The sequence below is a fragment of the Muntiacus reevesi genome, chromosome 17 (genome assembly GCF_963930625.1).
Source record: "Muntiacus reevesi chromosome 17, mMunRee1.1, whole genome shotgun sequence".
In the NCBI taxonomy this organism is placed as follows: domain Eukaryota; kingdom Metazoa; phylum Chordata; class Mammalia; order Artiodactyla; family Cervidae; genus Muntiacus; species Muntiacus reevesi.
Genome location: NC_089265.1, coordinates 1,336,300 through 1,624,657, shown reverse-complemented (window position 1 = coordinate 1,624,657; position 288,358 = coordinate 1,336,300). Strand labels below are relative to the sequence as shown.

Below are 288,358 nucleotides of genomic sequence, written 5' to 3'. Positions count from 1 at the left end.
AGGAGGGAAGAGGGAGGGGGGTTCAAGATGGGGAACACATGTACACCCATTGCTGATTCATGTCAATGTATGGCAAAAGCACTACAATATTGTCAAGTAGCCTCCAATTAAGGTAAACAAATTAATTAGTCAACAACCTCAGATATGCAGATGACACCACCTTTATGGCAGAAAGTGAAGAGGAACTAAAGAGCCTCTTGAAGGTGAAAGAGGAGAGTGAAAAAGCTGGCTTAAAACTCAACATTAAAAAAAACTAAAATCATGGTATCCGGTCACATCACTTCATGGCAAGTAGATGGGGAAACAATGGAAACAAGACTTTATTTTTAGGGCTCCAAAAGCACTGCAGATGATGACTGCAGCCACGAAAGTCAAAGATGCTTGCTCCTTGGAAGAAAAGCTATGACAAACTTAGACTGCATGTTAGAAAACAGAGACATCACTTTGCTGACAAAGATCCGTCTAGTCAAGGCTATGGTTTTTCCAGTGATCATGTATGGATGTGAGAGTTGAACTATAAAGAAAACTGAGGGCTGAAGAATCGATGCTTTTGAACTGTAGTGTTGGAGAAGACTCTTGAGAGTCTCTCGAACTGCAAGGGGATCCAACCAGTCCATCCTAAAGGAGATCAGTCCTGAATATTCATTGGAAGGACTGATGCTGAAGCTCAAACTCCAGTACTCTGGTCACCTGATGCGAAGAGCTGACTCATTTGAAAAGACCCTGATGCTGGGAAAGATTGAAGGCAGGAGGAGAAGGGGACAACAGAGGATGAGATGGTTGGATGGCATCTTTGACTCGATAGACATGAGTTTGAGTAAGCTCTGGGAGATGGTGAAGGACAGGAAAGCCTAACGTGCTGCAGTCCATGGGGTTGCAAAGAGTCAGACACGACTGAACAATAAGAAGACAGGAACCACACTTTCAGATAACACCCTGTTAAGGGGTAAATATGTTCCCAGAAGATCCATATGTTGATATTGTAACCGCTGAACCTCAGAATGTGACTATAATCAGAGGCGGTGCCTTTAAAGAGGTGATGAAGTTAGAGTGAAGCCATATGGGTGGGCCCTAATTCACTGCAGCTAGTGTCCCTCTGAAAAGATTGTTGTTTTTCAGTTGCTCGATGGTTTCTGACTCTGCGACCCCATGGACTGTAACCCACCAGGTTCCTCTGTCCATGGGATTTTCCAGGCAAGAATCCTGGAGTGGGTTGCCATTTCCTCCTCCAGGGGATCATCTGGACCCAAGGATAGACCCCACATCTCCTGCATTGGCAGGCAGATTATTTACCACTGAGCCATCAGGGAATCCCTTATTGTGTTCTGGACTTGACTATGTACTGCTGAAATACCAAAGATGCGTGAAAGGACTCTTGTCCCCGAGAAATGATCATCTGAAAAGACAGCACGAGCGCAGGAAGCCGTCATCTAGAGGTCCGTTAGGTGATGACGCTGAGCCATGCCTGCCCTGCCTGGGGCCCCCGAGGTCAGTCCTCAGGCCCAAGGCAGCTCCTTCCTTCAGCGAGAACACGGGACAGAAGAACACCCATGTCCATCTGTCTGTGCTCACTCAGAGTTAGGATGACCCCCGCCAGGGCGAGTTACGTCATCAGCCAGAAGAGAGCATCACTGCTGCTCCGGTGTCATCTCGGCTTTGTTAACGGTGTGTATGTGTCCACGTGTTTTATTACCTGTCTCTTATTTGTGAGTGAAATTGCATGTGGGGGACAAGGTGGTAGATCATGGGGGAGACCCACAAGCCCTGAGTAGACATACTAGGTAAACATCTTCCCAGCCTGACTTCCAGTTCTCTTGAACATGACCAAGACTATATTTAAAACACATATGTTTAGGAGGAAACTGCATGGTTTAGGAAGGAGGGAAATGAGAAAAGCCTCCAAGAGTTAATCGAATTTCATGAGATCTCTTTTTCTGGGGTGATTGGAGTCCCCCAGCAGTGCCAGCCTTTCACTGGGTGGGCCGTACACGCTACAGCTCGGGGTAACTGATGCCTAGCCTGCTCTCATCACCCACCCCTGTCCCTGGAAGGCCACTCGGACCCCTGTGAGGGTGCTGGGCAGCCCCATGTGCACAGACAGTCCCCCGCCCTGCAGCTTTGGGGCTGGGCCCTGGTGGGAGCCTTCCCGGCGTCTCCAGGGAGGGACCGCAGTGGGCACAGCAGCCCAGGGTCTTTGCTGCACCGCTGTCAGCCGTGTGTCTCGGGGTCACAGGCCGGCAGAGCTCTCTCCCTCTCTGGGTCGCTTTTCGGTGGAGAATAGACTCCACGGTGCCTTGTCCCACAGCCACGCAGTCCTCCGTCCCCCACCAGCTCACGTGGGTGTCCAGCGGGCAGGGCTGGACAGACTCGCCACATAGCAGCTGGCACTTACAGAACGTGTGACCCATGCCACGTGCTGCTTGACGTCACCTGCAGGGATCAGCCTAAGAAACCCGAGAAGCCCGAGGCTGTTCGCATCCACACCCGTAAGAGGAGACTGAGCGGCTGGTGCAGGACTGTCACCAGCCACAAGGCTGTGAAGCTGGGCGCCTGACCCCAGGCCCTCTGGCTGCAGAATCTGCACTCTGATCCATCAGGCTGCCCTCACACCCTCCCATCCTGTGCTCAGGCTCCGAGGACACCACTCCCTTCCAGCCAGATCCCTGATGAGAATGCATTGCTTGGGGAGTTGGCTCACACTGGGGCCCCGGCTACACTAGCACCTTATGACTTTATTTTTCTCACTGCAATTTGAAAATAGGTGTCTCAGGCCCCAGTACTGTATACTTGGCCTTTAGCTCCCACTAATAGCTTAAGCTTGGTTCATATGGCGTATTTCCAGCTGTTGTCTGAATGGTGATAAATTACCACTGAAGCACAGAAAAGTCTGGAACGTGGGACATGGCCCAGAAGTTACAAAGGCTGTCAGGGCTCTCAGGAGGGAGGTAGTGGGCGGCTGCGGGGCCTGCAGAGGCAGTGACCAGCACAGATGGGGAGGGGGCCAGGGGAGTAACAACTGCAGGAGAGGGTGTGGAGGGAGGGAACCCCCATGCACGGCTTCGGGGACTGGAAATCTGTGCAGCCAGTCTGGAGAACAGTAGACAGGCTCCTCAGAAGGTGAGAAGGGACCTCAGGGTTGGACGGGCAGTGGACGCCGTCATTCCCACTCATGGAGAGCAGCCTTTGAGAACTCTGTTTTAATGGAGGAGCATTCTGGAAGATCCGTGTCTGGGGTACCAGCTCCCAGCCCCCCTCGTGCTGCCACATGATGAGCTTCCCCAAGCACCGGGCTGGGTTTACACTCATTTCCTAACGCAGCAGGAGTCGACCTGACAGCCATGCAGGAGGGTCTCCGTCCACACCTGGGACTGTGCGCAGGCACCCGGCAGCTCATCCCGGCTTGGCTCCTCTTCCTCAGCCCGGTAAATCCAAGTGCCAGTCAGGGGTGTTGCGGAGGGCACGCTGCTTGTCTCAATCTGCTGGTGTGTTCAGAGGGCGGCAGGTGGGGGACACATAGTCAATACAGGAAAGAAAGGTCAGTAGACTCAGAGAGGCGCTGGTGGTAAAGAGCCCACCTGCCAATGCAGTAGACATTAGAGACGCAGGTTCAGTCCCTGGGTTGGGAAGATTCCCTGGAGGAGGGCATGGCAACCCACTCCAGTATTCTTGCCTGGAGAATCCCATGCACAGCGGAGCTTGGCGGGCTAGAGTCCAGGAAGTTGCAAAGAGTCAGACACGACTGAAGTGACTGAGCACACACACAGGGAGCTAAATAGCAGCATGACCCAGAGGATGGATCCATCAAAACTAAAATAATTCATCTGTCCAAAGACAATGCGATTTTCAGAGAGTTCTTTGAAAATGTTATGTAAAGTACCATCTAGCCACAAAAATGCCTTTTTAATAAAAAGTATATGTCATCTATTGTTTTGTTGGTGATTTAGAGTTATTTCCTCATGAAATGAGGAGACAAGTGATTTTTCTTCTAAAATTGGCAGTTGAAATAAGGCTTCTCCATCTCTTTTGTGCAGAGCCCAGATCCAAGCGCAGGTACTGTAATCCCCAAATACAGTCACGTTCGTCACCTGAGTTTGCATGTGCCAGACTCCCCAGTTACTTCTCTCTTCCCCAAATTGAAAAAGAAGCAAACTGGTGACTGCAGCCCTAAGCAGCTGCAGGAGAATGAGCTAAAACTTCAAAACTGGGATGTCCTGGTGGCCACCGGGTCTGCCCTGTGGTGCAGGTCCTGTAAGGATTTCTGTCTGTGAGTTCCAGGAGGAAATCCCAGAAACATCAGGCAATACAGTAACTCACAGTAACTCACACTCTCCATGTGGTTTCCCCCAGTTCTCGGAGTAGGTGTGATCTCAGCTTTTGAATTCCCTTTTCAGGCTTTGGGGTTTTTTGGACACAGTAATGTGTGAAACCTGGCTCTTAGCCTCTGAGAAGAGCTTGTGCATGCTCCTGAGGAGCCTGCCCAGGAGATGCAGAGTGCTGTGCTGACGAGCTCTGCGGTAAGGGACTGCCCTCAGTCTTGTTCCTTCTGGATGTACCAAGAATCTTCTTGTACTTTTCATCCTGTAGGACAAGCTGGAAAATGCTGTCACATGTGACAACAGAGGACTGTGGCAACTGCCTGTCAGATGGATTATAAAGAAAGGAAGAAAAATACTGGATAATGCACAAAAATAGGTGTATTTTTCATGCATTAGACACGTGAATTAACTATGTGTCCTAAGTATAAACTGTTGCTATGAATTTTAAGATGCCCAAGATAAAAAATAAAACTCATCAGAGCTTATCCATTGAAGCCTCATTTTCGTGTGTCTTTCCCCAGAAACACTCTAGGCTTCCAGAAGTTTCTCTGGACTTTTAAAATGAGCATTCTGAATGTAACTGAGCTCCCTGCCCTAGCTTCTTATCTCACCTGTATAAATAGATATGACCCACTGAAAACTGCAGAGATGCAGTTATGTGCCAGGAGAGTATAACTGCAGACCCCCCTAACCCCCCCTGGAAACTGCGATGGAGCTCTCCTGTGGCTAATTTAATGCCACAGTGATTCCCTGATCTAAGCTGAAAAGTGTGTGAGGATGCAGGCTCCATGAATCTGTAACCGTGACAAGGTACTTTGAAAGGCCCGGGAATAAACGGCCCCATGACAGATACAGATTTCCACAGAAAGAGGAGGTAAAGCCTGAAGACAGAACGAGCAAAGGTCACCTGCCTACTTGGTGGGCCCTCTCTGAAGTCACTGTCATCAATTTCATGGTGAAACAGGAAGGCTCTGGAATTAGGAACTGCATCAACAGTAAATATTTGTGCCTGAAAGAAGGAAGACCACCCATGTCCATGACTCAAATGTCCCAAATATTAAAAAAGAATTTTGTGATGTGTATGTATATATATATATATATATATATATATATATATATATATATATATATGATGTGTGTGTGTATGTGTGTGTGTATGGTTTTTACCTTTAAAAAGAATTTTGTGACACATACGTATATATATATAAATAATGGCATGTGAAAGTCACTGAGTCATGTCCAACTCTTTGCAACCCCATGGACCATACAATCCATGGAATTCTCCAGGCCAGAATACTCAAGAGGGTAGATGTTCCCTTCAGGGGATATTTCCAACCCAGGGTTCAAACCCAGGTCTCCTGCATTGCAGGTGGATTCTTTAGCAACTGAACTACCATATATATGCCATTATACAGGAGACAGTGAAGGATAAGGAAGGCTGGCAGGCTTTAGTCCTTGGGGTTGCAAAGAGTCAGACATGATTTAGCGACTGAAAAATGAACAACAAATTATGGCCTTTTCTGTTACATAAAGATAAAGGAACACTTGGTGTCTTTTCTGTGTGGTCGTCTTTCATGTGGATACCTACGATGGGGTGGATAGTCAGCTACTGTCACAAGTGGCTGCCAGCATTTCCATGGGATTATTAATAAACATTTATCTCTTTCTCGTGAAGCAGTGTCCTTAGCTGTCCGTGGCTCTCCTCCCTGGTGGGTTGATGCATACGGGTTCCTTTGCCTTGTGGCTCTGCCATCCCTCGGGGCCGCAGTGCCCTCTTCATCCAGACTGCAAAGGAAGAGCAAGTGGAGAAGGCATGTGGGCTTCTCCAGAAAATTGTCCTGGTTGTGACACGAGCTCTCCTGCCCAGCGCCCCTCAGCAGGACTGCCTCACTAGACACGCAGACTGCAGACAGGCTGTACTGGGAACTGAAGCCCTGCCTAGACCACGCCTCCTTCCTAGCACACCCTCATGCAAAGGAAAGGTGAGCACAGACTTTTTGTCACTAGCTACCATCTCTGTTGTTTCACTTCAAAAGAAATACAAAACAATTGGAGAACATTATTTTTTAAATTATTTTATTATTCTTATTTATTTGTTTTTTGTGTTGCATGACATGTGGGACCTTAGTTCCCTGACCAGGGACCGAACTCACACCCCTTGCTCTGGAGGGGTGGAGTCTCAACTGCTGGACCTCCAGGAAAGTCCAAGCAAAGATTATTTTTAACGAGAATAATCTGTTTTCAGATTATTCAGAATATTTCAGAATAACGATGCTGTTTCAAAAAGAGCACTTTCACAGACTCCTTCTAAGTGGTAAAACACTTTTTGTCGCAACTTCAAACTGCTCTATTTAGAAAGAAATCTGTTAATACCTGTTATGACACTAAGGTCTTCATGTCTTAGGGAGGTTCATCCCTAAGTTCTTCATGTCAAGGGATACAGCAATCCTTCTGAGAACCCTCACTAAGATAATACTCCAAAATGTTCTGTGTTGAACATAGAGTTAGGTACGTGTGTGCATGCATGGTAAATCATTTCACTTGTGTCTGACTCTTTGCAGCACTATGGACTATAGCCCGCCAGGCTCCTATGTCCATGGGATTCTCCAGGGCAGAATACTGGAGTGGGTTGCCATGACCTCTTTCAGAGATCTTCCTGACGCAGGGATTATACTCATATCTCTTATGTCTTCTGCATTGGCAAGTGGGTTCTTTACCACCAGCACCACCTGGGAAGCCCAGAGTTATTTACAGCTACAAAAATTTAACAAAAATAGTGAAAACATATTAATGAGAGAATACTTCATTATATTACTAAACATTTGTCCAATGACATATTTATGTAGCCATTGAAATATTTATGAAGTATTAAATAATGTTTTTTTAAAAGATTTTTTTTGATGAGGGCCATTTTTTAAAAATCTTTATTGAGTTTGTTTCAGTATTGTTTCTTTTTTATGTTTTATGTTTTGGAATTTTGTTGTGAGTCATGTGGGAGCTTAGCTCCCTGACCAGGAATCAGACCCACACACCTTATAGTGAAAGGTGAAGTCTTAACCACTGCACCACTCAGCAAAGTCTGAATGTTTTTAGAAAGCTTTATATTTTAGAGCAAGTTATAAAATTTTAAGATCAGGATTATCTCAGTTAAAAAAATTTTTTTAATTAGAAAGAAGCAAGTAGAAAACTACTGACTGTATTAAACATTAACTTATGCTTCTTCTAGATGGTGGTTGTGTCCAGTTGCTCAGCTTGTCCAACTCTGTGTGACCCCATGGACTGCAGCACGTCAGGCTTCCAGTCCTTGACCATCTCCCAGAGCTTGCTCAAACTTATGTCTATTGAGTCGGTGATGCCATCCACCCATCTCATCCTCTGTTGTCCCCTTCTCCTCCTGCCTTCAATCTTTCTAATCATCAGGGTCTTTTCTAATGAGTCAGATGCTTGAATCAGGTGGCCAAAGTCTTGGAACTTCAGCTTCAGCTTCAGCCTCAGTCCTTCCAAAAAATATTCAGGACTGATTTCCTTTACAATTGACTTGTTTGATCTCCTTGCAGGCCAAGGGACTCTCAAGAGTCATCTCCAACACCACAGTTCAAAAGCATCAGTTCTTTGCCGCTCAGCTTGCTTTGTGGTCCAACTCTCACATCCATACATGACTACTGGGAAAACCATACCTTTGACTAGATGAACCTTTGTTGGCAAAGTAACATCTCTGCTTCTTAATATGCTATCCAGGTTGGTCATAGCTTTTCTTCCAAGGATCAAGAAATTTCATGGCTGCAGTCACCATCCACAGTGATTTTGGAGCCCAAGAAAATAAAGTCTGTCACTGTTTCCATTGTTTCCCCATCTACTTGCCATGACGGAATGGAACCAGATGCCATGATCTTCATTTTTTGTATGTTGAGTTTCAAGCCAGCTTTTTCACTCTCCTCTTTCACCTTCATCAAGAGGCTCTTTAGTTCCTCTTCACTTTCTGCCATTACAGTGGTGTTGTCTGCATATAGGAGGTTATTGATGTTTCTCCCGGCAATCTTGTGCTTCATCCAGACCAGCATTTCACATGAGGCAGATCAGGTGGTCTGGTATTCCCATCTCTTTCAGGATTTTCCACAGTTTCTTGTGATCCACACAGTCAAAGGCTTTGGCATAGTCAATAAAGCAGAAATAGATGTTTTTCTAGAACTCTCTTGCTTTTTTGATGATCCAGTGGATGTTGGCAATTTGATCTCTGGCTCCTTTACCTTTTCTAAAACCAGAAATGCAAAAAAGCAAAATGGCTGTCTGAGGAGGCCTTACAAATACCTGTGAAAAGAAGAGAAGCAAAAAGCAAAGGAGAAAGGGAAAGATATACCCACTTGAATGCAGAGTTCCAAAGATAGCAAGGAGTGATAAGAAAGCCTTCCTCAGTGATCAATGCAAAGAAATAGAGGAAAACAATAGAATGGGAAAGACTAGCGATCTCTTCAAGAAAATCAGAGATACTAAGGGAACATTTCATGCAAAGATGGGAACAATAAAGGACAGAAATGGTATGGACCTAACAGACGCAGAAGATATTAAGCAGAGGTGGCAAGAATACACAGAAGAACTGTACAAAAAAGATCTTCACGACCCAGATAATCACAATGGTGTGATCACTCACCCAGAGCCAGACAACCTGGAATGTGAAGTCAAGTGGGCCTTAGGAAGCATCACTATGAACAAGGCTAATAGAGGTGATGGAATTCCAGTTGAACTCTTTCAAATCCTAAAACATCATGCTGTGAAAGTGCTATGCCAGCAAATTTGAAAAACTCAGAAGTGGCCACAGGACTGGAAAAGATCAGTTTTCATTCCAATCCCAAAGAAAGGCAATGCCGAAGAATGCTCAAACTACTGCACAATTGCACTCATCTCACACGTTAGTAAAATAATGCTCAAAATTCTCCAAGCCAGGCTTCAACAGATGAATCATGAACTTCCAGATGTAGAAGCTGGATTTAAAAAAGGCAGAGGAACCAGAGATCAAATTGCCAACAGCCACTGGATCATAGGAAAAGCAAGAGAGTTCCAGAAAAACATCTATTTCTGCTTTATTGACTATGCAAAAACCTTTGACTGTGTGGATCACAATAAACTGTGGAAGACTCTGAAAGACTGGTTCCAAATAGAAAAAGGAGTATGTCAAGGTTGTATATTGTCACCCTGCTCATTTAACTTATATGCAGAGTACATCATGAGAAACACTGGGCTGGAAGAAGCACAAGCTGGAATCAAGATTGCCGGGAGAAATATCAATAACCTCAGATATGCAGATGACACCACCCTTATGGCAGAAAGCGAAGAAGAACTAAAGAGCCTCTTGATGAAAGTGAAAGAGGACAGTGAAAAAGATGGCTTAAAGCTCAACATTCAGAAAACTAAGGTCATGGCATCTGGTCCCTTCACTGCATGGCAAATAGATGGGGAAGCAGTGGAAACAGTGGCTGACTTTATTTTTCTGGGCTCCAATATCACTGCAGATGGTGACTGCAGCCATGAAATTAAAAGACGCTTACTCCCTGGAAGGAAAGTTATGACCTACATAGACAGCATATTAAAAAGCAGAGACATTACTTTGTCAACAAAGGTCTGTCTAGTCAAGGCTATGGTTTTCCCAGTAGTCATGTATGGATGTGAGAGGTGGGCTACAAGGAAAGCTGAATGTCAAAGAATTGATGCTTTTGAATTGTGGTGTTGGAGAAGATTCTTGAGAGTCCCTAGGACTGCAAGGATATTGAACCTGTCCATCCTAAAGGAGATCAGACCTAGGTGTTCATTGGAAGGACTGATGTTGAAGTTGAAACTCCAATACTTTGGCCACCTGATGCAAAGAGCTGACTCATTGGAAAAGACCCTGATGCTGGGAAAGATTGAGGGCAGAAGGGAATGACAGAAGATGAGATGGTTGGATGGCATCACCAATTCAATGGACATGGGTTTGGGCGAACTCCAGGAGTTGGTGATGGACAGGGAGGCCTGGCATGCTGCGGTTCATGGGTTCACAAGGAGTCAGACATGACTGAGTGACTAAACTGAACTGAACTAATACCTGAACTGAACTGGCCTAGTGGTTTTCCCTACCTTCTTCAATTTAAGTCTGAATTTTGCATCAAGGAGCTCATGATCTAAGTCAGGGTCAGCTCCCGGTCTTGTCTTTGCTGACTGTATAGAGCTTCTACATCTTCAACTACATATAATATATAATCAATATGATTTTGCTATTGACCATCTGGTGATGTCCAGGTGTAGAGTTGTATCTGTGTTGTTGACAGAGGGTGTTTGCTATGACCAGCAGGTTTTCTTGGCAAAACTCAGTTAGCCTTTGTCCTGCTTCATTTTGTACTCCAAGGCCAAACTTGCCTGTTACTCCAGGTATCTCTTGATTTCCTACTTTTGCATTCCAGTCCCCTATGATGAAAAGGACATCTCTTTGGGGTGTTAATTCTAGAAGGTCTTTTAGGTCTTCAAAGAACTATTCAACTTCAGCTTCTTCAGTATTACTGGTTAGGGCATAGGCTTGGATTACTGTGATATTGAATGGTTTGCTTTGAAAACCGATTGAAATCATTCTTTCATTTTTGGATTGCATCCAAGTATTTCATTTTGGACTGTTGTTGACTATGAGGGCTACTCCATTTCTTCTAAGGAATTCTTGCCCACAGTAGTAGATATAATGGTCCTCTGAATAAAATTTGCCCATTCCAGTCCATTTTAGTTCACTGAGTCCTAAAATGTGGATGTTCACTCTTGCTGTCTCCTCTTTGATCACTTCCAATTTACCTTGATTCCAGGTTCCTCTGCAATATTGTTCTTACAGCATTGGACTTTACTTTCACCGTCAGACACATCCACAAATAGGCATTGTTTCCACTTTGGCTCACCCTCTCTGTTCCTTCTGGAGTTTTTCCCTTCACTCTTCTCCAGTAGCATGTTGGACATCCAGTGACCTGTGGGGTTCATGTCTCAGTGTCATATCTTTTTGCCTTTTCATACTATTCATAGAGTTCTCAAGGCAAGAATACTGATGTGGTTTTCCATTCCCTTCTCCAGCTCAAAAAGCCAATAAAGAAGGCAGGGTTGGTGGAAAGGAAAGTTTGCTTTGTTTTGGATGTTGGCAAGTGGTGGGGGAGCACAGGAGGGCAGACTCCTGTCCAAAGGCTGACCCCCCTCCACTGACAACCAGGGCACGGGAGCTTTTATAGACAGACGGAGGGAGCTCCAATGCAGAAACAGCACAGTGAGCTCCAACAGTCACCTTGAAATTGGTCATCAGTGGTCTGACTAGCGTCACCTTCATTGTTTCAAGTACAGTTAGTCTTCAGTTCCAGGGTTGGTTTGATCCCATTTCTTTGAGGACATTTCTCGGAATTGTGGCAGCTGATGTCATAGCTACAGTCTGGTCATGTAGTTAAGTTCTCCTCCTGGTGGGAGTTTCAGTATCTCTAAGACTGCTCGCAAGATAGGCTCAGAATATTGTCTATAGCCCTTGAGGAAGAACGAAAGGTCCTTCACTATGTTTACTGACTATTACCACTTCGTCCTGTTTTCCTTTGTTTCTTCATTTTCTCACTCCCTGATTAAACGTACTCTTTGGCTAAGGTTTTTCCACAGTCTGACAGAGGACATGGGGGACAAGGACCATGAGGTCCTGCTTCATATCAGTGGGCTATGATCATTTCTTTATTCATCCATACTACTCAGACTTTCTAAAATTAAACATATTAATACCATATTTTCAGAAATTTAAACATAAAATTGATGGATAAGGAGAATGATCTCATACAGGACAGTATTTGTCAGCAGAATCTGGGAGCATCCTTGCAGGGACTCTCCCCGCGCTCCCGTATCCTGTTTCTGCAGCTGTTTTCCCCATTATTGATCTCATGACTGCTTTTGACGTCCCCATAAGATCCCCTGGTAAACTCCTTCCATCAGCTGAGCTCAGTGCCCGGAACAGTACTGCCCTTTGCTGCTATGCCATCTGTCATTTCCTGGTAATAACACACCACTTGCTCAGATTTCAGGTCTGATCACCTCTGTGTTAAGAATGAAATGATGGAACAGCTCACTGAAGGAGGCTGACCTGGAGCAGTGCATCTGGAAGGCTGGAGAGTGATGAAGACAGTGTGATGCTTCTGCATCTTCATATTGGTGCAGGGGCACCGAGCCTCCACGTCCACAAGACTTGTCAGTTGCCTGAGAAAGAGAGTTCCTGGAGCTCAGCACCCATCGTCTGGCTTTTCCAGTGCCTAGCATGTTCTGATACACGCTTGGCACTTCAAAACGTTTCACATGAGGAGGAGTGAGTAACTGTTTAGTGGTGGTGATCGATTTTTGCTAATGGAGATCAGCCAGTCAATTAATATTTTATTGAGCACCCGTGATGTGGCATTTTGTGCTTGGAGTTAGATTCCACGGAACTGTAGCAGAAGAAACAGTGGATTTGTGCATCATGCAGTGTCAATGTGAAGACTCAGGAATCTGTGGAGCCTTTCTAAGAGGGGTTTGGATCCTCCCACTAGTGATGACTGAAGGTTAGCGGTCCCAGGGCTCCTGATCCGGATTAAGCACAGTTGGGCAGACCAGGCAGTTTGGTCACTGTTACGGCAGGCAGTTTGCCAGGGCGCAGGGGTCACAGATGGGGGCAGGCAGCATGCAGTGTCAAAGGATCATGCGACAGCGCATCTGCCGCCGTTAGTGTGGCTCCCGGGGCTGGCTCTGTCTGAAGCCGCCTCTCAGTCCGTGAACTTAGGTGACAGTGGTCCCTTCCCACCTCTCCCTGTGCTCTGCTGTAACGGAGTCACCTGACTTTCCCTAATTAGGTCCCTTACAATCAACAGATTCTACAAGAAGGCCTTTTTGCCAGGACACACCAGGAATCTGAGTGCCCTAAGGGCAGTGGGCCTTCTCAGCACTGGTGCTACCATCCAGGGATGGGCCATGCCTTGTCAGGGACTCATTCATGATTGCTGGAGTCAATGGTTCCCACTTCCAGGGCCTCATTCTGCTTCAGTAGGAGTGTGGCTGCACCCCAGGACCTGGAATTCCAAGTGCATCCTGTCTTTTCTTTTCTTTAGTATTAATTTATCTATTTATTTTGGCTGCCCCAGGTCTTAGTTGCAGCACATGGGTTCTTTGAACTTCTTTAAGGCATGATGGAACCTGGACCCCCTGCATTGGACCACCAGGGAAGCGCCCCCACTTTGTCTTTTGTTTGCAGCAGCTCACATAACCAAGTGTTTATTTCAGAGGCCAGACGTGGTTATCTGTTGTCTTGAAAGCATGAAAAAGATTGGAAATAAATATCCCTTATAAAATTGTATCTTGGATCAGGTGCTTAAAGTTAGGTGAATCCTAGAATCAATCACTCTCTTAAAGAGTACATGGAATTCTTGATCCCATTTCCATTGTCTTTTATTAATCTATGTTTCATTAACAACCTATCCCTTAAATAGTAAACCCAGTGACTTTTAGCTCTAAGAGATTCATTTCATAACTACTTTTGTTGCAGTTATGCGTTTTCTCGACCTGTACTATGACCAGCTGTACTTTTCTATTGTACTTTGGTTTCTATTGTACCGGTTTTCTTGACTTGTACTTTTCTATTGTAGCATTTTATTGGGTCTGAGAACCTTCAAAGTATGCAACCCTAACTGCTACAACTGATTTTATGTGTCGCCATGTGGTTCTGGTAGTTAATGTGTGAATTCTCATTCTTTAGAATACTACAGAATGAGCCCTGTATATTTTGTTTTACATATAATTTTATAGGAATGTTTTAAACTGTAGTAATTCTTTAAGGGAAAACCAGATGCTCAGGTGGGTCAGCTGGCCGGCCCGCGCACACGCAGACGGAGGGCGCCCCTGCCCGGCAGGCGGAGTAGGCGGGGCCTCGGCCACGCGCGGGCTTGGAGGCGGGCTAGGGGCGGTGCCTTTTCTGGTTTGCGCGCGCGGCGGCGGCGGCGGCGGCGGCGGCGTGGGGAGACGATTGGCGGCCCTTGAACCGGAAGTGGTTGGCGGCGCGCGGGCTCTCGGCAAGACCTGCTGGCGCCGCGGCAGCTGCAGGATGGTGGGCGGCGGCGCGAAGCGTAGACTCCGCGGAGAGGGGCCGCAGGTACCGCGCGGGCGTCCGAGGGCGGCGTGGGCCCGAGGATCGTGCGGCCCGTTTGCCCCGGCTGGAGGTCAGGCCGCGCGCCGGGGCCGGAGCGAAGAGCGGCGCCGCGCTTCGCCTCTCCGCGTCCCACGGGGGCGGGCTGACAGCTCAAGGCCAGGTTACAGTCTCTGGGCCCAGCCCGGGGGCGACCACAGCCCGGGGTCCTCGGGGTCAGGTTGGCGCGGTCTGGGGGACCTCCCACGGGTGGCGGGTTGACTTGGCCCACTCCCCCTACACTACCCTCCCTGTCCCACTGGCCAGGTCGAGGGTAGGAAGCGCGCCTGCACCCGCAGGATGGCGTGTGGGGCCCTCCCGTGGAGCCGTACCCGAAGCGGGTGACTCGGGGGAGCGGTGTCGGGGCGCAGCGCCGAGCTCGGTCCGGGGCGCTCGGGGTAGGGAAGAGGGGCGCTCACTCGGAGGGGGTGTCTGCCCAGGCTTTCATGCTGTCTCACGTGCGTTAGCACTGCAAGAACGGGAAAGAGTAAAAGAGGGTTTCCAAAACTTCCTTCAGCCGCACTCTCAGTTGGGATGCAGGTGATGGCGGCGCGGGCGCGGGGAAGAGTTGGTTGGGGTGGTGAGCCAGTGCCTGAGGGCCAAGTTCTGGGCGACCCTTGCCCCGTCCCGCTTTCTAGGGATACAAGGGTAAATAAAGGATAAGGGCAGCCCTGAGGGGGACAGGTACTACGTAGTCCTGAACTCTAGTTACTGAGAATTTGGGGATCCTGAACTAGCATGTGAGCTCAGGCAGCACTGAAACGCTCTTTCCTCCCTTTAAAGGGGTGGTGAACTGCTCTGAGTGTTAGTGTCAGGAAAAAGCGTCAGAAATGAAAAGGAGGCCACAGAGGCTACGGTTAACCTAATATAGGTAGCAGTTAGGTATTCTGTGTTAGCACTGTTCTGTGTGTGTTTACAAATAATTTATTCCTTGTCACAGCCTATATAGATACTGCATAGGCCTTTTTTGTACCTGAGAAAATAGGGCACAGAGGTTAGATAACTCGCCCAAGGTGACAGAGCTGGAAAGGGCAAGAGTCAAGAATCTCCCTGGGCAGCCTAACCAGTATGCAAAATTGCCTTTCATCAAGGTACATTTAAAGCCTCTTCTTTCTAACATTTTAGATTTGCGCCTGTCTTTGAAAGTCTAGAGGGAGGGTGGGTTAGGGCTTGATGAGTTCCTGCTGTTGCCTGTTTGCAGTTGGAGAGGCAGCATACAGTGGTTGAGCACACCCCAACCCCCAACCCTGGAGCTGGCCCACCTGGGGTTCCATTGGGAGACCCAGGGCAAGTCACTTAACCTCAGTTTCCTCCTCTGTAGAGTGTGGCTAATAGGTACTTCTAAGGATTGGATGAATTACATCTCTAGGCGTTTAGAACAGTGGCAGGCACTGTAGTAACTGCATAACAAGTACTTATCACTAACAGTTCCTAATATCATCTTTATTGCTGTTAGTAGCACCATTGGGGCTTCCCAGGTGGCGCTAGTGATAAAGAGCAGCCTGCCAATGCAGGAGACTTAAGAGATGCTCCTGCGTCAGGAAGATTCCCTGGAGGAGGAAATGGCAACCCTCTCCAGTGTTCTTGTCTGGAGAATCCCAAGGACAGAGGAGCCTGGCAGGCTACAGTCCATGGGGACACAACCGAAGTGACTTAGCATGCACAATAACACCATCAATTTTTCGATCCCATTTGATCAGCCAACCTGTGACACATTGTAATCTTTGGTGTAATCCAAAGGCCCACTTTGACCTCATCTGTTCAGTTATAGAACAGACACCTGGGAAGCCATTGCCCAGCCCAGGCCCTGAAAGGAGGACCATGACTCTTCATCTTCACAGTCCTCACCTGTCCTTTCTGCCCAGCTCCTTCCTGTCGCCCCCATTCAGTGCAGCTACAATCCTCAACTGTCTGTTTTTCCCTTGTCTTCTTATTTTGGCTTTATCACCCATGAGTTTATTATGCCTATCTGAACAGTATGTTTTGAACTTCATAAAATGGCTGTCATGCTGTATATAATCTTTGGGGATTTTTTTCTTCATTTAATGTTAATATTGATTCATATTGTGTGCGGCTGTTTCCTTTTCACTAAGTGTAATACTGCTTTTTGAGCCCTCTGAACCCACAGTCACAGAAAGCTAACCAATCTGATCACATGGATCACAGCCTTCTCTAACTCAATGAAACTAGGCCATGCTGTGTAGGGCCACCCAAGATGAAAGGGTCATGGTGCAGAGTTCTGACAAAATGTGGTCCACTGGAGAAGGGAATGGCAGACTACTTTAGTATTCTTGCCTTGAGAACCCCATGAACTGTATGAAAAGGCAAAAAGATAGGACACTAAAAGATGAACTCCCCAGATTGGTAGGTGCCCAGTAAACTACTGGACATCAGCGGAGAAATAACTCCAGAATGAATGAAGAGAGAGTCAAAGCAAAAACAACACCCAGTAGTGGATGTGACTGGTGATGGAAGCAAGGTCCAATGCTGTAAAGAGCAATATTGCATAGGAACCTGGAATGTTAGGTCCCTGAAGCAAGGCAAACAGGTGATACCAAGAGTGAACATCAACATTTTAGGAATCAGTGAACTGAAATGGACTGGAATAGGTGAATTTAACTCAGATGACCATTATATCTACTACTGTGGGCAAGAATCCCTTAGAAGAAATGGAGTGGCCATCATAGTCAACAAGAGTCCAAAATGCAGTACTTGGATGCAATCTCAAAAACGACAGAATGTTCTCTGTTCATTTACAAGGCAAACCATTCAATATCACAGTAATCCAAATCTATGCCCCAACCAGTAATGCTGAAGAAGCTGAAGTTGAATGGTTCTATGAAGACCTACAAGACCTTCTAGAACTAACACCCAAAAGAGATGCCCTTTTCATCACAGGGGACTGGAATGCAAAAGTAGGAAGTCAAGAAACACCTGGAGTAACAGCAAATTTGGCCTTGGAGTACAGAGTGAAGCAGGGCAAAGGCTAATAGAGTTTTGCCAAGAGAACGCACTGGTCATAGTAAACACCCTCTTTCAAAAACACAAGAGAAGACTCTACACATGGACATCACCAGATGGTCAACACTGAAATCAGATGATTATATTCTTTGCAGCCAAAGGTGGAGAAGCTCTATACAGTCAGCAAAAACAAGACCGGGAGCTGACTGTGGCTCAGATCATGAACTCCTTATTGCCAAATTCAGACTTAAATAGAAGAAAGTAGGGAAAACCACTAGACCATTCAGGTATGACCTAAATCAAACCCCTTATGATTATACAGTGGAAGTGAGAAATAGATTCAAGGGTTTAAATCTGATAGACAGTGTGCCTGAAGAACTATGGATGGAGGTTCATGACATTATACAAGAGGCAGAGATCAAGACCATCCCCAAGAAAAATAAATGCAAAAAGGCAAAATGGTTGTCTGAGGAGGCCTTATAAATAGCTGTGAAAAGAAGAGAAGCGAAAGGCAAAGAACAAAAGGAAAGTTATATCCATTTGAATGCAGAGTTCCAAAGAGTAGCAAGGAGAGCTAAGAAAGCCTTCCTCAGTGATCAATGCAAAGAAATAGAGGAAAACAATAGAATGGGAAAGACTAGAGATCTCTTCAAGAAAATCAGAGATACCAAGGGAACATTTCGTGCAAAGATGGGCACAATAAAGGACAGAAATGGTATGGACCTAACAGACGCAGAAGATATTAAGCAGAGGTGGCAAGAATACACAGAAAAAATGTACAATAAAGATCTTCACAACCCAGATAAATCAGGATGGTGTGATCACTCACCTAGAGCCAGACATCCTAGAATGCGAAGTCAGGTGGGCCTTAGGCAGCATCACTATGAACAAAGCTAGTAGAGGTGATGGAATTCCAGTTGAACTCTTTCAAATCTTAAAAGATGATGCTGTGAAAGTACTGCACTTGATATGCCAGCGAATTTGGAAAACTCAGCAATGGCTACAGTACTGGAAAAGGTCTTCATTCAAGTCTCAAAGAAAGGCAGTGCCAAAGAATGCTCAAACTACCACACAATTGCACTCATTTCACATGCTAGTAAAGTATGCTCAAAATTCTCCAAGCCAGGCTTCAACAGTACTTGAACCGTGAACTTCCAGATGTGGAAGCTGGATTTAGAAAAGGCAGAGGAGCCAGAGATCTAATTGCCAACATCGAAAAAGCAAGAGAATTCCAGAAAAACATCTACTTCTGTTTTATTGACTATGCCAAAGCCTTTGACTGTGTGAATCACAGTAAACTGTGGAAAATTCTGAAAGAGATGGGAATACCAGACCACCAGACCTGCCTCTTGAGAAACCTGTATGCAGGTCAGGAAGCAACACTTAGAACTGGACATGGAACAACAGACTGGTTCCAAATAGGAAAATGAGTATGATAAGACTATATATTGTCACCCTGCTTATTTAACTTACATGCAGAGTACATCACGAGAAACGCTGGGCTGGAAGAAGCACAAGCTGGAATCAAGATGGCCGGGAGAAATATCAATAACCTCAGATATGCAGATGACACCACCTTTATGGCAGAAAGCGAAGAAGAACTAAAGAGCCTCTTGATGAAAGTGAAAGAGGAGAGTGAAAAAGTTGGCTTAGAGCTCAACATTCAGAAAACTAAGATCATGGCATCCGGTCCCTTCACTGCATGGCAAATAGATGGGGAAACAGTGAGAGACTTTATTTGGCGGGGGGCTCCAAAATCACTGCAAATGGTGACTGCAGCCATGAAATTGAAAGACTCTTGCTCTTTAGAAGAAAAATTATGACCAACCTAGACAGCATATCAAAAAGCAGAGACATTACTTTGCCAACAAAGTTCTGTCTAGTGAAAGCTATGGTTTTTCCAGTAGTCATGTATGAATGTGAGAGCTGGACTATAAAGAAAGCTGAGTGCCAAAGAATTGATGCTTTTGAACTGTGGTGTTGGAGAAGACTCTTGAGAGTCCCTTGGACTGCAAGGAGACCCAGCCAGTCCATCCTAAAGGAAATCAGTCCTGAGTATTCACTGGAAGGACTGATACTGAAGCTGAAACTCCAGTACTTTAGCCCTGATGAGAACTGACTCATTTGAAAAGACCCTGATGCTGGGAAAGATTGAAGGCAGGAGAAGAAGGGATGACAGAGGATGAGATGGTTGGATGGCATCACCGACTCAACGGACATGAGTTTGAGTAAACTCCAGGAGTTGGTGATGGACAGGGAGGCCTGGCGTGCCGCAGTCCATGGGGTCACAAAGAGTTGGAGTCGACCGAGCGACTGAACTGAAAACTCCATTGTTTGAAAATCCTATAACCATTCTCCTGTCAATAGGCATTTTCAATTGTCCTGTTTTCCCCTTATAAAACAGTACCATCAGATACCTTTCTATGTGTATCATCTGGTTCAGAAATGCACTTTGCAGACTTTAAATGATACCTAAAGTTAGAAGGTCAACTTGAGCCTGAAGGAAGAATGTAAATGTGAGAAACACCAGATTAGGATTTCTCAGTCTTGGTTCTGTGGACATTTGGGCCAGTTAAGCGTCTCTTATTGGGCCTCTCCTGTGTTGTAGGATGCTTAGCAGCGTCCTGGCCTCCACCCACTAGAGTAGCAGTAGCACACGCTCCCTCCCAAATTTGTACAACGAACAAGGTCTCCAGACACTGCTGAGCGTGTCCCCGTGGAGGCAGGATGGCTCAGGTGGAACAACCCTGATGTAGATGGAAAGGAAGGACAGGAAGGAAAGTTACTAGGAGGAACAGTACCTACCACTCCTCAGAGACTGAAGATGGGTAACTTTCCACCAGGAATTTTATCTCTGCAGAAGTGGGTCAGGTTTCTAATAGGCATTGGAAAGCCAGCCTACTTACAGAATGCACCTGTATTGCAGAGATGCCGGAGGGAATTTTATGACCAATCTGGCATTAAAGGACCTTTTCTGAAATAATTGTTTTAACTGTTTTAACCTCTCATATCCAGTTATATCTGACAATTTCCTTCTGGTATGATTACTTAGTCTGTTTAAACAAGAGGCATGATGGCATCCTGTTTACCCAAACAAGGCGAAACCTGCTCTTTTTTTTTCTTTTTTTATTTCATTTTTTGTTTTGTATTGGGGTATAGCTGATTAACAGTGTCGTGATAGATTCAGGTGTTCAATGATGGGACTCAGCCTCACATACACATGTATCTGTTCTCCCTGCAAACTCCCCTCCCATCCAGGCTCTCATGTAAGTTTCAGCAGAGTTCCATGTGCTCTATAGGAGGTGCTTGTTGGTTATCCGTTTTAAATATAGTAGTGTGTTCATGTCCATCCCAAACTCTTACTGTCCCTTTCCCCGCATCCTACCCCACCCCCAACCATAACTTCATTCTCTCAAGTCTGTAAGTCTGTTTCTGTTTTGTAAATAAGTTCATTTGTATCATTTCTTTTTAGATTCCACATATAAGGGATGTCAAAGGATATTTCTCCTCTGTCTGAGTTCAGTCAGTGTGACAATCTCTGTATCTATTTATGTTGCCACAAATGACAGTATTTTATTCTTTTTAATGGTTGAGTAATACTCCATTATATATACACACCACATCTTTATCCCTTCCTCTGTTGATGGACTTTCAGGTTGCCTCCATGTCTTGGCTGTTGTAAACAGTGCCTCAGTGAACATTGAGGTACATGGATCCTCTCAGATCTTGTTTTACTCTGCATATATGCCCAAGAGCGGGATTGCTGCATCATACGGTAGCTCTATTTTAGTTTTTTCAAGGAATCTTCATACCGTCCTCCATGGTGGCTGTACCAGTTTATATTCCCACCAACAGTGTAGGAGGGTTCCCTTCTCTCCACACTCTCCAGCATTTATTGTTCGTGGATTTTTTGAAGATAGCCATTTTGACTGGTGTGAGATGATACCTCATTGTCGTCTTGATTTGCATTTCTCTATTTAGCAAAGTTGAATATGTTTTCATGTGCCTCTTGCCCATCTGTATGTCTTCTTTGGAGGAGTGTCCATTTTTTGACTGGGTTGTTTGTTTTGATGTTGTTAAACCTCATGAAGTGTTTGTAAATTTTGAAGACTAATCCCTTATAGGTTATATTACATGCAAGTATTTTCTCCCAGTCAGTGGGTTGTCTTTTCATTTTTTTTAATTGTGTTCTTTGCCGTGTAAAAGCTTTTGAGTTTAAGTAGGTCCCATTTGTTTATTTTTGTTTTTGTTTCCATTATTCTGGGACATAAATCAAAAAAGATATGCCGCATATATGTTAATAGTGCCTGGTCTCACATTTAGGTCTTTAATCTATGTGGGTTTATTTTTGTGTGTGGTGTTAAAAAATGACCTAATTTCATTTTCTTATAAGTAGCTGTCCAGTTTTACCAGCAGCATTTACTGAAGAGGCTGTCTTTCCAACATTGTGTAGCATTGTCCCCTTTGTTGTAGGTTAATTGGCCATAGTTGCATGGGTTTATTTCTGGGTTTTCTATCCTGTCCCATTGATCTATATTTCTGTTTTTGTGACAGAGCCATACTGTTTTGATGACTTTAGCTTTGTAGTATAGTCCAAAGTCAGGGAGTCTGATTCCTCCAACTTTGTTTCTCTTTTTCAAGACTGCTTTAGCTATTTGGGGTCATTTGTGTCTCCATGGAAATTTTAAGATTGTTTGTTCTAGTTCTGTGAGAAATTGGTAATTTGATAGGGATTGCACTGAATCTGTATATTGCTTTGAGTAATACAGTCATTTCAACAGTATTGACTCTTCTAATCCACAATCATGGTATATCTTTCCATCTGTTTGTATCTTCTTCAATTTATTTTGTTAGTGTCTTAACAGTTTCCACAGTATGGGTCTTTTGCCTCCTTGGGTAGGTTTGTTACTTGGTATTTTATTCTTTTTGATACAATGGTAAGTGGAATTGTGTTTTTAATTTCTCTTTCTGATCTTCTGTTGCTAGTGTATAGAAGTGCAACAGACTCCTGTGTGTTAATTTGCATCCTGCGACGTCAGCGGGCATGTTGATGAGCGCTGGTAGTCTTCTGGCAGCAGCTTTAGGGTCTTCTGTGTGTACAGTCATGTTGGCTGCAGACAGTGACTTCTTTTCCAATGTGGATTCCTGTTCTTTCTTTCTCTTGTCTGATTGCCGTAGCTAGTACTTCCAAAACTGTATTGAATAAAACTGGCAAGAGTGGACATCCTTGTAGGCATTCTTGTCTTGTTCCTAATCTTAAATGAATGCTTTCAGCTGTTCATCACTGAGTATGATGTTGGCTGTAGGTTTGTCATATATGTGGTCTTTATTATGTTGAGGTGTGTTCCCTCTGTGCTCACTTTCTATAGAGTCTTTATTGTAAACAGCTGAATTTTGTCAGTTTTTTTATGCATCTGTTGAAATGATCATGTTTTATTCTTCAGTTATAGTATGGTGCATAACACTGATTTGCAAATACTGAAAAATCCTTGCTACCCTGGGATTAATCTCACTTGCTCATGGTGTATCATCCTTTTCATGTATTGTTGGGTTTGGTTTGCTAGTATTTTGTTGAAGCTTTTTTGCGTCTGTATTCATCAGTGATACTCGCCTGTAACTGTCTTTTTTTGTGTGTTGTGTCTGGTTTTGGTCCAGGGTGATGGTGGCTTCATCGAGAGTGTTTGGAAGTGTTCCTTTCTCTATAGTATATGGCGACATAAACTTGGTGAACCTGATCTTGGAACTTCAGAAGTGCAGGGGAACGTCTCTCGAAGGGGCTGCAGTCTCTCACAGTGACAGTTGAATGGACTGTTAGTAAATGATGAATTGTGTCTCTTTAAAACTCACACTGGGATTTCCCAAGTGGCACAGCAGTAAAGAATCCATCTGCAATGCAGAAGATGCAGGTCTGATCCCTGGATTGGGAAGATCATTTTGAGTAGGAAATGGCAACCCACTCCAGTATTCTTGCCTGGAAAATATTGTGGACAGAGGAGCCTGGTGGGCTATAGGCTATGGGGTCCCAAAGAGTCGGACATGACTTAGCACAGCATACACACCTGTGAAGGCATCTGGTCCTGGACTTTGGTTTGTTGGGAGTTTCTTAATAAACATAGTTTGCAGAGTTGGTGATTGACCTGTTCATATTTTCTGTTTTTCTTCCTGGCGCAGTTTTGCAAGGCTGCATCTTCCTAAGACTTTGTCCATTTCTTCTAGGTCGTCCGTTTTATTGGTGTATCGTTGCTCCTAGTAGTCTCTCATGATCTTGGTGTTTCTGTGGTGTCCATTGTAACTTCTTTTTCATTTCTCATTGTATTGGTTTGAGTCCTCTCCCTTTTTTCCGTGATGAGTCTGGCTAAAGGTTTATCAGTTTTGTTTATCTTTTCAAAGAATCAGCTTTTAGTTTTGTTGATCTTTGGTGGTGTTTCCTTTTGTCTCTGTTTCCTTTATTTCTGCTCTGATCTTTATGATTTCTTCCCTTATACTAATTTTAGGTTTTGTTCTTCTTTCTCTAGTTGCTTTAGGTGTAAGATTATTTGAGATTTTTCTTGTTTCTTGAGGTAAGATTCTATTGCCATAAACTTCCCTCTTAAAACTGCTTTTGCTGCATCCCATAAAACCCTGCCCTTTTCTTATTCCTCATTTCTTGCTCTTTACCTTTTCTTTTATACATTTTGGTTTTTTGCTTTCTATGTTTCTATTATCTTAGAGAGATGTGTTTAGATATTTGTTGTGTGTGCCCCTCCTAACACCAATATATTATAAACTGTTCTTTTATCCCTTGCCCGAAAGAATCCCCAGATTTTACTCAAACACCATATATAGAGTTTTAAAGAAAATGCATGTATCTCATAGAGTTGGGTGAATAAGATGAGCGATTTTGTTAAATAGTCCACATTGCTGAAATTACTTTTAGAGAAACTGAGTTTTGTGTGCTGATTTTCAGTGTGAAAAACCGGCCGATGTGAAGAAGAGTAAGTCCTGTGAAGCTGATGTGCCCAGTGACCTTCGAAAAGAGGTGGAAAGCCATTACAGGCTTCCCCTGCCTGAAGATTTCTACCACTTCTGGAGGTTCTGTGAAGGACTTGACCCTGAACAGCCAGCTGGTGAGTGCTCCAGCACCTTTCTCCTGCTGCTGCCAGTGGAAAAGGCAGTAGGAAGCTGGACTCAGGGTGTAAACAGTTCATAGAAAAGGGGCTTCCCCAAAGAGGTGTGAAGTCAGAGAAGCAGAAGGTAATGGTGCCACTGTGACCCGTTAGCCTAGCAGAGGTGCATCACCCCGGTGTGCTCTGGTGAGCGGCTGGGGGAGACGGGCGCACACTCTGACCCTGAGCGCGACCTGGCAGCTGCTTCTAGGAGCCTGTGTACGGACGCAGTGACCCCAAGCCTGTGTTAACAAGAGGTAGAAAGCGGTATGTGTGCTCATAGTCACATCTGTTCAGTGGACTGTATGTATAGTTTCAGAAGAATCCGGCAGATTTGTAGGCTGTAATAAAGCATCGTGCCTGGAATATTTTAAGTGAATAAAGAGGCCGCGTATAGCTTTTGCTGCGTTAGTATTGCGTCAGGAACATACGCAGCCACGCACACAGATGTACACCACACACAGACATACAGACACAACGCGCACACACAGGCACAAGCACGCATCCCTGTGTCCTTTCTCTGTGGGCATACTGTCCCGAGAAGCTACACCAAAAACGGGTAATGTTGCAGCAGTTACTTTTCCCTGTTACCCGTTTGTACTGGTGGAGTGTCTTCGTGCGGTGCAGGGAAGCACTCCCTAGACTATAGACAGGAATGTATACTGGGAGAGAGCTGGGCTTGGGCTGTGTTATCCACACACTGTGACCGTGCCGCAGCAACCTGTCTACAGATATTCACAGATGTGAACACGCGTGTTAGCAGAGATGGTCGCTGAAGCAGTGTTTAGAATGAAAAGGTAACAAACAGTAAATGCCTATCAGTAGAGTGGACATTTTCTTTAAAGAAACATTTAACATTTAACAGCCTGAGAAACTACTCAGGATTTAAGTGAGAACAGGATGAAGAACAAAAAGCAGAGTACGAACAGCAGGGTCTCCCTTTATAGCTCTATCTCATATCTGTTCATGGAGGGGATATTATTTTTCCCCCTCCAAGTCGACTGTCTCCGTGCCCTTCTTCTCACTGTTGGCCCTTCCAGTTCTCCCTCCGAGGCATCCTGGGCTCCGGTCTTGCCTGCACGCCTCCCTGCCCCTGCGGGAAGCAGAGGGGCCTGTCATAAGCGTGCACACCTGGCAACTCTGATCAGTGACTGGAGAAGGACGTGGATTCAGCCTGGGTTAGGGTGAGCCAGGCGGAGCGCCCAGGAGGCCAGGAATCGAGACTGATCAGCATTTGAGGTGGGGGAGGCAGGAAGTACTTTAATTAAACACTTTTGTAGTTAAATTACTTGTCCTCACGGGCTAGCCCTCTTGCCTCTCCCTTGGTCTGGGTGCACTTAGATTTTTGAGGCAACAGCTACATTCCATAGTAATGAGACAAGCTAAACGTCTGCAGCTCTAATAGGCCCCCAGGAACACAGAACTGTCCTGGTTGGGCCAAAGTCAGAAACAGCAGGAGTATTTGAAATGTCCTCAGTGGTAAAGCTACAAGGAAATCATAAATGTAAGGGCCACGTCTTCACTGCTCTGATTTCTTTTCCATAGTGTTTACAGCAGACATCTTCACATGACTGAAGACTTCTTTCTTTTACTTTAGAAGCTCTTTTTAAAGACAGTTGCTTAGAACTATTGTTCTGAATGAAAAGCACTATTTTCTGCTTCCTTTAAGTAAACTTGCTTAATTTATAGATTCACTATCTGCAAGCCTTGGACTTCGATTAGTGGGTCCTTATGATATCCTTGCCGGAAAACATAAAATAAAGAAAAAATCAGCAGGTTTGAATTTTAACCTTCACTGGAGATTTTACTATGATCCTCCTGAGTTCCAGACCATTATTATTGGAGACAGTAAAACTCAGTTCCACATGGGGTATTTCAGGTAAGGCTCATTTCTTCTAAAATATAGCTTTGTCACTGTTCAGTCACTAAGTCGTATTTGAGTCTTTGTGACCTCATGGACTGTATTCCGCCAGGCTCTTCTGTGCATGGGGTTCTCCAGGCAAGAACACTGGAGTGGGTTGCCATGCCCTCCCCCAGGGGATCTTCCCGGCCCAGGGGTTGAATTTGAGTCACCTGCACTGGCAGGCAGATTCTTTAGCGCTGAGCCGCAAGGGGAGCCCTTACTTCTCCTAGAATACAGCGACTGTCCCTTTTATGAGTGCAAGCATTCACTGGCCTCCCCAAGGTGAAGGGCATGTACCTTCTGTTGGTAGGCCGTCTGCTGTTCTAACCTGCTGACCTACCGTGGAGTGGATGAACTTGTTAAGGCCCAACCTCATCAGTTTTTCTGCTGTGCTTATAAACTTCCTTTTGGGCTCAGAAGAGCTCTTTTTGCCCAGGAAAGGTAATTCAGAGCAGCTGCTGTGACTTAAGTTAGCTATGTGCTTCCGGGGGCCATGGAACTAAGAATGCACTTTGGAGCAGACTGGTCCTCTTGTTTATCATTTGAGTGGCCCTGTACCAGTCCCCAGTGCCTGTGACTTTCTGTGACTCGGTTTTATTCCACACGCCTAACAAGAATATCTGGGGGGTAAATGGATACATGCAAGATGCTCAGAAGTAGAGCTGGTGGGGGCGGGGATCCCTTGTCCACTTGAGAGGTGCTGTTGTTGACGGCGGGGTGAGGGGGACAGAACGTGGAGGGAATGTAGGGGTAACATGGGCACACGGGGCTGGGCCGGGCCCTGGTCCGCTGGCCTCCCACTGCCTAAGGTCCAGGACCTTAGCTGAGTCACCTGGTCTCCCTGGGTCATTTCCTCAGTCACACAGTAAAGGGATTTGGTTGTCTGTATGCTTCCAGCCCTTTCACCACAAATATTCTGTGACCCCCCCTGTCTCGTTTCTTTTTTGCTTCTCCACCTTCTTTCTTTTTCATAGACTGTAAAACTGGGGCGGGATGATTGTATGTAATTTCACCTCCTTTTGACAAGCTATATTCCACCTTTCTTTGTGTTTAGCTGTAAAAGTAACTAGGTCTTAAGAATCTTAATTTTAGGTTCTGTTATATAAATGAGATTTGTCATGGATATTCCTAAGAAGCCTAGAACTTAAACCTAGCAAATTCATTAGCAATTTTAAAAGACATGCAGATATAAATTCTTATTTTCAGACCTAAAATCCTCCCTTCTGATAAGTTATGGGCAGCTAAATTTTTACTTCATTTCATTTAAACAGGGATTCTCCTGATGAACTTCCTGTATTTGTCGGTACAAATGAAGCAAAGAAAAATTGTGTGATTGTTCAAAGTGGAGATAATGTGTTTGCTGCAGTCAAGTAAGAAAATATTTCACTACCTCTCCTATTGATAATATTTGTTTACAATTTTTATACCTTATCAGTCTGTCTCTGATGGGAATTGAGATTTAAAAAAATTTTTAGAGCATTTCCATGAATTTTGCAGACTTTCCTTGCATACACACTTCATCTTTTCACCAAACAATAGACTGTTTTCTGACTCCTTATTTAATGAAAATGTTACTTAAAACTTGACCTTATTTGTCCCATGGCAAAGTCACAGGATTTTCAGGCATCTGACTTTAAACACAGTCATGGCAAGCTCCTTCTGAGACGCTGTATTATGTGGAGTGTGACTCGCACAGGAGGCTGAGCGTCGTGAGGCAGGCAGCCGCACATCCTGGGGGCAGGGTGGGAGTGAGGGGCCGTGGGGGGGTGTTGCTGACCCAGCCCGCTGGTGGGTGGGGTCTGCCCCCCAGGGAAGAGCTGGGGAGTGGGGCTCTGGGACCACATTGTCTGGCAGGATCTGGGCCAGTGAGAGGGAGCCCCTTGCCTGCCGTCCCTTGACACTGGGGACAGGGGACGGGACAATTATGTGCCTCTGCAGCCAGTGGTGCTGGATCTGGTCTCCACGCTCTGATATCAGGGCCTGTCTTCACTGGGGCCGGGCGGCATGAGCTGAGGCACAGGGTGGGCGTGGCAGGGGCACCTTGCTCTGTCCTGGGCAGCGGCAGGCCCCGTCCGCAGCAGCTGTGCAGTGGACAGTGTGATAGAGTGAAGAAGGCATCTGACTCGCCTTAAATACGAGTAGATCATGTTTGTGTGACGTCTCTTAATCACCTGCTTTTAAACAGACTGACTCCCTGTGCTGCTGTGGCCCAGGTTTGCAGGAGATAGAACTCAGCCTTAGTCTGTCAGCGCATCTGCAGGACCTCTGTGTGTGCAGGCCGCTGCATCTGAAGGGCGGAGTGCCCGAAAGGCTCCTCTCTCTCCTGGCAGCTCTGACGTTTATGGGAGATGTGGCTTGCTCTTTATATTTTATATGGTTCTTCACACCCTTCAGATGTATTGTTGTGTTTAAACTGTGCCATCTTTGTTGCAAACTGCAGTTGTTTATTTCCTTGTCCGTCTCCTGCACGGACGTGTGAGTTCTTAAGAGAGAGGCTCTTTGCTGTGCATGACGCCTGCTCTGAGTCAGATATTCATTCCACAGACTCTGACAGCAAAACCACCAAGTTTCCTTTCGTCTTACTCGTCTTACTAAAAAGAAAGTTCAGTTATTATCTAAAATAATACAAGGTTGTTCTGGCATTTTAGAACACAGAAGAAAGAAAACAAAAATCCATAAGGTGATAAATTTATAATTTAGGTGAAGACCAGCAAGGATTTGAATAGCTAATGTTATTCAAAAAATGTTTTGTACTTCAGTAATTTTTATCAAACATAAATATGTTTGATGAAGTATTATAATACTTTTATAGATTATAATACTTTTCATGTATTATAGATTATAATACTTTGTGTATATTTAGTATAATTTTTTGAGACTTTATTGAAATCCATTAATGAAAATAATTTCTATATGAGCCTGGGTAAGGTGTTTTCAGGCAGACCATTTGTTTAAAACAGATTATTTATGCCCAGTGAAACTAGCTTTCTTTGTGTAAGATTTAATAGTAGCCCAAGAAAATGCAAGTTTGGCTAACAAAGGGGAGTAAAAGTTAAAGGATGGTGTTTATGGTGTGAGAAATCTTTCTGCTGTGTTAATTGGCAAAACGTTTATGGAGAGCAGTTGGAATACGGTGGTTTATATATTTTTTTCAAAGATTTCTTCACATATAATGAAGGTTGCCAGGTACTGTGCTGCACCTTAAATTAGTAAGTCCATTCCTAGCTCCTTATCTGAAGAAGTTTTGGGTTCGTACACAGATATCTGTGTATATTTCAGGTTATTTATTAAAAAGAAGAGTTGAGGGAAAATGCACATTTCCCTCAGTAGAGAAAATTAGATAAGTAGAGACTATCCATGCAGTGTAGCACCAGGATATTGATCCGTCAGTTTTGGGAGGTGTTGATACACCATGTGAGGAGGTCCGGTAACGGAATGGTTTGGAAAGGTTCCCGTTTCACGTCTGGAACGCACACAGGAGTCTGGATAGACTGGAGGTTTTAAAATACGTATCTATACAACAAAATTAGAAGTTATTTTCTTTATTCTCTTCTTTCTTTTCCCTAAAATAATTGTAGCAGTAGTCTGGACCTCACATACCTCCTGAGAGGTCTCCGAGACCGTGGGGTACACAGGCCACTCTGGGCACTGCTGTTTAGTTAATGGTTTGAGGCCCGCACATGGGAGCTTCCCCTCAGCTGCTGCTCCTCAGCTCCTCCAGAGCAGGACTCGGCAACCTTTTTTAAAACTTCCTGTTACAGATAAATCTGAGTGTAGCCCAGAGGTGCACTTCTGTAACTCTAATTAAATGAACATTCATCTCAGTGGATGTTTAATGGGCGCTCACTTTGATTGGGGCCCAAAGACCATTGAAAACGTTCCCTACTTTAATGTGAGTATGGCCAGAGTGTCCAGTCTCGGGCCGAGTTACCCTGTTAAACGTGCTCTTCTCTCCCCTGCGCCCCAATGCCCTCTGCTGCCCTGCCCCACCGTCACAGGCCACAGCTCGCACGCAGTGGCTCTGAGTAGAGTCCTTGACATAGGAACCCAGGAGGTGCGGACGCGTGCTCAGGTCCGGAACCATGACTGCGCGGCGGCTCTCAGGCAGTGGGGTGTGGGGCCTGCCCGCCGGCTCAGGGGCCGTGAGGGGCGCTCTGGGTGGTCGGGGGGGTGTTCTCCCCCCCGACGGGCCGGCGGCAGCGGGTGAGCAGTGGACAGTGCGTGGTCACAGCAGTGCCACGACGCACATCAGGCCCTGGGCTGGGCACCGTCTGCTCGATGCCCTGTGTGGCCGGGTGGGAAGCGCGGAGAAGGCACGTCTGCACGCCTGGGCGTTAGCGTCTGTCTCAGCGAGAACGGCCCTGTGGGACCAAGTGCTGAGCTCCGCTGTTTTCCACTTCCACTGGAGAGAGTGGCCGGCAGACAACCGGGTATTTTGACCTGAGTGTTCGGGAGCCGTTTTCTCAAGTGAACTGTAGAAAACAATTGACTGTTTGCTGTCAGTTCTAAAAATTCAAGATTTCAAAAGCAAACATTAGAACTGGGGGAAGTTCTGACCCGCCTTGTGAGCGTGGCGGCTGTTCGCTCCCTGAAGACTTGGCTAATGTGATGGGTGCTGGTGTGCTGTGGTCTCCCACACTGACGGGATGGGGAAAGTCTGCTGGGATGGAGAACTTCACTCTGGGGAAGCGCTCCATAGCCTAGTGAACTGATGTCTTCCCCATGAGCACCGCCGGAGTCTCTTGAGGTCCAGGTTCCATGGAACAGCACAGGACGTTCTGGCCCTTTCTGCGGGCACATCTCAGCTCCGAACACCACAGAGCAGTGTCGGAGCGCAGGTTTGAAGCTGAGACAGAAGCTGAACAGGAGCAGAAACGGTCCCGTTGGGCAGCAGGGATGGGGGCCAGAGCCAAGGGCCGCCAGTAGGGGTGGGCCTGAGGGGGCAGGGGGAGTGAGGGTCGGGGCCCCAGGCCCGCCGCCGTGTGCCCAGCTCTGTGCAGCCGTGCTGACAGACAGACCCCCTGACTCACGGCTGCCGCGGCCAGACACAGTTTGCTGGGGCTTTGCTGTAGTTGGGAGACGCTGATCCTGGCGGTCCTGGCTCCTGTGGCGCTCTAACCCGTGCACACTCCTGTCAGCTTGGGTGCGGTGTGGTCCTCTGCCTCAGCCTCCTGATCTGCAATGTGGGGGTGAGAACAGTGCCCCAGCGGGCACCGCCCCGCGCCACTGCTGGGCAGGAGCGGCTTCCTCCCGCAAGCCTGGCAGTGGCTGCAGGAAGGGGCCAGCGTGTGTCCGGCGGGGCCGATCCCAGCTCTCGCCTGCGCCCTTAACTTCCTGCTCTCGTGGCAGAAGTCTTCTTCTTTAAGAAGTACTGAAGTACGGCTGGCTTGCGATGCCGTGTGAGTTTCTGCTGAGCAGCACGTGAATCAGTCAGACACACGTCCCGTTCTTCACATTTTCCTCCCGTGTCGGCCGTCACAGGCTGTCGTGTGGAGTCCCGCGTGCTGTATACAGTAGGTCCTTATTAGTTGTCTGTTTTATATAGTGTCTGTTTGTCACTCCCAACATTCCAGTTTATCCCCTACCTGCGGTGACCATGAGTTTGTTTTCTACATCTGTCACTCTATCTTTGTTTTGTAGGTAAGTTCATTTGTGTCCTATTTTTAGATTCCACATATAAATGGTATCACACTTCTTTTCCTCACTCCGCTCACTGTGATAGTCTCTGGCCGTCCATGCCGCACAGATGCCGTTGTTCCGTTCCTTTACTGCTGAGTAGTAATGGGCCCCACGTCGTCTTTATCCACTCCTCTGCTGACGGACGTTTAGGTTGCTTCCGTGTCCTGGCTGTTGTGAACTTGTGCAGGGAACATGGGGTTGCATGCACATCTTTTCAGATTATAGTTTTCTCTAGTGTATGCTCAGGAGTGCGATTGCTGCATCATACAGTAGCTCTGTTTTTAGTTTTTTGAAGACCCTCCACACTGTTCCCCGTAGTGGCTGCAACCAATTTACATTCCCACCAACAGTGTAGGAGGGTTCCCTTATCTCCACACCCTCTCCTGCATTCTTAACATACAATTATTTCCATAACTGGCAATAATATACTATTTCACATACCTTTAAAATTTATGTTGTGTACTTCGCTGATGGTCTGGTAATTAAGACTCTGTGCTTCCATTGTTGGGGGGCATGAGTCCAGTCCTCTGTGGGGGAACTAAGATCCCACATGCCTTATGTGCAACCAAAAAAATAAATAAAAAGTAAAAATAGTTACTCAAAAAATAAGTTACTTTGAATTGTGCTTTTGTATTAGCTTATAAAATAGTTTGCTTTCCTTTACATTTTTAAAATTTCTTAACACAGATTCGAAGGTAACATTTAAAAGAATTTGCTGATGTTTAAGTATGATAAAGGTCCTCTGGTTCTGCACAAGTGGAAAATCCTTCTTTGGAGTCTCCACATTCTTCTGTTACATCAGCCTTCTGCAAGGTTGTATGTCAGGTCCTAGCATCAAGTGATGTGACATAAACTTGGCTTAACCCCACTTTTTAAATACCTTATGTCTTGGTTGCAGACATCACGGGGATAAACAGATCTTGTTTGCTGTTTCTGACTGGCAGGTATTTATTAATACTGCTTTTCTCTTGTCTGAAGAATCTGTTAGGGACTTTGAGAGAATGCTGGTGATTATTCCACCGTCTGTTTCTCGGGGTTTGATGTCTGTAACTTGGCTCCCCTCAACTTCCCAGGGTCTGTGTGCTTAGTACAGTAGCGTACATACAAACAACGACTACATACTAATGAGGGCTTTTACTTCTTTTTCAGATTATTTTTGATGAAAAAACTTAAAGAAGTAACAGATAAAAAGAAAACTAGTCTCTTGAAAACCATAGATGAGAAACTTACAGAAGCAGCCAGAGAACTGGGGCTCTCCCTGGAACAGAGAACTGTGAGGATGAAGCAGAGAGACAAGAAAGTGAGTCTCATCTGTCGGTCTCTGCTGTTTCGGGGTGGGGGGCGGCGTTCCTCTCTCCTTTCCCGCTGGCCTGCACCTTCTCTCCTCCCTTCCTGAGGAGAGCTGCCCCTTCCTTCCGAGGGGCTGGGCTGGAGGAGTCCTGCGGGTGTGGCGGGCACGGGACGGAGCCCCCTCGCGGTGGTCGCAGAGCTCAGGCCAGGCCTGCCCAGTCTTTCTCTCATCTTGCTTTACCAGTCGCTCATTTCATATTAGAAGAAGAGCGGCTTTGTACCTCACGTTTGCTTACATTTCTTTATATAATAAAGAATATATATATTTTATAGAATATATATATTCTATATAATAGCTAAGGTTGGTTGATTTCATGCCAGGTGATTTTGGGTAGATTTGCAAAGATCTGCCTTACGGCTTTATAGTCAGCCCTGAGGGTAGCTGGCGTGTGGGCGACCTTGGTCCTGAGCTGTGTACTGGGGCATGTGAATTCCTCCAGGAAATGGTGTGAGAAGTCTTTTCTCCTTGCTTTATTGAGCCCACCAGCCTTCCTTTTGTGCCTGCTATGTGAGTGGGGTTTCATAAACAGCAAATACCTCTGGGATTGGGATCTGTTGGGTTTTTCACTTGTACCTGCCTGGGTAACTTAACAGAGAAGCTGAAAGAATTCTGCTTTGGGGCAAATGAGAATTCTCGGAGTCCGTCCTGATAACCTCTGGGGAGGAGGGACATTTGTTACTGGAGTCTGGACACCCAGTCTTCTCCAGCCTCTGAGCAGTGTCTCCTTCATCTGCATTCTCAGCCAAATGAAGTACTAGTCAACCCCGAATAAGCTAGTACTGGTAACTAAGTACTTTAGCTTAGTTATTAAAAATCCTACTCCAGTTCCTTTTCTGATCCTGACCGAACTGCTGGGGTGGGTGACTTTCAGGTAAGTTGTAGCCACTGAATTCCTGTCTTATCAGCTCTTTTAGTCCTTGAGGTCAGGAAATAGTTTCTAAAAATGTGCATGGGAATGAAACTCCCTGCATAGGGCATTTCCAGCTGCTCTAAGATTTCAGGTTGCTGTTTTACCACCAGGGGCCTTTTCCCACCTTAGAGTGAGGGGAGGGGAGCCTGTCTCACCCCATTGTGATGTAGCCTGGTGAACACATAAATAAAAAGGAAAAAAACTTAGAACCATGATTTCAACCATGGTGGTGATGGTTATGTCGTTTGCCTCCGTAAGTATGTAAAGTCGCCCAGTCGTGTCTGACTCTCTGCGACCCCATGGACTGTAGCCTCACAGGATCCTCCGTCCATGGGATTTTCCAGGCAAGAATACTGGAGTGGGTTGCCATTTCCTTCAGGGGATCTTCCCGACCCAGGGATCCAACCCCAGTCTCCCGCATTATAGGCAGCCGCTTTACCGTCTGAGCCACCAGGCAAGTCGGAAGTTGCCTCCATAAAGGCGCCCCAAAACTAGAAGCTGCCTGACTTAAGGGAAGTTTGCTGACAAGTCTGAATGCTTCTGGTGAAACGGGGACCTGCATTTCACAGACAGGCAGGAGTTCTGGCCATATCCCCTCCTGCCGGGCGGGCCCTCTGGCTCTCTGCCCAGCAGCTGTGGACTGAACTGACACCGCCCCCTGCCTCTGGCGGGGCACAGAAAGATGACTTCCATATGCTGACAGTTAATAAAAGCCAGTTATTTCACTGCTTTGTAATTACTTCAAGTGCTTGACTCCTACCTGATTTTAAAGGAAAGAAATAATAGTAAACTTCTGCCCTGGGGTCCAAATTTACTGAAATAAAAGGCACAGATTATATTTTGCAGAAGTCTTAAGGGTTGTATATGAGCTTTACTTGCCCCTTCTGTTGTTTTTGTCTATCTCCCCTGTTATTTTTGTGTTTTATTTAAGGTGGTGACAAAGACCTTTCATGGGGCAGGCTTGGTTGTCCCAGTGGATAAAAACGATGTTGGATACAGAGAGCTCCCTGAAACGGACGGTAGGGTATTATGTGGCCATGAGCATGTGTTAGTGTGTGGGGCGAGTTTCCTTGTGTTTAGTAGGTGGATACAGTTCCCCACCCCACCTGTAGTGATGAAGGACTCAGGCTCTGGGGTCAGGGAGGCTTGAACTGAACCAGTTGTATAACTTTATTAAACCATGTCTTCCATCCATCACATGGTGAGTGGCGGTGACTACCGTCTGTAGGGGTGTCTGGGAGTAACCCAGTATGTAATGTGCTTATTGTTAACACACTGCTTGCCTAACAGCGCTCGGAACAGTGTTTTTACAAGTTGAAACAATACAAGCCTATGGTCTAGGTGACTTTTCCTACTATTTCACAACCTTTGACGTTACGGTCAACTTACAGTATAGTAGTTACTGAAACAGCATGTGTTTGTGGACAGTTTTCCATCTGAATGTAGACTTTTTTAGCTTCTAGAAGCCCATCCTGAGTTCTTAAGTATAAGCACTCTTTGCGAATGGACTTTTCATACAGAAAACCTAATTGTTGCTTTGTTGAGAAGGAGGATAAAATCTCTCCTGAGCTCTCTGCCTGTCCCCTGCCCTTCGCCTTTCCTTTTGTCCTGGGAACACCCCTTCATCTGGCTCCCTTGGGAGGAGTGGGGTGGGGGGTGCAAACAAGAGGGCATCAAGATCAGAAATGGTAAAGCACTGTTTTTTTTAATTTGGATAAATGTTAAGCAGTTTTCTCTATTTTCCTCAAATTACATTTGTGCTGTGGCTCCCCACCCCCCACGCTGGTAAAGGTTTAATTCCACAGTGATTTGTCTCTTGTATGTCTTTTCCTGTACTGCTTTTTAAAAGCAAGTTAAACGAAGGCAAAAAGAGCAAACTTTACTGTCTATTAGGATTTTTTTTTTAATCCAACTTCTGGTGTGGATGAGCCCAGAGGTAGGCTCTGTGTATGCTCGGTCTCCATACTGTTTTTTATTTTTTCAACCCTTTAAAAATGAAAACACATTCTTATCTTGAGGACAGTTAAAAACAGGTGGGCCAGGCTTGGCCATGGTCTGTGCACCCTGGACTAGCCCAGGGAAAATCTCTGGAAGCTGGTGTGACTCCTGGTTGTAGTTAGACTCATGGAGAAACCATCACACTTTGCTGGAACAAGAAATGGTTTTAGTTAAGATTCGCACATAAAAACGCTTAAGTAAAACAGCTGATGTGAGTTATATCACCAAGGCAGGAGGCCCCCAGGGACAGTGTCACGGGCAGGCGTGGGTGCTCACAGGTAACACCGCATCCCTGCTCTCTCAGCCAGCCTCAGGAGAATCTGCAGGACAATTGTGGAGGCCCCAAGCGACACTGACAGACTCCAGGCCTTCGCCCCTGTCCAGGAGATGGTGACCTACGTGCAGTTCGCTAATGATGAGTGTGACTATGGGATGGGGCTGGAGCTGGGGCTGGACCTCTTCTGCCACGGTTCCCACGTGAGTGAGCACCCTGCCCTCCCCCCACACCCCCCTGCTCGTCTGTATCCCCGAGTCCAGCATGGGGAGTGGGGGGTCGGGGAGACTCAGCTGGAATTTTAAAATGAACTTTTTGAAATGATTTTAAGCAAAGTCTTAAAAGAGTCTTGAGTTCTAAGAACATCTCTTATTTGAGGTTCATCTTATGTTCTGGCCAAGGTGAATAACCAGGACTTTTTTGACCTCAGATATATATTAACATGGGGCTTCCCAGGTGGCTCAGTGGTAAAGAAACCCGCCTGCCAGTGCAGGAGATGCAGGTTCGATCCCTGGGTGGGGAAGATCCCCTGGAGGAAATGGCAACCCACTCTAGTCTTCTTGCCTGGAGAATCCCATGAACAGAGGAGCCTGGTGGGCTACAGTCCTCAAAAAGAGTTGAACATGACTTAGCAACTCAACAAATGTTACAGTGACCTATTAGCTATGTACACAGCGTCAGTGTGACACATGCACCTAATTGGGCTCCCTCTCACTTGCCATAGCGGATCTGTTCTGTGCTAGATGAAGAGTAAATGCTGTTTGGGAATATGCTTTAAAATCTTTAAAATTTAGTGGCAATGTTTTATTGTTAACACCTCATTAAATAGGAGAAACCACCTACAGTTGCAGCAGGAGTTGCCTCAGATGTTTCAGGGTCAGGGAGGCAGGTGATACGGTGACCTCTGGACTGTCACCTGCCTCAACCCGGTCTGCCCAGCAGTGGCCGTGAGAGCGTGGGCAGCTCTCCTCGAACCTGTCCTGCTTGTGATCGCAGCCTGTCGGCCACTGTAGAGGCCCCTACCTCCTCCCCTCAGCGGCCAAGGGCTCTGTTAAGTGCCTGCTGCACTCTCTGGCTAATGTTACCTTCTTTGGTTTTTCAGTATTTTCATAAAGTTGCTGGCCAGCTTTTACCTCTGGCATATAATCTGCTGAAGAGGAATCTCTTTGCGGAAATTATTGAAGCTCATCTGGCGAACAGGAGCCAAGAGGATGTGGACCAGCTTGCAGCATGAGTGGGACTGCCTCTCTGGTGTGCAGGATTGCAGACCTTTAGTGTGAAGCACGTTTTTCTGTTTTTAAGGACTACAGGAAATAAATGGATGGCAACTTTACTTTTCTAAAGTAAAGTTTTCTGGTTTTCTTTCTGGTTTTCTTTCACAGGCAGTCGGGTCACCTGCGGAAGAGGGGGTTCAGCCGCACTGTCCCCTCCAGCAGCAGGCCATGCCCAGTGCCTGCAGATGAGCATGGAGGAGCTGGGTCCTGAGACTAGGGCTTAACACGAGCTGCAGCCACAAGGGTGGTGCCTTGGGGCCACCCCAGACCCTCCCCAGCTTCAGGTGGGCAGCATTCCTTCCAGCACAGCTCCCAGGGCTCGGCCTGGATGTGGGCAGTGTGTGCTCAGCACATCAGAAGGGTTTCCCACGACAAAGTATGCAGCGGGTCTCCAGTGCAGGCCGGGGGAGCCGTGTTTCACCAGATACAGATCCTTTTTAAAACCTGACAAGACAGCCCTCACCTTACGGATTCAGAGCTCACAGTCAGATGCAAAGCAGCAAGCTGTGGATGGGCCACAGGCTCGGAAGCAGAGCTTCCCCGCTGAGGTCACCTGGCTCACTCCCATCTTGTAGGACCACCTGGGCCTGCCCACAGAACTCTCCAAAGTCACTGTGTCGCTGCCTCCTGAGTCCCAAGACCCAGTGTCTTCAGGACAGCAGGTGCAGGACACACTCCTGGGGTGGCCCTGCAGTCAGACGAGCCTCTGAATGAACGTGCGCCTAGTGAACACGGGACCCCTCGGGTGCCAGGGGGAGTCTCTGCAGGACCGCCGGGGGAACGCTCTGGTGACATGCCCACAACTCCCCTGAGATGCAGCCCATGTCCAGCGGCCCCCCCCCCACCCCCACCCCCACGGCCGCACTGTTCTCGCGGGCAGCTGAGATGCAGCAGACAGGGCCTCAGTCCCATCCAGGACGGGCCTGTTGTGACAGAGGGCCCAGGCTCGGAGGACAGATGCAGTCCCTACCCTGAGCATGACCTGCAGGTCCCGGGTGCATCTGAACGCCAAGCGCCTTGTGTTAAACATTACACGTTACAGAGTGTGTTAAAACAATCTAACCTTTGAAGCAGCACTTGAGCTCTTTCCACAGATTTGTTTACCTTCAAAGGTCCTTGTTAATCTCGCAGAAGTATTTAGACATAGTTAACACGTTTACCTTAATGTCATGTGTACCTTCCGTTAAGACAGTGGACGCTAGCTAGAAATTCCAGATTCCTTTAACCATGCTATTTGTTGATCCAACCACCTCAAATATAAGTTTTTTTAATTTGCCTTGTGATCAGTAATACAGATTTCAACAGGATTGCTTATCAAAGAATAAATGAAAGGGTACAAAAAAAATTCAGCTTATCATCCATCCCTCACACACACTTGCATGCACATCATCATCAGGCTTGTTATATCGGAGCCAAAACAGGGTGTGGGCACCAGTGCCAAGAAAATGGCAGTTACAATGTGAAGACTACAGCTATGAGCAGGGCTTCCTGAGAACAGGCTTGTAAAGACACTTCCAGGCTCCATGCACAGCAGCTGTGTCCAAGGGCTGGCCTTCTAAGGACTGAGACTTGGTCTTCCAAAAGCGAGCTCCTGCCAGCCCGACACCAAACCTCCCCTTCTTACCTTCTTCCTGCACTGGAGGCCTGGTCCTTCAAAATCGCACTCACCAGACATTATCAGGTCCGTTCCAGCGGCTGCTGTGGCTCCCGGATGCCACCTGCCTTCCTGTTCATTTTCACCCAGTACCTGGGTTCTTTGATGAGTAAAAGCAGCTTCACCTTCACCCAATTTAACAAAACCATCACCCAACTCAGACTTAGCTAAGCTCACACCTGGAGCTTACAAACTGTCCTCCATACAACTTCTCAAGCACATGTAGAATGATCCAGCCAAGAAAAAATGGGAAGCGGTGAAACCTCACCCCAGACAGTGCTCTCATCTGTATCCCCACGGATTCGCCCCGTGACACCAGCACAGAGCTTTCTGCTCCCTGGCACCAGCAAGTCCTGTGTGTGCAGACAAGCCAACTGACATCCCAACCCGGCCAAGCCCTTGCCCTCGTCCCTCCAGCGCCGAGACCTACCTGGCGTCCTCACCCCCCCACGGGAAGCCTTGGCCTGCTGTGCGTGCACGCGCACACCTCACCCCGCCTCGCCACGCACGCCCAGCGTCCCCACCCCCGAGGCCGTGTCGTGCCCCTCCCCCCGGCTGGGGGAGCTCCACCGGCCACTGGCCACAACAGCAGGAGGCTTCCCGGGGTCGACGGCCGCAGCAGCAGCTCACGGCAGGTACCAGCATCCTAGGGGCACAGCTGCTGCTCAGTCCCGCGCGAGCAGCACGAGGGCAGCAAAACGAGGTGTCCTGGGCGCGTCAGGACCAGGCTCGCGGCCCTGGACGCATGGACACCGCTCCAGAGTGTCTGTCTCCCCTCCCACAGGCAGCTCTGTGTGCGAACCACCGCACTCTCAGAAACAGTCTGCAGGTTACTTACCTGTCTCCTTTGAGGAGTGTGGTCCCTGCACCCACACGCGTGCTGGTACGCACACCCTGCAGTCACCCTGGGGTCTGCCGGGTCCCCGTGACTCCTGCTTGCCAAGGACAGCACTGCCTCGCAGCCCGAGAGACACAGGACACCCCGGGGGCGTGCACGCTGGGTGCCCCAGCCACACGACACACACAGCGGCAGTGACCCCGGAGCACGGTGACCGAGGGAATCAAAGGCCAAACCACACATTGTCGTATAGATTTTAATAGGTTTTCTGATTGACTCATCACAGTCACCATTTGTACTGTAATGATATGCAGCTCTACTACACTAGTATAAATAAAAACAGATAAATACAGCTCTAGGCAACATCGCAGATGAACAAACTAGGCATTCATGAGTCAGAACTGAACACAATTAAGGAGAAGAGATGCTGACACCCTGCCCATTCTCATCATACCTTCTCAGAAAGGGTACTCCAATGAGGCTCTGCCTGCACTCCGCTGGGCCGGGCACTTCCACCGCATGGCCTCCAACTCCCCTTGCTGGGCGGACACGCAGACACACCCAACATACCAGAAGGAAAGCGGGATGGAGTGACACAGCCAGGAGCGCCCCCGCGTCTCAGCAGGACGGACACACAGGAGAGAATCTGCATCCACCCGAGACATCAGGGTGACGCAGGACCCGAAATCGGAAAGGAAAGGAGGGAGATAAAGCAGACACCACGTGTGAGGCCATGTGTGACGCGGTGCAGCCACGGAGCCCCCACGCTCGCTGGGCCTCGGGCAAACACGGAAGAGAGGCTGAGAGGAGACCAGCTGACCGTGGCTCAGGCAGGGCTGTCTCCACACGCGGGGAAGCAAGTGTGCAGGAGGCCAGAAGGGGGAAGCAGGACAAAGCACTAACTGCAGGCAGAGCAAAACTCAGGTGTCATGGAATTCCTAATGTCTGCTCAACTCTCAGTGGTCATTCTAATATGGCTTCGAGATCTTATAAGTCCTCAGCATCACAAAGATCTGTGATCTCCCAAACCTGACAGGTTTATTAAGAATCAAGAACTGAACAATCACTTCCAAAATGTAAAAACAGCTCATTGCAAGATGTGTTTCAGAAAAATGTCTGTCTCTAAAAATTCATTTTGCCTCCCAAGACGCATAATCCAGAATTTTTAGGCCAGTGCTTCAAGTGAACTGCCTTTGCTGATGTGAATTGAGACCATGATTAAGACAGGTATTTTCCAAAACCCCATATTCCAAACACATCCAGTACATTTTCAGCCCACTGTGCAAAAAAGTGCAGCGTGGATTCAAAATGTCACTGAACACCTGGACATGACCTCCACAAAGATTCACAAGTTCTGTTCAGATCAACATTTTAAGTGCTACCTCTGCCATTCTACTGTTTTCTTTTTTTTTTTTAAGGTTAACACTATTTAACTTTTAATCTGCGAAACAATACATAGTTTTTCAGCTTCCAGTTAATGAGTCAAAATGGACAAGCCGGAAACAACCCAGAGGATGGCAGTGAGAGATGAGAAAAGGTTTCCGTACATGTGTGATCACAAAGAAACAACCACACCACATCTTAGACCCTCGTTCCCACTGTAAACTTTGTTCATATCTCCATATTTCTAAGTCTGAATTAGTCTATAAAAATCACATTAAAAAGGTAAAAGTATTTAAGTGTGATATTAACTGATCTGTATTTTATAAATTTTAATCCATAAAAATATAAATAAGAATGGTAAATTTTTAAGAAAGAAATATACATTTAGTGCAAGTTATGAATTACATTTCTTCTTCAGTGTCAGCAGTAAAATACCTTAAGGAAAGGGGAAAAAAAAACCAGACTGATCTAATTTCAAGAAAAAGAAAATTCCAGTGTTTAAACATGCAACTCATAGCAGGTGCAGCTCGACACAACACTTCCTTCTTGTCACTATCAAAGCAGCATCATTTCCTTACGTTCAACAGTACTTGTGTTACAGGAGATTTAGAAACAGAAAAATCTGCGTAAGACCAGTTCACATTACCCATCAAGTCAGAGAGGGTGAGAAAAGCAAGAAGAAAACTGTCCATCCTTCCCAGTCAAGTCCCCTGTGGTTGATGCTGAACCCCTGCACCCCGCGAGCACGCCCTCCCCCCGGCAGAGCTTCCGCGGCGCCTCGCCCGGTTGTGGTGCGCGGGCTTGCCCCAAGCCCCTCGTGTGGGGACACAGCACCCACTCCCTCCCTGTGACAAGACCCCGGTAAGACCACGCACATCTCAATATGAGAAAGGACTGCTCCCACGTGCACACCACTCAGAGGCTTGGTGACGGCTCGCGGGGGAGGGGAGAGGAAGAAGCTCGTCCGGAATGTAGACAGGTGATGCTTTACCTGCACGGTTCAGGAGTTAAACACACAGTTTTGATTTAAAGAAAAAAAAAGGGCAAGACTTTGCAGTCTTAGAGATGGCTCAATTCAGAGGGGTCCCTTCTGACACGGGCCTGCTGGCCTCTCTGCAGAGCCAGAGCGCGGGGTCGGGTCGGGGCCGCCTCCGCGGCGGAGCGCACTGGCTGGGACGGGAGGCGCGCGCTGCTCGCCTCTGCCTCCCCTCCCCGCACCACAGCAGCGTCTGCAAACCCCGCCACAGGAGCCCGCGCCGCCAGTCCTGCTTCCGGTCAGAGTGAGCTGCTGCTGAGCAGGCAGGCCTCCTCCCCGGCGTCCTCCCCCTCCTCCGCCGCGGGGCTCAGTTGAACATGATGGAGGCGGGGTCTTGGTTTGCCGTCTGGGCCATATGACGGAGGATGTCTTTTTTTGTGATGATACCAAGGAGGCGTCTGAAAAGGACAAGTGGAAGGTTGCCGTTAAAAGAAGGGGAAAGGAGAAGCTAAACCCACAGCTAAATCCTTTCTGCTGACAGAAGGAGAGCAAAGCAATCAGCCCGAGTCTGTATTTTCAAAAAGCATCTTGGTCAAGTAACTCAACACCCAGCACCCATGCTCGGAGGTATCGAGCATGACGCCCCTAACCACTCAGTGTCCCTGCCCTGAGACTGAAGGCCAGACCGCGGAGGCAGAGCCTCTGAGTCACGTGAGCCAGCGAGAGAGAGCAGAATGCAGAACAAGAAGGGGTGCTGAGCCCAGCTGAGGAGGACAGCTCCTTCCACCAGGCCAAGACAGAAGAGAACATGATGGCCAAGTCCCCTTTAGAGTGCAGTTTTCTTTAAAGCCAAAATTAACTGTCTTTAAAAAACTGATTTAAAGAGTGCCCTGCTGTATGTCGAATCTTCATGAAAGCACATACAATTCAGGTAGAATGCACTTAAAACGGTCAGCACAGAATTTCAGTCACAAACTTCAGAACCCAAGAATAAACCTCTAGGATGACCCAAGTTTCCACTACAGTCATCAATGTCTTCCTTTTCTGATTTTAGTCAAAAAAGGGACAGCGCTTTTATGAAAGTCTGAGTTGTTAACGCTTACATTAAAAGGTAGGTGAAAAAAAAATCAGGAAGCAGTCCTAGAAGATTATTACAGATGAAGCAGAAAGCAGAAGGGATGAGTAACTACTTATTTTTCTGGCCAGTGGTTTCTTCAAAAAGGATGCATGGAGGTCAGTGCTGGACTGAAGTCTATGGGGACAGACCTCACGGAGGGGTGACAACCACAGGCAAAAGGGCCCAGCGTGAGACTGCCAGCGCCAGACAACTTATCCGAGCACTTGAGATCCTCTTTAGTCACGACTCCACTGGGACCACGGCCAGGTGCAGTCACCACACGTGACCCTCAGCCGCTGCCCACGCTCTAGAAACAGCCTCCAGAGGGTGCTGGCGCCCAGGCCCCGGGACTGAGGGTGTGTGGGGCGGGCGGGCCGCTGAGCTGGCTAACTCCCCACAACACAGCCAAGAGCAGGGAAGAAAGACAGGGACAGGGCTGGGGGGCTCACTGGAAGCGGAGCAGGCGTCCGGGCTGGAGTGGGGATATCTGCTGTAGGATTGTGCACACCGCACTGCCTACAGTCCTAAAGCCAAGGAGAGGCTGTGGTGGCCAGGAGGCGGGCCTGCTGCTTCCCAGGGCAGGGTGTGCACACCCCGCCGTGTGGGGAGGAGGAGGGTCTAACAAGCCCGGTGGGGGAGGCGAGGGCACGGAGCCGCCCCCCGCCCAGTCTGGGGAGCAGCCGCGTGATCACCAGGGGCTCGGCGCGCCGCGTCAGCTCCTCCAGGTGTGCTACCATGTTCTTCTTGGTGATGATCCCCAAGAGGCTCCTGCAACAGACCACGTGATGCTAATGACTGCGGGGGACTCGGGGAGGGGTCCTACCATCCTGATACAGAGGGCGAGAAAGAGCTAAAACATGATGGGCTTCAGAAAAATTCACACACAAGTGCTCTGAAACCCCAGGTACCACTGCATTAATTCTACTGGCTTTTGCAAGTTACATCATCCTACTTTAAATACTGGTAGGTGTCCTTCTTAAATTAAAAATCAAGATTATAAAAGCTCAAAATGAAGATGACTCAAAAAAAAAAAAAGTACAAAGAAACACCATCAGTACACAGCTGCTCAACTCTGAACTGAAGCTTCATGTTCTTTCCACAGAGGCAAGTGCTTCTCATTCCTGAAGGGCCAGCCCCCAGCCCTCCTCACTGCATCCACCTTTATAATGGAAGTGAATGAAGTCAACTCCAGTCTACGAAAGTATACACAATGGACGCTGAGAACCTTAAAAGCTTTCCTCTTTCAGTTCTGGAATCCTCTCCAGCACACCCTGCAGGGTGACTGCACACCCTGCGGTCTGGCTAGGCCAGTTCTCTGTCGCACTGCCTCGGACCACCCCGGCTTCCTGAAGAACGAACGTCAGCAGGGGACCTGCTCAGTCAAGGGCTCTGGGCCCACGGGATGCTGCTTTTTCAGCGGTCAGTCACGGGGCAGGGAAGGCGCCTGGGGATGGATGGGCAGGAAGCAGGCAGGGAAGGGACTGGGAGAGGCAAAAACCGCTTCTTTGCTAATGTCTTCTCATCTTTTACAACGACGCACTTATCCTTAAGAACAAAGACAAGCTGAACAGTTCTCAGAACGTGGGAGCACGTCTCCCTCCAATAGCTCAGAACATGCCCCACATAAAATAAGCACCCACTCAGCAGGTGTTCGAAGAGACACAATCACCAATTCACCTGCATATATAGTTGGAATCAAGAAAAGTGAGCATCTTGACATTAAGTAAAAGAACCCCAGTTTAATTCTTACTCTTCTCTACCTGATTACATACAATGATTAATTTCAGTTACTAAGTTAGTAAGCTCTGCCAGACCTTGAGGTACGCAATGAGGTCAGTCATGAATTTATTAAGGACAAAATAGCAAACTTATACATTATAAAGTAATCTTTGTATTTACAAAGTAACAGCCATAAAGGGAGGAAATACATATGTTTTCTCTCTTTAGTTACTAGAGAGTAAATAAGGACAAACTCAGGTTTTATTAATTTCAGAAGTATGGGGAAAATCAATGCAAAATCTGACTCCTGTAAAAGATGACTGTTTCCTTGGGGGTGCACAATGCTGAAAGAGCAATAAGGCTCAACCCAGCACACTGCCCCAGAGTATCTGTGTCCAGAAACACCAGGCCCAGGAGCCCCTCTGCCCACCGGCTTCCTCGCCCTTTGGTGCACGTTTGGAAAACCATGTTTACTGTCCATCCCGTGTGCAAAGCTCCACAGTAAAGAAACTTCTACAGCATTTGATCCAACCCTTTCCTGACCCACACGGCCACAGAACTCATTCTGAGCAATTCCTGTAAACGTCCTGCTGGTTCCACCAAAGCTGAAGGATTCTGAGAGGTTCTGCTTATCAGAACACAAAACATGGGCAAGACCCTCCCCGCAAACTCGTTTTCTCCTTTCATCTGCAGATCTGGATTCCTCAAGTTTTCTTCCCCCGAACACACAGGTGTTTTCCACCTCTAAGGACTCAGTATGAAACCCTAACATGCTGACCATTAGACTCTCCACTAAAATGCAGAAGACATGCGCTCTCTTCTTATAGCAACCTATTTTCCTTGAAGGACAAAAATAAGGAAAATGTAACCACGGCACCTCCCACCCCAAGCTCTCTTATGAACAGGCAGGCTCAAGAGAGAACCTGAGCTGTCCGCCCTTACCAGCGCCCGCTCCGTTCACTCCTCTCGAGCGCCTGTGTTGGCACTGTCAGTCGAGTGCGCAGTGGCAGCAATCACCACGGCCCGGGACGTGCCTCACAGGACTGCGCAAGGACATGCCCACGGGTGACGACTGAGGCGGCCCAGCCACGTGAGGCATGCAGAGCAACACCGCGCGGGTCAGCGTTGAGGACGACCCGGCCTGGCTTCCGACTGAGCCATTTATTGCCTAAGGGACCCCCACCCGGAAAGCTTTACGAAAAGGTGCTCCCTTTAGCGTGTACCTAGTAAGCTTTTAAACAATGAAGTCTGGTACCATTATTCTTTAAACAACCCTAAACAAAGGAAAACAGCTATTTTGCTGACACACATCTCTTCTCCCATCAGTATCTGTGACACCTGATCATCCAACACTCTGCCCACCGCTGAAGATCCGCCTGAGCGTAAAACCGCCTTGCACACCAGTTACAAACCTGGAGGTGGCACACCACATAGACTTGTTTGGTCGATGGCCACTCATCTTTCATTAGTTATAAAATAACGTAACATAAAATCCAGATTTCTGACGACACATCAGAAACTACAAGGCACATCCTACACAAACAGGCCCAGGCTTACACTGTCGTACGACAGCTGACGTGCAGTTCACCCCGGTCCCCAACCTTCCTGTCCCAGTCTTTCTGGAACCACTGCCGCGCTCAACCCCAGTCCAGCTGATGCCTGTTAACTGGAGGAAACCACCAAGTGGGAGGATTTCCCCTACTTTCTCATTTCCCTATGGTTACACTAAAATAAATGGAACAAAAATAATCCTTAGAAAACCTCAAAAAGTCTTATTTTAGGGAAGGGATGTAAGACAAAAGCTGTGAGAATCTGCTTTTCTCCCCCACGGTGAGTTGGAGAGGAGAAAAACCTTAATTTGAAGCAACTAATCATTAACATGAAAAATACACAAATCAACTAATACTTGCAGAAAACCAACCATGTGCAAAATTTAGTGCCAAATACCCTAGAAGGCCAAACCACATGCCTGTAACTACATAAGCTCATGGTCTGGTGCCATGACTCCCCAAGTATGAAGCACATAAACCAAACTTAGCAGTCCACTCAGTCATATTTGACAACTAGTTACTAAGTCAAAATGAGCCAACTAAGTCATCTTATATATACATGCACAAACATGGGTTTTCAAATATAGGATGCTGTTTTAAAAACTAAAATTCAAACATTTCAAATGCAGTGATATCACCATGCGATAAGCAACAAAACCTGTAACTATAATCATGTCACATATGGGACCATGGAATTCTTTATACTAAAAAGAGATACTTCAAAACATGAGCTAACATTGAGTGTAAATTATTTTATATGATAATGTGAAAATATCCATTAAATTTTCAATGCATTAACTTTCAAATTTTTCACTTTTAGACTTTATTCTTCAGATCAATTTTGTTCAGTCACTCAGTCGTGTTGACTCATGGACTTTAGCATGCCAGGCTTCCCTGTCCATCACCAACTCCCGGAGCTTGCTCATGCCCATCAAGTCGGTGATGCCATCCAACCATCTCATCCTTTGTCATCCCCTTCTCCTCCTTTCCTCAATCTTTCCCAGCATCAGGGTCTTTTCCAATGAGTCAGTTCTTCATATCAAGTGGCCAAAGTATTTGAGCTTCAGCTTCAGCATCAGTCCTTCCAATGAATATTCAGAACTGATTTCCTTTAGGATGGACTGGTTGGATCTCCTTGCAGTCCAAGGGATTCTCAAGAGTCTTCTCCAACACCACAGTTCAAAAGCATCAATTCTTCGGTGCTCAGCTTTCTTTATAGTCCAACTCTCACATCCATACATGATCACTGGAAAAACCATAGCTTTGACTAGACGGACCTTTGTCGGCAAAGTAATGTCTCTGCTTTTTAATATGCTGTCTAGGTTGGTCATAGCTTTTCTTCCAAGGAGCAAGCGTCTTTTAATTTCATGGCTGCAGTCACCATCTGCAGTGATTTTGGAGTCCAAGAAAATAAAGTATGTCACGGTTTCCATTGTTTCCCCATCTATTTGCCATGAAGTGATGGGACCAGATGCCATGATCTTAGTTTTCTTAATGCTCAGTTTTAGGCCAGCTTTTTCACTCTCCTCTTTCACTTTCATTAAGAGGCTCTTTAATTTTTCGCCATAATGGTGGTGTCATCTGCATATCTGAGGTTATTGATATGTCTCTCAGCTATTTCTCCCTGCATATTCTTCAGATATGCATATGTAAATTAGTGCATACGAATGTTCACTGAATATTCTTTGTAACACTATAATTCAAGAAAATGGTTACAATCAATAGGAGGCAGGATAAGGAATGACTGTAACCCCTGGCAAGCCTGTAAGGTCTTGGTATCCTGCCCACCATCACTTGCTCACTGTTACCAGCACTGACTGTTCTCCCCTGTGAGCAGTATTATTGTGGTTGTTTTGTTATTTCTCATCAATGCAGTCTGAGGGCATTTGAACCAGACAACTTGCCCTCTGGTTTCCAGAACGGTGTACATTCCTTCAAGGCTAAAGACACTTTGGACTGTGAACATCCAGCCAGGTGCACTGGCTGAGGAAGACCATGGAGCTGTCTTTCATAAGAAGGATAAGGGTTACAGTGTGCCAGGAAGAGTGTGCAGAGACGAGTATCTAAGTCACCCAAGGAATCCTGATGTCAATTCTCAACCTTTCCATTATTAGCACACTTCGAGTTTTAAATGTTAAATTATGCAACAACACAAGCATCCAGAGACCACGCGGCAGCATTCTGGGGGACAACAGGTGAGCGGAAGTTGCAGGGTACGTCTCTGTGGGGAATACTCAGAGGAAGAGCCGAGAGGGACAGTGCTGGTGAGCCTGCAACGCCCTGAGCCGACCAGACATCCTGCAGTCTCAGAGCAGCCACAGAGAGGCAAGGAAGCCCCAGGGACTGTATTCTGGACACCCTGAACCCACCACCACTCCCAACAACTACCTGTACCTGGACTCTGTCATAGAATAAAAAGAAAACCCTTATCTTGAGAAAAAAACAAAAATAGAACTCCCTGCCCTTAATCAAGATCTCATCCCTCCATTGATTCCTCCCTGCTTCCTGGAGTTACCTTCAGTGGTTAGCACAGTGCAAACACTAGCCATGAGGCATGCTCTCTAGCTTCTATTTGTATTCCAGACCCTTACGGCTAATACAGTGTCCAAGAAATCACGGCACTTTCCTGTGGTCCAGTGCTGAAGACGCTGTACTGCCAATGCAGAGGACATGGGTCCCATCCCTGGTTGGGGAACTGAGATCTCACATACCGCATGGTATGGTCAAAAAAAAGAAAAAGAAAAAGAAATCACAAAGAAAGAGATGGATTCTACTGGTCAACAATCACATCCAACAGCAAGAGGCAGGACTTCTGAGCTGGGAGGCTACTGCTCCTTGGACTACCCGTGCTGACCATGGGCCTGGGCACAGCTTTCCACATGGATGACCATCTCCATGCAGAGGGACCGCAGAGGGGCTGCAGCTGGAGGCACCCACTTCCTGCCGTCCCCAGGAGAGGGCGTGTTCTGTCTGCACAGGATGGCTGTGGGACCCCTGGGCCCTCCCGCAGTCTCACATGGTGCGGGGCACCCGCCCCGCCTACTCCACCAGCGTCGCTGTCCTCAGCCTTCAGGCGCAGCACAGTCCTGAGGGCTCCGAGCAGGAAGGGCAGCGTGGTGGGAACCAGGGGCCCAGAGAGAAGGGCGGCAGGGAGGCACACCCCAGGCCCGGGATCGGGGAGCAGCGCCAGGCAGCAGGCGGGCGCCAGGGGCAGAGGCACAGGGTCTCCCCGCTCCCCAACTCCCACCAGACCATACTTCCCCAAACTCCCACGTGGAGAAACACGGCCAGGTTATGTGCGAAGGGCAGAAAAACCAATGTGTGCATTTTAAATACATAAGTGTTTATCTGCCAGCACTGTATTCACAGGATTTGCAGATGGAGACTGTAGAAAAGCGGAAACAGAGTATTTACAAAAGGTTTTCAGCTAATCCATCAACTTTGACTAATTATACACAATTTCCCTCACCACACAATAAATCAAATAGTAAACAGCCAGAAAGTTATTACTGTCCTAGAGACGAAGACTCTGACCATGAAATATCTACAAGAACAGGCCACTGCAGAGCTCCATGCAGTGGGGTCCACTGCTGTCCGAAAAGGGACCCTCAGCTTGGAGGACCCCAGCCCCTCCCCGACCCCCTAGGACATTGCCTCCCTGCAGCCCTGAAGTGCTCCTGGTTCAGCAGAGACCTGGCAGTCAACACTTCGCCCACCCTTGGTAAGTGGGACTCTGAGGGGCTAATCCTGAATGGCAGACCTCCCCCAGGGGCCTGACGGGGCTCCCGCTACCCCGACCCCGAGGGCCCTGCACGCGAGGGGGACACACCCACCCGTTGTGCGTGACGAGGCACTGCCGCAGGCCCAGCTTCCGGAAGATGTCCACCACGATCTCCATGGGCGTGTGGTCCGTCACGGTGAACGGGCTCATGTCCAGGATGCTGCGGAGCTTCAGCGGCCGGGGGCTCTCGGCCGGCAGGGACGGGGTGTGCTGCGCGAAACAGACGCGTGAGCTGCCCACGATCCCCTCCTGCTTCTTCCGGGCGCTTTCTGCAGAGACAGAGAAGACCGCCCGTGACACTCTGACAGGGCTCCTTCTGCTTTCACGGTGACCTGCTCATCACAGGTTTAAAACGGCGAACAAACATATCCTTCTGACCTCTTCATTTTTTCCTCTCTTCCTAACCAAGAAAAAAACCCACTGAAAAGCTATTTCGCAATCTCCTGTACTCGACAGAATCAGAATCCACTAATAACAAATCATCTTTGTGCAAGTAAAATATTTTTGGTGTAATCATTAGCACGGCATGATTTTCATTGCTGCTGTCTAACTCTGACGTGGACCAGGAAACGTGCTGGGACCACAGGACTTTACACCTGCACAAGCAATGAGACAGCCCTCACGAAGGGAGCCTCCCCTCTGGGGCCCACCGCACCAGGCGCCCTTCCTCCTGCCTCGCAGCCGGATCCACAGAGAACTCCATGCCCCTGCCAGAACCGACCGTCTGTCCCCTGCCGTGAACCGGCTAGTTCGCGCTCTTTTCTGGCATTCAAGCTTAATTTTGCAGGTGAGCCGTGAGGCGGGGTGGATGGACACTGGCCAACCTTCAGGGTTTATCTGTGAAGGTCGTGAGTTCCTGCTCTTGGGGCCCTGCCGGTGCTCTTGCCTTGTGTCTGCGTCCGCTGCCTCCTCTCAACGTGGAGACAGGATGTGGCCAAGAGGTACAACACTGCAGAGGAAGAGTGCAGTCTGTGGGGAAGGGAGGAGGAGACCCACAAACGGGAGAGCACGCCCGAGGAAAATGAAAACGCTCACGTTCCTACTGCCGAGTCAGTGTGAATTCAAAACTGTGTACACATATGGTATTTGTCACACTGAACATTATTTTGAACAGAAATTCAGCTACAAAAACATTTAAACAAACATACTAAGCCTCAGTCCTGCGTGGAACAGTGAGCACAGCTCGCAGACACAAGCTGCAACCCTTTCCACTCCTTCCGATCACTAAGGCCCGGCTTCACCGTGCGTAACGCCCAGCGGGGTTCTAACACTAGGACTCCCTAACTCCCTAACTCCCTAACCTTGAAAGCACGAGGAAGACACTGGGGAGAAGAAAGCCCCTCAGCAACTGACTTCTGAAAATTGCTTGTTGAGCTTTTGTCAGCGCAAAGAAGAATCAGGTTACTGGCCTATCATGAATGACAGTCATTCCGAGTGCTTTATAAAAAAGCTAAGCCCAGTGTTCAACCTGAAACCTTAACTGACCACATATTATACCATGAGTCCAAACAAACAAAAAAACTGCTTAAATATACATTTAATGATAAAACAATTCCAGAAGAGTTTAGAAAAACGCCATTGATTACTGTGATTCATTTACTTATTTCTTGGAACTAAGGGCCTTTACACCTGCACAAGCAATGAGACAGCCCTCACTACGGGATACAGAGGCCCGCGTCTAGGGAGTCCATCTGGGACTCCAATATGATGTCTGAAGAACACCACTTTTATATGAAGGCCGGCATTACTGACACAAGCACACTTACTGAACACGTACCAGGTGCCAGGACATCTCCTACATTTGGTTTTTGAATGTCATTCAAGGGCCTTTGAAGCAGAAATCACCATCCGAATTTTGACACGATTCACTTTTTTTTTAAGGAGTGCAGGCAGATGTAGAGTTCACTTCCAGAAGAAGGGCTTACTTGTGTTAATTTAGAAAGCAAACAGGTCACTATATTCATAGCATGGTGTTTCAACTACCTGAGCAGGTACAAGGCTCATTTTAACTCTGACAAAGAGATGCACAGAGACTGGTCCAGGGACTGGCGTTCGGACTCCTGAGTAAGTACCATTCCCAGTCTGGGGTTGGTAACCCTGCTGTGGGGAGAGCCTGAGCGGGGTCTCCCCCAGGTGTGCTAAAGCTCTGCTCCGCACAGAAGCTCCCGAGGGGGCAGCCTGTCCCCATGCACGCACCTTTCTAACCCTGGTCACCGTGTCCATGGGTTCCAAGTTCTCACACATGAACAATCTCCCTGTAAAACCCACAGTTCCTAGTACACACATGGAAAGGAGCAGGTACACTTTTACACCCTAAGGTAGGAAATAGAAAAGACTATTCCATTCACACTGTAAGCACTGTTAAATATATGCTTCATTTTGCTTTTTATTTACTTCTTTATTAATCTTTTGGTCACGCCACAGGGTATGTGGGATCTAGTTCCCTGACCAGGGATTGAACCTGAGCCCCCTGAATGGGCAGCGTGGAGTCTTAACCGCTGGGCCACCAGGGAAATCCTGTGCTTCATTTTAAAGAAGCCCACACAACATTCAGCCTCAGTAATACATCTGGACACAAAAAGGCAGGAGGCATGTCTCTCCATTTGGGCTAAACCTGAACACAGTAAACTGCTATTCACGCCTGGTGAGGGCACGTGGCAGAACCACGACTTAACACCGTCTGAAAATATCTCACAAATTCACACATGTGTTGCTCTCTGACTCAACAACTCCATTTCCAGGATTTGCCTACTTCTGTGCCTGGAGAAAACATCAACCGCGTGAGGTCATCAGCTGTGTGAGGAAGCAGTGTTCATCAGAGCAGAATGGAAGCCTCTCTCACGTCCCTCAGCGGGAAGCTGACTTATAATCACAAGGAGTTCCACAGCACCTCCACTCTGGCGCTGAAGCTGCTAAAGACAACATGATCTGGAAAGAGGCCCAAGAACACACCGTGCAGTGGAGAAGATGAGACACAGGACCACACACGATACAATCTGCTGCTGAAGAAGAAAAAGGGAAAAACACACACTCTGATGTACGGAGGCACTGAATACCATCCACAGAAACGGCGGAAGCCGCGGAGTGCCTGCCTGCAGAGCTAACCGGCCACTACAACGTCATGGGCGAGAGGTTTTCACTCTGTATGTTTAACCTTCTTGAGTTTCAACTATGTGTATGTACTGTCTACACATAAAGTAAAAAAAAAAACATTTTAATGAAAATAACATAAAAATGGAGAATTTATAAATAAATCTGGGGAAAAGTGGTCTTTTAAATCTTGAGTTTTCCTATCCCCAGACACAAGACAGCTCATGACTTACTCCAGCGTTCTTTCTTGCTAAAGTATTTTTATAAGTATCTTATAAAAATATATATAAACAATATATCTTATATAAATATATTAAACTACATACTATATCTTACATAAATAAACTACATACTATAGTTTATATAAATATACATAAACTACATATTATATCATATATAATATGTTGTTTATAACATAAAAAACCTGGCATACAGGTCTATTTTTCCCATTGAAAAATTAAAACTTTAGCAAAATATATGTGTGTGCACATTTAAGGTATGGTACAACAGACCACAATGTAACCAAGCTTTCTGACAACAGGGTTTGAGAACTCACATACCTAAGGCACCCCAAGTCCCTGAAACCTCTCATGCCAATATTCTATTTCCCAAGACAGTAATAAAAAATATGTAAAAATATATCCACAGAATCAATGGGAGTACAAATAATTCCTAACTTTACCATCGTCTTATCTTTTAAAAACCTGGGCTTTTTCCTTTAAATTTCTATATAAACGCCAAAATTCCCACCCTTTTCTTCTTCGTTTACTCTTACACCTTACAGTATAAATAGTAAACAAGGAAATGCTCCTCTGAAGTTGCCATGGTGACGGCTTGAAGGTGGACACGCCTAGACGCAGTCCTATCTGCCATACACGCTGGAACCCTTACTCCGTGACCTCCAGCAGGATCCCAGTGCCAGGATCACTGGGCTACAGAAGGCCTCCAAGCCATATCTCCTCGGCTGAACTGGCCGTTCTGCAGACTTTCTCTCTTGTCTGTGCGTGAATGGCTTTTGCAGCTGACAGCTTCCAGTCTGATGTGAGAAATACTGCTCATCACACCATCCAGCCTTCCCTCTTAAACGGTGCAAGAACTCAAACACTCTACAACCCCCTTCTGCAGCAGCCAGAGAGGTCAGCTGGAGGGAGGCGCCAGGTTCACAGGAGTGACCCTCGGGGATGGGCTGAGTGCTCTGCGTGTTCAGCTCCAAGCCCTCTACTCAACACTGGGAGTGAGTACCAAGGCAACGGCTGGACGAAAATACCCTCTGTCACCTCTGGGGGTTTGGGAAGAGCAGTCAGACCAGAAAAGGAGTCAGATTATGCAGAAGTCTCACCGGCCTCATCAATACTGCAGGACTACAAGGAAAGGGGATAAATACATTTTGGAGGAACAAAATTGGCTTCCTCCTCAGAAATGGTTTATCTCAAAAAAAATAACACAGATGGCTAATGCCTTTAAACTATCAATACATTTTCAGGAATGTCAGCACAGAATATAGGAGGTCTTCCTTTTTCATCCTGGCACTTAACGAAAAATAAAATCTCAATTATCTTTTTCACTTGAAACTATATATTACAAATTAATAGTATAAACCTAAATTCCAAAATTTAAAAAGCAATACCCTGTGGATTGGATATGAAACAGATCCAAGATGATGGAATTTTCAATAACTTGCATTCAAATAATGAGAATGTATTTAGCTGAATACCTCAACAGTTACTAAGGCCTCATAGTACTAGTTCATGTTATTATGAAGGCTGTCAACAAAACTTCTCTGGGCAAGAGGAGTCCGACTCCAAGCTTTCGTAATAATGCCAAATCAAAACTTCAAACAATATTTAGGTGGAAAACAACCCATGGAAGCATAAATTCCTTTCCTAAAAAAATCCTAAGAGATGAAGAGATACACAATATACCACTTGCCCCCACAAACTCAACAGATTATATTTTACAGTTTTCCTTTCTTTCAAACATCTATTATATATCTGTATCTGGCCACCCAGGTGCCCAGACACCGGCAGCCGGTCAGAGACGGGCGTGTGTCTGCGCGTGTGGGTTTCTTTAAGAGGGTACCTATGGCAATGGTCAGGTCTCTTCTGAGGGCAAAGCCCACGAGTCTCTGCGACTCCCTGGACATGATGACGGGAAAACCATTGTAGCTGGTCTCGTTGATCATGTTCTCTATGTCGTCCACCGTCATGTTGTCCTGGGTCAGCACGGCCAGCGGGGGGTCACTCCTCCGAGGCCTCATGACATCGGCAGCCAGGGTGGTGTGGGTGAACTCTTCTTTGGCATCCAGGAAGGGGTACCCATTCAGCCGGATGTGGGCTTCATAGATGCCTTCCCTCCCGAAGGCATCGCCCACCCATTTGCTGGTCATCACAGCAGCCATGAGGGGCACGATGTACTCCAGGCCTCCCGTGAGCTCAAAGACGATAACCACCAAGGACACGGTCATCCTCGTCACACCACCTGAAAAAGAGCAAGGGCCACGGTCGGGAAGCACAGGGTCCCCACCAACCCACAGTGGCTCCACGAGGCAGGTGAACCCAAACTATAAACAAACTTAGTGAAAAGGATCATGACTATTGTGATAAGATCCCGAGAAACACCCATCTTCTTTATAACATTTCAAACCTGCTATACTTCAGATAAAAAAACAAAAAACACAGCTGACCAGCTAAAATGATCTGCTGTTTTGGTTTAACACTATAACAGCATAACACTATAACAACATAATCTCACCCCTATGAAAGCTGATGATTAATTCTTAAAACAGTTTAGTGAAGCATGTTAGAGCTAACTTATTTACCACCCATTTACAAATTAAACTCCTGTGGGTAGAATATTAGATTAATACATCTGTCCTCTAATAAATCTCTGCAAAGTGAGTAAAAACATTTGGACGCCTTGTGATTTCTGTTAATACTGTAACACCCCCTTAGAAAGTCCACCTGAACACTCACAGTGTCCACAAGACCACCACAGGGACCCACCCTTTCCCTGGCCCGGGCCTCTCCACCCACTGTAGTGTCTGCCCCCCATCTCCAGCTACTCATACCTTATCTTATTACAGTCGTGCCTGCCTCACTTCCAACTGTGAAGACTCTGGGTGACCCCCTAGTGCAGAAACCACCACACACTCAAAACCAAAGTCCTCCTCTTCTCCAAAGAGCTCCCCGTGCAACCTCCCTGATGCCGACGCCGGGCACCACTTCCCTCCCAACAACCGAGTGGCCACTCCTGATTCATTCCGAGGCTCTCATCTCGTCCTCTCAGGTTTGCGCTGCAACGTCTATGCAGGTTCCTTTTAGAGCATCTTCACTCCGATCAGCCCAGTCGGCCCTCAGCACTCTGTTCCTCAGCCTGAGTTGTTTCATCTTCCCTCCCTGACCGCAACCCCATTACCTTCCTTCCACCTGACCAGCCGCGTTCCAGGTTAACCTCTCCTCAATGCTACTTCTACCACGCTGCTTCTCTGCTCAACATCCTACCAGGGGACTGCAGGTTATGCAGTATCAAGCTTCACCTCACTCTTTTTGTTATTGGCCTAAGAGCAGAAGGCAGAAAGAGCCCACTATACATGACATATTTGCATTATGCTATGGATGCCCCAAGCAGTTTACAAAGGCTTCTATTATTTTTAACTACATGCACATTTTATCAGGTATTTTTATGCTAACAGTTTTAAATGCATATCATTGTATATAACCCTCAACAGCAAGAGACAAGTAGTTATTACTTCCATTTTGAAGAAAATAAAAAATCAAGAAGTAAAGGAACTTTCCCAGAGTCCTCATGTTGAAAATGGCAAAGCCACAACCCTGCTACAGACCTGACCGATTCAAACACAAACTCGTCCTGATGAGAATCACGCTTCTCCTCACCAACCCAACTCCACTTCCGGAGGTGACCACAATGCTCTCTCTGCAACACTGCCAGTCTCGTCCAACCCCACGAACACCAGGTTCATCATCCCAGCTCTGCTGTCTGCACACTCCTGGCCTCGTGAATGAAGTCGCCCCCTGCCAAGCCCGCTCCTCAGAACAAAGTGCACGTCCGCCCCAGCCGGGCCCCTGCCGCCCGCTCACCTTGAGGCTCTCCAATGCCCAGCTGGCGGGAGGGCCTGTGTTTACATTTCTTTCTGTGTCATTCCCCACTTCCCCATGGCACAGATGAGAACCTGCCTCTCTGGAGAGAACCACTCTCTCTGTCACTTTCATCTATGACACACCTGAAGGTCAATAACTACACAATTTTAACTCACTGAGCAGAACTAAGTCAAGGTACCAAGTATAACTAAAGATTATAGCCAAAATTACGCTGACATTTTAAATGTAAAAAAGTAATTTTTCATGTTCAAGAGGATAAGAAATAGATTCTTAGGAATTTAATGCCAGTATTTTGCTTTTCTTTTCATTAAAACAGAAGCTACCTTTTTCCCTTCGGCTATCGATGCACCTTAAACAGAGGCAGACTGATAAAGAAATCTTTTACTATGGTTCCCAGTCATCACCGCAGAGCTGGGATGAAGATGCTCGGAGCTCTGCTGGAGTGTGGACCCAGGAACCACGCCAGAGGTCACAGGTAAAGCCAAGGAAAGCGTAAGCAACTCCTCAGACAGGACTAAACAAGCCTATGTTGTCGGAGATGTCTGCTGTCATTAAGCGTCACGCGTACTGAAATGATGCTCATTTAACCACACCTACAGTTCTGCACTGACGCGTGTTCAGGGACAGGTAAGATGAAAGCTGGTTCTAAACAGGCCGATGCCCCCCTGGGCCCTGCTCCCTGACCCCATCCCTCTCTCACCCAGCCCACCAGCCAGACAGACACACACCCAGTCTCCTTACCTAGGCAGGCGGCCGCGCCGACCATGGCGTACAGGCCAGGGGTGATGCAGTCAGCGCCGACCTCACACCACTCCTTAAAGATGAACCAGTCATGGTGATAGTAGGCCAGCTGCTCCACCGCGATGCCCACGATGCGGCCGGCAATGGCGCCAATGGCCATGCTGGGGATGAACAGGCCGGACGGGACCTGCAACAGGGCAGACGCTCAGTGAGGCAGGTTCCCTGCTCACCTGTCCCGCACGGGTGGTGGGACCCTCCTCTCACAGGGCAAAAACAAAGCTGCAGCACACCCTCGCTCTAACAGTCTCCCTAACAACCCAATAACTGAGTTACAGAGTAACAAACCACCTTCTCCAGCCCAAAGAGATGGTAACCCAAAACATCTCCTTAGAAGAGACCAAACAGGCATCTCATTCTCCTGCATGTTAGAGCTTCAGCCAGGGCAGAGGAGGGCAGGGGCCTCAGCGGCCTGCTCCGCAGGAACACAGGAGGCTGAGCGGGGGCTCCCCACTCTGGACAGCCACACCCTGTTTCCTGGGAATCTGGTCTGCAGTACACAAGGAGGGATTCAGGGTGTTCATCAGCTGACCTTGAAACAGGTTATTGGGGATGACAGGGATGGGCCTGAAGCATCACAAAGGCTTCTTAAAGGTAACAGAAAAATTTATAAGTGTTGTGTCAGAATGCTGAGATAAAACGAGATGTGACCAGACACACTGGCTCTGAGAGAAGGAAGGGGGCCATGAGCCGAGGCTCCTGGAGGCTGGAAAAGGCATGAAAACAGATTCTCCCCCAGAACCTCCGTCACTCCTGCGTACATGGTAACTTCAGCCCAGCAAGATCCAATTTGGAGTTCTGATCTCTGTGATTGTATTAAATGTGTGTGATTTTGTGGTGATTTGTCACAGCAGCAATAGGAAGCTAATATAGTGGCTTTAAAACATGATCACAACTCTGACACCACCCCCGAAGTACAGAGTATGTCCTCCCAGGAACCCAGGACCTTGCTGACCATATGCAGAGAAGCAGGACACAACAGGCAGCGTGTGCAGGGGACATCTCGGGCTGGGCCAGAAACGGGCCTCTCAGGACCCTCACTGCGGGGACCCTGAGCCGCCACGAGAGGCACCTACCACCCTCACCCCGCACCCCACCCAGACCACCATGCAGGAGAAGCCAGAGACAGGGAGAGAGACAGACAGATGGACAGACGGGGCAGGAGCCCTGGCGGGCCACCCCAGCTGTCGGAACCTGCTCAGCCCTGCTGCCTGGCACACAGACGGCTCTGAGCCTGGCCCGAGCCGTGTCAGCAGACAGCCGCGGAGCTGACCACAAACACAGCCTGGCAGCCGAACACCCCACCAGCTGACCCCACAGCGACAGCACAGTGAGCAGCTCTCGGAAGCTGCGGGGCTTGGGGTGAGCTGATACACAGCACAGACACCAGGCTCAAGAAGACAGGCAAAACTTTTCCCCACAACTAAAAGTTAAACCCCAAAGACAGCTTTCTCAGCCTGTATTTGTGAATCTTCAGATAAAACCTTTGTTTCTCTTTCCACATGCAAGTCTTGGACCCGCCAGTTACCTCAGGACCCCCTCACATGGACACTTACCTTGATACCAAAAGTGAACACAGTCATTATGATCTTAAATATGAGAGCCAGGCACAGTTGCCATATGGCGGAATACACCCCCAGGCCCGCAGGGCGGTCAGGGATGTCGTCAACGATCTTGCTGGCATTCATGTCGTTCCTGTAGTCACACAGGGAGGACGACTCCAGCGGCCCGCAGTCCGTGAACAGCTCTTTGATCAGCTCGCTGGTGTTGAGCCGTGTGTACGGGTTGGGGAAGGCGACCACCGCGGTGATGGCTGCCACCACGATGACCTCGAGGACCGGGTACTTCCCGAACTTGGTGGACTTGCGGCGGCGACACCAGGCAATGTTTGCCCTGATAAAGAAGGCTCCCCAGAGCCCGCCGAACACCCCCAGGAGGATAAAGGGAAACAGTTCAAACAGGTACCATGGAGTGTGATACTCCACGTAGAAGAGGACCAGGCGGCTGTTACCAAATGGATTGATGGATCTCAGAACAAAGGCAGCCACCAAAGCAGCAAAGAACGACCTCCACAGAGTCTTCAGAGGAAAGTAATAGCTGACCTAGAAAAACAAGGGAGAAATTAATGCAGTGATTTTAGAAAACCACTCTGATATGTTATAGCTTGAGCAGTAAATATCAACACTCTAAATTTTGCTGCAGCTAGAATTTATACATGATGAATCTTAATGCAGTAAGAAAATCACCACTATCTTAGTAACCTTGGCTATCACACCATTACAAATTCACAATATCGACTGATTATAAATGTCTAATAACTATTTAAAATACCTAGCATTGTGTTATTTTCAAAATGAGCTTCACCCCAGTTCAGTCGTGTTAGTTAAGAATAAATGTACCATCTCTGCGCCTGTTAGTTCATAAAAAAAGGATTAAATTTCCCTCTTCTTTATTGAAGCAAAAAGAATGTAAATAACTGGGGGAGAAAAGTAAATTTTAAACCATTTATAAGTCACATTTTTGTGTAAAAAATCTTAAGCACCAATGAGAGAACAAAAACAAAATATTCCACTTAAGTGACTAGAATTATTTCCTTAAACATCAATAAGTGCCACAGAAGTAATCACATGAAAAAGTTAAAAAGATGATTTAGAAAATGATTAAAAATCTTAAATAAAAACAAAGCTATAATTTAGCAAATAAGAACTGTTTCAAATATTTTGTATTAAGTCTAATTCATTCGTGCTTACTTTTAATTCATGTCAAAAAGGTTAAATTTTAAATAATCATATTTATACATATAAAGTCTCAATAAACATACATATTACTTTTTATGACTTTTTAATGTATGAAGGAGTGAAAAGTAACTATGAAAACAAATTTGAAAACTTAAAAACAAAGTATATCACACCGGCTGACAAGACTGAGAAGTGCGGCATAACACACGTAACGGTGCTTGTGCATCATTTTGTTCCTGGTGGCGGCTGTCGTCTTAACCTACCTCTTCCAGACTGAACAGCACTCCTCCGATCGGCGCACCAAAAGCCACAGAGACACCTGCAGCGGAGGCAGCCGACAGCACCTGCGAAGAAGATGCGGCCATGTCACGCTCTCACAGACTCAGCAAGCCAGACAGTGTCTGTGTGGTCCTCAGAGCGTCTAATCCCTTCCGAACCTAACTCCCATGTCACCTTCCTCTCCAAGCAAACACAAATATTTCTTCTAAAAAGACTTTTTTCTCTTCTGCTTTAATTGAAAAGTCATTCAAATATTCAATACTCGGTCAAAAAACATTTGCGTGAGATACACCAACGTAAACAGGATGTAGAGGAGAAAAGGCAATGAACTCAACGGCCAAGATGCATGTGTGAGAAGACCAGCAGACAGAGCCAGGACTGGGGCTCAGGCGGAGCCGTTTGTTTTTAAACAGGATGCCATTTCTTCAGACTTCAGGGCTCACTGCTTCATCACTATCATTACTTCAGTCCACATCCTAGTAAAATGTCCAGGGAACTGCAAACCCATCACGTTTCTCTACATTTTCAGTCAACTGAGTCCTCTGAAGAGATGGCTGCTGCCACCACAGGAGCCTCACGTGAAGGTGCAAACCTCAGCTGCCCCTGAGGGTCCAGGCTGACCATCCAGAGCCCCAACACACAGGTCACGGGAAGGAAGGAACGGAACTCAGGGTCCCCCTCCAACTCCCACCAGCATGAAACCAAACATACATAAAGTCACTGGGCATCTACTCATAATTAACCACTTTTCTGAAGAGTCTTTATTCCTTCTACTACTTTACTCCAGCAAATATCTGAGGCTACCAATGCATTTCCTCAAATGCTGAGTTTGTACATCTTTGAAAGAGAAATCTTAAATAATAAAAAATTAAATTATAAGAGTTATAAGCATGAACTCCATAGTCAGGTTGCTAGTTGGTAAATTAAAAATGAACCAATACTTGATTTAATTAAACTGTACCTGGCCTGAGAATGAAGACTCTGGCAGGGAGGAGCAAGTCTAACTCACTATTTCAGTGTTTCTTCCTCATCAACACGACTGCAGACAACACACCGTACAGAGTTTTCCGATTCCACCTTTAACAGAATTTACAATCAAGCCAGCACCTACACAGCTACAACTCACAGGTGCTTTCACTTGTTTCATATAAGTATCCAAGAATCACTTAAACACACCAAAAGAAGTGGGCAAAGGAGAAAATAAAAAGTATGAGGCCTAAATGCTTCCAATTAACGTGAAAGCCAGTCATGTATACCACAAGGTGTCAGAATCAAGTTAAGTCATAAACATCACGATGTGCATACACCAAAATCCAGGTAAAGTTAATTTCTATACTAATACCTAATAACATAATTTTTGCACTTATAATGAACAAATAACAAATCTTCCCCCACAATGTCAAGGTCCAACAGCAAGCAATGGAAACGAACTGACAAATGCAGACTAGACAGGGAAACAGAGTCGGGGCTCCCACAGTCTGGAGCCAATAAGCAGGTGCTAGGAGCCCACTTTTCTTCTAGAAAATACCCACTGCAGCCTGGAAACATCAGGTCTCAACGTCTCCACGACCTCAGGATGACCTAAACAAAGGGCAGAGGAAGCTGCCCTAAAGAGCCGAGTAAGAGCTGGTGCTCATGCCCTTCACTGTGAACCAGTATCAACCTGAGGCGGCTGTGATGCCCTCTGGGCTCCCTAAGGAGCAGCAAGCTCCCTGAGGTGGCACCCCTCCTCCAGAGGAAAACAGCTGGTGAGATGCCTCACCCCAGGAGAAAGAGTGACGGGGAGAACCAGGAGAGAAAGCAACGCAACATCTGGGGGACACGTCAGAGGAGGAAAGGTGTAAAGTAAAGCAAAAGCAAAGGAAAATATTTCTGAAATCTTACTGAAACCAACAGACCCCAGGCCAACTCTAGAGAGCATTCAGAAAGGGGGAAGGAGCACAAGGAAGCCTCACGTTACAATTGAAATCTGAGTACAGAATTTACCCAAAAAGTAGAGAGTAAAATATGTGAAACTGTTTACAGACTAAGTGTATGTAATGGATAGTCACCTGTTAAATAAAGGACAGAATACACTTACCTCTCTTTTTTTCGCTTCATTTGTGCTGTACTTCGGAAAGAGGTAGGAAAAGATGTTTCCACAGCAACAGGCAACGTGGACCAAGGGCCCTTCTTTTCCTAAACTCAAGCCTGATGCCACAGCCAGTACCAATGTGATGGTTTTAATCATTAAAGTCCATTTTCCCAAGTAGCCTCGGATGATGAATCCACTCAAAATAGTTTTAATCTACAAAGGAAAGATTAAAGCAGCTTAATTTCCTTTAAGAAACTGCAAATTTCAGTGGGCAATGGGAAGATTCACAATTCATTTTCTGATAGTCTGAACTATTATGCTTTATATAATAAATTCTCTCTCTCTTCCCCTGCAAGGGCAGAAGACAGCCCTAACTCATGGACAAAACTGCAATACCAGGCCATGTTAAGGGGCTAGAGACTTTAGTACACCCCTGTACAATTACATAACCAGCTAATGGCAAATCGCAGTATTTCTACTATAGAAATATAATACAGTTAGATACATTTCAGACGCTCTGTGTCAGAAATAAAGGTATTTTGCCTTTAGAGATATGTCTTCTCATAGTAGAATGTATAATTATATGTAATATTTTCTTATATATTAAGAAGGATGTGTGACAACTGGTGAGTACTATATGGCATTGTTCCATATTAAAGATGTTCTTACACAGCTTTACAGTCACTAACATTGCGTTCAAAACCTGTGCACTAGGAGGAGATAAGATGGCGGAGGAACAGGACGGGGAGGCCACTTTCTCCCCTACATATTCATTCAAAGAACATTCGAACACTGAGCAAGCTTCACAAAACAACTTCTGATCACTAGCAGAGGACATCAGGCGCCCAGAAAAGCAGCTCATCATCTTCGAAAGGAGGTAGGACAAAATATAAAAGATAAAAAGAGAGACAAAAGAGCTAGGGACGGAGACCCGTCCTGGGAAGGGAGTCATAATAGAGAAAGTTTCCAAACACCAGGAAACCCTCTCACTGGCGGGTGTGGGGGAAGTTTTTGAATCTCAGAGGGCAACCTAACTGAGAGGAAAAATAAATAAAACCCACAGATTACATGCCTAAAAGCAACTCCCAACAGAAAAGTACCCCAGACGCCCGCATCTGCCACCAGCAAGTGGGGGCTGAACGGAGAGGAGCGGGGCAATGCTTAGACTGGGCCTGAATGCCCTAAGGGCAATCGGAGTGCCCTAACGTGAGAAGCAACTTAAACTGTGGGATAGCAAGAGAGAGAGAGAGAAAATTAACTGGCCCGAACACACCACAGTCCCGTTCGCAGAACAAAGGAAGAACTGAGCAATCCTAGAGAAGAACTAGCTGGCAGCGGACTGGCCCATCCCTCGCGGAGGCAGTGGGGAGGGGAAAGGGGCAAACTCGTCCCCAGAGACGGCACCCCCTACCAAACTGCAAACAGGCTCCCAGTTTCTAACCAAAGACTTCCTAAGAGTCTGGATGGTTGACATCCGCCGGGAGGGTCGCGACTAGAGACCAGCTCCCCAAAACAGACACAAGGCGCACCTAACCGGTGCGCGCGGAAACTGAGGCTGGGACCGCGGAGGGGATAAGGCTCACTGCACCCAGGGAGAGTGCGCTAGTCAAGCTCCTGGCTGCCTGAGCTGCTTGGGCGGGGAAGGCACAAAACGCAGGCCCAACCGAGTCTGCGCTTTTGTGGAGTACCCGAAAACGGGAACCGCACGCCACACAGGGCCCGCTCCCTGGAGAGCAGCCTGGAGCCTGAGCAGTGTAGCACACTCGCTGTGAGCGGGGCAAACCCAGTGTGGCCGGAACACTGTGAGTGCTCCCCACACACAGCGATATCTGCCTGCAGCGCCCCTCCCTCCCTGCAGCAGGACTGAACCAGCGAACCTAAACAAGAGACCACCTCCGCCCGCCTGTGTCAGGGCGGAAATTAGACACTGAAGAGACTGGTAAACAGAAACCAAAGAAACAAAGGGAACTGCTTCAGAAGTGACGGGCCAACAGATTAAAATCCCTGTAGTTAACACTGACTACACCAGAAGGGGCCTATAGATATCGAGAAGTGTAAGCTGGAACGAGGAGCTATCTGAAACTGAACCAAACCCACACTGCCCGCAATAGCTCCAGAGAAATTCCTAGATATATTTTTACTTTTTTTTTTTTAACTAAAAAAAATTTTTTTTTCTTTTTTCTCTTTTATTTTCTTTTAAAATTCCCTATTACTCCTCTATTACTCCTTAACTTTCATTTTCATTTTCATATTTTTATTATTTTTTTAATTAAAAAATGTTTTTTCTTTTTTTATGTTTTTCTCTTATTTTCTTTTAAAGTCCTCTATTACTCCTCTATTGCTCCTTAATTTTCATTTCACTATAACCTTGCCAAAAAAAAGAGGCCCTATTTTTAAACTGGACTTCATATATATTTCTTAAATTTTTTTTGTTTTTTTTTGTTTTTAATATTGTATTTTTAAGAGTCTAATCTCTACTCTAGATTTTTAATCTTTGTTTTTCAGTATTTGATATCAATTTTGGACATTTAAGAATCCAATATTAAGTACCCATTTTTACTCAGGAGTGTGTTGAATACTCTCTCCCACTTTTGACTCTCCGTTTTCTCCCTCAGATCACCTCTATTTCCTCCCTCTCCCTTCTCTTTCCAATTCAATTCTGTGAATCACTGTGGGTATCTGGTCTACTGAGAACACTTAGGGAACAGAGAACTGTGTAGATCTGTCTCTCTCCTCTTGAGTCCCCCTTTTTCTCCTCCTGCTCATCTCTATCTCCCTCCTCCCTCTCCTCTTCTTCAAGTAACTCTGTGAACCTCTCTGGGTGTCCCTCACGGTGGAGAATCATTTCACCATTAACCTAGAAGTTTTATTATCAGTGCTGTATGGAGGGAGAAGTCTTGAGGCTACTGGAAGAATAAGACTGAAATCCAGAGGCAGGAGACTTAAGCCCAAAACCTGAGAACACCAGAGAACTCTTGACTACACGGAACATTAAGTAATAAGAGGTCATCCAAAAGCCTCCATACCTACACTGAAACCAACCACCACCCAAGAGCCAGTAAGTTCCAGAGCAAGACATACCACACAAATTCTCCAGCAACGCAGGAACATAGCCTTGAGCGTCAACATACAGGCTACCCAAAGTCACACCTAACACACAGAGCCATCTCAAAACTCACTACTGGACACTCCATTGCACTCCGGAGAGAAGAAATCCAGTTCCATGCACCAGAACACCAACCCAAGCTTCCCTAACCAGGAAACCTTGACAAGCCAATTGTCCAACCCCACCCACTGGGAGAAACCTCCACAATAAAAAGGAACCACAGACCACCAGAATACAGAAAGGCCACTCCAGACACAGCAATCTAAACAAGATGAAAAGGCAGAGAAATACCCAACAGGCAAAGGAACATGAAAAATGCCCACCAAGTCAAACAAAAGAGGAGGAGACAGGGAATCTACCTGAAAAAGAATTTAGAATAATGAAAATAAAAATGATCCAAAATCTTGAAAACAAAATGGAGTTACAGATAAATAGCCTGGAGACAAAGATTGAGAAAATGCAAGAAATGTTTAATAAGGACCTAGAAGAAAAAAAAAGAGTCAATTAAAAATGAATAATGCAATAAATGAGATAAAAAACACTCTGGAGGGAACCAACAGTAGAATAACAGAGACAGAAGACAGGATAAGTGAGGTAGAAGATAAAATGGTGGAAATAAATGAAGCAGAGAGGAAAAAAGAAAAAAGAATCAAAAGAAATGAGGACAACCTCAGGGACCTCTGGGACAATGTGAAACGCCCCAACATTCAAATCATTCGAGTCCCAGAAGAAGACAGAAAGGCCATGAGAAAATACTCGAGGAGATAATAGCTGAAAACGTCCCTAAAATGGGGAAGGAAATAGCCACCCAAGTCCAAGCAACCCAGAGAGTGCCAAACAGGATAAACCCAAGGCGAAACACTCCAAGACACATATTAATCAAATTAACAAAGATCAAACACAAAGAACAAATATTAAAAGCAGCAAGGGAGAAACAACAAATAACACACAAAGAGATTCCCATAAGAATAACAGCTGATCTATCAATAGAAACCCTTCAGGCCAGAAGGGAATGGCAGGACATACTTAAAGTAATGAAAGAGAATAACTTACAGCCAAGATTACTGTACCCAGCAAGGATCTCATTCAGATATGAAGGAGAATTCAAAAGTTTTACAGAAAAGCAAAAGCTGAGAAAATTCAGCACCACCAAATCAGCTCTTCAACAAATGTTAAAGGATCTTCTCTAGACGGGAAACACAGAAAGGTTGTATAAACATGAACCCAAAACAACAAAGTAAATGGCAACGGGACCATACCTATCAATAATTACCTTAAATGTAAATGGGTTGAATGCCCCAACCAAAAGACAAAGACTGGCTGAATGGATACAAAAACAAGACCCCTATATATGCTGCCTACAAGAGACCCACCTCAAAACAAGGGACACATACAGACTGAAAGTGAAGGGCTGGAAAAAAATATTTCAGGCAAACGGAGACCAAAAGAAAGCAGGAGTCGCAATACTCATATCAGATAAAATTGACTTTCAAATAAAGGCTGTGAAAAGAGGCAAAGAAGGACACTACATAATGATCAAAGGATCAATCCAAGAAGAAGATATAACAATTATAAATATATATGCACCCAACAAAGGAGCACCGCCATATGTAAGGCAAATGCTAATGAGTATGAAAGGGGAAATTAACAGTAACACAATAATAGTGGGAGACTTTAATAGCCCATTCACACCTATGGAGAGATCAACTAAACAGAAAATTAACAAGGAAACACAAACTTTAAATGCCACAATGGACCAGCTAGACCTAATTGATATCTATAGGACATTTCACCCCAAAACAATCAACTTCACCTTTTTCTCAAGTGCACAGGGAACCTTCTCCAGAATAGATCACATCCTGGGCCATAAATCTAGCCTTGGTAAATTCAAAAAAATTGAAATCATTCCAGTTATCTTTTCTGACCACAATGCAGTAAGATTAGATCTCAATTACAGGAAAAAAATTAAATATTCAAATATATGGAGGCTAAATAACACGCTTCTGAATAACCAACAAATCATAGAATAAATCAAAAAAGAAATCAAAATATGCATAGAAACGAATGAAAATGAAAACACAACAACCCAAAACCTATGGGACACTATAAAAGCAGTGCTAAGAGGAAAGTTCATAGCATTACAGGCTTACCTCAAGAAACAAGAAAAAAGTCAAATAAATAACCTAACTCGACACCTAAAGCAACTAGAGAAGGAAGAAATGAAGAAGCCCAGGGTTAGTAGAAGGAAAGAAATCTTAAAAATTAGGGCAGAAATAAATGCAAAAGAAACTAAAGAGACCATAGCAAAAATCAACAAAGCTAAAAGCTGGTTTTTTGAAAAAATAAACAAAATTGACAAACTGTTAGCAAAACTCATTAAGAAACAAAGGGAGAAGAACCAAATTAACAAAATTAGAAATGAAAATGGAGAGATCACGACAGACAACACTGAAATACAAAGGATCATAAGAGACTACTACCAGCAGCTCTATGCTAATAAAATGGACAATTTGGAAGAAAAGGACAAATTCTCAGAAAAGTATAACTTTCCAAAACTGAGCCAGAAAGAAATAGAAGATCTTAACAGATCCATCACAAGCAAGGAAATTGAAACTGTAATCAGAAATTTTCCAGGAAACAAAAGCCCAGGACCAGATGGCTTCACAGCTGAATTCTACCAAAAATTTAGAGAAGAGCTAACACCTATCTTACTCAAACTCTTCCAGAAAATTGCAGATGAAGGTAAACTTCCAAACTCATTCTATGAGGCCACCATCACCCTAATTCCAAAACCAGACAAAGATGCCACAAAAAAAAGAAAACTACAGGCTAATATCACTGATGAACATAGATGCAAAAATCCTTAACAAAATTCTAGCAAACGGAATCCAACAACATGTTAAAAAAATCATACATCATGACCAAGTGGGCTTTATCCCAGGAATGCAAGGATTCTTTAATATCCGCAAATCAATCAATGTAATACACCACATTAACAAATTGAAAGATTAAAAAACATATGATTATCTCAATAGATGCAGAGAAAGCCTTTGACAAAATTCAACATCCATTTATGATAAAAACTCTCCAGAAAGCAGGAATAGAAGGAACATACCTCAACAAAATAAAAGCTATATATGACAAACCCACAGCATTACCCTCAATGGTGAAAATTGAAAGCATTTCCCCTGAAATCAGGAACAAGACAAGGGTGCCCACTCTCACCACTACTATTCAACATAGTTTTGGAAGTTTTGGCCACAGCAATCAGAGCAGAAAAGAAATAAAAGGAATCCAGATAGGAAAAGAAGGAGTGAAACTCTCACTGTTTGCAGATGACATGATCCTCTACATAGAAAACCCTACAGACTCTACCAGAAAATTACTAGAGCTAATCAATGAATATAATAAAGTTTCAGGATATAAAATTAACACACAGAAATCCCTTGCATTCCTATACACTAATAGTGAGAAAACAGAAAGAGAAATTAAGGAAACAATACCATTCGCCATTGCAACAAAAAGAATAAAATACTTAGGAGTATATCTACCTAAAGAAACAAAAGACCTATACATAGAAAACTATAAAACACTGATGAAAGAAATCAAAGAGGACACAAACAGATGGCGAAACATACCATGTTCATGGATTGGAAGAATCAATATGGTCAAAATGACTATACTACCCAAAGCAATCTATGGATTCAATGCAATCCCTATCAAGCTACGAACGGTATTCTTCACAGAACTAACAAATAATTTCACAATTTGTATGGAAATACAAAAAACCTCGAATAGCCAAAGCAATTTTGAGAAAGAAGACTGGAACTGGAAGAATCAACCTGACTGACTTCAGGCTCTAGTACAAAGCCACAGTCATCAAGACAGTATGGTACTGGCACAAAGACAGAAATAGAGATCAATGGAACAAAATAGAAAACCCAGAGATAAATCCATGTACCTATGGACACCTTATCTTCGACAAAGGAGGCAAGGATATACAATGGAAAAAAGACAACCGCTTTAACAAGTGGTGCTGGGAAAACGGGTCAACCACTTGTAAAAGGATGAAACTAGAACGCTTTCTAACACCATACACAAAAACAAACTCAAAATGGATTAAAGATCTAAATGTAAGACCAGAGACTATAAAACTCCTAGAGGAGAACATAGGCAAAACACTCTCCGATATAAATCACAGCAAGATCTTCTATGACCCACCTCCCAGAATATTGGAAATAAAAGCAAAAATAAACAAATGGGACCTAATGACAATTAAAAGCTTTTGCACAACAAAAGAAACTATAACCAAGGTGAAAAGACAGCCCTCAGATTGGGAGAAAATAATAGCAAATGAAGCAACAGAGGATTAATCTCAAAAATATACAAGCAACTCCTGAAGCTCAATTCCAGAAAAATACAATGACCCAATCAAAAAATGGGCCAAAGAACTGAACAGACATTTCTCCAAAGAAGACATACCGATGGCTAACACATGAAAAGATGCTCAACATCACTCATTATCAGAGAAATGCAAATCAAAACCACAATGAGATACCATTACACGCCAGTCAGTATGGCTGCTATCCAAAAGTCTACAAGCAATAAATGCTGGAGAGGGAGTGGAGAAAAGGGAACCCTCTGACACTGTTGGTGGGAATGCAAACTAGTACAGTTGCTGTGGACAACAGTGTGGAGATTTCTTAAAAAAACTGGAAATAGAACTGCCATATGACCCAGCAATACCACTTCTGGGCATACACACTGAGGAAACCAGATCTGAGACACGTGCACCCCAATGTTCATCACAGCACTGTTTCTTATAGCCAGGACATGGAAGCAACCTAGATGCCCAATCAGCAGACGAATGGATAAGGAAGCTGTGGTACATATACACCATGGAATACTACTCAGCCATTAAAAAGAATTCATTTGAACCAGTTCTAATGAGATGGATGAAACTGGAGCCCATTATACAGAGTGAAGTAAGACAGAGAGATAAAGAACATTACAGTATACTAACGCATATATATGGAATTTAGAAAGATGGTAACAATAACCCTATATGCAAAACAGAAAAAGAGACACAGATGTACGGAACAGACTTTTGGACTCTGTGGGAGAAGGCAAGGGTGGGATGTTTTGAGAAAACAGCATCGAAACATGTATATTATCAAGGATGAAACAGATCGCCCGTCCAGGTTGGATGCATGAGACGAGTGCTTGGGGCTGGTGCACTGGGAAGACCCAGAGGGATGGGGTGGGGAAGGAGGCGGGAGGGGGGATCGGGATGGGGAACACATGTAAATCCATGGCTGATTCATGTCAATGTATAGCAAAAACCACTACAATATTGTAAAGTAATTAGCCTCCAACTAATAAAAATAAATGGAAAATAAATAAATAAATAAAAGCTATGCACTAGAAAAAGCCAGTAACTTATTTAAGATAGAAAAATTAAAAGGAGGGAAAAAAAGAAGTAAGTTCATGTTCAATCCTAAATGTATTCTTCACGTTATTACTGATAAAAAATAAAACCTCAAACTTTATACTATGATCAAATATTTAAAGTATAAAATCATTATAAATATTATTTGCCAAGTACACGGATTATCTTATCTAATCAAAAAAGTTATAAAAAGAGAATAAATATGTTCAAAGCCAACTCATAAGAGAAAAACATCAACTAATTCACCAAAGAATTTTAGGCTGACATTTCCAAGTTCTTGGTGTTTAACTGACTGCTGATATTTGTTCAGTTATGTACTACATTATCAGCGAGGAGAAAAAAGAAAACAATCAACCTCTCCAGAAAACAGTGAAATGACTATGGGGAAGGATTTCTTTCAAGTTTACTAATACCACAGTCTACTATCAGTGGACATTTTAAAAATTTTCTTTCTAGTGTGACAGAAAAACTGTTTCCCCAGCAAAACCATCACTCTGCCTCCCTCGGGCAATAAGCATCAGGATCACAGAATGTTGGGGCACTGAGCACCGCAGGGCTTACCTCTGGGATCCCAGAGCCACAGGCGTATGGTGCAAACACCTTCACCAGGGAGACAGCCAGGAAGGCGAAACTCAAGGCCCAGAAGATGTACATCATGTAGTTCATGATGTACGAGCCAGGACCCTGAAACCAAAGGGTTCAACAGAATGAACTTACTGATGGCTGGCGGGCACTGCTAATCCCAGGGCTTGCCACCTAGGCAACTGGCAGCAAACTCTGCAAAGGCTCGTGGTTTACTGCCACCACTGTAACAGCTTTACGGAGCAAACTATTTAAGTAGAACCTAAAACATATTTGTATACACAGAAGGAGACAATCTATTTAATATTTTCCCTAGCTGCTTCCTGATCCCCAAAGTCTTGTTGCCAAGAATCTCAGCTGCACTTCAATCTCTGCCAACCCACAAACCAGTTTTTGAAAACAGTTGGTGAAGACAAAACTGCCTTCACACTCAGCTTTCATTCTGCAGCAATTCTGGAGATAAAGTGGGAGACAGTACACTGCCCATCTCACCAGCAGATACATTCTTTCCAGCTCTAAGATTCAACTACAAGAAAATTTTAAAAACATCCACAGCTCCTCAAGAACATATATATACATGAAATATATGTATACACTATTCTAACTTCTAAAATGTTCTTCATACATATATATGATATTCTAACTTTTAAATGTTCCTTATAAAATATCATCAACAGTAAAATAATCATGTAAATACTGTAATGCCACAAGGAAAAATCTAGGGAATTTTATAAAATTATCTCCAGTTAAAAGACTTACTTTACAATTTTTGATAACCTATACTTCCCAAACAATTGTGATATAATAATGTTAATGAGCAGTTTTGATAACTTGGCTTCATATTAACCTTCTGTCGTTATACAGCTCCTACTGCACTTCTTTTCCACAACAAAAACATAGTTTACATCATAACGCAGTAGACTTCTTTGTGATTAAGCAGTTTACTAATACCACAGCTTTTGAAACAATACTTAAATTTTACTCACAGCAATGCAGTCTGATATTTTCCATTCCACCCTGTCACACTTCTCTATTTCCCTTTAGGACAGGTGCAGTCCTCTAGCTTGTTAAATGAACTGGAGACTGGCTTCACTGTACTGACTGTTAATCCACTCGGACACAGGGCAGGACTCACCTCGGCCTGGCCTATGATCAACTCTGCCCACGTTTTCCACTGCGGACACTTGTCCCTCTCTTCGAACGTGGTTTCGTTGGACCCCCAGCAGCACTGCTCGTGGTTGTACCAGAGCGCGCTCAGGCAGATACCCTCCTTCAGGTCCGTCATCCAGTCGGCCGCAATGTCTATTAACCCAGCCAGTGCCCCTGCAAAAGATGTTGGAGGCGCTGAAGATGGTCTACTTCTGGGGTGTCCGAAACTGTCAACTTACAGGGTCAAGGAGAGCTGGGGATGCCCTACAATAAATGGTCATACGGGAAATACTACACAAAACTAAGGTTTTCAAATCTTACTATATGTATACTTATACTACTTAACAACTGTAAATAGCTATTCTTGAAAATAGAATTGTTCTTCTTTGAAATTACAACAAGTTATGTCATTCAAATTGACTGTAACTTTTTAAATGTGCCTGACTCTTTCAAAGGCTGTCCCTTGGCAGAAGGGCCTCATCTCTGGCTGTGACATCAGAGTTTTTACTGGTGTTTTTTAACTGGAAACCCAATTCATAGATTTACAAAAGATCTCGAGCTCACTATAACGGAATAACCATTAGATTTCGTGAAACTCATGGCATGAATGAATTACTGTGACAAATAATCAGGCTTTTCTTTTAACAGAAAAATCAAACATATCAAGATCATCTTACAGATAGAATACAAAGAATATACAAACTGATGGTCAAAATCTAAGTCCTTCTCATATAAGAAGGTGAACGGGTCAAATAAACACCTCAGAATCTCAGGACTTCCCTCTTTTCTCTCCACAATTGTATATTTTTCTGTCATATTCTTCAGGACATAATCTTCCATGGTGGGAGCTCAAAGTCAGTAAAACAGTCCTTCCTACTGGTTTTCACATCTTCCCCTGCTATTCCAGCCTCGCCCACGGCCGCTGGGCGCTCTGCAGCCCACGTGGAGCTTAAAGTTCGGCCCTGATGGTGGCTTGACCACTCTCGAGCTGTGACACCTCGGTCACGTCACTTAATCTCTCTGAACTTAGTCCCCTCATCTGTACGACTCAGACCATGGGACTGCCGTGAGGTGTTCACACACGCAAAGCTTTTGGAACAGGGCAGGACCCATAGGAAGCACTCAATAAATACTACCTATTTATTATGATGTTAACACTAAAATGCACTTTACTGACCATCTGGTACAGACTAGGTATTTTACAGATAAAGACAGTGAGTGAGAAAGATCAAATTGGGCACTTAAGGTGATCGAGCCAAGCCCAGAGCTATGAGCTTCCCGCCTCCCACTCTTACATTTAAGGATATTTTTTTGAAGGAAAGAAACAAAACAAATGTTTCTAAAAATCCAAAACTTTCTGGAAAAAAAAAAATTGCAGGAAGGAGGGGAGAACTATTTATTGTCCTGTTAACCAGAGCAGCATTGCATTAAAAGTTCTCTTTACCTGATGCCAATCCTGTCAGTGTCACCACGAGCCACCCTGACCACGCATCATACAAGCTTTTCGTCATTTCCCATGCTGATTCTTTCTTTTTGCTGTTGATCTGAAATTAGAAATGGTCATACTTCATTTTTCAAACTATGGGTAGCAGCCACAATTCTAGAATCCAACAATTTCCTCAGTTACTATACATGGAACAGTCCTTTCTCAACTAATTTAATGGAGTGAGTCTGGGGCAGAAACAGCAGGTGACACAGCTGCCGCACCTGTAAACCAGATGACAAGCATTGACCCAGAACCTCAGAATGAGAGTAAGGGCCCCACAGTCCACACAGACGCTGACCCAGACTGCTTCAGGCTGCACCAAAGTTAGCTGGCATACACCTTTTATAGTGACAGAAATAAGACATCACAGCTCGAAGTGGCTGTCACTCCCTGCTCCGTCTCTAGTTCTAGCAGTTAAGCGGAATGTAGTGGTCCTAAAAGGCATGGGCAGTACTGTGCCCGTGAACGCAGACCACCACAATCCTGTGAACAAAGGGGATGCCGAAGTATTCAGGCCTGCAGCGTGCCAGTGCGCTGATGCCACAGGCAGGGTGTCATCGCTGCGTGAGGCAGAGGAGTCAGAGCGGCGGGCGCTGACAGACCTGCCGCCAGTTCTCACCCTCAGACGCCCAGGGCCCGTCTGCTCTCTCTGAGTGTGGGCTTCACGAGAAGCCCCCCGAGCCCGCCCACCCCTCCCTGTCCTGCTGCCCGGCTGCTCCACACACCACACTCTCAGGCCAGGCAAGCCCTGCTCCGGCGTCCCACAGGAGGGCTGCAGCCGGAATTCAATGCTCTGATCTCTTTCAAACATCTGGTCTATTTCAAGCCACAAGGCCACATTCAAAAGGCTGAATGAGGCAATTTTACTCCTATGTTATAAGCAACCAATCAGCTATTCACCTTTCTTTAGGGTTGAAGATAGGTCATTCCTTTCAAAAACAATAAACCTTACATTGCTTTTTCTTAAAACTGCAGTGTTTAATAAAATACAATATTAAGCAAAAATTTGAAAGCCATCTAAACATTCATCAATACAGTATTGGTTAAATAAACTGCAGTTACATCTATGTTATGAGAAACTCTGTAGTCATTAACAAAGAATGAAATAAATGCAGTATCATGTGGAGGAGAAAAGCAAGGCATTCATGTATATAGGATGCTACCATTTATCTAAGAAAAAAAAGTATATAAATATATATTTATAAAAAATTATAAAGAAAATGAAGGGACAAACCATAACACTCGAGGTGCAACTCCTGAACACCACGTGTAAGGACTGCACACACAGCACTTATCACACATCGTGAAGGAGGGGATGCCTGAGGAAAAGCCTCTGTGTGGTCTATTTGAGCTGCAGCATAAACCACTTTCACAGAGCGCCATTCTTACTTGAAAGAAAAATACCGGAACTATGGTTTTTCAGACTTGGAAATTTGACAGGCATTTTTCTCAAAAAACGAACCAAGTAAGCCTGTCATTTCAAGTAAAATGTGTATTTGGTTCCAATGACAGATTTTGAGCTTGAAAGTAAAAATGAGAATTTTAGAGAACTTATATCCATTACTGTAAGAATGACAGATCCCAATAGTTAAAGAGACTTTTCTGAGGAGATTAGTGTTGCCATTAACGAATGTGGCTTTTTTGATACTGTATACTGATACGATACAATGAACATGTCAACTATTCAAAGAACTGCATGAATCAGTGAATCAGTATTTGCCAAAGGATCATGGCATAATGTTACAAAATCGTTCACTCAAAGCTCAAGGGGAACCAGAGGACTTTAATGCAACGGAAGACAAGCAGCTCACTGATGCAGTTTCAGGTCACATGCTGCAACTAACCTTCAAGAACCAACCACACACGTCACTGTCACTGTCTTGCAGTATCAAAGAAGAAAATCCACAATGACCTGAAAAGGCTATTAAAATACTCCTGACTTTTCCAACTACATGGCTGTGAGGTTTGATTTTCTTCATGTACTTCAATCAAAACATACAGCAGTCTGCAGCAGCAGGTAAGAGAATCCAGTAGTTTTCAGGAAACCAGACAATACTGAATGAGATTCATGAAAATACAGTCCAGGGTCGCTCTCTCAGTAAATATTTGTTATGTTGGAAAATAGCTATTTTTGATAAAAATATTTTTTGTGTTAACATGTAATGAGCTTGCTATTGTTACTTTTGAATGAATGTTTTTGAAATTTCCCAGTTTTATCATCTAATATGGTATAACGTCTTATTTTCAGTTATACCCTATTTATAATATTTCCAGCAAGGGTGAATATTGACTAATGAATCTCAGAAGCAGTACTTTTCATAAACAATATAATCTAAGTCCAATTTCAGGTTTAACAGATATATAAACATTATTATGAAAGGTAGTAACTCATTTGTACAAGCAATTATTACACCTATGAGCTAACTTCAGAACTCAAATTTGCAAATGGACTTTTAGAATTTGGAATTATATTTTCAAGAGATTTTCTCTCAAAATTTTTGAATGACACTATCAATAAACCACAAACAACAACAAAAAAGATAACATACGTTGTAGTTTTTAGCAAAAACCATTCCTTTATTGATTAGTACTTTACAACAACATTCCATATGTCCACACAGGACTCAATTTGAGAAACAGCTCAGGATTTAAAACCAAGAAAGGAGATAAAACAGCAAAGCCCCAGGAAACTATCTCCCCAGTTAGCCGCTTCTTCCAACAACTGCAATTATGTAACACATTTCCTCTTTGGCCTGCTGCTCAAAGTCAAGTGTCATGCAGACTGCTACCTCCATAACTTGGCTTGATCTTCCTCAACTCATAGGCCTTTGCCTTTCCCTCCTATTCTGCCTTCCTCTACTTCTTTGATTGTAAGCTGCTTCAAATCCCTTCCAGAAAGATAAAGGATATAAAGAAACTTTTAAAAATTACAGAGTAAAAACCGTATTACTTATATATGTGGAACCTTAAGTGCACTTTTAACGTATAGCATGCTTTGGCAGCCTGAGATCGCTGGCAGAAAGACATTATTCCAGGATCTCTCGTGCGCTGCCATTGCAAAGATTACTGAGCAAACGTACCCGTCGGTGCCTTTCTCTGTCTTTACACTTCTCTCGCACCCAGTCGATGGTGTGGAAGTCATCATAGGTGCCAACCCCGGGGATGGGCTCGTCCAGAAGGTCCAGCAAGTGCGTGGAGCTGCTGATGCTGCCCCCGTTGGTCATTGTGTAGTGAGTCCCTGCAGAGCCAACGAGGAACAATGAGTGTGTTCTGTGAGGACAATGGAGAGCTATGCGGCTCATCAGTAATTCCTAAAGAAAGAGCATCACTTGAAATAGTTACAATCAACAGAGGAAGGAAAGCGTTAAGAAAATGCATCTCAAACCTGGAAGTAAGGAAAAGGACTAGGGCACACCCTGCCCCACTCACAGGAGAGCTGAGAAGCCACCTTTCTAGTCACCTGAGGGACGCCTGGGAAGGGAGCTCTGCAGCACTTCCCGGTTACCACCCAGCAGGGCAGACTCCACAAAGTGAGAGCACGGCGCAGAGGGCGGGCATACTGACATGGACACACTGAAGGCAGACACAGGAAGATGAAGACGGACACACTGAAGAAAACTATGACCTCCCTCTTGCAGAGAGGCAACTGCACTCTGCCCAGGAGAAGAGACAATGCTCAGCGGAAGTGTGGGTTCTGCCATCAGATTCTGTCCCAGGAGGAAGTTCTTCCCCTCCCTGACAATGTCTCTCTGGCTCCTGAAAAACCTACAGCAGCTGTGCCAGGAAGCAGGCTCCCTCGCTAGAGCTCAGTACATAGCATTTGACCAGCGTCCACTATGCAACAGACTTGAGGGTACAGGAAGGGGGCTGAAAGACAATTCACAAAACACAACTGGCTCTTAATTTTGAAAAGAAATTCAATCTAACACACAAAAAAGAAACTCAGAGCAAACCTACAGTATCATTCTCCTCTATCAGACTAGTAAAGATTTAAAAAGTTGGCCAATGCACTGAGTTGGCAAAGACATGGGGAAAACAGGTCCTGGAACAAAATCATTAGGTTCAGTATCAACTGGTGCAACCTCGTTGAGAAGGGAAAGCTGCATACATACTGTCCAACCCAGCAAGCACAAGTCTGGGAACTCTTCCTGCACTTACACTCGTGTAAGTCCATAAACTGCACTGTATGGGCACAGAACCGCACTCGAACTCTAGGACGAGAGCGAAACAATGTCAGAGTGCTCACAATCTGAAACCAGGGTCAGCATAAGAGCCAAAAAGTCTATCTGCTAGGTTTTGGAGGCCGAACAGTCACAACTACTCAACTCTGCCATGTTGCGTCTAAGTCTGCCATGTCAGCACAAAAGAAGTCCTAACAACATGCAGATGAGTGACTATGGCTGTGTTTCAGTAACAGTTTATTTACAGAAAAACAAGATTTCACCTAATGCCTGACCCTGTTTTCAAAGGCAGAGTAGCAACTTTAACTGGAAAATTATTTGGTTAAATTTATTTTGGTTAAAAGTTATGCTTATATTTAAATGAAGTACATTTGTTAGAAAAAGCAGAGAAGGAACTTTAATTTTCTGCATAACCGTCGTAGATATATCTATACACACATATACATATGTGCATGCACTCAGTTGTGTCTGACTCTTTACGGCCCCAAGGACTATAGCCTGCCAGGATCCTCAGCCCACAGAATTTTCCAGGCAAGAATACTGGAGTGGGTTGCCATGCTCCCCTCCACGGAATCTTCCCAACCCTGGGATCAAACCCAGGTCTCCTGCACTGCAGGTGGATTCTTTTACATCTGAGCCCCTATAATTTCAAACAGGTGATCTTAACACAATTGATTACAGATTACACCTTCAAATTATGTAGCAGTAATAGATTTTATGCTAAAAACTAAACATCTAAAACTATGTCATTTTAACAGAAATGTACGAATTGATACAGAATATGAGTGGCACTATACTAATGTTTAAACAAACACCATAAAGAGAGACTCAAGAAACCCATTTAGTTTATTCTGTGGTTTTATGGAAAACTAAAATTCCAAACAGCAAAATCCCCAGACTACTCTTGCAGTCTGATGGTTTAAATGGACTTGTCCTCTTTTGTTTACAAAGGAACTACCGTATTTGTTCAGTCATTCACAAAAACCGACTCCGGCAAAGCCAGAACCTGCACTTTGCCCAGCACTGAGAACAGTGCCAGGTTAGAGCAGGAGAGGCTCCTCAATCAGCCAGGAGTGGGAGGGAGAGGCGCTCGGAGCCCCCACGTCAGCACAAGGACTCGTTTTATCACTGTCCAGATAGAAGCAAATCAACTACACTGGCCTGCAAGCTCTGTTCTGTGACCATTCAAAGAGGCAGCTGAAACAAGCGTTATCACAGAATGGGTTATTAGTATTTCAAACGATATAATACTGAATATTGGGCTTCCCTGGTGGCTTAGCAGTAAAGAATCTGTTTAGAGATGTGGATTTGATCTGTAGGTTGGGAAGATCCCTGAAAGAGGAAATGGTAACCCACTTCAGTAATCTTGCCTGGAGAATTTCATAGACAGAGGTGCCTGGCAGGGCTCCAAATGGGGTCGCGAAAGAGTCAGACACAACTGAGCAACTAAACAACAACAAATACTAAATATTCTACAATGAACTTAATGTTTCTTTACTTCTGCCAGATAGAACAGAGTTCCCTCTTTCCTCTCCACTTACAACATTTGAATCCTTGGCCTGTAAAGGTGTAAAATTCTAACAGGAGAGTAGTGTACTGACTTCAGTGTTTTGGCAGAAGCACTCCAGGATAAATAATTTATCATTCTGGTGAAGGGTTTAAAGGCCCAATCCCTCAATGGCCCATGCCTGCTCACGTAAAAGACAAGCCCTAAACCCTCCACCGTGACCTTTACATGCTCCAGGTCTTTCTTCCCCCATCCTGATTTTATTCAGTAATTTCCACTTTGTCAAAACTAACTGAAAGGTTCATAAATTTTCTTAAGAAAGAGCGACTGGAAAGTAAAAACAATGACAGCATTTGTAATACCTTGACAAATCTCAGCATCTCTGGCTCCACCTTCTATACGATAATATTAAAAATGGTCATTTTGACGATGTTTTTGGAGGGAAGCATCAAAGCCTCTGTGATACCACTCAGGAAGACAACTGGGGCAGTCTGCCCCAAAAGCCTAAACAAAACAAACTGAAACTGAGGGAAATTCTACCATAAGTGTCTTGCGATCTTCAAGTATGTCAGCCACAAAAGAGTAGCTGCACTTGATAAAAGGAGACAAAGACATGCGCAGCGGAACTCCCTGCCTGGGATGGGCAGACACAGAGCGGCGACCGGCAACCTGGAGAACCGTCTGAATAGTGACTGAATAATAGTATCGATGCCAATCTTCTGATTTTGAAAACTGCACTGAAGCTATGTACGAGCTATATATCCTTTCATAAGGAAACACACACTGAAGTATTTAGGGCTTACAGTGCATCACATCTGCATGTGCGCATGCTTGGTCGTGTCTGACATTCTGTGACCCCACTGATAGGCCGCCAGGCTCCTCAGTCCATGAGATCCTCCAGGCAAGAGTACTGGAGTGGGTTGCCCTCCACCAGGGGATCTTCCCCACCCAGGCATCAAACCCGCATCTCCTAAACTACCACGGAGCCCCCTGGGAAGCCCCATCACATCTGCATCTTACCCTTACAGGACTCAGGGAAGAAGAACATGGCGTATCACCTATGTACAAATAACAGTGAATGCAATGTGTGACAGGAAAAGCACACATGACAGAGAAAGAAAAAGGCAGGATGAAAACATGAGGTAAAATGTTAACACTCAGGAATCTAGGGGAAGGGCTTATGAGGTTCTTTGCACTATTTTTCAACATCTCTAAGTCTGAAATTAAAAGATTTATTTTGTGATTTATTTTGCAAACTTCAAACTTTGCCCCTATTTGCTCTTATCTGGGTAGAGATGGAGACATGCATTACTGATCTTAATTATTACTATTCTACACAAAAAATCAAAAGCAAAATTTCTGTACCACCTAACATGTATCCACACAGTAAGTCACCAGTGCAGGTTAAGAATTCCCAGCCGCCTGCAGCATGAAGATACTAAGCAAACGAAGCGTGTATCCCCAACAGGCCTCTGAACTAGCGAGGAGACAGGCAGAGACTAGCGTTTTTATTTTCGGGGGCAGCACAGGCCTAGTCCCCCACACATTCACAGAAGATGTGTGTCCTGCCTCACTGACTTTCCAGTCACTAGTCTGTAGAAACTAGTCTGTAGAAACTACCCCGACATCGAACCAACAGAGCTGCATAGTAATTACAAAATTCCTGAAAATCAGAAATAAAGCGTTCAAGTTTTTCACACCAGGGAAACCCATGCACCAACATTTCACGCTCGGGGCATCCCGTGACATTTCTGGGGCTGCCATGCACGTCTCACGTAGGAATTCGCCTGTCAGTCTGTGTGCCTGGCAGACTACTGGGAGGTCAGCCTGCCCCTCAGGCCTATCTCCTTCCACTGGACACAGTCTAAAATTTAAACTCTGCTTTAGGATTGCTAGATAAAATTCAAGAATTACCTGGCTATTAAAAAAAAGGAGGGGGTTTCAAACCTTTACTTCAGTATGTCTGTGACATCATTTCACGTATTTTATTTTATAGTTTGTTCTATCAAACATGGAAATCTGAGTAGCTCAAAGAAGAAAAGGAAAGACTGGGTCCTACTTCGTTTCTCACAAGATCACAGAAATGCCTATGCTTTGCTGCATATTAGCAGTAATTTCAAAGACGTTATATTTCCCAACAGTAACAATGGTTTTTAAATATTCCTAATTATTATTCCTTTGTGTACAGTTCACTGCAATCTAAATTTCACTTAAAGTTTACCTTGCAAATGATAAAATGAGACAAACACAAATCACATCTCTGTGTTAATAAAATTCTTGTAAGCAGGAGTGTAAGTTACCCAGCGTCATCGCCCCACTCCGTTTCCTGCATGATACAGCACACACCTCAGAGGCGATGCCACAAGCACAAGTGAAAGCTCTCTCACAGGCAAAGTCATCTCCTTTTCTTTCCTAAAATAGTATTTCTAGGACTGGAAATTAGGAAATCATAACAGGGCTTTCCAAGCCAAGGGGTGAGGCCACACTCCCTCATAAGACCCCCCCTTGCCCTCCTTGACGACTCCTCTCGGAGCTGGGGGAGCACAGAGCGGCACCGTTCACTCGGACGTCTCTCCAAGCACGTGCAGCGCTCACTGCTGCAGACAGCAGCACAGACTCACCAGAACACCTTTCGGAAATAATCAACGTTCTCTGTCCAACAGTACCTCCTCATCCTCTGTGCGCGTGCTCCCCACCAACTCAGGAAACACCCTCCGCCACAGGGAGAATCCGAGAACAAGATTCAGCACTACAGCTTCTGAGTTTCAAACTCAGGCTTTTGAAACCGAAAAGAACAGGCAAAATCTTAAAAGGCAATACATCTGAGTTGCAAGCAATGGGATTCTGGGTTTCAAAATGCTTTAAGTAAAAAGGAGTTTCTGCAACAAGCCTTGGGGTGAAAAAAGAACAGATGAAGAAGCAAGTCTATACAGTTACGTAAGGTTTGCGGGGGAAGCGAGGAGAGGGAATTGAGTAAACAAGAGAGTTAAAACAGTTAAACTGGCAACTGGCTTCAGCTTTTCACATTTTCTACAAGAAAAAAAAAAGTAAAATCAAACTAGCCATATGTATTTATAAGCTTTTCATTACTGAGCATATTTTCACTACTCGACACACTTTGTAAAAACCATTTCAGGTCATTAAATGCATCAGTTCAGTTCAGTTCAGTTCAGTCGCTCAGTCATGTCCGACTCTTTGTGACCACATGAACCACAGCACGCCAGGCCTCCCTATCCATTACATACTCCCGGAGTCCACCCAAACCCATGTCCATCAAGTCAGCGATGCCATCCAACTATCTCATCCTCTGTCATCCCTTTCTCCTCCTGCCCTCAATCTTTCCTAGCATCAGGGTCTTTTCCAATGAGTCAGCTCTTCACATCAGGTAGCCAAAGTACTGGAGTTTCAGCTTCAACATCACCATCTAGTCAAGGCTATGGTTTTTTCAGTAGTCATGTGGGGATGTGAGAGTTGGACTATAGAGGAAGCTGAGTGCCGAAGAATGGATGCTTTTTAACTGTGGTGTTGGAGAAGACTCTTGAGAGTTCCTTAGACTGCAGGGAGATCCAACCAGGAGATCAGGATCTCAGGAAACTGAGATCCTAAAGGAAATCAGTCCTGGGTGTTCATTGGAAGGACTGATGCCGAAGCTGAAACCCCAATACTTTGGCTACCTGATGTGAACAACTGACTCACTGGAAAAGACCCTGATGCTGGGAAAGACTGAAGGCAGGAGAAGGGGATGACAGAGGATGAGATGGTTGGATGGTATCACTGACTCCATGGACATGGGTTTGGGTGGACTCCGGGAGTTGGTGATGGACAGGGAGGCCGAGCGTGCTGTGGTCCATGGGGTCGCGAAGAGTCAGACAGGGCTGAGCGGCTGGACTGACTGACTGACTGAGAGTGATATACAGACAGCAGGAGTCTGCTCATTTTGACAGCTGAACTTCAAAAGGATAACAGGACACAGGACAGTCCCAGATCTTAAGAGTGCATAAGAAAACACGATCTGAACGCAGTAGCTCCCAGATTTAACACAGAAACTTTCCTGGAGGTCTGATGCCAGATGCCGTGACCAATACAGCCCATGCCTGAAAAACAATCAAAGTAGAGAAAATATCCCTTTCTCTGCAGCATGGCCTAGTAGAGAAACCCCATGACCTAATGCACTCTGAGGTTAGAAAGACCTAGATTCAAATCCCACGGCTGCCACATAAGCCAGCAGGAACTACCTACTAATCTCTCAGGTACCTAGGTGACTTCACCCACCCATAGACTGTGGTATGTGGATATGTGGTATGTGGAAAAACCGTGTAAAATACCTACTATTATATACTATATCTGACAAACAGTAGGGAATCAATAAACACAAGTTACTGTTTCTGCTCAAATATTTTGGAACTTAAAATGGGCTTATTATATTACTCACATGGTATTAATAGTAACCAAAAGATTAACTATATGACAAAGGGAAGAAAAAAATTGTATTATAAATAAGGACAATGATTTCTTCTTAGAACTGTATACTGAGCAAAAATCCGGTAGATTTTTAACATAACTTAATTCATTATGCCTGGTATGGCCACAAAAACAAACTTCTAAAACGCACCGTAAATGACCAACCTTTCCATGAATCGGACATCTTATAACTTAAATATCACCAGCAACATTTCACAGTTCAAGTGTCAGCAAGTACAATGTGCTTCAGTGTTAGTGATTCTAGTTGGTTACCGCCCAATGAGTGAGCTTTCTTGCAAAAATAACTTTATTTATAAGAGGACTTTTGTCTTCTTTCTTCCCCAAACACAACACTCTATAAAATGCAAGCATTCCACTGTAAACACATTTATTAATAAACGCAATCTAAGCAAAGAGGCTTTAAAGTATCTGTGGAAACTCACTTGTAAGTTTGTGCTGCGTTGCTCTGTTCTGCGCTGAGACACAGCTGACGCACAGCGCTGCTCAGTGTCAGGCGCACAACAAAGCGACACCGCTACACGTGTGTCTGCTCTTCCTCAAACTCTTCTCCTTCACAAGCTATTGCCGAATACTGAGTATAGTTCCCCGAGCTATGCAGTAGGTCCTTGTTGGGTGTCTATTTTATGTATATATAGTAGTGTGTATATAGTAATCCCCAATTCCTAATTTATTGTTCTCCACCCTTTTCCCCTTTGGTAATCATAATGTTTTTTTTCTACCTCTGTGGGTCTATTTCTGCTTAGTATATAAGTTCATTTGTATGATTTTATTTGTGTGTGTGTGTGTGCGCTCAGTTGCTCAGTCGTGACTGACCCTTTGTGATCCCAGGGTCTACAGCCCACCAAACTGCTCTGTCTATGGGATTCTTCAGGCAACAATACTGGAGTGGGTTGCTATTTCTTCCTCCAGGGGATCTTCATGACGCAGGGACTGAACCCATGTCTCCTGCTTTGGCAGGTGCATTCTTTACCAGAGTCACCTAGGAAGCCCCATTTTATTGTTTATATTCTACATATAAGTGATACCATATATTTGTCTTTCTCTGTTCAGCATGCTTCACTATGATGATCTCTGTGTCCATCCATGTTGCTGAAAATGATACTATTTCATTTTTATGGCTAAGTAATATTCCATTGTATGTATGTACATCGTCTTTCTCCATTCATCTGTTTATGGACACTGAGGTTACTTTCATATCTTGTCTATTGTAAACACTGTTGTTATGAACCTTGAAGTGCATGGATCTTTTCGAATAATGGTTTTTTCCAGAAATATGCCGAAGAATGGGACTGTAAGATCATATGGTAGCTCTATCTTCAATTTTCTAAGGAATTTCCATACTAGTCTCCAGAGTGGCTGTGCCAATTTACATTCCCATCAACAGTGTAGGAGGGTTCCCTTTTCTCTACATCCTCTCTAGCATTTACTATTTGTACATTTTTTGATGATTACCATTCTGACTGATCTGATAGCTCACTGTAGTTCTGATTTGCATTTCTCTACTAATTAGTGATATTGAGCATATTTTCATGTGCTTTTTGGCTATCTGTATGTCTTCTTTGGAGAAATGTCAAATTTTTTATTAGGTTGTTTGGGTGTTTTTTTGGATATTGAGCTGTATGAGCTGTGTATTTGAGATTAATCCTTTTGTCAGTCATGTCATTTGCAAATGTCTTCTCCCATTCCATAAGCTGTCTTTATGTTTTGTTTACAGTTTCCTTTACTGTGCAAAAGTTTTTAAGTTTAATTAGCCTCCATTTGTTTATTTTCATTTCCATCACTCTAGAAGGTGGATTCAAAAAGACAGTGCTGTGACTGGTCAGTGTCTGTCTACATTTTCCTCTAGAAGTTTATAGGTCTTTAATCCACTGTGAGTTTACTTTTGTGTTTGGTGTTAGAGAATGTTCTAATATCATTATTTTACATGTGGCTGTCCAGTTTACCCAGCACCATTTATTGAAGAGACTGTCTTTTCTCTGTTGTATATTCTTGCCTCCTCTGTCAAAGATAAACGCCCACATGTGAGTGGGTTTATCTCTGAGCTTTCTTTCCTGTTTCACTTCTGGTCTATATTTCTGTTCTTCTGTCATGATTACTGTAGCTTTGTAAATATGCTCTGAAGTCAGGGAGCCTGATTCTGCCAGTTTCATTTTTCATTTTTCTTTCTCAAGATTGCTTCAGCTATTGGAGGTGGGGTGGGGTCTTTCCATACAAATTATAAAATGTTTTGTTCTAGGTCTGAGAAAAATGCCACTGGTAATTTGATAGGAATTGCACTGAATCTGTACATTGCCTTGGGTAATATGCACATGAAAAGCAAATGAAAAGATGCTCACAAATTGGAAAAGACCAAAAGCACAAGGAGAAGGGGGTGGCAGAGGACAAGATGGTTTGGTGGACCATCACCAACTCAGTGGACATGAATCTGAGCGAACTCTGGGAGAAAGTGGAGGACAGAGAAGCGTGGTGTGCTGCAGGCCAAGGGGTTGCCAAGAGTAGGACATGATTTAGCCAATGAACAACAACAAAAATCACTAATTATTAGAGGAATGTAAATTTAAACTTCAGTGAGGGTCACTTTACACCAGTTAGGATGGCCATCATCAAAATCTATGTCATTCTGACAGTACTGATTCTTCCAATCCAAGAACACAGTATACCTTTCCATTTCTTTGTGTCATCTTGAATTTCCTTCATCAGTCTTACAGTTTTTGGAATACAGGTTTTTTGTGTCCTCATGTAGGTTTATTACTTTTAATGTAATAGTAAACGGGACTGTTTTCTTAATTTCTCTTTCGGACCTTTCATTTTTAGTGTAGAGAAATGCAACAGATTTCTGCATGTTAATTTCCAATCCTGCAACTTTACCAAGTTCATTAATGAGCTCTAGTAGTTTTCTGGTTATATTATTATTTAAAAAAATATTTTCACCAATGGGAAAAGAACAGTCTTGAACAAATGATGCTGCGACAACAGGCTAGCCACATGTAAAAAATGAAGTTGGACCCTACCTACCTCACACCATACATGAAACTTAACTCAAAAAGGATCACAGGCCCAAATGTAAGAGCTACAATTATTAAACTCTTAAAAAAAGAGAGAGAGAAGAGTAAGTCCTTGTGACCTTGGATGTGGTAATAGTTTTGCAGATAAAATTCCAACGCACAGGTGGAAAAGGAAAAATGTAAATGAGACTACAACAGAAATAAGATAGATTTTCCCACCTAGAGACCATTAAGACTGTTGATGGTGCCTTCTCTCAAAACACTTATGCGCGTGCACTGAGCTCAGACAATGAACAGGGCCGACCCTTCCCGTGGTCACCAGCCCTCTCTGCCTTCGGCTCCAGACCGCAAGGGGGCTGCAACGGCTGTCACGGGCCAAGATCTGGTCCTGCCGCTCAAAGCCCTGCGCTTCAGCAGAGTCGGCGACAACACGACATCCCGCTCTCATCCTCAGGGCGCTCCAGAGGCAGCTGAGGCACAGGAGGCCGCCCACTGACCCTCCACAGGGACCTACTCATAACCCGGCTATCACACTGTTTTCCTTGCTCACAGCTAGAAACATTTCTGACATAGTGTACCGATATGTAGCCTAAGTAAAAACAAAGTTTAGCATATTTACTAGTTGGCATATCCTCTGATACTTTAACTATTTCCTTCCTTCTTTTTTTTTTTTTCTTTTTTTTAAATACTGGTCACAACCCAACATGGTGAAACTTGTAATTTGACAAAAAATGAACAATAGAAATACAGATATTATTATCTGGTTTCCCACCAATAGAAACCTTTATATTCCCATCCACTAGTCCTCAATAAGTATTTGCTGAACTGGGCTAAAAATGGTATGTAGTTGTTACATCTTAAACTGAATTTATTAACTAGTAAATTTCACCATCATACACCTTCAGCAGTCTAAAAGGAATATCCAAATAAAATGCATTATCGCTCAGTAGTGTCTGACTCTTTAGCGACCCCATGGACTGTAGCCGCCAGGCTCCTCTGTCCCTTGGGGATTCTCCAGGCAAGAATACTGGAGTGGGTTGCCATTCACTTCTCCAGGGGATCTTCCTGACCCAGAGATCAAACCTGGCTCTCCCGCATTGCAGGCAGATTCTTTACTGTCTGAGCCACCAAGGAAGTCTATCCAAATAATAGTCCTGCATGCTAAAGCAGGTTTATGCTTGTTTACTAAGACTAGTACTTATTATCTCTGGAGTCAATCTCAAAGACGGGAGAGCACTGACCCTTGCCATTTAACCTCATAGGCAGATTACTATCCATCACACACACACATAAAACATACGCACTTTTACTGTAAATTACGAAAGAAGGCAGAGAGAAATCTAAAATTCCGCATACTTCCTACAACCCAGTATCATGTGTCCATTAAAAAAGAGCAGGAAGTCTGGTCCCCAATATATTTTTTTTCCTTCCTTCTGTGACATTACTGATAAGAAACGGTCACTCCGGCGAGGGAGGGGAAAGTGAATGCTCTAAGTTGACAGTGAAAGTTCTGGAATGTTAACAGACTTCCAAATGAAAGATTAAAGATGTAATGGCAAGCACCTACTTAATAGGTGGTCAATTAAACATCTGCTGGATAAATATGATAAATACAGTATTTATTTGCTCTTTACATTTGCTCTGCCATCCAGTTATATTTAGCTGCAATCTATTTGAACTGCAAAAATCTGGAAATTAAAACTAAATGCCAAAGAAGCTGACAGAAGATACACAACCAGTCAGTAGCAATGCTAAATTACTCAATTCACTGTTTCCTTATCAGTTCTATTGATACCTCAAAATAAAAAGCCACGTTCTTGAAGGTACAGATGATGAAGTGAGGATTAAGACATCTGTATGACTGGAAACGAGTTCCATGTTCATTTATTCTCTCTGCATGTAAGATATCCCCATATCATGTGAATAATAAAATCCAAGAAAGTTGCTCTTTCCAGTGGCAAAGAATAAACTGACAAACTAAAGTGAATCTCCGTTCTTGATCTGATTAAGGTTTCAAAGGACTACCAAAAAGCTATACATTAAACATGTTTATTAAAAAACAGATACAAAACTTTAAAATACAACTTAAGCCACCAGTCTCCTGTGGCCCCATGTCAGCACAAAACAGTAACCTCAATGCTGGTAAAATAGCCAAAACCATAAACCTAACGTGTGGGGCCAGAGACTTGCTCACGTTTTGATATCTGGAAATACAAAGCATTTTTAACTTACAACAAGTCATGAGATGGAATAAAATTAATCGTACCAAGTGTCAGTCAGTTTTAGAAAACAGAGCCAGACAGAGTAACATGGAATACATTTACTGACAATTTTAAATTCATATACTGTGGGCAAAATAAACTTAAAGGCAGGCTTTGTTTCATACTATTATTTTATAACAGAAACACTCTTTGACATCAGGAAAAGAATCTCTGGACTTTCCCAGGTGGCACAGTGGGAAAGACTATGCCCTTCAATGCAGGGGACACAAAAGATGCAGGGCGAATCCCTGGGTCACCAAGATTCCCGAAGTAGGAAATGGCAGTAGGAATCAGTAGGAAATGGAGGAGGAAATGGCAACCCACTCCAGTATTCTTGCCTAGAGAATCCCATGGACAGAGGAGCCTGGTGGGCTACAGTTCATGGGGTCACAAAAAGTCAGCAATTGAGTGACGGCACACACACACACATAATCCCTATTTGTTCCTGTAATTTACACTCCAATGAACCAATCGGTAAGAAGAGATTTAATTTTCTAGTTGGCTAGAAGATTAAAGGCAATAGACATACAATAAGGATTTGAATTCTAAAATCATATTTACAAAGGAACCTACAGAACACCCCTATGGCAATAAGAATATCATCAAGAACATGAAATATTCAAATAATGACCAAAGAAGGCTAGCTACTGACACTTTCAGGAGGGAATAAAAATGGATAAATCCATCTGTTACAAAAGGAAGAAAAAAAAGCTTTACTTGAATTTGTCTCTGAGCTAATAGATGTCAAGAAACAACTTCAGTTAGAAACTAACCAAGCAACCAACTTGGGAATCCCCCTGGTACAGCGGTTAGGACTCAGCACTTTGACTACTGGGGGCCGGGTCTTCCATCCTCAGTCAGAAAACTAAGATCCCACATGCCACTAGATGCACCGCCCCCCCCCTCAAAAACACCATCAAACTTATAAAGGAAAGGCATACCTCTTACAGTTTAAGACTGGTTCTTCTGGCATTCAAGGTCCTCTGGGGCCCGGCATTCCGCCACCTCCTATAGGACCCTTTTGCTGACCCCATGACAGGACAACACTAACCAGCACCCAGTCCCACTGGGTCACTTACTAGCCTATCCTCCCCACCAGGAACACACATCAAATCCCCTGTGGACGTGCCAACTTTGACAACACTTGTCAAAGGAGACTCCTCTCCCTAACCACCACGCGTGAACAGATTCACAGAACATGCAGTCTGTATTATTCATGACAAATGTTTTTTTTAATTATTATTTTTTTTTATTTATTTATTTTTTCAGTGGGTTTTGTCATATATTGATATGAATCAGCCATAGAGTTACACGTATTCCCCATCCCGATCCCCCCTCCCACCTCCCTCTCCACCCGATTCCTCTGGGTCATGAGAAATGTTTTAACTCCCTTGGGGTTCTGTGTTTTTTAAACCCGGGAAGTCTTCCTACATCCCTACCAAGCTGCACATGCCAAGTCACTGCAAGGACGTACACAATGCAAAGCAGTGTTTCTATGACCTCAGTGTTTCATGAGTCTCATCATCTGCTTCGAACCCTGACTCTTCCTGCACATTTCTGTACCTCAGTTTCGTCAACAGGAAAATGAGGATTATAACAGTACCTACTCCACAGTCTGTGGTGAAGATTAAAATGGTTTGTTACACATCAAGGAACTGGTAAAGGTAAAGCACTTAAGTCACTTCAGTCGTGTCCAACTCTGCAACCCCATGGACTATAGCCCAGCAGGCTCCTCTGTCCATGGGACTCTCCAGGTGAGAATCCTGGACTGGAGCAGGTTGCCATGTCCTCGCCCAGGGCATCTTTCTGACGCGGGGATTGAACCTGCATCTCTTGTGTCTCCCGCATTGCAGGCGGGTTCTTCACCACCAGCGCCACAGCAGCGCGCACCCCTCAGTCACTGTGTGCGTCACTGATACCACCACCACCGGTTCTCCAGCACCGGAGCACGCCTCACACACAGGAGCTCAACAAAAACTCTGAATGAAACAGTATTCAAACAATGCTAAAAACCCCAAAGATCAAACCCACTATAAGGGCCTGTTAGAATGAAAAAGAGTTCTACCTCCAAACTACCTAAACTTCAGGAGGGAAGTCAAAGTATAAAACTAGCAATCCAAATCCAAAAATCCAAAAAAACTAAAGGTTCTTTTTTTCCCCTAATAAAGATGGAAAAGACATTATATGAAAGAACTTAATAGTGTCTGTATAGGAAGGAAATATACCCCAAAAGATAACTATTTCCAAAATGTCATCTTAATTTCTTTTTCTTTTTTTTATCTTAATTTCTAATCCATCAAAAATATATTAATTCTATTTTTATATCTACATACATTTCTAGTCTCTATATTATTCACTTAAGTTGGAACCTTCATCATTTACCATCTCGCCTTGACAAGGAACGTTAAATTTAATTTACTCCACACAGGTAATTCCTAATTCCAGCACTCAGTAATTCCATAAACAGTCACATTTGCTTTCTTGACATCCTTCACAATTTTATACTTTGGTTGCTGCCTCTTCACTCTTCCGCAGCCCCAGGAGCTTTTTCCTCATTGCCATTTTGTCCTCCTGGGGTAGGTGACTCTTTTCTTGGTTTATGTTTCTCCACTTCCAGCTCCTTTGTTTGACCCATGGTCAGAAAAGGTCATAAATTACGGAAAACCTCTTATCCATAGATACTAGGATACTACAGAACAGTCAAGTAAGCCTAATAACCAACTGATTTGTACTACAATGACACAATGTTACTTCAAAAACACTGGCTTAGGTTAGCTGGGTAAGGTCTCCTCAACGTATGAGGAACCCATCTATGATACCAAGAGTGGAAGAGACTTAGACTTTAGGCAAGATTTCTAAAGAACCATTTGTGAAAACATAATAGAAACAAAAAGCTTCTATTTTAATAATAACCATATCAGGAACCACGCCTACTTGCACATAAGCTTTGGCTGATCTCTTTTTATTTGCATACCTTATACAGAGGTGAGGTCCATACCTAAGCTGTGGTAAAGACTGTCAAGTCTATCACGGGGAATTTAAATTTCCCAACCGCATGTCTCCTGGTTTATTAGAAATTACAAATCAACAGATGGATGTTGAAACAGCTCAAAGAAAACACAGTTTAATTGCTGATTAGCAAATACTGTGACAGCTGAGCAGTCACACTCATTCACATCCCGTTTGAAGAAATTCACACCAGAGAAGGGGTGATGAGAGCACAGGAAAAAGGAGAGCAGGAGGAACATGCTGGAACTGGAAAAACAGACAATCCCAACAATTCTGGGTGCAAAGACTATGAGAAAATTTAATTTTCTTCTTTATGCTTTTAGGTATTTCCCCAAATGTTCTAAAATAATTTATATATATAAATATGTATATACACATATACCTATGCATACTTTACTAAAAAGGACAATATACGTAACATGATCTTCATTTTCTCAAGCACGCTTTTATAAACAACAGGCTACCACATGATGTTACAACTGTTCAGAGCCAAAAATATCGTCTAGAAGACACAATTCAATAAATATTTGTTAAATATATTACCTTTTTTTAATCCTAATGGAACATAACACCAAAAGAAGGTGTTATCAGAATAAAAACCATATTTTAAATAAAAGAGGCTAAATACGCTCAGGAAAATCATGACTTCCTTACTTTAAAAAAATGAGTTTATAATATGAAGTTTATAAATTCAAACTAATAACGGCTCAGGAAGGCATCTAGCTCAGAGCTTGTTTTTTGTTTTTTTTTTTTTGCTCAGAGATTTTTTGAGATTCAATTTTTTTTTTCTAAAACTGCCTATTTTTAGAACGATCAGTTTAAGAAAAATGAAAAAAGGGCAGTTTAATTAACATGTAATCAGTTCTGGCAGTGCCTGCCGAAAGATTTACTATGAATGCTGGGCTCTTTTCTGGTTTTTACAAACTACTATTATTCTTTCTGATCTGTGAAAATGATTCCGTATGTTGGTATCAGTCCATGAATTTTTACCAGATACCTATGGAAGACAATGTAGTCACTCAGCTGAAAGCACACTAAATAAAAAATATTGACATGAAAATGTGTTCCTCTTTAAGCAGGTAGAGCTTCTCCTAGGAACTGACTCCGGGGTGCAAAGCTCCACGGTAGGCGACAGCAGCTGAAACCCAGTGGCACCTTAATTAAGGAGGAGAAGCACCGCCGCCCGCGCCCCGCGACAGGACCTGTGCGCGCAGTGACGGCGGCCGCGCTGCGCACGGAGGGAACCGCCGACCAGGACCTCCATCGGCCTCACCGCGGCCGGGACCAGCCCAACAACCCGCGTTACCTCGCTTGTGCAGCTCCCGCAGGGGGATGCAGTCTCCGCCCCCGTCGTAGGGCAGGTAGGGGTCGGAGGCGGCGTCCATGGCCGAGGTCCGCAGGAAGAAGCCGAGGGAAAGCTCGCGAGCTCACCGCCCGCGCGCGCCCCGGAACCCCGCCGCAGCAGGTTGGGTAGTCGCCATGCCCGACCTGTCGGCGCGCGCAGCCTCGCGGGCTGACGTCACCCAGGCGCCACGGTTGCCAGGGCGACGGGCTCGCCTCCCCATCAATCAGGCCCCGCAACGTGTGACGGTGACTAAGCCCAGGGGTGACAGACCAAACAGCCTCCACAGCAAGGGGGCAACTACAGCAAGGCGACAGAAACCTACTTCTCGATTTCTGAATACAGAGCTGTGCAAAGAAATTACGCGTGTACAGAAGGAATGAACCATTTCATTCCCACCTTAGGTAAGTGGGGATGACGCGCTAAAAAGGCCACGTGATTTTCCCGTATAAATACACAAATTTATATGTAGCCACGTCACGTGAATCATAAACATAAAGCAACAGAAGATACCAAAGTCTTCAAGACACTTGGTTTTTAAGTCTGTTCTTAAGTATCTAAGATGTACTAATGCAGACTTCTACTGTGGCTCCAAAAATTCAGTAACTGGACCATTACTAATCCCCTTCAGCAACCTCCTTCCTTCAGGAACCAGCTAGTTAAGAAAGACGTCGAGGCTTAAGAAAGAAACTTAACATCCTAGGTAGCTTTGCTAGTTGTCAAATTATGCAAAAAGAGACTTACTTACTAGCTGGGAGATTTTCCTCTCTCCTGACTTCTACTTTTCCTACCTCACAAAGATTTTCGTTGTGCTGTAAAAAGGTGGGGGGAAGGGGCTTCAGTGAAATATGTCTCAACGTGTACTCTAATGGTCTCTTTGCTAGACATTTTATGAAATTTAGAAATAAGGGAACTCAGGCTACAGAACGTTTCAAAATGGATCATTTTTATTTTCAAAAACTATTATTTTTATTTTTCGCTGTATGATCAAGTTGTAAATCAGGACAAAACAGGTTAAGAGAGTGCCCCCAAATACCAGGAAAACTTGCAGAGAGCTTTTCATCTTATAAAAAGGCAGGGAAGAATGTAAGTAGTATAAAACTAAATTATGTATTAATGCCATATAGAATGCATCTTTTTAAAAAGTCTTGTAAGAGTAGAACTTAACATACCAAAGTATGTTTCATTTCAAACTGTCATTCCAAAAAAAAAAAAGAAAAAGCTAATGCTCATTTAAGCTGAGTTCAAATTTTTACAGCTGCCTCTCAGGTGAATCCTCCCCAGACTATGAGATTCTTTTTCTGAAATAGCTATGGTGGGCAATGCCACTAAACAAAAATTCATTAGAAGCTGTTCCACAGGACTACGGGGTTTTGTAAAATGTGTTTTCGTAAGCACTGAATGTGCCAACTCTAAGGTCTACTCCAATTCAATGATTTTATATGAGAATTGCGGGCAAGAGAAGGAAAGAAAGGACTCAGCAGTAAAGAGAAGAGAGATATTCAACTTGTCTAGTTGTTGCTTATTCGCTCAGTCATATCTGACTCTTTGCAACCCGGTGGACTGCAGCATGCCAGGCTTCCCTGTCCTTCACTATCTCCCGGAGCTTGTTCAAACTCATGTCCATCGAATCGGTGATTCCATCCAACCATCTCATCTTCTGTCATCCCCTTCTCCTCCTGCCTTCAGTCTTTCCCAGCATCAGGGTCTCTTCCAATGAGTTGGCTCTTCGCATTAGGTGGCCAAAGTATTGGAGCTTCAGCTTCAGCATCAGTCCTTCCAATGACTATTCAGGGTTGATTTCCTTTAGGATTGACTGGTTTGATCTCCTTGCTGTCCAGAGGACTATCAAGAGTCTTCTCCAGGACCAGAGTTCGAAAGCATCAATTCTTTGGTGCTCAGCCTTTTTTATTGTCCAGCTCTCACATTCGTACATGACTACTGGAAAAACCATTTGTCTAGTACATCTTAGTTATTATTAGTTATTTGGGAACTTTTTAAAAGTTAGATTAAATCAAATTTTTTTATTTCAAAAAGTTTGAACCTCAGAAAGACATACCTTCTTATAAAACCCCACCTGGGATTTAGGAGTAAAAGGGTTCTGGGAAAGGAATATAGACAAGTTACTGCCACAGGAATGTTCTATCTAATTCTCTCTGGTTCTGGTATTAGCATTTATGATATGACCGTGGGTGGCTCTTTCTTTCTGTTTTCTTCACATTTTCTTGGAAATGATTTTTTTTTCTTTTTTCCGCATGGAGAAAGGCGTCAGAGCCTAGCCCACCCACCGTCCCACTCCCCCTCCACGATCCTGTCTTGTCCCAGCCCCCAACCTCTGAAATGATTTTTTAAAACAAGGAAATCTAACTTTCAAACAAAGAGCCAACTTTGCTAAATTAACCAAGAGTAAATTTGGTCCTTTTTGGTACTTTGGTATGTCAAGGTCTACTATTACAAGACTTTTAAAAATGCATTCTATATGGCATTTAGAAATAATCTCATTTTATACTACTTATATTCTTTCCTGCCTTTTTATAAGATGAAAAGCTCTCTACAAGTTTTCCTGGTACTTGGAGGCACTCTCTTAACCTGTTTGTCCTGATTTACAACTTGGTCACACAGGAAAACTAAAAATGACAGCTAGCCAGCACTAACTAAAGGGGGAAGAATACTTTCCCTATAAAATACACTGACGGCATTGCACAGGTAAACGTTTTTGTAGCCTGAGTAAAATGAATACTTTAAAGAACACTGTATTTCTGTATGTAGGCATGTATATATTATATACAGTGTATCTGTATACAGTTAGAATGAGATGCACTAGACTTAATTGTTATCACTCAGGATAGAATGAGATGGAAGTGGGGAGGCTGATGGTACATTCAGTTTTTACTGTATATATAGCTCTACATTTTGAAAATTTGAAAAACAAATACATCGCTCATTAATTTTGAAATAAATCTTTTTAAGTAATCTGAAAATTTAAAGAATTTCAGAAGTAAACAAATTTCTTATGCTTATGGGGTCCATGGCTGCCACATTCTCTTCCAGGGAAAGCATTATTTAGGCTCAGGTGCTTTCTCATTATACTTTAGAAAAAAGGACAAGGTAACCTGGAAGGTGTGGCCAAAGAGAACTTTGACACAGATTAGGTATTACCAGACTAAGAACCTGAATTACAGTTAAAGAGAGGAGACAAATTCAAGAATTCCAAGGCACTGGGGTGGGGTGGGGGATGCCCAGGGCACCTACAGATTGGCACTTGCCATCTGCCTCTAGGAGGTCAAATTCTGAGCCACTGCAGCTGCTGATGTTCAGCATCCCATGAAAGGCGTTCAGGGTGGGAGCAGGAACGAAGGACTCTGTGCTCTGGGAAAACTGGCAGGACAGGTCTTCAGACAGTTAGGTGTTTTCAGAAGCCGATTTCATGAGCCCATTTCCTGCATCTCTTCTTATCTAGAAAAGCACTGCAGTCCTCCACAGTGACCTCCGCTCCTCATGACTAGCCAGGAGCCGGCTGATGGGCCTCACCCAGCCCCCCACCCTTCCCACCACAGTCACATACTGACCTCCCCACCTCCCACCGCTTTGGAGCAGCTTCTCAGAGCTATCTGAGGTGCTGTCTCCCTGACTACAGTCATCATTTTGCCCCAAATAAAGTTTAACCCACAATTCTCACATTGTGCATTTTAAGTCGACGCTCAGGACGAAAACTCTGAAGAACCAAAACCAAGAATTGGCAGCACATGAAAGGACTTAAAACTTCAAAGGGGGAAGGTGTCTCTACTCCCCAGATGCTCCCTGGTTCTACCCTCAAACTGATGTGGTAGTCTGGGGGTGTGTGAATCAGGGAGGCAGGTATACTCAGGATAGTGTATAACCATACACTGTAATACACATACATGGGTATATATAATCTTTCAACCCCTCCTAATCCACAGGTCCCAAAAAATCTACATTAGAAGTACTTTAAAAATAAAAGTATTTTTTGCCTTTAGATCTAACTACCAATTTACTGGAAACAAAAAAACAGAGACACATGTTAAGTGAGAGCTCAGGAACACAATTCAGAAAACCCAAAATGGGAAACAAATGACCAAATTTCTTCATCAACAAACGAATTTAAAAAAAAACAAAAAAAAAACAGGGGCGGGGCTTGGAGGAACCTGTAGAAATTTTTTTTTTAAAGATTTAAAGGATTTATCAACCAGTTTCAATGTAACAATTGGGAAACAATTGGGAAAATGTGAAATAGAGAAGATCACTGATTATAAGGAATTATTTATTTTTTAGATGTAGTAGTCTTTAAAAGAATCATCTTTTAGACATACATAATGCAATAGAGCAGCAGCAGCAGCAATGCAATAGATACAGAAAAACAACCACCACTACCTAGAGCTGAACAGTAGTTAAAACAGACCTCAGTGCCCAAGTTGGCTCAATTTTCCACTACTAACCAATGATATGACTATATCGTCAAGACATCACAAATAAGTCATTAGAATTAGTAAGAGCTAAAGTGGATAAATTTTTAAAAATCAATATTTAACAAACAACTGAATTTCAAAATATACCAGCAGTTAGCATGTTAAATTTTAAAATAAAAATTGCACTAAATAGCAATAGCATTTAAAAATTACCTATAAACAAGTGTAATAAAGAATGAAGACAAAAGTCAGTAGGAAGACTAAAGGCATTTAAAAAGACAAATATATGGAGAAGTACATCTTGTTCATGAACCTTTCAGTTCAAACTGATCTACAGACTTAATAAGATGACAGTCAATATCCCAACAAGAACTAACAACACTGTGTATCAACTATACTTTATTAAAAAAAAAAAAAAAGACATTTTTGTGGCAAACTGCTAAAACTTACATGGAAATAAAAAGGCCCAGGAATAAATAAGGCACTCTTAGAGAACAGGGGAGAGTTGCTTTATTTACTAGGCACTGAGACTGTTTATAGACTTACAGTGATTTAAACAGAGTGCTTTTGACATAAAGCTATGAAAATAACCAAAAGTACATAATAGGGAGTCTAGAAATAGACCCTCCTTTATATATTGACCCTTGATATATAGCAGAGGTGGCTCTATAAAAGAGTAGGTAAAAAATGGTTTTCTTAAATAAGTGGTATTTGGACCACTGGCTATTTCCATGAAAAAAAAAATTGTATACACCCTAACCCACACACATTTACAAAAATTGCTCAGATGATTATAGACCTGAATGTGGAAGGCTAACGAAACTCTCACAAAATAGTAGGGAGAAATATCTTCATGAACTGAGGGCAGGGAAATTTTTCATCAAGACACAAAAACCATCAGTCATAACACAAAACATTATTATCCAGGACCATATTACAATTAAGAACATCTGATGAACAGAGTCTGTCCATTAGAAGAATGTTACAACTGAATGTGTGTATCCCACCAAAATGTATACAGAGAGAAATAATTACCAGTGTGGTGGCATCTGGAGGTGGGGCCTCTGGGAGGTGATTAGGTCACGAGGGTGGAGCCCTCATGAAGGGGGTTAGTGCCCTTATAACAGCTCCCTGAAGCACACAGAAAAAATGGCAGACCAGGAACCAGAAGCAGCCCCTCTGCACCAGACATGGAGTGTGCTGGCCTCTAGAACTGTGGGAAATTAATGCACATGGTTAGAGCCACCCAGTCTGTGCTATTTCTGTTATAGCAGGCCAAACAGACTAAGACAGAGAATGAAACACCACCCATAGAATAAAAGATATTTATGATCATGTAATGGAAAGCTTGTATATAGAAAATGACTAACGTTTACATATCTCTAAGACACACAGGTCAATAGAAGAATCAGCAAATGACTTGAATAGGTACTTCAAAAAATTTTTTCAAATAGTCCCTCAGCATGAAAAGATGCCAAGGAAATGCAAATTAAAGCCACAATCAGAATCCATGACACACTCAGCAGATGGACAACATCAAAAGTCAGGCAACACCAAGCAGCTGGTGAAGGTGGAGCTGTCATACATAGTCACCTGAGTGTAAACTGAGTCACTATAAAAAACAAAGCCTACAACCTGACAAGTTCACACCCAGGCCAATGAAACTTGTGCACATACCCACCAGGATACACGGACCATAGTTAACACAGCAGTGTCTGTACCCACCAGAAATGGTTAAGAACTAGTAGATCCATCAGTAGCAGAATGAATATCTATACTGTGGCATCTTGACAAAAAAGAGTGACACAGTCTAGAGCAACGTCACAACAGCTACTCCCTGCAACAAAGAAGATTCTTGAAAATCATGCAAGAAACAAAGGAATATGTATTGTATGATTCAATTTATTTAATCTTCAAAAGCAGGGCATGCTACATGATAGTCCCAATGATGCATACCTAGATGATCAAACCATAAACGAAAGCAACAAAGTGGCCGGACAAAGAGGTAACAGTATTTCTCTCCAGAGAAAGGGAGAGGGGTGTGGGCAGGAAGCTGCTGGAGTGCAGTCGTGCTTGTTTTCTTAGTCTGAGCAGGTTGCAAAAGTGCTTGCGTGCAGTAGCTCACTCTGTACAGGTATGCTTTACGCATCTCTATGATGTGTGTCATACGTCACAATTCAAAAGTCTTTGAGTTAGAAATTTATCCTGCCATCTCTGATTCTATTAGCATTTAGTGTGGATTTATTATTACTTTTTCTTCCCTATCCTAACACCCTCTAGTCGAATCTTATTTACAGTCTCAAACAAGTTACAAGTAACATGTTCACAATAATCTACACTGACAGGTTCATAATAAGCTACTCTGACTTTCATTTGTTCTAAGCATAGATTCTTCTAAGGAATTTCCTCTAAATGCTAGTGTTTTAGAACTGTTTAAACCAGTCCACTGACTCCCTATGATTTTAGGTAGTAATATTTACCTCAACTGATGATTTTATAGGTTTACTTCATAACTTCTGAAGCCTTTTTCAATTCTTAACTGGAACCACTGCACAAAACAGGATTTAACTGTTTTCTCAATTCTCCCAAGAAGAGTTCATAAGTAATGGTCTCCATGCACAGAGCAATAATTCATTACATCATGACATTAGGGTAAGGAGGTAGAGTATAATACTAAACAATTATTTACTGACCTAGTAATTTCAATAACTTTCTATGGACTTCTTTCTGTAGAGCAATTAACAGTAATTACAGGTGACATCTGAGGTAAATATCATCAGAATCTATAGATGATAATCAAAACTAAGCTCACATCTTCCCAATGATCTTTCTGAGAATATCCAACCATCATTTGATTGCCATTGGTATAATAGACTAATTTCATTAAGGCACCCCTTTACCAGACCAACTTTTTCCTAGTTTGTTAGTAACATCTTGAATCACAGCACTTCATAAACTTAGTATGAGTTAGCTCTCCCTAAACACATGACCTTACCCATATGTATGCACATAAATTCAGGAAGTCCCCTACTCTGCGTATATTAGGTAGGAGATACAGGTGCAGAGAAAATTTACAAGTTAGTTGGCAACAGAATCTGAAAGGTGTCAAATGTATTAAGAACATGACAGTGCTTAGAATAAGTATCAGATCAACTCTAGAATTATTTGCTCATTTTTAAAAATAATTCTGAGCAGAGTGTTTGAAAGAGTTTTGACCTTCTCCTGACAGATAGCCATTAAATGATAGTGGCCTTGTTTTATTAACTTTAAGTATTTCTAAAAAACCTTTTACTGAGGATTCATGATATAGCCACTTCATGTTGTTTTAAAGGGTTGAGTTTATGTTGCCAAATTCAACTTTAAAGCAAATGCCTCACTCATTAGAGCAGTGCCACCAACGTTATCGGGAGATGCCGGATGAAACTAAAACCAACTTGTCACCTGCTGAAGACCTCATGCGCATACATAACCTCTGAAAAGCTGGAGCACAGTCAAGTTATTCTAATTCAGAATACATTTCTTGCGTTTCTGAGCTGTGCCATAATCTTACACTGTCAGTAATTTGTTTCTGCTTACAAAGTGCCAGGCGAGGACACTGAGTTTACTGAAAAATTACTGTTGGATTATGTTATTAACATGTTCTACCTGCAGCTGATACCAAACAAACTTCATTATTCTTATTCACAGAAACTGACGAACTCCAACCATCTTAGCGACTTTTTAGCAACAATTCTACCATCCATTTTCAAAATGTATTCACTACACATTAACAAATGTTAATAAATGCCTTTCTCCCAATAATTTTTTTCCAGGAATTCAGAACACATTCATGTATTCAAACATCATGCAACCATTAAAGTTAAGGTATGCTTTTGTAACATACGGCACTGTTTTTAATATTAACTGAAAAAGGTCCCCGGTTCCACCGTGTACATGGCACTACCAGCTTCACATGCTAATAACACAGAACTCTCCCTTTCACCCCCAGCCCCCATCCAGTCCGTACATCTGGCTTGATTCACCTGGGAGTCCCTGCTGACTCCATCTGCTCTGCAGGTCACTCTGCCCACCTGAGAAGCCGTCATCTCCCTTCTGACCTACGACGCTCACCCCCCTGCTCTCACTACCTTCTAATCCATCTGCACACGCGGCAGCTGAGCAGTCTTCTAAAGTCACTCTCATCACACTACTCCCCCGTCACTCTTCAGGGGAAAGAGCCAAACCTTAAAATGCAGAGTTTCAACCTTGCTTAACGACCCCTCCAGCCACAGTCCCTTCCCTCTCTAGCCCCTAACTCCTTCCTCCCCAAGGATCTCTGACTGTACCTGCACTTGTACCTCAGCTCCCAGCACCCCACTCCTTGCCCCCGTCACCTCAACTCCTCGTTTTTCAGTTGTCACCTCCAGTGATGCATCTGAGATCGCCTCTCTTACATGTCCTCACGCCCACACTGCTGCCTTACAGCATTCCCCAGGACACCACTGTCACTGTTTCCTGCGGGGTTATCACTGATCTCAGTGGGGCTTTCCCTCTCAGCAGAGCCCAGACTCCGTGAGAGGGACGCACACCATTCTTGTTCACTGCTCCATCTCCAGCACCTGGCATGGCGCCTGGCCCACAAAGGAGCCTAACAATTACTTGGTGGATGGAAAATACATAGAAGTCACTCTAGAAAAAAATACGCCGAAACAGTCAGTTACCTATGAGTAGCAGGATTATGAGGGATCTTAATTTAGCATGTTTAATTTCTATCAATCACATTTTCTACAATAAGCACATTTTGCTTTTATTATTTGTAAGTTAATGCTTTTGGACTCTTTTTTTTAAATAAACGTTACTCTGGACTAATTCTAGCTGTGTAAGACAGTGGCAAAAACTGTACAAAGGGGTCCTGAGTATCTCTCACTCAGCCTCCTAGACTACCATCCCAATTATTAATTCCCAGTTAATATCCTGTGTGGGCTTCCCTCATAGCTCAGTTGGTAAAGAGTCTTCCTGCAATGCAGGAGACCCTGGTTTGATTCCTAAGTAGGGAAGATCTGCTGGAGAAGGGATAGGCTACCCTCTGCAGTATTCTTGGGCTTCGCTTGTGGCTCAGCTGGTAAAGAACCCACCTGGAATGCAGGAGACCTGAACTCAATCCCTGGGTTGGGAAGATCCCCTGGAGAAGGGAAAGGCTACCCACTCTAGGACTCTGGCCTGGAGAATTCCATGGACTGTATAGGCCATGGGGTCGCAGAGTCGGACACGACTGAGTGACTTTCTTTCACTTCACTTTCACAATGTCCTGTGTGTCCAGGGCATGTTTTTCTCAGCTGAGAAACTGACTGAGAAACCGTTTCACTCAGGAAAGGCCAGACATTCTCTGGCTTCAGCAGCCTCTGCCACTGTCCTCTCTGTACCCCAGGGTCCCATCCAGGACACCACACTGCATTTAGGCAGCGCATCTCTCAACTCATCTGGTCCTGACAGTTTCTCAGTCTCTCCTTCTTTGTCATGACCTTGTCCCCATCAGTCTGGCTTTGTCTACAGTTCCTCCTGTGCTTAGACTGGGGTTATGAGTCTTTGGAAAGAGAATCACCAAGGCAAGTGGCCTTCTCGTCACATGCTGGGGGTATGCGATGCCCACACGGCCTCACTGGAGGTGGCACCTCCAGTGTCTGGTGTGACGGGCTTGGCCAGCTCTCTCCACTGCAGAGCTCCTAGCGTCCCAGGCTCTAGTCTGGGGAGGACAGTCACCACATCCAGCTCATCATCAAGGGAGATGGAGGGAGGAAGGCAGCTCCTCCTCCTCAAGGGTGGGACAGCTACAGAAATTATCCGGGAGACTTGTCTTTTCTCCCCCACTTATAAAATGTTCGGTCATTTATTTCGGCTCTTGTCATTTACATCGCATAAATGAACTCGTGTACACTGATCCTACGCGTTGGTTCTAATGCAGTCCTACCTTATTTTTGTGCTCCGTGGCTCAGGTTTGGCCACAAGGTGCTCTCTCGGGTTCCTTCCAGTGTTCCTTTGACCCGTCTTGGTCTTTCTGTTTCTGAGCATTTCCTTCCTTCTGGTGCTACATCCCTTGTATCTTCCCTGCCCCAGGTCTAGAATCAGCACCTCTCCAACACAACCCGCGTCATCACTAAACCCTGCCGTTAACTGTATGAGATTATTATGAATCCAGGATAACCTATGTGAATGTCATGATGTAATCTGTTTGACTAAGTACAAATAACCTTTGAGAACCCAAGCCAAAACTGCCACAAAGGACTCACACATGTAGCGGTAATATTTGTACGATTTCTTCTACTATTATTGTTCTATCTTGTTTCCAGGATTAATCTGAGTTGGGTGAGTAGAGTAGATATTTCACATTCATTTTTTAGATAAGAAAGATGAGAAGCAGAAGTGCTGACACGACTACCTCCAGGGCACTGGACGTAGCCTACCTCTTCTATCTTGCGGCTTTTCCCTCCTGAGGACTCTTCATTTGGGGCCCCCGTGTGATACGCTGTGACAATACGTGTGATCATACGTGTGATACGTATGACAGTTCCTGCCCCTCCACTGGCGCCATGTGTGTCCAGTTAAACCAAAACTTCCTCAACACACCTATATTAGTTAAATAAGTAAAAAAGGAAAAAAAAAGCCTCCTAAACATTATAAAGCAAACCTAGCTAATATGTTAAACAGGATGAATATTTTATAAAGCAGTAAACTTTCAACAAGCTTCTACTGGATGTACGCCAATATATTAGATATTTTAAGAAGGGAGAATGAAATAAACCACCTCCATGGCTGACCATGGTTGACTAACATCCCAATGCCACAAAGTTTAGAAATAAAGAAAATAAGATTGCTCATCAAGAGTTAAGAAATGCCACTAGTACATAATGGATCAGCCCTAAACGGAACAAAGCAGACAGAAAAACAAATGACTTTCCGGCCAACATGAATTAGTAGGATAAATATACTGAAAGATGGCAAGCTTAGTCCAGGAAGAAGGCAAGCTACAACCAAAATAAATAAGAAAAGCTAAGAAAGCAAACACACAACAGAAGCAACGTAGCTCACGACACAGGAGGGTCTTAACCCACGCCTGAGAAGTCAGGGAAGGCTTTCCAGGGGCATGAGGTAAAACCTGAGCAGCAAGGCACAGGTAATGACAGGTGTTACAGGCAGAGGAAAGGTGTGCAAAGACCTGGAGCTAAGCCAGCCAGGCACAAGCTCTACCCTAACATTCACAAGGCCCAGCGAGAGAGCAACACAGAATGTTTGCCGTATAAACATTTCAGTTATAAAGCAAGTTAAACAGTTCAGAAAACACTTTTGATCTTTCTATACGGACAAATGCACCTTACAGTCAGTTGGAAGTTTTGGCTCAGTTTTATAAATCTGCAGACAAATTGGTGACAATTTGCAAAACACCAGAAAGCATTAACAAGGGGCTTCCCTGGTGGTTCAGTGGTAAAGAGTCTGCCTGTTAATGCAGAAGACACGGGTTTGATCCCTGATCCGGAAAGATCCCACATGCCACGATGAAACTCAGCCAGTGCTGCAACTACTGCAGCTACATGCCTAGGGAGAGCGTGTGCCCCACAGTGAGGGAAGTCACCGAAGGAAGAGACCTGCACCATCACAACTAGAGCCCCCGCAGCAGGAAAGACTCAGCACAGCCAAAACAAACAAACAAAAATAATTTAAGAAGCATTAAAAAGACTCCACCATCCAGAGAAAATTCACTATTTTGGTGTGTCTCCCACCAAATGTGTGCAGGGTGTGTGTATGTGTGTATTCCGTATTTGGAGAACTGGGATCAGATTATACACGCAGATTTTGCCCTTTTTATATAAGCCCTTCCATTCATATTGCTTATAAAACACCAGACAACAAGGCACCGCACTCAGTTCCCCGTGTGCATCTTGCAGCTGGCTTATCTCGTCAGAATTCCCACAGTGTGGTCACGTGTGCCCACAGAGCCCTGGAGACACCAAGGTGGTCCACAGCATTTTTCCTGAGATGAGATTTCTGCGCAGGCCACCTACCACGACAGTGGCAGATGAGCACAGGTTCAATGATCTGAAATGACATGATGTGTTCTCAGCCACTTATGGAAGTCAGAAGTGCACAGTTCAGGTGTCTGTGGGGGCGCCCCTTCTGGAGGAAGGGAGAATCACCTCCACGCTCATCTCAGCTTCTTTCCCTGGCCCATGGCCCCTTCCTCTTGTCACTGAGTCCAAGCTCACTCTGCTCGCCACATGACAGGCCAATGAATCTGAGACCAGGTGCTGAGGCAAGAAAGAAACTTTCATCGGGGAGCCGGCAGACCAAGAAGATGGCAGGCTAGTGCCTCAAAATAACCATCTCATTGGGGTATGCAAGCCAGGTTCTTTTATAGATTAGAGAGAAAGAAGCAATGAGGAACTAAAGTCAAAAGGCAGGAGAGGGAGATGCAGTGGGGAAGTAAAGTGAAAGGGTCTTCAGTCTAGCAAAATATCTTCAAGGGAGCTGCCAGCCTTTGGTCAGGGTGTGTGTCTATTCACAGGTGGGCAGGGACAAACTCACTCTCCAAGAGCTGAACAAAGGCACTTTAGTTTACAGCCAAGCAGAGGGGCAGGGTTCTCCAGGCAAGCTATTGAGTATGATTATAATAATGAAAGCAAGTCAAAGAAACAGATTCCAACATGGAGTCAGAATAGGCTTTCTCCCTGCAACTCTCTCAGCTGGCCAACCCTGGTTTCAGACTCATCCTCCCGCCTCTTCCATTTAAGGATGCTTGGGACTTCAGTGGAGCTACCCAGATGATCCAGGATAATGGCTCCATTTCAAGATTCTTTACTTATTCAAATTGCAGAGTCCCTTCTATCATGTAAAGTAACATATTAACAGGCTCCAGGCACCAATCACAGGGGCGGGGGAGGGAGATTATTCAGCCTCCACAAGACTCTCTTTCACTATATTCATAGTGCAGGAGCAACACGTAGTAGGTAGTGGCTGCCTTTTAGTACAAATCCAGTAGCAGCGGAACTTCCCTGGTGGCTCCTACACTGCAGGAGACCTGGGTTCGATCCCTGGGTTGGGAAGATCTCCTGGAGAGGGAAAAGGCTACCCACTCCAGTATTCTGGCCTGCATTCCATGGACTGTATAGCCGATAGGGTCTCAAAGAGTCAGACACGACTGAGTGACTTTCACCTTCACAAGTGCCACCAACACAGACTGGCGGGCACTGAATTCTCTACCACCACATTATCATTAGACAATAAAAGCCTGATTCCCTTACAAATGCCTCTCGTGAAACAGCAGAAGTTACTCAGTTTATGAAACTGCAACTCTTGACTGTACATCGTTTTAATGGAAAGAACACACAAAACCCTTTTGCATAGACTGTTCAGCAATGGTGTCATCTTGAGGAAAAGCAAATATTACATTTTGGGAAAGGTGTAGTCACCAGTGGGGGCCTGACACCTTCCCAACAGGTGAAGACTTCTGATGGGATCGTGGGATTTTTGGTGTCCACACTGAAAAACATGACTCACAGGTTTTGTGTAATAAAATAATGAGAACATTAGCAAGATCTGAAGAAATCTGTTATGGGCTGAACTGTGCCCCACCAAATGAGTACAAGAACACCCTGCCCCCTGCCCCAGCACCTCAGAATGTGACCTTTATAAGAGTAATTCACATTAAGTAAGGTCACTGGGGCGGGGCCTAATCCAGGAGGATTAGTAAACTCAAGTCATTAGGCCTCAGACATACAGACCCTGTGAGGACACCGCGAGAAGACAGACACTTACAAGCCAAGGACAGAGGCCTCAGAAGAAACCAACAGCCCTGCCAACACCTCCGTCTCGGGCCTTCAGCCTTGAGAACTGTGAGGAAGTTTCCAGAACTGTGAGGAAGTTAATTTCTGTTGTTGAAGGCACCCAGTCTGTGTTAAGGCAGCCCTAGCAAACTAATAAACTAGCGACAACTTCCAAACAACTAATGCATATTATAGGGGTTTCCCAGGTGGCTCAGTGGTAAAGACTCCGCCTGCCAATGCAGGAGATGCAGGAGACTCGGGTTTGATCCCTGGGTCAGGGAGATTCCCTGGAGAAGGAAGAGACAACCCACTCCAGCATTTTTTTTTTTTAATTTTATGTATTTGGCTTCACCGGATCTTAGTTGCAGCACAGGGGATCTAGTTCCCTGACCAGGCACTGAACTCAGGATCCTGCACTGGGAGCTCAGAGTCTTAGCCACTGGACCACCAGGGAAGTTCCACCACTCCAGTATTCTTGGCTGGAGAATCCCACGGACAGAGGAGCCTGGCAGGCTACAGTCCACGGGGTCACAAAGAATCAGACACGACTGAGCACTATGCGTATTATAAATGTAGGCATGAGCGATAGAGCCATTCAAAGCACAAGATGGGCTCACGGATTTTAACTAACCAAAAAACTTTCATCACTGTGGGTTCAGTTGCCATACTGCAGTTAACCTCTGGACATTACCATTTGTTGAGTTTGTCTGTAGTATCAAAGAAGAATATCCACAATGATCTGAAAAGGCTATTAAATTAGTATTATTATTTGTTTAATCTAACTATATATTGGGTTGGCAAAAAAAAAATTGTTTGAGTTTTTCCATAAGATGTAATGGAAAAATCTAAAAAAAAAAAAAAAAAAAAGATGTAGTGGAAAAATCTGCATGAATTTTTCGGCCAACTCAATATTTGTATAAGGCCAAATTTTCTTAACTATTTCTCAAATGTTTCAACCAAACAACATATCACACAAGGCTGAGTGGAAAAACAGATCTAAGAATCTAGATGTTTTGTTTCCTATGAAACCAGACATTAGACATAGTTATAAAAACATGAAACAATATCACGCTTCTCAGTTTATTTTTACTTTTGAACATACAGTTAATTTTAATTTTTAGCTTAAAAAACTTATTAATGTTACAGTATAGGAGTTTTGCTATTTTTTAATAAATTTAAGAGGATGATATTTTGGTTTTAATTCTTAATATGGTAAATGTTGATATTGTAACCATCCAGTCCTATCACTTCATGGTAAATAGATGGGGAAACAGTGGAAACAATGACTGACTTTATTTTTGGGGGCTCCAAAATGACTGCAGATGGTGACTGCAGCCATGAAATTAAAAGACGCTTACTCCTTGGAAGGAAAGTTATGACCAACCTAGATAGCACATTAAAAAGCAGAGACATTACTTTGCCAACAAAGGTCCATCTAGTCAAGGCTATGGTTTTTCCAGTAGTCATGTATGGATGTGAGAGTTGGACTATAAAGAAAGCTGAGCCCTGAAGAATTGATGCTTTTGAACTGTAGTGTTGGAGAAGACTCTTGAGAGTCCCTTGGATTGCAAGGAGATCCAACCAGTCCATCCTAAAGGAGATCAGTCCTGTGTGTTCACTGGAAGGACTGATGTAGAAGCTGAAGCTCTGGTCACCTGATGCGAAGAACTGACTCATTTGAAAAGACCCTGATGCTGGGAAAGATTGAGGGCAGGCGGAGAAGGGGACGACAGAGGATGAGATGGTTAGATGGCATCACCAACTCAATGGACATGGGTTTGGGTGGACTCCAGGAATTGGTGATGGAGGAAGTGGGAGTTGGAGAATGTTTTGTTTTACCTTTTTTCTTTTTAAAATGTCTATGGGAAAAAAATAAATAAATAAAATAAAATGTCTATGGGTAGCTACTCCCTTTCAAATTTATCATAGCTGCAATTATTGTGACCATATCACATGGAATATAAGTTCTGGACCTTCTGTTAATCATTTAGTTGTATCTTCCAGTAGATACAAAATGATTTTCAAGAAAGGCCCCTGACTCTGCCCATGAGTACAGCCTCCACTTCTCATTAAGGGGACTTCTAGTGCCTTCTATTCAGTCTTAGGTTGTGTTAGGCTCTTCAAATGCTTAAGGAAGATGAGCTGAATATAAGTATGTAGCTGCTATAATTCCAAGATATAATTCTAAAATCACTACTATCTAATGTTATCTAAAACCTTCCAGCAAAAAAAATAAAATAAAATGACAATAGCAATAGACCTTGATGACTTCTGAAACTCTACGCTGTCCGCCTGTTCCAAAACAGTTTGAAACATATCTATGGATCCTGCCAGGACACCATAAATGATCAATGCCTGTACCATATAATAACAGTGCCCGCGTGGAATTAGGTCTTGTGATTCAAGCTGGTGATGCTAACAGATGTTATTACAAAAGGAAGCCCTGTGAAAGTCACTGCTGTTCACTGCAACCACAGTCCTGAAAATCAGCCTAGTGCGTAGAAAGAAATCATTCCATCATGTCACTCAAAAACGAATTATCTTAAAGTCAGTAACAGGGAATCCACTGAGAAACTCGAGTTTTTCTCTCATAAACACCGAGAATCGCTTAACTGAACAGGTTTCCCAGTTTCACTCACCAGTACAAAGCTTAGAGCCAAATTCCCAGTCTCCCCTCAGAAAGTACATAGCTGTTAAGTTTTCACTGGCCTCATTCATCTCTAGATTTCTTGCATTTCAACCTGTTTTCCTTTTGCTCCATCCTTTTCATGTTAAGTACTGAATTCTGTGTGTCCTTATATGGTGATTTACGTCTTTTCTCTCAAAAGAAGTAACACATCAGTATATTTCTCATTGTAAATACATTAGCAGTTTTCATCTAACAAGATCTAATATCCTGGTTAATATGAATCCACTTCTAAGCAACAGCTCAGTTGGCGGGGCTAATGCCCTGCTTCCAGGTCTGCAGGACTAAGGCCTGGCCCCTGGACTGTGAGGTCTGCCAAACCCTGAGAGGGATCCAAGGAGATGGCCAGCCAGCTCCTGGCCTGGCCCCTCAGCCTCCACTTCCCAGGCCTTCTCCTCTGAAATCACTCGTGTAGACAGTACTGGTGAACGTGCCGCCCAGGGGTACATGCGACCCAAACACAAACATTCTGAATAAAGCTACATCTGTTCAAATGAAAATGCTGGACTCTCCGTAAGAGCTCAGAAGGGGAGGGAAGTTCCAGCAGAGGTGGACAGGTCGCGAGGCCAAAACAGACAGTCCACCTTGCAGTCCTGTGTGCTACGCTGCTTGCGTGCTCTCCGAGTTCTGAGGCTCAGCTTGTGGTATACATGTGAAAGAGAACACGACAGTCTATCACTATGTGGTGTCTCTGCATTCCAGACCCAGGGGTTATGTGCCCCACGGTCTTGGGGAGAAAACAAACACCTTACGTGTGAATCTAGTATTTCCACGTGTTTAAGGTTCTTCATATCCACGGGGTGGCAAAGCGCCGGACATGACTTAGCGACTGCACAACAGCAACACACACAGAGGGGTCCACAGTGAGCCCTCTGGATGCTTCCGCTCCTCACACACGTTCCCTTGCATTGTGACACTACCATTCACAGACAATCTGGAAACGGGGCAGGGCCTCTTGATATAGCAAGTAAGCGACACTACTCACATTTCACACGTGATAAAAAGGTACGTGAGAAGCTAAACTTTAAACTCAAACTCACTACTGTCATCAGCACAAACTAATCATTGAGAGTTACTTCGCTGAACAGTGGCCGACTCTAGTTTTAAGTCAGTTTTCTTACTCCCAGTGAGGCCAGTACATTTAAGAATAATGCTGCGGTTGTACAGAGGAACGCGTATGTGTTTCATTTTCAACGAATAAAGAACCATATGGCTTTCTTTAATGAATTCAACTCTAACAACAAAATCTTGGCCCTTTCTTCCTGCTACTTGTAATGAAAAATTTTGCATTTTCCACAAAATTTGATTTACAGGCTAAAGTGACTCACTCAATAACTTAAACACATATCAAGTCTAATTTTTCAGCTTTTCACTAGTTTAGACTTTTGATACTACCAATTAGTCATCATTATCATTATGGATAAGCTCTATTTTTTAATCACAGCATATTCTGTATCATTTAGGATTCACTCTGAGAAGATAAGGCTGATCTCATTTTTTTTTTTTCTGATCTCATTTTTGAGATCCACAGGTCCATCTCTTTAAGCTATTTTCAAAACAAGAGCTATGCAACATGTAAGTAACTCGATTATTCACTGGAGTCAGGAGACTCCACAGTGGTTTATCTCTGCAATCTAAGATCTAGTCCAGAGTTGTATTCCAGTTTTAGACAGGGCTATATTCCTTTTTGATACTACCAGGAATGTTCCCAACATCTCACCTGAATGCTAAATTAAAAGGAAACTGGTCAAGTTGGGGGACAGAGCATAAAGCACCCAAAGGGGCAGGAACACAGAAGACAGGAGAACCACTACGAGTTACAGAGGAAAGCTCTAAGGCAAAGCGGCTGGCAGGGGTTACACAGCTAATAACTGGCAGAGCCATGATGTAAGCACAGGTCTACAACTACAGCCAATGAACATGAGGTTTCTAGTCAACACAGAAGCCAAACACCAACAGTTCTCTCTGGTGATTGATGACTTTTTGTTCTAAAGACAAATTAAGTCAAAGAATATTTAACACTCAACCGCTTGTCCCACTGTCCACTTCCATGCTCCAGACGAGAGATGACCTCTGCCCTCAGACACCTGTCCCGGTCCAGATGGGGAGGTCTCCCTGGTGCCGCATTTCCTCCAGGACAGCCCGCCCCAGCTACTGTGAACAGAACCACATCCATTCTGCAGAGAGAAAAGCTAGCACCAATCTTATCAGGGACATGCGCTGTCTCACAACATAATCCCTTTTCTCCCAACTGGGCCTTCATGCATTATCTCCCGTTCTAGAACGCTCTCCACAATTCTAAGCAAAAGCAAAGTTGCTCAGTCGTGTCCGACTCTTTGCGACCCCATGGACTGTGGCCTACCACGCTCCTCCATCCATGGGATTTTCCAGGCAAGAGTACTGGAGTGGGTTGCCATTTCAAAATAATATCCTTTGGGGGACTTCCCAGCAGTTCAGTGGGTAGGACTTCACCTTCCAATGCAGGACATGCGGGTTCGATCCTTGGATGGGAAGCTATGATCCCACATGACTCACAGCCGAGAAAACATAAAACAGAAGCAATGTTGTAAAAAAATTCAATAAAGACTTGAAAAATAGTCCACGTCAAAAAACTTTTAAAAATTAATAGTAATATTCTTTCTTCAAGACGTAACACTTAGAACCTGTAACCACCCAAGTTTACACTTACATAGTTGTTGTCAACTGCTATTCCACAACCTGCACCTTCAACCAGGCAAATTCTGGGGACAAACTCTGCATGGAAAACATTAACAGCTGCTTACCCCTGGTCCTTCCAACTTCTCCCTTGCTGACAGAACCTTCATTTTGTGTGGCTGGTGATGTGCCTAACTGCAGGGAACAAATGAGGATTGTTCTAACCAGTCAGTAATCCTCCTAGACAGTGATCAGTCTAGGTGCGGGCATGTAACTCAGTTCTGGCCAGCGACAGAAGAGGAAGTCTACTGACGGGGTTTTTGAAAATTATGCTTCCAGATTAAAAAAAATAATAATAACAAAAGAAAATTCTTCTTTGTCCCCTTGCTCCTTCCTTCTGACTTGATACACTCCTATGGAAAACTATAAATGAAGACATCACCAATCCTGGAAAGATGCAAAGAGCTGGTCCTCCTATGTCTTTCCACTACCCTGCGTTTCTAAAGTGCTTCATATAAAGGACCAGGGAGCTACTTAAACAGAGAAAAACGGGTATGGTGTTAAACTTCACCTGATTTTTCAAATTATGAATACATGTGTTTATCTGGTTTATAACTTTGTAATTAAAATTAGGGGGAAAAATCCACCAACAAGGAAGAGAGCAAATGACCAATAACAGCAAAACACTGTTGTTGCTTTTCTAAATCAAACATTCAAGATACAAGGCAGTGAGAACCTGAACTGCCAACACTCTGAAAAGAAGGGAAACAGGTGCCAGCCTCGGCCTCTGTGCCCCGAGTCGCTTCGGGTTCACAGCAGCACTGAGACCGTGCCCTCCAGCTGAGCGCGCACCCGTCTCCCGGGCCAGAGACAGAACCACTATGAGTGGGCGTGAAGGGGCCAGCGTCCTGCAGAAAAGAGACACAGCACTTCAGACCATGATACCTTCCTCTTAAAAGAGCTCCAGTTCCTGAACTTCAGGAGCGAGAGGCTGAGAAACCAAGCGCAGAGCAGCGGTTAAGAGACTGAAGCGGCAAGCAGAGCTGTCATCAGTCTCAGCCAGGCACACAGAACCTGAGAGTCTCCGTGAACACACCAGGCTCTCTACTACACCCGCACGGGCTATGCCCTAAAAATAGAGTGAGCCGAAAATAGACCAAACCTCAGAGAGCCTGAAACCAGGCTGCAATTCTCTCCATCTTTGACGGGGTCATTGCAATTGGCTCCTGGACTACCCGTCTGCCAAAAACTCTAAATACACTCTGGTGAAGGTACCACCGTCACCAGAGCACCTGGAAGTATTTGCATACAACATTCAGCATTCAATAAGGAATTACAGAGCCCATCTGCAGTCAAGGTCAAAGGACGGAAAACCAAGAGGAAAAGAGCAAGAGACACAGACTCACAGGTGACCTCGACATGAGAAGACTCAGACATGAACGTTTAAACGCGCGATTAGTGCAGAGGTGAAAAAAGCACACATACACACAAAAGCCACAGAGAATCTCTCCCAGAGTACAGAAGTCTATTTAAAGACAACCAAGTGGGACTTCTATGGCTGGCAAACAACTGCAATGCAAAACCTGACAAAAGATAATGAGACAGTGCTACACACCTGTGACAACAGCCAAACTCCAGAACACGAATACATCAAAAACTCAGCAGCAGGAGCTCTCAGTCACTGATGGTGGGAGAGCCAACGGGTGCGGCCACTTCTGGCTGTTTCTTATAAAACCACACATAATACTTGATCCAGTTAACTATCAGGTTCCTTGTTATTTACCACAATGAGGTGAAATGTCCAAATTAATAAAAGAAAACATAGAAGAAAGCATGAGAGACACAAGTGAAAAGATGTAGCAAATGTGACTGGCATCTTAAGAGGAAAGCGGGGGGCATACTGGAAATAATATTTGAGGACACCAGGTCAGAATTATCCAAAAATGAAAAAAAAGGAAAGGTCACAAGTCAGGAAGTGCTAATAACCCCAGCCAGGATAAACACAAAGAAAACTACACTTAGGCACACTATGATCAAGCTTAAGTTTCAGAAAAACCAAAGACAAAGTAAAAAGCCTAAAAGAAGCCAGAGTGGGGGAAAAATACAACTGACAACTGACTTTTCAACAGAAGGCAAGGACATGAGAATTACATCTTCGAAGTGTTCAGAAAAGATCAATGCAAATCTGGAATACGGCTGCAAAAATATCCTTCAGAAATAAAGATGAAACAAAGGCTTGTACAAAAACTGAGTGAACTTACTGCTAGCAGATTGCAATTAAAAGAAATACTAATGAGAGTTCTTCAGGAAGAAAGATAAGTATCCCAGATAGAAACACGAAAATGCCGGACAGAATAAAGAGCACAGGAAAAAGTAAAGTTCCGAAACCTAAACAGGCATCAACATAAGATAACAACGTCTTGTGCAGTTTAAAATATATAAAGAATTAAAATAGCAGACAACAATAGCACAAAAAGCAGGAGGAGAGAAAAGGGGCTAAAATATCCTAAGGCCCTTACATTTCCCATAAACTGGTAAAAGCACTCATTTATACCACCCCAAGCATGAAAACTGGAAGGAATCCACTAACCTTAAGTTTCATCCTAATTCTTCCACTATTTTAGCTCTGTCAAATGACTTATATATCCTTCAGCTGTCATAAATGAAATGAAGGCATATAACCAAGCTTGATGACTCATTTTATTTGTAATTAATTCACTCATTCAATAAATAAGTACCAACTATATGTCCAAAGGGCTTCCCTGGTGGCTCAGTGGCAAAGAATCTGCCTTAACCAATGCAGATGTGGGTTCGATCCCTGGGTCAGGAAGATCCCCTGGAGAAGGGAATGGCAATCCACTCCAGTATTCTTGCCTGGGAAATCCCACGGACAGAGGAGCCTGGAAGGTTATAGGCCATGGGGTCACAAACAGTCAGACACGACTTTGCAACTGAATAACAACAACAAATATGTCAAGAAAGAAAAGTACTAATTTATAGTAGAACTAATAAGAATACATGTTATAATCTCTAGAGTAAACCATCAAATAAAATATAAGAGAATGCATAACTAACAGTATTGGAGGGAAGAGAAAGGAAGCAAGATGGGGAAAAAAAAAAACCAACTGTGATAAATAGAACAGAAATAGAAAGACAGTAGACTTGAACCTAAATATATCAGTGGTTACATTAAATGTAAACAGACTACATTTACATAAAACCAATGTGAAAAACGAAGCTCATATATATGCTGGGTTTCGGTACATCCATGCGTGCTCTGTCCCTTCAGTCGTGTCTGACTCTTTGAGACCCCATGGAGGTAGGCTGCCAGGCTCCTCTGTCCATGGGGATTCTCCAGGCAAGAACACTGAAGTGGGTACCCATGCCCTCCTCCAGGGAATCTTCCCAACCCAGGGATCAAACTCATGTCTCTTTATGTCTCCTGCATTGGCCGTTCTTTACCACTAGCGCCACCTGGGTTTTGGTACAAAGATAGCCAAGTATTTCAATGTATGTAACAGGAAAAAGTCCAGAAACAGACCTATAGAAATACATCCACTTGATAGATGAGAAAGATGTCACTTCGATACACTGGATAATGGAAGATTTTTCAATATATGGGCCGAATGGTTGTGCATATAGGAAAAAATGAATCTGAACACTTATATCACATATAAAAATTAACTGCAGTTAGATTATAAAATTACATGTAAAAGACACACAAAAAATAAAACTTCTAGGAGATAAGGAGAGAATACCTTCTTGACCTTGAGGTAAGGGAAGCTATCTTAACACAGAACAGGAAAAATATAAAGAATAAAGGAAAACATTAACTGGGCTTCATTAAAATTGACAACATCTTCATCAAAAGATTCTATTAAGAGCAAGAGAAAACATTTGCAATACATAAATCTAACAAAGGACTCAGTCAGAATGCATAAAGAACTCTTAGGCAAAAGGACTGAACAGGCACATCAAAAGACGCTATCTAAAAAGTCAAACAACACACAAAAGTCATTTAAACTCATAAGCCATTAGGCAAATGTAAATCAAATCCCAAATTTGAGATTCCTGCACCCACATCAGAAGAGCCAAAATTTCTAAACCAATAACATCAGGTATCGGTGAAGATGTGAAGCAAGCAGAACTCTAACACACTGCTGACACAGTGTACAGACTGTAACCACCCGTGACAGGATCTGACACCCACACACCCGTCATCTAAGGGGCCATCTCGAGGGGTGAATCCTGCAGAACTGTGTACATGATATGCACTATGAAAATTCTCAGCACTGTTATTGTTAATAGCCAAAACCTAAGAAAAATTAATTTAAAAAATCTAAATATACTGAAGTGTATTTACAAATGGCATACTACATGGCAATGAAAATCAATTAACTACTGCTATATTCAACAACATAGATGAATCAAAAAACAAGTAAATGATACCAGACTCAAAAGAGTATATATAGTATAAATCCTTTTACATAAAGTTTAAATATCTGCAGATGTAATCTATGGTGACAGAAATCAAAATAATAGTTACCTCTGAAACTGGGAGGGGAAACATGGGCAGATTACTGGGAAACTGGTCATGTTTTATTTCTTAATTAAGGTATATGAGTGTAACTACTTTGTAGAAATTCATTCATTTCCATGCTTGTGACATGGTGATTATTGTGCTAGTTAATTTTATGTATCCACGAGGCTGGGCAAAGAGATGCCCAGATAGTATCCCGTCTGTGCGTCTGCGAGGGCCTTTCCTGAAGAAATGAGCATTTGAACTGGCAGACTGAAAACTCTGCTCTTGCTGGAGCCGCCCTCAGACATCAGCACCACGGGGCCTGGGCCCGCAGGCGCGGACTGGGCCTCAAGTCACTGGCTCCCCGAGTTCCCAGGCCTTTGGATTTGGACTGGAACCACACCACCAACTCTCTTGAGCTCCCACTGTGCAGCTGGCAGACGGTGGGACTTCTCAGCCTCCACCATCACATAAGCCAATCTTTCATAATAAATCTCTTTCTGTATGTCTCTGTCTCTCTCTATATATAATATATACCATGTAAGTTTTGCTTTTCTGCTTCAACTACAGTTGTTTGTCTACCTCTCTGCAGTATATTATACTGAAATTTTTAAGTTTATCCATATACGAGGGTTTCTTTTGTGCTTCCCTGGTGGCTCAATGGTAAAGAATCTACCTGTAATGCACGCAACTCAGGTTTGATCCCCGGGTTGGGGAAGACCCCTTAGAGAAGAATACAGCAATCCACTTCAGTATTCTTGCCTGGGAAATTCCATGGACAGAGGAGCCTGGTGGGCTACAGTCCATGGAGTTGCAATAGAGTTGGACAGAACTGAGTGACTAAACAACAACTGAAAAGTAGACACCAGTGTAGCTGCACAACACTGTGAATGGACTAAATTCCACTGAATTGTACACTTTAGAATGGTTACATGAATCACTGCAATTAAAATAAAAATAGGGACTTCCCTGGTGGTCCAATGGCTAAGACTCCACGCTCCCAATGCAGGGGGCTCAAGGTTCAACCCCTGGTCGGGGAACTGAATTCCATAGGCCACAACTAAGAGTTCACATGCCACAACTAAAGATTCCGTATGCCGCAACTAAGACCCAGCACAGCCAAATAAATTAGTAAAAAATAAAACAACAAAACAGTCATCCCAAAACTTAACCTCAATAAAACAATGTCTATCAGTAGACATTCATGACGACAAATATTAAGAGCTGTAATGTCAAACTTACCCACTACTGTGTCACCATCTAACAAATTGTCATCTTCAGAAGTCTGGAAGTCCATAATAACACCTGCCCCGTCTAAAAGTTCCTCATCACTACTCACACTGGTTATACTGTTGTAGCTGTTTCTGCAGTAGCCTCTATGAAACAGCTGCTCAGACTCCATTTAGCTGTCTGGTTATCTGAAAAAAAAAAGGGGGGGCGGGGGAGAAATGGCTTTAACATTTTCCCAACATATAATAAAAACCATGTACTTTAACAATTTAAAGAAAACTTCTGATCTCTGTATTAAAAAAAAAAATACCAACTTCATTCACTGTAACAATAGCTAACTCTACTGGGTTAAGTCTTTGGGAATCACTTAATAATTCTATTTTCACCAAGCAGTTGTAAAAAGGAATGAAGAACTTCTTCAGGTAATGGTATAAAGTAATCTCTCAGACCCATTGTTTCAAAATACAAAGTACAGAAAAGTGTTTACAATATACTATAGTATATGCAAGGGCTTCCCTGGTGGCTCAGATGGTACAGAATCCACCTGCAATGTAGGAGACCAGAGTTCAATACCTGGGTCAGGAAGATCCCCTAAAGAAGGAAATGGCAACCCACTCCAGTATTTTTGCCTGGGAAATCCCATGGACAGAGAAGCCTGGCAGGTTACAGTCCATGGGGTCAAAAGAGTTGGACATGACTTAGCAACTGAATGACAGCCACGGTGGGGCTTCCCCTCAAAGAAAGGCAGCTGTGGGAGGGGCTGACCTGCAGCACTCAACTGGCTGTGTGTGTACAGACTGCCTCTGGAGAGAGTTCTGAGAAAGTTGCCCACAGGAGAAAGGAACAGTGGCTGAGGCATCAGGTATGAAAGAGAGACATTATGTCCCTTCTGGATATCTCACCAGGTGCAAATACTAATGTGAAAGTAATGTCATTTAAACATCTGTAAAATTCCATTCTCCTCTCATCACTTAAAAATTTAAAGCTTCAAAGCCCATAGTCAAATATCAGCCATGAAAATATGGTGATAGGTCACTATTTGCATTTCTTCCCAGAAAAGAATTAACAAGCAAGAACGCGTTTTCACTGCTTACTCCGTACCTTAAGAACAATGTACCTCCCGAATAGCCTGGTGTTTTAAATGCATCTACCTACTGGCTCAACATCAAAACGAGTGAGCGAGACATCAGCAAAAGGTTTGCATGTGGGACTTGAAGGCTAGAATCACAGGAGCAGTTCATCCAGTAAACCTGGTAAAACAAGATTTCTCAGCTCTATCACGATGAGCACACACATGAGTAAAGGTGAGTGGAAGTACGCATGGTCCACTTTCAGTGCTGAAATCTAGCACACAAGACTTGAAGGTCAAGGCACTCTCTACTTCTCGGGATATTTTCCTCTGGCCGGGTGGGGCTGGGGTGGGGGAGAAGTAACCTCTAAGAACTATAACAATTAAAAATTACGGGGTCGCAAAGAGTCGGACATGACTGGGCAACTGAACAACAACTTTTAAAAGATGTAAAAATTACCTAACTTAAAGAGAAGTTAAGAGAAGGTGGAGCTTGAGAGCTCTGGTCTGAACATCTTATGCAGTAAGTAGAACATAATACACAGATAACAGTGGTCAAATATATCAGACTGTTGACCTAATCAAGCAGGTAAAAAGAGAGATGTATTCAGTGTTCAATAAACAAGGCCTTTCGACAACAATGCTAATCTGGTCGTGGTAGAATAACCAAAAACTAGCACCTAAGTTACAAAGAAAATCTTAAATATTTACTGCTTTGCAACTTTACTGATGTTTCATGATTACCTCTACCAAAAATGGCCTATTATATATAGAGATCTGTTAGAATATATTAATTAAAACAAGAGTTTTATTTCAAGGTACACGTTAGAATAGTATGAAAATAACTGTTTATGCTAAGAACTGTGCAGTGTCCTCAAAGGTGATCAAATTCAACATTGTGGCTCTTGAGTAAAAGCACGAACACTTCAAAAGTCATTTTGATTTTGATGTAGCAAAGCACATACACTAAGATTTTGCAAAGAACACAGACACTATTCTTCACTTCTTTACGTGACGGTCACACTGGAAGCACTTAATGCTTGTGATGACATACGTCAATGGACATTAATTTGCTAGAGGCTGTATAACACTGAGAAATCGCTCTAAAGTAAAACTATGTCCTGGGCCCTCCATCAGCAAGTTCCAACACAACTCCTCCATTTTGTCCTTGGAAGTCCCTCAAAAACTGTTAGTGATAACTTGTAACTTAACCCCTTCACAGTGTTTAAAAAACTTCATTTCACAAACACTTCTGACACATCTAAACTTCACAGCTTTCTCTGTAACAAAAGCAACCAACTCTGTTTCAAAGTTTATTAAGATCAGGTCTGTGTGGGTTCCTATTTCTATAAATTCAATAACTTTAAAAAACTATTCTTATTAACCCAGAAACCTGTAGAGCTGAACTGTCTGACCAGCAGCCACTAGCCCTGAAACATGGCTCTAAGGAGAAGTATCTACTGGATTCCTGTGATTTCATGACAAAAGGAATGCCAAATATTTCATTAATAATTTTATATTGATTCCATGATGAAACAAATGGGCTTTCCCCAGTGGCTCAGCAGTAAAGAATCTGCCTGCAATGCAGGAGACACAGGTTCCATCCCTAGGTCAGGGAGATCCCCTGGAGGAGGAAATGGCAACCCACTCCAATATTCTTGCCTGAGCAATCCCATGGACAGAGGAGCCTGGCAGGCTACAGTCCATGGGGTCACAAAGAGTCAAATAAGAATAAGCACGCACATGTGCACTGAAATAATACTTTAGATATAATAGGTTAAATAAAATATATCATTAAAACTAATCTCACCACTTTCTTTTTAATTTGGCTACTAAGAAATTAAAAGTTATACCTGTGGCTTGTATTTGCAGCACAGGTATTTTTATTGCGTGACACTGCTATAGTCAAGAATCTATGAAAGCATAGAGTAAGTACACAGAAGGAATCTGGACACCAGTGTTAAACTGCTTTAGGTTCTAAACTCCATCCCCAGGCTTGATCACAAAAGGCTATTTAACCATAATACAGCAACTGAAATTCTGCATATAAAAAAAATGAACACTACAGTCTTATTTTTCCTTTTAAACAGTCAAAAACATATTTAAAACCATTTCAAATCACTTTAACAGACACAGTGACTTGCGAATATACTCCTATAGAGCTATGAGGAGTAGAGCTAATTCGAGAAAAATGCCCAGGGAGAAAACTGGTGCGCTGCAGTGACTTCCTCAACAATCCATGCACCATCACCCTGGCCCTTCGCATCTCTTCTCCACCCTGCAGCCAGCATGATCTTTTCCCAGGGCAGGCCTGATGCTTACCTCTCCCCATGCCATGGATTAAGGCCTTCTCATCATGTTTAGCCAGCAAACTCTTCAACACAGCAGACAAGCCTCTCCCACCCCTCCCAGACACACACCCTCCTCTGGGCCCTAGGAGGCTGCCCTGGCTCCTGCCCAGACTCAGCTGCTCTCTGGGCATGGAACAGGCCCTCCCCTCTTCATGGAGGTGACAGTCCTATGTATCCTTCTGCTCTCACCTCAAGCACCCTCTAGCCAGTGAACAAACTCTCCAGCAGAGTTTATATGTCAGGCATCACCCTAAGCACATTGCAAACTAACTCATTTAGTATCTGTACTAACCGCAGCTCCAAAGCTCAGGCTCTACTGTTATCCCCATTTCAAGGGGACGACACTGATGCAGGAAGAGTTGCAGTAACTGTTGCAAAGTCATGTGCTGTAATGAAAGCTGCCTCAGCACCCGTCCACCTGGGCCGGCCGCCCTGACCAGGTCCAGCTCACACGGTGAGTTCCCCCGCCTCCTCTGACGGCACACACCGCAGCTGCAGGGTCACCCTGCTTCACGGGATAACTGATGGCTGTCTGTCGCCTGGAAGGCGGCACAAGGCCTGGCTGAGCCCATTTCTGCATAGCACCATGCATCTATTAACAGGGGTTCACTTTTTAAAATTTTTACTTGGAGACAATGGAGATGAGATGGCTGGGCGGCATCACCAATGCAGTGAACATGAACTTGGGCAAACTCCGGCCTGCTGCTGCCCATGGGTCGCAAGGAGTCGGACACGACTGGGTGACAGAGCAGCAATGGTGATTTTGCATGCAGCTGCAGTAAGGAATCCAAAGAGCGCCTGCGTCGCCTCCCCTGAGCATCCCCCAAGGTCACGCGGTGACACCAACACAGAGCCTCCCCTCACAAGGACCCCTCCTGCTGCCTTTACAGCCACACCCACTCTCCTCCAGCCCCCTAGCACCGCCTCCTAAGCCCTGGCGACCTACAACCTGCTCTCTATTTCTGTAACTCTGCTGCGTCAACAGCACTGTACCAATGGAGTCATGTCGTCCATGCCTTTGGGGATGAGCTGTCCGCTTGGCACCCGGCAAGGCTCTCTAGAGAGCCGTCCAGGGCTGGGGTCTATCAACAGTCCTTCCCTCTTTACGGCGGCACCGTGCTCCATGACACCGACAGCACGTATGTTTCTTTAGCCATTCACCTGTGGAAGAGCATCTGGCTCTTCTCTAGCTTTAGGCTATCACAAACAAAGCCACAATAAATACCCATGTACAGATTTCTTTGTGAACTTAGTCTTCATTTCTACGGGATAAAAGCCAAGGACTGCTATTACTGTGCCACATGGTAACTGCATGTCTGGCTTCTAAAGAAACCGCCAATTTAACATCCCTACCCACGATGTCTGGGTGAGCCTGGTTTTCCACATCCAAACCGGCCCTCGGTGGTGTGTTTGTTGTCACCATTCTGACAGGTGTGTTTTGGTATCGCATGGTTCTTTTAACGTGGTTTCCCTAACGGCTAATGTTGAACATATTTTAAGCGCTTACTTGCTACCTGCATATCCTCCTCAGCGATATGACTGTTCTTATCTTTTGCCAATTTTCTAATTGAATTGTTGTCCGAATTTCATATTTTAAAATAGGTATCTTAGATACTAGGCCTTTGTCAGATGTGTTGTTTGCAAGCATTTTCTCCCACTCTGTAGCTTGGTCTTCTTTCTAACAGGGTCTTGCTTGTTGTTTTGTTGCTAAGATGTATCTGACTGTTTTGTTACCCATGGACTGTAGCCCGCCAGGCTCCTCTGTCCATGGGATTTCCCAGGCAAGAATACTGCAGTGGGTTGCCATTTCCTCCTCCAGGGTATCTTCCTGACCCAGGAATCGAACCTGTATCTCCTACACTGGCTGGTCTATTCTTTACCATTGAGCCATCAGGGAAGCCCTTTAACAGGGTCTATCATGAAGCAAAAGTATTTAATTTTGATGAAGTTCAATTTATCAATATTTCCCTGAAGGATTATACTTTTGGCATCAACTCTAGGATATCTACTACCAAAAATTTCTCCCAAATTTTTTCCTAAAAATTTTATAATTTTACATTTTATATTTAACTCTAGTCCAGAGGACGAGATGGTTGGATGGCACCACTGACTCAATGGACGTGAGTTTGAGCAAGCACCACGAGATGGTGAAGGATAGGGAAGCCTGGCGTGCTGCAGTCTGTGGGGCTGCAAAGAGTCAACCACGACTGAGTGACTGCAGTCCAACTGTAGTCCCCGTTGAGTGGACGTCTGTGTAAGTGGCAAGACACAGGCTGAAGCTGGTTTCTGGATGTGTGATGTCCAGCTGCTCCAGGGTCACTTGCCAAAATGGTTATCTTCCCCCTGCTGACTTGTTCTGCGGCCTCTGCTAAAAATTAGTTGGGCTTATTATGTGAATCTGTTTCAAAGCCCTCTGTTCTGTTTCACAGTTCTCTGTTATGTTTTGTTGATCTGTGTTTCTACACCTACAGCAATAACACACAGTACCGACTACTGGAGCTCCTGACGTTGGAGAGGTTGATTTCTCACACCTGATTCTTATTTCCCGAAATTGTTTTTGTTATTCTAATTCCTTTGCTTTCCCATACTTTAGAATAGTCTGTCTGTATCTACAGAATTTTCCTGGGTCAGTTAACTGTCTATGGTGTGGATAACAAACTGATATATCTGTACCTGGATGATGTATGAGAACTCAGATTCAACGAGACCTATGCTGAACACAAACCTGCTTGTCCTCCTGCCTCACTATCTCAGTTTACAGCATCACCATTTACCTAGTAGGCAAAGTCAGTTTTCCGAGTTACTGATTAATGTATTTGACAGACTTTTTGCTGAGCACTCAGCATGTGCTGGGGTCCTGAGTAAGAAGAAGTCCCTATTCCCAAGGTGGTGAAGGTGAAAGGCACACATGCAATTACACACGGCATGAGAAGCGCACAGGAGAGGCACGCGGCGAGTACAGGCGGCGGCAGGAAGTGAGAAGCGCACAGGAGAGGTACGCAGCAAATACACTCGGCGGCGACAAGAAGTGAGAAGCGCACAGGACAGGTACACAGCAAGGACAGGTACACAGCAAGGACAGGTACACAGCAAGTACAGGCGGCGGCACGAAGTGAGAAGCGCACAGGAGAGGCAGCAGCGAGTACAGGCGGCGGCAGGAAGTGAGAAGCGCAAAGGAGAGGTACGCAGCAAATACACTCGGAGGCGACAAGAAGTGAGAAGCGCACAGGACAGGTACGCAGCAAATACAGGCGGCGGCAGGAAGTGAGAAGCGCACAGGAGAGGCACGCGGCGAGTACACTCGGCGGCGGCAGGAAGTGAGAAGCGCACAGGACAGGTACACAGCAAGTACAGGCGGCGGCAGGAAGTGAGAAGCGCACAGGAGAGGCACGCGGCGAGTACACTCGGCGGCGGCAGGAAGTGAGAAGCGCACAGGACAGGTACACAGCAAGTACAGGCGGCGGCAGGAAGTGAGAAGCGCACAGGAGAGGTACACAGTAAGTACAGGCGGCGGCAAGAACACACAGGAACACGCTGCTGCCCGGGAACGTCTGCAAACACTGAAGAGGACACGAGCACTGCAGGATCAGGATGCGTTAACTAGACCAACCGTGAGGCGACAAGGCAATGAGGGGAGAAAGCAGCGTCATGCGACCTGCTCAGTCAGCTCGTGTAAGAGGTGGGGACTACAGGCCAGCTGGGGAGGCGCCCAGAAACAGGGAGGGGCTCTTGGGTTCTGCTGAGGAGCCAATTCACACACTCATGTCAACACATGGTAAACCACAAAGCCTTTTAAGAGAAGTCACCTGATCGGAAGTGAACTTTAACAAGCCAACCGCGGCGACTGTGTGGAGGACTGAAGAGAAGGGCAGGAGACTGAAGACCAGCTCAGGGGAGGAGTCCGGGGGCCCTTACTCCAGGGCCTTCAGCAAGCCTGAGTATAACACAGTGAGGGCATCACCGCACCGAGTCACAGTGACGTGACAGCAGAAAGGGCTGTCAGGACCACGGAGGAGGCCATGGTAACTAACAGAATGCGAGCAGGCAGCAGGCTAGGGCTAGATACCCGCTTGGTCTCTGGCTTGATTAACTGATTCAAGAGTTGGAAGAAACAAAGTGCCGTCTCCCGAAGCTTGCAGGCCTGAGCACCAGAGCGTGCTTTCCACACGCAGAGCCAAGGCCAGACTAGAGAAGGGGATGGTGACTGAGCACCGATGTGCTCCCCAAACTGCACACTGAGCATTCTGCCCCGAACTGGGGGCTGGGGAGCAGAACGCGGGAGACGGGACATGCGGCTCAGGGGCCCAGAGCTGAGGGAGGTACGCTGACTCTCCAGAACTCCCAAAAAGGTTCTGGCTTCTCATCAGGGGAACTGGGGTGGGGGCTGAGGACCACCGCTAAGCTTCCAAGGCGGGTCTGTCAGCTATCTGACAGAACAGCAGGCACAACTAGAGAGAAAAGAAAAGCCCAGGTGTCAGCAACCAGAGAGATGAACGCAAGTCTCAGGATCGATGACAGCAGTGAGGGAAAACCCTGAGTGATCTACCACTTGGCCCCAAGGAGCTTTCTGGTAGAAACATCTCAGGAGCTAAATGAGCAAGATACTTGTCCAAGATTAAAATGTGACCATGAATTTCAACAGAATCACTTACTCCTTTACTGAAGCTTATAAAACAGCAACTCATGTACCAGAAACTGTAAAAAAATAAAATAAAATATAAATAAAATTTTTATTGATTGATGGCATAAATTACACTTCTTACTGTCCTCAGGGATATGATAACTTTTTCCTACAAATTTGTAAGTATCCATATAATAAAAGGGGACACACATCACAAAAGACACCAGAACTGTTTGAAGAGTTCAGAGAGAAGACCACATCCGACGGTTGCTGATGATGACAAGCATTCTTTGGAAGAGATACCCGACCTGGATCTTAAAAATGGGGGAGGGGGGTATTCACTGGTGGTCAAGGGGTTAGGACTCAGAGCTTCCAGTGCTGTTGGGGACCTGAGTTCAAACCCTGGGCAGTGAACTAATCTCTCATAAGCCACCATGACACAGCTGGGGGAAAAAAAAAAAAAAAAGGTGGGACCTCACTGGGGCAGAGATGAGAGAAGAGGTTAGTTAGCTGAAGCAAAAGCACTGGCATGAATCAAGCTATGGAGTCAAGAGGGTAACAAAGACATCTACGGATGAGAGAGTTTATGCACAGAACACAAGTCCAACACAAGGTTCACGGTCAAATAAGTTTGGGTAATAAAACACACACCCCCAGAAACGTCAAGGCTAAGAGCATGAGAAAGCTTCTTGAGAAAACAAAACTTATTAACAGTTTCTCAAATCTATTTTACAAAGGAACGGTTCCTCTATCCTTTACAACATCATGAAACGTCAATCACGACATCAGAACATCACCAGATTAAAGAATGTATCCTGATACAAATAGTCAGTACTTATAAGAAACAACGATAATTAAACTGATTTCTTCCCAATGTAACATTTGTTGACATTTTATTCTACTGTCTATTAAGATAGCTGCATGTCTAAATTGCTGCACCTTTTATATTTTTCTTCGAAAAAGTACTAAATGCATAACCTGCTAAAGGAGGCGGCTATCTATTCTGAAGAAAATTTCCTTAGATCCAGTAAAAAAAGTAAATGTCAGATGATTTTAAAAGGAAAAACACACACACAAGTACAAAGCTCAGACTATCACAAGCGAAAAGGTAAACAACCCAACAATAAGATGCTGTAGAAGACGTACACTTTGAAAACTAATTTTCATGACTTTATAAGACAAAAACTGTTTAACTACTTCCCATGAGGGCAAGAAATATGTCTACCTGACTTGGTTACAATCAAAGTTGCAGATCAAATCTCTCTATATTTCAGCAATGCAAATGGGCAGTTTCCTCATGTAGGTTCATCTTTCATTTTATTCTTAACTGAAGAACACTGAACTTTAAGAATCAAAATGTATAATAGCTACTATGTTTAAATACACATGTGAAAGTATAATTAAAAAAAAAACACAACAGTTTATCAGAGTTGTGGAAGAATTTTAAAAAAGGATACTCCAGAGCTTTTATGATTTTATATTACTTTTATATTGAAGAATGAATAGACCTATGATACCACCTCTCTCACCCTACCTTTTCTTTTAGTATTTTGTTGAGTCTTACTTGCCTTGAAGTGCAGCCACTGACAGCAAGAGGTCTGAAATCACAGTGTCAGGCTTCAGTCTCCATTCTGACACTGACTGAGACCTTGGGCAAGGTAGTCAGATCCTCTATGCATGTTTCCACGTCTCTATGATGGGAAAAATCAAAGTACCTACTCCAAGGAGCTGACAAGAGAACTCAGATAATACACAAAACCACTTCAGAAAGATCCTGAACCACAGAATTTGCTCAGTAAATGCTAACCCTTATCATATTTTAGGTCCCTGCTGAAAAGTTTTGACTAGAAACTAAGCTGAAAGTTCCACAAAGCAGTGACAGTGGCCCAGCTTCCCAGGATGCTGCTCTGGCCTCTGACCCACCACAGAGATCAAATCTGGCTTCCTGAGCAGTCTGAAAATCATTACCAACAGGTCACAACAGGAAATGGAAAGCCTATCACCATCATGAGCTGGAAAACAGCCAACTCACTAGCACAAAACCATAACCTGAGCAAACCTTTCCCCTAAACTGGATCTATCCAAAGCTAGATTAAGTCATTTGCATTCCTAATGAGCTTTGTATGATTGAAAATACATGATAAAACACAAGTTCCAACTAAAGATGTACGTACTATACATTCATATTGACCTCTTAAAATAATTTCAGGTGTGTTTCAAACAAAGAATCAGTCTTTGAAGAGTGTGTGGGGTAAGGTGTGGGAGGAGATGCAATCTGGCCTGGGTTCTGTCAATAATAGGCTGTTCCTATCAACCACAGGTCATAAACTGCAGGCTTAATCTGAGTAAATACCTGTACAGCACACACCTGACTTAAGCCCTATTGTGTAACAAAAAAACAATCAGGAGTGGCACCTTTTAAGGTGAAAATCAACCATCTATACAGGTGCATTTAACTCCTGTATATCCTCTCCTGCTACACAGTATTTTCTAGTGACTCACAAAGCAAGTAAAATGGACTGACATCAAATTATTTATGTAAAGACTCAACAATCCTTTGATTGTTGAATAAACCACATAAACCACAATGATGCTGCAGGAAGTGAAATGCATGGCTCACAAAGTTTATAGTTTGCAGAACTGAACTTCTGAATTATCAAAAAAAATAATAAAGTGCACTCATAAAAAAGTTACCTCATAAAAAAGAATTTTCTTCCAAAGGAAACACAAATTTCAGCCTCTAATATGCATAAGGTGTACATAATTGTCTTCTATGCGCTCCAGTTTTAAAATGCTGTGCAAATAGAGCACATAATATACAAAATCAATTTCTGTGTCTACGGTGGCCTCCAGTCCAAGTTTAAGATCAAAACACAAATGCTATGTATACACACAAACTATGGCTTGATATACACATAAATCTTTTAAGAAGTGACACTGAACAGTAAGTGTATATTTGGGCAAATTTTGCGAAAGTGAAACCCACAATCTCTTCCTGGCACCTACGTCTACTCTGTTCAAAGGTCTTTTGGCAGTTTCTGAAGAAAGCAGGTGCAAGCTTAAAGAACGGTCTCGGGCCACACCTGCCGCTGGCTGGGTCAGCGTCCCGCAGGCCAGCCCGTCCCAGGATCATGGCTAGGCAAGCGACGCCGGCCCCGCCGGCTCCCGATCCCCGCCCGCCGCCGCCACTCACCTCGCCGCTCAGAGGCAGAGCATCCCCGGGGCCGCGTCCTGCGCCGCCGGCGGGCTCCGCATTTGAGGGCGGCGGGCGCGCCCAGCCCCACCGCGACCGCGACCCCACAGGGCTCAGCCAGGCGTGAGCCGCATCAAGTTGGAGCCGCCGGCTCTGAGGCCCTGGACTCGACCCGCTGCTGCCCAGAATCAAACACGACCGCCTTAAAGCTCACCTCCCTCTGGAGGGACCACAGCTGCAGCCATGCTCCAACTCGGGGAGAAACTGGAGCGGCCGGCCGCCAGCACCCCTCCTCGGCACTCGGCCCAACTCCAGCCACAGGCGGACGGTACCGCAGGAAGAGCTGCGGTTCCGAATCGTCCGGTCCGACCCACCGACCCGGGGAAGCGGACAGGAGCGGCTCGAGCAGGGCCGACAGGTGCGTCGGCGCCTGACGTCACCGCGTAGCCGTGAACGGCCGTTCAGCGTCCGGCCCGGTTGGAACCGCGTCGGTGCCCATTGGGCCGTAAGGGAGCAGGGGGCGGGACCTGTGGGAACAGTGGGCGGGGCTTATGGAGGCAGGGGGCGGGCCTTGTGGGAACAGTGGGCGGGTCGTGAGGAAGGAGTGGGAGAACCAGGTGGGAACAAGGGCGGACCTGTTGGGAAAAGGGGCTTGGCCGTGTAGCTGCAGGGGAGGACCTTAGGGGTGGTGGGCGGGCCTTATGGGTGGTGGGCGGGGCGTGTGGAGGCAGGAGGCGGGGCTCGGGCTCCTTGGGGCGGGGCCGGTAGGGGTGTGACCTTTCCCAGGTGGTTGGTCACGTCCAGCAGGCAGCGGGGTCCTCCGGGTGGTGACATCGCGAGAGGACAGAGGCGGCACCTGACTAGGCGCCGAAGGGCGCTGCGCGAGCTCGAGTTAGACCCCAGGCGGGGAGCACTACGGCCCCCGCAGGCGAGTCTGCAGTGGCGAGAGCGCTGATTCTGGGGACAGCCAGCCTGCCAGTCCATACAGGTGGCCCCGACACCGCGCCGGCACCCTGTTAGCCGTTACGAATTCTCAAAAATGCTTGGAAATTTGACTATTTTGGAGAAAACACGCAACCTGAGGAGGATTTGAATGGCAGAGCTGGATGAACTTCCTCTCGGCAAACACTTGTGGAACTCCTAAGGTGTGCCAGTGCGGATTCCAAGAGCAGGGAGGACCGCTCAAGGACAGGCCGGTGAGGGGCTCTGCGGAGTGGGGACGGCCTGAAACGCAAAGTGTGACCTCTGACCTGGAGCTGGGGAGGGGGGATGGTCAACAGCACCCGGTGACAAAGAAAGGAGGAAGGATAAAGGCGAATGGTACCTTGGTGTTACCGCATTGTAGGTGGGAGGGGGATACGAGGGAGGATGCAGGAGTCAGCCATTGTGCCCACGACTGTTGTGTTTTATCCACATAACTGGCAGTTGTTGGAAAGCTTTGTTGTTGTTATTGAGTAGTTTTTCTTCCCAAAATTTTACTATGAAAATTTTCAAACCCCGAAAACCTGAAAGATGAAATGAGTTCATTGAAAACTCATAAATGGTTTTTCACTTCTTTAAGGTATATTATAAATGCTCTAAAATTTTATGTTTTAGAAGTCTAAAGTCAAGTTACGGTAACTGCATATAATGTGGAAATGTTTTAATCATGGGCATGACAGGATCAGTCATCTAGATTCAAAATTTCTGCTCTGTTAGCTTCTTTTGTATTGAGGTCTATTTTTTCCCCCTGAAGTTTGTGTCAGTAGGATGCAGACATTATAAAACTCTACCCAGAGTTTCATCTCCTGAGAATAACAACCTGTGGGCTTCTGTGGTGGTCCAGTGGTTAAGAATCCACCTTGCAATGCAGGGGACACCCATTCCATCCCTGGTCCAGGAAGATCCCACATGGGTCTCGGCAACTAAGCCCTTCAGTTCAGTTCAGTCACTCAGTTGTGTCCAACTCTTGGCAACCCCATGAACTGCAGCACGCCAGGCCTCCCTGTCCATCACCAACTCCTGGAGTTTATTCAAACTCATGTCCTTTGAGTCAGTGATGCCATCCAACCATCTGATCCTCTGTCATCCCCTTTTCCTCCCGCCTTCAATCTTCCCCAGCATCAGGGTCTTTTCAAATGAGTCAGTTCTTTTTTTTTTTTTGAGTCAGTTCTTCGAATCAGATGGCCAACGTATTGGAGTTCCAGCTTTAACATCAGTCCTTCCAATGAATATTCAGGACTGATTTCCTTTAGGGTGGACGGGGTGGATCTCTTTGCAGTGCAAGGGACTCTCAAAAGTCTTCTCCAACACCACAGTTCAAAGGCATCAGTTCTTTGGCACTCAGCTTTCTTTATAGTCCAGCTCTCACATTCATACATGACTACTGGAAAAATCATAGCCTTGACTAGATGGACCTTTGTTGGCAAAGTAATGTCTCTGCTTTTTAATATACTGTCTAGGTTGATCATAACTTTTCTTCCAAGGAGCAAGCGTCTTTTAATTTCATGGCTGCAATCACCATCTGCAGTGATTTTGGAGCCCAAAAAAATAAAGTCTGACACCGTTTCCCTATCTATTCATCACGACGTGATGGGACCAGATGCTATAATCTTAGTTTTCTGCAAGTTGAGCTTTAAGCCAACTTCTTCACTCTCCTCTTTCACTTTCATCAAGAGGCTCTTTAGTTCTTCGCATAATGGTGGTGTCATCTGCATATCTGAGGTTATTGATATTTCCCCCGGCAATCTTGTTCTAGCTAGTGCTTCATGCAGCCCAACATTTCTCATGATGTACTCTGCATATAAGTTAAATAAGCAGGGTGACAATATACAGCCTTGACATACTCCTTTCCCAACTTGGAACCAGCCTGTTGTTCCATGTCCAGTTCTAACTGTTGCTTCCTGACCTGCACACAGATTTCTCAAGAGGCAGGTGAGGTGGTCTGGTATTCCCACCTCTTGAAGAAATTTCCACAGTCTACTGTGATCCACACAGTCAAAGGCTTTGGCATAGTCAGTAAAGCAGAAATAGATGTTTTTCTAGAACTCTGTTGCTTTTTTGAAAATTCAACGGGTGTTGGCAATTAGATCTCTGGTTCCTCTGCCTTTTCTAAAACCAGCTTGAACATCTGGAAGTTCACGGTTCACATCTTGTTGAAGGCTGGCTTGGAGAATTTTGAGCATTACTTTGCTAGTGTGTGAGATAAGTGCAATTGTGCAGTAGCTGGAACGTTCTTTGGCATTGCCTTTCTCTGAGATTGGAATGAAAACTGACCTTTTCTAGTCCTGTGGCCACTGCTGAGTTTTCCAAATTTGCTGACATATTGAGTGCAACACTTTCACAGCACAATGTTTTAGGTTTTGAAATAGCTCAACTGGAATTCCATCACCTCCACTAGCTTTATTTGTAGTGATGCTTCCTAAGGCCCACTTGACTTCACATTCCAGGATGTCTGGCTCTAGGTAAGTAATCATGATTATCTGGGTCATGAAGGTCTTTTCTGTATAGTTCTTCTGTGTATTCTTGCCACCTCTTCTTAATATTTTCTGCTTCTGTTAGGTCCATACCATTTCTGTCCTTTATTGAGCCCATCTTTGCATGAAATGTTCCCTTAGTATCTCTAATTTTCCTGAAGAGATCTCTAGTCTTTCCCATTCTATTGTTTTCCTCTATTTCTTTGCACTGATCACTGAGGAAGGCTTTTTTTATTTCTTCTTGCTGTTCTTTGGAACTCTGTGTTCAAATGGGTATATCTTTCCTTTTCTCCTTTGCTTTTCACTTCTCTTCTTTTCACAGCTATTTGTAAGACCTTCTCAGCCATTTTCCTTTTTTGCACTTCGTTTTCTTGGGGATGATATTGATCACAGCCTCCTGTACAATGTCATGAACCTCTGTCCATAGTTCATCAGGCACTCTATCAGATCTAATCCTTTGAATCTATTTGTCACTTCCACTGTATAATCATAAGGGATTTGATTTAGGTCATACCTGAATGGTCTAGTGGTTTTCCCTACTTTCTTCAATTTAAGTCTGAATTTAGCAATAAAGAGTTCATGATCTGAGCCACAGTCAGCTCCCTGTCTTGTTTTTACTGACTGTATAGAGCGTCTCCATCTTTGGCTGCAAAGTATGTAATCAATCTGATTTTGGTATTGACCATCTGGTGATGTCCATGTGTAGAGTCTTCTCTTGTGTTGTTGGAAGTTAAGCCCATACTCCATGACTATTGGGTCTGTGTTCAAGAGCCAGGGAGCCGCAGCTACTAAGTCCATGTGCCACTACTGCTGAAGCTGGTGTGCCCCAGAGCCCATGCTCTTCAACAAGAAAAACCAGAACATCAAGAAGCCCGTGCATCAAAACTGGAGAGTAGCCCCCATTCACATCAACTAGAGAAAGTCCACAAGCAACAAGGAAGACTGAGTGCAGTGAAAAATTAATGAATTAATTAATTTAGAAAAGAGTAACAACCTGTCCAACACCATCACAGTATCACAGCTAGGAAATTAACAGTAAATCCCTAATATTATCTGATAGCTAGGCTATATTTAAATTTCACCAGTTGTCAACATAAAAAGAGTCTTTTGCAGATTTTTTTCAAACCAGGATCCAGTCAAGTTTCGAACATTCCATTTTCGTTCTGTTTCTTAAATCTCGTTTATTCTTAAACAGTCACCTGCAATTTTTCATAACACTGATGTTTTAAAGAGACCAGACAAGTTGCCTGAAGAATGTGGCAAAGTGAACAGTTTGGTTTTTTAATAATAATAGTAATTATGGCTTGTGTAGATTGACCATGTCCCCAAAGAAGATCCTCCCACATCCCACCTCACGCTTTATTTGGAAATAGGGTCTTTACAGGTGTATTCAAGGTAGGATCATTAGGATGGGCCCTAATTCAACATGAGCGACATAATCAGAAGAGAAGAGACAGAGAAGATGGTCGAGTGAAGATGAGGCCGAGACTGGAGTATGCGGTCCAAACAAAGACGTTCCTGGGGCACCAGAAGCTGGAAGAAGAAGGCGGGACTCTTCTCCAGAGCCTGATTTCAAACTTCTGGGCTCCAGAAAGATGCAAGAATAAATTTCTATTGTTATAAGACCCCTAGTTTGTGGTAATTTGTTACAGCAGTCTTAGAAAACTAATATTGGGTTAACCAAAAAGTTCATTCAGATTTTTCATACATGTCATGAAAAAACCCAACTGAACTTTTTGGCCAGCTTAATACAATGGCTTGAAACATTTGGAAATAATACAGAAAGTCTAAAATGCAAGCTAAGGTAGTCCTTGTACAACGGGATCAACCTCAGTGCTCAAAAAGATACTATAAAGTGTATCTTGCCTATCTTTTCAGGGACATTTTAGGCACTACAAATATGCTGTTGATACATACATCAAATGATGGAGGAAACTATTCACCAGAAGCCCTGTTAAGAGAAGTGGCTTGGCTTGGTCAGACTTTTTGTAGTCTTCAGAGGGTGCCGGCAACTGAAGGCTAAGTCCCTTCAGTTTGCCCTACTCTGTGCAACCCTGCCGGGAGCCATTATGGGAGATCCCACCCATGACAAGGTCATGAAGAAAATACCTGACACGCAAGGCCATTCAGGATCCCATCCATGACAAGGTCATGAGGAAAAACCCTGACAGGCAAGGCCGTCTAGGATAAGGGACCCTCCAGGTTGGCCTCGGCCTCTACCCCACCCCTGTATCCTCCCCCCTTTTTCTGCTGTTGTTCTTGTTTGCCCTGCTGCAGATTCTTGTGTTGCCTGCCGAGAGCTCTCCTACTCCTCTTTCACTGAATAAAGACCAACTTAAAACACTAACTAATAAATCTCCTGGACGCTGGTACCCTATGAAGGGGCCGGGGATGAAGGAGATGCTTCAATTCAAACCCTTTTGCTGGCATTCTGGCTTGTTTGATAAATGTATGCTCCTATTGCAAAAAATGCTCATGATTTTTCTAAACATCCTAAGCACAGTACACTAACAAAAGAAACTATTAAGCACAGGTCCCTCTATGGGGTGAGAAAAGCTCCACAAATAATAGTCACAAATGTGCCTAATAGAAAATACTTTAGATAGAGATTACCTGGTGACTTCTTGCAGGTAGTTAACTTTTAGACTAAGAGCCTGTTTTGTGCCATATCTGCTGTTTTTGCAGTCCTTCGCATTTCTGTTCCGTAATAATGTAATCCTATCTATAGTTCCCATGGAGATGACGCCTATTAGAAAGAAAATAGATTAATCACAAGAAAAACAGGGTCGGCTACTGAAGTTGCTTAAGTCACACCAGATGCAAGCCATAAAATGTTAGCAGGCCTGAAGGCCAAATAAGAAAGACTCTTGTGAATGAAAAGTATGTGGGTGACATCCTGTTTCTGTTGAAGGTCAAGTTGCTGTAATGTTTTGAGATGACCTGTGTGTAAGCAATGTGCACTTCCCCCAAAGATGTTGTTAAGGGTATAAAGGGGCCGTGCAAAAATAAACTTCAGACTTAGCCCCCAAGCTTTGTCTCACTCTCTCTCTCATTCGCTGATGCCGTTCATCCTGAGGGTTCCCCTGGATCCTGCTGGGGCTGGATCCCAACACAACCCTATGGACTTGTAGACTGTCAGGGAATGTTTGACTCTCATGAGTCCTTTGGCCCTCTTCAAGCGGAACAGCACGCTGCTCCCAGGGGCTGAGGTCACTGTGTGAGGCAGGCTTGGTCTCCTTTAGTAAACATTCTGTTTAGGACAAAACTGCTTAGTCTTCTCCCCTTTCTTGAGATATGGATTGTCTCCTGACCTTGTGACTAACATTACCCCTTGTTCTCTTGGTAACGGTTGCTGTACGTTTGATTTTCTGATCTCTATCATTCCCAAAAAGTTTCTTGTACCACAGCCTATATATACTCATAGAAAAATCATTAAAGCACCTTTGCTCCATCAGAGCTTAGGTCCCTGGGTCTTTTTTTGTCTCTCTGTCTCTCTCTCTCTGTTTTTTTTTCTGGCTGACTCTCTGGAGCGTGGAAACCCGTCATGCTCACTTTCCTGCCCAGGCTTCTAAGACCCGCTTGAGAGGGCACCTGGTGCCTTCGTGAGAGAAGCAAGTCCTGTGTCAAGGGCTTTATTGGTCCTCTGCGTAAACCAGGGAATATCAGCCTCTTTCTCTCTTTTACTTTCTTATCGTCGACTCCATACCACCAGGTTCCGGTCCATTAAAGGATCACAACAGTAGACCACCAGGTTCCTCTGTCCATGGGATTTCCCAGGCAAGAATACTGGAGTGGGTTGCCATGCCCTCCTCCAGGGGATCTTCCCGACCCAGGAATTGAACCTTGAACATCGCCTGCATTGACAGGTAGGTTCTTTACCACTAGCACCACCTGTAGGAAATCCTAGATGTGTCTCAGCTGGTTCCTAGAAAAGGAGTTTGTTTCCCTTTTGGGAGAAGAAAGGGAGGGGAAGGAGCGAGTTGACCAGGAGAAGGTGGGGATAAGTGCTGGAGGAGAGTTAGCTGTCAAGCTTTGTACAGCAAGGTTTGCAAGAAAGGCTGCTTTGCTTCCCGACCAAGTTGCGTCAAACTCTGTATCACACAAGGCTTTTGGTTATGTACACTTTGGGAGCCCTCCAAAGCACAAGAGAGTAATGGATAGCTGATCGGAGTGTATTTTTCTGTATCTTACCCAGAGATTACCTGTATAGTGTGGTATGGGAGGTTACCTCCATGCAGTGGTGGTGGTTTAGTCACTAAGTCATGTCCAACTCGCAACCCTATGGACTGTAGGCTGTCAGGCTCCTCCATCCATGGGATTCTCCAGACAAGAATACTGGAGTGGGTTGCCATTTCCCTCTCCTCAATGCAGTGGTACCCTCAAAATACACAGGCAGACAAGCTGTCCCAGAGGTCAGAGGAAGAAAGCCAACACACCCTGAGAAGCCAGGGGGAAAGAAAGAAACACACTCAGGATAAGCTGCAACTGGTGTGGAAAAATTTAAGGCTGTGTTCAGGTATCATACATACGTCTTATCTGTCTTTGTGGCCTCCCTTGGATTGTGGGGTAGTTAGAACCAGAGGTGAGCTTTGAGCAAGGGTCTGGAAAGGGAAGGTTCTTCTGGCCCAGGACACAGTCCGTCGGAGAGATGCAAGGGCTAGGGAGGCTGAGCACAGCCCAAGTAGCCGGTTAACCTGTTGAGCCCTTCGGGGGCAGGCCGTGCACGACACAGAGTGCCACCACTGGGTGACAGGACTAAGGCCCGTGTGTGCTGGGTGTCTTGGGTATATTCAGCGTGCCGTGAATATATGGTGCTCCTACATGTTTGATGCATCTTGCATGTTTAGTGCCTCATGAACATGTCGCATCGCCTCGTCTTTCCAACTTTTTCAATCTCAGTTCTCAAGTCTAGGCCCACTGACCTGTCCACCGTGCCTTGCAGCTGAATAACTTGCGTCATCTGTGCTTTGTCCATGAGCTTAGTCTGTCCTATTTATTTCTTTTCTTCAAGGCAGAATTGAATATTCTCAGACGACACAGTCCTGGGTTTCAGGACTCATATGGTGCCCCTGTGGTGATGGGAATGCCCACAACACAGTCCAACTTCTCAGGACTCTTTCATTGCTGGTATCATGATAGAATGTGTGAAACCATGGTTATATCTAAGCACATGCATCCATGCATGCTCAGTTACTCAGTCATGTCTGACTCTGCGATCCCACGGACTGCAGCCCACCAGGCTTGTCTGTCCATGGGATTTTCCAGGCAAGAGTACTGAAGTGCTCTTTGCCATTTCCTCTTCCAGGGGATCTTCCCAACCCAGGGATCGAATTTAAGTCTCCTGCATTGGCAGGTGGATTCTTTACCACTGAGCCATGTAGGAAGCCTGTATCTAAGCACAGTTTTCTCTTATTTTACTTGGAACTCTGTTGGACAAGTTTTGTAGGTTCTTTTTTCAGAAAAAGTGTTGGAAAGTAATCAAAAACTTTTCTAAACTAAGTGGAATTTTTCAAGAGATTTACAGATGTATGTTTTCTTCTCTCACTGCAGATAATGTTGCCTACTATGGGGAGAGGTGCCCAGATTTGAGCCTAGACAATAGTCAGAGTCATATAATTGTGGTATCATATCCACCCTGAGGAACCGTAGTTACCACTATAGTTAATTGTATGGTATATTTGAATATTGTTCAGACATCAGATACTAAGAGTTCTCATCACAAGGGGAAAAAAAAACAAAACATGTTTTTCCTTTTTTCTTGGTATCTATATGAGATGACAGATGCTAACTAAGCATTGTGGTAATGGTTCCACAATATATGTGAGTCAAATCATTACACTATACACTTTGAAGTTATGCAGTGCTGTACATCAATTAGATTTCAGTAAACTGGACAAACCCAAACCAGTGAATAAAAACTGACAAAAGCCTGTCAGTCCGCAGGAAGTACTTGAAGGCAGAGCAAAATATGTTATGTGACTAAAGCCAGGCTCCTGTACGTTAAATCATAGTTTCTAGTGAGAACTGAACTGAAGTACTAATAACAAGAGCTCTACCAAGACTTCTGTTAGCTCTATTCCTCTACCACCAACCAGCCAGCAAAGCCTTTAAGCTCTCAAGGAAAGTGAAAGAGTAACTCACAGTGCTTAGAGTGTACTTACCCCAACCTCGTCTGGTGCCCTGGTATATCCAGAGAACGCATGGTAGGCATTGCCAGCCAGTCCTTCCTGCCAGGACTTCTGTCCTTCTGGAAGTGGCAGTTTGGAACATACTATTTTATAGGATTAGCAAGAGAAGTCAGAAAAACGCTGGGAATCCTATTTCAGTTCTTCCTAGATTCTTGCTCTCTGGCCCAAGTCAAATTTCTCTGAGTTTTCCCTGAAGTAAGAAACCTGAGAATATGATTATTTCCCATAACAACATTAAAAATACATCTTAAAAAAAAGTTCCACAGAAAATCAGAGACATGTACAGGGTCGTATAGATGTGCTTCTTATGTTTGTGAGCTCTTTCCGAAAAGGAACTTTGATTTTATCGCTTACATTTCAGGCACATGGGCAAGAGGAAAGGAAAGGAACTGAGATATTCTATTAGGAAAATGGTGATGTGGTTCTAGTCTGGAAATTCTTAATATCACCAGTATCAGGGAACTAGTTGAAAATGGCCTTTTCTTGTGTTTGGCCTTTTCCCTAAGGAAGAACATGAAATGAATAGATTTGCAGTCTTAATTACATTTTGAAGGCTTTGGCATTGCTGACAATCTTCCAGTTTCATGATTTTTTCCTGTGCTTATCTATGCTCAGGTCATGTCCAACTCTTTTGCAACCCCATGGACTGTAGCCCACCAGGCTGCTCTTGCCTGGGATTCTCCAGGCAAGAATACTGGCGTGGGTTGACATTTCTTCCTCAAGGGGATCTTCAAGCCCAGGGGTCAAACCCATACCTCATGTGTCTCCTGCATTGGCAAGTGGATTCTTTACACTGAACCACCAGAGAAGCCCAAGATTCTTTCCTACAGATGCTCTAGCTAAGCCTCCCTGGAACTTGACACTGTTGAGTTAGAAAAAAATGCACAATGTGAGAGTTGTGAGTTAAGTTTTATTTGGGGCAAAATGAGGACTGCAGCCTGGGAGACAGCCCCTCAGATAGCTCTGAGAGACTGCTCCCAAGTGGCAGGGGAGGTCAGTATATATATGATTGTGGTGAAGGGGGAGTACATGCAATGAAGCACATATTTTTCCATAAAGTTTCTACTGGTCTCTTGAAGCTTTGCCAGTCACAAGGCGCAGACGTCACCATGAAGGATTTCAGTGCTGTTCTAGATATGTGGAGCTACAAGAACTGGGTTCATAAAATCAGCTCCTGAGCATATCTAACTCGCTGAAGACCTGTCGTTCAGTTTTTCTCCCCTGAGCACACAGCGTGTCACTCCTGCTCTCCACCTGGAACTCCTTTTAAGGGGATGTTGAAGGTCAGCAGCGGCAGCAGCACGTGACTTAATCCTTGGAGAGGCAGATGGCGAGTGTCCATGGGGAGTGCCCTTGTGTAGTTGACAGTATTCTCTGAGCTACTCAACCAAGCCCGTCCCCAGTTCAGTTTCATGGTGAGACTCCTTTCTCGGTGCTGCGAGGCTCAGGGCTCGGTGTTTTATTTCACGTTTCCTAGAAATCACTGTGATCTCCCTTCTCAGCGCTCCCCCTTTCCCAGCTCAAAAAGCAGGAAGCCCAAGACCTGACTGGATGTTTCCTCTTTGCATGTCGAGCTAGGTCTTCTAGACCAAGATCCACATGTGCAGCAGGCTGCTGCCTTTCTCTCCAAGCGCCCTCCAGCTAACAGGTAGTTCACGTCGCACACCCAGCACAAGGCCAGAGTAGGCCTTTAGGAGTGCGGCTCAAAACTGAGAGCTCCCGCCTTAGAGAACAGAAAAACAGAGTGTGCAGACACTGACCTTTTATCCTCTTGGATTTCAGCATCACATGTTTTCAAGAGTTCTCAATTTTAGAGACTGTGTTTGCTCCTGTTTAAGGTTTTAGCTTCTCTTCCCCAATCACAAAAGATGGCTGGTGTGTCAGGATAGTTTGATCCAGTACATACACCTACATAAACACATGGCCTTTTAATAAACTCCCAAACGGAAGGCACTCAGTGTAAGTGGACCGCGGGCCACCTGCTCTGATTTGTTGTCTGATTGTTTCACAGCTGCCTGCTTTCTGGAAAGAATGACTCACAACACCCAGCCTGGCGTGTCTGTGTCCCCGTCATCCAGCATGGCACTTAAATCACTGTGTATGAATGACTGCACGTATTTCTGAAAAACATCAATAGAAGAGAACTTTGGAAATCACCTCCTTCCCCCTTGCCATGTTAGATGTTGTTTAGTCACTGAGTCGTGTCTGACTCTTTTGCATCCCAATGGACTGTAGCCTGCCAAGCTCCTCTGTCCATGGGATTATACCACTATTAATAAAGGTTGAAAGAATTTTCATTTTTTTTTCCTACCAGAAAGAGGTCTACAAGTATAACTTTATAACTATATTTAGGATAGAAGTTCTGTTTATTATCATAATTTTAAAAATTAATTTAGGAATTCTCTGGTAGTCAAGTGGTTAGGACTTGGCCCTTTCACTGCCATGGGCCCAGGTTCAATCTCCACAGTCAGGGAACTAAGATCGCACAAGCTGTGTGGCAGGGTTAAAAAAAATGAATTTAGTGTTGGCATTTCTTTTTTTTTCCTTCAAATGGAAATACTGTTGAAACCAACCAGGATCCTGTGCAGTCTTCCTGGGGACAGACCTCCTGCTTCCTCAAACCATGTCCCCTGCCTCTTGTTTGTAGAAAAACTTCAGCCTCCTAGGCCTTCCCCAAGTTCCAAAGACCCAATTTAATCAGAGAAGTGAGAAAATACACAAAGGAAAATACTCAAACAAGATGGAAAGTAAGAGTTTACCCATGAAATAAAGTCAAGGACCTTTACTTCCTCCTCAGTGGCTAGAGATAATTTCCCAGAGATAATCTCTAGCAGGTACCTGACTTCAGACTATACTACAAAGCCACAGTCATCAAGACAGTATGGTACTGGCACAAAGACAGAAATATACATCAATGGAACAAAATAGAAAGCCCAGAGATAAATCCATGAACCTATGGACACCTTATCTTCGACAACAGAGGCAAGAATATACAATGGAAAAAAGACAACCTCTTTAACAAGTGGTGCTGGGAAAATGGGTCAACCACTTGTAAAAGAATGAAACTAGAACACTTTCTAACACCATATACAAAAATAAAGTCAAAATGGATTAAAGATCTAAATGTAAGACCAGAGACTATAAAACTCCTAGAGGAGAACATAGGCAAAACACTCTCTGACATAAATCACAGCAGGATCCCTCTATGACCCACCTCCCAGAATATTGGAAATAAAACCAAAAATAAACAAATGGGACCTAATGAAACTTAAAAACTTTTGCACAACAAAGAAAACTATAAGCAAGGTGAAAAGACAGCCCTCAGATTGGGAGAAAATAATAGCAAACGAAGCAACAAAGGATTAATCTCAAAAATATACAAGCAACTCCTGCAGCTCAATTCCAGAAAAATAAATGACCCAATCAAAAAATGGGCCAAAGAACTAAACAGACATTTCTCCAAAGAAGACAAACACATGAAAAGATGCTCAACATCACTCATTATCAGAGAAATGCAAATCAAAACCACAATGAGGTACCATTACATGCCAGTTAGGACAGGACGGCTGCTATCCAGAAGTCTACAAGCAATAAATGCTGGAGAGGGTATGGAGAAAAGGGAACCCCCTTACAGTGTTGGTGGGAATGCAAACTAGTACAGCCGCTATGGAGAACAGTGTGGAGATTCCTTAAAAAACTGGAAATAGAACTGCCATATGACCCAGCAATCCCACTTCTGGGCATACACACCAAGGAAACCAGATCTGAAAGAGACACATGCACCCCAATGTTCATCGCAGCACTGTTTATAATAGCCAGGATATGGAAGCAACCTAGATGCCCATCCGCAGACGAATGGATAAGGAAGCTGTAGTACATATACACCATGGAATATTACTCAGCCATTAAAAAGAATTCATTTGAATCAGTTCTAATGAGATGGATGAAACTGGAGCCCATTATACAGAGTGAAGTAAGCCAGAAAGATAAAGACCAATACAGTATACTAACGCATATATATGGAATTTAGAAAGATGGTAATGATAACCCTATATGCAAAACAGAAAAAGAGACACAGATGTACAGAACAGACTTTTGGACTCTGTGGGAGAAGGCGAGGGTGGGATGTTTCAAGAGAACAGCATCGAAACATGTATATATATTATCTAGGGTGAAACAGATCACCAGCCCAGGTGGGATGCATGAGACAAGTACTTGGGCCTGGTGCACTGGGAAAACCCAGACGAATCGGGTGGAGAGGGAGGTGGGAGGGGGGATTGGGATGGGGAATACATGTGAATCCATGGCTGATTCGTGTCAATGTATGACAAAAACCACTACAATATTGTAAAGTAATTAGCCTCCAACTAATAAAAATAAATGAAAAGAAAAAAAGAAAAAAAAAATCTCTAGCAGGGACATCAAATCAACCAATCCTAAAGGAAATCAATCCTGAATACTCGTGGGAAGGACTGATGCTGAAGCTCCAACACTGTGCCACCCGATGTGAAGAGTCGACTCATTGGAAAAGACCGTGATGCTGGGAATGATTCAGGGCAGGAGAAGAAGTGGGCAGCAGAGGATAAGATAGTTAGATAGCATCACCAACTCAATGGACATGAGTTTCAGCAAACTCCAGAAGACAGTGAAGGACAGAGAGGCCTGGTGTGCTGCAGTCCATGGGGTCACAAAGAAGTCAGCTTAGCAACCGAACAACAATGGCTAGAGATAACTTCCTAAACCATATCCTCGAGCCGTTTTGCAGTACTAAAACCCCCTCCTGACAGAAGTTAACTGTGTGCTAATCACGAGCATCGGATCCCAGACTGGTTGGAGCCAGAAAACTGATAATTGAGTTTCCTGGAATACTACCATGTCAGCTCCACATCAGCCAGTCTGTACATAAGCTGATCACACTGTCTTCAACCCCCCTGCTTCCTCTGGCCTTTCAAAACCCTCCCGCAGGCCAGGCCAGCAGGGAGGTCAGGTCTTTGAAGCACTAGCTACCCCTCCTTCTGGCTCTGGGTCCTGGAATGAACTCTGCACTCTCCCTCCTCGCACCCTAGCTTCACAGAGTGAGGGTGACCAGACCCAAGGTTGGTTTGGTAATGTTATAGAACTTCTTGATTACTAAAACACCTGATTCTTTCTAAAACTGACACATTGAATGAGAAATCAATAGTTAAATGGAAAAGAAATCCACAAATGGATACAGATAGTAAATGTAATATATGATAAAGTTGACATTTGAAATCAGTGGAAAAGGAAATCACATTTAATGAATAATTCTAGCATAATTAGATTTCCTCCAAAAGAACACAAAGTCATTCTCCCTCTGTTACTCATATATAAAAATAAATTTCAAATGCATTAAATCTATTAGACAATTGAAACACAAGAACATTGAGATTATTCAGCTAACTTTGGGGTGAAGAAATACTGGCTTGGCGAGATGAAGAATATGAATGACAAAAAGACTGATAGATCTTGGGGCGCAGGGCCCCTCAATTTCACTACAAATTGACAAATTTCTATATGGTCAAAGATACCATAGAAAGTATCAAAACACCAGTGAGAAACTGCCAGAAATATTTGTTTCAGACCATAATAAATGGTTAATTTCCACATGTTACAAATATCACCTATAAATTGATAAAAAGATAATCAAATAGAAAAAGGGGCAAGTGGTATAAAAGGCAGACACATGGAGGAAATTTGCAAAATTAAGAAACATCCAGAGAAAGTGACAGATGGTCTGCAAACAAGACTACTTTTGATTCCCCGCCCCCTTATAAATCCTGACTGGCCTTGAACCTCCTTTTCACTAGGAATGTGCAGAAGTAACACCTTGCCCATTCCTGGCCTTACCTTTAAAAGGACTGGCAGAGTCTATTTCTAACTTATGGGCTTCTCTGGTGGTTCAGTGGTAAAGAATCTGCCTGTCAAAGTGTTGTAACCATGAGTTCTGGGAAACAAACTCACTCAGAAGGACAATGCAGATAGTGGAGTGCAGTTTATTACACTGGCGGGCCCTAGGCAGCATCTCCTCTTAGCCAAGGACCCCGACCAGCATTTGTGAAACTCTTTTATACCCCATGTGTATGTGTCCGAACCCACCACCCCAAATTCCTTGAGACTTACATAAACTAAGGAATGGTAAATACAGTCCCAATAACCCCATCACTCAGGTGCCATGTGCTCAGACAGTTAAACAATTAACCAATAATCAACAAGCACGAGGTTACACTCCAATAGGTACAGAAAAATTTATGGCCTGTCTGGAGGAAGGGGTGATTAGTGTATGTGTTCTCTTGGGTGATGAGTAACCTGGATATGATCTTCAAGGTTCCCCTGTCCAGAGGGAGACTTATCCTTCTGCTGTCGTTTCCGTAGACACTAAACATAGAGTTCATAGAGTTCAGAGTCCATTGGAGAGGTGGCCGAACATGGTCAGCATGAACAGGCCTGAGATGGAGTCCAGGCCCTATGAATTCCTTCTTCAAAAGCAAGAAACATGGGTTCAATCTCTGGTCGGGAAAGCCCCTGGAGGAGGAAATGGCAACCTACTCCAGTATTCTTGCCTGGAGAATCCCATGGACGGAGGAGTCTGATGGGATACAGTCCATGGGATTGCATAGAATGGGACACGACTGAGCACGCAGTTTACTTCTTCCTTACTGTGAGGGCAGCTGTTCTGAAAGGAGTGTGACTATCCTGAGATACAGTGTTGTGTGTGTCCTGAGCCCCACATGGAGGAGCACCAGAGTTTCTAGGCAGCATGGTCTGCAGCTGAAGGAAACTGAGTGAGTGGTTCTAACTGGAACCACAAAGAGCAAAAACACCACCCAGAAGAATCCTGCTTGACTTCCTGGCCTCAGAATTGTGAGAAAAAAGAAATCACTGTTGAACTTTCGGCCACTAAGTTTTAGGGTGTCTTGTTGCACAGAAAAATATGACCAAAGCACAGGAGTACCGATTAAAGTCGAAATTAAAAAAAAAAAAGCATACTTTTTGACTCAGCAAACCCACTTTTTAGAATCTATGAAGATAAATAACAGTGCCACTGGAAACCATCTCTATGTCTGTCGAGTGGGATCTAATTAAATAGATTTCAGTACATCCATCTCATGAAGTATTGATACCATAAACAAGAATAAGTTGGTCTCTGCAGAAATGTTCATGATGTGCTGTTAAAAAGTTCAGGTTACAAAGATTAAAAAAAATTCAGGTTACAAAATAATGTTTATACTATGATCTTATTTTGAAAGATTAAAACTAATATATATGCACATGAGTTCATTTATGTTTTCATGAATTTAGAGAAAAATGTAGGTTGTATGCATGAAAATTAACAATGGCTTCCTGGAGCAGTGAACACAGGTGGAGTTCTGGAAACAGACTGCATGTGGACCTTACCTTTGTATGTTTGTGTTTGGAAGCTGTTGCAGGGAACAAAGATTTTTTTGTTGTTTGAAAGAAAAAATCCAATAAAATTTTTAAATAAAAAGAATCAAAGAAACCCAGACATTCTCATTGTCAAAAGAAAAAAAAATTACAGAGGTATGTAAACCAGAAAGGGAAATTATCAGGTAGTCCTTCTAACTCAGGTTATGAAAAACAAGTCCCCCTAAAACCGAGTTTCCTTACCAAGTTTGTGATTTATCTCTCTACCCCAAATTTTATCCCCTTTCTTGTCTCCTCTGACCTCCATTCTGTGCCCACCAAATGCTCATCAGTCAGATGATTAAAACTGTTGTTGAGAACATAGTTCAAGTACTAGTGAAAGTCCCTCAGTTGTGTCTGACTCTTTGCCACCCCATGGACTAAAGAGTCCTTGAAATTCTCCAGGCCTTTCTTTTTTCCCGGGGATCTTCCCAATACCAGAGATCGAACTCAGCTCTCCCGCATTGTGGGCAGATTCTTTACCAGCTAAGCCACAAGGGAAGTTCAGATGCTAACATTGCTATTATGGACACCATCATTTTACAACTCTGGTGGTTGCTCCAGAGAAAGATGAGCTCACAGACCCCCTAGCCATGGACCGCCTGGCCAGAAAATGTTAAACCAGAGACACCTTGACTCCTGAAACCATGATTAAGAAATGTCACAAGACAGTGGTTGACCCCAGCCTCTTTGCCCTTCCCGGTTAAAAAACCCAACTCAGAGAGCAAGGGGAAGTGGCTCTAAGGCTGGTCTCCCACCCCCTTGCTTGGAGTCAGTCCTGCAATAAAGCCTCGCTTTGCTGCCAGCTCCCGCCTTTCTGTGCCTTCAGAGTTCTAGAGTTCAGCGTTCTGTGCCTCAAGAGCCTGATCTTCGCCCCCCTCACTGTAAAGAATAAACTGCTTTATTTACTCAACAATACATCAAGGGCAAGTAGCAGGGGAAGACGTGGAAACAGTGGCTGGTCTAAAAATCACTGTGGACGGTGACGACAGCAATGGGATTAAAAGACACTTGCTCCTAGACAGTGTATTAAAAAGCAGAGACATCACTTTGCTGACAAAGGTCCATACAGTCAAAGCTGTGGTTTTTCCAGTAGTCAAGTACGGATGTGACAGCTGGATCATAAAGAAGGCTGAGCACCAAAGAATTGATGTTTTCAAATTGTGGTGCTGGAGAAGACTCTTGAGAGTCCCTTGGACTGCAAGGAGATCAAACCAGTCAACCCTAAAGGAAATCAACCCTGAATATTTGTTAGAAGGACTGATGTTGAAGCTGAAGCTCCAATACTTTGGCCACCTGATATGAAGAACCATGCCTGAGTGTATGATAAGTTGCTTCAGTTGTGTCTGACTCTTTGTGACCCCATGGACTATAGTCCTCCAGGACCCTCTGTCCATGGGATTCTCCAGGCAAGACTACTGGAGTGGGTTGCTATGCCCTCCTCCAGGGGATCTTCCCCACCCAGGGATTGAACCCGTGTCTCTCATGCCTCCTGCATTGGCAATTAGCACCACCTGGGAAGCCCCTGTGACGAGCCAATTTATTGGAAAAGACCCCGATGTTGGGAAAGATTGAAGACAAAAGGAGAAGCAGATGGCAGAGGATGAGATGATTGGATGGCATCACTGATTCAGTGCACATGAATTTGAGCAAACTCCAGGAGATAGTGGAGGACAGAGGAGTATGGCATACCACAGTCCATGGGGTTGTAGAGTCAGACTTAGTGACTGAATAACAACAACATCAAGGGCAACTTTCTGTGGCAATAAAAATTCTAACTTTTTTAAAAAAATATTTTCATAATACTTCTTTGTTTGACTTCATTGTAATGTATTCAGTCAATTCCATATTGTTAGACATCTACATTCCTCTTAGTTTTTCTGGTTATAAACAATGGTTGCTTTATGTATACATTTTTGCCCATTTGTCTTAGAAGTGAACTTTCTGTCTAGGGGACGCCTATAGCTAGCATGCCTTCTGCAAAGACTAGCAGTTTATGTTCCCACCAATAGTTTGTGACAGAAGTCTAAAGCAGCTGACAAAGAATTCTTTTTGAAAACAACAAAATGAATTTACTTATATTAGTAATTGGCAATGTTTTCATATTGTTTGCTGAACAAAGGGATGTGGGTAGAGCCAGAGTCATTGTACATTCAAACACCAAAATTCCTACTGACTGGGGGTGGGAGGGGTCACGGGAGGTTAGCTGAGAAGTTCAGAAATGAGGAAAACAAGTGTTTCACATGGAGATGGAAGAGAGGAGATAGACCAATGGTGACTGCCCTAGCTTGCCAGTTTGGATGACTTGCAGTGCCATCTTCTGGCAAAGAAGCCAAAAAAGTTCAATTTCCATGCTAGCAATAAAGTGCTTCTTTAATACAAGCAGGACTCAATCACATTGAAGGAGAACCCAGAGAGGCTTAGACTTTGGCGTGTTGGGCAGGACATGAGGGGAACGAAACTGATTTCTTGGAAGCAAATATATGAATCATTTGCATGTGAGGTCTCTGGCAAAATCTGTGGTGTCTCTGCCAGCTACACACAGCAAGTATGAAAGGTACAACCTAGAGAGGAATTAAGACGGCCACACCACCATCCTCCTTCAGCTTCAAGTTTGGATTCTGCAGTATCACTGTGTTACTCTCAGAAAGGCAAGTTAGCCAAAGGGCTACTCAGAGACTACACCGAACCTGATTCCTTATTACAGAAAAATCTGTCTCCTCCGTCTTTGAAACTCCTGCAACAGAGAAAGATACTTAGACCACTGAACCTTTCAGTGTACCAAGTAAGAAACACATACACCCAGTAGTTGTAAAGGTGTGGTAAACCACGTTATATTTATTTGTTTTTTCTTTGTTTCTTAATTTATTCTCTTTAAACCATGTTATATTAAAAATTCAAGACTTAAAAATACTCTTTTGCTTTAATCATCCAAAATATAGTAGGACTAGTCTTGCTTTTTAAAAACATTCTATTTGTTTATTTATTGAGGTACAGTCAGTATATAATATTACATAAGTTTCAGGTGTACAACATATTGATTAAAAATTTTTACAGGTTATATTTCAGTTATAGTTATTGCTGCTGCTGCTGCTGCTGCTGCTGCTGCTAAGCCACGTCAGTTGTGTCTGACTCTGTGCGACCCCATAGACAGCAGCCCAACAGGCTCCTCTGTCCCTGGAATTCTCCAGGCAAGAATGCTGGAGTGGGTTGCCATTTCCTTCTCCAATGCATGAAAGTGAAAAGTGAACGTGAAGTCGCTCAGTCATGTCTGACTCTTGGTGACCCCATGGACTGTAGCCTACCAGGCTCCTCCGTCCATGGGATTCTCCAGGCAAGAGTACTGGAGTGGCTTGCCATTGCCTTCTCCATAATTGTTAACCAACAGTATCTGTTTCTCTGTGCTGTATAATACGTGTCTTTTACTATTTATTGTATACATAGTAGTTGTACATCTTGTGCCCCACCCCTCTCCTCACTGATAACTAGTATGAATAGTTTGTTTTTCAGTCTTCTTTCTTTTATATTCGCTAGTTTACATTATTTTCTAAATTTCACATGTGACATCATTACAGTATATGTCTTTGAGTTATTTCACTTGTCTTGCTTTTTAAAGCAAAAGCAGTTTTCAAAATGTGGCATTTCTGGGCTTTCTTCGTGGTTCAATGGTAAAGAATCCGCCTACCAGTGCAGGAGATAGGGGTTTGATCCTTGTTCTGGAACGGATCCAACAAGCCACGGAGTAACTGGGCCCTGTGTCACAACTTCTGAAGCCCGTCCTCCCCAACAAAAGAAGCCGCCGCAATGCTAAGCCTGCACACTGCACCTGGAGAGCAGTCCCGGCTCTCTCCAACTCGAGAAAAGCCATGCAGCCAAGAAATACTCAAAACAGCCAAAAGATGATTAAAAATGTGACATCCCTAACAAAGCTAAATAAGTCCCTTTTCCATGGCAGTACGTGTGGGACTAATTTATCACAGGCTTTGCTCCACGACACCTCTGCGTAGGGCTCCGGTTGCCGCCTGGCGCTCCCGCCCCCTGCGCCTCCCTCCCCTCCTCCCGCAGCCGGCTGCACCTGCAGCGCCAAACCTCCAGAGCCCGGCCCCGCCTTTGCCCCGCCCCCGAGGTCATTCCCGGCCGCCCCCGCTCAGCGCCTCTGTCAGCGCGCTGACGTCACATACCCGCGCCGGGGCGCCCCGCCCGCTGCTCTGCCTCCTGTGAGGTATTGGGGCGTCCTGTGAGGAGTCCTGAGGCGGGATCTCTAAGCGCTTCTCCGCGTCGCACGAGTATCAGGTGTCCGCGTGGCGAGGCGGGGGGACGAACCGTCAAGGGGCCCCCAGACCCAGTGAGCCCACCCCGCCAGGCCGCCGGCAGCCGCGGCTAGAAGTTGGGGGCGGCGCCCGGGGCACTCCCCCTCCTGCCGTTGTCAGGGGCTCGGAAACCGGTTGGTTCGGTCCGGAGACGCGGAGTCGTGTCCCGGGGCGTTGACCCGGGCGGGGCAGGCTGTGGCCCGATGCGCTTTCCGGACAGTGGAAGGTCGGCTCTGCCTCGGTGAGCCCCGCGGGGAGGCGGCGGCCCGGGAGGGTGCCCACGGCCTGAGTCCTGAGGTGAGCGGCGCTCGGGGAGGCGTAACGTGCAGAACTGAGAGGTCGTTCTCTTGCGGGAGACCTCGCCCTGACTTCATTGTGGGGAGGCTGCGGACTCCTGCCCTGAGGTGCACGGAAATAGGCGCATCTCACTTAGATGATAATTCTCTAAGGAGTAGCGTTACTAAGCAATCCTTGGACGTTATTAATAGGCGATATAAAAAAGAAAAGCGATAGTGAGCATGGAATTACAGTAATATTAGAAGTGTTGTTATGGATAAGAAGTCATTTACGTTGCTTATCTCTTGTCTCCAGTCTTAAATTGCATACGCGTTTTAATTATAAAACGAGTAGCAATTAACTGGTTAGCTAATAATCTTACATTCCACTTACCGTAATTTCAGTCTACATGTAAGGCATTGAAAGTTCTAATACCTTTAGAGTTCATAAGGCTTTAAAATATATATATATATATATATGTAGGCCTAATTTTTATTCTCTACGGTAAGATCCTCCCCAAAACGTAGAGATTTTTTTTTTTTTATTGCCATGGTAAATTACATCAGAGATAACTTGAAGGATTAAAAATAATTAGCAATCTCTGCTAACAATGGCCTTTTCTTATGATGCAGCAGTATTGTAGAGACCATGGAGGGAAGCCATATGTGGAGAGAGTAGTTCTTTGTGTTTTAGATTTGTCTGAAATTAGAGGATCCACAGATCTGTTTCAAGATTGCTCACTTTTTTTTCCCCCCCTTTGGTGAGAGATAAGGAGCCTATTTTGTGGAAAAATAGGTTTTTGTACAATAAGAGTCACCAATTGGGTGTTTCATAAAGGTTATGGAACTTGGCCAGGGTAGTCCTTTTGAGGTCATTTTCATAATGTATTGATCCTGTGTTCTAAGTAAATCTTAACTGTAATCCTGTGGACATGGCATCTTCTCATGAATATAAACCATTTACATGTTTGTATTTTCCCCTAGGGAAACTGTTTTTTGTCTGAATAGTCTTACAGAGAGGACTAGACTTAAGCAGATTATTTTGAACCAACTCTAGTAGGAATCCCATTTTTGTCTTCTGCTTTTTCGAATTATGAGAAATGAGACAGGGCCTTTCCTCATTGAGGAGTTAAATTGACCTTCTCCTTCAGCCTAAAATGGGATTTATTATTTTGGGAGAACTATATGTGTGGATCATAGTTGCAGTTAGTACCATAAGTTCTTGAAAGCTGTTGACATTTCTTCACCAGTGTTTCCCTTTAGGGCAACTTGCTTGTCCGTCAAATAGCTGAAGCAGCTGAAAAGGCTTGATTCAAGTTCCAGATTATTGAGGATACAGTTTTTCATCATATACTCTTTGACATTTTTCACATTTGGTGCACAGTTTTTTGTATCAAACATTCATGACTTAAAGATGTTCTTGTAACATGTAAGGAAAGATGTCTTACTTGACTAACAGACTGCTTTTTCTGGAACGTAGTTGACATACTTAAAAAGAGTGATGTCATATAGAAAAATTTGAGGGACATTTAACTTTTATCATCTGAAGTTTGTGTTGGTATAAAGTGAAGAAAATGGATTTAATTTTTCTTTTTTTTTTTTTGCCACATGATTCCCTAGTTTTTAAAATGCTGTTTGTTTCAAAATCCATTTTTTGCCTTCAGAGTTAAAATGTTACCATGGTCATCCACCAAATAAAAAAAAATTTTTTTTAATGTATTTCTAGACTCTCTGTGATTTGCCTCTTTCATAATTAGCTTTATAATGTCTCTTGATATCAAGTAAACAAGTCTTCCTTCATTGTTCTTTTTTTTTTTTTTTTTCAGTATTTCTATGGCTGTGGTGGTGGTGGTTTAGTCCCTAAGTCGTGTCCAACTCTTGCAATCCCATGGACTGTAGCCTGCCAGGCTCCTCTGTCCATGGGATTCTCCATGCAAGAATACTGGAGTCCGTAGCCATTTCCTTCTCCAGAGGAACTTCCCAACCCAGGAATCAAACCCATGTCTCCTGCATTGCAGTCAGATGCTTGACTGACTCAGCTTTGAGAGGAGCCCCTAAGTTTTCTATGGCTATTCTTGCTCTTTTTTTCATGTTAACTTTAAAAATCAGCTTGTCTGATCAACCTCACACCCAGAGCTTGTGTTTATATTAGGGAAGCATTAAATTTAAAGATTAAGAATTAAAATCTTTCTGATATTGAATCTTCTTTCCCTTCCATGTCATTTTGTTTCTTCTTTGTTTTTCTGTCTATTCTTCTGAATATCTTTTGCTGGTTTGTTTTCCAGATTACTTAATCCTGATGACTGTAACACCCACACAATGAGTTCTTAATTCCTGATATTTTATATTTTACTTTTAGGAGTTTGTTTAATAAAGATAAATTTCAGTTCTTTGTTGAAATTCTCCTCCTTTTTTAAAAAAATCACTTTTGTCTATTGTTCCCTCTTATTTTCTTAAACATATTAATCAAGGTTATTTGAAGTCTCCTCCTGATAACTCCATTTTTGAGTCATTTGTGAGGACTAATCTGTTTCAGTCTTGCCTTGTGTTGCATAGCTTAGGAGTGGGCTATCTGACAGGAGAGGCATTTACAAGCACATTTTTGGACTTGTTCTGTTCTTTTTCCTCCTCCTCAGGATTTTTGCAGCCCTAAACTTTGCCCGCTTTCTCCTTAGTGCCTAAGACTGCTGTTTTATATTCAGGCTTTGTTCTGTGTGCAGAAATTTAATCCGAAGTTCTTTTATAATAGCAAACACTGGAAACAACTTGAATGTCTAATGAGAGGGGATCAGATAAATAAGTTTGGGAAGTAGTCTTATTAAGCTTTTATTCTTATTGCAGGTAGTGAATCGTAATCCTGACAGTAGTTACTGTAGGAAAAAGTTAGCTTCTTTCTCCACATATAATAAGTCTATATAGTATTTGACTTTTCAAAGTATTCTTATAGAATTTAAATGTTACTAGTTTTCTCCTTTTAGCTATTCCTACATTGTATGAGTAAAAGTGAGGTAAGGTTTATTTAACTTTCAGTAGATTTTATATATATATATATATATATATATATATATATATATATATACACACACACACATATATATATATTTTAAGTAAAATAGTCACTGGGGAATTGGAATTTGAATTAAACTTTATAATTGTTACAGATGTCATGGTTTATCTCTGTTAACTGATACATTTTTATTTTGTATGTCTAGCATATCTGTTAAGATGCCTTAGAAAAAGAACCATGGAGAAATACATTAGAGTACAGAAGATTGGAGAAGGTTCATTCGGAAAAGCCATTCTTGTCAGATCTACAGAAGATGGCAGACAATATGTTATCAAAGAAATTAATATTTCAAGGGTAAGTGTGTTTTTTGTTTGGTTATCCAAGTAGAAGTCTGGTTACAAACAGATTCATTGTTAGAGACAAAAAAAAAATGTATGGCAACATATGACATAAAGAGAGACTGTTGTAATTGCAGAGAAAACCACTCATTTCGGAAGAGTCTGTGAGTCCTTTTAGACTTTTTTCTGTGATGTGTGCTGGTGTTTATGTGTTTAAAAAAGATACATCCCCTACTGCTCTGTGACTTAATCTGATTTGAACATCTTAAAATGTTTTTTTGTGTGTGCATTCAACTCATTCTTTTTAACTTCTGGCTATATTTTATTACTTGGGCTGTGCTTTATGGTAACATTATTTTTAACTACTCTCTTTTGGTTGGACTTTTATATCATTTATTTACTTAATTTACTGTTTTTTCACCTTCTGTTTCAGATGTCCAGTAAAGAGAGGGAAGAATCAAGGAGAGAAGTTGCAGTGCTAGCAAACATGCGACATCCAAATATTGTCCAGTATAGAGAATCATTTGAAGGTTAGATACAGACTCCTAAGCCTGTGACGACTGCTGCGTACTTTCCTCTTAAGGATCTTTTTGTGAATTATTCTCAGAAAGAAAAGTATATTATTTCTGCTTGAGTACACATGCATATGAGTGTCAGCTTTCTTCTCCATTAGTACTAATGCCACCCTGTCCCTGTGTAGCTTAGTACTGAGTCACTGTCACTGAGGTTACTTATAAAAAGGCAGTGTGGTAAGTGCAGAAATTTAGACAGAGCAGGAACAGTCATCTTCACCTTGTAAAACTAAACTCCCTTTAAGTGCTGCCACCACTGCCACTGAGAAAATGTTGTCATTTTAGGAAGTACCCTGCTTGTTAGTGTTTTCCTGTATATGTCATTATTATAATATTGAGATACTATATTAAATATACCTTTTATATAATATATATGTGTATTATATATAAAGTGTTCTCAAGTTTTTAAAATATTATAAAATATTGCTATTTTGGAAATATCTACCATTATATTTGGTAATGCAGGAACTAAGGTAAAACAAAGCTTCTCTAAAGGCAGGTCAAGGTGGTTTATTCATTTCCATTATTGTCAGAAATTTCTGTCAGTTGCAAAGTAAAAAAATAGTCTAGATCGAAAGTAGAAGATAGTTTAAGTGACCATTTCAGGCTCTTATTACATACAAGTTTCAGCATCTGAATTAGAGTATCCTTGTTCCCAAATAAAGTTATCTATTAAAGTAGAATATACTTTAAAAAATATATGAATCAGTTAACACCTTCATAAAGTGCTCAGTTTATTTTTTTTATGATGACAATGAAGTGAGGCTTTATACCTCATGGTAAAGAGTACAATGTTAACCATCTCTTTCTTCCCAGGACCTTGAATTTCCTTTATCTTTCCCCTAGTCTTTTAGTTTCTTTTTGCTTTCATCACCAGGATCTTAGTATTTCAAGGGAAAAGGTTTAAATGTATGTCAACAAATATTCTATCAGACGTTTTACTTAGAAACATCTGAATGGTTCAGAAGGGATGGCACAGTCTTTAAATAAGGTCATATTACTACTGCCATTTAGCTTTAAAAAAGTAAATGCACATGGGAAATGTATTCAGGAGTACACACATGCATGGACCCCAAGCTCCCTGTTCCTTCCACTTTGCTCATTCTCATTCCTTAAGGATAAGCTTTGCAAATAATCCCATGTTGATTCCTTACTGTGTTTTCTGTGCCTTTGTGGAACAAACAAGTGTGTAGCTTTTGATGTTTAAAAACAGGTGGGATTAAAAAAAACAACAACAGGTGGGATCATATGTATGTATGTCTGCTTTTGGTTCTTTTCACTTAGTATCTCACGCATGTCTTTCCATGTCACTGTGTATTGTTGAGCCTGTTCTTTACAACTTTCTTGTAACATTGCAGCGTTTCTCACTGTATGCACTTTGTGGCTCTACCACAAGGTGTGAGAGTTCCTGTGTCTCACAGAATCTCCAATCTTGGCTTCTATGTTCATTTTCAAATTTATCAGATGTAATTTTATCTGGTGAGTCTATTCGTTTGGTCACAGTTCCTTTTTTCTACTTCATTTGAAGCATCTTCTCATTTTATCATGGACCTCTTTAGTTTCTTATAGACCTTGTGGGAGCTCTGAAACACAAATTTTTCATTTTTCTCTAAAATGATTAAAAAAATGAACATTTTAAATCTCTCAATTTTAAAAAATGAACAAGTTGTTTAAAAAAGCGGAATTCTGATGTTGTTTTGAACGTCTGTCATGAAAGGTGAGGAAATTACTGTCTTTGGAGTTCTTCTCCACTGATTTTTGTTCATCTTGACAGAGTAAAAATGATCAGTTCAGTCGCTCAGTTGTGTCCGACTCTTTACGACTGCAGCACGCCAGGCCTCCCTGTCCATCACCAACTCCTTGAGTTTGCTCAAACTCATGTTCATTGAGTTGGTGATGCCATCTAACCATCTCATCCTCTGTCGTCCCCTTCTCCTTCTGCCCTCAGTCTTGTCCAGCATCAGGGTCTTTTCCAATGAGTCAGCTCTTCACATCAAGTGGCCAAAGTATTGGAGTTTCAGCTTCAACATCAGTCCTGCCAGTGAGCACCCAGGACTGATCTCCTTTAGACTGGACTGGTTGGATCTCCTTGCAGTCCAAGGGACTCTCAAAGAGTCTTCTCCAACACCACAGTTCAAAAGCATCAGTTCTTTGGCGCTCAGCTTTCTTTATAGTCTAACTCTTACGTCCATATGTGACTACTAGAAAAACCGTAGCTTTGACTAGTTGGGCCTGTGTTGGCAAAGTAATGTCTCTGCTTTTTAATATGCTGTCTAGGTTGGTCATTACTTTTCTTCCAAGAAGCAAGGGTCTTTTAATTTCATGACTGCAGTCACCATCTGCAGTGATTTTGGAGCCCAAGAAAATAAAGTCTGACACTGTTTCCCCATCTATTTGCCATGAAGTGATGGGACCAGATGCCATGATCTTAGTTTTCTGCAAGTTGAGCTTTAAGCCAACTTTTTCACTCTCCTCTTTCACTTTTATCAAGAGGCTCTTTAGTTCTTCGCTTTCTGCCATAAGGGTGGTGTCATCTGCATATCTGAGGTTATTGATATTTCTCCCGGCAATCTTGATTCCAGCTTGTGCTTCATGCAGCCCAACATTTCTCATGATGTACTCTGCATATAAGTTAAATAAGCAGGGTGACAATATACAGCCTTGATGTATTCCTTTCCTGATTTGGAACCAGTCTGTTGTTCCATGTCCAGTTCTAACTGTTCCTTCTTGACCTGCATACAGATTTCTCAGGAGGCAGGTCAGGTGGTCTGGTATTCCCATCTCTCAGAATTTCCCACAGTTTGTGGTGATCCACACAGTCAAGGGCTTTGGCATAGTCAATAAAGCAGAAGTAGATATTTTTCTGGAACTCTCTTTTTCGATGATCCAGAGGATGTTGGCAGTTAGATCTCTGGTTCCTCTGCCTTTTCTAAAACCAGCTTGAATATCTGGAAGTCCACGGTTGACATATTGTTGAAGCCTGGCTTGGAGAATTTTAAGCATTACTTTACTAGCGTGTGAGATGAGTGCAATTGTGTGGTAGTTGGAGCATTTTGAAATAAAATCATCATAATCTCTAACAATCTTTTGTTCTGAAATTTTAATTCTTAGAGTGTTTTGGCCTTGATTCTATGCTTAGACAGAGTCAATTCTTATTGTTAATTCTTTTATACCTTAGTTACCCATTTTCAGAGATATTTGAATTTATCTCCTACTTGTCTGGATTTCATCAGTTTTTTTTCATGATGAGCTTATGAATGATGTATTCCCTCAATGCGGTTACTATTTGCATTTGTTAGAGTGTCTAACTGATGTTTTTATACTGATAGGTATCTTTGATGATACTTTTCTGTTTACAAGCACATTATGTCTTCTGGTATTGAATGTTTCTGTAGAAAAGTTTGACATCAGCATAATGCTTCTCTTCTTCTTGAAGATAATTTATCTTTTCTTGATTCTCAAAGAATTCTTTCTTCAGAATTAAATTCAGCAGAATATGACTTAGTATTAATACTTCTGCTTCATTTTGTCTTGGAACATTTTGAACTCTTTCTGCCTCCAGATTCTGGTTTTCCTTTGTTTCAGGGAAGTTTTAACATTTCACTATTTTTTTTAAAAAATCCGTTTATACCTTAAAATGAGGAAAGATATTCCAAAATTTGTCAGAAGGTTGTCTTAGTTTACAAATGAATTCTTTCTTGTAAAGTCTCTCGTGTTATAGGATGTGCTCTCAAATTTTTTAAAGAATGTTACATAGCAAAACGTTTCTGGGGAAGAAGACTAAACTGAGTTAGTTTTGAGTGCTTATAGAGGACCTCAGGCAGAATCAGTTTTTAAAAGACATCAAAGAAATTTAATATTGATGTCTTAATTGCAGATATCAGATACTGTTATAAGTCTTCTAAAATCACTTAAATGGTAGTATGATTATGTTGTAACAATAATGTATATGAACTGTTTAGGATGAATTTTTGAAGTCCCAATATTTTGCATATGGGGATTAGGACACTGAAAAAATTCCACTGACAACATAAACAGATTTTAAAAGTGCTCTCTTTCAAATAAAAGTTAATGAAGATCGTGTATATTGGGGAAACATAGGTGAATCAATAAAGACATTGATACTGATGAGAAATGTGAAAATTTTGGATAGAATTTTTTGTAAGATTGAAGTCGGCTGAAAAAAGTTTTTCCAGGTGTATAAATTTATAATTAAATTTGAACATTAAATATGATACTTTTTTATTATTAAATAGATACTTTTTGTCTATATTCCTACATTTATAAATTTAAAAAATTGTTGCTATCATTGAGAAAGTCTTATGTCACTGTATATTTGGGTATCTGTTATCCATGTTTGTTTACTCTGTGATTCATGTATTGCTATCTATTTTTAGTTGTCTGCAGCTATCATCTTCTAATTGGTTTCGTATTTTTGTCTTTGTTTCCTACAGTCTTTGCTTTTTATCCTATGTTTTTAATGAAAAAGGCTCATATATGGAGCTGTGTGTTGGCATTCAACTTGTTCCCCGTTGGTGCTGCCAGAATCTAACTTCTCTATTTTCTTAAAGAACTCTTTTCTTTGAGGCTAAATTTGGATTGCTTTTTGCTGTGGGTAATATTAAAAGAAAATCTGGCCAGTATTGGGTTAAGTGAGAAAGATATTTAATGATCTCACCTAACAGGAAATCTAACAGATGGGCAGTCCTGCATATATGACAGGTTAGACTCTGTCTGATTTCTACTCAGGCTACCTTAACACACACGTTTTTAAGCCTAGTGCTGTCACCTTGTCCTGAGATGACACTTTGCAGCTCCAGGCGGCACCTGCATCCAGAAGATGCTGAAGAAATGGACTGAGGGCAGCACCAGCCACTCTGCTCCTGAGTCTCTTCCTGGGACCAGTCAAGCCAGGGCTTTCTCATAAGCACTTGTTCAGATTTCCTCTTAGATTATAGTGGGCAAAATGGGATCACTGACTACTTCAGTACTAGGGAAAACTGGGAGTTAGGGGATCTGGGATTATTTTCAGCTTCTCAAGTGGGGCAATGAAGGGAGAAAAGTGTTAGAATTTTGACGTTAGCCTTCCTGCAGGTGTGCTCACTGAGGGGTCAAGCTTCCTGTTCTCTGTTAAACTCCTGGTTGTTTTCTAATAGACATCGAGGCTTTGTCACTTGGCTTACAGTCTTTTTGCCTCAGTTTCAGGCAGTTTCTAGGTGTTCATTCTTTGAGGGGTTTTTTGGAGGGTGTCTCTTCAATGCTGTGTGAGTCCCTTGGTGACCGGGGTTGTGTTTTATATTTCTGTATCCCTGGCATCTCACGCCAAGTGCCTGCCACAAACTAATAGTTGGTAGCCAGATGCTTGAATGATGGAATACGAAACAGACTAGTATTTCCCTCATGGTGAAAAGACTTCTCTGTTAACCTTAGGTTTAACTAGTATTTATCCCAAAATAAATAGTAAATGCTTAAGCAACAGAAAATATTACAGAACTCAGATATTTTACTTCAGGATTGCTTCTCCATTCCTTTCTCAGGTCCTGTTTAACGTGTCTCTCTGTCTCTGTGTCTGTCTGTGTCTGTCACACACATACACCTATTTTTTTAATCTTGTAATAGTTTTAATTTTTGATACATGCATATGGTACAGAATTCAAAGGTTGCATAACAGTAAAAAGTCATCTTCTACTTCTCTTTGAGTTACCTGTTTCTTCCTCTTGGTGGTACCCATTGTTACTACTGTCTTGCGTTTCCTTCCACACATACTCTAAGCAATGTTAAGCATATGTAAGTCATAGCACACTGTGGTTAATTTTTTATGTATGTTTCTCAATCTGTGTAAATGGTGACGTTCTATACATATTTTTTATAAGCAGTTGATTATAAGGTTTTCTGTGTTTTTTCCACATACTGACTTCTTATATGATATATTTGGATGATCTTTTCATATCAATTGTATCAGCTGTATCAATAGAGCTTCTTAATTAGCTCATTCATGTAGGTTCCCAGCCCCTGGCACATTAGAAGCAGTGTATCCAGGAGTAATGTGGGCATGGCAAGTAACAAGACCAGCACCCAAGCCTGCCGAGAGTAAGGCTATGAGCCCAAGGCAGCAGGAGAAGTGGGCTCCAAGAGGGCTGCCCTTGAGCTGTGACAAGTGACCCTGGTCACTCCTCCTGCCGGGGAAAAGGTCATGTAGTCCTATTCCTATGGAAGAATGAAGGTGAGAAGAAGGATGAGAAGTGTCCTTCTTGTCCTGTCTACCCCTGGAAGGGTCACGGATGTCATTTTTCCTGTGGACTGAAACATAAAGGTGATTAGGGAAGTGCTGCATCTTTATGTTTGTTCACAGATGTAGAAAAAGAGAGTTCCCTGGGCGTAGAGACTGTCTTTCGTTTGAGTCACAGCATCTGTTATTGTGTTTATTTGACATTTAATTAAGTGCATGAAATGAAGGTGAAAAGTAATCATCAACTGGAAACCAAGATTACCTATTTCTGACAAATGCATGGAAAAATCTGTTTTTTTAAGATGATGTTTAAGAAGTTATATCTATTAAGTGAAAGCATATATATCTGTCTGCATTTTGTACATATTCCAGATAAGTTTATGTCAGTGTGGACACTGATCTCTACTGGATTGATGTATTCTTGGTAGAAAAATCATTAATGATGGAGTTGCCTGTTAACCCAAGTGATCACAAAGTCTATACAACCAGTATACATACCTTGGCTTTTGCATTTCTTCTGTGTCTCTGTTTTTAGCTTAATGGAACACATTTAATTAATTGCTGCTTTCTATTAAACCTTTCAGTTCAGTTGCTCAGTCGTGTCTGACTCTTTGCCACCCCATGGACCACAGCACGCCAGGCATCTCTGTCCTTCACCAACTCCCAGAACTTGCTCAAACTCATGTCTTTTGAGTCGGTGATGCCATCCAACCATCTCACCCTCTGTCGTCCCCTTCTCCTCCCACCTTCAATCTTTCTCAGCATCAGGGTCTTTTCTAATGAGTCAGTTCTTCACATCAGGTGGCCAAAGTATTGAGTTTCAACTTCAGTATCAGTCTTTCCAATGAATATTCAGGACTGATTTCCTTTAAGATGGGGACTGGTTGGATCTCCTTGTAGTACAAGGGGCTCTTCAAGAGTCTTCTCTAACAGCACAGTTCAGTTAACCTTTAGGTACCTTTAATATAGCTGTGCTTTTAATAAACATTTTTAAAAAGGAATGTAATGTTTATATTTTATAGAAAATGGCTCTCTCTACATAGTGATGGATTACTGTGAAGGAGGGGATCTGTTCAAAAGAATAAATGCTCAGAAGGGCATTTTGTTTCAAGAGGACCAGGTGAGTTAGCATATAGGCGATTGAGTCTTAATCCACGAATGTTGTTGAGAAGTCATTCAAAGCTTATTTTTTATGCATGTGTTTCTTTATAACCACAGGTGCTGACTGAGTGTTAGCCACATACTCTAGCACTGCAGTCACATTTTTGCTCTCATGAGATGGTTTATAATTTATGTTGGCAACTTTTCTTGTGACTTGTGGATTTGGTATCATGTTTTGAGAGTCTTGTGTCAGTCAAAGATATTATAGAAAATCAGCCTGTGTTTTCTTCCTCGCTTTATACTTTAATTTTTGATTTTTAAAAATGCCATCTACTTGGATTTTTTGTTTTTTTTATGTTAGAAGTGAGGTAGAAATTCAGCTTTTTTACTTTCAAGTGGCCAGCTGCAGAGTGTATATTTATATGTAATGAATGTAGGGTGAAAAAGAAGTCAGAGGTGTCTTCCAGTAGTCCAGCTTGATTTTTTTCCCTCTTGTGATTTTTACTTCTGTAAAAAAGTAGTATATTTAATAACAAAGAAAAGTCACTCAGCATCATACTATCCTAAAATATAAAGTATTTTCCTTTTTCACTCTTCTCTGAAAATTTCTTTCCATATTAATTCTGATTTATAAAAGATGCCTTAGGAGCAGTTCTTACATTTAAATGTAGTGTGTGTACTACATGTAATGTGACTTTTGATCTGAGTATCTACCTAATGTAAATGACGTTAATTACAATGAAATTAAAAGTTACAACTTTTTTTTTTTAGGATTTAGATCCTCTCTTCCCTAGATATTCCTGAGTTCTTTTAATGAACAGGGAAAGACTAATGTGAAATATAAATTTTTAAAGAAATGATCTGATTTATCCCCCCTAGATTTTGGACTGGTTTGTACAGATATGTTTGGCCCTAAAACATGTACATGATAGAAAAATTCTTCATCGAGACATAAAATCACAGGTATGTTTTTTCTGTCACTACTAACTTCTAAGTAGATTTGGACATTGGGTCAGCATTGTCTTGGGCAAAGACTGGACTGTAACAATATATGTGGATTTTTTTCGTCTTTTTTACAGAACATATTTTTAACCAGAGATGGAACAATACAACTCGGAGATTTTGGAATTGCTAGAGTTCTTAATAGGTAAATTCTGGTTTGATGCAGTGTCTTCAGTGAAGTTTTAATTCATGGTTGTATACTTGTGATAATTTATAATATCTTTAAGTATCTTAAGTTTCTCCAATAATTCTCTTTTTGTTCTAGTACTGTAGAGCTGGCTCGAACTTGCATAGGGACCCCATACTACTTGTCACCTGAAATCTGTGAAAATAAACCTTATAATAATAAAAGGTATTTAAAATGATACTTATTTCATGTTGTATAATATTTTCTTTAAATCTTTCTTTGTTATACAATTATTAACTTTCAGAATATTATTCTAAAATCAGTAATGGACATATGTCCACATATGTACATATTCATATGTATATATACTTTTTTAATATATGATGAGGGGAATTGTAAAGAAGCTATTTCACTCTCTTGCTGAAGGAACTATGGAAAGAATTACTTTCTTATCTCAGTTATAATGGGAAACAGTGCTTTCTTTGTCTTTTCATAGTAGTTACTTCCTATTGATTACAGTAATTGATATTTATTGAACACTTGCTATGTGCCAGAGACTGTTTTAAATGCGCTGTATATGTCTTCATAGTGGCCTTGTGAGTTGTAGGTATTTGTCATTCCTCCTTTCCTTAGAAGGAAAACAAATGCAGAGAGAGGTGAAGTGACTTCATAGTCCCAGGCATCTGACTCCCAAGTCCAAATTCCTAATCACTGAGTCGTAGGATGGCTAACAGATTGAATAGTGTGTGTGTCAGGAAGAGGAATTCTGCCACTGAATTCCAGTTACCTTTTCTTTTCTCTCACACACACTCACTTAAAAATCCCAACTCAGAAACATTGACCTTAGTTTTGAAAGCACCCTATGAGGCTAAAAGGAAGTGGTGGCTGGCAATAATGCATGTATTCAGGATTGCTTTCCACCCCGTCCCCCCTTTTCTTTTGAGGGTAGGGAAACTATATTTCAGACCTGAGCAGAAGGGATGAGAGCATCATCTGAGCAATGTATTTAAATCAGTTACGATGATCAGTCAAGTCCATGGAGTGTTTTATTAGTGGATATTCTAAAGGAGAGTAGTATTTTCTTTGAGCTAAAGTAATTTTACATGTTAATGCTATTTCAGTGTCTTTTGGGTGATTCAGTTGTGAAAATATTAGTCTTTAAATTTGAAATGGATTTAATCATCCCTTGAAGAATTTTATATAAAATTTATTTTATGAAAAAATGCTTTAAAGCTGTAGTGGATAAACATCATTAATTTACCTAGAAATTCATATTTTCCCAGATGTTTCTTAAAGAATTTTATTAATAAGATCATTAATGTTTTTATTTATAGCTTTTAGTTTATAACATGTTCAAGTTACTAAAGGCTTTTTACATTTACTTTTTTATCTTAGTGGAATCTTAAAATTAAACAGATTTTGAGGTTACAGTTTTGACTTTGTAGATTTTTGTGAGAGATTGGCTACATAACTTTAGGATTTCTTTTTTTTTTTTAACTTTAGGATATCAATAATGGGTTTTATTCTTTTCCAATACATTCAACCTCCAAGAGCAGTGGTTTTTCCTTTTTTTGACTTGTAGCTATGAATTGTGAGGGTTTTTTTTTTCTCTTAAAAATAGAAATAGTCTTTTAGTTATAAAAATATCTGTTTATTTAAGATAAAAGAGCAGAAGAGACTGTGGATAAAGATGATAGTGTAACTAAGTCTTGAAATTAGAAAATAAATTAATGTATTTACTCTTTAACATTTCTTAGTTGGTTGTCACAGATTTGTTTCATTCAGATTTACTTTTAGTAAATTAATATTTTCTTCATTAAAGCAGTATTTTACTTTATAATATTTAAGAAATTGTATTTTGCAAATGATTAAATAAAACATTTTGATTTTTTGCAAAATAAGAAAACTGACATATCTGAAATATACTGATTTTGTTTAAATATTGTTTTGTTAATGACACTTAAAGTAATTATTTAGGCAACTTATTTTTCTAATCTGGGATAACCGCTTTCGTCATTTTAGTTATGGTTGAAATTTTAAGTTTGAAAGAACACGTTTTATGGAACCTGTGCTTTTGCAAAATATTTTCAAGCTGCTTTGTCTTCTTAAAGTGAAAATCTTTTAAAGTAATTTCTGATTCTTGGAGAAGATCTCTCATTTTTCTGTTTTCTAGTGATATTTGGGCTCTGGGGTGTGTCCTGTATGAGATGTGCACACTTAAACATGCAGTAAGTAGAAGTTTGTGAAATATTTTACAAATTATGTGAAAAAATGCCTATACTATTTGTTTAAAAAAATCATTTGCCATCTTTCAGATGACCCACTTGTACTAGGAATTACTCTTCTCTGTTGGTTTGTGAATTTCTCAGTATTTTCTGAGATGTAAATGTAAATCAGTTTTCCCTTAACATATATGCATATGTCAAATATGCATGTTATATATGTTGTTATAATATCATATATCATACTTCATTCTAGAAAATTATTTCTAAAGACATTTGCTATCTTATAAATGTTAAACTTGCATAATGAATTTGATATTTTGGCTTAACAGACTATTAATTTCATTTTAGCAATTTTTCTCAAAACATCCAAATTTTTAATTTTAGAATTGAAATTATCTAAAGAACAGTTTTCAGCATACTTACGGGAAGGTGATTTTACTGATGCAAGTAATGTTTAATTCAGAGTATTTAAAAATTTTCACTTTTTAGGTGGCACATAATTTACCAAAAAGGGGAAGTTCTTGTTCTAAGTAGGTTCAGTTTTAATCACTATCCATATTAAAATCTTGCTTTTTAAAAATGCTTCCTCTACTAATTAAAGAGTAATATATTTTTATTACAGAAAACTTTATCTTTCTGGCTTACTTCACTCTGTATAATGGGCTCCAGTTTCATCCATCTCATTAGAACTGATTCAAATGAATTCTTTTTAACGGCTGAGTAATATTCCATGGTGTATATGTACCACAGCTTCCTTATCCATTCATATGCTGATGGGCATCTAGGTTGCTTCCATATCCTGGCTATTATAAACAGTGCTGCGATGAACATTGGGGTGCACGTGTCTCTTTCAGATCTGGATTCCTCAGTGTGTATGCCCAGAAGTGGTATTGCTGGGTCATATGGTAGTTCTATTTCCAGTTTTTTAAGAAATCTCCACACTGTTTTCCATAGTGGCTGTACTAGTTTGCATTCCCACCAACAGTTTATTACAGAAAACTTAAGAGAATAAATAAAACCATAAGGAAGTGGATAAATATCAAAAGTGATTGCTCTAGTCAGTAATGTCTGCTTGTAAATTGTTTCTTTCTAGACTTTCTTCTAGAATAATTTATGAGTTCCATTTTTGTTTTTTTTTCCCCCTCATAAGTTTTGTTGAATTGTATAAGCACTTTTATAGCCTATCTTTATTGCCTGATGTTATTTGACTATTTTTTTCGCTGTATTTTTTCATGGTTGCATTGTCTTCCATTGTATTACGTTAAGATTTTATTTTTCTTAAGGAAAAGAGCATAGACTGCCAAAGTGATATGACCTGGTGGGTATCAGATCTACATTTGAAGAAATTGGTCAGTTTTTCTGTGACATACAGTGGTTTAGGTCTAAATCTATATATTTTTATTTATTTGTTATTTTTTTTGGCTGCACCCTGCCATTATGGGATCTTAGTTTCTGACCAGGGATTTGACCTTTGGCCTGTGGCAGTGAACGCAGAGTCATAACCACTGAACCATCAGGGAATTCCCTAAACCTACCTATTTTTAAAAAATCTTTTCATTTGCATTGTTCTGTCACCATTGCTTCTGTATTTTGGAGTTACTTACCCTTAAGTGGACACATGAAGCTCAGTAAGTCATTAATCTTTATTTTATGAAGAGCTTATCATTTGAGAGATAAGTGAAATTTCACTGTAGTGAAGGAATAGAGTATAACCTGTTTCTGCATTTAGGATTCTTTCTTAGGTACATAGACATTTCTAGATGATTGAATTGTAGTCACATCTTAATAAACAATATCATATTTTATGTGCTAGGGGAACTCATCATTTAAGAGAACTCTTTTATACTTTGTATAATTACCATTGCCTACTTCATACTATGTTTTGTTTTCTTAATTGTATATATTAACATAAGTGTACAACTGTTCTATACCATTTTAACTGAGATCTCAAAAACTTAATTTTACTTTCAAAATGAAATCGTCTTTTTCGATTTTAAACTGCCCACCTCTTTTTTCCCCACTTAAGAGTTTATATTGTGTTTGATCCTAAAATATATGTTTCCACTGATGAGGTTTATATTCCCATTTGGAATTCTTGCCACGTTGCTGACTCCATATGGCTTTTGGGAGCATCACACATTTAAAAATAATGAGCAATGTGTAAAAGAAATTAATACCTTTGTTTATTACATTTTCCCCAAAGACTTTTAGTTCTCTAGTTAATTTCCTATTCTAGTTGCTACAGCAGGGGCACAGGAAGGCAGATCTTAAATGAAGACCACCAGGTTTGCTTGTTTTACCATCTTGGTTATTATTATCTTTTATAAACCCTTTACTCTGATTAGTACCTGTATTCCATCTTTCAGTTTTTTAAATACGTAAAAGTTTAATCTTATAGCAGGTTATACCATTTCATGAGAACTGGTATTTTCTTTTAAATGTCTTTGTAAGTAACCAAGTGAATCTTGCTCTGGAGAGCATGTGCTGATTAAAATATTGGAAAGAGGGTTACAGTTCTGTTGTTTGTTAATAGGAAAAACTCTGTTTCTTATTGTTGATACTTACATTTTCAACTTACGTTTCATATGTTTCATTTATTTTCTCGATTTTAGTTTGAAGCTGGCAATATGAAAAACCTGGTACTGAAGATAATATCTGGATCTTTTCCACCCGTGTCTTTGCATTATTCTTACGATCTCCGCAGTTTACTCTCTCAGTTATTTAAAAGAAATCCTAGGGATAGACCATCAGTCAACTCCATATTGGAGAAAGGTTTTATAGCCAAACGTATTGAAAAATTTCTCTCCCCTCAGGTATGTTTTTTTTTTTTTTATTTTGTAGTTAAATTGAGCAGGAGGGTTGTGGAGCTTGACTGGGGCGTGGCCTCTTCTGTTTGGAGGAGAGCTCTTTGCAGACCTGGGGGTTGCGTACCTTTCCCAGCTGTGCTGGAGTCACTTTCCTTTCTGTTTTCCTGCTACTCTTCCCCTTCCTGTTTGCTTTCCAGTTGTGCATTTGCATTTCTTCTCTGTTTCCTCTTAACACTTACTGTTTAACTTCTGACACCTCTCGTCACCATGTGTATAGCAGTTTTTATACATCAGGCAGAATTCAGTCCTGACCCTGTGTACCTGGAGGTGGCATCAGGTCTTACAGTTCAAGGGCTCAGTCTCTCCCACAGGACCACCCCCACTTCAGAAGCTATTTGTAAGTGGCAGGTTGTCACCCGTGTTTCTGTCCATCCAGTTTATGTGTCAGGTTCCCATGACCCCTGCCTCTGGTTCCACTGATGTGCCTGCTGGGGCAGCTCACAGGACTCGGAGAAATTTACTTCCTTTCACCAGTTTATTGTAAAGCATGTAGGTGAACGGCCAGGAAAAAAGGTACCTAGTGGTGAGGTCCAGAGGCATCCTAAGTGCAGGAACTGGGGTCCTCCCTTGAATGTTTGCCAATTCAGAAGCTTTCTGAATTTTCCCTATTTTTTTATGGAGTCTTCATTAGTAGGCATGATCAGTAAATCTTTGGTCCTTAGTTATTGGTTCCAGCTCCTTTCCTCTCCTGGTTAGGGGAGGGCAGTGGGATTGGAATTTTTAACCCTCTAATCTGGGAGTTGGTTTCCCTGGCAACCAGTTTTCATCCTTAGGTGCTTTCCAAATGTCACCTCATTAACAAATTTTGGTGTGTCTCAAACGGGCTTGTTTTGAACAACAAAAGGCACCTTTATGTGCTTCCCACTGAGGAAATTTCAAGGATTTTAGGAGCTGTGTGCCAGGAACTGAGTGCTGACCAAGTATGTGTTTCTTAATATAAGTCAAAATATCAGAGTTATTCCTCTGTCTCTTCAGTTTCTGTTGTTTTGTTTTCCAGTTTTTTTATTCTGGTAAAATAGATACAAGATAAAATTTATTAGTGTCACCAGTTTTAAGTGTACAATTAAATGCATTCATAGTGCTGTGCACCCATCATCTCATCCATTTCCAGGTCTCTCTTCCTCTTGGAAAACTGAGTCTATACCCATTAATCAGTAACTCCCCTTCCCCTCGCCCTGGCCCTGGTATCCGTCTTTCTGTATTCTCCGACTTGGGTTTCTAACAGTAAGACTATTCAAAATTTCAAATTTTCCCTTTCCTCACCTGTGAACAATGGGATTATAAATGTATCTAATTAATAATGTCTTGAAGTGGTTACCAGAGTCAAAAATCATAATGCTTGTGAAGTGCTTAGTGTCTAATACTTACTAAGTACTCAGTATACTCGGTATATGTTAAGTATTATCAATATAACTTTACTGTGTTAATATATTATCTTTACCACTTCTTCTCTAGTAGAAGATTGCAAACCACTGTGTGTGGGCATGTATATGTATATATAATAGATTGCTGACTCATGATTCCTCCTCTACTACTTGTATACAGGTGCTTAATAAATACTCGTTGAGTTGAATTTTAATTGAACACGATTTATCAAAAATCTATCCCAAGTCAATTAGTATATAAGTATGGTCACCTGAAAGTGGAATTATTTTACATAATTTGTGTGACCTTTGTTGATTTAAATGATCACTGTTAAACTCTTCTATGAATCAGATATCTAGCAAAATCATAGTTTTATTACTTTGAATGTTCATGAGATGAGAGGTAAGTGTCTTATTTCCTCTGACTTTTTACAGAATATCCATATGAGCAAATAATCTTCAGGAAACAGAGATGTGGATTTAACTGTTACTACCAAGAGAATACATTAGTAAGCAAGAAAGCCAGTTAAAATTTGGCAGTTGGAGGCCACTAGTATAGGACATAGCTACAGTCTCTGAAGTGTGGGTGTTTTACAAGACTCCTTTGTTACAAATAGCATTTTCAAGCACAGATTTATGTTGCAGTGTGCTATTGTTTTTGACAGCTACTGGAGAAGAAAGAATGACTTCAGTCAATCTCTCTGAGTTTGTTTTCTCCCATACCAACAGTTAGGACAGACATATAGTCTCAAGGCTGCAGTGAAGCACTGGAATTCAGCTCAGTTCAGTTCAGTCACTCAGTCGTGTCTGACTCTTTGCGACCCCATGGACTGCAGCACGCCAGACCTCCCTGTCCATCACCAACTCCTGGAGTTTACTCAAATTCGTGTCTGTTGAGTCGGTGATGCCATCCAACTATCTCATCCTCTGTTGTCCCCTTCTCCTCCTGCCTTGTCTTTCACAGCATCAGGGTCCTTTCCAATGAGTCAGGAATTCAGCTAGCCAGCAACAAAAGAAAATACTCAAGCCTGATATACACAGAATATGTAACATGGAAAGAAAAGAGGGCAGATGATGGCTACTAGTAACAAGAGTATTTGACAGACACGCTTAGTAAATACATGGTATCTCGTTGTGTAACCACCACTTAGATTTCACTCTTCACCAAAAATGTTCTTTTCTTCTTATGATTTTTCTGCTATATATCTGCATTTGATTAATTCTAGAAGAAAGCTTGTCCACAGAAATGATAAATAAGTTGGTAAGATTGGGAAGAAGTTGACATACGAGAATTTTGATGAATGGACAATTTAGGTTTTAGTACAGTTTATTTGGCAACATAATTGTGACTGAAAAAAAAATATTTTGATTAATTTTTTAATTTGAAAATTTCACATCTTTTCTAACTTTCCCCCCACCTCTTTCAATTTAAGCTTATTGCGGAAGAATTTTGTCTAAAAACATTTTCCAAGTTTGGAGCACAACCTCTACCAGGTAAGTGGAGTTTAATATGAATCCTTTCCTGTGTTTGTGATAATCAGTATACTAATTATATTGGAGGTATTTGTAGATACAAGAAGTTGAGGTAGTTGTATGATAAATCTAATCCAGAGGAAATGAATCTAAAATTTTTTTATGATATGTGATGAGTTAATAACAAAGTTTCCATTTATTATCTGCCTTCATTTAAATGAATTCTATTTTGAAATCTTCTTTCTTACTCAAGTGTTCAGCTCATATTCTGAGAATATTGTTATGAAATGTTATAAAATGCCCCAAGTGCAAATCCTTTTTGTTTTTTGTTTTTTTTGCAAATGCTTTTTTTTAAATTTATTTTTTTATTTTTGATTGTACTGGGTCTTCACTGGCTTTTGTTGCAGCAGTCAGTAGTTGTGGAGCGTGGGCTTAGTTGCCCCAAGGCATGTGGAATCTTCCTTGACCACAGGTAAAACCCATGTCCTCTGCATTGACAGGCAGATTCTTATCTTCTATACCACCAGGGAAGCTCCAGTGCAAATCTTGATGTAAAATAATTTTCTTTAAGAAATATTCTTTATTGTAAAGTACTTTAAAAGTAAATCGGTGTGAAGTCAGACACCGTAGCAAGGATAGTTATTTTTTAAATATGGGCCAGCAGCTGTGGAGTATTTGTTGGATTGTCAGTGTGGTTATATATTGTTTATGTATATATCTTTGTGAGAGGGAAATCATTTTTTCCCCATGGAGTGATTTCAGATGACTTCTGATATCCGTGGAAGTTATTAAGACTTGAAGATTGTTGTTTTTTAAGCATAATGCTTTGCATGTCTTACTCCATTGTGAGTATAAATACATTAATAAAAATGATTCCCATATCATAAAACTTGAGTCCCTAACTGCTGGACAGGGTGTGGCAATGTGTTCTTGGGAAGGCCAATTGTGTCAGCTCTTCTTAAACACCCTGGGGCTCATCCTCTGAGCCGACAGAAGCTGACCATCCTGGCAATCAGCCCAGTGGGAACCATGTTCATGAGACAGACATAAGGCAGGGTCAGCATGTCCCTCCTGGCGCTCTTGCCTCATGAGAAGTCACATCTTCATCAAAGCCTCCTTGTCACACAGACAGAAATCCCTGGGTCAGCACGGTCTTGCCAGTGGATGAGCCTCCCAGGCAGTGGAGCAGGGTTCCCTAGTGGGAGGAGCTGGATGGAGGCGTGTGTGATACAAGGAGTTGTCTTGCTCCTGGCCTTGAGTCCCTCATGGGCTCCCGTCATGGCAGGAAGCTTCCTCCTGGGAGGCGCACCTCTGAAATGGGGAGCACTCAGAAGCCAGATGAGAGCCGAGTAGCCCTCCTCCTTCTCTGGGGTGCAGGGTACTGTTCCTGTGGTCTCCTGGGACCCCTCCTGTTTGTGCTTTGGTGCCTCTTGCCCCTTTTCTGGCACACATGTGGTTATGTTAATATATGCAGCCAAGTTCCAGTGGTGTGACTGTATCTGTTTTTGAAAAGAAGCTTACAGTTCTCAGAGGGAAAATTTTTTTCCTCACATTTCCTAATTCCTGTCACAATACAGTTGAAGTATGTCTTTAGAAAAACTTACTGTAATATACTGTATCAGTTTCTCAGGTTTTCTACACACTTCAATTGTGAATATAAACTGCCAGTCAAATGGCTAATGTTGCTTTTATTTTTATAAGCATTCACTAAATTGTGTGAATATGTCATTTTATAATATGTCATTATAAAAATCAAAAAGAAGAAAATAAAAATTACCCTACTCTTAATACAGACTGTTTTATTTGGTATATATATTTCAATGATAACAGATGCATAATGATTGGAAATTGGGGTTGTGTTATATGGAAAGATTTTTTTTTTTAATTTCACAATATTATATCTTGATCATTTTCTAATGTAGTTAAATATGCTTTGAAGAACAGTGTTTAGTGGTAGTGTTTTCTTGTAAACGCCTAGTTAAATTTTTTCTTCATCCCCCTGCTATAGAAGAAGCACGCTGGTTGGCAGAGGTAGATCACGTGATTCTGGGACAGGGTGTAGCCCTGGGGTGGAGGGCAGACGGGGTGGAAGCAGGGCTGAGCAGGGAGAGCGAGTCAGGGTGGAAAGGACCACTGGGAGGCCTCATGCAGCCGGGGTCTGACCTCCCTTAGTCTCAGGAATGTGAAGTCTGGACTTCCATTTTCATTACTTTAGTCTGAACAGCTTATCTTCAGTTTGTTATTGTTCTAAGACTGAACCCTGTCTAGGTTTCAGTAAAAGTTTGATATTGATATATAATGCTGAATGTGTATATATTTTTGTGGTTCTCTGATTAGTTTTTTGACATCAGTTAATAAACATTGTTCTTTTTTAAATTTATTTTTTAATTGAAGGATAATTACTTTACAGAATTGTGTTGTTTTCTGTCAAACCTCAACATGAATCAGCCATAGGTATACATATATCCCCTCCCTCTTGAACCTCCCTCCCACATCCCTCCCCATCCCATCCCTCTAGATTGATACAGAGCCCCTGTAAACATTGTTCTTGATATACGTTGGTCTCTGAACATTTTGACCAGTTTCTACTCCTACCAGCAGTGCATAAACGTACTTGTTTCCTGGGACCCTAAGTTAATAGTGATTCTTTTTAAAGTTCCTCTTTTTCAGTGGGTCTGTAGATGTAGGCATTACTCAGACTATATCAGAAGCAAATATTAATTCTCATAGTGATGGAATTATTGTTTAACAGTTGCTCTTGAAGTTTATGTTCTGATTTTGAGAGTAATTTCTAAGATATGGAATGTTCTTTATAAAATTTATGGCTGATTCATGTCAATGTATGACAAAACCCACTGAAATGTTGTAAAGTGATTGGCCTCCAACTAATAAAATAATATTAAAAAAAAAAAAAATTTATTTTTAACGTCTTTATTGAAATATTGAAATGTAATCTGCTTAAAATTCACTTCATCCATTTAAAGTCAGTGATTCAGTGTGCTTTAGTATATTCACAGACATGTACAATCATCATCCACCATCAGTTTTAGGGATGTGCTTTTTCTGTATGAGAAATTTCAGCATCTTAGAGCAGTGTCGCTTCTTGCTTCTTTCAGAAAGTGGCTTTAGTGTAAAATAGTCATGATGAAGACATTGACACGTGGTAAGGAGCGAAGGACATGTTTAGTGAAGAGTCTCAAACTGAACACTGTCAGTGGTTGTGAACATGAAAAAGTTCTGTGTTGAAGAATTTTGGAAATTAAAGATTTGAACATTAAGAACTCTGAAAATAATTCTTTGTATTATTTTCTCATGTAGCTAAAAGACCAGCTTCAGGACAAAGCTTGGCTTCTATTATGTCTGCTCAGAAAATTACAAAGCCTGCTGCTAAATATGGAATACCTTTGACAAATAAGAAATATGTAGATAAAAAATTGCATGAAAGGAAACCACTCCAGAAATATAAACAGGTATGATGTGGTGATGATGTTACAAACTGTGTATTAGTAACATGTTCAATTTGACCTTATTTTATTGCAGCTCAGTTCAGTTAATCTTGATGTCTGTAGGATTGTTTTTATTAAGCTATTAAAAGAGCATTGCTGTTCTCTGCTTCACCAGTCTTCTAAAACTTAGGAGACTTACAGAAGAGACATGTCTCTTCTTCTCTCATGAAGAGACATTAAGTAAATACATTAAGTAAAGTAGTTGGTGCAGTAAAAAGAAAGTAACATTATAAGTGAAATCACTGTTGAATAACCTAAGCGAAACCATTTGTTTTTTGCATAAAATAAATGAACATCTGAGATAAACATCATAAAAATCTGGGGAAAATTTGAATTTAAGGATTCATGATGAGATAATTAAATATGTGGAGGGATATGACCTTATGGTCTGTCATGTCTCAAAAGAAAATTAAGGCCTGTAGCATTTAGGTGCTGTGCCTAAAAACATAGATTAGTTGCAAGAATTTGTCCTTTTTCTTCATGTCTGTAGCCACTGTATTCTCTGGAATGTGGCACCTGTTGGTTTTGCTCTGTGTCTGCACGTGCATCTACACAAATGTGCAGAAAAAAGTTTAAGTACACAGGTGTGCATAGTGCAATAAGACAAACCTCGCAGTAGGGGGTTCTTTGTCTTTGGCATGCCTGATGTGTGCACTGTCCAGCTATAAGGTCTTGAGCCAGGCAGTGAAGGGTAAATTTCCAGCTGAAGGGCACTGTGACAGCTGGCACCCTGGGTTTGTGGATTTTACTTTTTTTGTTGTTGTGTTTGTTGTTTTTGTTCAGTCGCACAGTTGTGTCCAACTCTTGTGATCCCATGTATGGCAGCACGCCAGGCTTCCCTGTCTCTTCCCATCTCTCGCAGTTTGCCCAAGTTCATGCCCATTGAATCAGTGATGCCATCCAGCCTCATCCTCTGTCACCCCCTTTTGCTCCTGCCCAGCATCAGGGTCTTTTCTAATGAGTCGTCTCTTCGCATCAGGTGGCCAGAGTATTGGATCTTCAGCTTCAGCATCAGTCCTTCCAATGAATACTCAGTTGATTTCCTTTAGGATTGACTGGTTTGATCTCCTTGCAGTCCAAGGGACTCTCAAGAGTCTTCTCCAGCACCACAGTTTGAAGGCATCAATTTTTCGGCACTCAGCGTTCTTTACGATCCATCTCTCACATCCGTACATGACTGCTGGAAAGACCATAGCTTTGACTATACAGACCTTTGTCGGCAAGGTGATGTCTTTGCTTTTTAATACACTATCTAGGTTTGTCATAGCTTTCCTGCCAAAAAGCAATTGTCTTTTGATTTCATGGCTGCAGTCACCATCTGCAGCAATCTTAGAGCCCAAGAAGAGGAAATCTGTCACTGCTTCCATGTTTTTCGCTTCTGTTTGCCATGAAGTGATGGGACTGGAGCCATGATCTTAGTTTTCTTAATGTTGAGTTCTAAGCCAGCTTTTTCACTCTCCTCTTTTACCGTCATCAGAAGACCTTTTTAGTACCTCTTCGCTTTCTGCCATTAAAGTGATATCATCTGCATATCTGAGGTTGTTGATATTTCTCCTGGCAACCTTGATTATAGCTTGTAACTCATCTATCCCAGCATTTCACATGATGGGCTCTGTATAAGTTAAATAAACAGGGTGACAATAACCAGCCTTATCATACTCCTTTCTCAATTTTGAACCAGTCAGTTGTTCCATATAAGATTCTATCAATTACTTCTTGACCTGCAAACAGGTTTCTCAGGAGACAGGTAAGATGGTCTGGTATTCCCATCTCCTTAAGAGTTTCCACAGTTTCTTATGATCCACACAATCAAAGGTGTTAGCATAGTCAGTGAAACAGAAGTAGATGTTTTTCTGGAATTCTCTTGCTTTCTCTATGATACAGTGAATGTTGACAATTTGATCTCTTGATTCCTTTGCCTTTGCTAAACCTAGTTTGAACAACTGGACATGCTCGGTTCACATAATGCTGAAGTCTAGCTTGAAGGATTTTGAGCATAACCTTACTAATATGGGAGATGAGTGCAATTATCTGGTAGTTTGAACATCCTTTAGTAGTGCCCTTCTTGGGAATTGGGATGAAGATTGAACTTTCTAGTCCTGTGACCACTTCTCGGTTTCCAAAATTGCTGACATATTGAGTGTAACACTTTAATAGCATCATCTTTTAGGATTTTAAATAGCCTGCTGGAATTCTATCACCTCCACTTGCTTTATTGGCAGGAGTGCTTCCTAAGGCCCTCTTAACTTTATACTTCAGAATGTCTGGCTCTGGGTGAGTGACCAAACCATCGTGGTTATCAGGGTCATTAAGGTCTTTTTTAAACGGTTCTTTTGTGTATTCTTTCCATCTCTTCTTGATCTCTCTTGCTTCTATTAGATCTTTACCATTTCTGTCCTTTATTGTGCCCATCTTTGGATGAAATGTACCTTTGATATCTCCAGTTTTCTTGAAGAGATCTCAAGCCTTTCCCTGTCTTCTCCTCTGTTTTCTTTGCACTGTTCATTGAAAAAGGCCTTCTTGTCTCTCCTTGCTATTCTCTGAAAGTCTGCATTTAGTGTTGATATACCTTTCCCTTTCTCCTTTGCTTTTTGCTGCTCTTCTTTCCTCAGCTATTTGTAAAACCTCCTCAGACAACCGCTTTACCTTCTCGCATTTCTTTTTCTTTGGGATGGTTTTGTTTGTTGCCTCCTGTAGACTGATACGAACCTCTGTCCATAGTTCTTTAGGCACTCTGTTTACTAGATCCTAATCCCTTGAATCTATTTGTCACCTCCACTGTATATTCACAGGATTTGATTTAAGTTGTACCTGACTGGCCTCGTGGATTTCCCTACTTTCTTTAGTTTAAGCCTGAATTGTGATCTAAGCCACAGTCAACTCCAGGTCTTGTTTTTGCTGACTGTATACAGCTTCTCCATCTTCTGCTACAAGGAATATAATCAATCTGATTTCAGTATTGACCATTTGCTGATGTTCATGTGTAAAGTCATCTCTTGTGTTGTTGAAAAAGGGTGTTTGCTATGACCAGTGAGTTCCCATGACAGAATTCTACTAGCCTTTGCCATGCTTCATTTTATACTCTAAGACCAAACTTACTTGTTACTCCAGTTATTTCTTGACTTCCTACTTTCATATTCCAGTCCCCTATGATAAATGGGGCTTCTTTTTTTGGTATTAGTTCTAGGAGGTCTTGATAGAACTGATTAGCTTCAGCTTCTTTGGCATCAGTGGTTGGGGCATAGACGTGGATTACTGTGATACTGAATGGTTTGCCTTGGAAACAGACTGAAATCATTCTGTTGTTTTTGAGATTGCACCCAAGTACTACATTTGGAACTCTTATTGACTATGAGGGCTACTCCATTTCTTCTGTTGGATTCTTGCCCACAGTGGTAGATATCATGGTCATCTGAGTTCAGTTCATCCTTTCCTGTCCATTTTTGTTCACTGATTCTAAGATGTCAGTGTTTACATTTGCCATCTCCTGCTTGACCACATCCAATTTACCTTGATTCATGGACCTAACATCCCAGGTTTCTATGCAGTACTGTTCTTTACAGCATCAGATTTTACTTTTCATCCCCAGACATATCCACAGCGAGGTGTAATTTCCTCTTTGGCCCAGCCGCTTCATTCTTTCTGTTAATAGGTAATCATACTATTAGTAGTTACATAATCAGGCCTAAATGGATGAGTTCCGTTACATCCTTTCACCTTCTTTTCTTTAGTTACTACAAGGCACCCAGGGCTCCTGGCATCCCCTCATTACATAGTTTCTCAGCTCCCTGAAGCTCTGGTCCTCCCGTGCTCCAGCCCCTGCCTCTGCAGAGCACCCGAACTATTCCACAGAGCCCTCAGCTAGTCCATGGTCAGCAAGATCCCCTGCATTCTCAACTTGTCAAGATCTCTGCACCTTTTTTACTCTGAACCCTGGCTTGTCACACACACTGTTGTGCGGCTCTCTCGGGAACCATTTTCTCTAGTCCCTCAGTCCTGCTGGGTCTGGAGGAGGACGATGGCATTGTGTTCCTTGATGTCATCGCCGGACTCGCCCTGGCTTCCCCAGCACTGCCACCAGACTTTGTGTCACCTGCTGCTCCTCACTCTTCGCGGCGATGTCACGGTTCTTGGTGACTGCAGTGTCTTGAGACGATGGTCCTTTCGGTGGTGCACTGCCTTTTTGTTTTCTGATTGTTCCCTTTGATGATTTTGTCTCCTGCCTCACTTTGGGTCTCCCCTGTGGCATGCCATCACATTTGTCATCAGGAAGAACACCTGCTTCCTAGTCTCAATTACAGGGACCCCACTCTGACCACTGCTTCCTGTGTTTCCAGCTTAGTCTCTGAGAACCTGCCTTGAAAATGTCTTTGTTCTGTTTGGATCCATGGATCTTACCTGTTTTTATCATTGTCCATCTCATCTTTGTTTTTATTTTCCTTTTCCAGCTCTAATTTCATGTTCTCTCATTGTAATAGTTTCCAAAGGGTTTGACTGCCCCACCCAGTGGGTGTGGTTGGAGGAAGCCTGCAGCTCTTCGACTGGTCTCACTTCAAAGTTTAAGCCTACAGTGTCAGGTGTGCACTGTCGCCCCACCTCATCAGGTTTCCGCAGGCCAGTTCCTCTCCTACTTTCAATGGTCATCGCCTACCTTTTCCTTGTTTATCTCCTCAGGGTGATGAACGTTGCTTCCTATTTCACTGAGAAAAAAGAACCAAGTAGAGGAAAATTGCCCACACTTGGCAGCACCCCTGCCTGTCAGTCCTACCTGTTGCCAGTCTCCTGCTTTCTTCCTTATACTTGGAGGATCTGTCTGTTTTGATCTAGAGTTGACCTTGTCATTTGTATGCCATCTCTTACTATTATTTTTGCCTTTTAAAGAACTTCACTCTCTCTCCTGTATCATATTTTTCCTCTGTCCTTAATCATTCCTGTTAGCAAATAAATGGGCTTTCTTGGTGGCTCAGATGGTAAAGAATCTGCCTGCAATGCAGGCAGATTCAGTCCCTGGGTCAGGAAGATCCCCTGGAGAAGGGAATGGTAACCCACTCCACTTTTCTTGCCTGGAGAATCCCATGGACAGAGGAGCCTGGTGGGTAACCATCCATAGCATATCTTCAGTCTTCTTAAGAAAACCCTTCCTTCCCTCCCATGTCTCCCTCCAGCCACTTCCCTGGATCTCTGCTCCTTTAATGGCAGAACTTCCCGAAGCCTTGTCTGAATGTCTCTGCTTCCTTGTTTCCCCTTCTCTCTTGAACCCCCTCTGCCCAGAGCTTGCTCTGTCACAGCTGTTAGGTCACTGCTCCTGGCAAGGACTTCTGGGAGCCCCAGTGGTTCCGTCCAGTGGTCAGGTATCTTCTTCCTTTGCCTCAGTTTCGGTTTACTTGGTTACCCCTCTTTTTTAAACTTTTTGTTCACTTGAATCCAGAGTGTCCCACTCTGCTAATTGTCTCCCTCCCTGCTTTCCTGCTCTTCTCGCCTCCCGTTTGAGTTCCTCCACACATCCCTGACTTGGATGCTCAAGTGGTTCAGGAGGCTGGCCGTGGACACCCCACGGACGTCCTCGCTCTCTGACAGTACCTGTAAATCCACACCCCGATCTGCATCTTGAGCCTGGACTCCTTTCGCGAACTCCAGACCCGTCCTGTCCTTGCATCTCAAAGTGGGTGTCTTCTGGGCTTCTCAGCATCAGTGGGTGTAACTGTGTGTGCCGGGCCGCATGGCCTCCCCAGGCTGTGGGTCCTGTCTCACTACACACTGTTGGAGTTGCTGCTGACTCCTGGTCACTGTCACTGTCACATCCTCTCCGCCTGCCTGCAGAGTCTGTTCCCAGTGTGGCTGCTGCTCACCACTCAGTCTCACCCTGGGCCAGGCCGCCTTGCCCTCCTCAGTGTGTCCGCACCAGCAGGCTCAGGGCAGCTCTGACAGCGGAGGCTATCGTTGCACTTACTATTTGAGACTGCCAGTGCCCCTGCATGTCCTGAAGACCTTCTTTGTTCCAGTTCCTGTAACAATTACAGCTGTTTTCTAAAAGAAAAGGAGTGGTTATTAAGCCTCCAGAGGGAGCTCCATGAATGTGCTTCGGTATTTTGGCTCTCATTTTAGCAAAAAAAACACAAAACAACACATTTCTTTTAGTACAGATGTTTTACATATTTTTCTCTTCTTTGTAGATTGTGTTCTGAAAATACCTATGTGATCTCAGAGGAACACCTTTGGCATTTTTATTTCACAAATATTTGAGCATCTTATATCTGGGACAGTCTGGTGCACCGAGAGATAATTTTTCCCTCCATGTGACTTACCTAAGAGTACATAGGTGTCTTAGTTAAACTTTCTCTTGTTGCAAATGGTTGTTTAATCTAGTATAAAGCTGGTCATGTATTATGAGATGCCATTATCACTCAGGTTAATATTTTTAAGATTTTGAGTGTCGTGTTTTCACAAATGTTGACACCAGTGCTAGATTTGCTAGGCAAGGGTTAACCGGCGAAACTTGTCAAAATGCAGGGCTCTGTGTCCAGAAATTATGATTCTGCAACTCTTGAGGATACGTGGTTTTTGAAAGTAGCTTAATCAAGATATCACTCACATACTATAATTCATCCTTTTAAAGTCTGAAATTAAATGATTTCTAATGGATTTGCAAGAATTGTGCAGCCATCCCCATAATCAGTTTTAGAGCACTTCATTGCCACCCCTCAAATCCTTTTCCATTAGCATTCACTCCCTGTTCTCTGCCAAACCCCATAGCCCTGGGCAACCAACTGCTGGGCTAGTCTACTTCTGTGTGGATTTGCTCCTTCTGAATGTGTCATGTGAATGAAGTCATGCAGTGTGTGGTCTGTTTATTGCCAAGTATTTCTCTTGTACGGAAGCAGTATGTGTTTTTACAAAGCTCCTGGGTAGCGTTCCCCACTAGTTTAAGTTGTATGTACATAAAACATACCTTGAAATGTTAACTTTGTGTTTGTAATACCATGAAGAACATTGTCTACAGCTGTTTTTTTCCTTGTAGTTCAGTAATAGTGCAGCCAGAAGCAGTCTGCTATTTAAAAAGTGGGGGTTGCTGTCTGTTAGAGGTGGCATAATCATTTTTTCTTTCATTTATTTTTATTAGTTGGAGGCTAATTACTTTACAATATTGAAGTGGTTTTTGTCATACACTGACGTGAATCAGCCATGGATTTACATGTATTCCCCATCCCGATCCCCTCTCCCACCTCCCTCTCCACCCGATTCCTCTGGGACTTCCCAGTGCACCAGGCCCAAGCACTTGTCTCATGCATCCAGCCTGGGCTGGTGATCTGTTTCACCCTAGATAATATACATGTTTCGATGCTGTTCTCTCAAAACATCCCACCCTTGCCTTCTCCCACAGAGTCCAAAAGTCTGTTCTGTACATCTGTGTCTCTTTTTCTGTTTTGCATATAGAGTTATCGTTACCATCTTTCTAAATTCCATATATATGTGTTAGTATACTGTAATGTTCTTTATCTTTCTGGCTTCACGCTGTATAATGGGCTCCAGTTTCATCCATCTCATTAGAACTGATTCAAATGAATTCTTTTTAATGGCTGAGTAATATTCCATGGTGTATATGTACCACAGCTTTCTTATCCATTCGCCTGCTGATGGGCATCTAGGTTGCTTCCATGTCCTGGCTATTATAAACAGTGCTGCAATGAACATTGGGGTGCACATGTCTATTTCAGATCTGGTTTCCTCAGTGTGTATGGCATAATCATTTTAGTGAGTGAGGAGCAGGGGCTTTTTTTTTAAGTAATAGAATGGAAAGTAACAGACTCAGTTACACACAGTAAAAGTATTTTATGGAATGTGTGTGTGTATCTTGTTGGATCTGAATGTGAACTATCTTTCTTACTGTGGGTTGCTTTTAGAAAAAGTTTGAAAGCTTCTGTTCCTTAAGTATTTCAGTATTATTGTCATCTCATTAACCCTAGTGTTAATGGGGTTAGGTGGTGAGATACATGGTTGGCTTAAGTGAAAATTGAAATAACTAGCCTAAGTTTGGTTAGGAGTTGGGATCTAATAACACAGTGAGGAGGTCGTATAGTTCTGAGAACCTGCTGCTTCTATCATTTTGTCAGGGAGCAAAGCTACTATTTATTAATAGTCATTGGGTGAGATTTAATACCACTTATCACATTGCTAATGTAACTTTGAGTTAAAACATCTATAAAATGGATATTTTATGATGGTCATTTAATTAAAATGACAAAACACAGTATAAGAAAATCATTATTGTCCTCTTACCAGTTTATCAACCCATTTGATGATATCACATAGTTTAAATACCATCATTGTATTGTGCTCAAGTTAAGTAATGTATTCATTAAATTAATTGCATTCCTAAGGAGGAAGTTATGTTGAAATTATGTATCATGTTGCTTTCTTTTTTTTTTAATAAATTTTTATTGGCGTATAGTTGCTTTACAATGCTGTGTTAGTTTCTGCTATACAACAAAGTGAATCAGCTTTTTGTATGCATTAGTCCCCTTTTATGGGTTTCTTTCCCATTTAGATCACCACAGAGCATTGAGGAGAGTTTCCTATGCTAGACCATAGGTTCTTACTGTTATCTGTTTTATACATAGTAGTGTGTGCATGCTGGAGAAGGACATGGCAACCCACTCTAGTGTTCTTGCCTAGAGAATCCTGTGGACAGAGGAGCCTGGTAGTCTGCTGTCCATAGGGTCGCATAGAGTCGGACACGACTGAAGCAACTTAGTATGCATGCATGCATTGGAGAAGGAAATGGCAACCCACTCCAGAATCCTTGCCTGGAGAATCCCAGGGACGGAGGAGCCTGGTGGGCTTCCGTCTGTGGGGTCGCAGAGTCCGACACAACTGAAGTGACTTAGCAGCAGCAGCAGTAGCAATGTGTACATGTCAACCCCAGTCTCTGACTTCATCCACCCCTCTCATGTTGCTTTCTAAAGTGGGCAGAAATTTTAAATATCTTTTTTGTTTTGGTGAAAGAAAACTTTTGATCACTTTCTACTTCTTTTTTGTATGTTGTGAGCTATACAATGTATCTTAACAGTGATCTGTTGGGATTAATTTGGTTAATTTTATTAATTTCATATTGATTGTGGATCATATTTTTTTATATTATTCTGAATTCACTTTTAGAGTTTTAGTGCTTATCTGTTGTAGTCATTTTAAAAAATTTAGGAAATTGAAGCAGTAAGTAGCAAATGAGAGTAATTTTTTATAACATTGACTTTTGTCAAAATACAGCCACTACTGAAATGGAATTGTTAGTGGAGATACTTTACTGATTTAATCAAATGCTGAGTTATTTTTATAATAATGTAAATGGTCACTGAAATAACTTTTTAAAGTAACATTTCCTTTCCTTTGAATTGAAACCTAACAGGTGAATATTTTTATACAGTGTTTCTTTTTATATATTTTTTCCTAAGGTAGCTGGAAAATTTAAACCTGATGCATGATACATAACTTAAGAGTTTTCTGTAAATACTTTTAATCTGTTTTTGGTATATTTAGAACTATACTTTGAATTGTTTGAAAAATTTTCCCCTGTAGTAGGGGATGTTGATCACAAAATTGAGTAGCTAGCACAGGATATAAAAGAAAGAAATCCATGGGTCATTTATACTTAGGAGCACACATGCAGAAATCCTTAAAAATGTTTTTAAAAAAAGTTAAGTTAAATCAAGCAATTTATCAAAAGAGTAATTCAAAACTTACTAAATAGGATACATTTCAGGAGTGGAAAGATGGTTCAACAGTAGGAAACTGGTTAATTTCACTGCTAGTAGATTAGAGGGAAAAAATCACATATTTGGCCAGTCCTGGTGTCTGAGTGATTCCCTGGGCCCAGCAAAGGGACCAAGTTTCCAGAGCCTTGAAGACAAGGGGTAACACCCCAAAATACGGACTCATTTTCCACTCTACCTTCATTGGCCGAGCAGCTGCCAAGAACAAAGGTCGCATCTCCCAATACCTGGCAAACAAATGCAGTATTGCCTCATGAATCGATTACTTTTCTGAGGTGCCCACCAGTGTTTTTGGGGAGAAGCTTCGAGAACAAGTTGAGGAGCGACTGTCCTTATATGAGACTGGAGAGATTCCCCGAAAGAATCTGGATGTCATGAAGGAGGCAATGGTTCAGGCAGAGGAAGCAGCTGCTGAGATTACTAGGAAGCTTGAGAAACAGGAGAAGAAACGCTTGAAGAAGGAAAAGAAAAGGCTGGCTGCAATTGCCCTGGCTTCTTCAGAAAATAGCAGTGCCCTGGAGGAGTGTGAGGAGACAAGTGAAAGACCCAAAAAGAAGAAAAAGCAAAAGCCCCAGGAGGCTCTTCAGGAGAATGAAATGGAAGACCCATCTGTCTCTTTTTCCAAACCCCAAAAAAAGAAATCTTTTTCCAAGGAAGAGCTAGTTAGTAGTGATCTTGAAGAGACAGCTGGTACTGGAAGTCTTCCCAAGAGGAAGAAATCTTTTCCCAAAGAGGAAACAGTCACTGACCCTGATGAGTCAGAAAACAAGAGGGTCCCCAAGAAAAAGCGGAAATTGTCCAAGGAGGAGCCACTCAGCAGTGGACCTGAAGAGGCTGCTGCCAGCAAGAGCAGTGGCTCCAAGAAAAAGAAAAAGCTCCGAAAGCTATCCCAGGAAAGTTAGAATGGACATCTTCCTAGTGGGACATAAGTTACAGAGGTATTCCCCATCCCATCCCCTAGAGCCCAATAAAAATAAAAACAAATTAAAAAAAAAGATCACATATGAATTATCTCAGATACTGAAAGTTCAGTAGAATTTAACTCTTTATAAAAATTTATTTGGTTGTTTACACTAACCATGTATAACTTTTTGTATGTCCCTCATACCTCAATAAAGTGGTTTTTGAAAAAAATTCAAATTTCTTTGATTCAAGAAATAGAGGTGAAAATTCTTAACTTGACCCAGTTATATATACCAGAAACCTACATCAGGCATTATACATAATGATGAAAAGTTGGAAGCATTTACATTAAAGTTAGGAACAAGACAAAGATGTTTGTAATGATACTGTTATTTGATGTTATTCCAGAAGCCTAGCCCATGAAATTAAAAAGAGAAAGAAATAAGAAACATAAATATTGGGAGAGATGAGAAAATACAGACATTTACAGATATGATGCCCTACCTAGAAAATCCTATTGAAGCAGCAGAACACTGTTAATGAATTCAGTGACATGGCCTGATAGAAGTTGAGCATGTGACAGTGAATAATTAGAAAAGGAAATAGACACTCCCTCAATTACTATAGGATAGCCCTGCTGTGAAAGGTGCAGGATAACTGTGCAAGAAAGGACTCCACATTAGTGGAATGTTGTTTATCAATGAAGAAAGAAAATGCAAATAAATAAGCATAATAACAAGGGTTATTCTGAAAATAGTGTTGAGCAGCAGAAGTGAGATACAGAGGAATATATGTTGTATGATTCCATTTATATAGAAATCAGAACATTTAAAAAAAAAAACTATATTGTTTAGGAACATATATTCAAGTGGGAAAGCAACAGAGACAAGTCAGGGTAGTGATTAGTAAAGTGGGGATGGTGGCTGTCTGTCTTGTGGAAGGACATGTGGAGGGTTTCTGTGTGTTGACAATATTCTGTTCTTGACTTGGGTAGTAGTTACTGGGTTTTTCCTTTATTTTTGCGAACTTCTGTGTATCTCCTTTATCTACTTTTTTATAGGTGGCTTTATATCATAGTTTAAAAAAAAGATGGATAGATGACATAGAGAATTCCAGAAATTGGAATTTATTGTGTGATTAATGTGTATTTGAATTTATTATGTGATTAATGAGGCATTTCAGACCATTGTGGAAAAAGATGTATCAGCCAAGAAATGGTTATGAGATAACTGGATTTTCCAGAGAAAAACATTAGATTCCCAATCATTCCATCAGCAAAAATTTTTTCCAGATAAATCTAAAAATAAAAATCTAACTTTAATATTTTAAAATCTAAATTTAAGTTAGATTATATATAACTTCTGAATATAAAAATGAAACTATCCAAGTGGCAGAAACAAATGAGGTCTGAAATGTCTTCTTTAGTAAAATAGTTTATGCCAATAGCATAAAGGAAAAGACTGGCAGATTTAACTATATACATTACAGACTTCTGTACAGTTTAAGATACAATAAACAGCTGTTCAAAGACAAAATGTAAAAAAAATTTGCAAATCTAAAATGCTCTTTAATTTTCATAATATGCAAATAGCCCATAAAATTAGAACAACTATAAAATAAGACGAACAATTAGTGTATTAAAGAAGAAATGTAATTATCTAATATACTGGAAAGTGTTCTTAGTCTTTCCAGATATTAAAAATTTAATTAAGACATTGATAATGCTCACTATTTGTGACATTATGAGAAAATGAATTCCTTGATGAGAATATTAGTTGATGCAGCTTCTTGAGATGGCAGTTTTTCTCAACACTTTAATTTCATTATTACTTTATGATTCCATCTACAAATTGCCCTTCTGAAAGACTTGCATATGATACAAAATGTAGCTACAAGAATGTTTCTAACAGTATGGGGGAAAATTGGAACCAACCCAATGTCCTTCCTTCGAGAGTAGTTGAATAAATTAATTATATCCATGGTTTGGAATATCACCATTGTTAAATTGTTTACCACAATGTGGAAATGTCAGGGAGCATTGTTAATAGTGAAAAACATTTTTCCATCATAACACATTATTTATCATATTTATGTAAAAAGTATAAAAAGCTAAGACTATGTGTGTATGTATATACATATGTATATAGTTATGTGTGTATTCATGTTCATAAAACAGTCTCTGAAAGGATACTTACGAAAATGTTAACAATGGTTATATCTGGAGGTAGGGAGAGAAGTTAAGTGTTAACTCTTGTTTCAATTTTTTTTTTTTTTAAGAAAACTTTCTTCAGAGTTGGGCTTTCTAGATGACATTCTGTTTTTATAACGTTAGAGAACTTACAGTTAGCCTCTCTATCTGAGTACTCTTTTTACTGGATGATTTCTTTGACTCACGTGTTTCTCTTTTTTGAACAAATAGTGTATCAGACACTTAAGTGGTTCCTTTTTTTTTGAGGGATGATGTATTTTGAAAGAGAGTTATGGCAGTATTGGCTTTACCTTTTTCTTATTTTATTTGTTTATTTATTTTTTACTTTTTTCTTATTTTAAATTTCCATACATTTGAATTTTTCAAATGGATACCTCAAAATCCTAATCTAATTTGTAGTTTTACTTTCTGTCCAGGCCCATCAAATCCCAGTGAAGAAAGTGAATCCTGGAGAAGAAAGGAGGAAACTGTTTGAGGTATAAAGACATCTGTCTGCTTATTTTACAGCTTTGTAAAACTAATTATGAAAAAGGAAACAAATTTTATAAAACCTCCAAACCTTTCCTCCTTATTTCTTTCAAACAAATACCTCTAACTTATTTCTGTTTTTAAACCTTCCAGGATATACGTCTACCATCGGTATGCTAACTTTACTGATTAAACTAGAAAAAGTAGTATTTATTATTGATTTTTTTCTTTTTTTTTAATTTAAGGAAGCACCAAGAAAAAGAAGATTGGAATTGACTGGAAAAGAAAAGAAACCTAAGGATCAGGTAGTTATTTCACTGTTATTTTTCTTTTCCAGCCAAGTTGGAGATGATAATTGTTTTAAGAGTTCTAAGAAGTTTGTCTTTAAAATTATTGCAGGTTAGTCTGCTGAAGGCTGAGCAGGTGAAAAGACAGGAAAAGGAAAGGGTGAGAGGATCGTCCATTTTCCCCAGCACGCTCCACCACCTCCCCACATACATGCCCCCCCCTTTTTAAAGGAATACACTGGTTTCCATTTTATTACTAAGTATATTTCATGTGCTTTACATTAAATACTTGAAATGGTTTTTTATATGTTTCTTTCCCCTCAAAGTTGGAGAGAATAAATAGGGCCAGGGAACAAGGCTGGAGAAATGTGCTGAGTGCTGGTGGAAGCGGTGAAATGAAGGTAGGTCTTGGGTACCCGTGCATGTACACTGCTGCTCTTTAACTCGGGTTTCACCCTGCTGTGTGAAATGTATACACCTGGCTTGTTTCTACTAGAGTTCTTCAGCATCTATTAGGACTTCTTAGTTTTCCTGCACATATTTATGTAACTTGTACTGATAATTCGTATGTGACAGTTAAAATTGCTTAAAAAGTTTGCTGAGAAGGCTGTGATTCACCATTCCTACGCCATCTTTTTAAAATCACACTGTGATTTAGTGCTCTAGTCACACAGAGCTGAGGACCAGACCGCAGTCTCCCCACTGCACACGGCTGCTGCAGCTGCGTCCCCACATTTGTATTCTCTTCACCTAATGGCCCCTGCCCGCCCGCCCTCCCTACTCCCACTCCCCACTCCAAGCATTTACTTAAGATGGCCAGTGACCCAGCTAGCCATGGATCTAGATAGGTTAGTTCAGACATTTTCTTTAGGCAGATCCAGACTGTATAACCTTGGGCGAGTTACTTCACTTTTCTGAGCCTTAATTTTTTCATTTAAAAGAAAAATTTCAAGAGCAGCGCCCAGAGGTTGACTCTCAAGGGCTCACATGTTAACTTCCTTTTCCTTTCTTTGTTCTGCCATTCTGAATCTTGTGTTTTCTCTCTTGCCCTCACAGCATCCTTTCCAAATCTGTGGTAGGCTGAATTCTAAGGTGGTCCACAAATTCTTGACTCCAGGTATTACACCTAATGCTCTCCCCTCCCCTGGAGTGTGGGGGAGACTGGATTTGGAGTGTAGCAGCCGCCTTGGTCAGGCTGTGTCCCATGGCATTGCTGATGCGATATTCACTCCTGTGGTCCCGTCACTGCTTTATTATAAGACTCCCTCATGGCAGGCTGAAAGGTTAGAAGGTCAGGGGGACAGCTTCTGCTGGCCTGGAAAAAAGCCCTTGTTCACATGGCAAGAAAGTATTGGGATTCTCTGGGAGATCATCTGCTGGCTCTCTGACCAACAGCCAGCAAGAACATGGTAAACTTAGCCATGACAGCATAAGGAAATAAATTCTGCCAGGAACCAGTGAATTCAGAATAGGTTCCTGAGCCTCAGATGAGAATTGCAGCCCTGGTTGACACCTTGGTTTCTGCCTGGTAAGACCCTGAGCAGGGGACCTGCTATCCATGCCCACACTCCTGAGACACCTTAGGCACAATGGTGTGCCTTAAGCCATGGAGTCTGTGGTCATTTATGGCACAGCAGTAATAAATGAATATATACTATTATTCCTCTGTATTGTAATTTTTAATTCACATAATCCACAACTACTACTTAAGGTCTTTAAACTGACTTCCTGGGACCCATCTCAATAAACTTGGTGTTTAGGCACCAAGTAGATATTAACTAGAATTGATTACCATTCTTACTTGTTTCTTTTTCCCTAAAATTTATGATTTGAATAAAAGTTTCTCTGTTTTATGTAGACATGGTCTTCCCTGGTGGCTCAGATGATACTACATAATAATCGTATACAGTCATTTTTTACTGCTGTGCAATAAATGACCACAAACTCCATGGCTTAAGGCACAGCCATGTGCCTTAAGTTGTCTCAGGAGTGTGAGCATGGATAGTGGATCCCCTGCTCAGGGTCTTACCAGGTAAAAACCAAGGTGTCAGCCAGGGCTACAGTTCTCATCTGAGAATCTGCCTGCAATGCAGGAGATCCAGGTTCTAGCCTTGGGTCAGGAAGATCCCCTGGAGAAGGGAATGGCAACCCACTCCAGTATTTTTGCCTAGAGAATTCCATGGACAGAAGAGCCTGGCAGGCTACAGTCCATGGGGTGGCAAAAAGTCGACATGACTGAGAGACTAACACAAACATTTTTACTGTACTATCCACTGTACTGTGACATTGACCTTACTGCCCTCTGAATGATAAGGAAATGTCAGGATTTGGCCCATTCTGAAATAACTAACCCATGTCTTTTATGATCTGAGAATAAAAACCTATCAGAGTACAGGCCCTGAGATCTGGTCAAGTATTTTATATCAAGTTCATGATTAGTGTTTAGAATTTGGTCATGTTTTTCTTTTCCCTTTGCATATGCCTTCTTTATGCAAGAAAGCATCTTTTTTCCTATGATGTTTAAAGCTGTATTTAATCTTAAAGTCCAGTTTTATCAATCTTTGATAATAGTGTTAGATATTATGTGCTTATTAAGTTTCTGCTTTGCTTTGTAAACTTCTATACTGATTTCTGTGAGGATTAGTGAAACTATTTTCCATAACATAAAGCAGATTCAGTGCTAGTTTCTGTACTTATTCCCTATGAGGTTTGTAACAGTTAACTTCATAGGCTGTTTGATTTCTGTATTATTGATAAGAACCTGGAAGCTTAGTAAAATTTGAATTGAATTAAGGAGAACCCCCAAAGTAAAGATAAAACAAAAATAAACATGAAGGGAAATATTTCAGAGTTCATACTATTATTATTACTTCTAAATATTAAGACATTTTGCATAGTATAAATAACCAACTGTTTTTGATTACTTAGTGTCTGCAAAATCTGGGACTTACTTGCTTTATCCATTCTTTTCCTTTTAGGTATTTTTTTCTCTTTTTTTAAATTGCAGTTGATTTGCAGTGCTTTATCTGTTCTTTATCTTTTATGAATCTGTGTTCTTAGAAAAATTATGAAACATTCTATGTAGAGTTTGATTACATAGATAACCATGACATTTAAGACACATTCTGTTGTTTGACACTGTGTTGGAATACTCCTCAGCAGTGAGAAGGAATAGCCTGTTAATACACGCATTGACATGGGTCAGTCAAAGACGTACTGAGTGGAAGAAGCCAGGCACATATTGTGTGATTCCATTTATATGGAATGGTAGGAAAAGGCACACCCAGTCTCTGCGACAGAGAGAAGATCAGTGTTTCCTGGAATGAGGGGCCTTGGGTCCAAGTGAGAAGCCTGAGGGAGCTTTTCTGGGTGATGAATGTGCTTTCAGTTGTGGTAGAGGTTCCGTGCGTGTGTGTGTTTATTAAAACATCAGTATAATTGGTGACTAAAGTGATGTTTAAAAGATTCCATTGTTTCAGTATTCCAGTACAGTGTTTTCAGCATTATTTTGAGTATAGATATCTTTAGAAGTGAAGTGGCTCAGTCGTGTCTGACTCTTTGCGACCCTATGGACTGTAGCCCACCAGGCTCCTCCATCCATGGGATTTTCCAGGCAAGAATACTGGAGTAGGTTGCCTTTCCTTCTCCAGGGGATCTTCCCGACCCAGGGATTGAACCCAGGTCTCCCACAATGTAGGCAGATGCTTTACCTAGGCAGATATCCTCAGAGATATGAGTATATACATGATTTTTGCTGAATAGAAACCTTGAACCTCAAAGTTAAGGTGATATTAGTGCCAGACACTAAACTCAAGGAGCAACCAGTCTTATAGGAGCTGTGACCACCTTTTTTTTTTTTTTTTTTTTTTTTTTGGAATAATAATTTTTTTTAAAAGCACCTCAGCAGACACAAGAACTGCTGGCATATTTAAAAAATAATTTTTATTATATTTCGACTGCACCATGGGGCATACAGAATCTTCCTTCCCCAACCAGGGATCAAACCTGTGTCCCCTGCATAGGGTCTTAACCACTGCTCCGCCAGGGAAGTCCTGTGACCACCACTTAGCAAAATTCTGATTCTGGGAATCTTACCTTGAGATGCAGGCTTGAAAATGTGTATGAAGAGCATCTTGATGGAGTTTCCTGCCTAATTAAGTATCTTCCTTGTTTCTAACAATCTTCATTTCTTGCTTTTCAAGCTTCTTGAATCAGTTATCTGTATTTATCTTGAGCTGATTTTTAAAAACCGAGGCTTCTTATAATATTGTATGTAGCTTCTTTTGTCTAGATAACACAGATTTTACCTCATTGTTGGGTACTGAGATGTCTTTTGTTTGGTGCTTGTGTTTTTCTTAGCCCGACTTCCCCGTTAGGATGTCGTCACCTGAGAGCTCCTCTCCCTCTCCTGTCAGTGTTCTGCTCTCATCTGTGTTTGAGCATATCCCCTCCACTTGAGTCACATCAGTTTGTCTTCCTTTCAGTGCTGCTGGCCTTGCCTTTGAGGGTCCTAATTTCCTCTTCACCCTGTAGTTCTTGCACCCTGAGCCTCTGTATCATTGTGCACTTACTCACTCTCATCTTTCTGACCTGTTTTCTGTGAGTTTTCCATGCGTTTGAGTGCATGTGTCTCTGAGGCTGCATCCTGCGCCTTTACCCTCTTCCTGTGTTACCCCTGCAGAGAACCAGTTCCCTGTACTGCCGGCTTTTTCTCTGATTGCCTTTCTTTACTCACAGGCTGCTTGACTTGGTGTCAGTGCAGCAGCCTTTCACTCAGTTTCTCTGCCTTGCTCTCTCTCTTATTCTTGTTTATCATGTGTAATTTTACTTACCTGCTTAAAAACGGTCTTAGTGCACTTTTCCTGCTAGGAAGTGTAGAAAGTGTGCTTTCTATTATTGATTATGTGAACTCACACACCCCGGTTGGTCAGTTACCTGTAAGGACCTTCTCTGACCAAGTGTAACACTTCTTGTTTGCCTTCCTCATAGTTACCGTCATCTTCATACGTCCTTTCTCTCCCTGCTGCCAACATCCAAACGTATACCTTCTGGTGCTTTTTTTTTTACTTTAATACCATGGATCATATTTAATCATTTAATCTGTCTGCGTTACCTTGTGTTAAAGGCTGGGTTGAGTGTTCTTCTCCAGTGACTTTTTTTAAGGTATTTTTATTTCTCTTTTTTTTTCTGTTTTGTAAATTTGCTCAGTACTTACTACTGTGGTGAGGGTCTGTTGCCATTCATTTGGAAATGAAATGTTTTTCTAGCTTTATACTTTGTTTCCCAGTTTGTTTGTAAAGTGCTTAAGGATGGATATATTGTTTCGCTTCTTTGTATTCCAGTGGTGTTTATATCTTCATTGCTTGTTGAATTGGATTTGGGGTATGTTAATTGCTGTATTTTTTGTTAGATATAATTTTGAGTGTTACAAAAGGAGGCTCTGTTTTACCTATAAACTATACATATTTAAACTTAATAGGATGGGATCACATAAAATATATAAGAAACTTGTTGCAAAACTTGTTAAGACCAGTTTTTTTTCCCATCGTTAAATAAATTTAGTGATATTTTATGTTTTTGTTATATTGAATTATGCTTTATTGTTAGTAACAAGGTATACTACTTTTGATTGTTAATGGTTATAATATAATAGGAAAACATTTTGCTCTAGGCCCTGTGTTTATCAGTATGTTAAATTAGATAATTGCTTCGTAAGAGGCAAGTGTTGAGGTTCACTTTTTTCTTTGAAGGTAGTACAGACCTTTGAGGCCTTGTGAGATAAGCATGTGAGAGCTTTTTGTTTGATTCCTAGGCTCCCTTTGTGGGCAGTGGAGGGGCCATGGCTCCATCATCTTTTTCCTCTCGAGGACAGTATGAACATTATCACGCTATTTTTGATCAAATGCAGCAACAAAGAGCAGAAGATAATGAAGCTAAATGGAAAGGAGAAATACATGGCCAGAGGCTTCCAGAAAGGTATGGCTGTTCTGCAAAAGTCACTGTGCTTTGCTTTAGAGGGAGTAGTGGAAGTCATTGTGTGTATTTATTGACAGAGGAATCCCACCTGGAGTACATCTAGGATTTCCCAAAGGGCTACAGTTCACCACCACTGCTCTGATGCTGATGCTCTTGGAAAACTTGAAAAGGTTTAAAGGTGGTGTCTAAACAAGTCAGTATCAACGTGTTGGAGTGTAATGATCCATAAATTCACCCTTTGGTATAATTTTGTCTTGTGTTGTGTACAGCCAAATAACACCACTTCCCTGACTGTTTTCTCCATTATACATAGACAGCTTTTTGCCATCTGAATACAGTCATTTTCTTCTGTGCAAATTTGGCTCTTGATTACATGTGACAAACATGTAGCTCTTCACTTAGGCCTAATTTATGGCTTATATTATGCTTATTTATGTTATGGGCTGAACATATTATTTAAAGGAACATGTGATAACTTTAACCACATATGGTTGTAATAACTTTATCTATGTGCTTTAAATAAATCATATATATTTAAATTAAAATTAAATCATAATATATTTAAAATGGAATTGCACTCTATGTAGAACTCCAGAGCATGTTTTGGGTCTTCCTTTTCCATATCACTTGGAGCCCCACTTTTCTCATTGTTGTTTTCTCTTCACATTCATGTTTGATTGATGACTCACTGTGATCCTGTTCACTAGGTTTATCCTTTTTCTCCATAAAATTAATCTGGTGGCACTCAAGTTTTAATTTGTAAAGTTCCTTTTTTAAAAAGTATGCATATTCAACTTTTTAGATTTTCTTCTATAAAAATATTCTGGTAAAAGAACAACAGATATCATTTTATGAAAATTTAACTTGTCATTTTTACAGAGAATTTTTTTGTGATAAAAATCTTTATGGTTCTCCCAGTTATAAAAGATTATTAAAAGGTAATTGAGCAGAGATAAATAACTGAAGTTCATATAAATTACTATTATGAATTATGTACCATAAGCTGAAGTATTAAGCTAGTTGTAGATACTTCACATTTTTTGAGAAAAGAATGCTACAGACTTACACATGTGCATATTTTTTACGAAATAGTAAAGATTTTGTGTGAGGTTTTTATCCTGGGGTATTATTGGTCTTTCTAGTATATAATTTGTATGGCTTTGTTTTAATTTTAATCAAATCTCCTAAAATAAATGTGTATAGTGTAAAAGAAAATAGGGAAAGCTGTGTTATGCTTCTTCATACTGTTCATCTTCCAGCACATTTCTTGATTCTTCACAATTGGAGTGGCAAGTAAGGGACTGGATTGTTGAATGTGCGTCAGGCTCCCAAATAATCTTGAAATATTGAGATATGTTTACACTTGAGTTTCAAATTCTCTTCAATGGCTGTATATCTCAGTTACTTCTGCCGCTGGAACACAGCTTCCATTCAGGCTTTGTTTGAGTTTCATTATTTTAATTTTCAGCTTTTAAACCATCTGTGGCTGTGGAGATCCTCTACCATTTCCTTTCTGCCAACTTGGTGGGCTTAGCATTACTCAGATACATGGTATACATTTTCTTATATTGCTTTGAACCTGTCTTTATAGATGATAGATATTATTTATTGAACATTTACTATAAATCAAGTTATATTTATTAATCACAGCATCCCTTTTAATTAGGTATTACTCTTTTAATCAAAATGAAGAAACTAGGACCTGCAGAGATTTAAAACTTGTGCATGGTCAGGCCACTAGTAAGCAGGAGGTAGAATTTACACTAAGTGTGTCTCTATGTAGAGTTCAACTCCTTGAACACTGTTGTGTTCAAGGGACTTCTCAGCTTCTTGAGATACTACTAATGAATAGGTGAAACAGTTATTGATTTCCTTGGTTGTAAAATTTCTAAATAATGGATACTTTAATGATTATCCATGATCTCAAGTACTGAATGAACTTTCATGTAAACTCATTGAATTTTGTTTAATTTTTTTCTGAGAACATGAAAGAATTGGTTAAAAAAACTGGAGATCATTAAGTATCATATAATTTTCAAGAGGCAGATTCTATAAATTAAACTAGTTTTCTCCATGTTGATTATAGGCAAGACTACAGATAGAGCCTGCAGACATCCTAAAAGGAAACAGTCATCACTGCAGTGCAGTATAAAATCACAGAGAATAGATTGTCAGATACAGCCTTTATTTCTTCTTAGAGTTTTAGACTGGAACTGAGTTCTCAAACTGTGCTGAGGCAACCTGTAGCATCACAGTGCCTTGGATATTTCTCAGTTTTGAGGGACACATAGCTGTATCTGTCAAAGTGTAGACCATAGTGTTAGCAGCGTTGACCTAACTAGTCACTGACTGGTACTGCTAGGTATTTCTGTTGGTCTAGAGGCATTGTGAAAATTTTACTTAGATACCTAATAGAGTATACAAACTTCAGTAGGATACATCTTATAATTTCATATAGCCATGAAATTAAAAGATGCTTGCCCCTTGAAAGAAAAGCTTTGACTAACCTACACAGCATATTAAAAAGCAGAAACATTACTTTGCCGACAATGGTCCATCTAGTCAAAGCTATGGTTTTTCCAGTAGTCCTGTATAGAAATGAGAGTTGAACCATAAGGAAGGCTGAGTGATGAAGAATTGATGCTTTTGAACTGTGGTGTTGGAGAAGACTCTTGAGAATCCCTTGAACTGCTAGAAGATCAAACCAGTCAATCCTAAAGGAAATCAATTCTGAATATTCTTTGGAAGAACTGATGCTGAAACTCCAATACTTTGACCCCTGATGCGAAGAGCCGACTCAATGGAAAAGACCCCGATGCTGGGAAAGATTGAAGGCGGGAGGAGAAGGGGACAACAGGATGAGATGGTTGGATGGTATCACTGACTCAATGGACATGAGTTTGAGGAGGCTCCGGGAGATGGTGTAGCACAGGGAAGCCTGGCGTACTGCGGTCCATGGGGTTGCAAAGAGTTGGACACCACTAAACCACTGAACAAAGCAAGGATACGGTTGCCGGGGACTCTCAATTAGACAATGTAAGGTGAAGAAATATAAAGAAAGGTTGTTAGGTACATTAGTCATTGGTTAAGGAATTATATTCAGAGGATGCTGGTTAATATTTTGATGTTGTCCAAACTTAAAACGTTTTAGAAGCACGTCCTCTTGAAAGTTTTCATTTTTAAGGAGGACAGAGAAAAAATAAAGGATATAATCATCATATTTCCAGAAGACATGAAGTGAAGAGAAATAGTAAATATGTTGTATGTCTCCTTCAGTTCGAATATTGATTCTTTTGGCTTGAACTTTGTTGTGTCATTGACATTACAGAGCATTTTCTCCATACTGTCATAACTTCCATTTTTATAATTTGTATGTCATTGGCATACGTGGTCAGTTCTTTTCCCTGACCAAACTGAATCAGCAAACTGAAATCTATAGTCCTCTATGACTCTTTAATATTATCTTTCTCATATTTTTGGTAGCCTATATTTGCTTCTTCCTTCTTTATTGTGTTATTTTTCTTCTTCCCTTTTTATCAGTAACTTTAAGATCATGGCATCTGGTCCCATCACCTCATGGGAAATAGATGGGGAGACAGTGGAAACAGTCAGACTTTATTTTGGGGGTCTCCAAAATCACTGCAGATGGTGACTGCAGCTATGAAATTAAAAGACGCTTACTCCTTGGAAGGAAAGTTATGACCAACCTAGATAGCATATTAAAAAGCAGAGACATTGCTTTGCCAACAAAGGTCCGTCTAGTCAAGGCTATGGTTTTTCCAATGGTCATGTATGGATGTGAGAGTTGGACTGTGAAGAAAGCTGAGTGCCGAAAAATTGATGCTTTTGAACTGTGGTGTTGGAGAAGACTCTTGAGAGTCCCTTGGACTGCAGGTAGATGCAACCAGTCCATCCTAAAGGAGATCAGTTCTGGGTGTTCATTGGAAGGACTGATACTGAAGCTGAAACTCCAGTACTTTGGCCACCTCATGCGAAGAGTTGACTCATTGGAAAAGACCCTGATGCTGGGAGGGATTGGGGACAGGAGGAAAAGGGAACAACAGAGGATGAGATGGCTAGATGGCATCACCGACTCGATGGGCATGAGTTTGAGTAAACTCCAGGAGTTTGTGATGGACAGGGAGGTCTGGCATGCCGCGATTCATAGGGTTGCAAAGAGTCAGACATGACTGAGCAACTGAACTGAACTTGGCTAGTCCAACTTTGCTTATATCCTTGTCTTAATAACAGACCTCTTCCATTAGCTTTAGACTTTAGTTTTTACAGCACTTTTAGTTTCACAGCAAACTGGGGTGGTATAGAGGTTTCCCACATGCTGCCCCTTTACCCTTGTCAGCTTCTCCCACCAGAGTGGTTATTTTGTTACAACTGGTGAACTTAAGGTTCAGTTAGCTTTTATGATTAGAACCTCAATCATGTGAGACCATCTTCTGAAACCTTTGAGTGCCTGTTTTGTTTTTTTATTTTGAGTGCCTAAATTTGTACTTTACTGAGCTTTTACTTTCCCAAGCCCTTTTCTCTGTATTGCTTTATTTGAGTAAAGCTGACAACAATTCCGCTTCCTCCGATAGACATTATGGCACTTAAACAGAGGAGGAAGCTTAATGAATACACCCTCAGCATCCTTTTTTCATTTCATTAACCCTATACCACCTCAATTCTTCTATACCATATTGACTCATTTTTCATTACTCAAATTATTTCTGTTACTTAGATTGCTGCCTATTTTCATGTTTTCACCTCTTGAAATTAGTTTTAACCATCCTTCAAAATTTTTAAATTTCCTTTATCAGTAAAGGTTTGAGTCATGGATATGAGGTACCTTACCCAGATCCACTTATGCATGCATTTGTAGTAAGATGGAAAATAAGTTACTCCTTTTTTCTTGTCAGGATAAAAAGGAGTTTTCTTTTTAGCCTGTTTTAATGTCTGTATTTCACTTTCCAAATTCCTAATTTTTTAGTATATATTTGTGGCTTATACAATATTTATATTAATCATTCCTTTACTCTTAATCTAGATTAGTGTTCTACTAATTTTAAGTGGTATAATTTTGGAACTCAAGAGATTGTCTGTTTAATTTGTCCAAAATAGAATATGCGCGTGTAAATTCTTAATAATGTTTAATGAAGAGAATGACTGTAAAGAAGCTCATTGATTTTTTTTCCTCTATCCCTCGGAACCTTGTACACGTATATAATTTGTGTTCACAGTTCAGTACTGTTTTACTACATCAGTGGGGGATAAGAATATGAGTATGAATTCCTCTTTTTGGTATATATTAAGTAGTAAATGGAAGTGCATTTGAAAAATGAAGACAGTATAGGTTTCTAAATATTATAAGGAATCACAGAATCAATTATAAACTAGTTTTGTCCTCTGTTAATAAGGTGTATTACTATACAGTTAGCAAAAACAAGACCAGGAGCTGACTGGCTCAGATCATGAACTCCTTATTGCAAAATTCAGACTTAAATTGAAGAACATAGGGAAAACCACTAGGCCATTCAGGTATGATCAAAATCTGATCCGTTACAATTATACAGTGGAAGTGACAAATAGATTCAAGGGATTAAATCTGATAGAGTGCCTGAAGAACTATGAATGGCGGTTTGTAACATTGTACACAAGGCGGTGATCAGAACCATCCCCATGAGAAGGAAATGCAAAAAGGAAAATGGTTGTCTGAGGAGGCCCTACAAATAGCTGAGAAAAAAAGGGAAGTGAAAGGCAAAGGAGAAAAGGAAAGATATATCCATCTGGATGTAGAGTGCCAAAGGATAGCAAGGAGAGATAAGAAAGCCTTCCTCACTGATCAATGCAAAGAAATAGAGGAAAACAATAGAATGGGAAAGACTGATGATCTCTTAAAGAAAATTAGAGATACCAAGGGGACATTTCATGCAAAGATGGACACAGTAAAGTACAGAAACGGTATGGACCTAACAGAAGCAGAAGATATTGCAAAGAGGTGGCAAGAATACACAGAACTATATCAAAAAAGATCTTCATGACCCACATAACCACGGTGGTGTGCTTACTCATCTAGAGCCAGACACCCTAGAAGGCAGAGTCAAGTGGACCTTAGGAAACATCACTACGAACAACGCTAGTGGAGGTGATGGAATTCCAGTTGAGCTATTTCAAATCCTAAAAGATGATGCTATGAAAGTGCTGCACTCAATATTCCAGCAAATCTGGAAAACTCAGCAGTGGTCACAGGACTGGAAAAGGTCAGTTTTCACTCCAATCCCAAAGAAAGGCAATGCCAAAGAATGTACAAACTACTACAGAATTGCACTCATTTTACACACTAGCAAGATAATGCTGAAAATTCTCTAAGCAAGGCTCCAACAGTATATGAATCAAGAACTTCCAGGTGTTCAACTGGATTTAGAAAAGTCAGAGGAACCAGAGATCTAATTGCCAACATTCATTGAATCATAATAAAAGCAAGAGAATTCCAGAAAAACATTACTTCTGCTTCATTGACTATGCCAGAGCCTTGGACTGTGTGGATCACAACAAACTATGGAAAATTCTTCAAGAGATGGGAATACCAGACCACCTTACCTGCCACCTGAGAACCTATGTGCAGGTCAAGAAGCTGCAGTTAGAACCAGACGTGAAACAACAGACTGGTTCAAAATTGGGAAAGGAGTACATCAAGGCTGTATATTGTCACCCTGATTATTTAACATATATGCAGAGTACATCATGTGAAATGCTGGGCTGGTTGAAGCATAGGCTAAGATCAAGATAGCTGGGAGGATTATCAATAACCTCAAATATGCAGATGACACCACACTTATGGCAGAAAGTGAAGAGGAATTAAAGCACCTCTTGATGAAGGTTAAAGAGGAGAATGAAAATGCTGGCCTAAAACTCAGCATTCAGAAAACTAAGATCATGGCATCAGGTCCCATCACTTCATTGCAAATACAGGGAAACAATGGAAACAGTGATAGACTTGATTTTCTTCGGCTCCAAAATCACTGTAGATGGTGACTACAGTCATGAAATTAAAAGATGCATGCTCCTTAGAAGAAAAGCTATGACCAACCTAGACAGCGTATTAAAAATCAGAGGCATTACTTTTCTGACAAAGGTCCATCTAGTCAAATCTATGGTTTTTCCAGTGGTCACATATGGATGTAAGATTTGGAGTGTTAAGAAGGCCAAGCACTGAAGAATTGATGCTTTTGAACTGTGATGTTGGAGAAAACTCTTGACAGCTCTTTGAACTGCATGGAGATCAAACCAGTCAATGTTAAAGGAAATCAGTCTTGAATATTCATTGGAAGGACTGATGCTGAAGCTGAATCTCCAGTACTTTGGCCACGTGATGCAAAGAGCTGACTCATTAGGAAAGACCCTGATGCTGGGAAAGATTGAAGGCAGGAGGAGAAGGGGACGACAGAGGATGAGATGGTTGGATGGCATCACCAACTCAACGGACATTAGTTTGAGCAAGCTCTGGGAGTTGGTGAAGGACAGGGAAGCCTGGCCTGCTGTAGTTTATGGGATTGCAAAGAGTTGGACACGACTGAGCTACTGAAAACAACAAAATTGCTTTGTTAGATTTTTATATGTTGGACTAACCCTGCTTTCCTGGAATTCTGTTTTATACATTTTTATCTTCAGAGAAAGATACATTTTGGGCAATAGTTGATACTCAATGATAAATAAATGAGAAGAAAAAAGAAATAATAGTAAGTAAAAATCACTGCAGGTTTTCAGTTTGTGATTGAAAGCAACGGATTACGTGTACCTGATCATTTAAACTAGTTTAGGAAAAGCCATTCAATAAAGCAGAACTTAAATAGATTACATAAGTAAATAAAATAGTTCTATATATACATAAATGGTGTGAACATTCTTTTAATCAAAGCTGTTATGTATGTGGTCATGTTCTTATTAAAATAATTTGTTTCTGCTAAAGTATTTGAATTATTTGATTCAGTGAATCAGATCAGTCAGTGAATATAAATTATCGTATGTCAGTTGAAGTCCCACACTGACAGACATTGGACATACTATCTTAGGATGGGAAATCAAGCATAAAAATGTTACCTATGTTTTACTTCTATAAAGGTTAAAAGGTGAAGTCAGTTCAGTCAGGATACAAAGCAGAGATTCTAATTGTGTGCAGTGGTATAAGCATCCAGGACTTCTCAGAAGTAGACAACAGTTTCAGGTGACATGTCTGTGTGTCATACTGTTTGAAAGTCTTATCTGCCCTCTTTAGGCCCAGTCTTATATAAATGAGGCTGTAGCAGACCAGAATATAGCCTTGCCTATATATATGAAGGACATTTTCCTAGCCACAGCAATCAGAGAAGAAAAAGAAATAAAAGGAATCCAAACTGGAAGAGAACTAAAGCTGTCACTGTTTATGAATGATATGGTACTATACATAGAAAGTCCTAAAGACACTACCAAAAATCTCCTAGAGTTCATCAGAGAATTTGCTCAAGTTTCACAATGCAATATTAGTAACCAGGCTCTTAACCAGGTATAGAGATGATCTAATCCTAGGAGATTCCGGTGGTGAAATTTCACAAGAATCTCTTTTAAACACTACATAAGTTAAGTGAATCTTAGGCCATTATCGTCCATAGCTTTATGGTGAATCAAATTTAAAATTTTTGCAGCTTAATTTCACATTTCAAATTTTTATATATCTCAGTTCAGTTGACCCTTGAGCAATACAGTTGTTAATCTGCTTATACTTATAGTCATCCCTCCATTCTGAGGTTCCCCTGCATCTGTGGATTCAACCAACTATGGACATGTTGTTTAGTTGCTCAGTCGTGTTGGATTCTTTGCCACCCCATGGACTGCATCACGTCAGGCTTCCCAGTCCTTCACCATCTCCCAGAGTTTGCTCAAACTCATGTGCATTAAGTCAGTGATGGCCATCCAACCACAGGATACCACATGTAGTCTTATAATATTTACTGTTGCAAAATACCCACAATAAGTGGACCCACGTGGTTCAAACTTGTGGTGTTGAATGGTCAATTGTAATTGTTAAAATATAAAAGAAATGACTGTTTGGGGTATGAAAATCAGAAATGTTTATTGGAAGAGAGAAGGCATTATCTCATGTATTTTTCTGAACATAATCATGGTCCTAAACATATGGTCCTACACTTTAGGAAGTTGGTGTGCTTTCATAGCCAATATCCAAGATACACAGCCAATAACTCCTGATCTTTCTAGATGTTCAAAATGTTACTGACTTTTCTTTTCTAATTATGAAAGTACAACACATTTACAGGAGACTTGGAAAATACAGAACAAAGTTCCATATGCGTGTGTGCATGCTCATTTGTCTCTGACCCTTTGTGACCCCAGGGACTATAACCTGCCAGACTCCTCTGTCCGTGAGATTTTCCAGGCAGGAATACTGGAGCAAGTTATTGTTTCCTTCTCTTGGGGATCTTCCCGACCCAGGGATCAAAGCCGCATCTCCTGTGTCTCTTGCATTGCAGACATGTTCTTTACCACTGAGCCATCAGGGAAGCCCCTGTTTTAACCATATTTAACTGTACAGTTCTGTGTCACTAAGTACTTTCATGTTGTTGTGCAACTCTCACCATCATCCATCTCCTGAATATTTACCTTCCTAAACTGAAATTGTGTCCCCATTTAACACTGACTCCCGACCCCCAACCCCTGGCATCTACCAGCGTACTTTCTGATTCTGTGATTTTGACTATTCTTGGTACCTTGAAATGTTACTGATATTTTTTTTCATTGTTGTCTAAGCCCAACATGTTCACATTCTTTTGTAGTTGTCAGAGAAAGTTATAGAAACATAATCAGAAAAGATAGGAAAAAAAAAATGCGCCTTTAGATTTTTCCCCTAATCTGTCCATTTTACTTTTTAATAGTTGTGACATGCAAGGAATTCAAATTTCACTTTTTACCCTAATTTTTAAAATTCACATAAACTTTTCATTATTTTTGATGGCCTTTGAAATTGCTACTTTGCAGCTTTAATCTTTTCTACTGATCAGTATATTTGATGCAGAGTTCTGAAATAAGCTTAACCACTTGGAAACTATGGACAGTCTTCTATAAGTATGGTCTGAAATAATTTTATGTGTCTTTAAGTAGCATAGATTAAATGAACACAAAAGAAGATTTGTTAAGATTTGGTATAGTAGCATAGATTTTACCCCTTTTTAAAATAATAGTGGCTGATTTAGGTAGTTGATTCTGATATGTAGCTATTGATTCACTAAACAGGAAGACTTGACTTCATATCAGCCTTCATATTTTTCAGATATTTCTAAAGAAAATATTTCCGTGTAATTTTAAACTTCTTGTAATATTTGATGTTCAGAATTTTTAGTTTTGCTGTTTGTCCAAATTCCTCAGGCAGAAGGGGCAGCCAGCTATGGAAAGAGCAAAACAAGTAGAAGAGTTTCTACAACGAAGACGGGAAGCAAAGCAGAACAAAGCTCGGGCCGAGGGGCATATGGTAGGATTTTGTTTTTGAGATTTTTGAACATAGTATTCAGAGTGAAGGTCTGAAACAAGGTAGGTATAAATGACAGGAGTCACCATCCTTTACAAACACTACCTCTGAACATTTGCAGAGTATTAAACCTCTCTTTGTGCTATTTCTTTTATGCTAAGTGTGAAGTTCTGTTGTTGCCTTAGTTAACTGAAAGTTCATAGCTGCATTCTTCCTTTTAAAAGAGGTATAACAACCCAGATATTTATGTTAAATCAGTTCTTACATTGCTTTTTTTGGCCCTAGATGCTTTTTGTTTTAAATACTTTAGCAAAGAATTGTAGAAGAAAAATGAGAAATAAACATTTGGATAAATATACATGTAACTATGCATTTACTCAAAAGTAAATTAGGACCAAATGTATTTTAAAACCTCTAATTATTCAGTCAGGTAACTGAATAAGTCATGCATTCAAGCAAATACAAATGGTTTTTAGATGATCATTTTAGTAGATGTTGGTTTTGACATGCAGAGGTACACAATGCCTTTTCACCTTTTGTCCACAGAACAAATGGTGATTGTTTCTGTCAGCTCAGCACCCCGTGAAGCAGCACGCTTATGTAGGAAATAGTTAATAGTTAAATGTTTTTTTAAATAGTTAAATGTTTTTTTATACTTACATCTACTATAAGTTCATAAGTAACATCATTACAAGTTAATATAATTATTCCAAAATAGGATATTTTTTCTTTGAAATAATAATATTGAAAAATAGTAAATTTTTTAATGATTACCCTTTATATTTTTAACACCCATCCGCTTGTTTTTCTAGTATCTGGAATTAATCTGTATTTGTATCCTTTCTGTGGACAGAAGACAACCTGCTTTGTTTTCCCTTGCCCCGTTTCTCCCTTGTTAACAGCATCTGGAATTTTAGTTACAGATATTAATTAGAAATATTTTCAAATGGTTATTAGACTTAGCAAGATTTACACATTTCTCACCTCAGAACTGTTCCTTACATCTACTGTCCTCCCCTGCATTTATTGTCTTCATGATGGAGACGACTCTTGGAACTTTTCAGAGAGAAATTGTCCAATATTTGTTGAAAATATACTTATTTTGTCTTCACACTTAAATGTTAATTTGTAGTAGTGGTCTACTAGTGAATTTGCTTAGCATTTCTGTGTCTGAAAAAACATTTTGCCTCTTTTTTGAAAAATATTTTTTCTGGAAATAGTATTATAAGTTGAGAGTTCTTTCTTTGTCCGTTCTTTAAAATGTTTCTCCACTTACATCCTGGCAGTCCTGTTCTGACCAGAAGTCTGCTGGCATTCTTATATTTTCCTCAGTGTTTGATGTGTCTTTTCCTCTAATGGCCTTTAACATTTCCTCTTTATCACTGGAAGTGAATTGATTATGATATAGCTTGGTATACTTTTCTTCATGTTTATTTTGTTGGGGGTTTGTTGAGCTTCTTGGATTTGTAGGTTTATAATATTTATCAGATTTGAAAAAAATTCAGCCATTATTTCTTCAAAACTTTTTTTTTGTTCTACTCTTCTTTTTCCTCTGGGTGTAGCTGATGCTCTGTGTATCTCTTTTTGGTCTCTTTTGGGTAGCTTCTGTTGCTAAATCTTCAAGTTTGCTAGTCTTTTTGTTTGGTTTTTGCAGTCTGCTTTCCTTTTAATCCCATCCAGACGTGTATTTTTAAGATACTTTTTTTTTTCTCTTAAAGTTTATTTGGGTCATTTTTATACTTTCCATGTCTGTCTTTATAATAATTAGGCTTTTCTCTCCTTTCTTGAACATGTGGAATGTAATTATTATAGCCTTCTTAATCACCTTGTCTACTAATTCTGCTCTCTGTGTCATTTCTGAGTCTGTTGGCTATTTTTCTCCTCATTTTTGTCATCTTTTCCTGCTTCTTTACCCACCTGGTAATTTGTGGTTGGGTGCCAGGCACTGTGTATTTTATCTTGGATTTTTTGTATTTAACTGTGTGGAGACTTTACTCTGGGATACAGTGTTGTTAATAATAGTTTGAGTCTTTTCAGGGCTTGCCTCTAAGCTTTGCTGGGCAGGTGGAGCACAGCCTTTGATCTAGGACTCACTTGGCTGCACCACTGAGTGCCTTTGTGCTGTGATACTGTGTTGGTGTCCTCCAATGCTCTGTTGACCTGTAGGCCTTTCCAATCTGGCTGTTGGAAGCATGGCATATTCCCAGCCCTCAATGAGCCTGAGGAATTGATGTCTTGCTCAGTTGCTCATTTGTGTCCGACTCTTTGTGACCCCATGAACTGTAGCCCGCCAGGCTCCTCTGTCCATGGGGATTCTCCAGATAAGAATACTGGAGTGGGTTGCCATGCTGTCCTCCAGGGATCTTCCCAACCCAGGGGTCGAACCCAGGTCTCCTGCATTGCAAGCTGATTCTTTACCATCTGAGCCACCAGGGAAGTCCAGGAACACTGGAGTAGGCAGCCTGTTCCTTCTCCAGAGTCTCTTCCTGACCCAGGATTTGGTGAGGTCAGATTAATTGTCACTCAGCAGGAGACTCAGAGGAAACCTCTGCAGCTTCCAGCACTTTCTTCCTGCAAATGTCAGTGCTCCTCCACCTCCTTCACTCTGACGGCCCTTTCCTTGGCTCAGGGATGCCCTCTCCCTGTGCTGCAGCCTGGAAATGGACAGTGACTGGGCTTACCTCACTTGTTCTCCTCTCACAAGGATCACTGTCTTGTGCTGCCTGTTTGCCCGTGTTTGAAAATCATCGCTGCATATACTTTGTCCAGTCTTTCCTTATTGAAGGTGGGAGGGCACATCTGGTCTGTGTTACCAACTGCAGGTGAAGTCTTGGATGGTGGTTTGCTGGATGACAAATCCAGGTTGCAGACTCCCCCCACATTAAAGCTGCTGCCTTATCATCATCTCATTGTGACTCATGAGCATGGTGACTATGTTCTTCGTGCTCCTCTGTAAGGGATTTTCATCTCTGAAAGCATGTAGGACTGTTTTTTTCTACCTTTCATATTCTGAAATAATCACTTGAGTATTTATCAGTTTTTTTTTTAATTGACCTGACTTGACACTAATCAGATGCTCTCATATGAAGACTCACCTTCAGTTCTGGTACATTCTCAGTTACCATTTCTTCAGGTATTGCTGCTTCTCCTTTTTCTCCTTGACAAAGCTCCTATTAAATGAATAGATTGGAACCTCTGCATCAGATGTCTTTTTTTTCTGTTCTTTTGTTTCTTTTTTTTAATCCCTTCCTCCCTTCTTACTGTTTTGGAAGGATTCCTAGCCCAAATTTCAGTTCGTAACACATTCTTTCATTTTGTCTGCTCTGTTATTCAGCCTATCCAGTGAGAGTCTCTTAACTTTAGAAACTTGTATTTTCATGTCCATGAAGCTACTTCGTTTTCCTTGAAAGCTCCTTGATGATGTGCTCATTTCTCTCGTAGTACTCTAGGTATTGGTGCTCTCTTGGCAGTGTCGGTGTCTTCAATGTTTAAGTCTGTGCCCTCTTTCATGGTACTGGTGTTCCTTGCATGGTTGGTGTTCTTGCTGGTGTATTCACATATGGGGCTCTCTGTTTCACTCTTCATTGCCTCTGTCCAGGTGGGCCCCTGGCGAGATAGTACATGCTGCTCTGCCCAGTTTTCCGTCACAGTAGAGGCCAGGTGGGACACATTGCTATTCTGCCAGGCAAATCCCTGGCAGCTTATTTTCTGGGCTTTGGAGAGACCCTTCCTTCCTGATGTCACCAGTCACCTGAAGCACCGGCCTGGCCTTTCCCTTCAACTCTCTTGTCATTAGTGTCTTCAGGGAGCTACCAGGGAGAGGACAGCGTACCAGCGAGCTCTTTGGAAGCATGTTGCCCCCGGCCCCTCTGCACCCCCGCACTGAGGCCTCGCCCCACATGCTGTGCTGGTGTCACCTGTTGTCATAAACCCATGTGTGTACTTTCCTAACCTCTGGGTTCCTTCCGTTCTTGAAACTGCCAAGAGCTTTGCTTGTTTTTGAGTGCTGATATGTATTCACTTCACACAGCAACTTCTCTAGTCTAGAATTTTGCAGGAAGAGAGGCTGTGGTGTCATTCTGCCATCTTGCAGTCAAAAATTATTATTTTCATTTTGTTGTGTTATTTTTAAAAATGTGCTTTAGGGATTTCCCTGGTGGTCCAGTGGTTAAGACAGTGCTATCACTTCAGGGGACGAAGGCTCAATCCCTGGTCCGGGAGCTAAGACCCCACATGCTACATGGCCAATTAATAAATAAATGCATCCAACTAAATCTTTAAAAAAATTTTGCTTTAGAGATAAGTGATTTTTATATGACTTTTCAAGATTCATTTTTTAACCTCTTTAGAATTTCTTCGTTCCCTAGGTGACTATGTATATATACACACACATACATAAAACTAGAAAAGTGAAGAACTTTTACTTTTTGGTGCATTTGGGTGTGTACATTGTATATTACTTGTTTTATTCACTAATTAAATAACAAAGGCAGTGTATTAAACACTTTGGGGACTGTAGGTTAATTAACTGATTGAAAACTACTACATTAAAGCTTAACCAGACATAGTTTGTATCTGGAGTAGTTTAGAGTTCCGAGTTAGACAAGAACATGTACACTGGAGCCCGAGCCAGAGAACCAGGAGCAAGGGCTGAGTGGGGAGAAAAGGTCTTGCAGATTTTAAGTTCTAAATTGAAACATTTTTATGATGATATAGAGGGCCTATTTAAAATTGATCTCTTCTTTTCCATGCTCTGTGACAAATTACTGTAAACCTAGGAGCCTAAGAGCAACAAAGATTTATGACCCACTGTTTCTCCAGCCCAGGACTCCAGCACATTGTGATCGTCCTCTACCCCTCCTCTCCTGAAGCCCAGGTAGCGGTGTCAGCGGCTGTGCCTTCATGGTGCCAGCAGGCCGTCCCTCCCTCTGCTGTGGGAATCAGGCTGTTGGAGAGATTGACTGAGACCATGCTCAGTTGTTTGCCACATAACCCCTTCATCTCAGCAGCAAAGAACTCCATGTGCATCAACTCCCCGCCTCCTGCCTCTTCAACCAGCCAGGGAAACTCGGCATTTAATGGTCAACCCACTGTTTTAATGCCACTCATCCCATTTAATGTGACTCAGTCCTGGGGGTACACCCCATCGTATTCCGAGCCCTGGGGCTCGGAATCTGTGCAGGGCTTGCAATCCTGGGGAGTGGGTGAATGTCAGGAAACCTTGGGAGCCTTCTCCAAGTCCTGCCCACCATGGTCTCTTTGCCTTTGACTTTGGAGAGTCTGTCACGGACAGGCGATGAGGCGAAGTGGAGGAGCTGACCTTAGCGACACACTTGAGGGAGAGCACTACCCAGGAGTCCAGACAGAGCTCTGTAAAAAATTGGCTTATTAACATGAAGTTTAAATACAGTGATATTCACCAGTGTTAGGTGTGTGTCTGGATGGGTGTTAACAAGAGTATGTAGTGATATAACCCCTGCCACAGTCACGGGATAGCGCCGTTCCATCATTTCTTAAAAGGTTCCTCCTCTTACCATCAGAAAAAAAAAATTGAATGTGATACGATGAATGACAACTTAACTTACCATAGTGATCCTTTCTCAGTGTATGTGTATATTAAACTAATATGTGCACCTTAAACTAATGATGTTATATGGCAATTGTATCTCAATAAAACCAGGCTTCCCTAGTGGCTTAGATGGTAAAGAATCCACTTACAATGCGGGAGACCTGAGTTCATTCCCTGGGTTGGGAAGTTCCCCTGGAGAAGGAAATGTCATCTTGCTCCAGTATTTTTGCCTGGAGAATCCCATGGACAGAGGAACCTGGCAGACTACAGTCCATGGGGTCGCAAAGTCAGATGCGACTTAGCAACTACACACACATCTCAACTAAACAGGAGGAGGAAGTTTCCTCCTGCCTCTTTGCAGTCAGTCTGCTGCCAGCCATAGGCAACCACGATCTTCTTCCTGTCACTGTGCTCTTCTTTCTTCTAGAATTTCATATAGAAATATCTTACAGTATGTAGGGTTTTGGGGTGGTGTGTATCCTTAGTTCTTTTTTATTCCTAAGTCATATTCCATCATGTGAATGTACCTCAAATTGTTTATTCAATCCTCAGTTGATGGACATTTGTGTGGTTTCTAAGAGATGGTTTGAAAACTCTTGGGAGTCACTGAACTGACTAGCCCATGCGCCTGGGAGCCCTTCTTTCTGAGTTGGCATATCCCTCTCTATTATGTGTAACTCAGTTAGTAACGTTTTTACACTCAGGTTTCTGAACACTGCTGGAGAAAGGAACAGCTGTGATGGCTAGTGTTAGATGGGTTTATGGCCTCTGCTTTCAGCAGAAGTGTGGTCCTTTTCAGTGCTCCGTTAAATCTTCATGGTCAGCAGCATCTCTCCTTGTCCATTTGCTCAATGATTTTATCCTTCTTCCTTCTCTGTGAAGATAATCATTACAGAGAAAGTTGGCTTATGAACCCCACATTTCATCAGATTTTCTGCCTCCATACTTAAAAATGAAGTGAAAGTTGCTTAGTTGTGTCCAACTCTTTGCAACCCCGTGGACTATACAACCCATGGAATTACCTAGGCCAGAATACTGGAGTGGGTAGCCTTTCCCTTCTCCAGGGTATCTTCCCAACCCAGGGATTGAACCCAGGTCTCCCACATTGCAGGTGGATTCTTTACCAGTTGAGCCACAAGGGAAGTCCAAGAATACTGGAGTGGGTAGCCTACCGCTTCTCTATCAGATCTTCCCAACCCAGGAATCGAACCAGGGCCTCCTGCATTGCAGGCGGATTCTTTACCAACTGAGCTGTCAGAGCTATCCTTCCATACTTATAAATTTATCTACAATTGTACCCAGTATTTCCTTATTTCCTCCAGTCTCAGAGGAGGATATAATTTCTTCTGTTCAAAAGTAATCTTCCCATTCCATTCTATTTGATGATTATAAGGCTACTAACTTGACATCGGTCAGTTTACTGGGTGCTTACTATGCCAAAGAATGCTCAAACTACCACACAGTTGCACTCAACTCACACGCTAGTAAAGTAATGCTCAAAATTCTCCAAGCCAGGTTTCAACAGTACGTGAACTGTGAACTTCCAGATGTTCAAACTGGTTTTAGAAAAGGCAGAGGAACCAGAGATCAAGTTGCCAACATCTGTTGGATTATTGAAAAAGCAAGAGAGTTCCAGAAAAACATCTACTTCTGCTTTGTTGACTATGCCAAAGCCTTTGACTGTGTGGATCATCACAAACTGTGGAAAATTCTGAAAGAGATGGAAATACCAGACCACCTGACCTGCCTCTTGAGAAGTCTGTATGCAGGTCAGGAAGCAACAGTTAGAACTGGACGTGAAACAACAGACTGGTTCCAAATCAGGAAAGGAGTACATCACGGCTGTATATTGTCACCCTGCTTATTTAACTTATATGCAGAGTACATCATGAGAAATGCTGGACTGGATGAAGCACAAGCTGGAATCAAGATTTCTGGAAGAAATATCAATAACCTCAGATAATGCAGATGACACCACCCTTATGGCAGAAAGTGAAGAAGAACTAAAGAGCCTCTTGATGAAAGTGAAAGAGGAGAGTGGAAAAGTTGGCTTAAAGCTCAACATTCAGAAAACTAAGATCATGGCATCTGGTCCCATCACTTCATGGGAAATAGATGGGGAAACAGTGAGAGACTTCATTTTGGGGGGCTCCAGAATCACTGCAGATGGTGATTGCAGCCATGAAATTAAAAGGCGCTTACTCCTTGGAAGAAAAGCTATGACCAACCTAGACAGCATATTGAAAAGCAGAGACATTACTTTGTCAACAAAGGTCCTTCTAGTCAAGGCTATGGTTTTTCCAGTGGTCATGTGTGGATGTGAGAGTTGGACCATAAAGAAAGCTGAGCGCCGAAGAATTGATGCTTTTGAACTGTGGTGTTGGAGAAGACTCTTGAGAGTCCCTTGGACTGCAAGAAGATGCAACCAGTCCATCCTAAAGGAGATCAGTCCTGAATATTCATTGGAAGGACTAATGCTGAAGCTGAAACTCCAATACTTTGGCCACCTGATGCGAAGAACTAACTCATTGGAAATGACCCTGATGCTGGGAAAGATTAAAGGCAGGAGGAGAAGGGGACGATAGAGGATGGTTGGATGGCATCACCATCTCAATGGACATGAGTTTGAGTAAATCGAGGAGTTGGTGATGGACAGGGAGGCCTGTCGTGCTGCAGTCCATGGTGTTGCAAAGAGTAGGACACGACTGAGTGACTGAACTGAACTGAACTGAACTGAACTGAACTACTATGTGTCAGGCATAGTTTTGAGTTCTCTACTTGGATTAACTTCTCACAGCAGTGCCCTGAGGTGGGTTCTGCTGTTCCTGTGTTACATCTCACTGAGGCAGAAGTAGAGAAGCTAACATGACAGTTTGGGTTTTATAGCGACTGAATGGTAGATTATGTGTTTAAATACCATGGTCTGACTGTAGAACCCATGCTTTCAATGGCTTTATTCTCTGTGCCATACTGTCTGTTTACTTGAGGGTCCTTCTTAACCCATCACTTGTTTCCTCTCTCTCCTGATCATTTCCTTCTTCCCTGGTGCCCTCCCATAGCCTATAAATAAACTCATGTTTCTCACATTCCTGCTCCTTCTTCCTCTTCAGAGCCAGCCCCTCAAAGGAATGAAGCACTACTGTTGATTGTTGCTCACCTGGTATTCAGAATCCTGTTGATATGGAAGTTGTCACTGTCCATCTTCTCAGATATAATACAGTATTTTCGATCTTTATCTTACTTGACCTTTCTGTGACGTTTGGTCTCATGAGTTACTGCTTCTAAATTTCTTCACTACCTTCTCTGGTACCAAATTCACCTTGTTTTTCTTTCTCTTTTTTTTATTTCTTAATATCTTTTCCTACAGGATTCTTTTCCGCTCACTTTTTAAAGGCTGATATTTTCTGGGGTGTTCTGTCCTTGGTTATTTTCTCACTATAATTAATACCCTGCAGTGATCTCATTCTACAAGGGGCCAGTGACTTCACAGTCTGTCTCATTTACTCAGGCTACTCTTCTAACTTCTATTCTCTCTAGCTGCCTTCTGGACATCATTTCCTGGGTGATTCATTGGCACCTTATTTTTAAAATTTCCTTTTATTATTTAAAGTATAATACAATAACTTTCTTATACTACTTTCTTACAACTTTTTTTATAATACAATAACTTTCCTTTTATTATTTAAATTATAATACAATAATGGGTTTGCCTTGTGACTCAGCTGGTAAAGAATCTGTCTGCAGTGTGGGAGACCTGGGTTCGATCCCTGGGTTGGGAAGATCCCCTGGAGAAAGGAAAGGCTGCCCACTCCAGTATTCTGGCCTGGAGAATTCCACGGATTATATAGTCCATGGGGTTGCAAAGAGTCGGACACAACTGAGCAACTTTCACAGTAACTTCAACTTTGTTTTTCTTCTCCAGTTCTGTGAATTTTAGCACAAGTATAAATTCATGTACCGACCACCATAGTCAGGATATAGAAGAGTTCCATCATCCCAAAACTCTTTTGGTGTCTCAGCATAATCATGCTGTCCCTACACCATCAACAGCCTGGCAGCTATCGTCTGTTCTCCATGACTATAGTCTTGTCTTTTCAAGAATGTCTTATGTGGTATGTATGTGTTATATCAGTTCAGTTCAATTCAGTCACTCAGTCGTGTCCAACTTTGCAACCCCACGGACTGCAACCAGGCTTCCCTGTCCATCACCAACTCCTGCAGCTTGCTCAAACCCATGTCCATCAAGTCGGTGATGCCGTCCAACCATCTCATCCTTTGTCGTCCCCTTCTCCTCCTGCCTTCAGTCTTTCCCAGCAACAGGGTCTTTTCCATTGAGTTAGTTCTTCACATCAGGTGGCCAAAGTATTGGAGTTTTCAGCTTCATCATCAGTCCTTCCAATGAATATTCAGGACTGATCTCCTTTAGGATGGACTGGTTGCATCTTCTTGCAGTCCAAGGGACTCTCAAGAGTCTTCTCCAACACCACAGTTCAAAAGCATCAATTCTTCGGCGCTCAGCTTTCTTTATAGTCCAACTCTCAAATCCTTACGTGACTACTGGAAAAACCATGGCTTTGACTAGATGGATCTTTGTTGGCAAAGTAATGTCTCTGTTTTTTAATATGCTTTCTATGTTGGTCATAGCTTTTCTTCCAAGGAGCAAGCGTCTTTTAATTTCATGGCTGTAGTCACCATCTGCAGTGATTTTGGAGCCCAGGAAAATAAAGTCTGTCACTCTTTTGCTTGTTTGGAAAGTATGAAAAGGCAAAAAGTTATGTGTGGTATACATAATGATATATAAACCTTATTGGTTGACTTCTTTCACTCACCTTAATCCTTTTCATCCAAGTTGTTGCATTTATCAGTAACTTTTTCTTTTATTTTTGAGTGATTTCCATTTTATGGATGTGCTATGGTTTGTTTATTCATTCACTCATTGAGGGACATTGGGGTTGTTTCTAGTTTTTGATGATTGTAAGTACTGCTGCTTTTATCATTCATTTACAAATTTTTGGACAAGTGTTAAGTTTTTATTGGGTAAATACCCAGGAGTGGGTTTGCTGGATCATATGGTAAATGTATATTTAACTTGGGTTTTCAAAAAAGTCAAACCACTTGCTGGAGTACTTGTAGCATTTTCCCTTCCTACCAGGAGTAAACAAGAATTCCAGTTGTTTTGCATGCTCATCAGCATTGGGCATTGTCACTATTTTTTATTTTGGCCATCTAATTATGTATAGGGGTATCTCACTGTTGTTTAATGTGCATTTCTCAAAATGTTAATGATGTTGAATTCCTTTTTGTGTTTTTATTTGTGATCCTTATATCCTCTTTAGAGAACTGTCTGAATAATTTGTTGATGTTGATTGATTGTTACTGTTTAGCTTTGAGTGTTCTTTATATTCTGGATAAGTCTTTTATTGGGTAAGTAACTTGCCAGTGTTTTCTTCTAAGTGGTAGATTGCCTTTTCATTCTCTTAACAGTATTTTTCACAGAACAAAAAGTATTAACTTTGATTAAGTGTTTTCAGATTTCTGGTTTATGGATCATGCTTTTGGTATTGTGTCTAAAAACTTTCTGCCTATCAGTCATAACGATTTGCTCCTACTTTAAAAAAAATTTTTTTGTAGTTCTACTTTTAACCTTTAGCTCTATGATCCATGATGGATGGATGTTTCCATCTAAAAAAAAGAAAATGTTTTTATTATAGTAAAATACCCACAACATACAATTTTCTGCCTTAATCATTTAAAAATGCACAACTCGGTAGCATGAGGTACATTCACAGTGTTATCTTCTTTCTGCTTGATTTCTGTTTATTTTGCTCTTCTCTAGTTTTTTAAGGTTATAGCTTAAATAGCTGAGGGTGAGACTTTTCTTCTTTTCTAATATTAGTAGTAGATGCTATAAATTTCCCTCTCAGCACTGCATTAATTTCACCCACAAATTGTGCTGTGTTCTGTTTTCATTTTCATTTAGGTCAGAATTCATTCTGATTTTCTTTAAAATGTATCTTTGGCCTGTGAATTACTTAGAGATGAGTTGTTTAATTTCCACGTGTTTGGACTTTTTCCTAATTTTGCCTGTAACTGTTTCCTGGTTATATTTTATGATCAGAGGACATACTTTGTCGAACGTCAGTCATTTTACATTTGTTAGGATCGTACTTTGACCTAGGATATGATCTATTTTCATGAATGTTCCATATGCACTTGAAAAAAATATGTACTTTGCTGTCGTTGGGTGGAGTGTTGTGTGTTTCAGTTAGACACAGTGGTGCTTTTCAGTACTTCTTGATCTGTGCTGACACTATGCCAATATAATGTTTGATACTAAGGTAGGAGAGTTGAAGTCTTCAAATGTAATTGTAGCTTTATCTGTTTTTCCTTTCAGTTCTGTGAGGTTTTCCTTTCTATTTTTTTTTTTTAAAGCATGTGCACATTTAGTATTATTGGGGCTTTTTGATGAATTAACTTTTTTATTATCAAAATACAGCCTTTTTGTTCCTTGTATTAGGCTTTTGTTTTTGTTTTTCTGTGTTACAAATTAGCATAGTTTAGTGGCTTTTAACAAAGCAAAATTGAACACAATGCTCATCTGCTTAGAGTTAATCAGTGGTTGCCTAGTGTTTATAGGATAAATTAAACCTGAGTAGCTTCCCACGAGGCTTCTATCCTTTGTCTTTTTTATTGCTCTTGATTTTCCTGTTCCCTTCTTCATCCCTTACACTTCAGCATTACCAGACTTTGCAGTTCCTGATGTCATTGTTTCTAGTTTTTGCCTGAGAGTCCATCTCATTTATCTTAGTGGAGAGACCTCATGGTTCCTTTCTGTTGCCTTGTTGATTTGTGGTTTATGGCTGAGGATGTGGTAGAGATTCCAGGGCAAGAGTAAATATGCTTTTACTGCCACTGTGTTGGTTTCCTGCTTAGGAAGGGATGGTGGTTAACTGTAGAAACAATTACTGTTAATTTGTGCAGCATCTTAGTTTACGTAAAGCTTTCTGATTCTGTGACCTTCATGTATCTTCATAGAGTACATACTCCATTATTGCTGTGAGAAAACTGTTGATCCTGTGCTGCAGGTCTGTATTGCACATTATGTTGCATGGGCTGAAACAGGGAAACATGGCCTCTCCACAAGTTCATCAGCTCTGATGAATGAGCTGGGGAATCTTAAGGAGGAGAGGCATGTGGCAGACACCTCAGGGAGACCTTTGCACGCTGCTCTGAAAACAGTCAGGAACCTGGGATCCGACTCTCGCATGAGGCGCAGTAAGTCAGCCCTGCATCTCATGCAAGAAACCCTCCTTAGCCCAGCAGTCTTGATGCTGGAAAGAGCTGCTTAATGTAAACCCCCACATTTTGTAGTAAAGAGTGAAAAAAAAATGCTTTTTGGGGATTTTACCTTGAAAAATGCAATTTAAAAATTATTTTGTCTTATATTTATCAGAAGTTTGTATATATTTGTAAGTCCATATTAATTCTGAAAGTAACTTGAGAAGGATTATATTTTTTCAGATAGAATTTTATAATGAATAATATATGTATTTTATCAAATCCAAGTTACAACTATAAGGCATAGTGTTATGTATGATTAAAAGAGAAAAAAAAGTTGCTAATTTAACTCAATACAGTGCTTTTTATCACTTAAACTTTTTGTTTTATACTTGTTGAAATAATTCTTAGATTTTTTCATTACATTATACTTGAGCATTCGTAAAAAGGAAAATGAATAAAATAAATTGGTAAAGGTGTTCATTCCTAAATCTACTTTACATTGATAATTTGTTTTCCCAGTCATTCCTTTTTAAAATTAGGGTCATTACTGTTCACGTTTTCCCAAATATTAAACTCTGTACCACCACGTGCACTGAGATTTCAGCATTTCTTGAAAGAGGACCCAGATTTTGTTTCTGGGATTTTCCTTCAAGAGTCAGCAAGCTTTGGTGCTGGTGCTTTCTTGCTGTCATCAGAGGAAATCAGTGGAAGGTCTTCAATAACTACTAGGCTCCTGTTTCATCTTGGACAAACCACTAAGTGAATTTTTTACTTGAAACTGAGGAACTAAGGTTGCCCAGTTATGACACCAAGAAAGAAGAAAACTAATGAAGTTCATATGTTTACACCTATGTTATAACTGCTGCCTGGTCCACAGATCATGAAGATGCCATTGATTATAAGATTCTTGCACCCCATTTCAGATATGTTAAAATGTGAAAAATTTTCATGTTAGGATAGATGAAAGATGGTGTACCCTTCACTTCAAAATTTCTGTATGGTTTACTTTTATAACTGTATTATGAAAGAGGGCGATTTCTTTTTTTTTTAAAGAGGGCAATTTTTTTACAGAAATGGTTGAGATTTTAACAGTTCTCCAGAGATCATTTCTGAATTTTTTAATTCCAGTAATATTTTGAAGGACCAGCATCATAATTCCTTGCAGTTTTTTAAAATTCACATAACTTATTCAGTGACTATTTGTAGATGATTTTTCATGTAATTTGAAATATTTTCCAGCATCGTTGTCTTTATTTTCATGAAATCCTTTCATCTTTTGCATGTTTTATAATTTCCTTTGTCAGTCAGTTTGTATTAGACATGCATTATATTGTCAGATATGAATGGGAAAGATTAGAGATCTCTTCAGGAAAATTAGAGATACAAAGGGAACATTTCATGAAAAGATGGCCACAATAAAGGTCAGAAATGGTATGGACCTAACAGAAGCAGAAGGTATTAAGAAGAGGTGGCAATAATACACAGAAGAACTAAATGAAAAATATTTTCGTGACCCAGATAATCACGATGGTGTGATCATTCACCTAGAGCCAGGCATCCTGGAATGCGAAGTCAAGTGCAGCTTAGAAAGCATCACTACGAGCAAAGCTAGTGGAGGTGATGAATTTCAGTTGAGCTATTTCAAATCCTAAAAGATGATGCTGTGAAAGTGCTGCACTCAATATGTCAGCAAATATGGAAAACAGCAGTGGTCACAGGACTGGAAAAGGTCAGTTTTCATTCCAATCCCAAAGAAAGGCATTGTCAAAGAATGCTCAAACTACCGCACAGTTGCACTCATCTCACACTCTAGTAAAGTAATGCTCAAAATTCTCCAAGCCAGGCTTCAACAGTACATGAACTGTGAACTTCCAGATGTTCAAGCTGGATTTTAGAAAAGACAGAGGAACCAGAGATCAAATTGCCAACCATTTGCTGGATCATCGAAAAAGCAAGAGAGTTCAAGAAAAACATCTACTTCTCCTTATTGAGTATGCCAAAGCCTTTGACTGTGTGGATCATCACAAACTGTGGAAAATTCTGAAAGAGATGGAAATACCAGACCACCTGACCTGCCTCTTGAGAAGTCTGTATGCAGGTCAGGAAGCAATAGTTAGAACTGGACATGGAACAACAGACTGGTTCCAAATCAGGAAAGAAGTATGTCAAGACTGTATATTGTCACCCTGCTTATTTAACTTATATGCAGAGTACATCATGAGAAATGCTGGATGAACCACAAGCTGGAATCAAGATTTCTGGAAGAAATATCAATAACCTCAGATAATGCAGATGACACCACCCTTATGGCAGAAAGTGAAGAAGAACTAAAGAGCCTCTTGATGAAAGTGAAGGAGGAGTGTGAAAAAGTTGACTTAAAACTCAACATTCAGGAAACTAAGACCATGGCATCTGGTCCCATTGCTTCATTGCAAATAGATGGGCAAAAATTGGAAACAGTGACAGAGTTTCTTTTCCTGGGCTCCAAAATCACTACTGATGGTGACTGAGTGACTGCACTGACTGACTGGCTGATATTGTCAGATGTTTACAACATTGAACAATCAAGGAGAGACTGATCAACAGAGACCTCGATGTTATGAATGAGGAGAAACATATTATTTGGGGACTGCATTCATAGTGGTCATTATTGCTTGTTTGGGGGCTCTGACAGCATTCAGCATTCTAACTGCTGAGACTTCTATATAACAGCTCTACCTATAGAACAGTACAGTGATGGTTATTTACTCTTCAAGAAAAATATATTAACATCACTGATTTAAGGAAGCACATAAATATCTTTTCATTAAGAAATATTAATGTTCATGACTTGTTTGTACAGTTTGAAAATGTATATACATTTACACTGTGATTTATTCCTATAGCCAGTTGTAAAATGCCTGTTTTGCTGAGAAACAGAAGCAGTTGTAAAGAGGTTGTGACAGATAAACATCTGAAACCTAATATGTGTTTTCTGGTACTAAAATCTCTTTATAAATAATCAAACCTAAACAGTTACGTTTTAAGTCTTAAAGATTAACGCTCTAAAATTGGAAAACTGCTGTATTTAAATTATTTGATCAGCACATTTTGTTAGCTGCTTTATATTAGAAGAATCATAATGAATTACAACATTGTTTCTGTGGCAAAATGAAATCAAAATTTCTGCCCTATGAATAAGCATTTGGAGCAAAAATAATTTTTAGGTCGAATTGTGATTTAAAGTAACCAGGTATTTCAGAGTAATTCCATGTGTTTGTATGCGAATTCAAAATTTTCCCTTTTCACATAATTTTAAATTTAGAAAAAATGCAGGTTAAGAAAACTGTTAACAAGTAGGACCTCAAGCCAAGTGATTTGTCTTTCTCTGAACAGTATTCATAAAAATTAACTAAAGTTACTTAGAATCTAATCCTGACAGGAATTTTCTGGAGTGGAGATTTTGATTTCCAGGTCACAGATTTTGAAACTGACTCAAGTCTTAAGTAGTTTACCCAAGATCACTTGATATATCTGGAGGCAGCAGGCAAACCCAGTATATCTGACTTTCAAGATCATTCTTCCAAGTATTTTGCTTTGCTGTTTGTTCCTTTTTAAATCCCATGTTAGTGTTTACTTTAGGTAAAACTTGTGAACTTCATGATTTTGTAGTGCAGGGACAGGCAAACATTTTCTGTGAAAGGGCAGATGGTAAATGTTTTAGGCTTTGCAGCCCATATGTTGTCCTGAGTAACTGCTCAGCTTTGCGTGGCAGAGTAAACTTGAGCGAATGGGCGGAGCTGTTCTGGTGAAACCTTCAGGCAGCTGACTGGATGTGACCTGAGGATTGTAGTTTGCTCATTCTTGTTATGGCGTATCCTAACAGCAAATTAGTTCTTCATCACTAAGTTGTTTATTTTGAGAAGATAATTTTTTCAGCTCTTAAAAAAAAAATGCTTCATTGTCCTGCTCAAATACAATTTTTGGTACATAGAAAAGAATATATTTAATATATGTATAAATTATCAAACAAAATAAGAGACCCAGGAGGTAGAACACTAAGTTCAGTCTGTACTGTTCCATAATCTAGGGATTGGCAGGTATTATTCTATAAATATCTTAGTCTTTTCAAACCATAATATTTCTGTCATAACTACCAACTCTGCATTGTCACATGATAGTAACCATAGACACTATGTGACTGAATGAGCATGACTGAGCTCCAATATAATTTTACATAGGGACTGAAATTTGGATTTCATATCGTTTTCATATGGTCATGAAATACTTTTTTTTTTTTTTGACCATTTAAAAATGTACAAAACCATTCTTAGTGTATGAAACATAAAAGCATAGGTGGCGAGCTGGATTTGACCTGTAAGCCATAGTTTGACAACCTCTGTTCCAGAGTTTGTTTCTGGGATTGCTGTAAAGACTAAAACATAGTCTTATGGTAATTCTGGAACCTTGGTGCACAGTTGAACCTTGAACAATGTGGGAATGAGGGCACTGACTCTCCTTGCAGTTGAAAACATGCAGGTAACTTAAGCCTATACTCTGTATACATGATTTCCTCCAAATCAGGTCTGCAGTTCAGCATCCATGCATGTATTCAACAACAGCAGGTTTTGTGGGACTGTAGTGTGTTTACTATTAAAAAACATCTTTGTATCAGTGAACCTCCCACAGTTCACATTCACAGTGATTAAGGGTCAACTGTACTATTCTTACTGTGGAGTATATTGTAATAACTTCTCCACTCTTCCAGGACCCACTTTTCCCTGCTCTTCCCTCTAAATGCAGTAATACTCTGGAAATCATCTCTCCTATATTTCATTAACTGAGTGTCGGACATGCCTGCAGTCCAGATCCACCATGGAAGTGAAAGTGAAGTCACTCAGTTGTTTACGACTCTTTGCGACTCCATTTACAATAGCCTACCAGGCTCCTCCGTCCATGGGGATTTTCCAGGCAAGAATACTGGAGTGGGTTGCCATTTCCTTCTCCAGGAGATCTTCCCGACCCAGGGATTGAACCCAGGTCTCCCACATTGTAGGCAGACACTTTACCATCTGAGCCACCAGGGAAGTCCCAGATCCACCATAGACATAGATAAAAAACAAAACTAAACAAGAAAAGAAGGCTGAGTGCCAAAGAATTGATGCTTTCAAACTGTGGTGTTGGAGAAGACTCTTGAGAGTCCCTTGGACTGCAAGGAGATCCAACCAGTCCATCCTAAAGGAAATCAACCCTGAATATTCATTGGAAAGGCTGATGCTGAAGCTCCAGTCCTTTGACCACCTGATGCAAAGAGCTGACTCATTGGAGAAGACCCTGATGCTGGGAAATATTGAAGGCAGAAGGAGAAGGGGATGCCAGAGAACAAGATGGTTGAATGGCACCACCCACTCAGTGGCCATGAGTTTGAGCAAACTCCGGAAGATGGTGAAGGACATGGAAGCCTGGCATGCTTAGTCCATGGGGTCTCAAAGAGTTGGACACGGCTGAGCGACTGAACAACAACAAAAAAGAAAATCCTCTCACTCGCCAACATACTGGGAAAGAGGAATCCCACTGTCTGCCCCCGGGGCTCCTGGTGGGTGGGTTAAACTGTGGGCAGCAGTGAAGCCCCAGGCTGTCCCAGCCCCATTCCACAACTAGAGCATGAGCAGTTGACCGGGAGGACAGTTTGACCCACCTGTGGCAGCAAAGCCCTGGACTATCCCAGTCCTCCTAACATCTAGTACATGAGCAGGTGATCCATCTGTCCATAGCAGTTTACACAAAGCTCTGTGTCCCCATGCTCACTGCCTGATGACAAGGAGACCAAGCCCAGTGGCAGCTCCCCCCATGCCCCATCAGGAGATCTTCAGTAACAGCAGGTGACCTGGGAAGCAGCTTCATCTTCACAGAACAACACCAGGGTGCCTGAGCAGGAGCTGCATCAGCACCAGAATAATGAAGCAGATCAGAGTAATGTTACAAGAGTTCAGAATACCAGACTTTCATTGAAGTAAAGCCCACAAAAATAGGCCAGAACCTGAATTTTAGTAAATTGAATCCAACCACAACCAAGTGGGATTTAGTCTGGAAACCCATGTCTGTTTTGTTGATAGGAGTCAATGTGATCCACCCTTTCAACAAGCTAAAGAAAATTGTTACCTGTGATCGTAACAATTGATGCAAAAAATCTTTTGACAGAGATCAACATACATAATATAAACTGTCAGTAACTAAAAATCAGTGGGATTGTCCTCAACCTCATGATACACATCTCTAAACAAATTCACACCCAAGTTAATACTTACAGGCAGAGGACTGAATGTTCTCCCTCTACTGTCTGGAAACAGACAAGGAAGTTAACTCTCACCACTCTTAATCAGCATCCTGCTGGCAGTTTTGGTTAGTGCATTAAGGAATGAAAAAGAGGATAAAGGCATGCAGATTTGAAAAGAAGAAATGAAACTAATGTTTCCAGTTGATGTGATTATCTGCATAGAATATCTCAAGGGCTCTATACCAAAGCACTCCTAGAACTGAAAAATGAACTCATTATAGTTACATGATATAAGATCATTTCACAAAAGTCAACTGATTTCTGTACATTGACAATGAAGAAATATCAACTGATATTTTTAAAAAGCACTATACCATTTACAATTGCCCCAAACAAAGTGGGGGGAAAAAGTATAATAAACATGTAAGATTTGTGCAATGAAAATGATAATATCTTGATTAAATTGACTTGTTAAATATTTAGAGACACATGCCATGGTCGTTAATTGGAAGACTCAATGTGTAATAAAAAATGGCAAGTCTTCTTAAATTTTCAATTCTTAGTAAAATCTCAGAAACATTTTAAAATAGATTTAGACAAGTGTATTTTGAAATTTATAAATTAGGTTGAAAAAGTAATTGCAGGTATGGACTATGAATTTTAAATCTTTATGACTAGGCTCAAACATATCTTTATTAATCAAAGTAGGAACAATTACAGTCAACACATTTTTTCAAATAAGAAATAAGTTTGTTTATTCCTATAGTGTAAAAATCTGTGCTTCAGGATTCAAGGAACTCTTGGAAAGCATTTTCTGCCTATTGCTTATTATGGAAGCATTTTCCCTGCAAAAAGTTGTTGAGGCACTTGAAAAAGTAGTAGTTGGTTAGCAAGAAGTCAGGTGAATATGGTGGATGAGGCAAAGCTCTGTAGCCCAATTCATTCAAATTTTGAAGCATTGGTTGTGCGATGTGCAGTTGTGTGTTGTTGTGGGGAAGAGTTGGGCCCATTCTGTTGACCAATGTCGGCTGCAAGCATTGCATTTTTTGGGGTGCATCTTATCAATTTGCTGAGCATACTTCTCAGATATAATGGTTTCACTGGGATTCAGAAAGCCACAGTGGATCAGACGGGAACCAGACCACCGAAGAGTGACCATGACCTCTTGGTGCAAGTTTGGCTTTGAGAAGTGCTTTGGAGCAGCTTCTTGATCCAACCACTGAGCTGCTCATCACTGGCTGTCTTGTAAAACCCACTTTTTGTCACACGTCACAATCCAGTCAAGAAATGTCTCATTGTTAGACAAAAGTATGAACCTTGACCTCAGCCTCACACTGTATAAAATAGAACAGTTCATGCCGTCTAATGTAAAAGAGAAAATTGTAAAACTTACAGGAAAAGAAGAAAATTTCAAGACCTAAGACTAGACAAAGAGTTCTTAGCACAATCCATAAAAGAAAAACTTGATAAATTTGACTTCATCAAAATTTAAAACTTTTGCTCTCCAAAAGACCCTGTTACGGGGATGAAAATACAGGTTATATATTGGGGGAAAATATTTGTAACCTCATGTTTAACAAAGGATTTGTATCTAGAACATATAAAAACTCAACATTAACTGTACAAAGTTATATAAAGCTTTGTATATGTTTGGCACAGTGGTAAAGAATCTGCCTACCTATGGGCAAAAGACACTCTAAACCAAGAGGATATGCAGATGGAAGATAAACATGTGCAAAGATGTTCAGCATTATTAGCCATTTGGGAAATGCAAATTAATTAAAGCCACAATAATGTATCACTGCCTTCCCAATTGTGATAAAACCAAATGCTGGTGAGGATGCTGGTAGGGGTGTTAAATGATACAGCCTCTTTGCAGAACTGTTTGGCAGTCCCTTTTAAAACTGCAAATGAATCTGTAATACCAAGAGCAGGCAATTCTACTGTTGGGCGTTTGTCCCAGAGAAAACTTCTTTTCACAAACATTTTGTCGTTGAGTCACTAAGTCATGTTTCACTCTCTGCAACCCTTTGGACTATAGCTCACCAGGCTTTCCTGTCCATGGCATTTCCCAGGCGAGAATACTTGAATGGGTTGTCATTTCCTTCTCCAGGGGATCTTCCAAACACAGGGATTGAACTCACTTCTCCTGCATTGGTAGGCAGATTCTTTACCACTGTGCCACCAAGAAAGCCCAAGAAGCTTTTAACATGAGTGTTATTAGCAACCTTATTCTTCATAGTCAAAAACGTGAAACCCAAGAGTCCTTCAGCGGGTGAATGAGTGAAGAAAGCATAGCATTTCCATACCATAGTCTGCTACTCAACACTCAGATAGAACACACCATTGAGTCTTGTGTCCAGTGCCTTGAATGGACTGCAGGGGAGCAAAACCAAGTGAAAACTGTCAACAGGAGGAGGATACATACTCTGTATATATATATAGAAGTTGTTGAAATATAATTGTAGAGATGGAGAACAAATCAGCAGTTGACAGGTAGGGCTAGAGTAGAAAATGTGGCTGTGAAGTGATATAGTAACGGTACAGTTAAGTATCTTGATTTGATGGTGGTCTAACAAAGCTGTGTGTGTAGTAAGATGGTCTGTTGCAGATATAAAAATGTGCATGTGTAAGCAGTGAAATCCTGTGGTTCATCCAGGGCCAACTTCCCAGTTTGGATAGTGTACTGCAGTAGTACAAGATGATACAGTTCGGAGAGACTGGATGAAGGGTACGCGGGACGTCCCTGTACACTCCTTTTCTTCTTTCTGTTGTTAGCTATAATATTTCAAACTGAAATGTTTGAATTTCTACATAGGCACATAAGGAAATCTGGAGGAAAATACTGTTAAACTTTAAGTTTCTCAGATGGTAGAATTATGAATGTTTTGTCTTTATTTTATATGTTTCCTATGGTGAACTTACATGATTTTTATGAGAGAAAAAGATACTGACATAAATAGATACAATCAAAACTAATTTCCAGTGGAAATAGTAATTGCACAATTTGCTCAAAAGGGTACATTTGCACTGTGAACTTGGAGGCCATTGGTAGCCTTGGAAAATTTTCAGAGCCATAGTGGGATCAGAATCCAAAGTGTAGCAGATTAAAAAATAAATGGGAAGCAGAAAAATGTAGGTGACAAATACAAATAGTATACTTCCAGCAAGCTGATAGAAAGAGGCGAGATGGGTAGAGGGAAGAGGGCTTTGATTAGTAAGCTGGGGGGCTCTTGGAGCACCACTGCTGCTGTAGGAAGAGAGCGGGGTCCTTACGAGTCATTTTGGCAAGGAGCTTATTGCACCCTTGGGATAGACCATGAGATCACGTGTCCCTGTGTGGTTGGGTGGGTCACTTGCAGTCTAGGTATGCGGCGCACCTGCGAGCAGGGAACTGGAGCTCGCATGTTCCCCGTCATGTGTGTGTTTAGTATGTAAGCGAACACGTAGACATGATGGGCCTATGTAGAGAGATTTTGATTCGGAGTTTAGCTGACCTCCAAAGCAGTTTTAAAACTCTGTTGGCTCCAGTGGCTAATAAAAGTGTATCTGGTCTCTATAAATATTGATTAAGTTTAGGGTTTAATTGCTTTTTTCTGTTCACTGAATGCATCGGTTAAATTGATCAAGGGAAATGCCAGGGTCTGTTTTCAGTTTATCAGCTAAGCACCTAGATGTGATCTGTACTTGCCAGCAGAAATAGTGGCCCCAGGCTGTTCCTAGGTAAGATGCTGCTGTAGCTGTAGTCATTCTTTAAACTTAGTACATTACATGATGCACAGGGCATCCTGCACAACCTGGCAGCTCTCTATGGAGGCAGGCCCAGCTCTTCACGAGGAGGGAAGCCGAGAAACAAAGAGGAAGAGGTACGCCTCCCGCATGCTCGCTGCCTGGCACCGTCACTTTGAGTTGATTGCCTTCCTTTCCTGCATGGTTTACGTTCTTCACGGTGATTGGAGGATTTGTAGGTCTGTAGGGACCTGTTAATATATCTTGGCTGACATACTGTGTTATGATTTTGCTCCATAACTGCTTTTCCGTATTCTGATTTCAGTTTCTTTCAATAAAATTAAAAATTTGTCACTGTAATGTATTTCTTTTCATAAATAAATTGATCTAAATTAAACACTTGAAAGCTAATATTACATTTCCATTAACCAGATTTCAAAATTTTATTTCTTATATTCCCATTAACACTTTTCTTTAAAAACATTTTAGCATTAAAAATATTGATAGTTTTTTTTTAATTGAAATGTTCCTTTTTTTTCTCTTTGTAGGTTTATTTGGCAAGACTAAGACAAATAAGATTGCAGAATTTCAATGAACGCCAACAGATTAGAGCCAAGCTTCGTGGTGAAAAGGCAGGTTGAAAATCTATTTTTCAAAAAGTACTTGAATGACATTATAATATATTGAGATTAAAAATGCTGTGCCACTAACACAAGATAAAATCTCACGAAGACAGTGAAAGTCAAAGACCAGAAAAACTATATATAGGAATACAGAAAATCATATTTATGTGACTTAAAATTGATAAGACCTGTTCCAGTGGAATTCTGAGAGGAAAGTGTGAGTAGTAGCCATGGACATAGAAAAGGGGACATTTTATATCATTCTCTTTTTATGTTTTTCCCAGTGTCCATAAGATTTGATGGTTCTGGAGAGTTCAGTTGTAGCTCTGAATAAGTTACCATTTTTCATTTTTAGATGTTTATTTATTCATATAAACTCTGCAGTGAATTTGAGGTTCTATCCTAAGTGCTGCTGTGCTTACTACTTACTTTGTAGAAGGAAACTGACAGCTCTGAAGATCAAGAAGGAAGTGAGGAGGCCGATGTGAGGCGTAAAAAAGTGGAAGCCCTGAAGGTATGTACTGGAGGTGATATGGGTTTTCTTAGAGAAAAGGGAACCCGAGATAGAAAATTGTGTTCTTAAGTCTTTCGTCGTTAAATCACCTTATTCTTTTGCCTTAACTTTTCTTTGTCCTCACTTTGTTTCTGAAAAGTAGCATTTCTCTCTCTCTCTATATCTTATTTATGGAGAGCAATTTGATGAAAGCATGGCATAAATATATGGAACTATCACACAAGTAATCTTAAAAAGAGAAAATGATAACCCTAAAAATGAAAAACATAGTGTCCATTTCTGTGAAGACAAGTTTGTTCATAATAGTCATGTTTCAAAACTTTTCCATTTTTATTTCCTTTTGAATGTACATTCATTTATTTTCATTCCAGAGATACTTATTGAGCAGCTGCTGTGTTTGACACCTGGTTTAGGTGCCGGGTTTGCAGCTTGATGTTTGTATTCTGGAGGGGCACCCCCCGCAGTACACACACACACACTCTCAGCCACACTGTCTCACACATAGACATGCATTCACATGCACTGTTGTTGTTGTTTAGTCACCCAGTCGTGTCTGACTCTTTGTGACCGCATGGACTGTAGCCCCCCAGGCGCCTCTGTCCATGGGATTCTCCAGGCAAGGATACTAGAGTGGGTTGCCATTTCCTTCTCTGGGGAATCTTCCTGGCCCAGGGATCAAACCCAACTCTCCTGCATATACGGTGGATTCTTTATAACTGAGCCACCTAAGAAGCCTCTACACATATACACTTACACACAACCCTAACCAAAAAAGATTAATGTGTGTTTGTATGTAAGCATATATGGAAATACTTTTTAGACCTGGAAAGAAAGGCAAACCCCGTGCCTTTCTTTCTGGCGTTAATTTTGTGGATTGTCCTCCTCTGCAGGCCCAGGCAAGTGCCCGTGCAGCCGTCTTGAAGGAGCAGCTTGAGCGCAAGCGGAAGGAGGCTTACGAGAGAGAGAAGAAGGTGTGGGAGGAGCATGTAAGCTGAGACCCCTGTGAGGACCCTGCCTTTGCCGCCCTCCCAGCTCTCAAGGGAGCTGTGCCAGCCATAACCCTGTGATTCTGTGTTTTTATTCTCATTCATTTCTCTGCATCTGTATCTTTCATCAATTAAGGATAATGATCTATGTGGAAGTTATTTTGGTATTTGATGTGAGGTGAGATAAAATAGTATTTGTATTTATCTATACTTCCAAGAGTAGCTAAGTTGACAATTTCATGTGTTTATAAATCTGGCCTCAGTATTTGGTGAAATTTTGAGTTTTGTCATTAGGTGTCACTGTCGATTAATTTTTCAGCAACTAGTGTAGTTGACAGATAAAATAGAAACAGTTTTACAGTGGTAATTAAAAACCTTTTGTGAAGATATAAACAATATAGAAAGTCTTGACTGTATTAACCTGGTAATAAAATAGCTACGGGAAAAAGCTTCCAAAGCAGTTTGTTTCCTAACCCTCACTTATGAAACTTTCAGATCAGTGTTTTATTCCTTTAGCACATTTAAAAAAAACAACTTTGACTGAATTTTTTAAAAGCTTCTTAGAATGAAGTAGATATTCTAAAGTTAGCCAGGTAATCAGTTTGTAACAAAATGGGTTATATCTGTTTTGAAGTTTTATGTTTTTTTCATCTATGAAACTGTTTTTTTCCTTAACTTAGTTAATTTTTATGTTGGTTTTTTTTTTTAATGTCAGTATCTTTCTGAATTAAGGACTCAATCTAATGTTTTCTTTCAGAAATTGAAAAATACATGATGGTCTTCTGTCTTACAGTCTGGTTAATGTTGAATAGCGTTAACATTTCTGTCTAAAAATAATATATCCATGATGTTTACACAGAAGGCCCCAGTTCTCCTGTATTAATAAATGTATTGCTTGGCTTATAATGGTGTTGCCACATCTCAGTAGTTACTCTGAATTACCCTTAATTTTTTAATAACCAAATTAGTTTTGTTTTAAAGTAATTATGAGAGTTAGGAAGATGTTCTCTTTGTTTTTGTTCTTTGGTTTGGATTTCATATGCCTTTCTTTAGTTGTTATCTCAGGTTCTTTATGTCTGTTTAGTTGATCCAGGGAGAGAAAAGTAGATGTTTGATCATAGTGTAAGCATTTCCTGGAGGCTGCTCGGGATCCTTCTTATTAGATGCCAGTGACTTTCTTAGACCATGGATCAGATATCTTCAGCGACTGTCTGTGCTAGTCATTAGCCATATATGTGGCAGCCATATAGATTTTAATATAATACGGAGTAGATTTTTAATAATAATGTGTGAAACATTTTCTTCATTAAAATACCTTCTGTTGATTAAAAAAAAAGATTTTTTTTTCCAAGATGAGTCATGTGAAAAGAATGTAACAGCTCTCCCTCCTGTATCTTGATCCTGCTGGACTGAATTTGGTGGTCTTTGTTCTCATGCCTTGTTTAACTCATAACATTTATCAATAAGTATTTTTATCTATTACTTAAGGCTTCTCTTAAGGTTGAAGTTAATATAGATTGTGCCTTTGGTGTTGTATCTGAAAGTCACTGCCAAACCCAAGGCCATCTGGGTTTTCTCCTGTGTCATCTTCCAGGGACTTCTCTGGTTTTGACTTCCACGGTTGGGTCAGTAATCAGCTGTGAGCACTTGTCAGGGTGTCAGGTTGTTTCTCTGTTTGCCTGTGGGTGTCCAGTAGTTCTAGCATCGTTTGTTGATAAGCAGTCTGTGTTTTCTGCAGTGAATTGCCTTTGCTCCTTTGTTAAATGCAGTTGACTGTATTTGTGTGGGTCTGTTTCTGGGCTCTCTGGTCTGTTCCATTGATCTGTTTTCATTATTATCACACTGCCTTGATTACCTCAGCTTTCAGTAAGTCTTGAAGTCAAGTAGTATCATTCCTCCAACTTAGTTCTCCTCCTTCAGTTTTATGTTGGCTATCTCCATCTCCCTTTGAACAAAATAGTTGTTGGTATAAAATGAAAGACCAGAGAACTAAATGCTAGAATTGGATTACTATCTTATGCTTAGAACATGCTCAATGAATACTAGTTTAAAATATTTATATTGATACTTTTTCATCAGAAATTCTTGTTACTTATTTCAAGAAGAGATAGAAGTTGGGAGTGACTTGCTACCGTGTTCCTGTGAGCAGACTGAGAAATGCCATTTCCTTATACTTACTGAAAGTTCAGGACATGATTTCACATTGTTTACAGAGTCTCCATGGCAAAATAAAAGCAAAAACATGTGAAAATAACAAATGATATTTTCCGTGAAGTAAATCTTATTACCTGTACTTTTCACGTCTTCCTTTCTTATTTATGTTGACATTTTATAATCAGGGCGCTCATGTTGGATAACTGATGTTCACATGTTAAGATTGTGCCAAATTTTAGAATTTGCAGAAGCATCTCTTTTTGAAGTATAAGATTAGTAAGTAAGCTTTTTTTGTTTTTGCCAGAATTAGTAAGGGGTTGAAATTAGAGCACTAATGTGTAATCTTTTAGAAGGCAATTGTAAAACATTGTTAATGCAGTGGAAAGGAGTTATTCAGCACCATGGGACACATGGCTGTGTTTACATGTGAGGTCAGAGACATGTCTGTCTGTTCACTGATACTTCCCCTGCACTTAGTACATTGCCTTGCACAACAAAAATTGAGGAATGAAAAAACTTCTTGTGGTTAGAGCGTATAGGCTGTGATCTTATATATATACCACTTTATCTCTTCATGCAAATATAAATTTGCCAGTGTGCTTATGTTCTTATTACAGTTGGTGGCCAAAGGAATAAAGAACTCAGATGTGTCTCCGCCTTCAGGGCAGCAGGAAATGGGGGGTTCTCCATCAAAGCAGCCGATGAGACCTGTTATTTCTGTGACTTCGGCTTTGAAGGAAGTGTGTATGGTAAGCTTTCTATAATTTAGAACTCCTCAAAGTCAAAGAACACTAAAGGGACTAAATTTACTTAAATTACGTTAATTCTTAATGTCTGATTAGGTTTTTCTAGGGAAAAAATTACTGCTTAAGATTTTCATGTATGGTTTATTCTTGAGTATTGGAGCCTCACTGTTCTTAGGTTTCAATATAAGACCACTTGATAGATAAAAATGTATTAAAATGATTCCCCAATACTGTAAAAGACTCTTGAACAAAAAAATATAAAAATGTATGAAAAATAATGCAAAAAAACACTTTTATTTCCTGGCACTCAAAATTAGCAGAAGTTCATTTCTTGGTATAGCAAATGTTAGAGGACTCAGCATAATTGCAGTTAATTCATCAGTTATTTCTTTAAGCTTCTACTTTTGAATCTCTATCATGCCATCAGGAGTATAAAACAAAGAACTGTGGGCAGGTAAAAAGTTTAAACTTGGAAGTACATAGCAGGTATCCATCTGAAAGGGGAAGCACTCTATTCTGAGGTTGAGGGAAAGGGACTCCTGATGTGGGATTCTAGCCTGGAACTCAGCAGGTGGAGGAACAGTCTCCTGAGTTGTGTTACACCTTAACCTGATTCTTTCCTTTCCTGGTTGTTGAAGTCTGTGCCTATTATTTGTTGAATTTCATTCAGTTTTGGCAGACAGCAGTGATGTTATTGGCACACCAATTTTCTACAGCCTCTGTGTTTATCTTGAAAATGAGATTATGTAGGAAGTACCAGGCTTGGTTAGCTCTCAAGAACTCCCAGGAACTCGAGGAAGTCCCTCCTGTTCCTCAGGAACAGTAGGAAAGCACTGTTCTCAGGCAGGGCCCGTCTCCTCTCCTCTCTGGTAACGACCGTGTGCTGCGCTCTTCACCCCACCCCTCAGATGCCGTGTGCGGGCCCTGCCCGGTCCCAGTCTCACCCCACGCAGCTGCTCACCTCTCTGGTTGTAGCGACTGCTAATTCCTGCCACTTCACTGGGTAAAATGCTCTTTGTCTGATTTACAGGTGTAACTCTGAAACTGACCACTATTTAATAAAATTTGAGGTAATCCATGTAACCAAACGCTTTTCCTTTATGGGTTTTCTTGGTAAATATCATTTGCTTAAAACTTTGAGAACTGCTTTTCCTTACCCCAAGTCTTCCAGGTACCTTTGATTTCATGGTTTTTGTAACTACTAATTTCTCTTTTTTTATGTATTTCATATACTAGTTGGTCTAATTACTTTGATTATACTAATCAGAAAACAAAATTTATTTTAGCATTAGCACAAAGTACATAGGACTCCTTACTGTTATTCTTTGTTTAGGGAGAAAAGCCAGTTCTCAATTATCTTTAGTAAGTAGTACGGCTTAGTAACAATATATGTACCTGAAACGTAAAGACAGCTTACAAACAACACACCCTCTCTTCATTATTCATCTGTCAAAATGTCCCTAACTCTAATTGAGTATAAAAACTAATTGTTTAAAAATTTCTGTCATAAATTTATATTTATCAAAAATCAGGTGCCAAAGAGGAAAAGGATATAGTTAAATACCTGGTCTAGTAACACAGAAATGTGACAATAATTGAGAATTGGCCATTCTAGCATATTATCACATCTATTAGAGGATAATAAGTAATTATTTCTCATTGCTGATAATGAAGGAAGCTATGTTAACATTTTGCAGTAATAAAAAAACAAGGAACATGGAATGCTAATGAAAAATAAAACGTAAAAATATAAAAAATTGTAAGGTATGCTTTAAAATAACGTTATTTCTTACTCTCTGTGTTTAAAGGACAGAAGTCTAACTGATGCCCAGGAAACCTCAGAAGAAATGCAGAAGAGTAACAGTGCTGTTTCAGTAGGTACAATTTTCAGATTTCCTGTCAGTCATTCCACTTAATCATATACCTATTAAAATGCAACATTTTAACTGTTTCAGAGTAAGCGAGAAATACTACGTAGATTAAATCAAAATCTTAAAGTTCAAGAAGATGAAAAGGGAAGGCAGAGTCGTCCTGAAATGGGTACGGTAACTGCTCATGAAGATACCAAAGAGCTGGAAAAAGAAAAGTCAGTTTCATCGGATCGAAAAAAATGGGAGACAGGAGGCCAGCTTGTGCTTCCTGTGGATGAACTGGCCCTGGACACTTCCTTCTCTGTGACAGAAAGTGCGTATGAGCGCGCTCAGGTGCCGTCTGGTCCACCCCAGCCCCCTTGTGGCCGTGTGGCTGGACACTCTGAGGATGCCCCACGTACAGGGGCTGAGAGCCTGGAGGGGGTTCTGTAATAAGTGAGACATGGAGAAAATCATTCAGCTTCAACGTGGGAGGGCTTTCACCTTTTTTTTCACTTTTTTTTCTTTTTTAACACTCTTTTAAGCTTTCTTTTTTTAAACATTGTATTTATTTTTGGTTGCACTGAGTCTTTGTTGCTTTGCTTTCTCTAGTTGCAGCAAGCACAGGCTACTCTCTCGGTGTGGTGTGCAGGCTCCTCAGTGCAGTGGCTTCTCTTGTTGTGGAGCGCAGACTGTAGGTGCACAGGCTTACAGGCGGTTGCAGTATGTGGGCTCTGGAGTGCAGGCTCAGTAGTTGTGGCACACAGGTTTATTTGCTCCAAGACATATGGAATCTTCCTGGATCAGGAACTGAACCCATGTCTCCTGCACTGGCAGGTGGATTCTTATCCACTGTGCCAGCAGGGAAGTCCCACGAGAGGGTTTTCCCCAACAATCTGTGATGTGAGAGCAAGAACGAATGGCACGCATGTAACCTGTGTTACTCCAGCCCTTCCTCCCTCCTTAGAGTCACCTGTCACCGGGAGTAATTCTTGGTGAGAATCAGAAGAGTGCACTTGGGCAGAACCTGGGAAGGTCCGGGCAGTATTGAGCAGGCCTGTGGAGAGTCTCATAGGCTGTCCCTTAGCTCAGCAAGGATTCCTAAGCCCCTGCCCTTGTCTCACGCTGTCCCAACCCTGGAGTACAGCGGGGAACTGACAGAGACACATGCTGGCGGGGGTTCGCTTTCTAGGCGGCTGATCTGATCACCGCCTAACTGAGTGCTGTTTTATGTGGGTTTTTTTAATGGGCCATTTTGGTAGAATTCTTTTTTTTTAGTACCTTGAAGCAAAGTTCACAGACTCCACAGCAGGCAGCTGTGTACTGAGTCCCACTCTCTCACATAGACACACACACAGACTTGTAAGGGCCTCATGGGAAGTCTACTAGTGTGTCAGAGGAATAACTTTGAAAAGCAAGTGAGGATGCATCAGAAAAGGAAAATTGAGAGTGTGATATGAATTTAAAAGGAAGAGAGAGGGCAAGATGAGGGCTAGAAAATCTGCACTCTGTTTGTCAGAGGGGGGCCTTGTGACCTTGGTGAAAGCAGTGTTGCTAGAGGTCAGGGGCCAGAAGTAGAATCTGGGGGTTAAGGAGTGAGTAAAAGGTGAGGGAGGAGCCTCTTCTGGAAGCTGAGCTGTGAGGACAAGAGAGGGATGCAGTTCCCCCTGGTGGAACCTTACAGAAAAGAGCCTGAGAGTCAAAGTGCAGCCTGCCTTGCTTCTCAGTACGTGATGGACCTTGGTTGCAGGGAGCATGAAAATCCAGTGTCCCTTCCCATCCATGCCTGAGCCAGGCTCCCTGTGGTTTTCATGCCACTTGCTTTGTCTGTCTGCCTCCTCACCGCTCACCTCGTGTCACTGGAGTCTAGCCGCTTTATTTCACGGCCCTCCTCCCCTCTCTTCTTCTCAGCCCTTTGCATGGAGGCCTCCTTGTTTCTTTCCTCACCTTGCTGTTCATCCTTCCCCCATTTCTGAATTCCTCCATGTCATAGAGCTCTTCACGGTCTAGTCTGTGTACAGCCCTGGGCCCCACCTTCCATCCCTCACCCCTTCACCCAGCTTCCCAGCCCCGCAGTCCCTTGCCGATTGCTTTGTCATCTTTATCAGATACCATGTGGCTGTAAGTTATGGGTCTGTTCATTGTTCTCTGCTCTTTTTAACCATCCTTTTAAAAATTGTTTCTTACTGGTAATCATTTTGCTTAAACAAAACCGAATATTGTCTGATAAATTGCAGGTATTTACTTTCATGGACGGGTACACAAAAATATGTATCATGTATTTGGTCACCGTTGAAAGTTTGTATGACTTACATACCCCGTAATATTTGAGAATATATCTTACCTATTACTGCTGGGTATCTATATGCTTCATGTATTAATTATTACCAAGTGTTCTGAAGACTCAAACTTCAGCAGGTGATTTTCTCTGTTTCGCTTTGCAAAATTTTGTTCAAAAGGTTAACCCCAAATTATTATTGTCAAATAGGAAGTTTCAGTTGCTTACTTAGGATAAAGAAGATAAAACAAATTTTCTTAAAGTACTTTTCTCTACTTTTAATCCATATGCACATTTGTCTTAGGATATTTTTCTATTCTCTGCAATTTATAGAAACAAAATATTAACATATTTTATCTATTTTTGTACTATCCCAAATTATTCTTAATTAAAAATTTTTTTCTCAAGTAAAAATGTTATAGAAACATAACTTACATTTTTTCCATTTTTATATTTCCTAAAACTAGAATCTGCCTTTAATGCAATGTTGTTATTAGAGTCTATGACTGAAATTTTTTATATCTTTTTCTTTTAGAACATACAGTGGGAGAGGTTATTAAATTAGATCCTAGTGGATCTCCAAGAAAAGTCTGGGGGAAAAGTCCTACAGATTCTGTTCTGAGGATACTTGGAGAAGCTGAACTGCAACTTCAGACAGAACTCTTGGAAAACACAACTATTAGAAGTGGTGAGCAGAGAAGCTCTTTTTTTTATATTAGATGTAATGTTAAAAACATACTTAGTTATCATTTTGTGTATGTGATGCCTGAACACTTAAGATTTACTCTCTTAGCAGCTGTACTTTTATTGGTAACTAATTAACCACACTGTGTGTTAGAGCTCTAGAAACTTATGCATAAACATAAATTTAAACAACTGAAGGCTTGTACCCCTTAGAGACATCTCCTTGTTTCTCCCACTTCTGAGGCCCTAGCAACCACTGTTCCAGTTTCTGTGAGTTTGGCTTTTTTAGATTCCATTTATATATGATATCATACAGTGTTTATCTTTTCATGTCTGACTTATTTGTGACATTTAGAATCCTATCTTCCATGGATTTCCTTCATTCTTAAGGGTGAATACTATTATTGTGTGTGTGTATATATATACACACATGTTAGGGGTTAGGAGGTTAGGGGTTAGGAGGTGGGACAGTTAACATTGAACATTCTGAGGAGCTGTGTTTATTGACAGGATCTCTAAGATGTGAGCATGAAGTGACTAAGATGAGGGGAAAAAAGCATCATGGGGATGAGTTGACCAGCCCAGATCCAGGAGGCTTGTTCAAGGTGTAGACATAAATCTAGCAGGTTAGCTGAGACAGAACTCGGGTGGGGGCTCCCAGTAGTGAACTGTAGAGCAGCATCTCCAAGGAGTGGATGTGGCTGACTTGGGTGTCTTCCAGTCATTGCAGTGAGCTGTTCTGGGCAAATCAATGCTCTCCAGACAGCAGTTAAAAGGATGGAAAGTTTCTGAGCACTTGCCACAAAACACACAAAAACATGAGTTCATAATTTTAAAGAGATCATCCTGATATATATAAACACATATACATATGTATGTATGTGTATATATACACACACATATGTATGTATGTAATTCTGACATTTCTGTATATATGTAAAAGTTTCACCTAAAGGAAGAGGCATAAACCATATGTTAACCACCTTAGAAATTTATTTTTATTTTTAAATTTTTTCACCACTTGGTATTTGTAGCTTTATTATCAAGTAACTATATTATTTTGTAACTATTGTCAAGCTTCAGTATGTTTCAAATAACTAAATACTGCAACTGAGACATTAAAATGCAAACTAACTTATCAAAATAATTGTATTCTGAATATTATATATAATATTATACATTTTATATTACATAAAGAGTTTTTATACAAAAAGTTAAGGTTTGTTTATGATCATTGAAAATCTGAAATACATTTGAACAAAGCATTCCTATGCATACATATGTAATCACTCACCAAAACCGTATATGAATGTGGTTTTGAAAAATAAAATTACATTCATACAACAAAGGTGAAATATGTTTTTATTAATTTGACAGTATTACTTCTAAACTGCACACATATGAGTGATATGACTTCATTCTGTATATTTACAAATTTTATTTTAAGGAATATATTTTAAGAAATTTGTATAGTTCATAATCATTAAAATGTCTATCCACAGGCATAATGTAGACCCTGCCCAGTGAATAGAAGAGTTTTGATGGTCAGTCATATCATCTGTGTATGACACCATAGTTTTAGAAAAATGTTCTATTCAGTTGTACAGTTTGATACATCTTCATAGCTCTGCTTGTCATCAGTATTTACAGATGATGTACAGAGCTTAGAGGAGAATGTACAGAGAACTAGGTACTCAAGAAAGAGTATTGCTGGTTTCTCAAGTGGAGAACACCATAAACACCCAAACACAGTAAGTTAGTCATTTAACTAAGTGTCAGTCCTTCAAAAAGGTTCATACACTGTTGTGTCATACATAGCTTTGATGCTGAAATGTCAAGTTCAAAACACTTTTAAATTGAATGAGAGCTGTGATTTTTAAGTAAAGTCAAACATTTTTCTAACTGATCTGAAAAGCCTGCGAAGCTGTATCTTTATAACAAAAAAATGCCTTTATAACAAAAAAAAATTTAATTTGACTATCATGTGCCTTAATCATTTATTAATGTCTAGTACATAACAAAACTTAACTAGTAATTACCTGCTGTGAGAATGAGCTTTGTTCTAAATGCTATTGAAGATAAAAGTCAGGTCAGTGTGAGAACATAGCATGATTTTTCAGTTTTGTTGTTTCAGAGATTTCTCCTGAAAGGGAGAATTGCAAATCCTTAATTATTGAAGAAGAAAAAGTGAAATGTATTTCACTGGAAATGAACCCATCAGCTACTGTTGATTCTTCGGTTGAGACAAACAGTCCAAACATTAGTGAAGCATCTCCACAGATAGCATTGAAACCAGAAGATTTGGAGGGTATGTTTTCATGGGGCAAAAGGAGATTTATTTGGTTTAATATACTTCATTGTCTTCCTTATAAACAAACCTTCAAAATATTTGTTTATGTTTGGGTGATTGATCTCAAATTAGGTTCACTATTTTTCCAGTGCCAGGTCTTTTTTTGTCACCACATTGCAGATCACCCCAAAACTTAGTGTTAGAATAGCATCCATTTTACTCTGTCTCCCAATTTTGGAACAACGGCCAATTTTACTCTGTCTCCTCATTCTATGTGTTGGGAGTTGAGTCAGGCCCTGGCTCGCCCCATGCTTTTCTAGTGCGGGTGCTCTCATCTCAGTGATGACCTGGTCTCATGGGTCCAAGAGGGCTTACCTGGTGTCCTGACTGGTACATCTGGAAGATGGTGAGGCCGGCCCCTTCCTCTTCAGGCAGCCTCCAGGCCTTTCTCTGTGCTCTGTCCAGCAGGATGGTCTGACGTCTTCCATGGCTCACATGTACACAGGCAGAAGCTGCTTATACTTGTAGATACTAGTCTCCGAACTGGCACAGGGTTGCTTCTGCTGTATTTCATTGGTCAAAGTAGTTACAAACAAGCCTGGATTCAGAGGGAGGGGAAGCAGGCACCTCTCAAGGGTAAAAGGGTTAAATATTTTGTTGTTGTTGTTCAGTCATTTAGTCATATCCAGCTCTTTGTGACTCCACGGACTGCAGCATGCCAGGCTTCACTGTCCTTCACTATCTCCCAGAGTTTGCTCAAACTTCTGTCAGTTGAGTCAATGATACTATCTCATCTTCTGTTGTCCCCTTCTCCTCCTGCCTTTAGTCTTTCCCAGTGTCACAGTCTTTTCCAATGAGTCGGCTCTTCATACCAGCTGGCGAAAGTTTGGAGCTTCAGCATCAGTCCTTCCAGTGAATATTCAGGGTTGATTTCCTTTAGGATTGACTGGTTTGATCTCCTTTCAGTCCGGCGGGCTGTCAGGAGTCTTTGTATTTGTAGCCATCTTTAATGTCAAAGTCTGCCCTTTTACCAAACTTATTTATGTCCCCTCACATGCAGAATACACTGACTCTTCATAGCCACATCTTATTATGACATTGGCTCAGATGTTGTCGTCAAGGTCAGACCTGTGTTTTTATGAGGTTCTTTGGGTGCAGTTCTTTGAATACATTTACTTTCAATCTGAAGACCTAGAGAATTCTTTTCACTTGCTTTTTCATTCATAAATCTAACACAGTGATGACTAGGACGTGAGACTCCTTGTCAAAAACAGGGAAGATTGTGGGTACATAGAAACGGGATCCCACCAGGAGTAGCTTGGCCAGCTTGCTTCCCTCCCAGCAAACATTGGTGCCCTCAAAGGCTCTTCTGTTGGGCTGTATCTTTCCTCTCAATCACGCTGGGGAGTGCTTCTGCAAGTATTAATGATTTTGTGAACTTTGTGTGAATGTTATTGACATTTAGTGAAAAACCACTGGGGTTTTTGGTTTGGGTTTGTTTTTTGAGACTGTGCCCTCTCTGCCTGCAGTTGCTGTGAGGAAGGCAGTTGAGATGCTCAGCAATCCTCTTGTTCAACAGCAAGCGTCAGAAAGACAGACCTTTAAATCCTTCTGTGCCCCAGCAGAAAGTCTTATGGCCTTCTGTTTTTGACCTCTGCCTTTGCCCTGAGACCATGCCCTGAGACCTCAGGCATACTTTGCCTGAAGTTAGTGTCTATCTGGAGGCATCTTTTCCCGTGAGAAACTTCCTCTTTTGAGTTCTCCTCATGAGCTAAACTGATCTTTCTTCAACTCACCTTTTTCTCCTTGTGGTTTATAAGTGGCTACCTTAGGAATCTCACTGGCACTGTAAATGGTCTACTCAGATAGCTTCTTAGCTCTGTCACTGAATCTCTTAGGTGCCTTTTCTTTCATCCTTTTTCATGTCACAGGGCAACACTTTCTGCCACCATGTCACGAGAATGCCCTTTCCTCCAGCCTCCAGTAACCGCTCTTCACGGGCGAGGCTCTCACCACAGCCTTCTTGAAACCTTTCAGTGTCAGATGCTGACCTGTCCCCAGAGCAGTACACATATCTAACCTTTGTGGTGTCAACACCCTGTCTTCAGATAGGAGATTCTGTTTCAGTTATCTCTCGCTGCAAATCAGTTTGCTTCCCAGACTTAGTGACTTAAAAGAACTGTCTTGATTTATCTCACACTCTGTGGATTAGGAGCTGGGACTTTCCTTCTCCTCCTCGTGGCATCAGCTGGCATCGCTCAGTGGTGTTGAGCCATCGGCTGTGCTTACTTGGGTGGGAGGTGCTGTCTCTGCACAGCTGGCACATTGGCTCGGCTGGGCCTGTGCTGCTGGGTCCCACTCCTGTGCTTTAAGTCTCAGGGCCTTGCCATGTTGTTTCTCCAGGGCCCTTAAACTGCTTTCTTGGTGGTTTAAACTTCCGGATTCCAAGGTGGAAACTGCCAATTCTCTTAAAAGGCTGGATGTGGGCCAGGCCTACAGGACTCCAGCTGTACTCCACTGGTCCAGGCAGTCCCACTGCTGATCCAGACTCAGGTACTTGGGAAAACAGAGCCCCCTCTGGATGAGAGGAAGACTGGACAGCTGCCACATGTGTGACCTTGTAGTCTTATGAAATCGCCTTGTTCACTAGAATCTTAGTTAATGATTGTCTTATTTCTTTTCTTAAAAAAAAAAAAGAACCTGTTAGGTGTATATTTAATAATGGTAACTGTATAGCCTATTAGAGCTGGGACAAGAGCTGGGACAGTTTTTCTGCAAGAGCCATGTAGTAAATATTGTTGCCTTTGTGGGCAGTACAGTCACAAATCTAGTTTGTGGAATGAATCACATTGATGTGGCTTAAGGTGCCAGAGAACAGTTACTCATTTAAAAAATTTTGAGCAGGACACCCCTGCTCCAAGTGCTTACTTGTAAGGGTGACCAAAAAATCATTTGAATAAAAGATAAAAATTTTAAGGATTGGTACAATACCAATCATCTCTCTAAATAGGACAACTAACTAGAAAATTTTAAAGTAGAGAAGGAAAAAAAGGAGTGGCCATGGTGGCTGAAACAAGAAAGTATCAATAATTTGAATTGGACGGGAAAGAGAGAAATTAAGAAACGAAGAGAGTTTCTCTCTTCTCATTGCTCTTAACTTTCAGGAAATATCACCCAGGTGAAAGATGAGCCACTGCCAGAGAACAGAGATAGTTCCCTGGTTATTAATTATTTGAGGGTTTAGGAAAATAGATTTAGCACCCTAGTTATATTCACCTTTTCACTGTGAAAGTCCAGGTAAGAGGGTTTTTTTTTTAATTTTTGATGATTGAACTTTCTAATCAGTTACTAATCAGTGGTATTATATTCTACTCTGTGTCCATATTTCTGGCCACAGATAGTGTTATTCTTTAAGTTTTTATATCTTCTAAAAAGCAATTTATATATTACTGAAATGTTAATGAAGAAAAACTTTTCTGTAATAATGAAAAATACAGAGTACACAATATGTCTTCTGGGTATTTTTATTGCAATGAAAATGCAAAAGGAGAAGTCTGTTATTTCAGAAACAACTAGAGTGTAAAGACAGTAAGATTAAGGATCTGTAGATAACCTACTGATTTTTTGTTAGAGTTACTACATTAGCCTGAAACGAGGTATGATCATCTATAAGAGATTTATTCTGTTTTCTCCAAGTGGGATTTTGCTCTGAGACCTGTCTCTGGTCCTGTTTTTGCCTTGCAGAGCCTGCTGACCTGGAGGCAGAAGTACTGCAGGAGCCAAGTGGAGCAGACAGAGATGGCGGTTTGCCCCACCCCGTTCTCGACATGTGGGTCAGTGAGAGAGAAGGAGCAGAGGAGGCTGAGTACGTCACCTCTTCCCTACATTTCACACCTGCTCCCTTCATGTCATGCCTTTCACAGAAATACTGGAGCAACCCAATATTACATTAAATCAATTAAAAAAATAGTTAATTTGGGAATAGGTATCACATTCGTGAGGTTCAGAAATCAGTAAGCAAAATATACAGTGAAAGGTCTGTTTCCCACTTTTGTCCCCACCCAGCAAATTCCCACTCTGTCCTCTTTCCAAACATGGTTAATATATACAGAAGCAAAAGCAAAGATATAGTCTCCCTCACTTTTATTTTTTTTTTTCATTTATTTTTATTAGTTGGAAGCTAATTACTTTACAGTATTGAAGTGGTTTTTGTCATACATTGACATGAATCAGCCATGGATTTACATGTATTCCCCATCCCGATCCCCCCCTCCCACCTCCCTCTTTACCTGATCCCTCTGGATCTTCCCAGTGCACCAGGCCCAAGCACTTGTCTCATGTATCCAACCTGGGCTGGTGATCTGTTTCACCCTTGATAATATACATGTTTTGATGCTGTTCTCTTGAAACATCCCACCCTCGCCTTCTCCCACAGAGTCCAAAAGTCTGTTCTGTACATCTGTGTCTCTTTTTCTGTTTTGCATATAGGGTTATCATTACCATCTTTCTAAATTCCATATATATGTGTTAGTATACTGAAATGGTCTTTATCTTTCTGGCTTACTTCACTCTGTATAATGGGCTCCAGATTCATCCATCTCATTAGAACTGATTCAAATGAATTCTTTTTAATGGCTGAGTAATATTCCATGGTGTATATGTATCACAGCTTCCTTATCCATTCGTCTGTGGATGGGCATCTAGGTTGCTTCCATGTCCTGGCTATTATAAACAGTGCTGTGATGAACACTGGGGTACATGTGTCTCTTTCAGATCTGGTTTCCTTGGTGTGTATGCCCAGAAGTGGGATTGCTGGGTCATATGGCAGTTCTATTTCCAGTTTTTTAAGGAATCTCCACACTGTTCTCCATAGCGGCTGTACTAGTTTGCATTCCCACCAACAGTGTAAGAGGGTTTCCTTTTCTCCACACCCTCTCCAGCATTTATTGCTTGTAGACTTTTGGATAGCAGCCATTTTGACTGGCGTGTAATGGTACCTCATTGTGGTTTTGATTTGCATTTCTCTAATAATGAGTGATGTTGAGCATCTTTTCATGTGTTTGTTAGTCATCTGTATGTCTTCTTTGGAGAAATGTCTGTTCAGTTCTTTGGCCCATTTTTTGACTGGGTCATTTATTTTTGGACTTCCCTTGTGGCTCAGATGGTAAAGATCCACCTGCAGTGCAAGAGACCTGGGTTTGATCCCTTGGGTTGAGAAGATCCCCTGGAGAAGAGAAAGGCTACTCACTCCACTCTTCTTGCCTGAGAATTCCACGGACAGAGGAGCCCGGAGGTTTACAGTCCGTAGGGTCACAAAGAGTCAGGCACGACTGAGCGCCTTTCACCTTCACTTTTAAATATAGTTGTTATTATAAGGCACAGAGTTTTTTCCACCATTTTATGTCAGTAATTGGAGAATTTTTTCATATTAATATGCAGGGGGCTTCCTCTTTTTTGCTACTTTAAGGCTACATAGTGTTCCAATATATGGATATACCATAGTATATAGTTGTATTTGTGACTATAAATATATAGTATTTATATATTTATGTAGTTTCTGTTTACATAGTAAATAGTTGCTATATATTTACATAGTATGTAGTTGCTATTACAGATGATGCTACAGTGGATAACCTTTAGTGAGCTTAATTTGCATGTATATAAATATAGTCGCCTCCCCTTCCCACCCAATTCAAGCTTTCATCTAAGCTCTGCACTGTTATTGGTAAGCTTATTCCTGGCTATATTATCTTGTGATTATTTTATAAATGATAAGTGTTCCTCTGTGATATCGTGGAACTAAAAGGTGGTTTATATGAAAGCTTATACCTTCTTTATGTTGGTTTTGTTACCACTCTCTTATTGGTATCCTACTACTGTTCATTTAGACTTTCAGTTGAATCTTCTGTATGTTTCATATGCACAATCACATGAAAATAATGATGGCTTTCTGTCTTTCCAGTTTTTTTCATGCACATTTATTTCTCTCCAGTAGCATTGCTTAGTACATTTTATACAGTTAAATATTGGAAATAGGCTTCTCTCTCTTGTTCTTAACTTAAGTGAAATGTTTCTAATGTTAAACATCATTAGGCATGACTATAATTTCTAGCTCAAGCAGTGTCTACACATTTTACTGGCTAAAAACTCTGGAATGTATTATATCAAATGACTTTTTGGCATCATGTAATTGTTTTCCCTTATCTATCAGCATAATAAATTAATAGGTTACCTAATATTGAACTATCCTGCATATCTTAGTAAACTCTGCTTGGTCTTCTGTTTGCTAATTTTAATGTACTTCTGTTTGCTAATACTTCATTTTGTGATTTTTTTTTTGCCATTAATTTTTTTAATTAATTTTTATTGGAGTATAATTTTTATTGGAGTTGATTTACAATGTTGTATTAGTTTTCAGCTGTACAGCAGAGTGAATCAAATACACATATACCCACTCTTTTTTAGATTCTGTGCCCATGTAGGCCATTACAGAGTACTGAGTTGAGTTCCCTGTGCTATAAGCAAGTTTTTATTTATCTGTTTTGTATATAGTAGTGTGTGTATCTCAATCCCAATCTTCCAGTTTATCCCCCTCCCTTACCCCCTGGTCATCATGAGTTTGTTTTCTACAGTTGTGTCTTTATTTCTGTTTTATAAATAAGTTCATTTGTACCTTTTTTTTTTTTTTTTGAATTCCGCATAGAAGCAGTATCATATATTTGTCTTTCTCAGTCTGACTTACTTCACTCAGTATGACAATTTCAGGATTTTTGTATTACTACTCAGGAGAGTCCTCTTATAGTTCCCTTTTGTCTGGGAAATCACTCATATTTTGGTGTTCTTGTTACCTTCCTTCTTAAAATAATAATTGGAAGTTCATTCCTTTGCTCTGCTCATAACAAGGAATGTCAGATGTTTTCTGTAAAGGGCCAAAATAGTGAACTTTTTTGGCCCTGTCAACCATATGCTCTGTGATGTGGCTATTCTGTGCTGTCTTTGATCTGCAAAAGCAACCATAGGTAACACATAAACAGGTGAGTGCAGCTGCTCCAGTGCAACTTTATCTGTGAAAACAGGAGGTGGGCTGGACTTGGACATGGATACAGAGAAGCATGTGCAAGAATGTTTATTTCAGGAGAGTCACAGGAAATCATTTGAAATAGTCTGATCAGTAATAAGGAAGTGGCTAAAAACACTGTTCTAAGTATCCTGCTGAGCTATTTCAGGTCCTAAAAGATAATGCTGTTAAAGTGCTGTACTCAATATGCCAGCAAATTTGGAAAGCTCATCAGTGGCCGCAAGACTGGAAAAGGTCAGTTTTCATTCCAATCTCAAAGAAAGGCAGTGCCAAAGAATGTTCAAACTACTGTACAATTACACTCATTTCACAAGCTAGCAAGGTAATGCTCAAAATCCTTCAAGCTAGGCTTCAACAGTACATGAACCAAGAACTTCCAGATGAACAAATTGGATTTAGAAAAGGCAGAGGAATCAGAGACCAAATTGCTAACATCTGTTGGATCATAGAAAAAGCAAGGGAATTAAAAAAATACCTACTTCTGCTTCACTGACAATGCTAAAGCCTTTGACAGTTTATCACAGCAAACGGTGGAAAATTCTTAAAGAGATGGGAATACCAAATCACCTTACCTGTCTCTTGAGAAAACTATATGCAGAACAAGAAGCAACAGTTAGAGCCAGACATGGAACAATGGACTGGTTCAAAGTTGGAAGGAGTACATCAAGGTTGTATATTGTCCCCCTGCTTATTTAACTTACATGCAGAGTGTGAAGTTGCTCAGTTGTGTCCGACTCTTTGCAACCCCATGGACTGTAGCCTACCAGGCTCCTTCCTCCATGGAATTTTCCAGGCAAGAGTACTGGAGTGGGTTGCCATTTCCTTCTTCAGGGGATCTTCCCAATGCAGGGATCACACCTGGGTCTCCCACATTGCAGGCAGACACTTTACCATCTGAGCCACCTGGAAAGGCCTATATGCAGAGTACATCATGCCAAATGCTGGGTTGGATGAATCACAAGCTGGAATCAAGATTTCTGGGAGAAACAGCAAACTGATATGCATATGATGTCACTCTAAAGGCAGAAAGTGAAGAGGAACTGAAGAGCCTCTTGATGAAAGTGAAAGAGGAGAGGGGAAAAGCTGGCTTAAAAATCAGCATTCAAAAAGCTAAGATCATGGCATCCATCATGGCAAAGATGGGGAAAAAATGGAAGCAGTGACAGATTTTATTTTCTTGGGCTTCGGAATCACTGTAGATGGTGACTGCAGCCATAAAATTAAAAGACATTTGCGCCATGGAAGAAAAGCTTTGACAAACCTAGATATTTTAAATCTGCATATTAAAAAGCAGAGATATCACTTTGCTGACAAAGGTCCATCTAGATAAAGCTGTGGTTATCCAGTAGTCATGTGCAGATGTGAGAGTTGGACCATAAAGAAGGATGAGTGCCGAAGAATTGATGCTTTTGAACTGTGGTGCTAGAGAAAACCCTTGAGGGTCCCTTGGACTGCAAGGAGATCAAATCAGTCAATCCTAAAGGAACTCAACCCTGAATATTCAGTGGAAGGACTGATGTTGAAACTCCAATACTTTGGCCACCTGATGCGAAGAACTAACTCATTGGAAAAGATCCTGATGCTGAGAAAGATTGAGGGCAGGAGGAGAAGGGGGTGACAGAGGATGAGATGTTTGGATGTCATCACCAACTCAATGGACATGAGTTTGAGCAAACTCTGGAAGATGATGAAGGACAGGCAAGCCTGGTGTGCTGCAGTCCGTGGGGTTACAGAGTCGAATACGACTTAGCAAAGTCACAACAATAAAGTATACTGTGTAATGGGTAGTATGCAGCACTGAAATTAAATGGAACTCCTTGTATAAATACAGAAATATGTCCAGAGTATTTGATGATCTGATGATATTGAATAAAAAGCATTTCCATATATTAGAACAATACTGTGATAATCCTATAAAATGTTCTTAAGTGCATATATAGAGTTATATAAATTTAGGGGAAGAGTATAGTAAGATGTATATAAAACTGATAATAGTAAAAGCAACTGGGATTTTGATTGTTTAGGGAAATCCTAAAAGGAAAAAACTTTTTCATTGAGATAAATATATAAATATATTTATTTATATAATTTTATCATTTTAATAATTTTGAAGTATACAATGTTATACTCTATGTTTCCAATACATTTTTCTCGACCCCAGTGGAACCTTTGTACCTATAAGCACCCACTTTTCATGTTCACCTCCCCAGCTCCTGCCACCACTGATCTGCCTTCATGGATTTGCCTATTCTGGACATTTCCTGTAGAATCACAGTATGTGACTTTTTGTATCTGCCTTCCCTTACTTAGCATACTGCTTTCAGGGCTTGTCTGTCTTGTAGGATGTATCAGTTCTTCATTCTTTTTCATGAATAATATTCCTTGTATGACTATACCATATATTTTTATACATTGTGCAGTTGGTAGCATTCAGCAGATGATGGTGGTCATTTCCAGGGTAGTTTCTGCCTTTTGACTGTTTTGAATACTGCTTCTGTAAACACTGTGTACAAGCCTTTGTACCTCTGTATTCAGTTCTTTTGAGTATATATCCAGAGTGGAATTGCTGTCGCAAGTGGTATTTTATGTTTCCCTTTTTGAGGACTCAAGGATTACATGTTAAATGAAAAAATATATTACTTATATGATTAGAAATAAATAACTTTTAAAAATAAAAATAAGAGTTACTCAAAATTTAAAACTAAAAAAGTTAAAAATTATTTAAATTTGAAATGAACTAAATGAGTTCACATTTATGGGGCTTCCCAGGTGGTGCTAGTAGTGAAGAACCCACCTGTCAATGCAGAAGACATGAAAGATGTAGGTTTGATCCCTGGATTGGAAAGATCTCATGGAGGAGTAAATAGCAACCCATTCCAGTATTCTTGCCTGGAAAATCTGGTGAATAAAGGAGTCTTGCAGGCTACAGTCCATGGGGTTCCAAAGAGTTGGACGCAACTAAAGTGACTCAGCAGCAGAAAAAGTACTAGCAAAATTAGAATTGCCTTATAATCAAAAAAGAAAAGCCATCTCCAAGAAAAAGAAGTGCATAATGCTAAATGGTTGTCTGAGGAGGCCTTACAAACAGCTGAGAAAAGAAGAGAAGCAAAAGGAGAAGGAGAAAAGGAAAGATATACCCATTTGAATGCAGAGTTCCAAAGAATAGCAAGGAGCGATAAGAAAGCCTTTCTAAATGATCAGTGCAAAGAAATAGAGGAAAACAATAGAATGGGAAAGACTAGAGATCTGTTCCAAGAAAATTAGAGATACAAAGGGAACATTTCCTGCAAAGATGGGCTCAATAAAGGACAGAAATGGCATGGAACTAACAGAAGCAGAAGATGTTAAGAAGAGATGGCAAGAATACATAGAGGAACTATACAAAAAAGATCTTAATGACCCAGACAACCACATGGTGTTATCACTCACCTAGAGCCAGACATCCTGGAATGCAAAGTCAAGTGGGCCTTAGGAAACATACGAGCAAAGCTAGTGAAGGTGACGGAATACCAGCTGAGCTATTTCAAAACTTAAAAGATGGTGCTGTTAAAAGTGCTGCACTCAGTATGCCAGTACATCTGGAAAGCTCAGCAGTGGCCACAGGACTGGAGAAGCTCAGTTTTCACTCCAGTCTCAAAGAAAGGTAGTGCCAGAGAATGTTCAAACTACCACAGAATTGTACTCATTTTACACACTAGAAAAGTAATGCTGAAAATTCTCCAAGCAAGGCTTCAGTAGTATGTGAACCAAGAACTTCAACTGGATTGAGAAAAGGCAGAGGAACCAGAGGTCAAATTCTCAGCATCTGTTGGATCACAGAAAAGCAAGAGAATTCCAGAGAAGCATCTACTTCTGCTGTACTGACTACGTCAAAGCCTTTGACTCTGTGGATCACAACAACAAACTATGGAAAATTCTTAAAGAGATGGGAATACCAGACGACCTGACCTGCCTCCTGAGAAATCTATATGCAGGTCAAGAAGCAACAGTTAGAACTGAACGTGGAACAACGGACTGGTTGAAAATTGGCAAAGAAGTATGTAGGCTGTATATTGTCACCCTGCTTATTTAACTTATATGCGGAGTACATCATGCAAAATGCCGGGTTGGGTGAAGCACAAGCTGGAATCAAGTTTGCCAGGAGAAATATCAATAACCTCAGATATGCGGGTGAAACCACCCTTATGGCAGAAAGTGAAGAGGAACTAAAGAGCCTCTTGATGAAAGTGAAAGAGGAGAGTGAAAAGGCTGGCTTAAAACTCAGCATTCAGAAAACTAAGATCTTGGCATCTGGTCCCACCGCTTCGTGGCAGGTAGATGGGGAAAGAGGGGGAACAGTGAGGGACTTGGCTCCAAAGTCACTGCAGTTAGTGACTGCAGCCATGAAATTAAAAGACTTGCTTCTTGGAAGAAAAGGTATGACCAACCTAGACAGCATATTAAAAAGCAGAGACATTGCTTTGCCAACAAAGTTCTGCTTAGTCAAAACTATGATTTTTCCAGTAGTCATGTGTGGATGTGAAAGTTGGACCATAAAGAAAGCTGAGTGCTGTAGAATTGATGCTTTTGAACTGTGGTCTTGGAGAAGACTCTTGAGAGTCCCTTGGACTGCAAGAAGATCAAATTAGTCAATCCTAAAAGATATCAGTCCTGAATATTAATTGGAAGGACTGATACTGAAACTGAAACTTCAATACTTTGGCCACCTGATGCGAAGAACTAACTCATTGGAAAAGACCCTGATGCTGGAAAAGTTTGAGAGCAGGAGTAGAAGGGGGCGACAGAGGATGAGATGTTTGGATGTCATCACCAACTCAATGGACATGAGTTTGAGCAAACACTGGGAGATGCTGAAGGGCAGGCAAGCCTGGTGTGCTGCAGTCCATGGGGCTACAAAGAGTCGAACATGACTTAACAACTGAACTGCACTATAACCGAAAGCCCAGAAATAAATTATTGGTACCTTTTGGAATATGCTCTTCTCGTCTTCATAATTTTATTAGCAAGTAGTACATGAATTTAGTTCCCAACATTTATTGAGAGAAAAATTGTGAGTTCTTTACATAAGTCAGTTCACTCCCTTTAAGAGTTAAAACATTTTTATACAAACTATTCTTTGTATTTTACTGTGCTGAACAGCATTGTTTCAAATCTAACAGCATTTTATATCATTTGGTCTGAAAGTTACTTTACTTACTTAATAATATATCTTGACCCTTGATGCGTATCCGGTTATACAGATCTGTACTTTCTGTTTTTTAAATAGTTGCAAAGTATTTCATGCTATTAGTATCTTATAATCGTGTTCTGTTTTCTGCTATTAGGAGACATTTTGATTCGTTAAAATGGCAGTTCTTAAACATTACAACATTTTGCTATAATGGGATACATTTTGCTCTAAAGGGATACAGTTTGCTCAGCCATATCTCTCAAAGTTCCTAACAGACAGGGCTAGGGCAAGGCCTGTGAATTTGCATTTCAGACAGGTTCCCATGTGTTACTGGCATCTAGGGACTTCACTTTGGGAACCATTGTGATGAGAATGTGGAGGCTGGTGTCGTGAATGAGCATGACTGGTGGAGGTTTGAACAACTGAAGGGTACAATGTGCTTGTGAGGGCCACTGTAAGTGAGAATAATATTTGGAAGTGGGATCACAGGACGCTAGTGACCTGTGCTCTACTTGTCTGTGTTTGAGAGTACTTGTATTGCAGGTAAATTTTGCTTTTGTAACTGGTGTATCTGTTTATGGCAGGTTGGAAGATAGGATCACCATTCAGCAAAATGAACTTTCTGAAGATAAAGCCCCGAGCAGTGTGGATCACGTTAGTGAGGTTCATGTAGGTGAGCATCACAGCATTGGCCTGATTACTTTCTCGAAGGTTGTTAGCACTAACCTGTTCCATTTGGACTGTATGTTAATAGAGAGCGTTACTTATCATTCACCTTAATCACTTAAAAAATGTTATAGACGTAGTGCATTGGACTCTGTATTTATTTTTTATTACATTTTTGGAGTATAATTGATTTATAATACTATATTAGCTTCAGGTGCATAGCCTAGTGATTCATTTTTCTTAATTTGCAGGTTAGATTCTATTATAGGTTTTTACAAGATACTGGGAATTGTTCCTGTGTGACAGTAGGTCCTTGTTGGTTATTTATTTTGTGCAGAATACAAAATAAATAATAATTATTAATGATTTATAAAATATATCACTATATAATTAATGATAATTAATCCCATACTCCTAATTTGTCCCTCTCCATCTCTCTCCCTTTTGGTTTATACATGTTTGTTTTCCATGTCTGTGAGTCTGTTTCTATTTCGTATATAGATTCATTGGTATTATTTTTTGGATTCCGCATATAATGATATCATACAGTATTAATCTTTCTCTATCTGACTTATTTCACTAAGCATTATATTCTCTGAATCCATCTATGTAGCTGCAAATGGCAGGATTTTATTCTTTTTTATGGTTGCTATACTCTGCATTTGTAAGCCTGTATTGTTTGTCAGTGTGGGCAATAAAACCTTTTTGATCAGTGTTCTTGCTGAATGTTCAAAACAAAAAGAATTGTTTGCCAAAGCTAACCCATTATCTGAGGACATTAAATAAGTGGTCTTCTTATTTCTAATAGTATTAATTAAAATATAAGAAGTACAGTTTTTTAATATCTTACCTAAAGGAGTGAAGGTAAACTGGATCTATTCAGTATGAGTGTTTAAACAGTATTTTCTCACATGTCCTTGGATTTGTGTCTACATTTTCTAACTTCCGATATAATGGAAGTATTTAACAAATTAAATCTCCTTTCTGATAAAACATACCCTGGGGTTGAAGATTATTTGTAAGGTAGTGAAATCACATATATATTTTGACTTTGTTTTTCTGATAGACATGGAGTTTCTTACCTATAATTCATGTTAAATACTGAACTTTTTCATTATCACTTAGAAAGCTGAGTATTGTATAGACTGTTCATGTAATATTTCCTTTATTCCACAGAACCTGGAGTGGCTGATTCTCCACCCTCTAAGCATGATATAGATAAATCTATGCAACTGGAACCATTTTTCCATAAAGTGGTTTATTCTGAGCATCTGAAAGCAGGTTCTCAGGTTCAGTCAGTTCTCTGTTCACCAGAAGAATCCTTTCCACTTCGATCTCACTCTGATTCACCACCAAGAAATAAAAAACAGAATTCCTTGCTGATTGGACTTTCAACTGGTCTATTTGATGCAAACAACCCAAAGGCAAGTAAGCTTCTCAAATGGAAAACTATCCATTTGATAGCATTTCACATTTATTATTTTTCTTTGATAAACTATAATATTGACTGTGTTTTTCTTTTTATCTGTTTATTTTTTTACTTTTTGACCATGCCATGTTGCATGTGGGATCTTAGTCCCCTGATCAGGGATAGAATCTCTGCCCCCCTTCAGTGGCGTCAGGGAGCCTTAACCTCTGGACCGCCAGGAAATTCCCAAAAGTGCTTTTTATTCAATGTTAAGTCATTCTGTGTTTGTGTCCTTTTTTCTATTAAAGGAAATCCTTCTTAATCTTTGGAGCCTAACCTCCCTCAGCCTCTTTTTTCTTCTCTGGCCTGTCGTGTACTTCTTTCTCTGAGATGGGCCATTCCATCTGCACACATGCTCTGATGGTTCCCACAGTGAACAGAAAACTTCCGTGAACTCACAGCCCCCTCATCTCACATCCCACAGCTCTCTGATGTGTCTTTGCCTTTTCCCCTCCGCTCATTTCCCAGTACGTCATAGTGTGGCTGTGAGCCTCTCCACTGAAGCTGCTGCTGCCAAGACCATCCCTTACCAGCAGATCTCCTATGCCCTTTTCTTTCAACAGTTGAAATACATTCTTCTTTTGTAATTATTTTATTTGTTGCCTTGTGTCACTCTCCAGTTTCCTTTGCTGCAGTGACTGCTACTAACAGATCTCCTTAGGAGGGTGTAGATTCTTCTGTCAATTTCAAGAATTAAGTCCACTGTTGGTGTTATGCTTTCTTTATCTTTACTGATTTTTTGGTCTTTAATACTTTCACATTAACTCTTAGTTGCTGAGAGTAGACTATTGAAATTTTTAACTACACTTGTATAATTACGTGTTTCTTCTTTCAGTTCTGTCAGCTTTTGCTCTACGTATTTTGAAGCTCTGTTATTGTATGAGTAAGAATTTAGTTTTGTTCTGTTTTCTGGGTGAATTGATACACTTATTGTTAGGAAGTGTCTCTGTGGGAAAGTGTGATTCAGGTCTTCTATATCCTTCCTTGTTTATCAATTACTGGGAAAGCAATGTTGAAATTTCCAGTCAGTTGAATATAGATTAATAATATCTTCTTAATAAATTGACCCCTTTATCATTATGAAATGACTCAGTCAATCCCTAGACCTACCCCCTTGTTCTGAAATGTACTTTGCCTCCTGGTTTTAATATATAGTCATTCTAGCTTCCTAATGCTTAGTGTTTACAAGGAATAGATTTTTAGATCCTTTATTTTTTAATTTATATTTTTGTGTAAGGTTATTTATTTACTTATTGTGTGATCTGGGCTTTGTTGCCATACAGTGAGTGGGGACTCTCTTCCTTGCAGTTCGTAGACTTCTCATTACAGTGGCCTCTCTTGTTGCACAGCATGGGCTCCTGGCAAGCAGGCTTCAGTAATTGCGGCACCCTGGCTTAGTTGTTCCGCATCATGTGGAATCCACCCAGACCAGGAATCAAACCTGTGTTCTTGCATTGGCAGATGAATTCCTAATCCCCGGACCACCATGGAAGTCCCTACATCCTTTCCATCAGACTTATTTCATATAGATTTCTTGTAATTGTCATGTAATTGAGTCTTGCTTATTAACCATATGATAGTCATTTAATCAAAGTGATTGGGTCATTTATATTTAATGTAATTTTTGACATTATCAATATGATTGAATTAAACTTACCATTTTGCTATTTGTTTTCTATTTGTCTCATTTCTTTTTGGTTCCTTTTTTGCTTTTATTCTCTCTTTTTGATTGAGTTTTTTAGTGTTTTATCTCTGTCATTTTACTATTTTCTATTTGTCTCATTTCTTTTTGGTTCTTTTTTTGCTTTTATTCTCCCTTTTTGATTCAGTTTTTTAGTGTTTTATCTCAACTGTTTGCCTTTGGTAGACTTCTCAGTTTTTGGTATACATCTTTAGATTATCACAGTCTCTATTCAAATAATATTATGCCACTTCATTTATAGCATCAGAACCTTACAACAGTACATTTCCATTTCCACTCTCTTGCCTGTCCTTTGTGGAATTGTCATGTTTTTTATTTCTGTATGTATGATATATTCCACAATACATTTCTATATTTTTGCTTCAAGCATTCAATTATCTTTTAGAGAAAGTTAATATTATGACAGGAAGTCTTTTATATTTACGTATTAACCATTCTTCATCACTTACTGTAGAATTTGAAGAAATTCGGGTTCGATACATGGGTCAGGAGAATCCCCTGGAGGAGGAAATGGCAACCCACTCCAGTATTCTTGCCTGGAAAATCCCATGAACAGAGGAGTCTGGAGGGCTACAGTCCATGGGGTTTCAACGAGTCAGACACAACTGAGCAACTGAGCACATACACGTTATTTTTCTATCACTTTAAAAAGTTCTTTTAACACCTCTTAGGTAGCCCTGTTGGTAATGAATTTTTTTCAACTTTTGTTTATTTAAAAACATTTTAGTTTCACTTTTACTTTGAAGGAGCATTTCCACTAGATCTAGACTTACATTGTCTTCTGGGCTGCATTGTTTCTGACAGGAAACACCATATATAAAGTGGCAGCTTTCATAAGACAATTGTAACAGAGTATCCATAGAATTGAAAGTGTAACACATAAATGATTATTGAAGGTAAATTTGTAATGGGTCAAGGTAAAGTAGTTTAAAGATGAGATCTCACAATCTGAGGTACATAAGGATAGACACTAGCTTGCCCAATGGTAAACCTGCTTGTCCTTCCCACTCAACCTTCCTTATCTAATGGAATAGTGAATAAGGGGTTGAGAGAGACCAGATGTGTCCCACTGATACTTTCTCGAATGGGAAGTAGAGTGGAAGACTGATCTCTATAAAAACTTGAGAATTTCTTGCCTTGGTACAGCAAATACACAGTCGGGGGAAGTATTAATGTACAGTTCACAAAGAGCACAAGTGCCTTAAATGTCTTCTTTTGATTTGCTAAACTATCAGTTCTTAGATAATGTCCATAATTTTTGCCTTTGTTAAGTGTTCATGATGTTTTAATGTTTTAATTCCATTTTTAGCCTTGTTTATGGGTTGAAGTGAGCAAATATTTGTAGAAGCTATTTTGAGGGTTTAGTGTTATAGTGAATTGCAGTAGGTAGACGTTAAACAAATGTGGTTATCATGAACAATTTTGTAGTATAATTGGAGAATAATACATAATTTTATATGAAAAATACTACAGAGAAAAACTGAATTGATAGAATTAAGTAGCATTTCATGTGAAGTTCTAATTAGTGCAACTATTACTTAATTCATTCACTTTTTACATGGTTGTCTTCATTGTCAAGAAAAAATAGAACCAAGGATGAGAAATCTAAAAGAACTGCATTTTTTAAAATGTTTTAAGGTTTTCTAAAACTTTGTTTTCCATAAAGATGAGATTTTCTCACAATCTGAGAGGATTTATAATGGTACCAAATGTTTGCTGCAAAATTATGCTACAAAAAATTGTGGAAAAATTAGTCTAACTAGAAATGAAGTAAGATTTCAGGCAACATGTTCTGGATTAGTAGCTATTTTCAGGAGGATTTCTTTCTGTGAATGTCAGAACTATAGATTATTATTGAAACAGTATGAAAAAGATCTAGTAGACTCAGAATTGCAGAACTGAAAGTGTTCTTACATAAAATTCTTCTGTATGAAGGTAAATATCCTATCTGAAACATTAATAGTCTGTCAGAAAAGACTGTGAATATTAGGATTTTAAATACAGGACCTGTAGGAACTGTTGGATTGATGAGTGTATAAACCTGTTCCGAGAGGTACATACCACTTGAAATTTCTTTCTAATTCTGTTACTTTGTGTTGGGCTATGAAGTTTATTTAATGAAGTTTATTCTAATGAAGGAAACTAGAATTGAGGTGATTTTACCAAGGCTAAAATTTATTTCAGCTTAAAAAATACTGTATCGCTTTGTGTGGTCCCCTTGTATTTATATATATAATGCATATATGCTGTTTGTTTTTATTGATCAGCGTGTATCTGGGTAAACTGTTACTGGCTGCATGTTTTGCAGCCTCTGGGTTTCATCTCAGTGCGCTCAGTTCCTCTCTACCCTGTTGCTCCCCATGCTCCTCAGCGTGAACATCAAGTGCCTGTCTTCCCAGCCGTCTCTTCTGGTGGGAAGGGTACCACTCGCAGTCCATTGCTCAGGGAGGCAATAGTGGGAACTTCTTTGCTCTAATTGAAGGCCTCTGATTTAATCAGTGTTGACCAGTAAGATAAAATAATAGAAAGGGCAACCAGTTTGTGTGGGATGGTGCTTAGCCAGTTTGGACGAAAGCACACAGAGCATGTTGGACAGTGTACTTTACAGAAAGTGAAAGGAAGAATCAGCAGACATGCCATGGCAGAGGGATGGAGAGCTGTGAGTGAGAAAGTCCTGCCCCAGCTCCAGCTCCACCCCACATGCACTCCCAGATAAAGACCCTCTGTGACTTGTGAAGGCCACTTCTCAGAGAAACCAAGCGGAACTTAGGCTTAGTTTGATCTTTGATAAAATACTGAGCTAAAGTTTAAGAGAAGTAGATTCTCAGCTTAGATTGAGAAGCTTTTAGCTCTAAACGGGTGGTTGATGCATATATATATATGCATCATATATATATTTATTTATATATATTATATTTTTATATATTTTATATAAATATATAATATTTGTATATATAATATGTATTTTTAACATTTTATATGTATTTTATATATATATATATATATAAATAACAAGAGTATTACTAGCTCCAGTTTTCTAATTTTTTCCTCTCATTTTAATTTTCTCACTGTCTCACTCCTAATAAGAAATCTGTTCGTTTTTTTCAGATGTTGCGGACATGTTCACTTCCAGACCTCTCCAAACTGTTCAGAACACTGATGGATGTCCCCACTGTGGGAGATGGACGTCAGGACAATCTTGAAATGGAAGATGAGCATGTTAAGGAAGGACCGTCGGACTCTGAGGACATGTGAGCACAATTACCTTTAGATACCAACTCTAACAGGATTTCTGAGTGTACACATGTTCTGGAGAGGGGTGACTCCCCCACACTTCTCAAGCAAGATCTATAGCTGACCTTTCACTACTCCTTTAACTTTTTACAATGTATTTAAAGTACAGTGAAGTAAATTTTACTGTGTGTGTCTGCCTCTAAATACTGTAACGTAACTTCACTTGAGGAATGTAAGGACATGGTCACCATTGTGTTCTCCTTTTTCTTTTTAATTTTAATTTGTTAATTTTAATTAATTATTCATTGATTTTAATGTCATTTATTTTTGCCTTTGCTGAGTCTTAGTTGCTGCACGTGGGCTTTCTCTGGTCGTAGCGAGCAGGGACTACTCTTCCCTGAGGTGTGAGGATGTCTCACTTCAGGGGCCTCTCTTATGGAGATGGCCTCTCGTGGTGTGGGCTCATTAGCTGTGACGCATGGGCTTAGTTGCTCCACCGCATGTGGGATCTTCCTGGACCAGGGACTGAACCCTTGTCACCTGCATTGGCAGTGGATTCTTAGCCACTGGACTACTGGGAAGCTCTCTGTGTTATTGGCCCCTGAGCACCCATCACAGTGCTTGACGTGGCTGGTGCTTCAGTGAGTCAGCAAGGTGAGACTGTTTGTAGTGTGAGGCCACATGGTGCAGGGACTGCAGTGGGAAATGAGAGAGCTCACTGCTCTTCCCCAGGGAGATGCCAGAAAGCTCTGTCCACACATCTCCACTGGGTGTGACTCCAGACCACAGCAGGGGGAAGTTAGCAGGTGGAATAGGGGTGTGTGTGTGTGTGTGTGTGTTCATGTGCACACACATACTCACATGTGAGTTCTACATGTAACTTAATTGCTTTCACAAAATTCCCTCCTTATTGAGTCCTGATGAATCTTACTTAAGCCCGGAGGAAAATTTAACCAACACTTCTAAAAGCAGCAAGAACCGGCAGCACTTAGACAGTAATACCCTTCACCTCCTCTGATGTCAGTCAGCCTGCTCAGCCATCTGACACATGTTGCTGACCTTTTGAGGAAATAAAACCAGAGAGGTTGAGAAGTGTATTTCAAGTTACCAGGAAAGTAGGTTGCCAAATGTTATTGTTTTTATGATTTATTTTTTGATCTTTTGAAATTTCAGTCCAGTTCAGTTCAGTCACTCAGTCATGTCTGACTCTTTGTGACCCCATGGAATTTAAGTTTCTCCTTTTTACGTCTGCCTTTCCATAGAAAGAATGTGTGTTTTGATCTGATTGAAAGCTTGGTACCAGATTCACAATTTTTCTCTCTATAATTCTTGAGCCAAGACCACTGTATCTGATGCATTTTGTTTTCTGTTTTTGTTTTTCTTAAGGCTTGCCTGTTAGTTTTTAAATTTCTAACCAAACTTTATCTTTTCAAGGTTGACTTTTGAATTCCTTGGTGGTCCAGTGGTTAGGACTCCACGTTTTTACTGCCAGGGGCCCAGGTTCAGTCCCTGGTTGGAAACTAAGATCCCACAAGCCATGCAACATAGCAAGCAAAAAATAAAAGTTGACTTTTTTTTTACGTAGAGTTCTGTAGATTTTAGCTGATGCCCTCAAAATTTGGAGGAAAAGTCCCCTTTTTACCTTTGCTTCTGCTTAGCTATGGTTACTCATTAAGCACTTTATGTTGTATTTTTATTAAACCAGTTGGAGAACAGGGCAACATTTCAGCACCTCTGTGGTTGACAAAATCCTGAGTAACAGTATTTTTCCAAAAAATTTTTGTAAGTAATCAATTTCGATCTGAGTAACTATGGCTTATTTGTGGATATTCTTTTAATTACTGGTTGATAACAATTTTATTTTCAAATTAAAGTTAGAAACTTGTAATATTTTGAAAATTTGAAACTAAGTTTTTTCCAAGAAAATAACTGTTGGAAATAGGGAAATTTCGCTTGACATTTTTATTTGGGAAGCATATTTCTTGATCCAAACTTTATATGGTCACTTATCCAGAAAATCTACTAAAAAGAAAATTCAAGACCAGATTTTAAAGTCCCCGAGACAATTTTTTCAGTGCTCATATCATAAAAGATCTTAATCTTCTTATTAAAAGGAAAAAGTTGACTTAAAATTAAACATTCAAAAAACTAAGATCATGGCATCCGGTTCCATCACTTCATGGCAAATAGATGGGGAAACAATGGAAACAGTGACAAACTTTTTTTGTGTGTGTGTGTGTGATCATGTTATTTTATTGGTCATGTTTTAAAAACATTTTTCTGTGCATATTCTTTTCAGTGGGTTTTGTCATACATTGATATGAATCAGCTGTAGAGTTACACGTATTTCACATCCTGATCCCCCCTCCCACCTCCCTCTCCACTCGATTCCTCTGGGTCTTCCCAGTGCACCAGGCCCGAGCACTTGCCTCATGCATCCCACCTAGGCTGGTGATCTGTTTCACCATAGATAATATACATGCTGTTCTTTCGAAACATCCCACCCTCACCTTCTCCCACACAGTGACAAACTTTATTTTCCTGGGCTCCAAAATCACTGCAGATGGTGACTGCAGCCATGAAATGAAAAGATACTTGCTCCTTGGAAGAAAAGCTATGACCAACCTAGACAGCATATTAAAAAGTAGAGACATTACTTTGCAAACAAAGGTCTGTCTAGTCACAGCTGTGGTTTTTCCAGTGGTCATATATGGGTGTGAGAGTTGGGCCATAAAGAAAGCTGAGTGCCGAAAAATTGATGCTTTTGAACTGTGGTGGTGGAGAAAAGTCTTGAGAGTCCCCTGTACTGCAGTGGTACCTAGCAGATGTGCATGGTATGTTAGTATGATAATGAAATGCTAAGCTAAATGCTCTGAGAAGCATGATCCAAAAGATTAGACACTCTCTGTCTTCCTCATTCTGATTAGATCATGATGTTTGCTTTTCTGTAGCTGCTGCAATGTCAAAGTGTAGGCGTTTGTACACATAAGTACAAAATAAAGATATTTCTGCATTAAAAATTATTTTTCTGTTAATGAAAGTTTTGTATAAGGTCTCATAATAATATTATTTTAGTTCTTCAGTAAATACTTATTTATTTCATTAGAGTCTAAACTTTAAGAAAGGCCTTTATCAGTCTTGTGTTCTGCTTAATATTGCTTTTCTGCAAGTTGAAATCCTCAATGTGGGTCCCTCATCTTTCAGAGGATTTCCTGCATCTAGCACTCGAATTAACTCTTAGTCTACAGGTTTTTCCATTTGCTTGCCTCAGGTAGAGAGAGCAGCTCCTCAGGAATGGAGTTGTTGAGTGCTTCTGGGGTCTTGTAGAAGTGAGCAGAAGGCCTAGCACTAAGTCTCATATTTGTCATTTATTGACTCTGTGGCTTTGTCACTTGAGCACTGTGATTCATAGTTCTCATGTTTCTAAGGTGAGTTTTGTGTGAATAAAATTTAAATAATAGGATAAACTGCTTTAGAAATTAAGGTATTATATGAATGTAAGATATTACTTGTGTAAATCAGTTCATTTCCACTTTTGTAATTGAATGAAAGTAGAAGAGGGCATGACCCCCTCACCCCCACCCCAGTGAGGTTGGTGCATAGCTGTCATACATCCACACCAAAATTTTGCTGAACCTTTAAAACTATATGAAAATAGAATATATAGTCTGGCCCTTAAATGTTGAAACATTTTTTTAAAACTTAAGGAGTTAGTAATGTTGATAGTTACATGATTCTCTTTGACGAATCAGGACAGCTTTATATAAGCCATCTTTTGGCTTATGTATTCCAGAACATATATTGTATACTTTATCAGTTGTGTGAATACTTATTTCCTTTGTTAAATACTACTAATAGGTGTTTTTCACATCACAACGAGTACTTTTAAGTGGAAAGGAGTGTGTGCATATTAAGTTGAAGTAAAATTTCAAAATAAATAAAAGTTTTAGTGATATTTTAAATTTTAAATTTCAGTGTGTTTGAAGAGGCTGACGCAGACTTGCAGGAGCTCCAGGCCTCTATGGAGCAGCTGCTGCAGGAGCAGCCAGGGGAGGACTACAGCGAAGAGGAGGAGTCGGGCGTGAAGACCAGTGATGACGCCGAGCAGGCCGCCAATGGCACAGACGTGGGCGAGGAGGATGACAACCCCAGCAGTGAGAGCGCCCTCAACGAGGAGTGGCACTCCGGTGTGTGGTGGCCCTGACTTTGAACAGTGTCTCTCTCTGACCTCTGATACGAGCCACTTCCAGCCTTGAATAAGGCTGACTCTGCTCTGCATCCCTGACTTCTGCTCACTCTCTTTCTCACAGTGTGCATGCATCGTTGCTCCATTTCTTCTCCACTAAAGTATGGCTCAGTGGTAAAAAACCTGCCTGCCAGTGGAGGAGACGTGGGTTCCAGCCCTGAGTCAGGAAGGTCCCCTGGAGAAGGAAATGGTAACCCACTCCAGTATTCTTGCCTGGGAAACCCCATGGACAGAGGATCCTGGTGGGCTATTATAGTCCATGGGGTCACAAAGAACTGGACATGACTTAGTGAGTAAACAATACCAACTACAAAGTATGGGAATGCTTTTTTGAAGCATTTTTATTCTGTTATCCTTCACTTCTTGACTTATTTTCCTGGTTATAAAGATGGTAACTTAGTTTTCTTAGCTGTTTGTGTTTTACAAAGGGCTTCCACATATAGTGCTCAACCAGCAGGATTAAACTAAAAGCAGTTTTTAAAACCTTGATACTTTGTTTTTGATTTGAAAACAGTTCCTTATTCATATCATTGACCCTAAGATGCACAGAAAAATTGTGTATTTAAATAATGATTTATTTGGAAAGAAGAGATAGGAATAATATTGTATTAATTTTTCTTTCATTAGAATTTTTCAAATTACTTTGGTTGAGCATGTACATGACATAAAACTAATAAATAATAAAGCATTTATAATCCTTTGTAGATGCCTTCCAAGTTTTATGATACATATCTTATGTCATCTGCATGTTCTTTCATGTTTTGCCCCATATTTAATACCAAGTTTTTAAAAATAATATTTAGGATTGGTTGCCTTAGTATAGAATATATGGGTATGCTTTTTCCTTTTTTTAAAAACTCAAGTAGCTGACATCTCTTAGAATGTTCTTATTCTTAACCTGATTTACTGCTTATGTCTGTGAAAGAAAACATTTCTAAAGAATCATTGTTATTAAGACATTTTTATATACATATGTTGGTTAACTATATACATGACAAGTATTATAGTGACAGAAACTTACTATTGAAAGTACAAGTAGTCTACCCCAAAACTTACTATTGAAAGTACAAGTAGTCTACCCCAATGACAGTATTCCCTTATAATGGGAGTTGAATAAGTTACAGCAAGAATTATTTTATTCAGTCTTTTAAATCATGAAATGTCTTTTTATTTATGTTTTTTAGATAACAGTGATGGGGAGATAACTAGTGAATGTGAATACGATAGTGTCTTTAATCATTTAGAGGAACTGAGGCTTCACCTGGAACAGGAAATAGGCTTCGAAAAGTTCTTTGAAGTTTATGAAAAAATAAAGGCAAGTAAAATATCAGCTAAAACATTTAATTTAATTTGGAAATATTCTGTGTTTGAATTAGTAGTGAAATGGGAGTGATTTTTATTGATCAGTAGACTTACTGAAAATAATAAAGTCTCCAATTAGAGAAGGTTAACATTCAAGTATTTGTATTTGGAAATTTGGTATAGGCTGTCCATGAAGACGAAGATGAAAATATTGAGATTTGTTCAACAATAGTTCAGAATATTTTGGGAAATGAACATCAGCATCTTTATTCCAAGATTCTTCATTTAGTCATGGCAGATGGAGCCTATCAAGAAGGTAAGATTTCCTCACATCCTTATGTTTTAAATAAATGTGCAAAAAATGAAATGACAAATGTAAATTAATTAGATTATATCACATGCATTTTGTGAAATCTGTATTGGAATTATATTAACATCTAGTACTTTTAAGCAATTAACTGTAAAGGATACAGTTACTTGGATTCTGGGATAAACTTTTATTGGCCTGTTTTTTAAGTCAATAATTTAATTTGCAAGTAACATTTGAATTGAGATTTTTAAAAAGCCTCCTTTTTGGACAGCTCTAGAAATTAGAATACTTTCTTATCAAGGAGGTGGAATTACATTTTTAGACACATGTGTAAAATTTCTCCTAAATAGTACGAAATGTAATGTCTTTTGTTGAGAGTAAGTGCAGTTCATTTATCATGATTTGAGTATAAACCATTTTTATATTTAAAAAATATTTACTTGTAGAATCACTCAGAATGTGTTGACTTTATTAAAAGTTATTAAAGAATATTTTTTCTCATTCACTTGGTCATGGTAGAGCACAAAGCATTGAATCTAGAGACCAGAGTTATAGTCCTGATTCTATGACAGGCTGGTCATGTAACAGGAGGTGATTCATTTTGTCTCAAATTTGTTTCATTTGCTATCAGATAGAGCATGATCTCCCATCTCATGCACTGTGGTGGGTTTTCAGAGTGTTTATGGAGGCTCCTGGGTGCCTGGCACTTCATTTTTGTGGCCAGTGAAGGGCATGGTCTGCTTATATGTTGTATACCATTTCCTTAGGAAAAAGACATAGGAAAGAAGGTGTAAAGCCATACATAAAATGCTCATTCTGAAATGTTTTCAGTGCAGTAGGGACTAAAGAAGGGAGGTTGGATTGGGAGAAATGAAAAGAGACGTAGAGGATGTGACTTGTGGGGGAAAGAACAAAACAGCAATTACTGTGTTAGGATAGACTGACCATGCTAGGAGCTTCCTGTGGAAAATTAGTCTTTATGATGAGACACTGTGACATGTTTAAGACACATGGATGAAACCAGTGAAGGGTTTAGAAGTGAAAGGACAATGTCGTGGAAGAAGCACTTTGGTGAGAAGTCTGGCCGTGGTGTCGTGTGTTGCCAGCTGTGGCGAGATGGGCGGGAGCACTTGATGGAAACAGTAGAGGTGTTTGGTCATGAGGAGGCGAAAACCTGGACTGCATGATCGGAGGGGTGCTCAGATGACATATTTCAGAGGCAGGATTTCATTAAAACATGTGATACTTGGACTCATGAAAAATTAAGTTTGCTAAAATCAGAATTCAAGAGTGTTTTATTTGGGGAGAGACTTTATAATTATGTAGACTTATTTACATTGACTATAATAAGCTCAGCAAAAAATCTTCCTTGAACTGCCTTAATGGAGGTAAAAGTCTTGTTAAAATTCTAATTGTTATTGTTAAACCGAAACTAGAAAATCTTTCAGGTACAGTAAGTACTCTTACAGCTTTAAAACCCACTGCATTTTCATTACTTTGCTTCATAAGCCCACAGAGTAACTGCCAGGGAGATGTTCAGGCCATTAGCAGCAAGGAACCAATTGAATGTAAACCAGCTTCCTTTATAACAGTTCGTGCTACCTGTGTGCCTCATTATGTAGTAGTTAAGAATTATCACAGATAGACAGGCACAAACAGAATCATGTTTCATACTCAAGGTGGTTGCTCTGAAACCTGTCAGTAGAAATTTAAGGGATCTCTTCTTTATTAAGGAAATGGCAACCCACTCCAGTACTCTTGCCTAGAAAATTCTATGGATGGAGGAGCCTGGTGGGCTACAGTTCATGGGGTCGCAAAGAGTCGGACACAACTGAGCTTCACTTCTTTATTAAAAAAAGAAGTCAATGGACAATAATACCACTTAGGGGAAAAAAATACAAGAACGTACTTATCCAAATAAATGTTTATTGTCTTCGAAGCAGAGATACAGACTTATTCTAATGATAATACTCCATTACACAAAATATCTTGAAACTTCTCTTTCATGAATTCCCTGACATCTTATATACCATATTCTTTTGATTGTCTTTCTTGATACACGTCCATTCTGAGAGCTTTCAATTTTTTTGAGAAAAGCGTAAAGTTACTTACAATCAAGTTTAGTAAATGAAGTAGGTAATCAAGATAAATAATATGTGATCTTTTTGTTTTAAGTATCTTACCATGCCGTAATGAGCCTAACTTTTATAGTGAGTTTATAAACTGATTCTGAATATTTTGAACAAGAAAGTGAAAGTGAAAGTAGCTCAGTCATGTCCAACTCTTTGCAACCCCATGTACTATACAGTGGGTAGCCTTTCCCTTCTCCAGGGAATCTTCCTAACCCAGGGATCAAACCCAGGTTTCCTGCATTGCAGGCAGATTCTTTACCAGCTGAGCCACAAGGGAAGCCCATTTTGGACAAGAATTCATTTCTAAAAATATTTGTTAAAATTAATATTATTACTTTAAAGGTATGATTTGTAGACAGAAGTTGAGGATTTAAAATGTTGATGCTTAATTTGGCAGTAGAAATTTTCATAAGATTTATTTATATTTCATCTTATTCAGCCAAAAAAGGTTTGACTACATTATATATAGTACACTGTATGTACATACATATATATACATATATACACATACATACATTGAAAAGAAGATGAAATTAAGTTGAAAACAAGTGTTTGGAAAAGTCAACATATTAGGCAAATGAGTGCAAGCAATATAATATTAAGCCAAGTTGAAGTAGGAACACAAGCTCATAGTCCAAGAATCTCTACAGTTTGGGAAAATAATTCACCAGTTTGGTGCTAATCTTGGTAGCAAAGCAGGAAACCTAATTAATTAGTAATTACTTGAGACAAAATGTGTCAGTTACTCAGATGACAGTGTTTCCTGGAATTGAAACAAGGAAAAATGTCCAGTGATTCTTGAAAAGAGGAAACTATGATAGTGTTCCTCCAACTGAAGTAACATGTGAATTCCTCTAAAAAGGAAAATACTTTTTCAGACTCCAGGAATCTAAGACCTCAGTGAAAAACTCATCTTAGTCTTTGAAAATGTCTGTCCATTGTGAATTACTCTTATGGAACATGTGGATTTTTTCTATATATAAATAATTATTTTTATCAAAATGAAATATAAACATTATCTGACACTTGTATATTCTTGACTTGAGATCTTGAACTCCATTTTATGAAACAGTCCTGTAATAGACTGAAAGCATTCTCAGTAACTTTTACAATATTTGGATCTCATGGGGCCCTTTCCATAATATGGCATGTGGAAGTTAATGGCATGAGGCCAGAAAAATGATTGCATTTGAGTGAATCTGTGGAGAGTATCAAACTAGTTTTGTTCATATTCAGACTCTTCATCCTTCAGGTTAAATTAAGCAGTCTGTTTTATTTATTCCTAAGTGTTTTTTAGGCTCATGAAAAATTGGAGATAACCACAATGTCTTTAAACACGAATGGTTAATTTAAATGCACTATATCAAAAAAATACTACACAGCCATTGAAACTGTAATGGAATTTACCCATGATTTATTCTTTTTCAAAGCTTCATTGTAAAATTTTTATGATATGAAAACGTTGAAACAGCTGTACAGTTAACCACACATATGTCCACCACCTAGATTCTGCCATTAGCATTTTATAATCTTCCTTTATCACTTATTTATCCATCTTTCCATCCGTTATGTGTTTTAAAAGCAAAAAGTCGTGTCTCACAACTGCATGGTTGTAATTTTTTAAAGCATATTTGTGTATGCATAGTAAAGCAATCTGGAAAGATTTATATAAAATTATTAGCCTTGGTTGTCTTTGGCTTATAGGTGATTTTTGCTTACCACTTAATTCTCTATTGTATTATTTGCATGTTTTATAAGGAGTGTGAGATATTAAATAAAAACTCCATACATTAAGGCTCTTTTTCTTTAGCATGACCAAAAAATGACTTTTTTACCAAGTAAATACACAGAGCTTGATTTTCATTAGTGAGTTAAATTTTTTTCCTTTTTCTACAGATAATGATGAATAATCCTCAGAACTTCCATTAACCATCAACTGAATGAAAGCATTTAACTTTTGATTCATCAGAATAACAAGCTTCAGTGGGAAATGTAGCAATTTTTACAAATGAAATATTAGATTTCAGATGGGCATGCTGACTGCATGAAAATGATGGAGAAACATGCCATTTTTCAATTAAGATTCTAGTTTTATATCTATTTTGTTTGTTGAGTTACAGTTACTTCTTACAGAATATGTATTTTATTAAGTCATCCAACCAAAGTTTTAAGACACAGTGATCCTGACTTGACTCAGTGGCTTTGTAGAAGATGAATCATGTAGCAGGGTAACTTTGACTTTCAGCAGATGTCTCTGAGTTGGAAGAATTACTTCTGTTTTGAAAGACCTACCAACAGTTTTTCATTTATGCATTTAAGCATGACTCTTTTTTTCTCTCTACTTGTAATGTCCAGCAATTCTGGGTTAAATAACCTTTTCAAGGGCTATACTTAAATCTTTATTTTTCAAAGATGGAACTTTCAGCCTTAAAACATATTTTCTCAATCCTTTTTCAACCAGTGTGTTTCCTGAACTAGCTCAACCAAAACAGGATACCGAAAGAGTCTTAGAAATCATTGAAAGATTTGATTATGAAAGAGTAGCTAACATGTATTTCCTGATAATTAAGAAGTTGGTTCATTAGTTCCATTTTACTTGAGGACCAGAACCAGGAAGTTTACCTTTAAACTTAGTCTGTGGACTTAAGCATTGACCTAGCATATAGCATAAAGCTTCGCTTTTTGTTTTCAGCTTCTTCTCATGCATGTGCTTTTTAATTGAAATTCAACAGGAGAAAGGAATCATTTTTATTTTGACACTGTGACAGTTTTGGTAACTAGTATTCCAAAGTGGAGAAATGTTCACCTCTTTTAATTACATTATGAGGAGATTTAGTTAGATCATTAAGACAGTGGTCACACAGCTTCAGTGGCAGTATGCCAGGTATTACATCATTAGACATATCTGAAGTTCAGATGCTTTTTGTAATAAAAGCAGAATATTGGAAACCCTGAGAACAAAACAATCTGATTGACATAATATATATAATTTGAACCATAAAATCTTATCTTGCAGCGCTATCAGTACTCTGCTGAATTTATTATGTATATTATTTCTAACATCCAGAACTAAATAATTGATTTTTATATGTTTATTTTATGATGTTACTATTAAATTTTTATTATCGACCTGAAGTACACTGTTGGTTGTCTTTTATTTATTAGCACTATATTCAATAGGGTACTTTTACAAAGAACTTATAATACTCTTGATCATTTTACCTGAAGATTTCCTTTTTTTTTCAATAGAAGAATATCTGAATTCTGTACTTTAATTCTCTACAGTCATGAATGATGGGAATGATTTGTGTGTGAGTAGTTTTAAATTCTTAACCTAACCTCAAAAAGCAAGTGGTAGTATAACACAGTAGAAAGAGTCGTTTAGTCATGTTTCAAAAGATGTGATCTATAGGAATAATGAATAGGATATGTGGTATCTTCAGTCAGTTGGTAGTCAGTGGATATAGGCTGTTAGTACAGAAATATCTCTACCAGTGAGAAAGAGGGGTTTTACTGTTAAGTATGGTCTGCTATAGGTGTTATAGAAGTGTTGAAGCATTTGTAGATTCATAGAATGATAGAGCAAGCAATAGCTTTCAGAATAATTTACTGTTACCTGCATTTCACATCCAAGGGCCCTGCAATGTCACATGAATAAATTCACTTATATAGATGGCTACAGTCAGATCAGTTCCTGTCTTTACCCTGTGCTGTTAGTTACACATTCTTTAAGAATTTGTTTCCTCTAAAGAGTGAAAAGAAATAGATTCAATAGGAAGCAGTATACTTAGCATTAATACATAAAAGAACTCTATAGAAATGTCCTGTTTCTGGGAGTAGCACACTATACTAATTTACCTCTCTGTTTAAAAGAATCACATGCTAGCATCTCACATGATAGCAAAGTAATGCTCAAAATTCTCCAAGCCAGGCTTCAACAGTATGTGAGCAGAGAACTTCCAGATGTTCAAGCTGGATTTAGAAAAGGCAGAGGAACCAGAGATCAAAATGCCAACATCTATTGGATCATAGAAGATGCAAGAGAGTGCCAGAAAAACATCTACTTCTGCTTCATTCACTATGCTAAATCCTTTGACTTGTGGATCACAACAAACTGGAAAGTTTTTAAAGAGATGGGAATTCAGACTACCTTACCTGCCTCCTGCGAAACCTGTAGTCAGGTCAAGAAGCAATGGTTAGAACCGGACGTGGAACAAAGGACTGGTTCCAAATTGGGAAAGGAGTACATCAAGGCAGTATATTGTCACCTTGCTTATTTAAATTAAATTCAGAATACCTCATGCGAAGTGCCAGGGTGGATAAAGCAGAAGCTAGAATTAAGATTGCCGGGAAAAGTAATCAATACCCTCAGATATGCAGATGACACCACCCTTATGGCAGAAAGTGAAGAGAAATTAAAGAGCCTCTTAAGGAAAGTGAAAGAGGAAAGTGAAAAAGTTGGCTTAAAATTCAACATTCAGAAAATGAAAATCATAGCATCCGGTCCCATCACTTCATGGCAAATAGATGGGAAAACAATGGAAACAGTGATAAACTTTATTTTCTTGGGCTTCAAAATCAGTGCAGATGGTGACTGCAGCCATGAAATGAAAAGATGTTTGCTCCTTGGAAGAAAAGCGATGACCAACCTAGACAGCAAAGGTCTGTATAGTCAAAACCATCATTTTTCCAGTAGTCCTGTATAGATGTGAGAGTTGTACCATAAAGAAAACTGAGTGCCAAAGAATTGATGCTTTTGAACTGTGTGTTGGCGAAATATCTTGACAGTCCCTTGGACTGCAAGGAGATCCAACCAGTCCGTCCCAAAGGAAATCAGTCCTGAATATTCATTGGAAGGACTGATGGTGAAGCTGAAGCTGCAGTACTTTGCCTGCCTGATGCAAAGAGCTGACTCATTGAAAAAGACCCTGTTGCTGGGAAAAACTGAAGGCAGGAGGAGAAGGGGATGACAGAGGGCGAAATGGTTGGATGGCACCACCGACTCAATGGACATGAGTTTGAGCAAATTCTGGGAGTTGGTGACAGACATGGAAGCCTGGTATGCTGCAGTCCATGGGGTCACAAAGTCAGACACAGCTGAGCGACTGAACTGAACTGATTCAAAAAACTTTTAAATGCTAAATAAAGTTGGCTCTTTACCCATAAATTAGCATGTACTTTGCCCTTTATAACTATTGATGGATCTTTCAAGACTGCTTATGTATGTGTGTGTTTCATATACACTTGAAAACAGGTGAGGTAAGATGATGAATTGAAAGGCCAGCGCTTTGGAGAAAGCCTCAAACCCAGAGATGAGTACAATATTTAAGAGAAAGTGGGCACTTTTGACTGGAGTATATGTCCAGTGCCTCACTCTTGGGTAGATCAGACTCATAGATTAAAGGGGCAAAAATAAGGCCAAGTATCCATTATATTGGAGGATCCTGTAGGAAATTCCATGTTAAGTTGAGGCTCCAGAAAGCTCAAGGAGACCCCCAAACTCAGGGACTGTCAGAAGAGAAAAGGACCAGAGGTCCCCTCAAAGTTGTAGCCACAGACTAGCCCTCGGTTGCTTTTATATCTTGAGCACCAAAATTTGGGTGGAATTGGGGAATTTAGACTCAAGCGTAGTTTGAGGTGGTTCCCAACTGGTAGTGGCCCTTGAACCTAACAAGCCATTCCAGCAGCTCTCTGAAGAAAGGCATATTTACTTTGTGTCTTGTAAAACAAAAATGTAAGAGCAGTGAATACAGAATTAAGAATATAATGGTACAGAAGAATTTAAGGCAATGTAAGTAGGAAATTACAGGAGCAGGATATGCACAGACTTTAGATTTGGAATTATCAGAGATGTGTTTAAAACAGCTATACATACTGTGTTTAAAAAGTAATGTAGATTTGAAGAACCAAATGAAATTCCAAATGAAATAACAATAATCAAAAGTTTTGAAAGTGAGTGAACATGCTTAGCACAGTATACATGGCAGGAAAGAGAATTAACAAACTGGAAGCAACTATCTGTAATAAAGCACACATAGAAAAAGACGGAGTGTATACAAGAGAAGGAAAGAAATTCAGTGAGAATGTTTAATGTCTGTTTGATTAGAGTCCTAGAAAAAAGAAAGGAGTAAAGTTATTCATAGAGATAAAGGCTGAGCATTCTTCTGAACTACTAGAAAACTTTGATCCACAGATTGCAGATGAATGGTGAATTCCAACGAAGATAGAGTAAGAGATGCATGCCTGGTGTCTTCAAAGTAAACGTGTAAAACAGAAGACAAAGAATCATAAAAGAAGGTGAAAATAAAAAGACACACTGCACGTCAAAGGAATGTTAAAGACTGACTTGGCTTTTCAGCAGTAACAGTGAAACGGTGAAATGGTACCTTCAGTGGGCTAAAAGAAAGTAATTGTCGTTCCAAATTATGTAAATAATAAGGATGTCTGATGAGTGGATAAAAATTTTGACTCCACTGCTGGCCATAAGTAAAAGACAGATTTATCTTGCCACCTTTAATAACTCAAACACTGGACAAAAGACATGAAGCAGTGCTTCTCAGACAGTGGTTAACAGACAACAAAAGGAAACAAACGGTTAAACCCTGTGATTGCCCAAGATTACTGTATAAAAATAGGATGGAGGTCATACAAATAACTCATTAAAGGGGACTTGTAAAAACAACTCCGCAATCTCCCTAAATTGAAAGCGTAGAAGTTAGAGTTTAGAGAGGGAAGCAGCCAGAAATTGCAATACAGAGTTCCAGAGTGGAGAGAGTCACACAGAGAAGCAGTGAAATCCCCAAATATTTGGAAGGTAAACACTTCTGTTCTTTAAAATTTAAACGTTGTTGATTTACAATATTGTGTTTCTGGTGTACAGCAAGCTGAGTCAGATATAATCATGGGATGGAAATGATATGTCCTGCAAATGGAAATGACGTGAAAGTGAGGGTAGCAATAATCATGTCAGATAAAGCAGAATTTAAAGGTCATAAAGATAAAGGACACTACATAATAAACTAATAAATACAAGAGGAAGATACTGTTTAGCATACATGACCCTCCATAGGAGAGCCTAAGTACATAAAACCAATATCAATGGACTTACAGGGAAAAATTGACAAGACTGCAATAACAATGAAGTGAAGTCACTCAGTCGTGTCTGACTCTTTGCGACCCCATTGACTGTAGCCTAGCAGGTTCCTCCGTCCATGGGATTCTCCAGGCAAGAATACTGGAGTGGGTTGCCATTTCCTTCTCCAGGAGGTCTTCCCAACCCAGGGATTGAACCTGGGTCTCCCGCGTTGTAGGCAGATGCTTTACCATCTGAGCCACTAGGGAAGTCACAATAACAGTAGGTGATGTTAAAACTCCACTGACATTTCAACAGACAGAACTTCCAGGCAGAAAATAAAGCAACAGAGATCCTAAATGAAACAATAGCACAGTTAGACTTTAAAGGAAATTACATCCCCAAGCAACAGAACACATGTTTTTTCAAGTGTACATGGAACAGTCGTCTAAGATAGACAGCATGCTGCTGCTACTGCAGCTAAGTCGCTTCAGTCGTGTCTGACTCTGTGCGACCCCACAGACGGCAGCCCACCAGAATCCCCCTGTCCCTGGGATTCTCCAGGCAAGAATACTGGAGTGGGTTGCCATTTCCCTCTCCAATGCATGAAAGTGAAAAGTGAAAGTGAGGTCACTCAGTCGTGCCCGACTCTTAGCGACCCCATGGACTGCAGCCTACCGGGCTCCTCCATCCATGGGATTTTACAGACAAGAGTACTGGAGTGGGGTGCCATTGCCCTCTCTGATAGACAACGTACTAGGGCATAAAAGAAGCCTGAACAAATTAAAGAGGATAGAAGTCATTTCAATAAGCTTTTCTGACCACAACAGCACAAGAACAGAAACTACAGAAAGAGAAATAAGAAAAAATGATGACATGAAAAATAACCAACATGTTAATAAAAAACCCAATGGTTGAATAATGAAATTGGGAAACTTAAAAGCACCTTGAGACAGGGATAGCCATATAAATATCTTTGGGATGAAACAAAAGCAATCTTAAGAGGGAAGTCCATATCAACAGAGGCCTTCATCAAAAAGTGAGAAAAATCCCAAGTAAGCAACCTAACCTACCACCTAAAAGAATTAGAAAAAGAATAACAAAACCTAACATCATCAGAAGGAAGGAAATAATACAGATCAGAGAGTAAATAAATAATACAAATTAAAGAAATAACAGAAGAGTTCAATAAAACCAAGAGCTGGGTGGTGGTGGTGGTGGTGGTTTTTTTTTTTTTTTTTTTTTTTTTTTTTTTTTTTTGAAAGAATGAAATTAACAAATCTCTGGGCAAACTCACCAAGGAGAAGAGAGGACCCGAAAAAGAAGTGAAAGAGAAGAAGTAGTAACTGATACCACAGAGACACAAAAAATCATGCGGGACTGCTTGTAAGCAGTTATATGCTAAAAAGTTGGACAACCTAGAAGAAGTGGACTAATTTCTAGAGAAAAACAACCAATCAACAACAAATCAAGAAAAAAGACAACAGAAGAGAGAGATCACTAGTAGTAAAACTGAATGTGTAACTTTAAGAACTGCCAGGAAACAAGTTGAGAACCATGTGGCTTCACAGAGAATTGTAGCAAACATCTAACGGAAATCTAATGGCTGTCTTCTTGAACTATTCCAAAAAGTTGAAGATGCTCCCAGATTAACTTACAAAGTTACCATTATCCTGATACTAAAACCAGACAAAGACACTGCAAGAAAACTACAGTCCAACTGAGGAATACCATCTAGAATATATAAAGAACTCTCAAAACTCAACAGTAAAATCAGTCTAATTAGAAATAGGTGGAAGACATGATAGATATTTCACCAGAGAGAATATACAGATATCAAATATGTACATGAAAAGGGGCTTAAAATCCTTAGCTGTTGTAAATACAAATTGAATTACAAGGAGATATCACTACACACATATCAGAAGCGATGAAATAAAAAACAGAGACACCAGCAAATGCTGATGAGGGTGCACAGAAGCCGGATTGTGGATATCCTGTTGAAGGGAATGTAAATTTGGCAGTTTTTATGAAGCTACATCTACCTACTATGCAACTGACCCAGATGGATCAGGCATTTATCTAAGGAACCATTAAAACATACATTTTCTCAAAAACATGTACAGAACTGCTCATAGCAGATTTATTTGCTATAGCCAAAATCTGTAAACAACCCAGAGTTTCTTCAGCAGGTGAATGGTTAAATAAAACTGGTACATCTACATCATGGAATACTGCTCAGCAATGATAGGAACTCTACTGATACACAGAACAACTTGGATGACTCTTCAGAGATTTATGTCAATTTTTTTTTTTAAAGCCAATTTCAAAATGTTAATTAGTATATGATTCTATTTGCATAATATTTCCAAAGTAACAAAAACTTAGAGAAGATCATCAGTGTTTGTCAGGGAGTAGAAATGAGTGTGTTTATATAAAGGCAAGTTGGTGGATGCTTGTGGTGATGGAACTGTTCTTTATTTTGACTCTGGTGATGAATACATGAACATATACATGATGAAATTGGAGAACTACGTACACAGATATGCGTAGTTGGTAGATGAGAACTTGGGGAAATTGAAAAAGAGATGGATTATGTCAATGCCAGTATTCCTGGTTGTGATATTGATTGTACCATAGTTTTGCAAAATGCTAACATCTGGTGTAACTGAATAAAATGTATTTAGGATCTCTATTTCTTTAAACTGCATGTAAACTATAGGTACCTCAGAGATTTCAATCAGAATATAGTTACTGGGCTTCCCTGGTGGTCCAATGGTTGGATGTCCACCTGCCAATGTAGGGGACATGGGTTCAATCCCTGGTCTTGGAAGACGGGCACCTGGGACTGTGCGACGCAGCTCCTGAGCCCACACTCTAGAGCCTGCCTGCCGCAGCTGCTGGAGCCGGTGCACCCTAGAGCCTGCGCTCCACAGGAGAAGCCGCTGCAGCTGAAGCCTGCAGACCACAACTAGAGAGCAGTCCCACATGTTGCAGCTTGAGATAGCCTGTGTACAGCAACAAAGATCCCCACAGCCAAAAGTCAAATAAAAATTTAAAAAAAGAAAATAGTTGTTATGACTATATTACATATGTTCAAAAAATAGATCTGGAAGAAATAAACGACCCCGTGAAAACCTTAAAGATGAAACCTACCACTTGTCACATGAAAAGTACCCTGAAGAGAATAAATGCAGGTTAGACATTGCAAAGGAAGGAGCTGAAGGACATCACAGTAGAAACTAGATTTCTAGTAATAAAGCCAAGAAAGTAATAGTAGCAATGATAAGAGCAGCAGGGGGCTTAGAACAAACCCAAGTGGCCTGATTATGTCTAATTGGAATCTCTGGCAAAAAAAAGGAGGAGATACTAAAAACACTTGAAGAAAGGGCTGAAAAATTTTCCAAGTTTGTTTAAGACTGTAGAGAGAGATTCAAAAAACTCAACAAACCTCATGCACAAGAACCATGAAGAAAATACACCATGGAATACATAAAGACACAAAATTTTTAAAATACATTGAATGATTATCTGAATAGTCTCAGAAAAAGTGTTTGAGAAAACACACCACATATTCTTAATAAGAAATCTAAGCATTTAGAAATACAAGGGAAGTTTCTTAACTCAATAAAGGAAATCTTATGAAAAAGGCCACAGCTAACATGGTATGTGATGAAAATTGTAATGTTTGTTTCCATTTGACAGCATACTGCAAGTTTCAGTCAGTACAATAAGACACTAGAGAAAATAGAAATAATCCAGATTGCAAGGAAGAAGTATAACTTTTTTGAACAAGTAGCAAGATTCTCCATGTAGAAAGCATGATTGGATCTACAAAGTAGTTGCTAAAACTAATACATGAATTTAGAAAGAATGCAGGAGCTGAGCTCAATAAACCAAAATTGACTGGTTTCCAATATGCTAGCAACAGTCAGAAATTGAATTTTTAAATTGCTCATTTTAATTGCATAAATTATTTTAAATAATTTAGAGATACATCTGACAAAGTATGTAAACAGCTTTATACCCTGAGAAGTACAAAATATCACAGAGAAATTTTAAAAGACATAAATAAATGGAGAGTTAAACTGGATGCCAACTATTCTCATTTCACTTCAGAATTTTACTGGGTGGGAGGTCTTGGTGCAATAATATAAGAAAATTGGAAGTTTTGAAAAGAAGGAAAATCATTTTTCACAGATAGAACCCTTATGTGCATAGGAAACCCCCCACAACTGATCATTTAGAATAAATGATCTTAGTCAGACTCCTAGATAAAAAAATATAAAAGTAAATTATATTTCTGTGTATCATCAAGAAAACTACAGAAAATAAAAGGCTCTATTTATAATAGCATTAAAAATATTAAGCAACAAAGGATATGTAATTCTCCAAGGGGGAAATTATAAAATATTATCAAGAGTCAGAAAAATGAAAGTAATAGAATACCATATTCATGAATTAGAAGACTCAACAGGATAAAAATGTCAGTTCCCACCTAACTGATATATCTATCGATTTAGTGCAATCACAATCTAAGTCTGAATTTGATAAGGTCATTGTTGAATTTATAATAGAAAAGGCCACATATAGTGAAGAGACTTTTAGAAATAAAAAGAGAGTCTAGTTGTTAAAGATGTCAAGACTTATTATAAAATTATAGTGACTAAAATATGAGGTTATAGTGAGAGAAAAATCAGTAGGCCAATGGAACAGGATAGATATCCCAAAAACAGATTCATCTGTGTATGGATATTTGAAATTCATAGAAGTGTCACTTCTGAGTTGTAGAGAAGAGTCTCTTAAATAAATGGTGCTGGGACAGCATATCTAATACAGGAAAGAAGAGAGGAAGGATCGAAAGGGAGGGAGGGAAGGAAATAAGGAAGAGTGAGATGGAGGGAGGAAGGACATTGGACCCTGATTTACTCCATATAAAGATCAATTCCAGGCAAATATTAATGTGAAAAATAAAACTAAAGTTTTCAGAAGCAAACTCACGGTAGGGAAGAATTGTTAAGCAACTCTTAGAGTCTAATTATAGATGAAAGATTGATAAATTCAAGTACATCAAAGTTAAGATTTTCCATTACTCAAGTCCTCGTCAGAGCAGTCATAAGAAAAAGAAATGAAAGGTCTCCAGATTGAAAGGGAAGAGGTAAACTGTCATTATATGCAAAAGACATGATGCAGTATGTAGAAAACCCTAAAAACTCCACACAAAAACTAATAGGACTGATAAATGAATTCCGTAGGGTAGCAGGCAGCAAGGTAGCAGGATATAATTAACATGCAGAAATTGGCTGCATTTCTTTACACTAACAATGAGATATCAGAAAGTTTAAAAAAAAATCCTTTTAAAATCACATTTAAAACATTAATACTTAAGATAAACAGGACCAAGGAGGTAAAAGGCATATGCTGAGAACTATAAAACAATGATAAAAGACTGAAGATGATTCAAAGAAATGGAAAGATAGCCCATACTCTTGGATTGGAAGAATTAATATTGTTAAAATGGCCAAACTAACCACAACAATTTACAAATTTAATGTGATTCGTATCAAATTATCTATGACATATTCCACAGAACTAGAACAAATAAGACTCAAAATGACTTAAAGACTTATAAGACATGATACCATAAAACTCCTAGAACAGAACATAGGCAAAACACTCTCTGGCATAAATTGCACCAGTGTTTTCTTAGGTTAGTCTCCCAAGGCAATAGAAATAAAAGCAAAAGTAAATGGGACCTAATCAAATTTACAAGCTTTTATACAGTAAAGAAAACCATAAACAAAATGAAAAAGTCTACAAAATGGGACAAAATATTTTCAAACAATGCAACCACAAGAGCTTAATTTTCAAAACACAAACAGCTCATGCATTCAATAACAACAACAAAAACAACCCAATGGAAAAATGAACAGAACACCTAAGTAGACATTTCTCCAAAGAACACAGACAGATGGCCAAGAAGCCCATGAAAAGATGCTTATCATGATTAATTATCAGAGAAATGGAAATCAAAACTGCAATGAGATAACACCTCAGACCAGTGAGAGTGGCTATTAAAAAGTCTACAAATAATATGTGTTCATGAGGGTGTGGAAGAAAAGGAAGCCTCCTACACTGTTAGTGGGAATGTAAATTGGTACAATCAACAGTATGGAAGTTTCTCAAAAAACTAAAAATACAGCTACCACATGATCCTGCAATCCCACGCCTGGGCATATATCCAGACAGATCTGTAATTCAAGAGGATACAGTTCACCTCAATATTCATAGCAGTACTATTCACAACACCCAAGACATAGGAAAACTCAAATGTCCATCAACAGATGAATGGATAAAGAAGACACAGTGTGTATGTTTGTGTTAACATAACGTTTGTGTTAACAAACGTGTGTGTATCAGTTCAGTTCAGTTCAGTCCAGTCACTCAGTCATGTCTGACTCTTTGCAACCCCATGAACTGTAGCACGCCAGGCCTCCCTGTCCATCACCAACTCCCGGAGTTTGCTCAAACTCATGTCCATAGAGTCGGTGATGCCATCCAGCCATCTCATCCTCTGTCGTCCCCTTCTCCTCCCGCCTTCAATCTTTCCCAGCATCAGGGTTTTTTCAAATGAGTCAGTTCTTCACATCGGGTGGCCAAGGTATTGAAATTTCAGCTTCAGCATCTGTCCTTCCAATGAACTTTCAAGACTGATATCCTTTAGGATGGACTGGTTGGATCTCCTTGCAGTCCAAGGGACTCTCAAGAGTCTTCTTCAACACCACAGTTCAAAAGCATCGATTCTTCTGTGCTCAGCTTTCTTTATAGTCCAACTCTCACATCCTTATATGACCACTGGAAAAACCATATCTTTTACTAGATGGACCTTTGTTGGCCAAGTAATGTCTCTGCTTTTTAATATGCTGTCTAGATTGGTCATAGCTTTTCTTCCTAGGAGCAAGCATCTTTTAATTTCATGGCTGCAGTCACCATCTGCAGTGATTTTGGAGCCCAAGAAAATCAAGTCTGTCACTGTTTCCACTGTTTCCCCATCTATTTGCCATGAAGTGATGGGACCTTAGTTTTCTGAATGTTGAGCTTTAAGCCAACTTTTTCACTCTCCTCTTTCATTTTCATCAAGAGGCTCTTTAGTTCTTCTTCGCTTTCTGCCGTAAGGGTGGTGTCATCTGCATTATCTGAGGTTATTGATATTTCTCCCAGCAATCTTGATTCCAACTTGTGCTTCATCTACTCCAGCGTTTCTCATGATGTACTCTGCATGTAAGTTAATTAAGCAGGGTGACAATATACAGCCTTGACATACTCCTTTCCCGATTTGGAACCAGTCTGTTGTTCCATGTCCAATTCTAACTGTTGTTTCCTGACCTGCATACAAATTTCTCTGGAAGCAGGTCAGGTTGTCTGGTACTCCCATCTCGAAGAATCTTCTACAGTTTGTTGTGACCCACGCAGTCTAAGGCTTTGGCATAGTCAGTGAACCAGAATTAGATGTTTTTCTGGAACCTGCTTGCTTTTTCAATGATCCAACGGATGTTAACAATTTGATCTCTGGTTTCTCTGCCTTTTCTAAATCCAGCTTGAACATTCGGAAGTTCACAGTTCACATATTGTTAAAGCCAGACTTGGAAAATTTTGAGCCTTACTTTTCTAGCATGTGAGATGAGTGCAGTTGTGCGGTAGTTTAAATATTCTTTGGCATTGCCTTTCTTAGAGATTGGAATGAGAACTGACCTTTTCCAGTCCTGTGGCCACAGCTGAGTTTTCCACATTTGCTGGCATATTGAGTGCAGCACTTTCACAGCATCATCTTTTAGGGTTTGAAATAGCTCAACTGGAATTCCATCACCTCCACTAGCTTTGTTTGTAGTGATGCTTCCTAAGGCCCACCTGACTTTGCATTCCAGGATGCCTGACTCTAGGTGAGTGATCACACCATCATGGTTATCCAGGTCATTAAGATCTTTATGTGGGCCACCCTGGAGCCTGAGCAGAGTAGACCCGGAAGGCACACACTGCCGTGAGCGGGGGCAAACCCGGTGGTGCATGCACTGTAAACACTCCCCACACACGCCAGTGATATTTGTTGGCAATGTCCCTCCCTCGCCACAACACAACTGAACAAGTAAGCCTAAATAGGTGACCACCTTTGCCTCCTGTGTCAGGGCAGAAATTAGACACTGAAGAGACTTGCAAACAGAGGAAGCCAAAATAAAGAAGAGGGAACCGCTGTGGAAGTGACAGGAGCACCAGATCAAAACCCTGTAGTTAGCACTGACTAAGCATTGGAGGGGGCCTATAGAGAACACGCACAAGCTGGAAGGAGGAGCTATCTGAAACTGAACTGACCACACATCACCCACAACAGCTCCGGAGAGATTCCTAGATATGTTTTGACTATTATCACTTTTAAATTTTTTTAATTTAAGTTTTTTATTATACCTTTAATTTTCATTTTTATAACCTACTGTTATGAGATGAATTTCACCATGGATAGTTTGTGGTTTTGAATCAAGTATTTTGCCCAGGGTTCTTTAACCTACACCAGCGTTCCCAGTTATTTTCCAAATTTGGTTTCTGATAATCTAGTGAAAGATGACTGTGTGCTCAGTAAGAACAGGAACCTTGTCTTATCCAGCTTTCACCTTTGGGGCCTATTTAGGTTCTGGTAGGAGTTAACAGGAGAATGTTGGATTCCACCAAAAAAAGATACCCCACGTCCAAGGGCAAAGGAGAAGCCCCAGCAAGATGGTAGGAGGGGCAAAATCGTGTTTAGAATCAAACCCCATATCTGCCAGAGACACTTGGAGGGCTCAAACAAAACCTGTGTGCACCAGGACCCAGAGACCCCCAGAGACGGAGCCAGGGCTGTGTCTGCGCGTCTCCTGCGGGGTGCGGGTCAGCAGGGGCCTGCTGCAGGGCAGGGGCTCCCCACCATAGGGCCGCCAGCACTTACACAGGACTGGGAAACAGACTCTCAGGTCCAGGAGGTTCAAAGTATTATATTTAAGATCCCTAAGAAAGGAGATCATATTGTATAGCACAAGGAAGTATATTTGATATCCTGTAATAAACCATAAAAGAAAAGAGAAACAGCAGACTTCCACTCCTCAAAAGACACCAGAACAGAAAAGAGAAGCCACAAAGTAAACATTTTGACCAGTATTTAGAGTATATAAAAAGCTTTTATGGTAAATAGAGTTGAAAAGATGATTGATCTCATTGATACATAAGGAAATACAACTTAACCACAACACAAAGGCATTACACCTTCATTAGATTAGCAAGAATTAGATGAATCCAATACTTGGTAATTTTGTAGAGCAAAATGCTCTCATATGTTGTGATGGGAGTATTAATTGGTACAATTATTTTGGAAACAATTTGATACTGTCTTGTAAAAGGTTGAAGATACACAGACCTGATGATTAGTATTCCAGTCCTGGGTGTATAACCAACAGAAATGTGTATACGTGTTCATGAGGATTCATGCCAAAAATGCTCAATGCAACATCATTTTTAGCAGCTCCAACCTGGAAGAATCCCAAATGTCCATCAACATTAAAAAAAAAGTTATAGCTAAACTATACTATGTTTGTATGAAGGAATGTTCTACCACATTCAAAAACATGAATGAGCCTTAAAAATTTTTGAGTGAATTAATCAAGATAACAAAGAACATATACAACAGGATTCCACTTGTTCAAAGCCTCAAAGAAATAGGCTTAGGGGAACAATCATAGAGGGTAAAATTATAGAAAAAACAAGGAAATAAATTATAAAAGGGAGAAGGGATTGTAGTTAGACACAGGACCAACCATTCTAGACAAGTGACTTGGGATACATATTTATCTCCATGATTGTAACATGCTAAAATGCAAAATGAATGCCTGCAAATGCATATTCAATTTTCTTGCTGGGCATGTAGTGAGAAGACCCGATTCCCAGGCTTGGTTAGCTGCCTGATTAACTCAGTTGACCTAAGGCTGTTATTTACCTGCCGATTGACCTGAGGTCTCCCTGAGGAGACCAGTGCTCTGGATCCTGAGCTCTTAACTGCAAAGTGAGTGGTTTCATCAAAGGAGAAATTCTCTGCAGGAATGTTTCATAAACTGTAGCTCACTGAAAATGTTAGCGAATTCATCCCTCTTTCAAAATTGTTAAAAATTTGCTAAAGACCTTTGCCTTTTTCTCATTTGAATTTGTTTTCAAGGTGTAAAACTGAAATTTTGAGGGTATAGTGAAACAGAGTACTCTCAGCCAGGAACCATGAGGAATGATGTCTCTAGAAATGTTCTACTAAGAGTTGGTGTTCTACATTGAGACAGACTCTTTGGAGCATTAACTGCACTTTTGTAATTGTTTACTGAGTTGTAAGAATAGAAGAATTCCTTCTCTGGGAGGGAGTTATAGGTTCTATTAACATGGTGTGTGTGTGCACTTAGTTGCTCAGTCATGTCTGACTCTTTGTGACCCCATGGACTGTAGCCTGCCAGACTCCTCTGTTCATAGGATTCTCCAGGCAAGAATACTGGAGTGGGTTGCCATGCCCTCCTCCAGGGGATCTTCCCTACCCAGGGATCAAACCCAGGTCTCCCCCATTGTAGGTGGATCCTTCACCATCTGAGCCAGCAGGGAAGCTCAAGAATACTGGAGTGGGCAGCCTATCTCTTCTCCAGGGGAGCTTCCCAAGCCAGGGGTCAAACCCAGGTCTCCCCCATTGTAGGTGGACTCTTCACCATCTTAGCCAGCGGGGAAGCTCAGGAATACTGGAGTGGGTAGCCTATCTCTTCTCCAGGGGACCTTCCTGACTGGGAGATCCTCATTCCCACCAGAAATCGTACCAGGGTCTCCTGCAATGGAGATTCTTTACCAGCTGAGCTACCAGGGAAGCCCTATTAGGATCATAAATAGGTTCAAAATTGGGAAAAGGAGTACAAGTCTGTATATTGTCACCCTGCTTATTTTACTTATATGCAGTGTATATCATGTGAAATGCCAGGATGGATGAATCACAAGCTGGAATCAAGACTGCGGGGAGAAATATCAACAACCTCAAATACTTGGATATCTCTAATGGCAGAAAGTAAAGAGGAATTAAAGAGCCTCTTGATGAAGGTGAAAGAGGAGAGTGAAAAAGCTGGCTTCAAACTCAACATTCTAAAAACTAAGATCATGGCATCTGGTCCCA

General features: G+C 41.4%; 3 protein-coding genes and 1 non-coding gene across 16 annotated transcripts; 2 read left to right on the top strand and 2 right to left on the bottom strand.

Moving 5' to 3' along the window:
• The first annotated feature begins 14,320 nt into the window (after window positions 1–14,320).
• HPF1 (histone PARylation factor 1) lies at window positions 14,321–38,059 on the top strand. Its single transcript, XM_065907902.1, has 8 exons — window positions 14,321–14,457; window positions 24,398–24,557; window positions 26,286–26,475; window positions 27,771–27,869; window positions 33,328–33,478; window positions 35,371–35,458; window positions 36,742–36,914; window positions 37,814–38,059. The coding sequence occupies exons 1-8, from the start codon at window positions 14,410–14,412 to the stop codon at window positions 37,943–37,945; spliced, it is 1,041 nt and encodes a 346-aa protein (XP_065763974.1). The 5' UTR covers window positions 14,321–14,409; the 3' UTR covers window positions 37,946–38,059.
• Window positions 38,060–40,719: 2,660 nt separating this feature from the next.
• CLCN3 (chloride voltage-gated channel 3) lies at window positions 40,720–132,636 on the bottom strand. 6 transcript variants are annotated; one of them, XM_065907966.1, is made up of 14 exons: window positions 132,422–132,636; window positions 120,986–121,161; window positions 78,953–79,110; window positions 75,831–75,930; window positions 74,373–74,560; window positions 73,217–73,339; window positions 64,107–64,313; window positions 62,011–62,091; window positions 60,566–61,111; window positions 58,953–59,139; window positions 56,173–56,571; window positions 51,056–51,272; window positions 44,646–44,721; window positions 40,720–43,294 (listed from the first exon to the last, which is right to left on the bottom strand). In XM_065907966.1, the coding sequence occupies exons 2-14, from the start codon at window positions 121,143–121,145 to the stop codon at window positions 43,136–43,138; spliced, it is 2,601 nt and encodes an 866-aa protein (XP_065764038.1). In that variant the 5' UTR covers window positions 121,146–121,161; window positions 132,422–132,636; the 3' UTR covers window positions 40,720–43,135. The 6 variants fall into 6 exon arrangements, with proteins under 6 accessions (XP_065764038.1, XP_065764039.1, XP_065764041.1 ...); XM_065907967.1 differs by lacking the exon at window positions 132,422–132,636 and adding an exon at window positions 132,208–132,408; XM_065907969.1 differs by lacking the exon at window positions 44,646–44,721.
• A 20,889-nt stretch (window positions 132,637–153,525) lies between these two features.
• Window positions 153,526–273,212, top strand: NEK1 (NIMA related kinase 1). Of its 8 annotated transcripts, none has more exons than XM_065908037.1 (34): window positions 153,526–153,900; window positions 157,091–157,239; window positions 157,657–157,753; window positions 165,047–165,144; window positions 166,005–166,088; window positions 166,205–166,272; window positions 166,393–166,479; window positions 168,428–168,482; window positions 171,092–171,292; window positions 174,144–174,204; window positions 177,502–177,653; window positions 190,985–191,044; window positions 191,282–191,341; window positions 191,436–191,483; window positions 191,650–191,724; window positions 197,232–197,299; window positions 207,710–207,812; window positions 230,698–230,781; window positions 231,193–231,276; window positions 231,704–231,781; window positions 232,672–232,767; window positions 235,539–235,670; window positions 237,476–237,541; window positions 237,623–237,851; window positions 240,331–240,483; window positions 242,614–242,787; window positions 246,514–246,634; window positions 255,602–255,690; window positions 256,860–257,107; window positions 261,962–262,104; window positions 266,063–266,274; window positions 267,518–267,648; window positions 267,819–267,951; window positions 271,974–273,212. In XM_065908037.1, the coding sequence occupies exons 2-34, from the start codon at window positions 157,123–157,125 to the stop codon at window positions 271,985–271,987; spliced, it is 3,621 nt and encodes a 1,206-aa protein (XP_065764109.1). In that variant the 5' UTR covers window positions 153,526–153,900; window positions 157,091–157,122; the 3' UTR covers window positions 271,988–273,212. The 8 variants fall into 8 exon arrangements, with proteins under 8 accessions (XP_065764109.1, XP_065764112.1, XP_065764105.1 ...); XM_065908040.1 differs by having other exon boundaries at window positions 197,136–197,299; window positions 237,623–237,707; XM_065908033.1 differs by having other exon boundaries at window positions 197,136–197,299.
• A 4,134-nt stretch (window positions 273,213–277,346) lies between these two features.
• On the bottom strand, window positions 277,347–277,418 carry TRNAC-ACA (transfer RNA cysteine (anticodon ACA)). The gene has a single exon. It is a non-coding gene; the product is annotated as a tRNA-Cys (tRNA).
• Between the last annotated feature and the right edge of the window lie 10,940 nt (window positions 277,419–288,358).

What these genes read in the sequence shown, in the direction of transcription:
- CLCN3 (XM_065907966.1), bottom strand. Translation starts at nt 121,145, where the DNA reads ATGGAGTCTGAGCAGCTGTTTCATAGAGGCTACTGCAGAAACAGCTAC. An exon ending in ACAGAGAAAGGCACCGACGG is followed by an intron (nt 75,931 to 78,952) that starts GTACGTTTGCTC and finishes TTCTAATTTCAG; the next exon opens with ATCAACAGCAAAAAGAAAGA. An exon ending in TGCCTCGTCACGCACAACGG is followed by an intron (nt 44,722 to 51,055) that starts GTGGGTGTGTCC and finishes GGTCTGTTGCAG; the next exon opens with GAGCCTCTTGGGGATCATCA.
- NEK1 (XM_065908033.1), top strand. Translation starts at nt 157,123, where the DNA reads ATGGAGAAATACATTAGAGTACAGAAGATTGGAGAAGGTTCATTCGGA. An exon ending in TGTGCACACTTAAACATGCA is followed by an intron (nt 168,483 to 171,091) that starts GTAAGTAGAAGT and finishes TCTCGATTTTAG; the next exon opens with TTTGAAGCTGGCAATATGAA. An exon ending in GTGGAAGCGGTGAAATGAAG is followed by an intron (nt 191,725 to 197,135) that starts GTAGGTCTTGGG and finishes TTTGATTCCTAG; the next exon opens with GCTCCCTTTGTGGGCAGTGG.
- HPF1 (XM_065907902.1), top strand. Translation starts at nt 14,410, where the DNA reads ATGGTGGGCGGCGGCGCGAAGCGTAGACTCCGCGGAGAGGGGCCGCAG. An exon ending in TGACCCTGAACAGCCAGCTG is followed by an intron (nt 24,558 to 26,285) that starts GTGAGTGCTCCA and finishes CTTAATTTATAG; the next exon opens with ATTCACTATCTGCAAGCCTT. An exon ending in TTCCACATGGGGTATTTCAG is followed by an intron (nt 26,476 to 27,770) that starts GTAAGGCTCATT and finishes TCATTTAAACAG; the next exon opens with GGATTCTCCTGATGAACTTC.